Here is a 288,358-nt window from a genome sequence, read left to right on the forward strand (position 1 = left end):
AATTAGGCTAGTTGGCTCAAATGTAGGTCATTTACCTTAAAACAATAGAGTTTAAGTTGGCCTCAAAACTCAAAAATTAAGACAGTTGCCTCATAAATGTAAGTGTTCCAAACGTTTTAATTTTTTACAGTGTGGGTAACAACAGGTGTAATGACACTATAATGCTAACTGTAAGTTTGTCTTACCTGGCAGGTGTGCGGGGAGGAACTCTGTTAACTGCCTCTCAGCGTGAGGGGTGAAGCGCACCTCCAGGCTTTCGACCGGCGCTTCTCTGATCCAGCCAGCGATGGTGCTGTAGGCCTCCGCTCCGTAGCACAGACGCTCCACCGGCGAATTAGCTGGTTTGGCTTTAGGAGACGCTGAAACCTGGTTCTCCTTATCAGGAGGCAGCTGGAAAAGGTCCTCTTGTTTCACATAGGCCTGGACGTCCTGCAGCAGCTTGTGGACGTCTTTAGGGAGGCAGCTAGCTCCAGGTTGGTTTTCTGAGAGGGTACGATACAATACGTTATTACCCAAAAACAAATGCAGTACATTCAATATACCATTACAAAAACAGAAGACAGCATTTAAAGGTGGAGTGGAGTCAGCAATTATGGTGAACGCTTGTTGTCAAAATCACCAATCCAGTGTTAATACAAAGACTACACTATGTACATTGGTATCGGTTTTTTGCTACGGTGGGCACCCTTTGTTTACATACCAGTTTACAGAGCCTAGGCTGTGTAGCTTTTTCTAGAATATCTGATTCCACCTTTTAGGCCCATCGGTATGAATCTTATCTGGGATTAAGTGCCACATTCAGTTTGAGGATTGACTGGTGCACAACATAATTCTTCAGTCTTAAAACCTTATTACATTTTGGAACCCTAAATCTTCAGTTTTAGGGTAAAAAAACATTACTTACGGTTCAAAACATGGCTTTGGTCAGAAGAAATGTTGCTCCCCATGTCGTCATAATCATTATCAATTGTTTCACTATTAAGGTCTGACTGAGCATCTGTCTCTGAGTCTTTATCGAAGGTCAATATATCTGTATTCTCCTTTAGTGACGCGGTAGTTTCCTGAGGTTGGTCTGAGTCCCCGCTCATCCTAGTGTAGGGGGAGTCGTAATCGGGAATGTAGGGTTTGATGTCCAGGACTGGGGTTCCATCAATCATGTCAATGTTCGACAGATGTATTGTGTCACCTAGAAAATAAAAGGCAAGAATGCATATGTTTCTAGCAAGCAGGTGCCCTTATTGTTTCTGTTACAGAGGTTACATTTGCAGCTAAATATGAAGAACTTCATAATAATTCATAATAAACCAAATTAGGCATGAAAAATGATTTAAAGTGACATCAGAAAGTAAAAATACATTATGGTGGGTAAATAAACAGTAACCTACAAGTGGGGGATGGATAATATTCTACAGTATACATTTTTGTAGTCTGGCATTTAGAGTTTAGAAATGGTGAGACATTAACATTCATTGGGCCCTCCCAAAGACACAATTAGCCATTTAAGTCACTGACACTCACCTATAATTTGATCCAGTTTAGCCAGAGTTAGGCCCAGTGCGTTGGGTCGGTGCGGGCTGCGCGTCGAGTACACACCCACCCTCTTACCGTTGAGTCGTGGAGGCTTCACTTTGGCTTTGTAATTCAGGTGGCCATTTTTATGAAACATGAAGATGATCCTGTAGAGAGACAACATGGGGAAACACACACACACACACACACACACACACACACACACAAATAAAACAAAAAGGAAAATTTAAACACACAGCCCTTCAATAAACCGATAATAACAATAATGTCCTTTTTTAAGTCACTGCATTCTTAGATAGATATTAAGATCAAACATGTGACAGTATGTAACCTACCAGACGTGGGAGTATTGCTCCAGGCCCAGCAGAGCGTGTTGGGGGTTGTTAAAGATGCTCTGTTGGAGGCGTAGCTCTGCCTTGGACAGGCCACAGATGGTGGGCTGGCGGGGCGTCCCGTTCTTCACGGAGAAACAGGAACTGATGTAACCGATCGGGACCGTCTTGATCCTCCCTGGAATTAAAAACAGTCCCACAGTTAAAACATTGTAGGTTTTTTTTTAAACATTTGTAACACGGGTGAAATTGTATGCCCAATTTTTGTTGACTGCTTGTAATTTATAAGATATTTGCAACTTCATTCATTCCTTGTCATTTAGGAAAACTTTATGAAAACAATCTCCCTTTTGGCTAAATTTAGATTGTTATTGTCAGTGACTTTCCAATGTCTTCAACTAAACGATAGTTACCTTGTTCTAAAGCAGCAGCCTGTGGTGATGTTAGTGAAGGTTTTTGGTATTTTTCAGGCTCACTGAGAGCCTTCTGACTGAGCGCAGTCTTTGACACAGCTGTCTGGATGGCTGTCATGTGTTTACGGTGAGATCTGACTGCAATGTCCAACAAATGCCTGTTGAACAAGGGCAGACACAAGTCAATAAACAACACAGAACGAGATTGCAAGAAATGTAAAAATTTTATTGTAAACAAAACTGGACTTGCTATTATCTGGGACTCCTCAATTCGTTCAATGAGAGAAGCAATGGTCAAATTAAAATGAAAATATTCAAACCTTTCGCCAAAACATTTTAGTAGTAAAGATTTTTTTTAAAAACTCGGGATCCATCCCCCAGTCAGAGCTGGTTGATGTGGCCCGGGAAAGAGAAGTTTGGGGTTCCCTGCTCAAGCTGCTGCCCCCGCGACCAGATTTCGGATAAGCGGTTGAAGTTGATTAAAAAAGAGTAATTCAACTAACTCACAATGCAAATATGAATGTAGTAACTACTAGTTTAATAACATGTAGTTCACTACTCCCCAACACTGACAGCAGTTCATATCTCCACGTGTTCATGTGAACGTACCTCAAGTTCTTAATTTCGTTCCTCATCACAGAAACCTGCTGCTGTAGTTGGTTCACGTGCTCGCCACAGCAGCCACATTGAGGACTCATCTTACCTTATTGTTATAAACTATAGACTAAAAGGGGAAGACAGTACTGACTGAGTGAGTTAGCTTGTAGCTAGCTGCTAAACGTAAACATGTGATGTGGGAATCCTCGATGCGGAAGCACTTATCGGAATTTCCTGTTCGTTTTTTTTTACAAGCATGAACAGACTATGCCCATTCTAATCAAATAGCCTACTCTAATTGATAAATAATTTTTAAAAAAAACCTAGGGGTGAGTTAAATAAAAAGTTCAACTTATAAACGTATTTAAAAAAAACGTATAAATAAAACAATAAGAGGACGCAAAGGCACTGTTATCCAAATAAAAGGAGCGACATTCATAACAATTGTAAATTAGAAATCTGCAATCCTGTATCTTTATCAGTGACAAGAAAAGCAGAGCGGAAAAGTACATAAACAACGATTTTAAGGCATTTTGCACACGGTACGCGTTGTGAATAAACGGCACAAAAAGGCGATTATTCGCTTCTGACTATGCACATCAAGCGCGACGCGTTTTTGCGTTTTTTTTTTGCAGATAACTTCGCGCGGTGAGAAAAATGGATTCGACTTCTTCAAGCGATGATGACCTGATCCTCATTATGCTACATGAGATTGACAGAAGGAAAAGAAAACGTAATTTCAGGGTACACCCGGTGACCCGGTGCTTCACAAGAAAGGAGAACTTGGTGAGTTCCACAGTTTGGTTCAGTAGGTCAAACTATATCACGGCCGCTTCAGGACGTAGGCTAGGCTATTTCAGGATGTCCGTGGGACAGTTGGGATAGAATCTAAAATCTGTATTTGCATGCTAGGCTTTACAAGGCTATTTCTCCACTTGGTATCCTACATGAAGATGATATTTAGCCAAAAGTAAAATAATGGGCTTTATATCGTGTCAGATAGGCCCACAAATGTATTCAAATTGTCCATCAAAAATTAATCTTCATCTTTGTCTTATGTCAGACCAAAATCTTTGGGTTACTGGGCCACCTGAGCAGTGGAGTCCTGTTTGTTGTGTAACTAGTAACTATAGTAACCTGAATGTAACACTGAAGGAAAGGAAAACAAAACAAAACACTATCAGCTGTTTATTTCTTTATAGCAGGTCCATGATTTACACACGTGAACGCAGCAGAAGTCTGATAAATTAACACCGTAATATCTCAGGTCACTGCGTGTTTTATACCAGCAGAGGGCAGGCAAGAGTTATGTCACTCACTCACTCACTCACTCTTTTTTTTATCAAAGCATTATTTACTAAAACAGAACGTGTAGGCAACACAAAGGAGAGGATACTTTAGGAAGTCATTTGAAGAGGCACAAAAACAATACAGATAGGCTAGTAGTTTAATATGAATATATGAATTTGAAGCGTAATCTTATTAGATTGATATTTATTAAAATCATTATTATTATGTAGCCTACTGTCCATTGGATATACTGTATATTGTAATGCTTTCATGGCTATGCAGTTTTTGAAACGTTCATGCCATTCAAGCCATTTGAATAAAATAAGTTACACATAAGTCTTTCTTAGATAAATAAGATTTGAAAAAGGGTGAGAAGAACAAGGGATGTGAGTGTCCCATGCATTTGAACACCTTAGGTCCCAAAATGACTTAATCCACCCCTGACTAATTATTTTTACATTGTGGTAGCCTATTGTTATTTCTGTTCTTTCTCTATTTATTTACATAGCATTTCACACACACATTATGTTTGCTTTACTTTTCAGTCCAATAAATCGTATACGTCTAGAGTACATTTATTTCCTCCTTGAACTCATCTCACAAACTGCGCGCACTCAACGCTCCCTCCATCAATACTGTGCCAATTCCTCCAGCTTTACAAATATGATAAGACCGAATGCTGCCAGGCCCGCTGCCGTACTGTGGTAATGGTTAACTAGATAATTCATTTAGGGGTGGGAATAGAAAAAAACAGTCAGCAGAAGTTATTTGGTCTATTTTGCTTCAGTGCTTGCCCCCTGGTCAATGACTCCAATTCATTCATAGCAGGACTCATAATGGACGACACTTTGCAACAAGACAAGGAATATAAGAATCCCAACGATGAACAAGGTTTGAACTTTTGAATTCTTATTAAACTCTTTTTAAAATGAAGAACTTTGATATTTCTACTCTAGAAATTGGAGTGAGCTAGTTATTCATTTGCAAACTGTGAGGTTGCTTCAGGTTAACAGTGATACAAATATTATCAACATCTTTGCTGCATTACTAAAACTACTGCTCATTAAAAACAAGTTTAGTCTATTTGTGTGATTGCATTTCAAAACCATAGAGGTGAATGTTTCTGTCTAGGACTTGCTAGTGTGTAACTGGAGGAAAAAATGTCTTCCAACCACATCTCCATATGATATTAATCAAAGTTCATGTTTAAAACAATACTGCTCTGTATGTATTTGCTTGTATACTTCTCTTGTTATAATATTTTCTGTTTTTCTAGGTGGGATCCGTCGCCGGTTGCGGGACAGAGACCTTCTCAGGAAGAGGAAGGCTGAGGCAGAAGAGAAGGAGACTAACCAGTGGGTTTTGGGGTAAATTATTTTGAGAAACACAGTCAATGTCAGTGAAGGGACAATTACAGTTGTGTTCATTTGGGTTTACCAACATACAGTAGCTTCAGATGTGTAGAAACCTTTTACAAATTCAAGTGCTTATATACCAGTGTCATGACACAGTAAATAACTGTTTTAATGTAATAGATAGAAACCGAAATATAAGTATCACTAAGGAAGGTTTAGTGGGGCTTCATTATAAAAGTGTCATTATAAAAGTTTGACATAAGAGAATATTGAAATCGTATTTCAGAAAAAATTAAAATAAAAGGTGAAAACAGGTAGACATTTGCATGTAAAAGACCCTAAAAACAAGCAAATTAAAAAGTTACAGGTTGGAAGTCAAACAGAAAAGTAAAAAACAATGTGAGCTGCTTATCACTTTTATATTGAATTTGGAGCTGGAGTAAGCCAAAGGTTGCTCTGCTCTGCTGTTTCTATTGACGCCCCAGATTCAGGTCAAGGACTTTGCACTATTAGCTTTTTGCAGGACTATCACAAAGAGCTGTATCAATGTCCACTGTGTTGTTGTGTGGAGGGTTTTTGAGTGTTCCAATTGTTGTTACTCTTTCAGGGTTGAGAGTCAGAGGAAAAGAGCCACGGCTGAGGGCCAGAGTGGGTCAAAGAGAAGAGGACGTCCCAGGAAAAGTGAGCCCTCACCGGAGATAACTGTCACTCAAGAAGAGGCAGCAGAAGGTCCTGCAGTAGTGGTGGTGTCTGAACCTGCAGAGGTCATCACAGATCAGGCATCAAGCTCTGTATCCCAAATCAATGTGGAAATACAACCTACGCGCGCTCCCCCACTGCTGTTCGGATTTCCCAAAAATGTAGTCATTGCTCCCACTCCGACCTCTCCAGTTAAACCGACTGCGTCCATCTTTTCACCCTCAGTTCCTTCCTACAAATTTCTGGATAGGGCTCCGATAATCCCTGCCCTAGATTTGGCTCCAGTTCCAGATGTTGCCCCAGTCCAAGCCCCAATTCAAGCCCCCTTTCTGGCTGCAGCCCCCCCTCCCCAACCCCCCCAGGTGGAAAATCTCTACGTAGAGTCAGAAGAACGCGAGGAACCTGATCAAGTCCTGATTGAAGATGTGGGCCCAGACGAGGAGGAAGACGTCTTATCTCAAGAAGACAAAGGAGATGATGATGGTAATGAATAAGGAATTTAGACTGACACAAGACAGAATGGTGTGAAAAATATTGAAAGTAGCTAAGAGGAAATATTTTTTAAACAGTCTTATTTTTCCTCTGATGATCATAAATTACATGCAACAACAAACGAGACCATCAGTGCAAAGAACGCTATTTTTATATAGTTTTTCTTAATGCCTTTGTCATGGGTACGCTCACCCAGGAACAACAGCTGGTGTCGTAAAAACACTACCGCTTTTGTCCAAAGGGGGTGCAAGAATTAACACAAACGGAAATTTCCTCCTAGCTACTTTAAGCTTGAACAAAACCTTTGCAACATTGCCTGGTTGGCAGTTTTTTCTTTATCTTAACTATATTCTAACTGTCTATTTTTCATTTTAGATTTGAATGGGACACCATTGACCACCGTACCTGAACAAAACAAAATGTTCTCACTTCCCACCTTGTCCTCACCGCCTCCCCCACAAGAATATTTTCCAAGATATTCATATTAATTCTCTAAATCACACATTTCAGATACTGCCTCAGTTCAGAAGCCAAACTACAGTATTTTTCAGGCACAATTTGTATCTGAGTGTTAAGTTTGGTTAGTGAGTTATAAAGAACAAACATATATTTGACAAATGTCTGAACTCAAACCAAACCTGTAAGCTTATTTATTTCTGGTTTGTTGCTTTCACTGCAAAGCTAATGAATTCTATTTTGTATTTAGTGAATAGCAAAATTTTGCCTGCTTTTATTTAAAATAATAATGGTATAAATCACTGGTAATTGTGTGTTTGTAATTGTGAATTTATTTGATTGCATTTTGTAAAAAGAAATTAAATAAAAATGTGTTTCACTTAATAAAATACGCTGCTTTTAATCATCTCATTGGGGGTCATTATTATGTGTACATGTGACAAATATTTGATCAATAATTAAGTGAATTCGTAATTTAAAAAAAAATATTAACTAAATCTATAACTTTCTTCCACAAATGTTTTTGTACAAACTCTAATGAATATATTATTTTCAATGCCCTCCCTAACGACATCCGCAATACCAACACTCTTTCTTCCTTCAAAACAGCCCTAAAAACACACCTTTTCACCCTTGCTTTTAACCTTTAAGCGTTACGTTTTGTTTGTTTGTTTTGTTTAGCTTTTGTGAAGCGTCTTTGAGCACTGGGAAAAGCGCTATATAAATTTGATCTATTATTATTGATCTATTATTTTGGAAGTATTATTACAACAGATCATTCTAAATATACATATATTTCTGCTGTAAAGTATATTCCAGTCTTGCTTATATAGCCTCGAATATGTATGTATAATATTTATAGCAAAGTTATAAAGTACTTTGGGCACTAATCCTGTCTTTGCCTTGAGTAGGGGCGGGCTTACCCATCTTATCTCACAGACGGAGAGCTGCCCGGTTGGGGTGTGTTCTCAATCTTCTTGCAGCACATTGAGCGCTGATGTGTGTGTGTGTTTGAGCCACTCACAGAAAGAAGCTTGCCCTGCAGAGTAAATAACAATCAACTGCCAATCGCCTCCAGCACTGTCTAGAAAATGTTGAGGGTCTCTTGGGTAGGGTCACTCACATCTGTTGAGGGGAGCTTCTTGAGGTTACAAACACACATACACACATTACTATAGTCGAGTTTAGTGGATGGGGTTTGGGTGGAGGTAAAAATATTTTTGAATTATTCAGAACTGAAGGCGTATACTTTATTTATCTGTATGCCTACTTCATTTTCATATATGTGAATTTAATACAATTTTTTCTCTTTTGGTACTTTAATTTTAGATTAGGCTTTGTTTATGATTATAAATTGTTAGCCCAAAAATGTATGGGAAAATGAAAAAACAACACAAACAGGCTCACAATCTTTTTTTAATTGTTATGTTTTGTAGAAGAAGCAACTGAATTATTGTCATGGTGCATTCTTTGTGGATGAATGCATATTGCAAGCGAGATGCACTGGAAAATAAGCTTCTTCACCTGTTATGGTCCAGGGTAAAACTTCATATAGAAAGGCAAGTAGTGTGGCCTCCTTTTTTCTGACGATACACTGATTGACATGAAGAAACTATCCCATTGATAAATTCAAATAAAAGCTGACACACCCACCCACACAGAACACAACCACCAACTTCTCCAGTATCTATGTTGAGTGACAGTCCCTGGAGACACAAGAAAGAACTCTTTTAATGTATGCATATCTTTGCAAACGCTAGATTATTATCAGCCTTACTGTTACAGCCAGAAGCAAGGAAGGCTCTCTCTCTCGCTCGCTCGCTCACTCACTCAATCACTCACACACACACAAACAGCAGCACAATGAAACTCATATTCGAGGAATGTCAAAATAGATATTACAGTGCCATCTTCTGGTGAACATTTTCAACTACCACACCAAACCAAAAATGATACAAATACTATTTTTATGTTTAAATTCTGTAGCTTTTGTATATCTTGTACACATTTTAAACCATTAGGATAATGTATGTGCTTTGAACAGCGGATATACAGCATTATATCTGGGATCTCATCTTATTTTTTGTAAAAATCTTACTATACCTTATGTTATGACTATCCCTAAAAAAAACGTTATATAAAAAATATATTTGCAGAGTTCTATCTTAATGTATAAGAAATCTAAAATTCATGCTCGTAGTTTTTCTCCTTGAGGGCTGTGGTGTGTCAGGAAGTGAAGGGGGTTGGGTTAGAGGGGGTGCCATGCTCTACATATAGCGTGTACAATGCTCTCTTCTTTACAGCAAACCAAACACACACCCCTCCTTTCTCGCAATGGGTCCAAACGGTTAAACGAGCCTGGCATATGGCTGCTATATGAACCAAACGTGCAAACACAATTTATCCACATTATGCAGTTTATTGATCACAATTGTTACAAGGATTATACATTAGGCTACTCATTGAAAAATATAATAAAATTATTCATTTGTCAAACAAACAAGATTTGTTCTTCTCCTTTTCTTTCTTTGGTGGGCAACAGGTTTAAAGCAATAATCAAAACAGGATCTCTTCATGACGTTTAAATTAGCGTGACATAGGCCTATATTAAATAGGCTATGAATATATTTATATAATATACAACGTTATTTTTCTAACAACAGTGGGTATGTTTTCAAGCTATGAAACTTTATTAAGTTAGACAGATAAACAAGGTTGTCCATATGACCTACTTTATCTACGTCCAATTGGTTGAATGTTGTTTTGAGGTAAACTGTACACAATACATTGACAAGGTCTTTATTTATTTAAAGAGACTTTACATTTTAAAAGGCTCTCTTCTTCATTAAACACGGTACAGTTCTCTCCTCGCTTGCAGAAAATAAATTGCACCATAGCACTGTTTCGGGGGCAGCGTCATGTTTTGTGACTGCAATGCCTTTATGGGGGCGATGGGCGTTTCTGGGCGCAGATGGCGCTGTTGAGCATATTTGTTTCAGTCCCGTTTCCCTCCATGGTTTCTCCTCTCTCCGACTAACTTAGCGTTGGCTCAGTTCATTATACAGTCCTATATTCTCCCTCCATTAGGGCATCTCTGCCTTTGGACTCAAGCTACCACCAAAACCCCAGAGAGAAAAGTTTAACTTTCATAGGGCACGATGGACATGAAAAAGAGGATCCACTTGGAGCTAAGAAACAGGACACCGTCTGATGTGAGTCGTGCTTTTTAAAACCAACCCTTAGTTTTCTGGCTAGCCTTTTGCTAGCTACTTTTTTTTTTTTTGCTTTGCGAGTGACCTGTGTGGCTAACGTAATGGTGACCACATGGGCTTTAGATTGTGTTTCTCGTTGATAATGGGGCGGAAAACACTCGCACAACAAAGCTTAATCCTTTATACTGCTCTGGATTGGGCGTATGGGGGCAACGAGACGCGAAAAGCTCTATTCAATCGTTACTTTGAAACGGCGAGTCCTCAGCTTGCTGGCATTATTGCAGTGCTTTAACCGTTTCGCAGCCTCCTTGGTCAGCGGTGCACACACGATTTCAGCTCGACTTCAACATTGTAGCACAATTAGTAAACTTATTTTTACGCTGTTATATGAAATGTGCCTCCTGCGCTGCGTTGGGCATTCACATACTGGTACATTTAATACAGACCTTGGAAGCCATGTTTGCTGCTAGCATAACTGCTAAAATGGGGCGCTTTTTATTACAAATGCTCTTTGTAACTCTAAACGCGGCCGAACATTTTTTTTTAATTAGTTTTGATAACATGTATAAAAAACATGTAAAAGGTCCATCGCCGCCAACGAGCTGTGTCCTGAAATTTCTGTAATAATGATAATATCAAATAGCAAAGATTCAGCAGCGACAACAAAAAACAGTCACTTGATTCACGAGTCATTCCATACCATGATCATTTAACGTGAAGCTTCTGTCACTATAACCTCAGTCAGTCGATGTTTACACATCAAAACAATAGCCAAGTACTCCTGTAAACGTGATATGTTTTAAGCCACGTTTAAGCTGTTGCGATTCGTACGTTTTTTTTAAAGGGAGTGTGCAGAAGATAATTCGCAGAAATAGCGTATACCCCTCGGAGAACAGCGACGTTACCCTTTCATGTTGTTGCATTTCATGTCTTAACATTTCAACACTTATTTAATCAAGTCTGATGGGTCCAAAATCTGTATCATTCTGATAGAAGCCACCCAACTTAGTAATTGTGTTCCCGCCATATTGCCCCTTTCGCTACACTGCTCAAAGACAACACAATACATCCAGATAAAAACGTAAACCACCAAAAAACAACGAGTCTTTCTGTCAGTTATTGCCGTTAAAGCTACACTTTAAGCAGTTTTGAACTAAACTGATACATTCGTTTGCCAACGGCTGTGTACGGAGCGAGCCCGGCCTGAATGACAAGGAGATCCGGTGCGCCGCACTTGGTGCGTGGGCAGCGAAAAACTCGACGGTCGGCGTTTCCCTTCGACGCATGCATGAAATAAAACTAATTAAACACCTACAAATAATTTAGGCCATGTGTAGTTAACGAAAATTACTATTTCTAAACAGCAGTTTTTTGCCATTGAAGTGTTCAGAGAGCTGCATACTGTATCTGAGGAATCGCCATGTTGTCATTCTGTCGTCTTTGAAGCTCTGGGAGAAAGGAACTGTCTCCATCTTTGTTTTTTACTAAATTTCCGTTCTCAATATATTTCCTTCGCCACTTCGACCTGAAAACGACGTTGTACCCTGTATTCAATGTGGCAATATCGGTCGTTCGCTCGACGACGACGAAGATTATTCCACTTCCCCCAAAAGATAGCTGGTTTATCGAAGAAAGAAAATCTTTACTAAGGGTGTATTCGCCATCCTTTCCGTTGCTGTTGGGTTGGCTAATGGCGGCGGACAGAGCTGCTCCTCTGCCGCACGGCACCGTTTAAAAGGGGCAATGGCTAGCTTGTAGCGAGCTAGCTTACAAAAATCATTGCATTTGTCATTAGTGACTGGATCAGCAGGCCATTGGGAAGCTACTGTTTTGCTCTTCCTCGTTTCAAACAAATGAATACACTCACCGTCGAGCTTAAGCACACGTTGATTCAAAGCGTTTTTAGGTGGAAACACTGTTTCTATTTCGGTGCTTTACTTGAGAAATCATGTTCTTTGACAACTTTTTTTGCAACGTTTTTGTCCAACGCTCAATTGCGCAACCAGTGTTAGCTTTAAATGACTCAAACTAACTCCGCCTACAGACTTGTTTTTCTATTAATTCAAACAAATTACACAATGTTTTTAATCACTTTACACACAGTAAAAGGCAATTTGTTCAAACAACATCCACCCCTATTAAACACTTTATGGCAATAACGTGGTTTTCAGCTACATTTTTCGATTTATTTTTCACATTAATTGCATTCTTTAATTTGCCTACCGAAAAGAGTTTGTGAAATAGGCTATGTTTTTGATAAAATATTTGTTTTGCTTTGGAAGAAATTGCATCCTAATTATGGATCAATAGCATGTTTACTTTCACTAAATGCATTAAAAAGTGATATTCTACTTTTTCTATATTTCAGGTACGAGAACTTGTCCTAGACAACTGTCGATCGGTTGAAGGAAAAATCGAAGGCCTCACAGCTGAGTTTGTCAACCTGGAGTTCCTCAGTTTGATAAATGTTGGCTTAATGTCAGTCTCCAACCTGCCTAAACTAGGAAAACTCAAAAAGGTAAAAAAAAAAAACTTTGTCAGTTATCATTGCTTAATAGTCTAGACCTATACACAGTGGGATATTATATTTGTTCTGGTTATTTATTGCTATGTTTTTGAATATATTGTCTTTTATTGTAGCCTACTATGGACCATTGTGTCCTGAATAAAGTCATTATCGTTAAAATAATAACATATTACCTTCTGCCGTCTTTCAGCTGGAGTTGAGTGACAATAGAATCAGCGGCGGCCTTGATGTTTTAGCAGAGAAACTCCCCAACCTCACACATCTAAACCTGAGCGGCAACAAATTGAAAGACATCAGCACATTGGAACCATTGGTATGCACTTCAAGATTTGTTGCAAGCAGCAATCACCACACATCTCGTCTTGAGTTGGTGCTTATTTGTACTTTTTATTGACTGATTTCTTGTAAATCTTAAATATTGTATACAGTCAGCTGAAAAATGTGATTACACTTCATTCGCTGTAGCCTACTTATCATACATTTCTAAATTCACTACTGCTCTGTGCATTTGGATGTAACATTTAAACTATCTATATTACACTCCGTCTTTATCAAAGGCACATGCATCGAATACCTATTTATATGATTTTTAGATGTTTATTTGAAATAAGAACAAACATGTGTAGGAGACCTTGAACAAACTGCATACAAGATAGATAGATAGATAGATAGATAGATAGATAGATAGATAGATAGATAGATAGATAGATAGATAGATAGATAGATAGATAGATAGATACAGCAGATAGATAGATTCTGAGCTATCCAGTTGGTCGTGCAAGATTTTGCGATGTAGCCTATCGTATCATGTGATCTAGTAGATTTTCTGTAGATTCAGCTGAGAAACTTAAACGTTATAGATGAAGAAACAGGATGCCAAAGGCTTTGTGTGTAATCCAGAGTATTAAGTACTCTGTAAATGAAAGTAATTCATCACTTTGACGGAAAGCGTTGCCACAGACTAGTTCTGCCTAGAGGCTCCTGCTGCAAGATAAACATACTAAGCAAGTCTGCAAAAATATCTACCGGTACTTGTTTTCACAATCTACAACCCAATATCTGTATATTACGCACACAGTAGCATGTAGTAGTCCTAACTAAGGGCATGTCATATGTGACTACTAAACTGTATCTACTTCTTAGATATGTTATTTCTTTATCCCCTCCATTATGCATACTTGGTTACCTGGAAATTCTCAATACAAATCACAAACACTTTACTTGTTGTGGCCCTAACTAACTTATGGCCAAGACAACTATATGACTAAACTGGAAAAACAGTAACCACTCCACGTCTCACAATGGTTGGATCTGCTAAAACAACATATGAATAGTACATAATCTGCTGTATTAAAAAAAACACCTCGATCAGTTCAACAAAAGATATTCGACAATAAGAAAGGAGAGGAATACCGCGGAAACATGGGAGTGCTACAAACACAAAGGCTCTTAATTCTACACTACGCTGTATGCATTGTGTACTGTACCTGTGTTTATGACACATGAATAAGAACACATGACCTTAACCCAAACCAAATAATACCTTCAGCTTCCCTGTTTTGTCTGTGGTTGTGGCTTTTTCTTAATTTTATTACTAACTTTTATTTATATGCTTGTATATTGTTATGTATAAACGTATTGCCCCTACACCAGTTGGTAAAAACAACTATTCAAATGAGGGTTCGTTTAGCAGAATCGGCTGAATAAGTAGGTCCATTGGGTAATTCTCTGGTTTTCTCTAGAGTTCAGAAAAGCTATTGAGTGAGAAAAAAAAATAAAAATAAAGTTCTCTCATTTGCATCAACAGAAAAAGCTGGATAACCTGAAGAGTTTGGACCTGTTCAACTGTGAAGTGACAAACCTGAACGACTACAGAGAGAGCGTGTTCAAGCTGCTGCCTCAGCTCACGTACCTGGACGGATACGACATGGAGGACCGGGAAGCCTCCGACTCCGACGGAGAGGTGGTCGACGATGATGAAGACGAAGGTGAGACGCTTTGGATTTCCTGCTGTAAATTGGAGTATTCTTTTTTGTTGTTGTTGTCTGTTTGGTTGATCGTAATTGGATTTTGAACTTGTTTATGGTGAAGAATAGGGGTCTTCTTCTTAACCCATTTCAAACTGGTCTTTTGTGTGTTCGGTTGAAATTATCTTTTTTTTTTTTTTTTTTTTTTAAAGCTAGAGACAGGCAACAGACACAATAAGAAATTCAGTGAAATTTCTATTTTTATCTAATTTTTTAATTCAAATTTTCCTGTAATAAAGATTTTATAAAAAAAAAAATTAAATGGTAACCTTTGGTCCACAATTGGTGGGTGCCTGTCTGCTTCTTGGATCTACTTTGCTTACGTTTTTTTTTCCTGACTGTTCTTTTGGTCTCACACAGAGGGAGATGACGATGATGAAGACGGAGAGGAGGAAGACTTTGACGAGGAAGAGGACGATGACGTAGAGGAAGTAGAAGGAGAGGACGATAGTGATGACGTCAGCGGAGAAGATGAGGTAAGACATTTTTATTTTATTTTTATGTATCTGAAAAGTTTAGTAAGTTGAGCTAAATGTAATTTTGATTGCCATGTGTGTGACTCACCTTGCATGTGTGTGTAATAGACAAAATAAAGACTTAGCTTTAACTTAACTTAAGTTTCTGCGAGGAGCGAGGTGCTACAAGGAACTTTTAACTATTTCTGAAAGTCTAATTTGTCCTCTGATGATCATAAATGACATGTAACAGCAAAAGAGACCATCGGTGCAAAGCATGCTATTTTTATATAGTTTTCCTAATGCCTTTGTCATGGGTACGCTCACCCAGGAGCAACAGCTGGCGTAGTTAAAACACTACTGCTTTTGTCCAAAGGGGGCGCAAGAATGAACACAAACTGAAAGTTCCTCGGAGCACCTTTAATGGAGTCCAAATGCATTGTTTCTCCTTTTTAACTTTAAATTTTTTTTCCGTTACCAAAGGAGGAAGATGGTCAGGACGGAGAAGTGAGTGACGGAGATGAAGACGAGGATGAAGATGACGATGGTATGTGTAATCCTTAGTTTGAACACACACACCTTCTCATGTGAAAAACCCCATTCAAACCCAGATTACAAACAATTTATTTACCGGCAGTAAAGTACGACTATTATTCCACACAACGCAAGGCCGTGACCATGTAGTGTGATATTTGAGGCGGACAAAATCTGTCTGCCACAGAAATAATTCATTACATTATTCAGTTTAAATATTATATAATATCATAACATCCTGTTCTGCAGGAGCGTAAAGTTCAGAGAAACGTCACTGATTTTACATAGATTGAATTAGACAGAATTACTTGATTGTGTTTGATAAAAAGGCACAGAACTGTTATGAACGAAGGGACCGTTTCTAAAATGTACCAACTCAAAAAATTGACTGTTGCTTAAAGACCTACTTCACCGGTGGGAATATGAAGGTGTATTGAATTCTGAGATCCTATGTAGTATAAATGTGCAATTTTTTTTCAAATTGGTTCATCCTAGACTGAGAAAAGGCAGAAAGAGTGTTTTGTGGTCTCACTATCTAACCCTACATGTTCCTTACTGTGACATCACAGTAAGGGCTAGGATTAACAGGACAGCTGGGCCAAGGGAAGACTGAGGGAAGACTGAGGGAAGAAAAACCTCATTCATTATATTATAATAGTGATTTTATAATGATAGAACGTCGGTTCCGTATGGGTGAAGTATTCCTTTAAGTTCGATTGAAGTCTAAAGTCTTTGTATGAATTCAATACGAGCTCTTAATCTTCCACTTAGGTGGCACTCCAAACTATTATAAGTGAGACTGCAAAATAATTCTACACAGTACATGGTACCATACCTGTATATTAGCTTTTTTGCGTTGCTAAAGCGTGGTGTGTGTATGTGTGGGCAAAGGTCAGTAGTCATATGTACTTTAACTTCAGTTTTGAAAGAAAGCAGTTTAGCTATTTATGGGAAGGCACTAAGGCAGGGTGGAATAGTAGAGTCACTATCCTTCAGATTTTAAAATGTAGGCCTATTTGTACATACGCTGCAGATTTGAATAAAAGCAATGTGTGCATTAAATGCTAAGTACATTGTGATCTTGAAAAACTTTTATCTGTAATATCAAGACCTTATACGTGTAAATCATGATATTAAAAAATAACCTGTCAAGTTTACGAGTGTCCAGTATCCAGAAGCCATAAGAGCTTTCAATGCTGAACAATTTCCATACTGAAGATCCATATCTGACGCTGTTTATTTTGAGCGGCTAATCGTGTAACGTAATAACATGTAGCGACAGCAAAACATGATAGTGACCAATGTCCATTCTGCACCCTCTCCATGAGGTCCAACTAAAGGCTGTCTTTGATTATGCTAAAAAGATTTGTTAACATAACATATTTTGGATACAGGCTTTTTTATTTTATAAAGCAAATGATAATATGTACAGGTCTTTTTTCGGCATGTTTTTAAGAACAAAATGTATCATAAATCAGACAGTTAACAACACATGATCAAATCCTTCTGTAGTAACCTTCAGAATATTGCTAAGAATCTTTTTGCAAAGTTTAGTTGATGTAAGTGCTTTAGAAGTTTATATTTTCGGTCAAGGGTATTTGAAAAAAACCATCAATGAGATAATGTCGGTTAAAGATGGTAGTATAGGATAAATATACAGACGCAAACAGAGAAGGTTTAGTAAAATCAACATCTTAGTGAATATTTTTGACCTTTCATTTAAACTAGTATGAAAGAAGACATGTCCCTGAAGCAAATGAGACAAAACATCCCAAATTGACCAGTGCTTGAAATAACAAATTGTCTGCAGTGTCTCGCCTTATTAACTAAATGTCTAGACTTAGTCCGGTTTTTGTTTTTGTCATGGTGCACGTAGATAAAATATCTCCCTTTTTATTAAATTCACTGTTTCAGCAGCTAAAAATCGAAGTTTTTCCCAACACCACACGACAAAGATTATTTCCAAATAGATGTAATATTTTCTCTTATCAAAGTAACTACGAGGAACTTTTAAATATCTCTGAAACAGTCTCATTTTGCTCTGATGATCATAAATTACATGTAACAGCAAAGAAGACCATCAGAGCAAAGAATGCTATTTTTATTAACTTTTTCTTAATGCCTTTGTCATGGATACGCTCACACAGGAACAACAGCTGACGTAGTAAATACACTACCGCTTTTGTCCGAAGGTGGTGCAAGAATAAACACAAACTGAAAGTTCCTCGGAGCACCTTTTTTAGATTCACTGTTTTGATAAGATTTAAGTCTGACCCGTATTATTCCCTCTCTGCCCCTCAGCAGAAGCAGAAGCCGCTAAAGGAGAGAAGAGAAAGCGAGAGCCAGAGGATGAGGATGATGACGATGATGATGAAGACGACGATTAAAGAAGCAAAACTGAAATAACCGAGAGCAGACCGAGTGACCCTTCCTCTCCTCTCCTCTCCCCGCCACAAACCCCCAAACGTCTGCCTTCCCTACAACTCGCACCGCCTTTGTATCCACGTCAAAAATCCCCTGACCCCCTACCCAGCTCTGAGCTCTTTTTATGGGGCAAGACTGTACCGGATGGGCGGGCCAAGTGGAGCTCCGCCTACTTTTTTCTCTCCCACCCTATGGAACTGAGAGCCACCCAACCAACACACACACACAACACCCACCACCACCACCACCTCACCCACCTAGCCCCACGGCCCTAGAGGTTCTCAGGCAGCCCAGCACTCAGCATTCCACAATTTCACTGTCGAAAAAAATCCCTCTTTATGTATTTCCCGTGTGAGGACTTTGGGACTGGTATCTAGTTTTGGGTCTGTGCTTTTAATATTTTGTTGGATGAATTATAATTTTTTTGTTGTTGGGTTTATTATTTCTTTTTTTTCTGTTCCTTATTTTTTCCCCCCCCAATGAATTTATTGCTATAGCAGCTGTGTAACCAGCGAGCCATGATTTTTTGTGTGGCCGCCTGTTGCGCAAATCAAGGTTGTAGCTACATTTTTACTTTCTGTATGACAAAAAAACAACTTTGTAAATAAAATGTTAACATTTTGTGCTTTTCTCTCGTCCCTCCCGTCCTTACTTTTCTGGGGTCTCAAAAAATGAACGTAAAGCGATGAAACGATGGTCACGTGGTCAGTCTTTACTTATGCACACCTGCGGTTACGCTGCAGGAAATATCGAGAATAAACTTGACTGTTCAAAACGGCAGTAAAGTTGGAAAGATATTGACAGACTAAAACATCCAGGATCAATAACTCCTAAGTAAAACATTACTAAAACACACAGGATGCATCTTTGCTGTCTTCGCTATATGGCCTAAAACCTAATTGTTACTGAAACAATACGTGATCTGAGCTCCTAGAATAACATTGCTCTCTTTGTGCAGCGGGCTGTGAGACGAGAGCACAGGCAATAGCAACTAAACCGTATAAGTCGCATTTCTTAGGAACAATAATTTGTTTTTAAAAGCATTTGAAGATGCTGCTTCTTGTGGAGCCCATTTTGTTGATTTTTAAACACAAGCCTGGCCATTAGATGAAGTGTGTTTACCGTCCGCATGCTGCAGTCTCATATAGTCAACAGTTGACTGAGGAGGCTCCAGGACCTGCAAGCAACAGCTGCTGTTTTTGTAACAAAAATAGGTAACTGCTCAAATATTAATGTGCAATTCAGTTGAAGTTACTGTTTTAGGCTGGACAATATCCTGCTCTATTAGAGAAGAGACAATTGGTTTTCCTAGAAAAACATGTATGTGATTAATATATTTCTTTACACGTTTTGTGAACAATATTAAAAGGAACCGAATGAAATAAATGTACAGCTTTTACTAAACACGTATAACAGAAACTTTATGGTAAAAAAGTACGGACAGGGAGGGGGATCGTGAGGAAACGACAAGCATTCTCCACAATCACTGGTTTATTAAATCAGACACGTTCAGACCGTGAATGCTGCAGCCGACTGTGCAGCTCCAGTATAACGTGAGAGAGACTGTCAGTGTGTGCATGTTTTAATACAGAGAAGTCTCTGGAATGGATGTTGATATTGCTTTTCCCATTTGGCTTGTGGAGAATTTTTTTCAACGTATTTGGTATTTGGCCGCATTCATATACGAGCAACAGCATGATTATCATCTATTAAAAGGTTTTTAATACAGCAAAGCAACAATGACTGTACCACAACATAGTGAAACAAACAACTTCCCCTTTCCATACCCCACTGCTTAGTGTTAATAATTAATACTAATGTATGCCGTGTGTATATTGAAATGCTAAACTCAATGTGCTCAAGTTCAGGCTGCGAGCTACTGATTCACGGGCTGGTACCAAACAACAAGCAAAAGATGAGTTGTTTTTTGTTGATCTAGCTGGCAATAAGGTAATCTTTTGTTGTCTTATAGTGTCATACGGTAGCTTCAAAAATAGCATAAATTCACTAAAACAAATTGATTAGTTAATTACTTTATTTAAAGGTGTATTCCAGAAATGTAGCATTGCACTAAAACAAAGCTGGTGAACTCAAAAGAAAAATGGTCAAAATCAATGCCACAGGTCAAGATATCCTGACTTTTGGCAACACACCTTCTGATTCAGATTAATTTGTGTGGTATATGAATTTAATCAAACATTGAAGCTGATTGTTCTATAAAGCGCACAATTTGGGCTGACACATTATTTCCCTTGTATCTTGCATTTTGTAGCGACCCTAACCCTTGAGAGACAGAAATAGTCTGACAATACAAACTCAAAAAGGACACGATAAAGCTGGTTGACAGTAAAGAAACTAACTGGTTCGCTAGAAGGACAACCTGTCACCTTAAAGGATTATTCCCCCGGTAGAAACATGAAGGTGTATTGAACTCTATGCTCCTATATAGTATAAATGTGCAAAAATTTTAGAAATCGGTTCATCCTAGCCTGAGAAAAGGCAAAAAGAGTGTTTTTATGGTCTCTCTGGCTGTCTCTAGCTCTAAAGTCAGAAATCCTACTACTACCACAATGCACTGCGCTCGCAGTCCTCATAGGCCCCGCCCACATTTCCCTTGTAGTCTCGTCTCGTCCAGGTCTCGTCTGACTCTGATGAGAGTTGGTAAACAACAACTTCCAAATACAGTTGTGCGCGATACCTCGACAAATACAGACACTATTTAGATTCCACAATGAATGAATGAATGATTTTTTCTAAGTGGGAGTTTCCGGTTTCACTGTAAAATGGAGTGAAGGAAACGCGCACTCGGCTAAGTTTGCTAGTTTCAAGATAGTTTTTCAAATGCCTGCAGCTAGACCCACAGACAAACAAAACTAGCCTAGCTTCAAACCGGAGGTCTCTGAAACTAAATATGCTGGGCAAGAAGAGGAAACTCTGGACGGGAGGGACGTATGCGGACCGGGACCCTGTCCTACAGAGCTACTAATGCACCACCTCCTGCAGAACGCACTCGCGTACAGGTAAGACTTTCAACCTCTTAGAATACATTTCTGTTCACATAGTATGCAATTATAGCTGCTGTCAGGTGGGGGGGGGGTTGCTAAACTGTTTCAGAAACAAACTAATGTAACAACCGTTTGTGTGTTTGTAAAGCAACTAAAGAAAAAAGTTTTCATCCGCTATGTTTCACTTATGGTCCTAACTGTTGTATTTTATGGTGAACTTTCAGAATCCGATGTCTACACCCTCCATGTCAGCTTTGATAGTGGGGTTTAAAGTTGATCAATGGCTGTCTCCCACTCAACTGCAACCAGTGCCCACATCAAAGAGGCTGCAGTGAGCTTCACAGAGAGGATAACAGCCCCCTACATCAAATTCAGCAGCAATACTAATACTATGTCCTCACACCTCTAGACCTATTGTAAAATGTTTTGTTCATAGCTCATCCTTTATATCTTATCTTTATCATGTTCGTATATTGGACGTTTTACTTTTAAGAATTGTCTCATTGTGTGTTACCTGGTTTCTATAGCATTGATTTGCCACAAGATTTTGCTTTGTAAACAATAAAATATCTTATGTTGTTGTACCTTACCTTGGACTCCTGTCTACACCATGGACCTATAAGGTCTACACCCATGTTCACCATAGACTTGCTGGTTGGAGGCTGAACAATAGTAACTGATTTTGATGCACAGATTACTGTATGTCATATTGTTTTTAATCTACAATCTATGAGGTAAATGTTATAAAATCACAAGGATGCAAGGTAGGTTCATCATACTGACAGGATCACAGGAAAAAACACAGATAAACCAGAAAAATAACTAAGCTATCAGTGTTGCTTCCAAAGCTAGCCAGAATATATTAAAATGAAGTACTTCAGGTCACATTTCTATATTGATAGCATAAAAAAACATTTGCTTATTTATTGAATACAGTAGCTCAGCATCTGAAGATTGTCCTCAACCTTTTTCCCCAGTAGAAATTTGTATTTCTCTAATAGTACTCCAGTTGAACAGCATTCTGGTTAGTAGACAAACCACATCAACCAACTTGAGTTCAAAGTTTTAATCGCAAAAATATGAACAACTATTTATAAAAGTAAAATGTGTAGTGTGTTGGTTCTGGTCACAGCTGCTCGATCTTGTTTCTTGATAGCCACGGTACTGCTCATCACGTGCATGGTCAGGTGCTGGGTCTCTCTCTTTGCATGATTCACGCCAGGAAACTGCATGAATCGGCGATATTGTCTATAAAACATTGAGCAAAACATTAGTAAGACAAGCTCATTTTAGCCTGCAGTAGCTCGCATACATGAAAAAGAATTGCAAGGTTACTTCACGTTGGCTTTGCTGCCCATGTTACCAACCACAGGAAAACGCAGTGCCAATAAGACATTTTAGAACATGATTCAAAACTTTAATAATAAGATATAACACTTGTGCTGTGTTTACGCCCGGGTCACATCCTAGTATGTGCAGTGTATCTAGCTCGCATCCCCCCCCCCCCCACACACACACACACACACACACACACACACACACACACACACACACACACACACACACACACACACACACACACACACACACACACACACACACACACACACACACACACACACACACACACACACACACACACACACACACACACACACACACACACAGTCAGTGTCTCACTGCTGCAGCGCTGCTTTTACCAGCCTGTTACATGAGTTTTTCTTTGATAATTCCCATTAATGAAGCGCTGTGTAGCTGCTCTGATCTGCTAACACAAGCGCCAGGGGAAAAAAGAAAGGCAGGCGCAAATGCAAGATGTGTGGCGGAGAATGAGTAAAAATAAAAACTTACTGTGTTGTGGTTGACGTCCGTCTCTCCCCGCGGCCTGTGGCTGGCGCCTCCAGTTCACCGTCTCAATACTGAAATATGTATCCAGGGTCCCTCTGTCCATAATTGCTGCAAAGCTACGGTGACGTTTCTAACAGTGAACGCAGGGAACACACCAGGCACAGCGGCTGGAGCAGCTGCTAGTGTAGCTACAGCTAGCTTCTCCTCTTCCTCCTTACGACTAACACCTCTCTTCCTCGCTGTAATCCGGTTTATACAGGTAGACACGAATGTCCGTTCACTGCAGTTAACATTAAAAATCCCCTTCAGGCGTTACAAATGGAAAATGTCCTTGTGCCATCATGGTCGGAGTTTCTCGGGAGTCGGCTTCTCTAAGCGGGGGAGAAACATGGCGGACGTTGTGTTTACATCTCGTCCGTGAGCTCCCGCCCCCCTCATTCCTTATTGGTGGGCATAAAAATGTGCGGAACTAAAGGCCTGTAGTCCTCGGGCCCTCTGGCACGCAAACCACGTTCCAATGGATGACGCAAAATACGTCATCCATTGGAGTGTGTGGGGTGTGGAATATCAGGACAGCTGGGCCAAGGGAAGACTGAGTCAAGACAAACCTCTTTCCTTATATTATAATAGCCATTTTATAATGATAGAAAGCAGGTTCTGTATCGGTGAAGTAATCCTTTAAACTGTGGTGATGTGAAGTCGCCCTTGAGTAGATCCACTGGCCAACTGTAAAACACAGCAGCACAATGTGGGGATGTGTCGAGACTTGTCCACCAGAGTTTACACTGGCCGGGCATCGCTGCTAGAACTGTCCTGACAGGGAGGTCAAAAGGTTCACAATTGTATTGAGGTCAGTGTGTGTGCGTGTGTGTGTGTGTGCGCGCGTGTGTGTGTGTGTGTGTGTGTGTGTGTGCGTGCGTGCGTGTGTGTGCGTGTGTGTGTGTGTGGTGTATGGGTTGGTGTCGCAGTTTCCACATGTAAGCAGTGCGCAAACTATACCATGCATTAACATTTGTATCTGGTTGGTTATCTTAAGGGTCAACAGCTATACATATAATCCATGACCTTTTTTTTAATGTTTTTTTTAACTTCCAAATCACTATATACTGTATGCATCTTGTTATTTTTTTTAAATTACTGATATATTATTAATTTTCGTATTTAAAAATAAAATAAAAAATGAAACCTATGCATATTTACATGAAGACGGGAAACAGGATCTTTTCCTTTTCTTTTAATTTGCTGAAAGAAAAGTGCCGGTTAAAATCAACTGCCTCAATTCTAAAAGCAACAAATTTAACAAAATGGTCTGACAGCCCCCAGTGCAAAAACAATATGCACCATTTGGAAAGTCCCTGAGCAGAAAATATATTAGGATTTACGTTACGAACTGGTCAGTGTACATTCGTGTACATCTTACAGTAATTTAAAGCAGCTACGAGGAGCTTTCAGTTTTTGTTGATTATGGCGCCCCCATTTGAACAAAAACTGTAGTGTTTTGTTTTTACAACACAAGCATCCAAGTGTGTGACGCATACATTTGTTTAGGACGCCAGTGAAAGAGAGACGGAGAATGCAACATTATAAATCTGAAGGTCAATTTGTCAGACAGCTTTGAACAAATGGGTAGCATTTCTACCAAAAAATTAAATCATAAAATAACTATTGAATATTTTCATGTAATCTTTTGCACAAAATTATTGATAGTAGTATCAAAACGAGTATCGATAATTATCGTATTGATAAGCAGTATTAGTCATGATGTCGGTATCAATAAAATCTTAACAATACCCATCCGTAATATATATTAAGGAAAATACATTCAGTAGTGAAAGATAGTGCAACACAAGTTAACCCAGGGGTGTCTCGGGGGCCGACTCTACAATGGCTTCGAAGTCGTTTCTTCACAGTGATGCCACATAAGGAAAAAAAGAGAAAGCATTGATCTTTTTAAACAGATTGGTTGCTGTATTTTCCAGAATTACAATCGCGAATTCAAGTAGTTGATTAAATGGTCTTTGACTGTGTTTTTAAAAAATAAATATAAAAAAAATTAGGATCAAAATTGCTACATGGCATCGGTTACATAATTGGCTTTTATAATAGCTCCTGTAGAACAGATTGATTTTTCACCAATTTTTTCCAGTCATTCAAAAACTATATAATAAAACACACAATGGAGCTTGGCTTGGACCATGATTTTTTCATCTATTTTTCATTCATTTAGATAACTCTCATTCAAGCAGGCATACATTAGAAACACCACAGCCACTTACAGTAGTTTAAATATTGGAAAAAAATAAAAACAATCACCAACCAAGCATAAAAAAATAACAGGACACATATCACACAGGATTGTGTGGATTGTCTGCTCGTTTCCCGGCAACAACTTTTAAAACAACACGCAGACGGCCACGTCATTCGGTCACAACAGGCACAAACATAATCTTTTATATCTCTTAGCTACAATGAGCATTTTAAAAAAAAAGCTAAAAATTACAATAAACTTGCATAGCTGTGTGAAGCGTACAAAAGAAATGTGGTAAAAGAAGGTGCAAAGAGTTTGTTTTTAAAACGTGGTACAGCTGGGTAAGACTCGGTGTGTATTTACAACAAGAACATCTGCATCTTGTGTGGAACGGATAGAAGAAAAATGCAAAAAGTTGAGGCTTAAAACGAGCCCCGGTGCTCATTAAAGGTGGAGTCAGAGATGCTAGAGAACGCTTTTTGTCAAAATCAGTGAACTAGCAACCTGAGCCTTTTACAGAGCCAAGGCTGTGTATTAACACTGGATAGTTTTTCAGTGCACATACACAGTACGGGCAGGTAGTGGTAGCCGATCGTGAGCAGATATTCACTGATTTTGAGAAAAATATATGTTTGACAACAAGTGTTCTCCAAAATTGCTGACTCCACCATTAAAGGATGACAGAGGTGTACAGTAATGAGTGTCCCACGGAGAGGTGAAGGTGACGCAGCAGGGTAAAGGTAAAGTTAGAGTTAGAGTTAGAGTTAGAGTTAGAGTTAGAGTTAGAGTTAGAGTTAGAGTTAGCTCTGAGAGTTTTTGATGTTCTTAATCTCCAGCTCCAGCTGTTTGACACGGACGTCCCTCTGGTTGAGAAGCTCCCGCAACCGCCGGATCTCCTCCTGCTGCTTGTGGAACTTCAGACGCAGCTGTGGACAGAACAAAAATATTTATTTATTCATTCATTCATTAGGAAATGTATCAGGAGATGTATTTTCAAATTATCTATTTACAAAATCCTGTTTTTGTCTAAAGTTCGACTTCAGTTAAATTTACTTGGACTAACGAAAATAACTAGATACATTTATTTTGAAAAGATTGAATTTAGTGCAGAGTTGTTCAAATGAGAAAAATATGTCCTCAGAGTATAGATCAATACAAGACTTAAAACCCAAATCCTGCCAGTCTGCAAAAGTTTAATCAAGAAGGGAAGGTTTAAAAGCATGGTTGGAGTGAACACGGGATTTTAAGAAGAAGGGCAACCACCAAAATGACTTGTCTGTGTCCAGATCCTCATGGTTGATTTCACAATTTTATTTTTAGCAAGTTCTGCGAGCAATGGGAAGACAGAGCAGTAAACTAAGGCAGACATGACAATTCTATTAGTTGAACTGCCAGTTGAACATCGATCAAAGTGACGGCTCTATTTGATGAGATTACTAAAACTATATATTCAGCTCTTCAGTCAAGCTTTACACATATTTATTTTAATGTTGTTGTTTGAGGAAAAAACTGTGAAAAACAGCTTTATCTCATGTCTTTATGAATAAAACTGAATATAATTTTTAGTTTTAGTGCATTAAAGGTGGAGTCAGAGATTCTGGGGAACGCTTTTGTCAAAATCTGTGAATATCTCCTCACGATCCCCCACCTGTCTGTACTGTGTGTGCACTGTTAACATCTGGTGATAATACACAGCCTAGGCTCTGTAAACTGAGATATTCACTGATTTTGACAATCTCCAGAATCGCTGACTCCACCTGTTATATAGTGACATTTAGCACCACATGTCTAGTCATGTCATTGGAGTCCCTTGCGTACCTCGTTCTCGGTCTTTGGCGGGGAGCAGAGCGTGGGGTCGTCTCCGTTGGTGACGGGCGACCAGCTCTCTGCGTTGCCGTCGCCCTCTTTGCCTCCCAGCTGCTCCTGGATGTAGGCCAGCTGCAGCAGGCCCGGCCGGCTCACGGACCGCCGTGTGTCCACAGAGTTACCACAACCTTTAGTCATCGGGGTGTAAGAGTCTACCTCCTGACTACCAGGCTTTAGGGACATCAGTACTGGTCCTGGGAGAGACAGAGAGATACACTGAATGATTCTTTTATAGATTATTTTTGACATTTTTATGCTTTTATCAGACAGTTTGGAGAGACAGAGGTGAAATAGGGCAGAGAGGGGAATGATATGCAGAGAACGACCACGGGCTGGATTCAGACCTGTAGTGCTGCTGAGGACTGAGACTCTATGGGCGGGCGCTCTAACCACTACACCATGAGTGTCCCCATAAACTGAATGATTCTGACCCTGAAAATAATCTACTCAACAGATTATACAGTAGGTCAAAGTGCTCTGACCTTCACCAGATACAACATTACGTTTGTAACTTTAAAGTGACTATGAGGACCTTTCAGTTTTAGTTTTTTTCTAGTGCCCCCTTTGGACCAAAGAATTAGTGTTTTACAACGCCTGCTGTCATAAAGATCTTTGCTAGCGCATGCAGGTGTACATTTCTGGTTCAATTTCTGTATATTTGACCCACTAAATATGATCTAGTTTGGAGCACTTCCCCACCTGTCTTTCACACTAGGCAATGAGAGAAGACCTGCAAATCCCCCCAACATAAACAAATGACACACACACATGCAGACAGACACACACACACACACACACACACACACACTTATTCTGACCTTTATCGATGCCGCTGAGCCACTCCTCTGCGGTCATAGCAGGCTTGTTGCCAGCCGTCATTGGATAGATGTCTTCTTGGTACGACTCCGACTGGAAACACACAGACGGTACGTTCAGCAAGGACGTGAGCACACTAAAGCAAATCTCTGCTAAAACTTATGCATTTATTTTATAACCCATGTACATGTGTGTGCGTGTGTGTGTGTGTGTGTGTGTGTGTGTGTGTGTGTACTTGCAGTACAGTTTGAGGTCTCACCCTGCGAGGTACGATGAAGGAAAGAGGCTCAATGAGACTCTTGATTGTCACCAGTTTGTAGAACCTGAACACTTCACAGGAGCTCACGTTCAGACCGCGCTTTGGCATCACACCTGAGGGAACACACACACACACACACACACACACACACACACACACACACACACACACACACACACACACACACACACACACACACACACACACACACACACACACACACACACACACACACACACACACACACACACACACACACACACACACACACACACACACACACACACACACACAGATAGTTACACAGGGTACAAACATTTTCGGCTGCACCATTATTCTATACTTAAAAGTATATTTTGTAAAATAATTACAACATTTGGTGGAGCTGATCAACTTTGTATCAACTTGTTTTGCGATGGCTTGGATGTGACCGACATTCATTCATATGTAAAAGTTACGCACTATAGTTTTTTTTTTTTTTTTTCACTAGCTATAGTGAAATATTTTTTTTTATATATTTTTTGGGCTTTTTTATGCTTTATTGACAGTTCAGAGAGACAGATGTGAAATGGGGCAGAGAGGGTAGTGACATGCAGAGAACCCAGGTCTGCTGCTGGGCCCGGCCTGGGGGGGGGGACGCCCTACCAACTGAGCTAAGGGCGCCCCCCACTATAGCTTTAAAACTAAATGGTGCTGACTGACGGATGAAGGTGCAGTAGAAATGTAAGAGACAAAACACAACTTTAAGTGGAACTCCAGTATTTACAACACGAGCAAAGAGACGACACATCTTTCGTTCGTTCAGCTGAAATAAGTAGTAAAGAACTGCCACTGTTTAATAACCCAAACAGTTTACATTTAACAGCATTTTAAGACTCATTTCCAATCAACTTCCATCAAACAATCTCTAGATCTTGAGTTTCAAAATTTAAAACATTAGTGTATGTATGTGTCTGTCTATAGACTTCAGTTCACGTTTCATGTCACTCCACATGATCTATGACTTTGCTTTCATCAGCGGGTTTTGCTATTCAAATAGCAAAGGCCTATTTGCACAGCAGCTTTGCTTACAGGTGCAGGAGAGACACAGTTTGCACACAGAGACCAACAGACACATTTTAAGGTGAGACACTTCAGGTGAATGGGGTGAAAACAAGTTTAACTTATAGATTTCATCATCAAACTAATTGATAACTAACATTAAAACAATAAAGTTTAATCTTTTTTTTAAATATATATTCGAATTTGGCAATATCTAACTAATTACCCGGTATATTTGAGTCTCTTCAAAAATCAAAAATCTAGATGTTGGATAAAGCCAGTTAAAATCTTTTATTACATCTTTTACAAAACAGATTTTGTCTCTTCTGTATTAGACTTCAGAATAGTGCTAAGAATTATTATGGAAAGTTAAGTTGATGGAAGTGCTTTATAAATTGAGATTTTAGGATTAGAGTATTAAAAAAAAAATTATCTAGAAATTTACCAGAGCTTTAAAAAAAGAATGTTTTTGCGTGCAGTGTCTCGCCTTGACACACACTCAAGTAAAGAAATTCTCTGACATACTGCATTTTGATTAAAGACCATATGGAAGCAAAGCAGTGTGTGTGTGTGTGTGTGTGTGTGTGTGTGTGCGTGCGTGCGTGTGTCTCTCTTACCTATTCCTTTCTGAGGTAGGTTGGAGCGGTACTCTGTCAGGTAGTGGATGTATGGTTTTTCTGAGCTGATCTCATAGTACCTCATATTGCCGTCCCCCTGATAGAGACAGGAGAGAGAAGAAGTCCATTTAACAATAATATTAATTATTTTCTCTATTAAAAGTGGAGTCAGCGATTCTGGAGAATGCTTCTTGTCAAAATCACTTTTGGTCAAAATCTGTGAATATCTCCTCTCGACCCACTACCTGTACCAACAGTGTGTGCTGGACATGAAACTGGTGTTAATACACAACCTATGCTCTGTAAACTGGTATGTAAACAAAGAGTAACTAACCCCAACCCTAAACAAGGGTGGCCCACCAACATGTCTGTTTACATGTCTGAGCCTAGGCTGTGTATTAACACCAGACTTTTTTTTTCCCCGTGCACACACAGTAAGCGGATCGTGAGGAGATATTCACTGATTTTGACAGAAAGTGATTTTGACAACAAGCGTTCTCCAGAATCACTGCCTCCACCTTTAAAGGTTAGACTCTTTCTGGTTGCCGTTAGAGACCCACCTTTCCAGCGATGTAGAGCATGTGTGTGTCGGGGTCGTAGAAGGGAAAGAGAACTCCCGAAGAACCGTCCAGGTTTTCTTGTAACAAAGGCACGGACAGGTCATCCTATAAAACACACACACACACACACACACAGGATTGATCAAAAACAACACTTATGTATGCAGCAGTAACATGCACAGGACTAAAATCAAAAGATCATTTTAATCCACTTCTACATAAGAGTGCTCAATCCTTAATCCGGGCCTTGGACATAATCTCCCGCCTCCGCAATATACACACACACACACACACACACACACACACACACACACACACACACACACACACACACACACACACACACACACACACACACACACACACACACACTATTACTACAGGCTTGTTGAGGTGACTGTTCTAAGGACTTGGCAATGACATAATCCAAGAGGAAACACCTCCGGCTTTACTTTAACACTGTCACAGGGAATTCTTCAGGAAAATCCCACCAGGTGTTTAAAACCATTAGTCCACTAGATGGCAGAGTTGTGTGTGTGTGAGAGAGAGAGAGAGAGGGAGAGAGCGAGAGAGAGAGAAACTGGAGAGAGCTTGGGTGTGCTACATCTTTTCATTTTGTTATGGCTAAAAATAGATTGACCCAAAAATGTAGCTTAACGGGACTTGGTCTCACTTCTCCTAGGTCTTCCTAATGCAAATGTTACTAATGTACATCATAGAAAGTTGTTTGCAAATGTGTTGGCATTCTGTGCAAGAAAGAATATACTGTATGAATTCATTGGGTTTCCTGTAAGGCTCGTACACTTCCTAAACTAATAATGGGAGTATATTCCTCCAGATCACCTGACTTGTCTGAAACACTCCTAAACATCTGAATTCAACAAAATGTGGATACTATTTTTTGAGTATTTAAATGTGAGTGTATCTACCATTTTGTGGAGAGATTTAAATACTTTTATTAGGTATTTTTGATAGAAGAAAAAGTCAGTGAGTATCAATATTTTTTTTTCATTAAATAAAGAAATATAAAGTGAAGAAATAAACATATATAGCTGTGACAAAATGATCTAAACTCAAACAGTTCTCTCTTCTAGCTTTGTTGAACCTGAGATCATGACGTGATCTTAATCAGTGAATGGAGCTGGTTCAGGTGACTCAGGTGACCTAAGAGTTGACCGTTAGTCACCTGATAACAAGTAGTGACTGTGTGTGTGTCATCATTACCGACAGCGACAAAACCTCAACGTGTCAACACCCGATTCATATCCATTCTCAGATTAACTTTGGGAAATCTGTATAAAAAGCCTGTTAAAAATAAAACTTGTGCTGAAGAACCTGACAGTACTTCTTGAGTAATACTTCTTATACTTCTAATAATTCTTGCACAGAAAGGTTTCTTGCACAGCTGTGAAATGTGGATAAAAGTGTGTTAAAAAAACCAAGTCAACGGACCTTTTCGGACCATTTTTAATCCAAAAAACTCTGTGTGCTCTCACCTGATCCCACAGCGCTATCTGTCGGTCGTTCCAGCGTGAGGTTCCCGTGGTGGCGAGCATCTTCAGGTTGCCTAGCACCAGCACCTTGACCGCTTTGTGTGTCTTGCAGTTGGCTTCCTGCAAACACACAAAAACAACAACATGCATTAAAACAAAGCATCAGGCATAGTGCACACACTGTACTGTATTCATAGTGTAAGACTAAAGGCAAATAGACTAATCTGTTGATAATAACAGCTCAGTGGAAAGATGGCCTAGAGGAAAAGAGGGTGTTAGTTGTAAAAACTAGTGGTGGCTGGTATAACATCTCTACCATTGTGTGCTTGAGCAAGATACTTAACCTCGAACTGCTCCAGGGGGGTACTGTACTATGGCTGACCCTATGTGATGACCCTCTCTGAGGAATTGCATGTGTGGGGTGTGTGAGATATGCGAAAATACATATTTCAATAACCTTGTGTGTTAGTAAACTTGCGAATCCAGGTAAAGTAAATCCGATGTAAACTTATGAATCCACGTGTTGGTTAATAAAGAAATAAAAAAATAAAAATCACCCAATACTACAACAGCGTGATGTAATGTTTCCCATGTGAGCTTGTTTGGCAGGCGAAGGCAGCGAGAGCAGACTGATAGAGAGAGTGTGAGTGTCTGGAGGCTGACCCAGAGGTTTGTGGAGTTATGCGGCCGTCCTTCAGAGGCCGGAGGTGTCACATTTGGCTGTGTGGTGCTGGATGAAAGCCTGGGCTGTGAGAAGCACCAGGGAACTCCCACTTATGTAATACTGTCTGAGATGCTTTTGCAAACCACAACTGAAGCCTAGTTCACACACTTCAAGATTTTTCCACTTGCCAACAGTTTATAGACACCGCTGACGAAGGCCCCTGATCAGAGGTATCTCGGCGCATGCTCCTGTGAGTTCTGATCGCTATGTGTGAAAGGTTCAAAGATGAGATCAGAATATGACCAATACGCTCGCCGATGCGTTGCATGTGCCCGACAAATATCTAGCACGCTTAAAATGTGTTCTAGTCCAAAATCATGTTGTATGGAAAGGGCTGTGACAGAACAGGGGATGAGGTGACACACTGGAGGGCACATCAATGCTCTATAATAGTTTCTTTAATAGAACATTGGCATAGTAACAAACTTTTCAGTATTCTTAACAGAAACAAAAGCACAAACGTGTTCATTATTTATCAACCGCCAGCTCTCTCTATTGAACCGACAATCCTGCCCGCATTTACAAATCCTTATATTTAAAAAAAATAAATTTAACTGCAAATCCGCACACACATTTGCTTCTTTTGGAAAACCATAGAATGAAAAAACGGCAGACACACACAACACACACACACACACACACACACACACACACACACACACACACACACACACACACACACACACACACACACACACACACACACACACACACACACACACACACACACACACACACACACACACACACACACACACACACACACACACACACACCACACACACACACACACACACACACACACACACTTGAAGCCTCACCTGCACTATGTTTCCTGAGCGTGTCTCCATGAGCCTCAGCTTCCTGTCTTTACACGTTGTGGCGAACAGCGTTCCGTCTGTGTTGAAGGACATGGAGAGAACCACGTCTGTGTGATGGCTGATGGTCCGCACAGGGTTCTTTATCACCTGCTCAGGACAGTCCAGGTTCCAGATCATTACCTGCAGGGGCGAAAGGTTACACACGAAAATAAATAGACATATAACATATCTTCTATATACTGTACTTGTTGTAATGCACAGTATACACTATTTGCCCCCACACTAGTTGGTGAATAAACCTAACTTTTTTTTTTATAATAATAAAAAAATAATAATTAAATTATTAAATTATATTCCACTAAAAGTCTGAAATATTCTGTTTATTTTAGGTGTAAAAATGGATCAAGACTCTTATTGGTCCTGGCTCTGTCCTCTATATTAAAAAGAAGGGTTTGCTTGAAGCCAACTGGTTCATATGAAGAGGTAAATCGATTTTTTATTTTCAGGTTGGACCGGCAACAAACGTTATGTTGTAGCGACCGTCATCATGCTGCATTTAAAGTAATACATAATTAGTGACATCATAAGGTCACAGAAGTCCACTAGTCCAATTTTTCCGTTGTTTGATTTGTGGGTGTGTAGCTTGGTGTGTGTTTGTTGTTACCTGGTAGTCATAGCCTGTGTGTGTGTGTGTGTGTGTGTGTGTGTGTGTGTATATACCTGGTAGTCATAAGCTGTGTGTGTGTGTGTGTGTGTATGTGAGTGTGAGTGTGTGTGTGTGTGTGTTTGTGTGTGTGTACCTAGTAGTCACAGGCTGTGTGTGTCTATGTGTGTGTGTGTGTGTATTTATGTGTGTGTGTGTGTGTGTGTGTGTGTGTACCTGGTAGTCGTAGGCTGTGCTGAACAGTATGTTGTTGGCCGTCGGGTGCCACTCGATGAGGCCGACCCTCCGGCTGTGACCCTGCAGCTCCTTCCAGGCGACTGTCAGGTTCTTCAACACGCCATGAGGAGGGATCTCCCAGATCTTCACCTGCAGACACACACACACACACACACACACACAGGGACATTACTTGATGTTAACTAACTGCATTTACCCACCAACAGTGCTTTAGTAGAGTTTTTTTTCTATCGCTGCTCCACATACATTCCAAGAGAAATATGGTAATTTTTAGTGCAATAATTATTATTTCTTTCTTACAAAACAAAGGAAATGGTCCAAATGCAGCTGAAACAATGAGTCGATTGACAGAAAGTTAATTGGCAACTATTTTGATATCTAATGGGAAAAAAAAATCATGGGTCCAGCTTCTCCAATTTGATAATTTGCTGCTTTTCTTATTAATTTAAAAATAATAAAAAATATTAAATAAGGTTGAGGTTTGGATAAGTACTATGTAGGTGTCACATGGGGCACTATACTGGGTCATTGTGTCGACAATTTGTCACTTTTTTTGTAGAATTCTTTTACAAACCAAACATTCCAATCGAGGAAAGAACGTTCCAAAAGCTTAACTTGTAACAAGTGTGAGTATTTTGCGATATTAGTTCTTTAATTGCACTTAACGCCTTTAAAATCGGAAAAATTGGAATCCATTGTCGACTGAATATGGAAAACAAATGACGCTGCCCCGAGGCACACTTTGTGAAAACGGTCTTAAAACCTGCGGACTCCGCCTTTAATCTGTCTGTGTTCGGGGATTTGTTCTGAGCTCCTCTGCCAGGTCAGAGCTGAGGAATGTTTGGAATGACTTCGACTTTTTCTTCAAGGCTAAACGGCGAGGCAATAAAATCATCTCCCTGCTGCTACATGCTTTTATTCCGGGCAAGTTAACAAACGATAAGGCTTAGGTGAAACTTAAATATATATATTTTTTTAAAGTATGTAATATTTGGGCATTTTCTGTTATTGGACAGTTTTGGACAGACCCAGATGAAATGGGGTACAGAGGGGAATGACATGCAGAGAACGACCCGGGCCGGATTCGAACCCCGGGTCTGCTATGAAGAGGACTGAGCCTCTATGGGAGGGAGGGGGGCTCTAATCACTCGAAAACATTTAAAAACTGTACAAACCGTGGTGTCCTCGGAGCAGGAGGCGATGCAGTAGTCATTGAAGGGATTCCACTTGATGTCTAAGACGTTTCCTCTGTGGCCCGAAACCCTGGGGCAGTGAGGGTCCACTTTACCCGTCTGACACACACACACACACACACACACACACACACACACACACACACACACACACACACACACACACACACACACACACACACACACACACACACACACACACACACACACACACACACACACACACACACACACACACACACACACACACACACACACACACACACACACACACACACACACACACACACACACACACACACACACACACACACACACACACACACACAGAAACATATAGTGATATTACAACACTGAACATGTTAAATAACTTAGAACATTAGATAAGATATTCCTTTAGTCTTCCCACAATTTTAAGTTTTAAGAACTTATTGTTGATAACCTGGATACCTTGAACTTTCGACTTTATTCACAAAATTGTATTTCAATTTTATTTTCGACATTTTGAATTTTTTCTCAAAGTGAATAATGATGATATTTTTCGATCCCGTTGCCCTAATACTATTCTGTATTAAACCAGAGAGTCTTTTGAAATACAGAACCAACATAAAAAAATAGGGGAAAAACAAAAGGCGTTACACAGCTTACACAACGTTTGCACTAGAACATCCCAAGCCCTGTAACATCTGTTGAGTCCCCTTTAATATCAAACTATTGATGAGTGCTGACAGAGGCCCAGTGCAAAGCCAACACGTGTCTAAATATCTAAAACCAGAGGTGTCGGTCTGTGCAGGTTAGGACAGGCATCCCAGCAGTCAAGCAGTACAAACCCCTCATGACATTTGCGTGAAAATATTCGGTACTTACGCAACGCGTTTTGTGACACGCGTATTCGACCGATCCTCTTCCGAGTCTTACCTAAGCTTTTCTCTGTCTCAACAAGAAGCCGCTAATTATGCTGTTTGTACGAGCAGGGCTGACACACACACGGCCGCGGGCTACATTACCGCGCAGGTAAAGGTGTGTTTCAAGTACGGGAATTATGAAATCATTACCTTTCAAACGCCACACACACACACACACACACACACACACACACACACACACGCAATAGTAAGCTGAACACAGCACTTCTGTTCTTATATTTATGTGCGTTTTGACATCTCTTTGCACAGAACAATCGCCTATTTGTAAGTGTAACCACACACACACGCACACACACACACACACACACACACGCACAGAGCGGATGGGAGGTATGAAGAGATGAAGTTTCACCTCGTTGAGACATTGGGAGCAGGGGGAGAGAGGGGAGGGGGAGGTCAGATGATGAGTTATGTCATTCCTAAGCTCCTATGCAACTCCTGCCCATGCTGCCAGGAGGCTGGTGATAATTCAAGAAAAAATAAAGAAAAATGGAGTGAGAGAGGGGGGAGAGGTGTTCAGCTTGATGAATCGCTCTGAACCGGAGATATACAACGCGACTGTAAATCCAACCAGCACACGAGCCAGCAGTTTATTTGAGAGAGATCGCTATTGAGAAAGATAAATGCCGTTGAATGGGAAAATACACTGTAAAAGTAGAAAAGTTAGGAAAACTAGAAAAATTTGAAGGCATCTGTCTCACTTGGTTTTTTAGTTTTGAGGACAACTTAAACTCTTACGTTTCATAGTTACAACATTTGAACCAACTAATTATCTTAAGTTGAGATAACTCATAATTCTTATGCAATAAAAATGTATCTTTCATGTGTATAAAAACGTCAAACTTTACGTTCTACATACTTAGAATTCCAAACAAAAACAGCAATTAGTTGCCAACTAATTCGGTCAAACAAATAAACAAACCAAATCGGTCAATATGTTGATTCAAACAATAAACAGTGTTAAGGGTGTTGACACAACTTTTGCTTTTAAGAAGTCTTGTAGAAACTTGAAGTATCATCACATATGAATAATAAGTTATCTGAACAAAAGATACTTAGTTTGCTCAAATGTAGGCAGTTTTCTTTAAAACTTAAAGGCGCTGTAAGCGGAATGGTTCTTTTAGCTAACTTCCTGTCAGTTACTGCAGTTAGCAGTCCCCTCGCTCGTCCCTACGTCACCACATTAATGCACTGCGGTCTTCAAGCAGCAAGTTATCTAGCATCATCTCAGATCCATAAGTGTGATAAAACATGATAAAAACCATCAAAACAGACATTGGGAAGGATTTTTATCTGCTCCGCCATTGTAGGCGCATACACATTCACCCATCTGTTGCTCTGGCGTGCACCGGCAGTGAGACCATGGAGTGTATATACTATATATGAGTGAGACGAGTGTCGGTTTGTAGCGTTCTCTCTTCTGATTGGATAAAAATTTCGGGATACTACAATAAGTTTATTTGCCGATTACATGCAAAGCAGCTGACTGAGAGATCGGCTTTATGAAACGCGCACATTATGTAAGTGATCACTGTATGAATAAAGAGCGATTTTACACTTATATTAACATAAATAAACCGCTTACTTCACCTTTAAGAGTTATACTTTTAGCCTCAAAACTCAAAAATCTAGTGGATACAGTTGCCTTGAAAATTTGAGTTTTCCTACATTTTCCTTTTTACAGTGTCCTGTTCATTAGTGATGTCTTGAAGTGTTTGATTGATTAGACAGGTCAATGGTTGGTGAAGGAGAGATAAAACAGAGTGATGTATGAGGAGAAAATAGAAAAAGACCACATGCACTGTTTAGGTGAACCAGTTTTCCTGGTATTAGAGATTATTTTGGCTCGGACTGCTGCCGGCCTATTTATATTCTGAGTGCGGAGCCGTCTGTTCCAGGTGTGCTGTGTGTGTGTGTGTGTGTGTGTGTGTGCTGTGTGTGTGTGTGTGTGTGTGGGTGTGTGTGTGTGTGTGTGTGTGCAGGAGCAAAGAGAGAGAGAGAGACTGTATGAGGATATTCAGCCCCTCTGCCCCTTTTGACAACCAGCACACGACTTGTTTCATCTTTTGTGACCCTGTAACTTTTTATTTGATTGTTTTTATCGTCTTTTACGTGCAATTTCTTGTAATTTTTAAACAATTTGTTAATTTTTATTGTTGTCTATTCCATGCATCTTCAATATTGTTTAATGTTTTATTTAAATATATATTCTGTAAAGCACATTAAATGACCTAGTGTCTAAATTGTACCATATAAATACACCTGCCTTGAAACTGTACAGAGGGGAGAACTCCTTTGTTAAGGCTTACCTGTCCGAAATAATATATTTATCACTATAATATATTTTCCTATATCTTGTAAGTTTGTATTGCATTTTTTTTTAATGACGTCAGGAAGAATTGAGATACATCATACATTAAATAAACAATACACAATATTTTGAACTACAACAACCATAAGCTTCGAGACGTTTTCTTTAAAAAAAAACAATGGCCTTTTGTCTTTATAAAGCTCTTTTCCTGAGAAGTTAAAAATACACTGTTGACGTGATTTTTTTGAGTAGACATCTTGATTTTTTATCCTTGAATGAACTTTGCAGAGATATTGTTCATGATGTGAGATAATGTTGTTATATAAACAGAGAAGGTCTGATAATCTGTCTAGACATGATGCCATTTCATTCCACGTTATTGTTGAGTCTGACGCTCTGTTTACATAAATCCATTGTTGCTTTGGAGAGGGGATTATTTTTAGATTTTGGGGATGACTTCTTTTGTTTTGCCCCCATCAAATCAGTAGCATCGGTCACTTAGCAAGAACATACCAACAACATATACACACCTAATGGAAATCCCTTAAAACACTGTCATACCATCATGTGCAACATAAACTTGCATATAAAATGACATCGCAAACGCTGTATACAGACATGTATACATTTTACATATCCATCTACCTAATGTATAAAGAGTAAACTATAACATTAATTATTCAATATTTTTGCCATCACTCTTTGAAATCCATTGTATTCTTGTTAATAACTTACAAAACACTGACTTGTATAAGAACATTGTATGGTGTTGTCCATTGTTGCTTTTGATATATAATGTTCTCGTATGTGTATGCACATAGGGCCTAAGTAAAATATTAAACCTCCATTCCCCCCTTGTAGAAGACAAAAAGATATCAACGAAAAAAATCCAATAATTTACCATCAGCAGTTTTTTGAGTGAATTAGTGCATGTGCCACTCTAGAAGCTGAAAAGGCTGACTGCAGTCAAACGTGTCATAAGTGCTGCGTAGCTACTAGATACTCACATGATGTAGAGACAGCACGAGGAAGGCCCCTCCCCCGGCGCATTCTGTGATGACGGCCAGGAAGCGCGGGTTGACGGCACAGAAGTTGTTGTCCTGCACGCTGCGGGTGATGGGCACGCCATCGTAGCAGCTCTCCTTGCTCGCCGCTTTACCGAAGACGTGACGGAACTTGGAGCTGCGGTACTGAGGACGCCATGACATCTGAGAGGGAGAGAGAGGAGAGGGGGTGTGTGTGTGGGGGGGGGGGGGGGGGTGGTCAGTCAAGGGCAAGCTTCTCTCACTGACTTTTTCATTTAATCTCATGATTATATTGGAGGATAAAACCCCTTGAGATGCAGTTTTCGCATATTCGACGGGGTCCACAGCAAAACAACAAAGGAACCAAAAACATTGAACGAGATACAGATAAATGATACAGTAATGAGTTTAAAAAATATATATATTCTGCTGCTGCCTTGTCACAAACAGCAGAGCAGAGTAATGGTGAACATGAGCATTGTCACTCTAAGACACTGATACTAATACTGAGTACGCCATGTCATCTGAGAGGGAGAGAGGTGGGGGTCAGACATGGGCAAGCATCTCTCACAGATACTGTTTGAGATTTCTTTCAATTTAATTCTCCAGCTCCCTTCTTCTCACATGCAGAAAAGTAGTAGTTTTTTCTTTGTAAGAAGCTGCAATATTTGTTGATGTAAATGTACTGGTTTTTTTTAGTCACATGCTTCTCTGAAACGTGTGCAGCATTCACTCTCAAACACCGATTCCTGCTTAGAAATCTATATAATGGGTTCCATTATTGGGTTAGATATGGCTGCAATCTACTCATCGGATTTTGGACTGACAACACTGATCCAAATTCCATAAATTTACCTGTACGTATTCATATTGTCAAATTGCTGGCATCAAAATGTTGACAAAAGTTAAGTGTGAAAACCTTGTTTAATGTTTATTAATAGGACGTATGAGATAAGGAGTTTATTCGTGATGCTCAATAGATCATTTGTTGGTCTGATGACTATGACTGACTTTACAGTGTTATCTTTGATTAATATTTCTTGACAGAAAATTTAATTCTTCAGGGTATGTAATAGGATATTTTCATGACTGTCATCAAAATCAAATCAATGACTCAATCAGTCAATGAAACAGTAAATAAGGACGGAGGAGAAAACCCAGAAGACTTCCCAAAAACCCTGAGTCTCTTTTTAGCCTCTTTCCTTTAAAGCCAGTCGATGCATATGTCATTACTGTGAGAGATAAGTGGCTCTGGTCCACTGGGACGCGGCCGGGCCAGCCTGCATGTCTGCTGCTGTGTCTGGCTCTCTGCCTGCTGCTGCTGCTGCTGCTGCTGCTACCGGGTCATTACTTATGAATTAAGGGCTGGAGGAGGACGAGGTTGATGGACAAGATTTAAAAGGCAAACAAAATCCATCTAAAAAATATCAATTTACGGTTCACAGAGTTATAGAGACAGGGAGAGAGAGAGAGAGAGAGAGACAGAGAGAGAGACAGAGAGAGAGAGAGAGAGAGAGAGAGGGAGAGAGAGAGCGAGAGAGAGAGAGAGAGGGAGAGGGAGGGAGAGGGGGAGAAGGGGCATAGATGCAAACGAGCAATGAAAATATAGCAGACAAGACAACAGAACAACTGTTTTATCAGAAATCAAAATAATGTCATAATTCTCTGTATTTATGCCCGCAGGCCTTTCAGATGATGGCTAAATAAATACAGCCAAGATGCCAAGAGAGAGAACATCACAGAAGTAAAATGAAAATCAACAGCATTTGGCTAGCAGCATGGTGCAGGTGGTAAATTCCATGAAATCTGGTTAAAGAAATGGAACGAAAAGAAATAAGAAGAGGACACAGGTGGTGGTAGTGTGTGTGTGTGTGTGTGTGTGTGTGTGTGGGTGTGTGTGTGTGTGTGTGTGTGTGTAGGGGGGGTGACTCTCAATGTCTCGGTTTACTCGTCCACCTCTCCCCTTCTGCCCCGAGGCGATCACACAGAGCGTCATGCTGTCACTCCGGAATGTTCCTACCTGAGGAGCAGCTTCACTGAACTACTCAGGTGTTTAAGAGAGACACACACACACACACACACACACACACACACACACACACACACACACACACACACACACACACACACACACACACACACACACACACACACACACACACACACACACACACACACACACACACACACACACACACACACACACACACACACACACACACACACACACACACACACACACAGAGAGTCATGGCAGAGTTCACACAGTTAACTTGCAACAGCATTTATTGCTAGGGCAAAACAAAAATACATTTGCATTTTCCTCAATAAAGTAGGTAATAAAGTAGTACTACTAACACTAGGCAGTGTGTATCATTTGAATGATATTTTCTTTGATAGGCCTTTCCACAGAGTGAACATCACCAGCAAACAGAGCCAGCATTCTCTTTATACTTCCATACAATAACAAAGTCATGTCATTCCAAGACTACCTGATAAAAATCATTTTGAAGTCAGTGTACAATAACTAACTGATCTGAAATGTGATGTCAACAAGAGTTAAGGTATCTAGTTTTTTTTATTTTAAGAAAAAATAAATGTTTAAGAAAAAATCATGTTGAGCAACAAGCAAACCCAGTGGAGATCATCATTGCAAACTATCTGATAGTTTATAAAGACATTTTTTATCAAAAAACACAAATATCAACATCTGTAAATCAGTCTGTTAATCTTTATGATTCACGGCTTTATGATTTTAGCTCTGCGCACAGCTAGCGTTCCTCAAACAAAGAAATGATTACCAAAAATAGCTGCCATTTAATTGTGGTGTCAATCAAAGGTCTAGACAGGAACTTGAGCCTCTTCACATACCCTGGACTATTGAACATGTGGTGGTTTGCTAGTTCTCTGATGATAACGCAGGTGTTGCAATCTGCATAGCAACACTAAATACCTCACGCCTTTGTGCCGTTTAAAAGAAATGCCACCTGTTCCACAATAACAAAACCAATATTCAAAATGAAACTTCCTCATGGGAACTTAAATAAAGGTGAGTAACGCTGACACCCATGCAGGCACGACAAGACACAACTACTAACCTGTTGCTCACTTTAAAGCTATAGTGTGTAACTTTTTCTTATAAATTAATGTTCGTTTCATTCAAGCCATCGCCAAACGACTTGACACCAAATTGATTAAGCCTATCACCGCCACAAAACTCTCTCTGTAGTTTCAGTATGGTGGCGTTTACAAACTGGTGAAATGTTTCAGTTGTTGATTCTACTGCTAATAAAAAACCTGCACGTTCAGCAGAAGGAATAAAATCCATATGCGACCACCGAAGGCTTACCTCATATAGATGCGCCGAATAACTACATCGAATTACTCCGAATTCTTCATGGGACAACAGAAGTTACTCACTCTGGCTTTAAATTCTCTACATCTTCACTAACATTTGACGACATAATGCTATTTTTGTCAAAGGGCTTAATGTAAGGCTAAGTGAGCTACATGCACACTTACATGAGCACTTACAAACTGGAGTGCGTGTGTGCGTTGATAAAATCCACATTCATGTCTTGCTGAGGCTTACAAGAGCAGAGGGAGATGCACCCAGGCCAGACAACTGGGACATGTTGTCACATCTAAAGCAGGTTGTAATCATTGCAATGCATTGTGGGCCGCCTTGTCTCTGGCTCCTCGCAAGAACTGATGACCAAAACACTATCCTAGCTATTTTTACACTTTCTTACACTAGCTCCTTGATCAAAAAGACAAGCAGGGCACGCTCACTGACAGCTGAGGGAAAAAATAAACGCTTTTCTTAGACTGTCTTTATGTCTTAATGGCAAAATGACAAAAACCTAAAATGAGATGCAGTTCTTTTTGTAAGAAAGAGAGAAAATGTATTTTCGTCCCTAACCAGTGACTCACAGCGGCCACCGCAATAAGAGGGCCTGTAAAAACACTCATAAAACTCAACTGAAAAACACAGATATGACTCTAAAAAAAGATATATTGTACATCTGGTTTGTTCTCACCAGAGTTCCTTTAGCGGGGTCTGTACTTGTATATAGAAATATATTCACCCATTGCTCACCTAAGGGCTGTTCTTTAAGCACCTCATAACTCATAAACGTGCCACTCCTTTCTCCGGCTTGCCAAGGCTTGGTACTGGAGAAGGGGTTCAAAGTTTACTTTCTGGTGTCAAGATATCGGTTTTCTTAAGCTGCGTACGGCCTACAGCTACTAGCAGAAAAGAATATCTGCTAATCCTGACTCTTTCACATATCTAATAACAATACCTGTGAGGACTTTTTGCTTTTGTTTGAACAAAAAAATGACCCTAATCCATAAACCTAGTTCTTATACAACCCAAGCAAGCGTGCACCTGCCATCAGCCCCCCCCACAGACGCCTTCTCACTGCTCAGATAGACGTAATGTTTTGTAAACGCTCCAAGTGAAATACAAGACGAGGAATGTACAGGTGTGAACACATGTCGTGGCAGTGTGTATGTGTGTGTGTGCGTGTGTGTGTGCGTGTGCATGGACAAATATTCATTGTGTGTCAAACAGTGTCGACGAGAGAGAGACACACTTCCCTTCTGCTATCACACACAGATGACGGCCAACAACCCCTCGTCTCGTAATAGGATAAGAGTCACAATGGTAACCCAATAGCTTCTCCATTGCTATAAAGCAACACGTGTGTGTGTGTGTGTGTGTGTGTGTGTGTGTGTGTGTGTGTGTGTGTGTGTGTGTGTGTGTGTGTGTGTTTTGAGTTTGTTAACCTGGAGAGATTCTCTTAGAATTTTCTTTAAAAGTTCTGAAGAAACTACGTACATACTTTTTCTGTGGCACTGGAAATAAAGTTGAACTTTGGTATGACAGCTTTCTATGAGCCCGTATGTTTGTACAGACGTCCAACAACAGTCATAACCACTCAAACACAACAACAGGTCTTAGTTTCCTTTTCGTACAAAGCATGCCAGCGCAGTTCTTTGCCAAGTCCAACATGCCCACACATTGAACTTGTGTTTTGGGGTCAATCATTATGTCAGTTATGTTTTAAAGACATTTTTTTTGACATCGACGTTTGTGCATTCAGATGTAAAGATAAGCTCAACAATAGTCCTTTATTCTAGGAGGCTTGTTTTATAGACCAAAAGCAATTAATGATTAACGTAAACAGGAGTCCAGGAACCAGGATCACATTGATAAACTGTGTCCCTCCCCAGCATCAGTGATTCTGTTAAGCTTAAGCGAAATGTATCTGAGCAATCCACAATTTCTAAAGAACAAAGTAAGACTTTAAAATGAATCATTTGCTTCTACACAACTTCATTATGTGTGGTTTTGTTGGAGAATTGTTGATGAACAGATGAATCAGAAATCAAAGCAGAGCTCAGAACATTGTAGCTTCATGTGAAGCGAGTATTGATTCAATCATTTACCATGAAAGCCTTCTATGATCTCCACCTATTGATGAGATGATTGACACACCACTCAAGTGTCCATTAGCTTCTATAGAACATCCACTTACACAGAGGGTCTTACGGTAAACACTCACAGGCCTACAGTAAAGGCTTTGCTGTGCTATTTCAACATCTTATTGATGTTCAATCACTTTTTAATTCAAGAATTAAGCCAATCAAATCAATGCATTTGTGTTTAGTTAGTTGATGTAAGCGCTTTAGAAGATGAGATTTTTGGTTCAGAGTTTGAAAACAACTAATGTTGACATTATGACTGTTTAAGATGGTTGTATAATGAGAAATATACCGATTCAAACAATCAAGGTTTAGCAAAATAAACACTTAAATGTACTGTACATTTTGGACTTTTAATGTATACTAGTATTATATTATAAAAGAAGACATGGTATGGAAGCCAAAAATCTAAAAAATGACCAATGCATTTTGCCTGCCTTGTCTTGCCTTAAGTGAGTAACTGTATGTTTAAAAAAAGGAGTTGATTAATCGGACCAAGACTTCAGTTGCAACTTTTTTATAGCAGATGCTTTGAACACATGTTTGGCCATGGCTATATAAAAAAAATCTAACTAACCTTGGCATCCACAACTGTGATTGCAAGCATGTACATAAAACATATCAACCCTGACGTGAGGAACAGGATGGCAGGCTTAATGAAACGACCTCAAACAGACACAAACACACACACACACACACACACACACACACACAGACCACAGAGCACATAATACAGGGAACGGTGGTGTGTTCTAAAGGGAGGATTGGACCATAAATAACTTTCTGTGGGTCAAGACGACTTGACCGGGAGGATGGAGGATGATGATGATGATGATGGTGATGTCATTTTCAAAGCTGTTTTATTTTTTGTTGTGAAGGAGAAAATAGAAAAATACTTCCACGCTCATGGCAGCAAATGAGCGGCTACTGGTCCAAGTTTTGTCTGCAGCATAATTAACTGCAAGGAGTTAGTTAGAAGTCAAGTTAGATCATTCAGTGTTGTGCATGGAAAGTTTTGATGCAAAAAATAGTTTTCTCTCAAATGTGCACACAGAGCAAGAGCTAAAGATATGGTTTGCTTGAAGGAAAATCTTTTTTTTTGTTTTGTCTTGTTCAAGCCTGTCCAATGAACATGATTGAACCCTGAGTTTTAATACCCAGGAGGGTTTGGAAATGGAACACACGCGCAAACACACACACACACACACACACACACACACACACACACACACACACACACACACACACACACACACACACACACACACACACACACACACACACACACACACACACACACACACACACACACACACACACACACACACACACACACACACACACACACACACACACACACACACACACACACACGTGGATGGAGGTCTAAATGAGTAAAATATAAATAACAAAATACCAAATTGTAGAAACAAGACATGAAAGAAAACAGGGAAGAGTGAGTGTGTTTGTGTGTGTGTGAGAAAGACCGAGCGTGCCATTTAGCAAGAGAGTGTGTCAATAAAGTCAAACTGGGTGTTCAGCAGCACTTACCCTGACAAGAGAGTCGTCACAAACACGAGAATGAACAGCAGACGTTCCTTCAGTCCCAAAATGCTATGTCTCACAATCCAAAGATAAGATGAAGAAAAAACTCCCTTTCCCCCAAAATAAATCCCTTGTATTGGTTTCTGCCAAGCACGTGGATCAACACCGCTTCTTCTTACACACACGCACACACACACATTCACACACACAGACACACACAACCTCACACACACAGACAGTCAGTCCAATACTCCACTATCCTGTCCGAGCAGAGTCCTTCTTTGATATTTAAGGTCCACACACAGTCTTGTCAGCGGACGAGGTGGGTGTGTGTGTGTGTGCAGCGTGAAGCCTAGTGCGTGTGTGAACAAGCAGGGGGAGAGCGCAGGAGTGTGTACACACCCTGAGGGACGAGAGAGAGAGAGAGAGCGAGAGAGACTGAGAGAGAGAGGGAGAGAGCGCAGGTACACACTCCCTCTCTTCCCCTGAGTGCCCCTCCCTCCTGTCACTCCTCCACAGTTTGATCAATCAGGATGTGTAACTTGAGAAAAAAGGATAAGACGTTCTTCTGTTTGGTTTAATCAGGTTTTGCAACAGTTTTTGTTTTTTTATTTAAATGAAATGTTATAAGGAGTATAAAGCAAAATAATCCTCCACGTCAGCCTACAACTTTTTCGGCCATTGTTCAATTGATCTACTCTCAATGAATGTTTGTACTCTGTATCGCTATCATGGGCAAAAATACATTTGGATTGATTGATTACATGTATGTCACCTTTTAGGCACAAAGTCAATAAGTACTGACAAAGCACGGCCTGAAATAACCTGTCTTTTACTACCGAGTATATTTTAATCTCAAAACAAAACAGAAACTGGATCATTCATTTCCCAGTATGAATCTCAATAACATCTTTCTTGAGACCAAGTTTAGAACTCAACAGTACCAGTTTGTCATGAAAGCTTTTCTTGTGTACATTTGAAAAGTGTTCGGTTAATATAGCAAGTTCTCACAAACCAGCAAACTGACCTTCAGGTGGAAAAATTGGTAGAATGCCCCTTTAAAAATACGCCAATTCAAATGAACAACATCCCAGATTCGAGTCTGTCCAGGGATCTTTACGGCAGGTGACACCCTTATTTCTCTCCCTCCTCCTGGCACCTACATAATATCTCCCTCTAATAAAAGTTTTGAAATAGGCTACAGCTGGAACTTTTACTTAACATTCATACCTGTTCCTGACACACCAAACAAATATTTCCATTTATAATGTTATAATAATAAATTATGTATATAAATCCTCTGTAAAGTTCACTCCAACACACACACACACACACACACACACACACACACACACACACACACACACACACACACACACACACACACACACACACACACACACACACACACACACACACACACACACACACACACACACACACACACACACACACACACACACACACACACACACACACACACACACACACACACACACACACACACACACACACACACACACACACACACACACACACACAAAGATTTGAGACCTGCATGAAAGAATGACATCAGCAGCAGGAGTGTTTTGGCAGACAGCCCAGCTCCTACAGAACTCATTTCGACCACTCAGCGGACCAGAGTGATGCATTATGTAATGCTACGTTAGCACTGCAGGCTAGGAGAGGCTAGCAGGTCGATAGGCTGACCTGACGACTGGCCTTCACACTGTCAACAGGGGGCGGATCAATCTTTGTTATTGCACAAACGTGCCGGAATGCACGCCAGTTACAAAGGTTTCAGATGGTCATTTATACCTGTACTGTATATGCTGGTGGTGGTTAGGTCTTGAAATTGTCTGAATTGTGCTATATAAATAAATATATATAATTGCCTTTCCTTGCCTTAGTGAACTACTCTGAATAGATCACCATGTAATAATAAAAGGTTGAATGATTGATAACATAAATGTATGAAATTAAGAGGTAAAGCCACAATGATATAAAAATACTCCCGTGAAATAAAAGTCCTGTATTTCCAATTGTACTTAACGCACCTGAAAATTTAATTTCACATCTGTAAGTGCTGTGTTTCTCTTTTAAACTAACATCAACATTCAATTTAGAAAAGAAACATATTTGTGTATAAATAAGAATGTAAGAATAATTCAATGTAGCCTACTTCATTAAACTGTGAAGAATTTTGATTTCAATCAGATCCAAATGCTATTTTCTGGGTTATTTAAGTACAGAAAGTCATTGTTATATCATACAGCGTGGCCTTTTAAAGTCTTAATTAATGATCTTTCTAATTAATTATTTATAAAAGCAATGTAATGTTGAAGCTAGCTGAAGCGCAGCTAATTTTTGAAGACTCAACACGGTACCTTAATCAATCATTTGTTAATAAGATTTTAAGTGTAAAGTTATTAATTGTGTCTGAAATCTTGAGTTGCAAAGTGTGAAAGAACAACATTAATCTTTTTAAACCTTTCTTCATTTTGTAATTATTTGTCTTATGTGTCATGTTTGTTGAGTATTCTTGTTTGAAAAAAGGGAACTGGTTCACATATACTTAACTCTCAGTGTAGATGTCAATTGTATGTCCCTGCAAAACTTAATTAAGAAAGTGTTGTGAAAAAAATATATACTGTATACACACACACACACACACACACACACACACACAGGTATATAACTCAAGATAGGCACAAGTACAAAATTAGCACAAAAGTGTACCAAGGCCTTGAGAAAATATACTAACCACACACACACGTATACACAACTGATAAAGCCGACAGCAAACAAACCCCCCTCCCCCCAATACACAACAAAGTCCAGAGGTCGCACACTGTCTGAGATAAGAGAGAACCAGGTCACACACACTAGTAAAGATGAGGGAAGTCACAGGGGTCAACAAAAAGGTGGAAAACTACTACAACGTGGCTATTGAAATGTACCCTTTAACACACACACACACACACACACACACACACACACACACACACACACACACACACACACACACACACACACACACACACACACACACACACACACACACACACACACACACACACACACACACACACACACACACACACACACACACACACACACACACACACACACACACACACACACACACACACACACACACACACACACACACACACACACACACACACACACACAAATCCAATGTTCAATAGAGTATCAGCGTGCCAGAGGTGTGTCAGAGATATCAACCAGACAGACAGTGAAGTGATCGTCCAATGTCCCCATGTATCCTCCACTCCATTTATCAATGCAGACACGCAGCAATACAAAAAGCTCACACACTGCATTCTTCCCTTTCATTTTAGCTCCTGGCTCTGGATCAAAACCTTGGCTTGTCCAGTGTGTGTGTGTGTGTGCGTGTGCGTGCTTGTGTCGAGGCCATTATCAATAAGGACAGGGCACGATCCCTAAAAGCTTTGCCACTCATGTCCAAAGAGTTCCAACTACCATCTCTTGCCTCTAATCACAGATCACGGGGCGCAGACTAATAGCCGTCTCTCCTGTGAGAAAATAGTCCCTTTGCCTCTGACACCACAGAGACACAATGACCTTCCCTCCCTCACTTTGTCATCCTGATTAGCCGTCTGGTCTCACTGTGTTTTGACTGTGAAAACACCTGGTTTCAGCGCCAGCAACAAATCCTGGGTGTCTGTTTAAGTTTGGGGCCTAAAGTGTTGAAGTGAACCCTAGGAACAGGCATTTGAAATTAGCATGAGCTATAAATGCTGTGATGCTGTAGGCCTACATTGGAGATTTTTTTTATTTTTTTTAACAAACAATTTTTATTATATTTTCTTTTTTATACAAACACAAACATCTAGAACCCCACATTGGTGAATTGTTTTTCAAGTGTCTATGTGGAAGCATCTGTCCCACTCCCGATTAATAAAACATTAAATGAAAAAGTGAGTTTTCCACTGTGGCCTTTAAACTGGTTAAGTGCCGCGCCCGAGATATAGAAAAAGGTTCATTCAAAGGTAATGAAATAAACCACTTTTATTTTCAAGTGATTATACAAATTAAAACGTAATTATGAATATTATACTCCATTTCTACTAAGTCTGTTCTGAAAAATGCTAATAAATGCTACACACAACGTAAGTTAGTTACTAGTTACTTTTACTGGTTACTCTTTTAATTATGTAACGTTTTTTTTGCTGGACAATTTGCGCCATGAAGAGTATTAACACATTAGGAAAAATGTAAAAACATACTGCTACTACATAATATTTGTTTTTTGAACTACTTTCAATTTGTGCATTCAAAACACCTGGTTACAGCACCAAGTTCAACCCCGGGTGTTTGTGGCCTAAAGTGCTGCAGTATCGGGCTTTAAAATGGCCAAGTCATCAGTCACTGAGCAAACAGAACTGCCCCATTCTAGTATATACTTAACTGAGCAGGTGCAGCCTGTGATTGAATACATCATCAGGAGCTATTGAAATCCAGTGTACACACGAAACTCCATTAAAGACGGATCAATTTACACAAATCACTCTGAGAGCAAATAAAATCTGCACAGGGTAACTCCTGTATAGACATAATAACCTTTTGCATCACTATCTATGGCACTATAATAGGCCAACACTGGACAGCACTGTGCATTAGAAAAGCTAGGTCAGTTGCTTTTCTTTTTTCTTGTTTATCATAAATTTGCATGTTGTTCTACACTCTGGTTTAGTTGCTTTGCTGTGCAAATGAGGAGCCGCACCTGAACACACACGCGCACATGCGCGCGCACACACACACACACACACACACAAGATACTGATTCTACAAGTCGGTGTAAACATTTTAAAAAGCTCCATTTCATACACTGTACAATTGATATGAATCACACAGTCTGAGATCATGCAGTTATTCATATGTGACGGTCAGATTAATAACGGTAATATGACAATGGTGAAGCAAAGTAAACTTTTATTTAGTGCCATTCGAGAAACACAGACTTTCCCACCTGCATGCTGTAAATAGTTTGGTCCGAGTTGGCGGGGATTCAGACTCGAGCAAAGGCATTAATAATAACTACATTAAAATAGCCTTGTTTTCGCTGATGGTCTCATACTACAGGTCATTTATGATCATCAGAGGAAAAATGAAACTGTTTCATGAACATTTAAACATTCCTCGTAGTAGGTTTTAGTACTATAAGAACTCATTCTGCAATAGAATTATCTCTGGCAGTGTTTTACTATTGTATGTAATCATTTTGGATTCCTGCTGCTTTAATGTTTATGTTGCATTTTATTGCTGTAGATGTTTAAGGTTGAGCTCATTTTAACTCCTTTATGTAAAGTTGTGTAGTGTTATGCCTCATGTTTTATAAGAAAGTCATGGTTGTAGTGCTTCGGTCCTGAGAACAACATATCTCTTAAACTGACCTGTTGTCAGCTTGATTACATGTTCTTTTCTCAGCCAAACTATCGATCTAGAATCTTACCACCACCAAAATTACACACTGTACCTTTAAACTTTTCTGTCCAAATTCAAAATTACCAGAGATACATGTTTGTTACTGGACAGGAAAGGTTAAAAAAAAGGTGAAATGGTAACAAGCAACTAAATGTAAATGTAATGGTGGAGTAGAATGATAAAGTTTCACAAAAGGGAAAACGTCCGACTAAAGTGCCTCCAATTTGTACCTGATTTAATTTACTCTATCAGATGTAAAGAACCACATCAGCACAAACGCTCACACACAGAATGAAGATCATACAATGTGAATAATCGAGCTCTAGATGCTAATCTCCTCATGAGTCTGTACAGGTTAAAAGGTGTGACTCAGCTCACTGATAACATCACAGCTGTTTCATCTCCATGACACCAGAAACCTAGCAACAGTTTTCAAAGCAATTCTAATCCATTCAGTTTCAGGAAGTATAGGCAGGAGTGTGCAACAAAAAAAAGGTGATGGCAATCAGACAGCAAGTGAAGTGGGAATCAAAATATTTGCTTGATCCTCGTTAATCACTATTTACGTATGTTATTAATTGCAGTCTGTGGTTTTAAATACAAAACTATTTCATCATATATGGAGGATTAAAGTACATTGTGTGATGGCGATCTTGCCTTCAGTTATCTTAAATGACTCACATTATAAAGGCAGGCCTGCACAGCGCTCAATGTTCTATCATGTCTGATTCACTCACACACACACACACACACTCTAATATCAGTGATGTCACGGCCTGACTTACCTGCTTACGTAAACTTTGGCAGCGAAGGGCGGTTTGTAGCACGGCCAATAATCTCTGGATTTTGACATCAAAGAGACGCTCAGATCTCATGTACATGTAAATCTGTTATTTGGACCATTTACGCGAAGACCTCTCACAGTTTGACTACGATGATTATAGACGTAAAGAATGTGATAATCTCAGACGGACACACACACACATGCGCACACACACACACACACACACACACACACACACACACACACACACACACACACACACACACACACACACACACACACACACACACACACACACACACACACACACACACACACACACACACACACACACACACACACACACACACACACACACACACACACACACACACACACACACACACACACACACACACACACACACACGCACACACACGCACGCACGTAGGGGCACTGCAGCAAACATCTGCTCTGGGCCTACGATCAAATTAACTTCTTTACTGGCAGAGAGTACGAGGGTGACGCCTAAAGACATGGGGAGGTTATACTGCACACAACACAGAATGTTTACATCACAGAAACAGTAAATTGGGCCGCTCCACAACATAGGACTAAACCTCAGAAACCTGGCCGTATTTCAAGCACTTTTAAGCTCTATGTTGATTTGTTTACTCAAAGTAAAACATGTTATTTAAGTCCTGGAGCTTCCTGATAAATGATGTCATTTCTTGTATTTCTTCGGAAAAGGGTTTAGGAATGTTGATGCCAAATGATGATTCACTTCTTAGCCCCGCCCCCCCATTGGTTACAGTTGCTATGCCAGATGTCCATTCCATCTCTGGAAGGGTCTTAAAACATGTACTTTTATGTCATGGCTTCGTATGCAGTGGTGGTGGAAAGGTAATTCACTTAAAATGGCTATGAGGAAGTTTCATTTTCTGGGGATTCTAGTGGCACCTTTGGACAACAGTGGTAGTGTTTTTCACATCACCAATTAGAAGAAAAGGGTTAGGGTTAAAAAAATAAAAATCCCAGTTTAAGGTTTGACTGGCGCTGGCGTCTTTTATTAACATATATTTTGTTGCGCTTGGATTGCATTTTTCCACCCTTATTTTGAAAAACTTTTAATTTTTTTCCCATTACATTTTTTATTTATTTTTTCCCGTTCTGTGTGATTGAAGTCCATTAAATGTTTCCATGTCTCGTCTTTGCACAGAACAGGAAAAAAAAAGAAGAAAGCACATCCTCTGAACAGACCATAAGAGGGAATCATAATTATGGATCATGTCACATCGTAGCATAGAGGCAAGAGAGCGTGTGTGTGTATGTGTATGTGTGTGTGTGTGTGTGTGTGTGTGTGTGTCAGGTCTTGGCCTCCAGAGGGTTACTGTTATCCTCTTGTATTAATTACAGAGTGGCAGAGCTGCTCCACCGACACCCTCTGACGCGCCACACGCTCCCGACACAATTAAAATGTTCAGGATCAAAGAAACGAATATAACGGTATAATATATGCAGCAACAACACCAAATCTGGTTTGATGTTCTAGAATGAGTTCAAGAGCCATTGCCTTGGGAACGATTTATGGTAAATAGATGCATTATTTTATCCTAGATTTTACTATGCGTTAAAAATACACTTAGCCTAATAAATATTAAATTACAGATTGGCTGAAGGAGGATCAATTATTTAGCAAAGGCAATGAGTTTGTTCCTCGGAGCAAAACCAAACAAGTCACAGGGAGGGACTCTCCATTGCTCATGTTAATACAGTGTTCAAGGCCATCCATCCATACATCCATCCACCCTAACCATAGTAACTGTCGCCAAGGTGAGTTTCACTTTCCAGGACTCATGGGGATTACCTTTCCTTTATATATATATATAGGTCCAGCCTCTCTGTGTAAACAATGCACAGACATACACACAAGCCGTGCTGCTGTTGAGCACGCGCCTTGCTAGCAGGCCGAGGGAGGACACACCGCTAATCAGATCACACACATTAGCTAACTCAATTAACGTGCCTTTGATACATGATGGCACCATGGAAAAGAATGTATATAGGGAGGACATACAGAAAGTGCAGCTGTCTGTGTTTTATCCATGACATCACACATCAAGGAAACACACTTTACACTTAGGAGAGTAGTACAAATACAACCTAGAAAACTTGGCTTAAAACATCACTCCCAAAGGTTTTTATTAAACTTTTAGGATACAGTATTTCTTATGAGGAGTCTGTGGACATGCTAGCAGCTCAGTCAGCCTGTGCTGATGTGCAGTGGTGCTTTGAGCTGAATCAATGTTAACATCAGAAGGTCAACACACTCTCAGTGACAAGACCAACATGCTGATGTTTTGCAGGTGTAATGTTAACAATGTTCACCAATAAAATGAAGCCTAGCCTTTAAGCATGCTGACATTTGCAAATAATAAATAATCTTGACTTGATGGTGTAGCTAGGTTAAAAGTTCAATTGAATCCTGTAGGAACATAAATGTCTGCACCAAACGTTAAAGTAGTATCGAAACTTTTTTCTGTAAACGACAAACAAAACATGCTGGTGGTGACATTGGACTACAGTATAACATGAGCAGCTTGCCCCCTCCACATGCTATATAAGGACTTCCTACATACTGTATACTGCAGGCTGAAGCATTCACTCTAATGAGCCTTTAAATCAATGTGTGTGTTTGACAGACAGCTCTTGTTGAGTCTAATAAACAAATGTACACAGTCGCCATTTGCCTTGTCAGAGAGCAAACATACATTCGCTCCGACAGCATTTTTCATGAGGTACAACCATTAGGGCTACTTTAGAACTCGGGAATCAATATGGCACATGCACACAGGCGCAAACACACACACACACACACACACACACACACACACACACACACACACACACACACACACACACACACACACACACACACACACACACACACACACACACACACACACACACACACACACACACACACACACACACACACACACACACACACACACACACACACACACACACACACACACACACACACACACACACACACACACACACACACACACACACACACACACACACACACACACACACACAAACACTAGGGGCCGTCTATTTCGCTTCATTAATAATGAATCAGAGTCTGCTGACCCATCTGTTTCACTATTAAGACCCTCTCACTCCAGACAACACAGGCTCACACACTGACACAGCGCTACCTAATAACTGCATCATCTAACTGCTTTAAACATTGATCAAATAAAAGCTCTGATCTCTGACATGATAAACTCTTGTGTGCTACATGCAATGTGTTTTCCATTAGGGCGCATTTTTTAAATTTGGGCATTTAAAAAAAACTGTTTGGAAATGCTGAAAAATTTGAGCTGGAAAATTTAGCATCGCCAACTATCCAATCGACATACTATACATCACGTAGATGGAAACAAGCATTTTCTCTCCCTGATTGGATAACATTTTGGCTGCCGTCTCATGTATTAACATTAAATTGATGTCACATGCATCTCAAAAATAAATATCTGCTGATTATTTTTTTTTAAATGGCCAGGTACATCAGATGTAGAGTTACTGCAAGAGAGGCAGAAACTGGGTCTGCAGGACGATGACTATAGTTATATAAATAGCTTTATCCAGCAGTCAGATTTTAGACAGTTTGGTTTTCTCTTTCCTGTGGCCTTGATGTTGGAAAAGAGCACCAAGGGCTTGCCACTGCACAAATCCACAAACACACTCTCTCTCTCTCTCTCTCTGTCTGTTTCTCCCTCCCTCTCTCTCTCTCTCTTCCTCTCTCTCTCTCCCCCTCCTCTCTCTCTCTCACTCCCTCTCTCCCCATCTCTCTCTCTCTCCCTCTTTCTCTCTCTCCTTCCTTCCCTCTCTCTCCATCTCTCTCCTCTTTCTTTCTTTCTTTCTCTCTCTCTCTCTCTCCCCCTCTCTCAGTAATCCCTTGTTTACCTCACGTGGGACTAGCGGCAGCCGATAATCCTCAAACGGTCGGACAGCTGTCATGTCACAAACACACAGCAGACAACCCGCCACCGCGCTCTGAGTGACAGTGATGTGCCAGCAGCCTCATGCAGGACTGGAAATACAAACAGTTCTTGTTCCAACCTTTGTTTAAAAAGTCCTTATGATGTCCTGTGTAAATGGCCCGGCCCTGCAGTGTCAAGAAACAGCAGGAGCCACATTGTCCAGGGGGGGGGGGGGGGGGGGGGGGGGGCTGGTGGTCTTTAGGACGGCCTGCGTATGACAGTATAACAGTGAGAGCTTCTGCGGTCACGTGCACACCCTTCAGCTTACATAAGAGCATTTTAGGATTTCCAAACCATTGTCACGACAAGTACAGTAATCATCCTCAAACATCCACTGGCAGATTGGTTCCTAAAGCCTATGTGTGTGTGTGTGTGTGTGTGTGTGTGTGTGTGTGTGTGTGTGTGTGTGTGTGCTGAAATGTTACTGTTTAAAACCACTTTGGTTGCCGTTTTGCCTTGAATGCAAAAAGCACATAAATCCATCACTGTCATTTTCAAACCTGCTCACTTGAGTGTTGAGGAACCAATTCTGTTGTGTTGAAGTGTCAATCACACCTGCACAAAATGAATAACCTACAGATTAGAATTGTTTCCCGCTGCAAAAGTCGGTAAGCGATCAAGCAAAGAAAATCAAAACAGAGCTAAAAACAATCGATTTGATAAAACGATTGATCAACTTAACTTCAAATGTGTCTTGGACTTTTCAGATTTGAACATTTGATTATTTGTTTTTATTTACAACATTACATATTCAATTCAACAAGCTCCTAGATCACACTTAGTTTAAGAACCCTGAAATAACCCAGAATAAATCAGCAACCCAGTAAGTATCAGCTGGTCCCTTGATAGTTAAAGGGCTTAAAAGAACCAGAGCACAAACAGTGTGAGGTCACCTTCTCTGCAGGTAGTCATTGGGTTTAGTGGTGAGTGAGACACAGTGGGAGTGGAGCCATGGCGATGGCGGCCATTGTCCTGGAGGTTATAGTCATGTATGAGGCATCAACACCAGCTGAGGGCACAGTGTGTGTTTGACTCTGATAGTGAAGCAACTATAGGATGACCTCATTCACCTTTGGGCTGTTAGCAAGTTGTTACAAAAACAGAGATATACACTAGTGTAAGGGCCAAGAGGAAAACATGACACGCGCGCACACGCACACACAGACACGCGCGCACGCACACACACACACACACACACACACACACACACACACACACACACACACACACACACACACACACACACACACACACACACACACACACACACACACACACACACACACACACACACACACACACACACACACACACACACACACACACACACACACACACACACACACACACACACACACACACACACACACACACACACACACACACACACACACACACACTTTTAGTTGATGCTAGGGCAAACAAGTACACACATTATTTAGGTTCCAGCTGTTCCAATCTAAAAGTATATTGCTTTTCTCTGTTTTATATTGTTGTAAGTTTATCATCTGTGAATTAGTTTAACCAAACAGGCCGTTTGCAGATGGCATGTCGGGCCCTTTAAAGTTTTGATGGTGCATTTTCACAGCTTTTTGACCTTTTATAGACTAAACTATTAACTGAAAGTGTCAAAAGTCATGCCTTATTAGACACACCAGAGCTGGGAATGGCTCTGCAGGTGTTTGGTCGTAACCCAAAGTACTGAAACTAAAAATTTTGACTTGATGATGGCGCTAGCTTAAAAAATATCAGGGATCATCAAATTCATTAGGCTTCTGTCTCTTTGAACCATTCATGTCTGTACAAAATATCATGGCAGAAAGTCCCATAGTTGTGGAACTTTTTCATTCCGGATTGGTGGTGCTGGCATTAAAGGAATACTTCAACCAACCGGAACCGGCGTTCTATCATTATAACATCGCTATTATAATATAATGAATTAGGTTTTTCTTCCCCTCAGTCTTTTCTCAGTCTTCCCTTGGCCCAGCTGTCCTTTTAACCCTAACCCTACATTTTTACTAGTGTGATGTCACACTAGTAAAATGTAGGGTTAGACAGTGAGACCATAAAACACTCTTTCTGCCTTCTCTCAGGCTAGGATGGACCGATTTCAAAATGTTTTGCACATTTATACTGCATAGGATCTCAGAGTTCAATACACCTTCATATTCCCTACGTTGAAGTAGGTCTTTAAGTCATTCTGTTAGTAGAGCTAAAATGTCAATTATTTACTGGATCCAGCTTCTTAAAAAAGGAGTGTGCGTAATATTGGTGTATTTAGCGGCATCTAGCGGCGATATTCTAGATTGCAAAGCTCCCTTGCTAACCCCACCGTAGCTTCTGTACTTCTGAAACACGAGGGACAGACAGGGAGAGTTGCAATCTAGAATCTCACCACTAGATGACACCAAACTACAAGTTTATTACACACTACACCTTTAAGCAACAATAAGCAATATGTTTCTGTTGCTATTTGTGTCAACTTTAATGCACCATGTCCCGCCCAGGTTTCCACAAGATTAAAAACACTACAGTCGCAGAACAGAGTGAAATATTGAGAGTACTTATCAATGAGGTAATAAAGGCACAATGTTTGTCTAGGACACCGGTTACTAAGTTACATATACAGTTAGCAGCATGACAGGGAGATGAATTGCCTAAGGTTTAATGAAGACTCCTCAGGATTAAGGGCACATTTGCTCAAACACACACCTTCAGTCCACAGCTGTTATTACATCAGGTGGGACTTTGATACCTGTAACAACAAGCAGGTACGACTTCATGTTTTGACTTGGTTGACAGAAAAAATAACATATAAGCCTATCAGTTGTTTCTCCATTGAAAAAATAACAATACAGTCTATGCGCTACTGAAATTCTGAAGAATTGAGCTTCTTATGTGCATACAGGAGCCACTTACAGGGGAACAAAGGTCATTTCTCAGGTATTTCTTGACAGTTTGTGCGATACATTTCCAGAGATAAGAGAAGGGGGAAAAAAAGAATTTTATGGCACAACTTTAAAGGGCCTAACAGATTTGAGTGGAGACAGAGGAGTAGAAATAAACAGAAGAGAGTAGGCCACACAGTGTCTTTAAATACCACAAACTCCTCATTAAAATAATTGTCTAGAGGGCGTGAAGATGTGTTATACAGTGCAGCTAGAAGGGGTGAGGTTCAATTTTGATGTGGATAAGTAAATTGACTGTTTTTGTTCACTCAGGCAAAGACATATTGCAGAGTCATTAGTCTAATGCTCATCTTGGCAGGAGTTTGCTATGAGGTATGTATGACATGACAGCCCGACTTAGATCTGGTGAAAGCACAACTAATTCATTATTGACTTTCACACCATGCAAGTTTGTGAGTGACATGCTAAAGGTAATTCAGATTAGCGACAAATTGATAACTTTTTTTTAAATAGATTGTATCATTTAGTGGCATTTAAGAATAAGTAAATAAAAAGTTAGATATGACATTTGATTTAAAAATATTATTGTACCCATTGGGCAATATGGACGCATACAGTGGTAGGAAAAAGTCCCATAAAATAAATAGACATAAATTAACATAAAAACAAAAAAAATTACACTTTCATACTTTGTTAAAAACCATTTGCAACTACTCCAGTTTGTTCTATAATCGACAGCAGAGGGAACAAATAATTAAAGCCAGATAGATATGACATATGCAGTTGGGGAATAGGCCTATGGCAAAAATTAATTATCATGTATTTATAAAAAGAATTTTTTCCGGTATCAAAAAAATACCATGATATGGAAAATAAGCAAAGAGTCTGTAATCAGTAATATTGAATGAGTGGCCAGGCCCATGTTAATGCCACACTGGCACCAAGTCCTACATTTCTCTCACTGTCAAACATGTGGCGAGCATTACGTTTGGGTCATTACACACGGAGCTCTCAAACTGATTTTTCTTTTGTCTTAAGTTTGTTTACGTCCGTCCAGACAAAAGTGAGTGAAAACAATAGATCCATCCATACCATCTGGTGCACTGAATGCAGCCACGCGCGGGGATGAAAACAATAAATTTCACTTGTAACTACTGAGGCGTGGAGATGACATTAACTGACTGTATAATACAGGTTGTTGTGGATATACAGTAGCCTATTTGAAATGAAGATACTGTTGATGATGTGTGTGAATAGCAATTAGTTGTTAATTTTTAAGCTCCAAAACAAACAAAAAGTACCATAGGTTCAGAGAAGCCAATGTGGCATCTTCATATTGCTTGTTTTGGTCCTACCAATAATTATTAAAACCCCAAATTTGCCAAAACAAGCAGTCATTGCATTGTTTACAATTGTTTGAATTCATACTTGCACTATTCATCCATTCTTATTCACAATGTTATATTAATAAGTATACTGTTGCATTGTCTATTCTCATTCATATTTAAATGTATAGATACTCATAATCTGCTATTTATCTAATTTTCTACAGCCATGTAGGCCTACATCATGCACTATTCCATTCAGCACTGGAAATTGTAGTTGCACATGATAGCCTATTGGAAAATTGCACATGGTTTATTTTCAATACATGTCATTGGATATATTGTAGGCTACTATATTGTGTGATATCTTATATGTCAGTTTAAGTTTTCAAAATGTGTTGAAGAATGAACAAAGTGAGAATTGAATTGTACAATGCAACTGCCTGTTTTACTGTACATATGATATGACAATACATTTTTGGAGTCTTTAATTTTCATTAATTTCATTTTTATTTGAAGTCATATCACAGGGAAAAGATCATTTTAGAAATATGATTTAGATTAGTTGTGTATGCGTACGAACAGCTGTGCACTTCAGAGCATCACACAACACACTGTATCTACTTAGTCAGGGGGTTTAAACACCATTAAAAAGGGGATCTCTGGTTTGTGTGACATGCATTCATTTTTTTTAACTTAAGCAACAATATAAAGCTTATAAATCCCACACACGTTTGTATGGCTATACTTGTGAGGACATTCATTGAGTTGACATGATTCCCTAACCTTATCCTCATAATAATTGCCTAACCCCAACCCTTACATGCAGGGCCGCCCATAAGGGGTAGAAAGTGGGAAGGCTTTCTAGGGCCCAGCCACTTGGGGGGCCCATGGTCTTTGGAAGCCAAGAACCTAACTAAGCTAAACTTTATTTTTAGATTTTTAGATATTTATGTCAATATCTATTCAAAGTTGGGTGTTTACACAGAGCCGCGGCTCCGCTTACGGCCATTTAAAAAGCAGTAGAAAAGCAGAAATGTTTAAAAAAAATCAGATTGAGCACAGCGGAGTGTAACTGTTTCAAACATAATCCATCCTATAAACCCTTTGTGTGCCAAATGGTGACAAGATTGGGTATTGATATTAAACAGTTTTGGCTGGATTATATTTCCTGAGTCGTTCCTGCTCACGGAAAACACATGTAGGCCTACCTGCTACTTGTGTCTGGGTGTCGTTGTGAAAAGTATTTGGACCCCATGAAAAAACAGCTTGGGTACCTTTTGTAGTTCTTCTACATTTAGTTACTCTGTAATTTTCCTGAGTCTACAAACAGGTTTAAATTCTCTCTCCCCATAACGTAAATTTTTGTGAAAAACAATTTCCCTTTGGGGACTGTAACTTCTAAAGGCTTTGACATAAGTATTCAGGTTGACACGACCAGCCAGGTCTGACCAGTTTTTCAGAAACCTGGCCAATTGACCAACCAGCCGGGTCTACCACAATGAAGCTGACGAGCAGCATCATCCTGTTTTAATTATTGCCGTAACCACCAAGATCCTGCTTTCTGTATTGTTTCTAAAAATTAAAAATTAAAATAGACCTAAAAAAGTTCTTAGTGCAAAGAAAGACACAAGGCACAAAGAAGTTGGAAATAATTGAAGGAACAGACTTTTTTGTAATGATTTCAGTGCTTTTGCAGTGATGAGAGCAGAATGAACTAAGCCTAAATGTTGCAACCAAACATAGGCCAACTTTATAGTTTTGAGGGTAGGTTGGTTTGGTTATTCATGTAGAGAACCGCCTTTTTTCATTTGTGTGTGAATAATTTGTTGTTGATGTTGTTTTTTAAGTGTTATTTATTTCAACAATACCCCCAAAAGATTTCAAATGATTTAATGTCACGTGCAGAAATACAAAAAAGTGCAATATTTGGTGCAGTCAATTAATGTAAATGTATCTTATACCAGAAACTAGTAGCATAGAAAACGTGCACATTGTGAAAAAACTGTTTGCTTTAGTGAATACTAAAGAAGAACAATGTCTCTGTGTGAACTGATTATTTTGTAGAGATCTGTTGATCTGTTAAACAATTGTGTGAGTGTCAGGGAATCAAAATAAATTGGTATGCTGGGTTAAGTCAGAAATGTGCTACTATTTAAAAATAATAATGAGCCTTTGCTCCCCCAACTGTCCCTGCAAGTCCCTGGTTGATAAGATAGTTAGTCTCTCTACAAAAGATGTATGTGTTTATTGAGGGATGAGCGCACTCACACACATTGATAGGAGTAATGGGTAAGGAGGGCCCATTGACTGGAGGTTTTCAGGGGCCCAGCCATTTGTGTGGGCAGGCCTGCTTACATGAACCCTAACCCTAAACCTTATTCATTCCTGATCTTAAAACCTACAGTGTTACCCCTCAAACAGCCCTGTCCCGAAGTGAGGACCCTCACTTTCCAAAAATGTCTTCACTTTTAAAGGTCTGAAACTCAAATAGGTTCTCACTAAAAAAGGGTAGGGTGGCACGCGCACGGACAAAAACACACTCACTCACTCTCTCTCACACACACACACACGAAACCTCGAGTGTGGTTGGGTTGGTCTGGCTGGTCTGAGAGGCTGTGTGGAGCCGCATGGCAGAGCTGCAGATCGGCAACACGCTGCAAGTGTAAAACGCTTTATAAATAAAAGCCCTGTCACCGGCTCACACCCTCCCGTTAATACCGGACAGCGCCTACACACATGAGCCCGCAGCGCTGAACGTGCTGCAGGGAGTTTTAGCCTGAAGTGAACTCACCTTTGAGACGGTCATATGGTGCTGGATGCGGCGGCGGCGGCGGCGGCAGGTGCTGGTAGTTTTTACCCTGAAGAGGAGCTGCTGGTTGTGGGGACGATTTGCTGTTAAAACACCGCTGGTTGTTGTGGCATGGTGGTCAATTAAAAGTCATGACGTCCGGCTCGACCTTGTGAGAGTGGCTAAAAATTGTAACTAAATAAATAAGTAAAAGCTCAGAGACAGAGCGTGCCCCTCTCGTGCACACAGCGGGAGAAAACATGAGGAGGAGGGCGGAGGATGAGAGAGAGGATGCGACGGGAGAGAGCGCGAGGGAGGGGCGAGGCAGGTCCATTACAAACATACTGTGTCATTCATATGAGATCTCTGTACAGTCTATGGTTGAGATCAAAGCCTAAATCAAATACCATGAGGTTTAATTATAGTCTTTAAATACCGATTTCCAAAAATAGCTTGAACCGATTCAGATTTGATTTTCCCAAATGAGGCCATAGCCTAATTGTAGCCTATTATTAGGTCTATGTTATATATTTCCTGTAGGCCTATGCATTTCACATAATCTGGTTGTTAAACCCATGCATGTGTGAACTGTATGCAGGTGTAGGATCCTGCAATAAAAAAATAATAATTCTGATTTTGGCTCCTTAAAACTGTTTGATCAACCCCTTGGTTTCAGCTCCAAGTGGGAGAATAATGTTTTATTAATCAGTTTTACTAATGAATTAAGTACATTTATCTTCATCATCTGTGCAGAAGGGAGTTGTGGGAAAGATAGAGAGCCTCCAAACAAGCTGTATATAGCCTAATGTATAGGCATATAGGTCTAATGCTTTTTTAATGTATCATAATAGAAGAACCAATCAAAAAATGTGTAGGCCTATCTCTGAAAGTGTCCTTCAATGTTGTATGTTGAGTCTCGTTTGCTTTCAGAGGTCAAATGTGTCAGTGTGGTATGCCTGCTATGCCTATGTCTTTTGGAGTGAGCTCTTCAGTGTTTGTCCTTCGTATTTGATTTGTTATATAATACTATCTCATGTTTGCCCTTTAACCAAAAGCACATAGTTTCCCTGTAATGGTGAAAGTAAAGATGTATTGTCCGCCCGGCCCCTGACGTAAGCAAGTCCCAGTTTCAGACCAGCAAAGAGTTGGTCCTGCTGTGTAACCAGTATTTCTGGAAGGGAACAGGTTGTTTCGCATGTGAACAAACTTGGGGTCCAATGGGGGTCGGGAGGCCCATGTTTGCTCTTATGCCAGTGTGTAAGCATATGAGCAACAACATTAATATGTAAATGTATTTGGGTGTGGTTTCTACATAAGCCTGTGTAGGTTTCTGCCACACCCACACATGTATTTTTATGGTGAGTACTAGTGTTTGCTGAATTAGGTTACACATGCTCAAATTCCCCTCTGATGTAGCCTAGAAGAAAAAGTTGAATTTATTGTAGGTCTCACAAGAGCAGAGGTTCACATGACGAGCCACTCAAGTGCCCCTTGTATGACCTTATAGGGCAAGTCCCATAAGCCGGTTATATACCCTGGTTTGAATAAAGATGTTCATGGATGTTCATGGTATCTCCTACACCCAACATGTCACAAACAAGGAAGTTCGGCTCACATGATGACCTGCTTACCACTGTTAAAAAACGGAAAGTGAGGTGGTACGGACACATCACCAGATCCTCAGGCCTTGCAAAGACCATCTTGCAAGGAACCGTACAAGGTGGAAGGAGACGAGGGAGACAAAAGACAAGATGGGAAGATAACATCAGAGAATGGACTCACTTGAAAATCAGTGAGGCAATGAGAGCTGCCGAGGACAGAGAGGGATGGAGAGAGCTGGTCAACAGATCGTCTGTGGTGCCCCAACGACACTCCGGGGTTATGGGATAGAAGAAGAAGAAGAAGAAGTTCATGGCACTTTCAAGGCACTGCGAACAAAAAGGGCAGGGGCGAAGATAAACTCAGCAGTTCAACCTGTACGTGAGGGATACATTGGAATAATGTTTAAATTAATCCAATGTAGCCTATTATCAGCTCTCAGGTGAGATAAAGTAGGCAGTGTCTTTGTCCTAAATACTGGTGACTGCTGTTGGACATCAACAATGACAGTAACATCCGTTTATTTACGTCTTTCAAACTGTTGTAACCCGAGTTTGTTTCCATCCTTTGTGCGTTCCTCATATACTAATTTAAAGAACATACAGTTTGTCCTTTTGAGTGATGTTTGGTCTAAACATCTTTATTTGAAGGCCTTTGTCGCCCCCTAGTGTTGGAACACAGACATCACATCATGGGACCACTGACAGCAGGCAATATTCAGATACTTAAACCTGCAGTGTGTAGAATTTTGAGATTTTTTTCATAGCAGACTTGGTAGAAAATAATTATATCCATAAGTACGTTTAATTTAGTGGATAATAGCTGAATTGGTTTTTAGAATTATTATTTGTTCCCTTAGAAAGGGTCTCTTATATCTCCATATTTCTCCATACCATACCAAGGCATGGGCTCCGCCATTTTTGAAGCGTCATGGTTGGAATGTCTTCAGCTCTACAGAAACACAGAATGGAACAGTTGGCCACTCTGTGTCCATCAGAACTACCAGCTGGAATATTATTGAAGAATTTCTGTTGCTTCTCTGAACGGGAGCCATAGAGATGAACCGTTGTGATCTAGAATTGTACCACTTGATGATTTCATATTACACACTGCACCTTTAAGGAAAAGCAAAAGTATAATCAGAAAAAACTATTGAAAATTAAAAGTACCAATTTCAGTAACATGTCCCCTGTGAATGTTATATTTTATGAATATCATTAGATTATTATATTACTCATGCATTAAGTTCAGTCCTTGAGTGGATGTACTTTGTTACACAAATCTCTCTTATTCAAAGAGAAAATGACATCTGCAAACAAGATATTGATCAATATAAATACTAGTAAATAACTGCTGTCTTGTTTCAGCCTGTGTGTTCACAATAAAGCTGATAAACAATGATCAATATTTCATCTCAGTCTTCCTGTCGAGTCCAGCATAGCAACACGTTTATGTTTCAGTTTCAGGTGTGATGACAACATAACTTGTGTGTGTGTGTGTGTGTGTGGGAGTTGACAGAAGAACATGTGTGTGTGTGTGTGTGTGTGTGTGTGTGTGTGGTGTGTAACCTGAGCTGAACTTGGCAGGCGTCACTTGACACCTTCTTCCTAGTAAAAACCTCCACGTCATGTTTGTGATCAAAGCAAGTCAGTTCTTTGCCAAATTCCTGGCTACATTTCGATTCTGTTTCAACAAGTAGATACTATATACATTTAAAGTGAATTCATCTCCAGTGAAAAAAAAACCTGAAAAAGACGAAGACAAAAATTCTCATTGTGGATTTAGTAAAATTTAATTTATCTACAATTATACCTCCATACATACAGGCCGATAGATTCTTTATCCATTCCAAGGTGGCTCATAAATCGATAAGTTACACAATATCATACAGAAGCTGGATGCCACAAACTGGACAAAAAGTTGCAAAAATATCATTTTTGTCTTTACATCTTTTCTGTCAGTGATTTGCAGCATATTGTAGAGCGGTCGGGTTGCCGTGTCAACAGTGAAATGGAACCACTCTGAGTGTTATAATACTGTAACGCACTGAACTGGAACTGATCGGGGCGCGGGGGTGAAATCATGGTGTAGAACAGTGGCACGTTACAGGTGGGTGCATCAGGTGAGGGCAGCTAAAACGAAGTATGAGGGCAACTGCGGGCGGAAAAAGAAAAAGTTGGATATTCGCAGAGAAAAAATGCAAAAAAAACAACTGACATTTTACTTTTTTTAGTCGAGGAACACATCTGTTTATATTTGATCAACTTCATCAGACTACAGACGAGGAGTTTGCCTGGTATGGATGACTTCATTAAATTATATTTCATTTTGAATGTGTTCCCCGACTAATGTTTTTCTCTCAAAATACCCATCTCCCTTTTTTTCAATATTTCTTTCAATATTTTAATCCGTTTTCTAATACGCCGTGGTAAAAACTGATTTGGGGCGTGGAAGTGAATTCATGGCGCGTCACAGTGACACGTTGCAGGTGCATCAGGTGAGGGCCGCAAAGCAGGCTGGGAAAAAGAAGCCTCACCGTCGCATGTATAATAAAATGACAATAATATCAACCTCATTATAGTTGCATTTTTTCTCTCTTCTTCGCTACATTTTAAATCCTCCTTTTAATTTCCAGATGCCTAGTGAGTCAAAAAGAACCGGCTAGCAGTAGCACTATGTGACGTTACAATAAACAACAAGACTGGTAAAACCCATCGCTAACAGATGGTAAAAGAAAAGTGGCAGAGATGAATAAATGCACTGACATAGTTCAAATCTCTTAGCTGTCAATGAACACGTTGAACATAACGCCATATGACTAACAGTTACATGTGATGTGACGAGGGGGAAAATGAAGACAGCATGGCAGCTTGAATAGGGAAAACTGCTTCAATATATTAGTCCTATGCTCCAGTTTCTCTGGTTCCTTTCTGTAAAGTCTTTTTCTCAAACTTCCGTCTCTCCCTTTATCTTCAAACAGTGTTTTTTCTTCCTCTCTCTCTCTCTCTCAGTCATCCTCCTCTTCCTCTCCCTCCTCATAGTCGTCGTCTGTTTGGTCTCTCAGGTCGTCTTCATCGTCCACCTGGAAGGAAAGGGTCACAGTCTAAAACTAAAGCAACAAACACACGGGACACTGCTGAGTGGGCGGGACACTGAGCAATGTGTCTGGAGAATGTTGCTCTATCGTAAAGTTCACTAGCCACGACCAAGACATCTTGAAACAAAAACACTACCACAGTGAACTAGTTAAACTGTCTGGGGCTTCAGTATGTTTCACAATTTTGTATGCAACTTAATATCAAATGAATAATGTCTAATGAAACAGTGAAACTTGATTGAATTTCTTGAATATCGACACATAGTTTGTAGTTCGATCTCATCGCTTGTAGTTTTTTTTTAATCGCTAAAAAGCTAATGCGAGTAGAACCTGTAAGCTATTGGCTGCATTTGTGGTACTGGGAGAGGACTCTTCGACTATGGCAAGGTTTATAACCCTTTTAACACATGGATTTATTTTTATTGAACTGGAAACAGGCTCAACCTCCTACCTACTCTATGTTGATAAGAGACATTATGGAGCACATTAAACTAGATCATCCCTCTGTTTTGAATCAACCTCCTGACAAATTCTAACAATCAGCTCGCTCTGTGATAATCAACGACCTACTGTTACCCATAATCCCCTTCTTCTCTCCTTCATGGTGAGCGAAGAGACTTGGTGCATGTTTGCAGAAGAATAATTCCAGCTTTAGGCATCCTGTGAAATCTTATGACGATAACTCTTTCAAAGATTATAACAAGGTGTCCAGAATTAAATCTCTCAATTAATAAAAAAAAAATTATATCTATTTCCCCACTTTATATCTTTTTCTCTAACTTTCTCTCTCTTTGACCATACTCTACATAAAACCGATAAAAGAAAGTTAAAAAAAAATAAAAAACAACATATATCTATAACAGTGCTAGTTAGCGTACCGCCTCCCCCAGGTCTTTGAGCCTCTGCTTGAGGCTGTGTATCTTCTGGTCCTGGTCGGCCAGCAGCATCAGCAGGTCGTCCTGTTCCTTCTTAGACTCCTGGACCTCCGTCTGCAGCTTGGCCTTCTCCGTCTGCAGGATGGCCACGCTGCTGGTGGCCGAGGCTAGCTGCTGCTCCTGCTCCGCCCGGCTCTGGGACCAGCTCTTTGCCTCCTCCTGAACACACAGACAGACAGACAGACAGACACACACACACACACACACAGACAGAGACAATGACAAGGGGAGGGTGAAACAGATGCACATGAGCTATTAGCTTATTCTGGTGCAATTGTTTTTAAATTGTGCGCTGACCCTGTAAAAAAACTTTTTTTTATTTTATTTTTTAAATTGTGTTTTTTTTTAAATGTATTTTCCATTTATTTTAACTATTCATTTGATAATTTTTTTCCCCATAATTATTATTTTTTTTTCCCCTTAATATGACAGCATCAAGCACATAGTTGAAATAGGAAAAGAGAGAGTGGTGGGGAGACATGCGTATGGCCAAAGTGATGAGATGCCAAACAGACATTAAGCTGAACAGTTTCTTCTCCTCACCTTGAGTCTCTCTGTCTCGGCCGTCTGTGCTGCCAGTCTGCTCTCTAGCTCTGCCGTCTTGGCAACGTCTACCGAGCCGGAGATCGCCTCCGAAGACTGAGAAGGCAAGGCAAGGCAAGTTTATTTATATAGCACAATTCAGACACAAGGCCATTCAAAGTGCTTTACAGGGGCAAGATCAAAATACATAATACACATTAGAAAAGCGAATGAATAAAAATATAGATAAACCAGCGGGTGGTTCAATAAGTTAACATTACTGAAGAAAAATGTGAAAAATGTTGTTCAAAAATAAGAATCTTGATGATTTGTTACCGCGGCTTCAGCTCTCCTCAGTAGCTCGTCTCTCTCTGTTTTCATCTGGTGGATTTCTGCCGACTGCGACTGGACCTGAGACCGCAGAGCCTCCAACTCCTGCAACACACAGGGGTTCACACTTTGAAAATGACATGTACAGGTATATAAATGTTGGTTCTAATAATAAGAAAAAATGCTTTTGTTAGACGTTTTAAAAAAGGTAAATTCAAGTGATATTCTATTTATTTATATATTTTAAGCGTGCCACATACTTCCATTCTTAACAAAAAAACTATTAAATACACATAAATGATCAACACTTTCACAAAAAATATAAAATGTTCCTTTCTTACCATAAATATAAGCACAACGTTTTATTTTGAGTTAATCACAAAAAGATTCACCACAATGTACTTTGTAACTTTCTTGATAGCAACGTGTGGACCTGGGGCTGAGAAAAGCGCTGCTAGGAGCTAGGTCCTAAGGCTTTTTAAAGGTTTATGGTGAACTAAACGTAGGCATCTATCAAATTGAGGAAAGGTGAATTGTTCAGTTATGAATTATTATTATTTTTTTTTTTATTTATTTGCACAATTAAAAAAAGAAACATACACAAAGAATGGCAAAGAATACAAATAACATACAGTGCAGGGAGAGGCAGAAAACCCGATGGGCTTATTTGAAGCCTCCACCTAAATAATGTTAAAATTTCACAAAATTTGTACCTTGAGCAGTTCTGTGTCGTCCGTTCCTGCAGCTGAACCTTCTGCTGCCTGCGACGCCTCCGACCTCTACAGTTACACAGGGAAAACACAATATGTTAATATGATATCATAGTGTTTCATTCTCACATGGACAGGTTAAAATCAGAACTATAAATATAGCTAAACTTGTAAGATTATATTCAGAATATGGCTGCAGCTAAGAGTTTTTTTTTAAATATTTTTCATTAATCTGAACATTGGAACAAATGTTACAATCAAAGTTTCTTTCAAAGTTTTGTTTCGTTTGACTATTGGTCCAAAAACACACCGATGTTCAATTTACAATGATAAGAACAATTGAAAGACATGGCCTTGTTTCTCACACACACAAACACACAGACACACGCACACATACACACACTAACCAGGGTGTTGATGAGTGTGTCTTTGTCAGTGAGTTGTGTCTGGAGCAGTGTATGTTGGCTGCGGAGTTCCTCCACTTCCTCTCTGAGCTGAGCCAGTTCCTCTGTCTGCACACCGTTCACCTGCGAGCCGTCGCCCGCGCTGTTTGACAGACTCTGGTTGTCTTTACCTGAACACACACACACACACACACACACACACACACACACACACACACACACACACACACACACACACACACACACACACACACACACACACACACACACACACACACACACACACACACACACACACACACACACACACACACACACACACACACACACACACACACACACACACACACACACACACACACACACACACACACACACACAGTTTAAATTTGTATATGAGACATATGAATGTTGATATACACAAATACACAACCAGATACAGTAAATATTTTTATAGCCACAAACTGAACTGATATTCAGGAGTTTAAAGAAAATCGAAATAACTCAAACTTTTGATATAAAAACTGTGAGCTTGTTTAATGAAACAGTTGCACTTGGTCGGAACACAGAACTGAAGAGTTGAACTGACCTAGTTTGAGCTTGAGGATGTTGTACTGGTCTTTGTGCTGCTGGATCTGGGACAGCTGCTGGGTGATGGTCGTCTGAAACTGTTCAGTCTGAAGAGACATGGTCTTCACTTCTTCTTTCAGCTCCTGGATCTGAGCGTCCTGAGGAGTCACATGATCACACATACACAGTCAATAAGAATGACAATCAAATATAAAGATAACAGAAATCATCTGTACACCCAGAGATGTGTATCCTTACAACCTATGTCATTAAATGTTACATTTACCAAGTGAGACTGTACCTTGATTTTGTTTTGTCTTTTGTTATTGTATAATTTGGTATTTTTTATAAATGTTATTTTCTATTCTTATTTATATATATTTTTTCTAACATTACTGTAAACCAAATTTATGGCTCAAAGTTCATGGGCAGGTAGTTGAGAGGGAGGGAAGATCTTACGGAGGAATACATTTGATTGATGTAATCTGATTTCTTTTTTTAAAGTGATGAATCTTGTAACATGGATACAACAAAAAGATATAAACATCATTACAGTATATACCTTCAAACACAAAACCACATGCAAGACTGAAAATGACACAACCACTCGTCTGTTTACCTGTTCTCTGATCAGCTCTTTGTACTGAGTGACGATGTTGTCGTGATTCTCCAACGTCTTCTTCACCTCCTCTTCCTTCTTCTCGTCTTCGCTGGATTTGTGAACGGCTTTGGTGATGACGCCTGTTCAGAGCAGCGGGAGAAATAACACGTTAAAAACCTCATGAAACTTTGCAACGATTAAAAGTGGATTCAGCAATTCTGAAGAAAGCCTGTTGTCAAATCACTTTTTCACAAAATCAGTGAATATTTCCTCATGATCCGCTACCTGTCCATACTTTGCGTGCACTGAAAAACAAACAGTGCTAACTTAATACACAGCCTAGGCTCTGTAAACGGGTATGTAAATACAGTGTATATAAACAAAAGTGGTCCACTCTAGCAAGCAACATACCAGTTTATGGAGCCTAGGCTGTGTATGAAGAATGTTTTATTTTCAGCGCACACACACACACACACACACACACACACACACACACACACACACACACACACACACACACACACACACACACACACACACAGTACAGACAGGAAGTGGATCATGTTGTTCACTGATTTTTACGAAAAGTGATTTTGACAACAAGCATTCTCCAGAATCACTGACTCCACCTTTAATTAAATGATCAACAGATGTACTGTATGTATGAGGATAACTGACCCTCCAGCTCCTTGACGAGCTTGGTGAACTCGTGGTCAAACAGCATCTGCTCTGGAGAGGGGAAGACGGGCTGAGGCTTCTGAGCCGCCCGCGAGTACAGCTCGTGTTTGGTGATGAAGCCCAGTTTCTCCACAAAGTTCTCCTTGCCGATGCGTTTCTCTATCAGCTGCTTTAGCTTCTCTCTGAGGACGACAGAGGAGACATGGCAGGTGTTAAACAGGACAGACACTACTGTATGTTCATATCATTGAAGTGATCTAAGCTCTGCAGATTTATGTTCCTTAACTGATTTCAGAAATGTTAGATTACAAAAAAAATATTTTAAACATTAACCGATTCCTTCTATTACTTAAACCCTTGTTTTGGATAAGGATATTCAATTCAACTTTATTTCAGACACACAGGTCCATATCAGTATAAAATATGTTAAAACACAACAACAAATGTGTTGAATGTATAAGAATTGCATGTTGATTGTGGTGTTAAGATTACAGCAGTTCATGTGATTGAGTACTGTGATTTCTTGAGTAAATTTATTTTGGCCCACAAAATACGATTAATTGATTCTATAATAATATTTGGATAACGGATATTAATATTATTTTTTTTCAATGTGTGTTCGCTGACTCTTACTTGGTGTAGTTTTCCAGCGAGTTGTCGTTGTAGTAGATGCAGATGCCGAGCAGCAGCGCACACAGACCCTGGACCAGCCGCTCATCCTCTCCAAGGTTCTCTGAGATCTGAGCCGTCAGCTACACAGTCACTGAGTCAAGGATTCATTCAACAATCAGTCAGTTCACACAAGTAGTTTTTAACCTGGGGGTAGGGCTGCACAATTTAGAAGAAAAATATCTCAAAGTGATTTTTGTGACCGATATTGAAATTGCGATATTAGTAGAAATGATCACTTTTACAGAATGAATCAAATTTTCATAATTTTTTTTTTAAATACCAGCATACATTAAAATGATTATGGTGTGATTGTTGTGGGAATCTGTCCCAAATAAAGATGTTTTCTTAAGTTTGTAGATTACTATATTTTGACACATGCATGTATTGCACCTTCCTGCGACTTGAAAACGACGAAAATTTCGATTAACTGCAGCAGCACAACCTGAGAGAATATGATGTGCCCATTCTCATTGATAAAATTAGTTTTGCTTTCACATTTCAAAGTGAATTCCTTAAAAGTTATAACTTAAAGGCCTACTTCACCGGTTGGAATATGAAGGTGTATTGAACTCGGAGATCCTATGAAGTATAAATGTGCAAAAAAAATTGAAATCGGATCATCCTAGCCTGAGAAAAGGCATTGTGACATCACAGAAAGAGAAATGTAGGGTTAGACAGTGAGACCATAAAACACTCTTTCTACCTTTTCTCAGGCTAGGATGATCCGATTTCAATTTTTTTTGCACATTTATACTTCATAGGATCTCCGAGTTCAATACACCTTCATATTCCAACCGGTGAAGTAGGCCTTTAAATATGAAAATACAAAGTCATAGTAAAGTTAAGGTAACAGTTTGTTAACAAAGCTATGACTACATAAAGACAGTTATTGTAATGAAATCTGCGTATGGGTCTTCCAAGCTTTTAAGGATACAAATGGCACGTTTTCCTGGTTGTGTAGAAAGTGTGTGACGGCGATGGGACAGTTGTTGATCCATGTGCACAGCAGCATGAGGAGGCCCACCCTGGTCTGCACGTTACTGCCCTGAGGAGCACAGGAGAAAACAAGAGAAATGTCAGCATACACTTCATACACTTACAGGACAATAGAATGGCAAGGTAGACCAAATGTGTGTTATCCTATGAGATATTCAAAGATTTTGAGTTTATAATATAAAGACCCCGTTGATAAATAAAGGTAAATGTTTATCATTGCACATGAGGATAACTGGTATCAGAATGGCAACTAGTATTACAATTAATACACATTTGAACCCTGGTCAAAGATATTAGTAAAGCGATTTCTTCATTAAAGAACAAGTAATTGCTGAATGATATAATCAAGAAATCAAACAAAGTTAATGACAATGTATTCAAACAGGGAAAAGAAAGTAAACAGTATGAGTGATCAAATGGCAACACAGGGCTTGAATGAAGCTTGGTGTTAAAACAAGCATTCATTTTGTTGACAACAATTAGCCACATTTTCCCCTCATTCTCACAAAAAAACCAGGAGAAAGTTAATTAGGAGCACAGACCACTTCAATCACATCAACCATTAGTAGTTAATGAGGTTATTACAAACAGAACACTGTGACAGTCAAAATGAAATGAATACATTGAGTAAATTCAAACAAAGTAAACAGAAGCAAGCATTTGTGTATTAATAAATCTTAATAAAGCCTAAGAAACTCTCATCTTTACCTCCAAAAACAAGGTATTCAACGATTCACAACTTTCAATCAATTCCTTCTGTGAGTGATTTGATGATTTACAATTAAAATGTCAGAAAATCATAATAATTCAAATTTTAACTGTATTTCCAGCTATTAGCACATGCAAAAACAAACAGCTAAATGTGCTTTTTAATTATAAAAAAGGAACTTTAAAAAATTAAAATGCGGTATAAAAAATGATCATGCATGTCCATGAAAACAGCTTTGAGAAGCAGCTAAGGAGGTTTTAAAATCTACAATAGACCGTAATCTAGATAGTCTTTACTCTTTAACACATAAAAACCAGTTAGTTTTGGAAGAATGTATTTAATTTAACTGTAGAAAAAATTAAAAGATTTTCATGGAGTTGGTGTGTAAGAGGATGACATTTAAAGCACAGTGCAGAGGTGTGTAGACTTTATAATGTAGCTTAAGGCTGCTGCATTAGCACTTAATGCACATAACACCTTAAGAGCAGATCTCTTCTCTCCATACAAAATAGACTAAGTATGGAGATCTAAGCAATGAAGGTGTGGGCAATAAAACTTATCGGCAATCCATACTACAACAACTTACAAATTCACCTTTTCAGATTTAGCCTCCAAATGGTAATGCAAAAAATGAAGAGGAAAAACAAAAGACAGGAAAATGACCACAAGTTTTTAAATGAACAAATATTAACCTCAGCAAGAAAAATCAAGTGCTTTACCGTACCTATGTAAGTACTTGTGTGGGCGGTTAAAACAAAATCTCGTCATTAAACCTTTAAAGTAACAGCTTAATGGCTGTTGTCTGCTTCTAAAAAGAGTTATACATCGAGCCCTCCACCCTCTCCTTTAAGGGTGATTCCATACCATACAGTCTATTGTCCATTCACCCATTTTGCAAAACCATTTTCCAGACATTTCAGGCATCAAAGAAGGACACATTTTCATCTCCAAAATTGAGTTTGCAAAGACCTCTCTGCTTTTGCCTACTGCCCGACTGGAAATGCAATATTTCGTCGATCAGACCTGGTCAGCTGACTTGAGACCGAGCTAGCTGAAAACAATAAATGTTTGTCAACTGATAACAGGGAGATTCACCAGGAGGACGGTGCATAGAGGTTCATGCATTTTAGCCTGCTGCCAAAGACTACTATCGCAGGCGCACTATTGACACAAACCCAGTCACTTCCAGGAAGATCAAAAGGGCTGGTTAAGTATGGCTGAATAAGCATCACTAAAATGGAAACTGAATCCACAGGGAAAACTAAAAATCCTTGTAAATATAAAGTATAAATCTCTTATGTCCTGCACAGTGCATTTGTAAGCAGGTTTTCATGCAAGTAAGAAATCAAGACTGGAAACCTCAGACAGGAAAAGGCCCAAAAGCTGCTGCAGCTTCACACTTCCTGAGCAGAGAGATAAGGGGCTCGCAGCACGGCAAACAGTCCAAGGTCAAAATAGGTTTTAAGAAGACATCAGCGGAGATAAGACACAAAAAAAACAGCTTCTGTCCTTTCCCCTAATTCCTCTTTCGTATTTTCACTTTTTTTTTTAAACCAGTCCCTGATGGCGCACTCACTCTTGGCCCGGTTGATCTGTACCATGCGTCAGCGCGTTTGTCCCCCGTCCCTCCTCCCCCTCTGGCCAGGACCGGCCTGCACTTAGACTGCTTCAAAAGATCCGGGCATAGGCATGATTGCTTGTTGCCAAAACGTCACTACGTCTTAATACGCCCAGGTTTAGGGTTTGGGGCGCATTTGTATCTGATCGTTTTTTTCAATATTTTCATCCAGTCAATTATGCAGCAAAAATTCTTCTTCCACATCAGACCAACGTGAACCCTTCTGCAACCTTTTATCAAATGTCCGTTGTGCGCATGGACGTATTTCATGCGACTATAGCTGTCTATGCTCCTGCTCGTACATTAGCATCTACACAGTGCCGAAGATAACGTCTTCCATGAAGAGGCATGAAGAATAACTGGATCACAGCTGTAAGCTAGCAACAAAGAAGTGGTAGTAAGGAGTTAAAAAGGGAAGATCCCCCAACACTCGGGCCAACAACAAGACCCCTACTACAAATGCCAAGCCAAAATAACCAGCATAGCTGCCTCCAACACTCAAACACACACAGACAAAGTACACACACCACACGTTACTTACCCGCCGGTTGATCTTATCTCCCTGTAAAACCACAATAACGTGACATTGTTCTAATCACTGATGTTGACACTTCAGTATTAACGTTGGTTTATTTGCCAAATCTATCCCTCTGTCTTTTCAGACACACATAATAGCAGCACATCATTTCTAAATGGCACACTGAAACATGTCTTTTCATCTAACACCTCGTCAAATATGCATGGAGTAACACATGCTGTTTTTAAATGACTTTTCTTATGTATTCACTGATTTAATATTTTTTGGGTCCATAATTTAATGCTTTAAAATACCTTTCTACTTACTTAGTTGATTTTTTTTAATGCTTTGATTTCTTTGCAGCACTTATCACTTTGTATGTCAAATCTATTTGATCTTACTTGTATTTAACTATTATTGTCAACTCTATGTTCATCTCAGGTCTATTTTAATGTGAAGCTCAAAATGCTTGTAATTGAATCATCGTAAAGCATTCTGAGCTGCATTTCTTGTATGAAAGGTGTTAAACAAATAAAGTTTATTCTTCTTCTTATTATTACTACAACCTATTAGCATCTCCTTCACTCCAACAGTAGAACAGTTGCCCATGTGTGTGTGTTTCTGTGTGTGAGTGTGAGTGTGAGTGTGTGAGTGTGAGTGTGTGTGAGTGTGAGTGTGAGTGTGAGTGTGAGTGTGTGTGAGTGTGAGTGTGTCCTACCTGTGAGAGTATGTTGGTGCACTGCTGCAGTAGAGACACGGGCGGTTTCCCCAGACTGGTGGCCAGTTGGACCCTGAGCAGCTGTTCCTTCTGGGTCAGGTTATCCTGCAGCGCGTGGGCCAGAGCCACCGCCGCGCACCAGTTAGACAGAGAGTCAGCGGAGAACAGGCCTCCACACAGCAACTGGCCCGCTGAGATGGAGTTGGCTGGGGGGGGGGGGGGGGGGGGGGAGAGAAAGGTGAGCGAAAAATGTAAATTAACAACTGTACACAAATAAAATAAAATAAAGCTAGAGGTATTAGGTAGTATAAACAGTAGTCCATATGTCTTTAAAGGTGGAGTCAGTGATTCTGGAGAATGCTTGTTGTCAAATTCACTATTTGTCAAAATTAGTGAATATCTCCTCACGATCCGCTAACTTTTTGTACAGCGGGCACTGAAGAAATCTGGTATAAATACACAGCCTAGGCTCTGTATTATAACTGTATTAACACTGAATGTTTTTTCCAGCACACAAACAGTATGGTCATTTTAATTATTATATACAATTATTTTAATAACAAGCGTTCGCCAGAATCACTTACTCAACCTTTAAAGGCCATTTATCTAACTTTAAGATTCCACAACTTGGTAACTGACCATCAATAGTTGAGGGCAGCAGCGTAGCCACGATCTCCCCCTGGCCTTTCTGGTTCTTGTAGAGGAAACACTGGAAGCAGTAGAGCACGGCACAGCGGAGCACGAACGGCTGTCGCTCGTTCACCATGGACATGAGCAGCACCACAATGGCTGGTCTATAAAGAGATGAAGGAACTTTTATTATTATTAGCAGATGGATTTGTACAACGGAGTATTAGGGCCACTGTCGAACAAAAAATTTGGTTCGTCTCTCAGATGTATTTTATTATTTTGTGGAGGAACACATCTGATCATTTTAAAATGTTTAATCAACTTAATCAAAAACTTTAAAAAACACTATTTTTCCCCCAAGTTTTTTATCAGGTTATATCAATCTTTGATTTAGAACATTTGAGTAAATACCCCGGTCTCCTGGCTTTTTTTAATGTTTTTATTATATATATTTTCTTTTACAGTGACTTGGTTCAGCGTTTTTGTGTCTCACCTTGGTGGGTTTGAAGGAGCGTTGACCGATGCAAAGTAATCCTGGTTGATCTGTGAGCCTCTGATGACCTCCGATACAGTGTTGATTGTCTGGAAGAAAGTCATTAAAACTCACATTTGAATGCAGCTTCAAAAAGGAACCTAGTCTTCTGATGAGCAACTAATGTTCTCAGTATTTGCTCGTACAGTATTTGCTTTTAATTACCGACTTTGAGTTTCTAGAAAAGCGCTTTATAAATGCAATATATTATTACCTCAGTGAGAATGTCAGCAGGCACTCCTGTTGCCATGAGAATGGTGCACAGCTGCTGCAGCAAACCACACTGGTACATGGACTTCTGACAGCTGGCCGTCGCTCCCGGAGAGTTCACCGGAGACACCATGACGCGCACCAACTGGGAACAAGAGCAATGGGCAGGATTTTAGCCCACTTACATTTTTTGGCCTATTTAAATTTTTAATGATGATTATATAATCAGCAGATTTAATCGGTCCGGCTCCAATTTGAGCAACAACAACAGCCCATTGCTCTGATTGTTTAATTTGCAAACAGATTAAATCAACAACATAAAAAGGAATAACTGAGGCTTACTTCAGGCACATTAACACAGAGCCAAAGATACTTTAAAAGCCTTTAATAGTAAGGGCATATCAGGTTAAAACTAAACCAAAAGCCATAGACAAAGATTGAATTAACAGTTCACCATGTGTGCCCTGCGTTACCTGCAGCATGAGGTGGAGGTTGGTGACTTTCTGAGCCGACCAGCCGGAGTTATCGTCCCCGACCTCAAACCAGGGCTTCATCCTCTGGATGTACGAGCCCTCTTTGAAGAAGTTCTGATTGGAGCTGTTGTTTCTGAGCAGGTTGAGCAGCAGCAGCAAACAGTCTTCCACCACAATACCTGCACAGAACGAAAAGGATATACGTCAAACTTATTTCACAAGAAAAACAATGATCGCACAATTTTAAAGTAGCTACGAGGAACTTTTAAATATTTCTGAAACAGTCTAATTTTTCCTCTGATGATGATAAAGTACACGTAACAGCAAACGAGACCATCGGAAATAAAAGAAGAATGCTATTTTTATATATGTTTTCCTTAATGCGTTTGTCATGGGTATACGCTCACCCAGAAACAACAGCTGGGGTAGTAAAAACAGTAAAATTAACAAACTGAAAGTTCCTTCGAAACCCCTTTAAAATGACAGAAAATACAAGAAGCTTGATTGTTGTAAAGTTCTGCGTTGAATATCAAAATCCTTTTACCTCCGTCACTGCTGCCCTCTTCTGTGATGATGTCTAGAAGACGCTCAAAGGCGTTTTCAAATGCCACAATTTTCTGGATGGCAGCGTTGCTTTTGGTCAGCTGCTGGAGCAACAGCAAACCCTGTTGGAAGTAAACAAAACAAGACACCATGAAAATCTGTTTGTAGGAGCAACACATGTATACTTAAAGGAGAACAAATGTAAAATACAGATGTGTTAAGCCATGGAAAGGTCTTAGGCAGGAATTGTGTCGCTCTCTGTTGAGTTTCAAAAAAGCAATGGATAATTACTCAAATGTAAATGAATGAATGATTACAGTGAATTTATTAAATTTTTTTCCATTTTTATTCAAGTGAATTTTCATTGTTATCTAATGGATTATGCAGGATAGGCAAACATATTCCTTTCATAATAATTTATTAATTCATACTTCAGTGTCTTGACAAAAAGACCTGTAACACTAAGAAAATGTTCAGCCCTTCGTTAAAACAATGCAGGGGGTTGTGTGTTGTTTAAGGTACCGGTGCAACAGGAAATAGGATCCAGAACATCCAGTTTGATTAACAAGTCTGTGGGTTTGAAGACTTCACTGCAGCAGAAATGTTAGAAAAGGAATGTGTGTGATTGGCCAACACAGCCAGGTGAGTTCACGTAGTGTAGCAGGAAAGGTTGAGCAAGAGGTGCTACTGTTTTGCCTGCCGTTCTGTGCCTCAGCAATCATTGTTGGAAATACCACTGCATTGCCGGATCAGCCTCATTCAAATCAATGAGAGGGCGGGTTTTTTCACGCAGAGCTAAAGTTGGTCTGAACGTTTTAGTTTCAGAGGCTTTCGTAGAGGGTTTATAACAGAACGTAAGCTTAAACAGAACAAGTACTCACATCATTGCGAATGACTTCTCTAGAGTCTGCCAACAGATCCATCAATCTAGAGACACCTGTGGACACACAAGTAAAGGGCTATTTAAAAAAGGCAGGTGCAGTTCCTGAGTGAAACCCTGGCGTTACAAAACAAGTTTGATCAGTTGTGGAGTGAGGTAACTGACCCATGGGGCTGACCAGGATGATTCCCTGGACCGGGGTACACTGGTTCTTCAGCAGAGCCGTGAGTAACTTAACCGCCGGCCAACGCACATGGAAGTCAAACTCCTGAAAATCACATTCAATGCATTAGTATGTCAGGCAGTTTTTTAAAACGTATACAGGGTTCCTACCTACACATTTTCCATTTCAAAATTCAATACTTTTCCAGATAAAATTTCCAGGATTTTCAGTAGATTTTTCAGTCCATATTTGGTACCTGAATACAAATAGTTAGATGCTAACAAGTTAACAGGGGTCTTACTATTTGTATTCAGATGCCAGATGAGTTTTTGGAGAGTAGGGGCAATATTCTGGAATATACAAATATTTTCTTTTTTTTTTCATACTTATCCAGAAATGACTCAAAATGAATTTCATACTTTTCCATACTGCTTAGGATTCGGAACCCTACATATAAAATAACGCAGACGTGGTTCCGATAGAGTAGAACCAGCTCAGTACCTCCAACAGACTGAGAACCAGCGTTATGTGTTCTGGATCCTGAATGAACGCTTCAGTGAACTGGGCTCCAAGGTCGTCCATCTGCTTCTGGGCATTTTCATCTGACAAGAGATTTCAAATGAAATGAGTTACTTCTTCAATAAACTCCACCGCAGGAGTTATGAGTCTAGTGAGGGATCAGGTTGGTTTGTTCACATTAATCAGCCCGAGTTAGAAAGCGATCGTTATTAGAACTGTAATTTCTGTCAATTATAATATTATTATTAAATATTAATCAAAAAATATGAATGGTGATTTTTTTGCTATTAAATAATGACTTTTTATTATTTGAATCCAATCAAGATATGTGCTTGTGCTCAGGGTGATACTTGTGAACAGGCCTTCTGGAAAACTAAAGGATGACACACACAAACACACGAGGGGAGAGTTGGATCAGAGAGCTCAGAAGGGTTACTATTAAAACAATTAATGTGGGACACTGACAACACTGACACACTTACCACGTTTCCACCCGACATTTTTAATGCAAAAATTAAGTAATCTCGCCAGAATGCCTTATGGAAACATTAAAACTCAATTGAATTTGATTAAAACCTGGAGGTTCTTAGAACTATTAAATGGTTCCTACGGCCCAAAAACACCTAACGTTTTTCAAGAACTGCCCCTGCTACTAACAACCCACAGATAACCAAACAAAACACAGAAGGGTGAGAATTTTTTTTTTTGTAATTTGGGTGAACTAAAACTAAAAACACTTAGGAAACAAACAAAACATACAATATAATTTCACCACAACTTTGCAAAATCAACCAGGTATTAAAATGTGAGGGAAACAAAGGAGTAAGGAGAATATTAAAGCAAGGGTTCGGGGATGTGATTGTATTAGTAAAGCATTGTTGTCACCACCCAAAAACTTTCCAGTGATTTCTGCATTTCACCCAGATTTTAGTGATTAGTTAATTAACAGCATTGTTATAACTAGTGATTGGACAGCGTGGCTTCAGTACTGACCAGGAGTGGGAACATTCTTATGTTTCCCTGAGACAGGGATTTGGGCTACTGCATCTGTGACGGCACGGAGGGGGAGAGTTAAGTTTAAAGCCTCACCCAGAAGCTGAAGCATTCATTTCTACAGTTCTGAAGAAGTGAAGAATCAGACGACTGATTCTTGTGAAGACATGCCACGTGACAGCCAAAACACAGCGTGAACTCTATCAGCTGTTTGAGGCATAAACAGGACTATTAAAAAGGTGGAGTCAGCGAAATATCTCGGTGAATATCTCCTCACAATCCTCTACCTGTACGTACTGTTTAATTTTTTTTTTAAATACAGTATTAAAACACAGCCTAGGCTCTGTAAACTGGTATGTAAACAAAGGGGTCCCACCATACTTAGCAGTTTACAGAGCCCAGGCTGTGTATAACACTAGGTTTTTTTTTCTGGCGCACACACACAGTACAGACAGGTAGTGGATTATGAGGAGATATTCACTGATTTTTGGACAAAAAGTGACGTTGACAACAGAATCACTGACTCCACCTTTAATTTGCTCTTTTCCAATAACCCAACAAGGAGGAACTTGTAAGTGCTGCTGGTGGTTAGGGGAGTGGCATCATGCACAGTCAAAGAGTTTTACCTTCTGATTCATCTGTAGGGTTAAAACATGGAAGAGAAGAGAGACGAGAATCTTTATATCAAGCAGTCATTATCAGTGTACAGGGGAGGGGAATGCAAATTGTACTGATGTCCGGTTGACATGGATTAAAGTTTACACATGCAGACTGATATGTTTACTGTAGCCACACAATGAAGAGGAATTATCCTCAAGACAATGCAACAATTTAAGGTTTATTTTTTGATCTTTTGAAGGAGGGTTTCATACCTTGCTCCTCCTCCTCATCGTTACAGATGATGTTGTACATGGTGTCCAAAGCGTAGCCCAGGATTTCAGAGTCCGATCTGTTTAATTAGCAGGAAAACAATATAAAATACAAGATACTTTGTTGTCTTAGAGGCAGTCAGTGTAGCAGCAGTAAATCACATAAAACTGTTTTAAAAATGGACAAGATAAAGATAATGTTTTTTTTTAAAACAAGGACAATTAATACACAATATTATAAATAATGGATATTGCACAGTGACCATACTATGAAAGGAGAGTGTTGACAAAATAAATACGTACACTTTTTAACAGAGCTTAGGTTAAGAACAAGACAAGCAAAAAACTTCTAGGTGTTACTTTATAACGCTTTTTAGGTCAATATGACAAATATTGAAGCAAAAGACCTACAACATCAACATACCTGTCAGTTTGCAGTATGTTAATCAAGTGATCCATCGCCTGTGTGGCAACCTCCATGCGATATTTCTGCATAAGATAAGATAATAAGGAAGGAAGTTGAGTTTATTTGTACAGCCCCTCTAGTACCACTCTGTCTCACACTTCATCGTAACTGTACCACTTGTTGGAGTCAACTAACAGTATTTGCAACACGAGCAACGAGACAAGACAACTTTGCCTCGTTTCAAAATTTATTGGAATTTTTTTTTTATGTATTTTATGTCAAAAAGCTCTGTGTAACAAGAAACCCTGTTTTTTAAATAATTTAAACAGAAATAATATAACTAAATTAACACAAATATCTACACAAAAACCACATCGTACAGACACTCAGCTGCCAGTTATCACGTCCTAGATAAAAAAAATATGGCAGTCGAATACAATACAATAAATTCCGACCTTGAAGATTATAAGGTTCAGCTTTTATTGCCTTACATGAGAGGTGTTACTAGGATATTGTACACACACTCAACACTATTCAGCAGAAACTCAAAAATTATCATAAAGTAAAATCAACAACACCAAATATTTGCCTGTTGTATTGGGCATCATTACTTTTAGCCGGATGTACCTAAAAAAAAAACTAGCATTTGTATGTATTTCTTTTAAAGATTATTTGATAGTACAGAGTTGAAATGGGGAGAGAGAGAGAGAGAGGGAGGATGACATGCTGCAGTAAAGGTCCACGGGTCGGGTTTGAACCCACAACCACTGAAACGAGGCCTGGGCCAACATGATCCGCACGCCGCTCTATCCACTACGCCACCGGAGCGCCCCACATTTGTATGTATTTCTATTGCTCCTGTTTCTAATAGCTTTGCCTTCATACTTTACCTTAGAGAGGGACTTCAGAGCCCTGACAGCATCTCTGCGGTCTTCCAGCAGAGTCGAGGAGGCAACACGGTCACACAACTTCTGGATCTGTGTCAATAGGAAATTTGAATAATCATTATTAGTTTGTTTACCCTTCTGCCTCGTATACAAGAGAATATTCCTGCATGTTTATGTCTTAATGGGGACTGATGTGTGTGTTTTATAGTTTACATAGGATCATACTAACACATATTCAAATAAAACAAAGAATAAAAAACATTTTCTTTGGTAAACATGGTCACAACCAAAGGAGAGATATGAAATGTTTAGTTACTCTTTAAAAATCACCCTGGACGTCTAATAAAATGCAAACAGATTTTAAATTGGATGCAGTTTATACCCATTGATGAATTTGAGGGCATCATAAAGAACGTAGTTATAGCGGCATGCAGGTGTTTTTCTTGAGAGGCAACTGTGTTTGATTAGCTGTTCCTCTGTTTATATTGCAGATTGTTGTACTATTATGTTGTTTTAGTATGGTTGCAAGACGCTACTTTGGCCAGGTCTCAATGGGACTTCAGTTCCAGGTCTAAATAAAAGGTCAAACAAACAAATAAATAAATACCAGGAGTGAGAAAACAGCGCTGACATTAAGAATCTATTGTGCAATCTGCAGGAGGGACGAGACGCCTCTCCCAGTAAACTAAAACCAATTACAGGAAAGACCTGCTTGTGTTGCTTTACACTACTGCAATACCATCAGGAGGAACCTACAAACAGAATAATGCTACAGACAATCTACATGCATCTTATATTGACTGGATTATACCTTTTCTTTATACATTTTCTAGATATATCACCAGACCTTGAATATGTTTAGGAGCTGAACAACAAGCGATTTGAAGATGTCACCTTGAGGCTGGGACATGGTGATGAGACTGTTTGTTTATCTATGTTGCATTTATTTAATACTGTTTTATTGTATTGTTTTTTCCGCTGATTGACCAGTGCCCGGGTCTGTTTGGCTGGTCTGCGGTTATTCAGTTACTTTAGAGTGCTTTACAACATAGATATTAAATAGTCCTTCATATTAATATAGAAATGGAATTATCATAAAAAAACAGGGAGAGAATGACATTACAAGATAAGATAGAATTAAAACACGTGATACAAAACGATAAAGTTAGATACAATTCTGTAATATATTTTTTCTTTAATATTAAAAATGGGATAAGAAAGTAATAATGCCTCAACAGTCTCCACTTTCCCCTTTCGTTTAAATGAATTCCAATTAATTAGCTGATTGAGTGATCAATTATCAGATGATCGATAAGTAAATGTATAGTTAGTTTCACGTTTATAAGTGACAAGAATAAGGCATATTTCTCATGTTTTACCATACCAGTAGCTAAATTGTCTTTGACTATGGACGTGAGTATTCATAATAAGCTTCTGTATTGTTGGAGGTTGTATGTAAATCCAGATATTGTAGGAAGATCTTGATTGAGTGACTGACAGCTGAAGCTTTCCGATATTCCGTACAGTCTGTTTTACGCCCATTCATAATAGCTGCGCGTGGGAAAACAGCAGAAACGTCAAAGACAGCCCAACTGCTGACTGACACATATGCTACGTTAGCTTATTAGCATTCTGACTAGCTCCTTGTTCTAATTTATGGAGGCCCCAGCTTCTTAACGTGTCATTGTGGGTGTTTTTTTTATATTTGGATAACCAAGTTAACCCTCGTTGTAAACGCATGTTATATTGTTGACGTGTGCATATTGTGTGTTTGTCAGACACACAGCGGTGGAAGTGAGAGCTAACCGCAGCTAGCCTAAGCTAGCCGGGCTGGTTCCCTACCGTGTCCGCTCCTGTGGGCTGCGGCCCGGTTGCCTGGCCCCCCATCACTCCTCTGAAGAAGTTCATCTCTACAGACGTCCTCTCGGTGCCCGATTCAAAGCGTAACTCCTCGGAAACAACCTGCAGACTCCCCCTTCAAAGGTCCGTGCAATAAATACGCGAATGGAAAAGGAAAAAAGGCACTAAATGTTGATTATTTTTCACACTGACTGACCGACCCCGGAACAAGTGATAGATCAATGCGCATGCGCGCAGACGTGGCGAGACGTGGCTGATCAGCAGTTCCTTGTATCAGTTATTTTAAAGGGCAATAACAATAATAAAACAACTAAGGGATTATATGTAATCAATTTTATAATTATTCATTCTATAAAAGTTTTACAATCATAAATCCAAATTTAGCAATACAGAACCCTTGTTCATGGTAGGCTATTTGAAAATGAAAGTAAACATTAGGCTTCATTAAAACCAGATTTAGGGAGGAGTGAACAACATGTAATTAAACTATAGTGGTGCAGATAACCATATCAATTATTCATTGTATGCATAAAATTTGGTACACTTACACCAAAGGCAGCCAGCGACAACTACTTTTGGATACCATTTTCTTATTTATGAACAATGTTATAATAATTATATTGATATTATAATAATGACATACAAAATGTAATGTATCTACTGTACAGAGTTCTTAGGAATTGCTATTTGAATAATAACAATGTTTAAGATGGTGGCCATATTTGGTATCGAAATTGTAACTGCAATAAAGTTGCTCACACTAGTCTGATTTGCACAACACAACCATACTTACTTTCGCAGGGGATAAGTTCCTAGCTGGACAGGCGTGCAACTGCTAGGCATGCCCAGAAGGGTTCATAATAGGCCTACCCCCCTCAGAAGCCTTGGAACAGTCCCATACATGGTGAAGGTAGTTCTGGTGTGGATTCCAGCTTCTGACCCCAAACATGACCTCCTTAGTAATAATTGCTCTCTTGGACAGGCTGTGTCAGACTGTGTATTTGCCTCTTCACAAATTACTGGGCATGTACAGGTTTATGGTCTATGACTAATAGAGCAGCAGAATAACAAACCTCTCGATGGTGGCCATAACCTCCTGTGTTGTCATCCAGGGCAGAGGATAACCTCAACATGTGTAAGCTCTGGAAAAGACAGTCCATACAGCCCACAGTCCTCTTCCCGAGGCCAGCAAGCGTGATACAGTGTCAATGTTTTGTGTGAATGCATGGAGGAACACTGGAACCACAATCACAGTTTATATCATGATTTTTTGATGGCCATTTCTTATTGTAAGGGCATCATGTAGGGCTTGATCTAGTGTGGCGTCTTTGAAAGCTTTTAAACATCTAGGTTTTAGTTTTTTTAGAGATGCAAATGTAGCATAATTAGTTACATATTGCTATTATTTAAAAATGTAACTGAAGAGAAAACCTTTTAAAGGGGAACAATTTAATATCAAACTTCCATTAGTTTGGAAAGATTTGGGAAAGATATTCTGGCTTTCAGTCCTTGGAATGCTGTTTTCGGTTCCACACATCCATCTCTAACCCTCCCACTGCCCTGATAAACACACACATATTTCAAACCAGACACCACAGGTTTATAACTAATGCTTTGTGTTCGAAGTTCAAGGTCTCCAAACCCCAGAGTTGAGCTTTTCCAGAGCCACAGAGGACTGTGGCGTGCCCCTTTAAGCGTGAATACCATAAGGGTAATGCTTGCAACATAGAAATCAGGCTTTAACAAAAACCTTTTAACAGCAACATTTTTTAGATAATATAAAACATAATGATCCCGATAAGTTTCTTTCTAGAACTTGCACACATGACAAACGGTATGAGTGGTGCTGATATCAGTAGTTTATTGTATGTTAAGTCCAACACATTCAAAATAGAAAGGAAAAAAGAACAAAAGAGAGAAGGTAAAAAAATCAAAATAAAAGATTCTCCACCTGCAACAGTTGTGTACTAGCAACAAGTAAAGGGGTAAACACAGTAAAAAAAATTAAATTAAAATAAAGATGGCAGCCAACTGTTTACCACACCTGCTAAAGCCGTTCAAAAAGGACTGGAATGATTCACAATGAGGATCCATATCTACTGCATTTTCAACCACAGGGAAATAAATGTACAGCGTTTATTTATTTATGCTTTTTCCTTGGGGGGGGGGGGGGGGGGGGATCCTTTATAAAGTTTGGGAAGGGAAGGGGAGGGGAAAGGGTTTTTTTAAAACCCCAGTTAAAAATAATTATGTTTAAAAAAAAAATCTCCACCACTGTGAAAACAAAACAAAAACTAATTGGTCTGAAAGGCTAAGCATGATGGCTCTTCTTCTCGGCTCTCTTCTTTGACCATTGCTGTAAAAAATATGATTGCCGTTAAGTGCCCATGTTAAGCAATTACCTGACAAATAAACATTCAGGGGGTTAGAGGCACCCGTAAGAGCTGTCTGGTTTAAAAACACTTGAGAGACTAAATAGCTGCAGTTTGTCTATAATAGGTCAAAGGCTGATATAACAAATCCAAAGTTTCTCTTGAAAACTAATGTCAAACTATTGTTTTGCTACTGTAAATGAGAGCAGCCAATCATTGCTATGGAAAACATTAAAATATGCCGCAGCCTTACACCAAATCTCACTGAAGGGCAAAGGTTATTTTAATCCTGATTTAGATGAGCACTAATATGTTCTTTATTATTATCGAGAATTTTGGAGAGGCTGTGTTCAAACTGACAGATTGTCCCAGAAATGTTTGGGGATAGTGCAATTCCACCTTCCACCAGACAAGGAAGACCTCATTAGTATATTTGTCCAGAAAAAAAATGCTACATCGATTTTGACTTCTCATTTCAGTGCAAGATAACAAAAAAAAAATCAAATCTCCAATTGTCTTGTTTAACTTCCCAACCAAAAATAGTCTTCCCTCCCTACACAGTGGTGAAAAGGAAATACGCAGAAGGAGAGGACTAAATATGGCATTCAGATCAGACTTGCCTTTGAATGGAAATAACATTTTAAAAAATGAATAAAATAAGCACAATGAATAATCAGCATATGAAAATACAAATGCATTAACAGCTAGAAAAAGTGAGCACAATTATTTGCTAGTCTGTAGGCTGGACCCAGTGGCCAGCCCACCCCACACACAGATCATTACAAAATTTGTTTTCTGAGAAAAAACACAGTCCGACAAGTTTTGAGTCCAGGTATTAACCCGAGTGCTGCCGTAATGAATCGTAAAAACTACACAGTCAGACCGACAGAAAGAAAGGACAGTAGATTGTGGGACATTTACTCTTTCCAAAGTTCATTGTAATCACTGTTGTGTAGAGTTTTTATGACATGTTAAACCAAAAAGGACCAAGCTTTTTAACTGTCACCATCTTTAATAATGTACCTTTTCTCTTTTGGGAGGGAGGGAGGGAGGGAGGGAGGAGGGGAGGGGTAGTTCTTCAGATGCAACTCTCAACCATTCAACATCAAACCGAACTCGAGGCACCTATTGTCTCTACAAAACCCAGAACGGACAATACAAAACAATGTACAAAAACTCACAACAGATCATCTTAGGTAGTAGAACAGTATGGAAAAAAAGAAAAAAGAAATATGCACCTGAAAAACTTAAATCTTGTGAATACTGCAAATTTTCTTTTCATTTTTTTAAGTTTAGTATATCTGTTCCCAGAACGAAATAGTTCAGAATGAGCAGCCCCGAACCGCTTTAATAAGACTGGAAAAGGGTGAAATAGAAGGCACCGTCATGCCCTTTATCAAGTCGAGAGAGAGAATTGAAAATATACACAAAAACATACAGTAAACTATGATCTTTGCTGTACATTTATTCTTGTTTTTCTGCGCTTAATGGACAGAAATGGAGGGAAGAGGGGCAGGAAGTCCGTCCTGGCTTTATCGCGGTTTAGCTGGCAAAAAATAAAAAATAAAAATGTAATAAAAATAAGGATACAGAGCGAGCAGCCATCATTACCACCACTCTTCTATTGTTCAAACTTTGTTTATTGTTGTTTATCCTTTGTGTCCCTCCACTCATTTGGTGAAAGTTCAGGGTTGGAGCTTTTTTTTTTATTATTATTTATTTGATTTATAAATGAAGAAAAAAATATAATGTAGATTCACTTGTGTCATCTTGTCCATCCAGCAGTAATTGAAGCGTCGGGTTTTGGGTCAAAAGTGTGAAAAGTACATTGGGCACAGCAGACAGGCTGTGAGCGAGGCCTGCCCCGGGACGTCGTGTCGCTTTGAGACGAAACAAGGTCTCTCCAGCCGTGTGCCGCGCATGGATGTCGATGTCAATGTAATACGACAAAAGTACCCATTAGTGCATATTGTTGAGTGCATTATGCAATTTCTGAAGCAGTGGTCTCTCAAAAGGAAAAAAGTAAAAGGCAAGCTTTTCCCCTGGAACTGCACACATTTTGTTTGCATCTCACTCTCTTCCAACAGTAACGGGCAGAAAACTACCATATAAAATGTGCAATAGAGGGTTTTCGTGAAGCAGCGCCCCAGTTAAGTCAAGGCATATAATCTCTTTTCCAAATGATGGGCTGTATTGTCGTAGTTAAAAGTCTTTATCAGTCCCTCCTAATGTGGCAGATTTCTCCTGGTTGGTTTTCGCCGTTTTTCCACAAATTTACAAATTAGATTGTGAATTCTCGAGATACCTGAAAAGGATTCTCAGCTCACAACTAATAAGCGACATTTTTGCTTATTTTCGTTTTGTCTAGTTCACAAACAAATGGTTGACAGGCTGTGTCACATTCCAAAGCAAAAGAGGGAACAAAAAAAAAACTAAAAAAAACTAAAACAAAAATAAACCAAATATATACGTTTATACATGAAGATTTCTTTTTCGTTAACGAGAACGGTTTGAAGATGAAGAACGCGGTACTACTTCCACACTGCGGGTTGGAGGTGTTCTTCTCAGCGGCGCTGGGTGGTGAAGCGGCCCTCTGCTTGGCCTCCAGAGCCTCGTCCGGAGCCCATGCCAGGTTTGGGGGCCATGCCTCCTCTGGGTGGTGGTCCCCTCCCGTCCCTCTCGCGCATCATCCCGCTGCCCACAATGCCTCCGCGTCCCGGGCCTCGGTCGTTACGACGCATGTCCCGACGGTCGTCTCCTCCACCGCGGGTCTCTCGCTCACGCACCGCCCGCGTCTTCTTCTCCTCCACATTCAGACGCACCTCGCCTCGGAACATGATCGGCTGTGGGAGGAAAACATGGTTACAACCAGAGGAACCAGGGCAAATTATAAAACAGGTCTATTTTTATTTGTTTTACTTAAATCTTTGTTGACACAATTTTGTGACATTTGCAACAACATAGTACACATCTACAAGTAAAATTCTAGATTTATTTCACAACCCACATCATTCACTGCTGGTTTGCACACTTCTTTATTTCAGTTTATCTGTCCCAGAGCCTGTACTCAAGCACCACTGTGTCATGTTGGTCTGACCTCACAACTTGTGTGACCCTCACACAATTTAATCTCTGATGTGTTCAGACCGACTGGCCATTTGAATAAGTGCAAGGAAACGTTCCCACTTTTTTACTTTCAGGAGGTAAAGAGTAGCATAGTGTCAATTTCTACAGTGACAGATTTCCAGTGTGATCAAATCTTGCTTTAAAAACAATATACAAAGCTGCGTAGTGTCTCAGTGTTTGAAGTTTTGACTGCACTTCAAGGTTCAGCAACTTAAAATCAGCTCCTTGTGTTTATTTTTTTGTATTTTAAAATCTCAATCTAAAGTTGGTCTGAACACAACCAAGGACATTTCTTTTTTACAACCGTTTTGTTGCCGACATGACACGGAGAAAACAAACTGTATCCAAGTTATTTAGCAGACAGTGCCTTCGGGTACTTCAAAGTGTTTCTCCCAGAAGTGTGCGTGATCAAACCATCACCAAAGAATGAAAGTGGGTAATGAAATGTTTATACATGCCCCGTCTACCTTGGCCCCCAGGATTTTCTGCACAGGATCAGAGTCGTCAAAGACCACAAATCCAAAGTTGGGCAACTTCCCACCGACGCCCTTGGTGTTAATCCGCAGCTCCACAACATTTCCATAAGCTGCAAGAAAAAGAAAAGAAAATTATGATATATTCACCCTCAGAAAGTAGCTTTTTTTCCTTCTACTGGACATTGAAAATGTATCTGATGTTTTTAAAATCATAGTGTTGTTCATTATTGTTATTTGTCTATTTCGGTTTGACATAATTTCAAACAAGTGATTGTCTGTATTGAATGTCTCGGATCCCAGGAAGACTAGCTCTCACTCCAATGTGTTGCTAATGGGGATCCTAATAAATCAAATCATAAACGTAAAGCGTTAATCTTGATAGAAACATACTCAAGAAGAATTCTCTGAGCTCGCTCTCATCAATGTCATGCGGGAGGTTTCCAACAAAGAGCTGGTGGCTGTCTGGATACCGGACGATCCGCCTGTTGTCCATCTCACCAGATTCAGCGTCGCCCCGTCCACCTGCAGGCCAGAACACATCAGGTAAAACTCAGATCTGCGTCAACATCTGAGACGGTCAAATTCATTCTCGCCAAAAAAGTGAAACTTTTGCAACGTGTCAGGAGTCTCTAACCATGTCTCCATACACAAGTTTTTATGAGAATTCAGTAATATTGAATGAAAAATGCCTTATAGAGACTGTAAAATTTGATTGAATTTCATGACTATAAACACAAAGTTTGTACGTTCAATCTCATCAGATTCTCATAACCGGTAAAAGGCTTATGCAAAAACACTGATGGAAATGTTATTTGCCGCCGTCGTAGTCATGTGGCATTTACGTGCATATACATAGCATTGCTTTGATACTGTCGTTGTCTGATGATAGCTTTACATGTCACTATTAGCTTGCACAGATGCACTATTACAACTTGTGCAATATGAATCATTTCATGGCAGACAGCGCAATCTATTATGGCTAACAAACTTTTGTAATAAGTTAAAATGTCTGAAATGTATTAGATAGACATTTTTTTTTCCACCTAGTAATAGCGACATCATTACGCACAGATTTTTATTCACGTGAAAGCCGCTGGATGGAAACTTATTTTGATAGGCATAATTTTCATGAATGTTTTTAACGAAATTTAGATTGTTAAATTGTCAAGTGGATGGAAACATAGCTACTGACAACAATATTTTCATTGAGAAATCAAAGAATAATCATGCAACAGAATTCTGGAGTAGTTCAGTTAAACTGTCATGTTTACCTTTGTTAACAAAACTCAAGTGTGGTTTCCCCGTTTGTGACTCCGAAGATGCAACACCATCTAATAGTGACAGACATGTCAGGTGTGAGAATAACCCAGTGAAAAGCTTGAAAAGAACAAGTGATGAACCCTCAAACGTAGGAACTGAGTTTTGGCATTACCAGGCCTGGGACCGCGCTGAGTGAAGGCCGGTCTGTCCCGTGTCCGCTGGTCTCTGGGCCGAATAGGAGCCGACTGTGTCTCCGGCTTGGCTTCAACTCTTGGCTGTGTGGGGGAGGATAGACGCAAAAAAATATTTTGTAAACTCCACATCATTTTCAATCCTCACAATGCTCCAGAGAATCGCTTTACTAAATTAAAATTCCACCAATTCATGTCTAGTTTGTTTTGAATGTTCTGCTAAGACTTTTTACAACTTATGAGCTTTGTTTTGGATTGATCAACATCCATGAATGGTCACAACTTTCTAGCCAATTTTGGGCTTCGATAGGAATCAATTTGAATAGTTTCCTTTCAAAGTCTGTCATGTTTTCGTGACCTATTTCCAATTTGCTCTAGCAGTTTATTTATTTGATGTCCATTGGTAGTTGGTTACCTGTGAGCTTGGAGCTTTGACAACATGAGGTGAGATTCCAGAGGTTGTGACTGTGCCGGAAGGAGGAAGGTTTTTACTGGTCACCGAAGCCCACGAGAAAGTCTGTGAGAGGAAACGGTAAAGCAATGTTAGTTATGCAACAATAACCACTCAACACCATACTATAAATTCTGATACATGAATAAATATATCTTTAATTTTATCGTAAACTCTTCCTTGTATCCACGACAAAGCTATTTATTATAATAGCATAGTATCAAGAGTATAGTAGTATAGCTGATTCATCAAAGTATAGAAAGTTTGGATTAGGGTTGGGCAGTATCCAAATTTTTATATATTAAAACCTTCCCCAAATTATAGCCCGGTAGAAGGTTAGATGTAATGTAATGTAGAAATGGGTATTACCAGGAGCCGTCTGTTAATACCCACTTCTACATCATTTGTTTTAGTTTCTGGCCTAACACTACATTTCGACAGGATGAGATTAAACTAATAACGATGAAGTTCCCTTTCTCCGTGGTACCTTGGGAGGCTCCTGTGTGCTTGGTGGGGACTCCACGGGGACGGGTGAAGGTGCTTTCTCCTCCATCTCTTCCTGGACCTTCTCCTCCACTTCAGGCTTTTCCTCCTCTACTTTGGGCTCTGGTTCAGGCTCGGGCTCAGGTTCTGGAGCTGGCTCATCCATGGGCTCCTCCACTCCATTTCTACAGAACAAAAAAATCAGCATTAGAATTTCATGCTGAATTTAAAAAGAAAAAAAATTGTAAAATAAACAAATATTATTGAGGTTAAGAGGAAGTTTTAGCATACGTGACAGGGTGAGGTTCGTAATAGGTGCTGCTGTTGGGGCTTTCTTGAAGTGGCTCAGGGGACGGCTGCCTCTCCTCGGTCTCCTCTTCCACTTCTTCCTCTGACTCTAAGTTGTGAGTAAGAAAATAAACCAATTTTACCATCAGTATTCTCTTATTTAACATTCAAAACATTTAACTAAAAAGTTACAAACTGAACAAAATCTCTATGGAGATATTTGTGAACAACTTACCCTCATCAAGCTCGGCTTCAGAGTCACCAAAAACCTCATCCTCGTAACGGAAGATGTCATTGTGGACGTAGAACTTGTTTGCCACCGAACCCTAAAGAAATTCACACATTTAAAAATCAAAACGCAACAACCACATATTATATTTTGTGTACATTGGTGCAGTTTCAAATTATTTTATTTCTTAGAGTATTTTCATTACAGTAGCTATTATAGCAAATGCAAGCAGCTGTTTTTTTTTTGTTTTTTTTAAGATATTTTTTGGGCATTTTTATGCTTTATTGATAGTGCAGAGAGAGAGGTGAAATGGGGCAGAGAAGGGAGTGACATGCAGAGAACGACCGCGGGCTGGAATCGAATCCGGGTCTGCTGCTGGGCCCGGCCCGGGAGGGGGACGCCTTACCGACTGAGCTAAAGGCGCCCCACAACCAGCTCTGTTTGAGCAAAACAACAACTAACTAACTGACTGACTGACTTTTCAATTTACAGTTAATAAATGCCAGAAATAAATATTTTTTGTTGTTGTTATTACTCAACATTGATAGCTGTTAATGGTACCGAAGGCTAAAAGGTCCTCACCTCTGGAGCCAGCACAAACGTCTGCATGAACTTCCTCATGGGCTGGCCGTTGTTTGACAGTTCCCCGAGGACCTGAACCACGACTCCGTCACTCAGTGTGGCGTGAGCGTCCACGTGTCTGATCTTTGTGTGGCATTCACTGAACTGCAGGGACATGACCTTCTTGTGGATTTCCTAAGAGATTCAGAGGAAAGTGGATCAACAAAAGTCATTAAACAGAAAAGGAGGGAACAAATTGGTCCAAATAAACATGATCTTATGATTAAAAAGATGTTTCCTGTTCCTCTTAGCCAATTTTTGTGGCAATTAATTGATTTGGACCACAAAACGTACAGGTTATAGATAACCCACTTTTTCAAATCCCAAAACAAAACAGCTCATAAAACTTTCTCAAATAAGCACACTGGTACTAGGGTTATATAATCTTATTGCATTTACAAAAGGTTATTATCATGTCAGCAATCACACTATGTTGAAATTAATTTTAATTAATACTTGATCACCAAAGTAAATAACATGGTACTAAACATCTAGTACACAGTATTTCCAATGGAAAGCTTCACAATTGGTCCGTAGCTCTTACCGCTTGACCACATACCGCTTCCGCCAGCTTCCCACTCGGGTCGAGTCCTCCATGAACATAGGAAGAATTCCTCCCATAAAACCTAAATGGCACAACAACAGGACAGTTAAAAGGCGTATCACCAACATCTGCAGATTTTAGTGTCCAGTACCACCACTTCACATTTCAGTTATTACCTGTGCAGGAAATCTGGCGCCTTGTTTAAGAGTGTGTAATACTGCCTCACAAATTCCCGCCCTACAAGCAGGGGACTTGGCTTCTCCATCACCATTTCTTTGGTAAACAATATTAAGTGCTGAAACAGAAGATACATAGATGTAATTGTAGAAATGTTGCATACAAGTAGGAGTTAACACACATACTGTATATACACAAACACTGCCATCTTAGTTATGTTTGTTTAAGGTGTTCTACAGGTAATGATTAAACTTTATGGTCATTTTGGAGGCTCTAGTTTCTAGTTCTATGGAACTGTGAATTTAATGCATTACTCCGTGTAACCACAGCCTGGAAGTTAAAACAACTTTTCCAAAACAGTTCACAAGACATTTTAACATTCATCAAGGTTGGATTAGTTGCCTAGCTGCATTACTTTACCACTAAATGAACTGTTTGAGGTCATACAACTTTGAGGAAGCCCGTTTAAGTACATGAACGTGACGTATACTGTGGCTCAGGTAATCGACCTATATGCATTTGAGCGGCAAGTAGCCTACAGGAAGTACAGATTGAACTAACTAAGACGTTTCACTTTCTTTGTCTCGTTTTGAGCAACGATCAATCTCTGACCCATATTATTCATACGATAGGTACTAGACAGCGGAGTGTTTAGCTAGCTAGCTAACACACACAAGCTAACACACAACTGCGCCATCGAGTCAATCGCATGAGACAAAGAGACAAACCGGCTGTACATAGAAAGGGAAAAGACTGGTGAAGGCGTTCAAGTTAGGCAGCGGAGAAAAAAAAAACACAACTTTACCACAAATGAATCGCTCTGATGAAAACCACATACACGTGTTAGTGTCACACACATCTGTACATCGCTTTGTAGATAACTGGCCTTACTGTACGAGTGTTTGATTTAGGCCTTTCATGTCTATGCTAACAACATTGCCATTTCTCTCATGTTCATTAGCAAACATAACGTGACAGATTGACGATTTGCCTTATTTGTGCCTATTGTATACATTTCACCGGCTCTCTTCGCACACACTGTTAGCCGAGTCAAAGTTATTTAGCCCGTAATAACCTCAAGGAGTGTCAATTTGTAGACTACTACTACTTTCGCTGTCATAAATGGCTAACGTTAGCCCGGTGTAGCCTTCAAGGGGAAACCATCAGACATCTAAGTGATTTTGGAGGCAAATCATTATTTTAAAACGATATAATCATGTTTGTCAGGTCGATCCATGATGATAAGGAATCTGAAGTCTACAGTGTTTGAAATAATGTACAAGATGTCCTTGATTAGGATGTCACCAATTCTTCCTGGGTGTGTTTTTAAGCACAGGGTTTCTGATAGTTTTACAGAAATACATTTTTTAAATACAGGAATAATTAATTTTGGATGTTAATTTCACTTGATCAATTAAAGCACGTGCTGATGAAAATAAATAAACGCATGTCTATTAGTACCAGTAGTGAATCCCTTATTATTGCATCCTAGCTCCTTATTAGGCTAGTAAGTGTATGAAAATCACACTGTAGAGCCAAAACGACAAACATCTCCATATATTAAGGCCCAATGTTCAAGCATTATTCGGCACATGTGTGAATTTAATAAACGTTGCGTTTAATTCTTGGCAGTGAGGCAGAAATCAGCGTAACACCTGCAAACAGGGAAGCAACGACATGGCTAGTTAGCTTAGCTTAATGCTAACTTGTGGCGTAGTCGTTTTTTTTCTCCAGCCGGCGGTCAATTTTTCAACGTGCGGAGGGAACACGTTTCAAACGGGTGTTTCGGTCAACACGGCAAATAAAAACAGCTGTCAATGTGTTCTTTTGCTGTACTTTAACACAAATAAGTCGCTTGCCGACTGAAAGAGGAGAAAGCACCGAGCCGACATCACGTTGAGCCGTTGTAGTGCACCGATAAAGTGTCCATGTTATCCCAACGAGGCTCTCTCCAACATCGGCCATTAATGTATAATATTACGATCCCTATAAAAGCATATTCAATATACAGCCAACTCAAACTTTACCTTATTTTCCCCCCTAACTTACAACGACGTTATCAATGAAAGTTGAGTGCTAAGCTAGCTCAAAGAAAACAAAGAAAGGCTCATTTCACACATTTAGTTCAACGTATTATTCTTGAACTAGTTGAGCTGAGTGGCCTTTTTTTATTTTTTACAGTAGCGACACACCCAGTTTGTAACTTAAAATGACAACCGCCTGTCAAAGGAGTTAGTCGCGGTTTTAACCAGACAATGCAGCTAAAGTATTAGCTGGTACGGTAAACGTTAGCTTGGAGGATGGCTAACTTACCTTATGAAAGACCTATCTATGTAGACAGAATTAATCGGAATAAATAACTGCAAGTAACCGGATGTAAACTGGTCTGAAATAGCGAGTATCTCAGGTGTATATGTAATATTTCCCACGCTCTACTTGCTAACAGTTTATGAACTCTGCTGTACCAGAGATTGAAGATTTAAAGTGATAGGTTCTATTTATTGTTTTACCCCTGCAATCTGGGGCAGGGAACCCCCATCACAAAGATTCAGCCAATCGCCTGTTTACACTAGGCCACATAAATTATGACGCGGGACATATAGCCCCGCCCACCAACTTTCTACTAATGCTGCTGCTGTCCCAAAAAAACAGTCTGACACTTGACTGTAGTAGTGGGCTTACTTCTGACAAGTTTCAGTTTTCAAGTCCTATCTGTCAAATGTACAAATGTATAATTAATAAGGCCAACACCTGTGTGTGTTTATTTGTGTACATTAGTATGAGCATTATTTCATGCCCATCAAAACACGTCAATAGGATCGATATAGGGAGGCTGCTTTGCAGTCTTATAGATGAATTATGATAAATAATGCCAACTGTATTAATAAAAACAACCAAACAAGTTGTATAGCACATTCAGCAGGCACATTTCTCGAATAATAATGTGAAACTTCCCACACTCCTAGCTGTGAAGCCTGCTGCCTCTTTGCATTGTTTGATATGAACCAAATGTTGTGTCACATGAAATAGCTTTGATACAAATATTCATAAATGTAACAATGCTGATACATTTTTCATGTTGTTGTAGGCTTGTCACTGATGGTGTGGTCCAGCATTTGAACAGCAAAGTGTGGTAATTGAGCGCCACCAAGTGGTCAAACAAGCTTTGTGTCAAATTCAGGGTATAGAGCAGATTACTACACTCTATCATTTGGGTAACAGAAAAAGGTATCCAATCAAATAAAATTATTTATTTTAAAAACACACAACAAAAACATATAAAAGTGTATCTATTTGGGTTGCAATGATACAAATCAAAAGTAAAATATGCAAATAGACATTTTAAAGGGACATTGTGTAACATTTTAAGTAATTTATTAGCTAAAATCAATATCCTCATTCATAAATATGTCTTCATTGGTATACAATCACCTCTGCCAATAATCTGAATTATCCTCCTGAGAGGAGAATTACAAATATTAATATTACATTTTCTACATTGAGAGGGTAAGTCTTATGGAGGAATCCATGTTTTTGAAATGTCATCAGGTGCATTGTTTAAAATTTAGAATTGTTCTTGTCCTTGAAGGCCACTGTAGCTTCTGTTATTATTCAAAAGGGGTGGGGTTACCCAGGGAGCGTTGCATTCCAGAACTTTCTAGAGCTTTCTTGATGATGTCATATTAAACAGTGCCCCTTTAAATGTACTGTATGTTCTTTATGAAGTTGGGCATTTTACGTATTGACATTATCAGTACTTTGGACATCAGGTAGTAACCCTCCCCCAGTTCCCTTTTCCATTAAAAAAAACAGCACTTCTTCACATGTAACATAGGCTATAGGCCTAACACTATAGGCCTACCTTTCGGCAACACTATGTCACTATGACCAAATCTGTTACATTCAGTGCCATGATAAGTACTCAGGTCTTTTATCCAAAGTGTCGTAATACAACAGTGTAGAAACACTGTAAAAAAAAATACCTAAATAACTAAGATAAAAGTAGGCCTACTTTGGCTATCATAGGGCCTACACATCTTTTATGTTGCAGCTGCGGTAAAGGTGATGGTATTTTTAACTAGGCCTACTTATGTATTACCTGGGTGCTTAATTCATAGAAATATATTACAATTCAGTATGATTAGGCTATATATATGCCTAACTTTTATTAGGCTATCTGACTCTAAAAAGAAGCGAAAGATGTGAAATTAAATGTAGCCTATATGGTATTAAATGCGAGGCCTCAGAACTTTTGTTGCAATGGGATAAACTGCCTATAATAAGTCTATGCCCATGCTATTACTTGATATGTAGTAGCAGACGCAGTACAGTAGCTAGTTTTCATATTTAGCTTCCTTACAGACAGCTCACTTTCTGGTTTTGCATCTTGAGGACAATGAGCTCATCTTAGCCAAGTGCCTTGTTGTCATAGAAACCGGCGCTGACCCAAACATACAGTGATTACGTAACGCAGTAGGCCTATTTAACATTTCAAGCAAATAAAAGACTTGGTAAATGGTAAAAAAATATATACATATATTTTAAAATATGTATCTAAGAAAAATAATACTTTGTGGAATATCTGTCACTTCCAAAGCAGTTACATTACACCTCTTACAAAATATAGTTTAAAACAGTTACAAAGTTGTATTAAACAATAAAATACATTTATTACAAGTAGACCCAAGGGATATTTTTATTTACAAAATAAAAATAATTTTCCACAGAGTTTTCCATCCTTTACTGCGACGCCATGACTTCTTCTAATGTAATCCGAGTCCTGGACAAATCAGAAGGAGTTTTTTGGGGGAACAGTCGAAGAACAAGATGGCTGTCATAGGGCAAGAAAAGTACCTTTCTAGTTTTTGCGTAAACACAGCATTTTAAATGCACTCGTCTTTAGCGTATTAGGTAACGACTTTTGTTTTTATAACGGGTTATGTAACAACTTTAAAACTATTTTTTAAAGGCATCGCTTTGCAACGGACATCGGTTTTTTCTTCCAGACGGAAATAAATCTTGCTTGATGTTTTGGCAAGGAAAAGTTTCTTAACGGGTTAGTGAGAGTGAAAGCTGCTAACGCTGGCTTTAAAGATTAGGAAGGTGTTATTTTGATGTCAATGTTGTGACTTTTGCATACTTTCACGTATTTTGTTTATTTAGTCAAAGTTAGTTGTGTACATTTTTTTGCTTTGGTTTGCAGGCGTTTGACTGTTCATCATCTCTGAGCAGTTACAACGCCCTTATAAACATTTACTTATTTAGGTTTTAGTGGCGTGAAGTTTGACTTTTTCAGATGCCTAGCAACGGATAAAAAAATAAATAAAAGCCAGCAAGAAGGGAACATAGCTAAACTGCCTGGACCATGAGTTCATCCCGAGTGAGACCGCAGCAGCAGCCAGAGTCAAGCGACGGCATAGAGATGGAGAACATCCAGCACCAGGACCTGGGTCTCGGAGGGGTCATCGGCACCCCGTCCCCTCCGTCCAGACAGGCGTGGAGCCGGGACAACCCAGGGTTCGAGCCCGAGGATGAGATCATGGAAGCGGACTGGCCTCACGCGAGCCCGGGGCGGAGGTCTGTGTCCACGGCCTCCAGCAGCAGCTGCAGCAGCGGCCTGGGCAGCTACACCGCCACCAGCACACACATCCCCCGAGGAGGACTGTACCCCACACCGACCCGGGATGGACAGCAACAGGACAGGCACGAGCACAACGGCTGTATGAAGCAGATACTACACAAGATCAGAGGCGAGTCACTCTCTTTCATGCTTATTTATTTATTCATAACTTGTAGGCATGGCAGGAAGTCTAGGAATAGTTTATTGATTCTCTACAGACCTGTAGCATCACATGCTTTTTGACATGTAGCCCTACATTTAGGATGTTGTGTGTGTGATTGCGGATGAGATAAACTGCAAATGAAATGCCCTTCTTGGGATCAATACAGTTGTCTAATTGAATCGAATCACCATAGTGTAAAAAATAATTGATAACTAGGCTGTTAAGATGATTAAGTTTGTTTCACAGAATAGTAAACCATATGTCAGATTTGTTTTCAGTTTTGTCACTGATTCACTGATTTAAAGTAGTTTTTCCTATTGCACAGGTCAAAATATATAGAGGAACTCTCCAGATTAAAATAAATAGATGACCAACTATAACATCAAACCAAATGAAGAACTCATGTAGCAAAGATGTTAAATGGACAACAGTGATACTATAATAATAATAACTTTATGTCTAAAGCTCTTTTTGAAAATCCAATATACAAAGTGCTTTACAAGTCAGCGGAAATAAAAACAAAACAGACAGTCATAAGTCCTCTCTTTATAAAATGAATAACTGTTTGTGTTCTGCAGTTCTTTGGGGCACTGAGCTGATGGAGGACAGTGACAGCAGTCGAGAAAAGTACCTCAGGAACGTACTGAGGGAGATGGTCACATACGTCGCTTTTCTCATCACTATTTGTATCTGTAAGTAAACACTCAAAAATGCTGTAAAATGACATAAGAGTCTTGCACAAGGTTGGACGGGGTTCCCTTCAGTAATCACTCATCTGCCAAGTCAGCTTTCATCTAAACTGAAAAGGAATGTTTTGATGTTCGTGACTGGACTGGACTACCTTGTTGGTTACTAACATCTGGGAAGAGGGCAAGTGAAGCGTCAACATGTGCTACAAGGCCCCATTTTAAACTGTGTCTCAATCCCATTCTACGGTACACTACATCTGATCAAGTGTTTGGAGTATGTAGATTTTTCAAACAGGAAATATGGCAGCATTTGGTATTCTCAAAACAGTTAGTATAGTAGGTACACTACAGTAAATGAGCTTTATTTTTGAGTATGCTGTAGATTTACACTATTGGGGAGCAAAGAAATGTAATAAATGAACAAAATAATGGTGGTATGACAGCTCCCATAAGTAGTAAGTAATTGTTGTGTGAACAAACAGTAGATCTTGATGATGGTACATTGTATTTTGACATAATTTTGGTGACATATAATAAAGTAAACGCTTTGTGCCCTTCACTGAGCTGAAGTGACGATTGATCCAAGAAAGTCCTTAAATGTGGCACCAAATACGCGTGCCTGGGCTCTTCTCTTGTAGCTGAAGAGTTATTTTCCATGCTCTCTGTGTGCACTCCATGATTTCAGCAGCTGAAATTCAATGTCCGACAGATGCCAACAGGCTTGAATTCCAACAACAGTGCAAATTTGAGGGGCCGTGTTTTGAGATGATATAAACTAAAAGATTAAAACCCCTTAGCTGAGATGTGTGTGATTACAAACATAATTGTAAAGTTTCTCTACCGTCTGCCTTGCTGCAATGAAAAATGCCAAACTGTGGTTTAGGGCGGATCAGGAAATGACTTGCTGTCAGAGCGGATTAAGGCCTTTAGTGCCAGGCAGAGAGAGCTGGACTATTAACAGCAGTTTCCAGAGGGACTCCCTGATGAATTCTGAATGCCACAAGGAAGACTGGTGTATAGGTTTTAACTAAATTAATTTAAACCTTATTTTGAGTTAATTTTTTTTTTTTTTGCAGGATCGTACTAGATGTAAACAACAATTTTATGTACACAAAAAGCATTGACTTGTTAATTCTCCTATTTGTAATTCTGCATTTTAACAGGGTATTCTTATGTATTTTTTTAGCCTTTATTTTTCCAGATAAAACATTAAGAACAGTTTCTTATTTACAATATTGATTGATTATAGTTGGTGCTAATTGTAATATTAACTTATGTTGTATTGTGATTTGCTCTGCAGTGACCTATGGGATGGTGAGTGCCAACATGTACTACTACACCAAAGTCATGTCCCAGCTTTTCCTGGACACACCGCTGTCTGCCGGGGACCCGTCCACCTTTAGAAGCCTCTCAACCATGGAAGACTTCTGGAAGGTAAGATTCAACTCATTATTTTTTTGTGAAATATTTTGTGAGGCTAAGGGTAAAATGTCTTTAAAATTTAACTGTGAACTGTTTTTAAAAATAAATTATTGTGGGTTACGTTGGTTAAATGCCAGACGTAAAATAAATAGTTAGATGCTTTGGGAAATACTCTTTGCTTTTTGGATTTTGAACTCCATCCGGGAAAAAGTTAAGGAATCACGGAGGGGTTTTTAAGGTCATCAAATATGAGTAGACATAAAAATAAGAAATAAATAACTTTTTAAAATCACAGTCTGAAGGCCTCTGTCTGTGTCACACACATCCTAACTGTTGTAAACACATAGTTCACGGAGGGCCCTTTCCTCAACGGCATGTACTGGGAGGTTTGGTACAACAACAAGAGCCTTCCGGAGAACCACAGCCTCATCTACTACGAGAACCTTCTGCTCGGGGTGCCACGGTTACGCCAGCTCAAGGTCCGCAACGAGTCATGCTCCGTTCACGAAGACCTGAGAGACGAGATACAGGACTGCTTCAACATGTATACCCCTAGCAACGAGGACAACGCTGCCTTTGGCCCCAAGAATGGCACTGCGTAAGTACATGTATTGCATCAAAATAAGGCCATTAAAAGGTGCACTATGCAGTTTCAGGGGAGGGGGATTTGTTTACATTTGCAGATCCTGCAGTCAGTTTACTAAAACATATTTACGCTTCATGTAATTATTAGTATTGATTGATTCTAGCATCATAAATAAAAAATAGATTTTTTTGTGGACACCTGGAACTAAAGGTAAGACTGGAATCTGTTTGTAAACCAAGCTGTGGGCCCTAGGTGCTGTAAACAAGAACAGTGAAACAATTCATTTTCACGCAGCAAATAGTATTTCAAGGATCCAATTTCCCTGGATCCAGTACCCTGTGTTCATTACATGTTGAAATCAGCACATCAGTTATGTTACGAAACAACTTCTGTACCATCAGTCTTAAAGGGGGGACTGCAGCTGTAACAAAGGTCTTTTCTTTGCGTTGTCTCTTAGGTGGGCGTATACCACTGAGAGCGAGATGAATGGGAGCAGTTATTGGGGCCAGGTTTCTACTTATGGAGGTGGAGGGTACTACCAGGACCTGTCCCGTACCAAAGAGGAGTCAGCGGCCCAACTGAAGTTCCTCAAAGACCACCTGTGGCTGGACAGAGGCACCAGGGCCGTGTTTCTAGACTTCTCTGTGTACAATGGGAACATCAACCTCTTCTGTATCGCCAGGTGAGAATAATGAGTTACACCACGTCCATTAACCATTTAATCTACGCCTGTGATGATAGAGTATTTCTAGGTTTCCGCATTTTTAAACTTTGGGAGTGGAAACCATGTATACATTACACTAAACAAGAAAAAGGGCACCGCAAAAGGCAGGTTCAACACATTTGAAGTCGAACACATGCAACACATGTTGAACAAAATTTAGGGGGATTCTGAGGACTTCTTCACATTGCCGTTTCTGATAGACTAACTATAATTTATTTTATTCATTCAACCTTTATTAAATCTCGAGGATCATTGTTGAGAGCAAGCTTTCATTTGCAATGATGTAAAGAAAATACATCACACAATTGAAAAGAAAAGTTCAACAACAAGTGTAAATACAAACAATATGACCAGTTAAAACATCAAAAAATAAATAATGATATTGTAATTAACATACGAAAAAGAGAAAAGGTACAAATCCCCATTATAGAGAAATCAGAAGCAGGGAATGTTTGACGCTTTTGCTCAATAACCGATCAAGATTCTAGCATGGCATCTACCATTTTATGAACACTATAATTTTCCACCATTTGATTCATGTCTTCAGGTTGTTGGTGGAGTTCCCTGCCACCGGTGGAGTGGTGACGTCCTGGCAGTTCCAGACGGTGCGTTTGATCCGCTACGTGTCGAGCTGGGACTACTTTGTGGCCGTGTGTGAAGTGGCTTTCTGCCTGTTCGTCCTCTACTACGTGGTGGAGGAGACACTGGAGATACGCATCCACCGACTGCATTACTTCAAGAGCCTGTGGAACTGTCTGGATGTTCTCATGGTCGTGGTGTGTGTCATATTACTTATTACATGCAGGACTAAGAATTCCTGCTTATTCTGGCATGTTTACGTCTTTTATTTTTGATACTGATGTCAATTAACATGCCCTGTCCTCTATCAAATAAACAAATAGATATATTCGGGAGATATTATGGATCATCTAAATAGTAATTTAAACAAGAGTAAATTAGCTTTTTTTGTTTTCTTTCTCTGCCCTTTTTTTCTTCAGTTGAGCGTTGTTGCTATTATCATGAACATCACCCGTACTGCCATGGTGGGCAGCTTTCTCAAAGGCCTGTTGGAGAACCACACAGCTCACCCCAGCTTCGAGCGTCTGGCCAACCTGCAGATCCATTTCAACAATGTGGCCGCAGCCATCGTCTTCTTCGCCTGGATCAAGGTACAGTATAACTCGTTTGCCTTGTTTGTTTTCACCTAGCAGTACAGTTTGGTTTGGTAGTGTGTACGGTTTGGTATGTAACAGTAAACATAGATCGGGCTTACGTTTGCCGACTGTAGTCTTACTTGGTAGGCACGCTATATGCCGCATTGCGACTCTACCATCGTGACATCATAGCAGCGGGACACAGTCTAAATCCAATGAAGAAGAAAACGCGATACAGTAAACATAGAGCTGCGCTCCTCCATTTTTCTCTAAACACAAAATGATTCACTCATGCCGAGTAGAATACACGGGGGTTCGTCTCTTGCACATAAATGATGGTTCTGTTGACCAATCAATAGACTGCAGTGTGTAGTTCCACCCCTTTGAGAGGGCTTGGAACCCCAACGAAAGGGTGACCAAAATAGGTATGGCACAGTCCGCTAATTTTGGTACCCTTCCCCAACTTTTGACCGTGAAAAAGCAAATTATTGCATACCGTACCATACTGAACTGAACTGTACCACTCTGTGTAAACAAAGCTTTTTTTCTCTATGTTTCAAAATCTCTCCAAACCCTAACCACTAACTCTCTCCCAACCCTCTCAGCTTTTTAAGTACATCAACTTCAATAAGACGATGAGTCAGCTGTCGGGCACGATGTCTCGCTGTGCCAAGGACCTGGTGGGTTTCGCCATCATGTTTTTCATCATCTTCCTGGCGTACGCGCAGCTGGCGTACCTGGTGTTTGGAACCCAAGTTGACGACTTCAGCACTTTCCAAGCCAGCATGTGAGGCCAATTCGAAGTATAGTCCACAAATACCTCAGACAACTAAGGTTTGAAAAATGTTGAATTGTTTTTTTTCTGTGTGTGTAGCTTTACCCAGTTCCGTATCATCCTGGGAGACTTTGAGTTCTCGCAGATCGAGGAGGCCAATCCAGTGCTGGGACCGATCTACTTTATGACCTTCGTCTTCTTCATTTTCTTCATTCTCATGGTGAGTCCGGCCGTCACACCTGTGAAAGTGTCGGACAAAGTACGTTTGTTAACATTGTTGACTGGACCACAGTGCGAGCCCTATAAATGGGACTGTTTGAGTGATAACATTTCACAAAACAAGCCCTTTCAATATGGATCCTATTTTTATTTAATTTTTTTTTATAATTTTGACATACACACTGCATTAAGAATGTACATCTAGCTTAATACTTCACTACTACACAGTAATATTAACATTTACACTACAAACCCAATTGCGGTCTAGCCATATACTTTCTTGGTATTCACCTACTCTAGTCCTATTTACTCTCTATAAGCCCCACACAAACAAAATAATACATCTCACCTCATTCTTTTTCTTTCCATACAGAACATGTTCCTGGCCATCATCAACGACACATACTCCGAGGTGAAGGCCGACATGTCTCAGCAGAGGACCGAGATGGAAATGACGGACCTCATTAAAAAGGTACGGAGCTACAGGTGGCAGATTTGGTTTGGTCACTTATTCGATTGCAGATTGTCCAAGAGCAAATGTTCTAGGTTTGTGTCAATGACAAGCAATATAGTTGTAATGTAAATGTAATGTTAAGTATTGTTCTGACCCTCTTAGGGTTGTAACAAAGCTTTGATGAAGCTGAGACTGAAGAAGACGGCAGTAGACGACATCTCCGACAGTTTGCGTCAGGCCGGGGGCAAACTGAACATTGATGAACTCCGACAGGATCTTAAAGGGTGAACCAAACCTCACAGCATGCCAGAAGCTATTGACTATTATGAAATTATTATTTACATGTCTGTGTTTTGGTTTCTAAATGTCCTAATTTGTGTTGGATTGTCTTTTCCCCAGAAAGGGCCACACAGACGCAGAGATTCAGGCCATCTTCGCCAAGTACGATCACGATGGAGACCAGGAGCTGACGGAGACCGAACACCAGCAGATGAGAGACGACCTGGAGAAAGAGAGAGTGAGTGACAATGCAGAGGGCTTTACCCTTTTTTAAAGTTTTTTTATAACTTGCAATTTTTTATTTTTCGGTATAGAAATCCATACAACATAACATACAGAATCTAGTCAGTTTTTATTTTTTAAATACATTTACTTTTTAACCTTTTATTTTGGTGATTATACAAAAGTTCACACATATTTAAGTCAAATAGACAACTACAATACTTATAAGAACAATAACCCCTCCCTCTTCACTCTACTTTAAGATTAAATTTTTCTTTTCAAAATAAAAGTGGAACATTATCTGAATGTGTGAAAGCGGCATCACCTGCATGTGTGTGTGTGCTCGCGTAAACTCCACCACGACAGCTGCAGATGTTCAGTGTGTGTCTGCTGGTCTGCTAGGAGGACTTGGATCTGGAACGTAATTCGCTGACTCGACCCAGCAGTGGGCGGAGTTTCCCTCGCACACAGGAAGACTCGGAGGAAGACGATGACGAGGACAGCGGCCATAGCTCCCGTCGCCGCGGCAGCAGCTCAGGGGGCGTGTCCTACGAAGAGTTTCAAGTGTAAGGAGATTTTAAGATTATTATTCTGTTACTCACTTGCTAATCTGTGAGTGAAAGTTGTACTAATAAGTGATTAATAATAAAACAAGTTGCCTTACCAAACAATACTAGATTTTTAAGGCTGATACCAATATTAATTAAGTTAATATCTTTTCTTTATTTACCAAGATAAACACATTTTTGAAAATAAATCCCACATGAGAAAGGAGAAAGGAGTTCTTTTTTTTTTAAAGATATTTTTTTGGCATTTTTATGCTTTATTGATAGTGTAGAGACAGAGTTGAAATGGGGCAGAGAGGGGAGTGACATGCAGAGAACGACCGCGGGCTGGAATCGAACCCGGGTCCACTGCTGGCCGAGGCCCATGGGGGGGACGCCCTACCAACTGAGCTAAGGGCGCCCCTAAAGGAGTGCTTTTTGATAGAAAAACTATGTTATGGAGATCATTTTATTTTTCTCAATTTCCCAATTTCCTGTGTATTACTGGCTGAGATATATACAGTAAATCTTTGATCAGCTGCTATTGCTACATTATGTTGACATGCCAATTAATCAGCTGGTTTATTCTACTACGGTCAGATAACATACTAATCTGACAGTAGTGTTATAATACATTTACCATGTGATGAACCTAAGGCCCTTCTGTCCCTCTGTGTCTCAGGCTGGTGCGGCGTGTGGACAGGATGGAACATTCCATCGGCAGCATCGTGTCAAAGATCGACGCGGTGATCGTGAAGCTGGAAACCATGGAGAGAGCCAAGCTGAAGAGGAGGGACGTGCTGGGACGACTGCTGGACGGAGTCATGGAGGTCAGGGCCAGGGCAGGAACAGCTGTTTACACCCATTACTATCATTATTATCAATGGATCATATGACCTGTTTGTATGCTGCTAAAGTCACAAACACACAGATGATTATCAATGGACAATGCAGTTTCCTGATGAACACCAAATAACAGACAGACAAAGTTAGCAACTAACTGGTAAACCTGGTGAAACATTTTGCACATATTTAGAATAAATGATACATTTTCAAATAAATTGAATAGTGTTGCTACGATTCTACTGGAAGTGTTAATAGGAAACTGATATGATATGATTATGACAATGTTGCCAACAAAGATTTTAGCGATAGGGAAAATATCACTGTGAAAGCAGAGCAGTGGAATGAAGTGAAAGAAAATGTGTGGATCGTTCTATTCAAATTACAGTCTTACTGAAACTGATACATAAATGACCCAGTTTCCAGCGCTGCTCATTTGACTATTTGTGAAATTGAGACACATTCGTGGTGTAAGGAAAAGCTTTGCTTTCAGGAAGGAGCTTCTTCAATCATTAATACGATAAATATTAATAAGCCATTCTTCCATAATAAGATCGGGGTGAAATAGGAATACTGTCCTACTGTATGAACAGCAGATTTAGTTACAACAATGCGTGCTATCAGTATTTCTGGCCAGCACTCCCTTGAAGAAGAGGTTTTAAATCGTAATGGGAATATTCCTGGTTAAATAAAGGTTAATAAATAAAAAATATCAGTTATTTTGTTTCTTTTTTACATGAATGAATTTAAACAAGTGAACCTGTTATTATCTTGTCAGGACGAGCGTCTTGGCCGGGACAGTGACGCGCACCGGGAGCAGACGGAGCGGTTAGTGAGAGAGGAGCTGGAGCGCTGGGAGTCTGATGATGTGATGTCACAGGTCAGCCACCCCCAGCCGGCCACGCCCCTCGGCCCGCGGCCCCGAGCCCCCTCCGCCCTGTCCGCTGACGGGCAAGACGCCAACGGGAGCGGACATGTGTGATGGAAAAAAAAGCTCCACTCTGGCAAGAATATCTGCATTGAGAATTCCCCCGGCAGTGGTACAAGATACTGTGTATTTTTGGCAGGATATATTATTAATTAATGAAGCTGTTTAGAAATTCTTTTGATGTTTTACAAAAGGAGGTGACTAAATCAAACATGCTTCACCTCAAATACTCAAATGCACTGAAAGTGAGTGAGGTACGGCTCTAAGCTGAGCAAAGCTATAATGAAGAGATTGAGGAATAATGAAGGATTTACAGGACAGTATTAAATCACAGTATTGGATATTATACACCAGCCTGCAAGCATACTCTGTTGTACGATTTTTACTATAACGTGAGAAAAGCTCACTTGCTTTTGATTTTGATATCCACACCTCAGCATTTACACAAATACCAAAAAAGGCGTTTTTTCTATGACTTTTAATTTTGCTGATTATTCTTTCATCGTTTTAATACTGCGTAGGTACAAGTGTGGCACGTTCTGTCATATTTTACTCATCCTATGTACTTCAATGAAGCTTCAAATTAAATAGCTCTTTATCATGTTATGCTACACATTGTAACTTAAAACAAACTTCGATTCGGAGTGCATCTAGTGTTCATGGGAAACCCATGCATTTATTATTGTTTTTTCTCCTGTGTCTTTTTATTTTTTTACAATCTTATTTCTTTTTTTAATCTGTTATGCCAAATAAAGTGTTTTCAAAATATATGTTTGCTTCATTTGTGGTGCTTTTTCATGTTTGAATTATCTTATGTTATTATAGTGGTTCAATTATTGTTGAGTCTAATCAATAAAGGTCTTTTATACAGAACTAGTATTTCTTCAGAAGACATCAGCAGTATCAAGTATTATTTATTTTAATATGATTATTTCATAACAGAATTTCTGAAGATTTTCGTGAAAACACTGAAAACTGAAAAAAACAAAAACAAGGCTTTGGTCACATGAAAACTTTTATACACGTTGTCAAAAAGCTGTATCAGAATATAAATGTATGAATAGAAACAATAAAAAAACAGGAACAATAGAAAAAGTTAACACTTTAATTCTAAAGCTATACAATTATAGATGATCAAAGATAAGTCAAAATCAAGAAAAAAAATCAATTCAGTGTCATTTGGAAAATGTGCAAAAGCTGAGTTTGAAAAGTGAGTTAACGTTCAGAAAAAAAAGCATAATCTGATTTTGAAAAGATACAAAAGAAAATGTTAATATTCATAAATAACCACAGTTCACATTGAAAGAAAAAAAATGACTTGAAACTCTCTTCTCTTGGACTTTTAAAAAATAAAGTAAGAGTAAAAATAGTAAGAGTTAACATTTTAGAGAGACATGGTTAGAACTGTAGTTTACATTCAGGTTTGTGTTTCATCAGAAATGCAAAACAGAGCTTAAATTTAAGATTAACTGAGCTACAGTAGCTAAGCCAAATAAATGTAAATCTTACTCCCTCGGCTGCTGGATGTGTAAAAAGACCTACTGTTTGCTAATAAGTTCACCTATTACCTTTATAAAAATAAGTGCATGTACCATTTATAGGGACTGGTTCCTTGAATACAAAAGTTATAGGATTCAGAATCATATTCAGAGATTTAAGTGAATTTCTTGATGTAGCGAAGTTTCAGATATGCGATGATGAGGAACACGACGGTCATAACGGTCAGAGCAACATGATTCTCCCACAGTCCCCACACGCTGTACTCTATTCCCAGGTAGTCCAGGTAGTGCTCTCCTGTACACCTGCAACAAGACATTTAAATAGCAACAGTTAGATTGCTTTTTTTCTCTCTTTTGTTTAAACCTCCTGTTATCCAGTTGTACCCAGAAAATTAGGAAAAGTCATTAAATATGAAGCAAAAATAATTATCACAACCACTTATTAAGATATGTCAAACATTTTATGGGGTCAAATTAACCTAGAGGATAATAGTAGGGTTAATAAAATGTATTTAAAGTCAACTGGAATTATGCCTATGATAGTAAAAACTTATAATATGAGCCATGGTGGACTATCTTGACTAGAAATGTCCTATTCTCTTTTCTGGGAGGTGGGAGGTGGTATAAATGAGTCAGACACACACAGAGCACATACACACAGTATGTAAGTCTACTCACGTCGGGCCAACGGTGCTCACACTGCAGTTTGTCAATGGAGCCGACATGTTGGCGTTTCGGATCACAGCTTCCTCACAAAACTTCAAACCTACAAACTCATTGATCTTCAGGGCCTGAACAAAGTACATTTGGTACATTAAGTACCTTTCTCTAGAAATAACTTTTACTTCACTAGTTGCAATCTTCCTTTAATCTTGACTCACCGCGAGGCCGTAGCGAGGAATACTGAAGTACTTTAGCCACGCCAGCCAGTCCATGATGCTGGGTAGGTTCACCAGGAGGCCGGAGAAAATCTGAGAACACAAAATATAATCAAATATATAATCAAATCAAATCAAATAAATATATAATATAATCATTTTAAAATGGGATTATCTGCAAGATGAGTCATTTTACTTTTGGTGCTAAATTGATTTCTGGACAGTTTTTTTTTCAGAATCAGAAAGGTTTATTGTCATTGCAAAATGTAGTACAACAAGATTTTTTGAGCACCACCTAAAAGAAACCTATACATACATACACACTCATCAATATTTGTAATATAAAAAAGCATTAAACTGTGATTGCACTTGTGAAATAATAATAATAATAATAATAATAATAATAATAATAATAATAATAATAATAATAATAATAATAATAATAATAATAATAATAATAATAATAATTCACTTACAACAGAGTTTTTCTACACAGTGGTTTTGCTACTTTCATCTAATAAAACATCAATGTACTTGTCTACGTCTCTCACCATCATGAAGACGAAGGTGATGGTCATGAAGATGTTAGCGAGCGCCACCACGCTCTGGTCTGCGGAGATGGCCATGGTCATGGCTGTGGCCGTGTAGGCGACCAGGGTCACTGTCAGCGTGAACACAAAGAAGGCTTCTGCTGTGGATTTCAGCCCTAAACGGAGACACACACACACGCACGAACGCATGCACGCACGAACGCATGCACGCACACACACACACACACACACACACACACACACACACACACACACACACACACACACACACGGTGATAAGAGATGCATCCAACTTTTTGGTCTGGTGCTCAAAGATTCAAACCTTCCAAAATTCACATTTAAAAAAAGATTATGTTTATTTAACTTTACTTACCATTTTTATTACAATTTCTTATTTTTTGACCTATTTATTAGTCTCTCAATTCCTGCTTTAATCCTGCTTTTATTTGTGGAGGTGTTGGTATTGTTATTTTTATTCTTATTCTGTGAAGCACTTTGTGTTGCCTTGGCTGTATATGAAAGGTGCAGCATAAATAAAGTCTGACAGATAGATAGATAGATAGATAGATAGATAGATAGATAGATAGATAGATAGATAGATAGATAGATAGATAGATAGATAGATAGATAGATAGATAGATAGATAGATAGATAGATAGATAGATAGATAGATAGATAGATCGATAGATAGATAGATAGATAGATGGATGGATGGATGGATGGATGGATGGATGGATGGACGGACGGACGGACGGACGGACGGACGGACGGACGGACGGACGGACGGACGGACGGGCGGGCGGGCAGATAGATAGATAGATAGACAGACAGACAGACAGACAGACAGACAGACAGACAGACAGACAGACAGACAGACAGACAGACAGACAGACAGATAGATAGATAGATGAGTCTTACCGATCATAAAGTAGACGATGCAGCTGAATATAACGGAGGTGACGGTGCGCAGCGTGATGTCAGACAGGATCTTAGACAGGAAGTAGACAGACACTCTGTAGTAGCCGCTGATGTACTCGTGTCTGTCACAGGAAAACACAAGTTTAGAAATCACATTCTATTCCCTAGTTCTACATATTTTTAAAGCCATGGTTACTTGTCCTGACAGATTACAAAAATTTATTTATTCATCTTTACATACACAAAGAGTTTCCTCTCGGTGATGAAGAGCTCGGCTGCAGACACGGTGCTGAAACACTGGTTGGTGGTGATGAAGAAGAGGGCGCCCATTCTGAAAATCAAAACCGGATTATTTAGTCTTTGTCTACACCGTTATCTCACGTTCCTTTAATACTTACAACAGACTTTGAGGTTGAGAAAGAAAGTAATAATTATGAGAATAAAGTCGTCATTTTACAAAAAAAAAGTCTATCTCTATTTCTAGAGAAAAAATATCGAAATATCGTCTTTTCCCCTGCAACACAATGAGGAATGTGGGGCATCTTGTAAAGTTATAGTCTACTTCTTTCACAAAAAAAGAAGCAGACTTTTTTGCTTAATCTTTTCGCAAATCAGCCAAACATTATCATATATTTGGGTTGACTGTGTGTGGTCTGGCCCTGAGACAAACACTGGGTGACATGGATGCTGCCATTAAATTGCTCTCGCCATCATTTTGTAGGTTGTATGTAAAGTATGGTCCGGTCCTCCATACCTCTTAGCCCCAATAATGAACTCCTTTTATCTTGTTTGTTTAATATATCAATAATAAAAGTGTTTAAACAACACATTTGCAGGGTGTTATGTGCAGCGCTCTTTATTGGCTGTATACATTCACTTGAAAAGTGTACTTCAGTAGTACTTAAAAAAGTGAAATTCCACCTCTTTGTAAATGAAATGCCTTGAATTCAGAGGTGGCACAGAACAAAGAGATGACTTCAAACAGTGATTAGGGAGCAGATTATGGCACTAAACGTGGTGCGGTCCATAAACACATACAGAGACTTAACTATACCTAAGTACCCACATACAACCCCACTTCAAAAACACTGAACAATCCCTTTGAGTGACTCCATTGAGGGGCGAATAGCTGGTGTCTGCCATACTGCCTATGCATTAACCAGGGATATAATGCCATTAGGACGTTGTTTTCCACTGAAGCATGCATAGAGAGAAAGAGGGAGACCATTGAGGTTTGTGATGTGCTTGACTGGGCTTGTGAGTACCAGGTTGTGCCCAAAAGAATAAAATAAGAGGATTAGGCATGTAAAGTTGATCTACTTTTCAAACTTCTTTATGTAGAAGTGACAGACTTAAAGAAAAGACGTTATTACGAAACATCTTGCAATAGACCTAATTAATAAACCCACACTATGAAGCCCAATAGTATTCTAGATTAAGAGAAATAATCTCAATATTATATCCGTGTGCACATTATAACACATGTAGTGCATTGTGTCAGTCTGCCCCAGGGCAGCTGTGGCTACACTCGTAGTTTACCACCGCCGGTATGACTGTGTGTGAACGAATTGAACCTGGAACCATGTAAGCGCTTTGAGTCCTTAGGGAATAAAGCGCTATATAAATCCTATCAATTATTATTATTATCATAAACTTGCTGTTGAAGTTACAAAGATGTCAGCAGTAACAGGGGAAACTATTTAAATAAAGAACAGTTTCCTGAAGAAGTTCTGAAACTTAATTATTAATATAGCTAAATATATAATTATTATATATTAATTATATTAATATATATATTTTTGGAGGTATAAACTGTCAAGCCTTTATTAATTTAAACTGAAAGAAGACAAATTAAATATAAAAAATTGGAATCAGCCTAGAAAAAGTGTTAGTTTTGCAATGTGTCCTTGTGGTCCTTAGAATTCAATGAATAAATGTATTAGCTTGGGACTAACTTCCCCTGTGCAGTGTGTGTGTTTCATCAGTTCTCTCACCTGTTCTGGATTCCACTCTGATCATCTTTGACCCCAAAGAAAATGGCTCCCACGATGAGGCCGAGGAAGATGTGGACTCCAAGCTACAAAGACAAAAACACATTTAGGCGACAGGAGCAGTAACAATTAGAAAGTCCTGTTTGTAAAATTGGTATAATTAGGGTATTTAGTTCATTTGAGAAAACTCCATTGTCCACCAGCTCTGGACTTGTGTCTCGGCCAATGTGGTCATGCAACATTTTGTACACGTGCGAAATTCAAGGTGAGCATGAAACAAAAGTTATTTATTTAGTCCTCGTTGCATGATGACCATAATGGAGGACACAAGCTCAAACGTGTTCAAACATGTTGTTAATACTAGGCTACTTTTAAGTCTTGCTGAAGTTTTGCGTCTTGCAGCCAGGTAAGAAAGAATGTACAGAAACCTAACATTCTTTTTGTCTTTATGTCGAGAAGGTTAAACATTGAGGCTATTGGTGAGAAAAAGGCAAATGTTTGTGAGTATGAAGGAATAAACTAAGCAAGTTCTTGTGATTGTGGACTGTTGTGAATGATTTTTGAAAAAGTAATGTCATCTTTGAGGCAACTTTGTGTTGATTTTAACGCCACCTTTGGGCAAAAGTGGTAGTTTTTTGTCAATTATTTAAAAAGCGAATGAAAGAGAGGTGAGGCAGGATGCAACGAGATGAGGTAATGCATTCATATGTGAGTGACTATGTCAAATTAGCAATGGTCATATGACGATAGTGCAGCAAAGTAAGCTTTAATTTATTACCGTTCATAAACACAGGATGTTTTGGTCTGCATGCAGTAGCTAAATCGTTTTGTCTTATTGCCGGAGATAAGGACCCGAGCAGAAGCAATAATAATTACTACATAAAATATTCTTCTTTTCGCTGATGGACTCATCTCGTTTTCTGTTGCAGGTCATTTATAATCCTCAAAGGAAAAATGTTTCATATACATTTAGATTTAACAGAAAAAGCCTGTGTTTCTTGGGATCAGGGGTCAAGTGGACACGCTGCTCCTCCTCCTCCTCTCCGAGCAGCAGGGGGAAGATGACAGAAAAGAGTGAGAAAAGTGAAAGCGACACAAATTTTAATCCCAACAATTGACAGATTATGACAGGGCTAAGCGGTTCCCAGGGTGAGGGGGATAAGCCGGCCCTTTTTCACCTCATTCCCCTCAGCCCCTCATGTGAAAGCTGCCGCTGGACTGATGGGTCCTGACGCATCATGTGACGGGTCCCGGACCGATATGATATCAGTTCAGATCCCGACCGCGAGAGGCAAGAGTGGGGTCACAACAGTCACCAAAGCCGATTAGGTCGCCACGCCACCTCCGGCCCCTCTGGTGGGATTATTCTGATTTATTTGGGGCCAATTAGCTGTTAATAATTCTTAAAGTGAGGAGACTTCTGACAACATTTTGCCGCCATGGGGGTGACTAATGAGAGCATTAAGTCTGGACCCCTCCGGAGCGCTGTCTATGCATCCTGCTCACCATCATATCCATTTTAACACCGATTCTGTTTCAGCAAGTTTTACTCTATGGAGACAATCAAAGATTTGATGCTGAACATCAAGCTGGAAAAAATCAGATGCACCCTCAATGGCTCTACTAGGAGATTTTACTTAACCTAGGACCCAATAGTAAACTACTGTATGTGAATACTATGCCTGGAACTATGAACTCTCAAATTTTGTGTGTCTGTTCGGTATTCCTGAATTTATATTTGTAAGATATAATATTGTACCTTGTGATGTTATTTTATGCTAATGTCTTATCTGATAAATCAAGATAAAGTGTCAAAAAAACAAAAGAAGAACATGGCAAAACAATGTTTAAACCTTTGAGCACAATACATCAAATTTAAGAGGTTAATTAGATATTCATCCATCAGATATGTAGACTGGGATTAGAGTCGTTAACGTGGCGTGAATGAGGAATTACTTTGAGGCTCAGCTTGATTTGAGACTTGACCTCAGATAAACCAATATGGTTTTTGCCCTTTGGAGCGCTGCCAGAACATGCCTAGGCTATGTAGCTGCTGCCATGACTATACATTAGTAGAATTTCACTTGTAAATGAATGACCTATTACATGAAGGAGTAGCTTGAAGAAATAGTTAGACATTTTGGGAAATTCACTTATTTGCTTTTTGTTGAATTAGATGAAACGATCGATATCACTCTTGAATCTGAGTGTGAGGAGATATAGACTGATTTTGACAAAATTGATTTTTGAACAACAGACATTCTCCAAAACCGCTGACTCCACCTTTCAGTCTAAAACAAACTGCAAGTTGGAATTAATCGACAATACCTCAACAAGTATAATGTGACAATTATAATTTTAAGAAGCCTCCTGTGCATGTCATAAGACAATTGTATGCATTGTATCCAGTCAACTATTGTTATTTAAAGAAAAAATGTGTATATGAGTATTTTTTTTAAATCTATTTTAAATGAGTATTGGGGAGGGGGGCTCTCGTGGTGTAGCGTTTAGAGCGTCCCCCACCCCCCCATTAGGCTCAGTCCTTGCAGCAGAAACAGGTTAAAATCAGGCCTGTGGTCGCTCTGTGCATGTCATTCCCTTCTCTGGCCCATTTAATCTCAGTCTCTCTGCACTATCAATAAAGCACTGAAAAAATTCCCCAAAATAATCTTAAAAAAATTAAAATTGTATGAGTATGAGTAAGTGGGAATATTTACCTGGGCCACTGATGTCTGCGGGTTGAGCATGAGGTTCTGGAAGGTTCTCTTTAGAACCCACTGCAGCTGGTGGCAGAAGGAGCTGTTGTAGGTGATGGTTCTGGATTTAGAACACGCGACACAGTCTTTGTCCTGGAGGATTCTCTCCAGCTCGGCCCGAGTGTCGCTGCTGTAGCTGCTGCTCCTGAACTCCTGGACCAGACGCTCCTCTATGGTCTGTCTGCAGCCGCTAGCCTCCGCAAAGGCCAGGGCTGGGGCAGGGACACACGGGGGAAAAGGACAGTTTATTTTTTCTTTCCATAAACAATTTTTATTTAATTTTATTTAATATCAAACATACCAACATTTATAACCCCCACCCACCCCACACCCCAAACACTCCTTAAAATGGACAGTTCTCAATATTGGAAACAGTCTACTATACAACATTTAAATATTGTACTAAACTAAAAACTGAGGAATATTTAGCAGTTAAAAGTGTGATTTATTTTGATAACAGAAACTGATGAAGTGTGAGCCGGAAATGTTTATTTACATTTTTTTATTAGGTCCCAGGTTTTATTCATGTTTGAGTTTGGTGCATTGCCTGTGATTTGAATTGCTTTATCAAACTGATTAGCCACGTTTCCACAAAAAGTCACAGGAACTTAAGGTTCCAGGAATTCCTCTTCCAGGAACTCTTAAAGGTTCCTGTTGCTCGGTGTTGTCTTTGAAAGTTGCCATATACAGCTCCAGAAGACCACTCCAAATGTTCAGTGTCTCTCGTTATACTATTTATAGGCATATGTTTGAGTAGAATAAACATTTTGGTTTTCTAATACAAACTACTGAAAACATTTCTACCAAATTCCCAACAAAAATATTGTCATTAAAAGTATTTCCATTAAGTAATGTAGAGATGAAGATTTAAGCAAAATCCAGACTGGTCTCTTAATTTTTTCCAAAACTGTATAGGGGAGAACGGGGTAATCTGAGCCACTTTTTACATTTGCTCCCCTCTAAGCGAGCTAAAATGATTCATCACTCAAATGTACACATTTCCCATTAATTCAGGATGTTTCCTAGAAATGGGCATTAGCAGAATTTTTTCAAGACAAAGGGCAGTGGAAATATGATTGTTTTAAAAAAAGTTGTCATGTGGCTCACTTTACCCCAGCTGTGGGGTAAACTGATCCACTTTTTCCACTCTGAAACTACCATAACAACACATATTGTAACAGTAAGAATCCTGAAAGCTAGCCACACATTCCAGAACTAATGTCGGACTCGTAAAAGAATGATGGGGTTTGGTCAATTAAGCAAAGCAAATTTTCTAAACACTTGAAAGTAACTCTGAACAAAATCCAATACAACATATTATAATTCAAAAGGTTTTAATAAGAATCAAATGAAAGATAGAACCAGTTAGATTAGAACACAGTCTGGGGGTCAGAACACAGGACCCTTAGAGCCAGCTAGTGTATGGGGGTCAAAGCATAGGAAAATCAGAACCAGCAAGAACAGCCTGGGACTCAGAACACAGGAGAAGACCCAAGTGGATTATAACATCAGCCTGTCATACTCTACAACTAGGCCTACTCTACATTCCAGCCCTGAAGGTTACAGGGAAAGATGAGAAGGTGCTCTTTCCGTGTGCTTGCCCCAGGTCGTCTTCCTGGTGTATTTCCTTGGGATGATGGCTTTTCTACAATGTTTATGACATTAAAATAAAACATATGTCATGTAATATTACATTAAAATATGTTTAAGACTAAACTTAACTTGTGCCTCATGGTGGGGGAAAGTGAGACAGTGGCTCACTTTCCCCCACAGCATTTGGCTCACTTTCCCCCACCAACACAATTTGAGAAAAAACTACCTCTCTTAGCATTTCAGGCTAATCTTCAATTATCAGCATCACATGGTTTCATATGTTGGTAGTTCATCAACACGTATGATAGAAGTTTTTCTACGTGAATACATTTGCTTTGGCACAACAGTTGATTAAGTTGACAGCAAGAAAATTTACTTTTACATGCAAAATACCTATTTTGGTGAAAAAAACATGCTTACCACAGCACCATGAGGTCCTCTCTTTCAGGGCCATGGGGAAATGAGAGGGGCTTGAAAACATATATCTCACATGACCACAAATGTTTTCCGTTGCCTAGATACAGGGGGTGGCTCACATTACCCGATGCCTCAGATTCCCCCGTTCTCCCCTATATAGTTTATGCAATTGTTATTATTATGAACTTGTCAGTGGCATTGATTGATGGTTGATGGTTAATGAAATGGCGTTACCTTCAGAGCCGTTGACTTTGGTCATGGTTGTCACAGTCATGGTGGAGTCTCCGTTAATAACATCCAAGAAGAAGTCAGCGGGGTTGTTGTGGGGCTCGCAGTGAAAACCTGCGACACAGATCACGACAATCCACGTCTATTATTATAAACACACGTTTACATTGAGATGCTTTTATATTGTTGGATTTTAAAGAATTCAATTAAATTCAAAACACTTTATTTGTCACCGAAGGGCAATCAAAAGAGGCACGTAGAGTAGCATAAAATAACACACAGACATAAATCACATAGATTAACACATCGTTAGCCTCATAGCAAAATTGCCTAAATCATATTACTCTACTCTACTTTTACTCTACATCTACTCTATTCTACATCTACTCTACTCTACATCTAATTTACCCTACTTTATAACCCTTAAAATATGACTTAGGCAATTATGCTATTAGGCTAACGAAAAGTAGATGTAGAGCAGAGTAAATGTAGAATAGAGTACATGTAGAGTAAAAGTAGAGTGGAGTAAATAGGACTTAGGCAATTATGCTATGAGGCTAACGACACGTAAGAATAAAAGCTGCACAACCATCTACATTACATTTTCTGTGACATTAAAATCATCAGGAACAATAGAAACATGTATCTAATGGTTATGAAAAGTGTCCACATAGTCACCGATGTTGGCGAAGTAGTCCAGAGCGTTTGGCGCCGGTCCGTGATAAACCATTTTACCTCCGACCAGCAGCGTCAGAGTGTCAAACAGTCTGTAGATGGAGTAACGCGGCTGGTGGATGGACATGATGATGGTTCTCCCGTGACCCGCCATTCTGAAAAGACAAACATGGTAAAAATATGAAATACAGCTACGGAAAAAATCAAGAGACCAGTCTGGATCTTTCTTGAATCTTTATCTCTACATTACTTATTGAAAATGCTGAATATTACAATATTTTGTATTGTGCATTTGGTAGAAATATTGTCAGTAGTTAAAAAAATTCTACTCAAACATATGCCTATAAAGAGCAAAACAAGAGACACAGAACATATGGAGTGGTCTCTTGATTTTTTCCAGATCTGTATATAGCAGTAGAGCTGCCTTAAGTAATGCAAATGAAATTAAGATTTAAACTGTGGCTTTATACAACATCTATATTTTTAGTTTTGAAAGATGCAAATGCTTTATTAGTTAGACATTGCAACATTTGCATATGTATTTAAACATTTCTGAAAAAATTGTAATACAAAAATCAATTGTTTTAATGTAAGTAATCAACTGTAAACATGTCATGTTGATATCTCTAATATCAAAATGTTACCCCATTCACATTACATTTAAAGGAAACCTGAGCTTTTCATAAAGGTGTAGTTTCGGAGCACAAAAAAAGTCATTTCTGAAAATAATTTGTGAGAACCTTCTTTCTACCTTTTGAGCAGCAGCAGGACAGAGTTAGCGGTGCTGGCGTCCAGTCCGGTAGTCGGTTCATCCAGAAACAGAACAGAAGGATCAATAATCAGCTCCATGCCGATGTTAGTCCTCTTCCTCTCTCCTCCAGAGATTCCCCGGCTCATCTGTGTGCCCACCTGAGGAACACACACACCAATACATCTGAACTGACGTCTTGAAGCTGAAGTAAGTTAAGTGGGGCATGTGTGTGTACAACTGTTTTTGTGAGAGCCAATTTGCTCTTTTTTCACTCCTAAAGTTTTAGACCTTAGGAGTGAGGACGTTTTTGGAAAGAGGACATTGTGGCTGGTTCTCACTTCGGGACAGGCCTTTAAAGGGCTGTTTGAGGGTTGACACTGGGTTTAGGTTCAGGTATAAATTAGGTTTAGGTAAGGGTTGATGTAATGGTTGGGGTTATTTTTGGTGGTAATGTTAAGGGGCAAGGGATTGGGTCAATAAGTGTCCTCACAAGTATAGCCGTACAAACGTGTATGATTGTGTGTGTGTGTGTGTGTGTGTGTGTGTGTGTGTGTGTGTTTGTGTCTGTAATGACGTGCCATCTTACATCTTATCTTGCCTCTTACTGACCTCACCGCACGTCACTGTGTGTGTGTGTGTGTGTGTGTGTGTGTATGTGTGTGTGTGTGTTTGTGTGTACAGTATCTACCTTGGAGTCAGCCACCTTGGTGAGCCCCAGTTCTTTAATGAGGTGATTGACGCGCGCCTCCTTCTCCCTCTGAGGCACAGAGCTGGGCAGACGCAGCGCCGCAGAGAAACGCAGGTTCTCCCTGACGGTCAGGGTGCCCATCACCACATCCTCCTACGTGATACAGAAGGGATAGAATATATAGATGGAATAGAGAAGGGAGGGAGTGAGAACATGAGGTCAAAGGTCAGAGAGAGGAAGAATCATTTGTTTTGGAGTTTCAACCTGTTCTGCTTAGTGTTCATTTTGTTAACGGAAACTATGGCGGAAAAAGTTTGTCAACTAAAAATAGATTTTTGATAATAAAATCAAGGACACAATGTATGTTTTGTTTTTGATGACGAGGCGGGACTAAAATGTCAGTGGTCAGCTATCGGACATCCAAAATGCAGGATGTTTTCCATCGATTAAGCATCTAGCCCGTACGTTAAAATCATAAGGCTTGTTTAAATCTCTTGTGTGTCTTCCGGGAAAATGCTTCAAATAAGCAACAGTTTGCCTCTATCAACTGTAGATGTAATAACATTTGAGTGTTGTGTTTACAGCTTGTTGCCTTGATTCATTCACGTTTTTGGTAATGACAATAATTCAAATTCACCTGCACCACGTAGCCGGAGAGGCACTTGAAGTTTGGAGGCTGTGGCGCTCCGTCGATGAGAACTTCCCCCGAGAGACCGGAGGGATCCTTCCTGGCAGCCAGAATGTCCAAGAATCTACAGAGACAAATGCATCAAAATAAGCAGAAGTTAAATGCAGGTAATTCTTTTGAATTATTTTTTTCTTCCTTGGAAATCAGTTTGATACTCACGAAGATTTTCCACTTCCAGTTGGTCCTAGAATAGCGTTAAGGCCAGGTCTCATGATCCCGCTGTGAGACGATAACACACAACAGACTTAACATGGATAAATACATCTAAGGGCAAAGATTGGGGCATTTTCAAATGGTCTGATTAGTTTCTTAAGTGCATAATCTAAGATTTATTTTCAATTGGCTGTAGTAGTGTTGAAACAAAGACACACTTTTTCTTAATTAATTTCCCTCCCTTATCCCAAATAAAATAATGATCATAAAAGGGATTTTGCAGTTTCAAAAGCATTCATGAGCTTGAAAGCCCCACGCACAAAAGAAAAACCATTCTGGTGATGTAAAAAAGAAATCCCAGAAAGCAAATCCTTCGACTTCAGAGAGAAGCGAAACACAAAAGCAGCAGAAAGAGTCAGTGATATAAAACCAGTGTGCATCACGTGACGCTGTTTAATTCGCTTCCCTGGCAGGCGGCTCCATGGTGCATCAGAGAGATTATAATCAAGAAACCATGCTTAATATCATATAATTAACACCGAAGCGGGAAAAGGCCCAAAAAACTTGTGTGAAATTATTCATTCTTCCATGGGAAATGTCAGCTGTGTTTAATACCATCAGGTGGAACCCAATGTAAGAGTCCATTCACTATTGTTCTGATTTTGGATGCGGTTACAATGGATTAGCATGAAGCACGGTTGCTCTTTTCAAAATAATTACTGAAAAAAGATTTTTGTATCGAGCCATGAACAACGAGTTTTGACGTTGTGTTTCTGAATGTCGACAAAGCAAAACTTTAAAAAAATTATCGCATTAAATTAATTGTGTGTTTTGTTTTAGTTTAGAATAAATAAGCAAAAGTCTGAAAAAATATATTTCAATAATGATTTAACAGATCTGCTCCTAATTATATTCCAACTTTCAAAAGCACTCTGAATTTTATTGTATTTTATATTTTTATTGTAATTTGTGTATTCTTGTTTTCATGCATTTTACAGCTAATTTAATTTTTATGTTTTTTTCTTTTGCCTTACTGTGTGACATGTGCTTTATAAATAAATCTGCCTTCTTGCAATTTCTTTTCTCAAAGTAAATGAGTATAAAAATCGACTACTGACCAGTATCCCAAAGCTCATAAAACCTTTTTCTCTATTTAAAATGTGATTTTCTAGGGCGTACCGGTGCCTACAATAAATGTAAAAGTCCATGTCTCACACAGGTTTGACTCTGGCCCGAGCTGTTTGCTGTCCGCTCTCTGCTTAATACTATACAATATAGCTGAACACACCCAAAAAATATCTTTAAAAAAAATAAAAACATATTTTAGTTTGTGAGAAATGAGAAATAAGAGTAAATAAAAATACACACACAACTAACAAAGACATAATAGACGAATACAAAGGAAGTAATTCATTGTCTCCAACTGACTTGAGGTCTTGCAGTATCTCCCTCTGGCTGGTTTTCCTCTTGCAGAACAACCCGCTCTTCAGCGTCACTCTGTACTGGATGTTGTGGAAGCTGACGGTGGAGCCACACGGCTGCACGCTCTGCTCCATCACCGTGACAACCTTTGGCCCGGACGTCCCGTTGCTGTCCAGATCTTCTATCATGGCAATGTTGATGTGACCGGCTCGCTCCATCATCTTCTAATAGCAAACACACTGACAAAATATAGAAATATCAATATTTTAATTTTGATGATATATTTTTACATACAGATGTAAAGCAAACCAAAATATGAGGGTGAAATCCATCTCAGAGTTCACAGCACGAAAATTAAGATCACATCAGCTCATTAAATCATTCAATTAAACAAAATTTACCTGGGAAAAACTGCTTCAGCTATTGTGTACCTAGAGCCTGGAATACTCTCCAAGAAACCGTTCAGTTACTAAATACAAATATTTTTCTAGGACACATTCAAAAATCTGTTTCATGAGCTTGACGTAGAGTTTTTTTAAATTAGCTTTTAACACATTGTTTTTTATCAGGAATTCTCTTTTGATTGATATGTTGCTATTGACTTTGGGGTGTAATGGCTGATTTTTTTAATTGTTTTTATTGTTTTATTTTAATTATCTTTTATTGTTTGACTATCTTGTATTGTTCTATGATTTGAATGAGCACAAGGGCGCCGACGAAAATGAGACCTCCGTCTCAAAGGATTTCCTTGTATAAACAAAGGTTAACAATAAAATATTATTACACTTTTATCATAGAAAGTGTTGAGAGTAGCAAATGTCACAAACTGTATGTTGGGCCGCGGTGGATTACGGCAATATTACTACTATTTATCATAATACTCATTTACTGTTATCAAAAAAGTATAACTGTACTGAAATCAGAAAAAGGTGAGTCATTTTAAGTGAAGTGTTGTGAAGTGATATTCAGATGGAATAGCCTGCAGTTTACCTTGTTTAAATAACATAGTAGTCAATTGTTGTCATTGACATAAAATCACAAAAAAACATCTTTAAATGTCTTATCATCAGAGGAGAAGTCATATTTTTGCTCTAATTTCATTAATTAACTACAAAACTGAGCAGCAAAAAGAAAGCTGCCAGTAACATAACATACATATACCAACACAATCAATCAAATTAGAAAACAGACCAAATTGTACAAACTACATTTTTTTAATCAGAATTAAAACACAGTACATATGTGTCCTCTGTATAGTTAAACAATTAGAGCAGATTCTCTCTTTGAGAATGAGATTTTTGGTTTAAATAGACTTCCCAGATCTCATAGCTTCATAAATGGAAAAATGCATAATAAATAACTACAACATAAAAACATACTGGGTTCTTCTTGCTTTTCTTCTTCCCATTGTTATATACATTTTAGCATCATAAGTGACAAATGATAAATCAGTTATAATTCAATTATATTATGAAATACTCAGACGCAACAATTTCTCAGGACAATGCTGTAACCTTGTTATTTTACTATTAGTACCGATACATATTTATGTAATTTACCAAATTTTGACATCAACAACTTTAAACTTTGGTGCACATAGCGGTAACGCTTTAAAATGTAGTGACTCATTGCCAATACGTTAGACTTTTAGATTAAATTTCATGGCATATGTGGTTTTACAAAACTTTTTTTTTTAGTCTGCTGTTGAAATAAAATAACCACTAATTTCTTTAAAACATAACTAAGAAAGTAAAATGTACAGCATGCCATGAACCCATCAACCTTGTCCTACGGTGGCTGCTTTCTTTGATTCAAGCAGTTTTAAGAAACTGTTGCACTAAAAATTGCTTTAGAAACTTTCAAGTAAATGTGCATAGAAATTAGCAAATAGTAAAAGTGTATATGTAATCCTGCCGGTAAATCATTTTTCTTCCTAAACCAGACAAAATTTTAATCTGACCCACACACAGGACACATGATTTCCGGACTATAAACCTTGGCACTGACTCTCACACAACTTCTATAGTATTTTAATATACCGTGTTGTGGATATAAAGCACTAAAATTGTCTTGTAACATTTTAGAAAACCAAACTATTTCATCTGGCTCCATCCATTAGTCAAACCAAATCATTCCTACTGAACAAAAATTCCCAAAATGTAATCATGCGTTGCTAAAAAGCCTCCTTGATGTTGTTTAGAAGTACAAGTGTAAAGTTTAGTTTTAGGGAACTTACCTTGCAGTGAGACTGTGAGAAGTTATGCTACAGCCTTCAGGAGCGCTGCCTCTGTGCAGACTGCGCAGACGGACTAACATCAGCTCATGACAGCATGGGGCAGGTGCCTCGATCGCCATCCAGCCTGACACACACACACACACACACACACACACACACACACACACACACACACGCGCGCGCGCACACACATTCAGTCGGGATCCCACCAGGCTGTGCAGAGGTTTAACCCTTTATTTACCAACCAGAAAAAGATATGAATGAATTATTGCAATTGAGATGTGTAGATAGAAAGATTTTTTTTTTGTTTCATTAAGTTGCCAATTAATTGTAACTGTAGGCAACAAATGTAATGTAGTAGGCCGTAATGTAGTAGGCCTATTGAAATAGAGGGCACTGGGCAGACCGTTTAAAAGAGAACGATACACTAGAAACAAGCACCATAGTATGCAACAAAAAAAAAGTTTAGGTGTGATGTAGTTAGCCTAGGTAGGCTACAGTAGTAGAAGCTTGTTTTGTATTTCATATTGTCGAACTTTTTGAGTTACTTCACAAATAAACGTTCCCTTGTATCTAAAACAGTCTTTCCTTTAAGTTAAAAACTATAAAGGATGTTAGAAAACTTACCCTTTCTTTAGGGTGCCTACATGTTGTCTAGCAACATTAGCAGTAAGTAGCCTACAAGTGTTACTTGTCAGCTCTGTTTTACCTTTAAAAAAGTTCAATAAAAAACGTAGCTAACTTCTATGGGTGAATGTGCCGCTGATCTTTTTTAATGTAGGCTATACTACATGTCTGTTAGCTCAACAAGCTAATTGGCTTATTAGCTGCCTACTGTTATGTTACCATTATCAAGATGAAAAATAATGTAGGCTACTTTCACTGCGAACAATATTCACATTGATTTTTAGAAGGGAAAAAAGATTAATTCTTATGTTAATTGTAAAATGATATCTCTGATAACTTCTCTTACCTAAATTGTTTGCTAACTAATATTTAACTAGCCTAAATAAGAGTAGCCACGTGATGCTGTTGTCTCACCAATCATATCATCATAATCATGTGAACTGAACGTGAGCCAAATTGTTAGCACCATTTTACTGTATCAGGTCAGGTGTTTATGTTTGTTAAAAGGAAAGCTACCTGTTATGGTAGTTTCACAGATTCCCTGAAAAAAATAAACAATACACAACAGACACAATATAGACTTGAACAGTCATTTATTTTTGAATCATTTTGAATTGAAGTGCCACAAAAATACATTACAGAGTTCTTGTCACATTTAGGTCCCAGATACAGGCCCACAGCTACAATGATTATAGTTGAAAGGCAGTGAAACAAAACACAGTAAATAAAAACTGAACATGCTGTGATATTAGACATCTTTGACAGACAGAAGAGGCTTGTATTGTTTGGAGGACGTCAAGGTTTTTACTCAAAATAATGTGAATGATAGGAAATAAACTGTAAATTAACAAAACAATTATTAATGTAAATGAAAAATCTTAGTCCCACAACAGATAAGAGCAAATGCTGATAAATATGACGTGTTGCTTTAGTCGAACTTTATCAAAACAAACACACACAATTAACGAAAGATCAACATCCAACACAAAACTGTAGTCGATTTAATGGATTAAAGCTGGGGTATATGATTTGGGGAGAAAATAGCAGTTGGGATATAGATTCGAATCCAAATACCTCACCGCTCGACTTGTTCTCTTTGGTCCCTCCCCTATGGTCCCTCCCTGACATGCTCTACACACCAACAACATTGTGCCAAAGTGAATGGACAGTCCCAACAGCCAATAAGAACAGAGAATCGGAGCCTCACTCTGATTGGTCAAAGTGTACAGCTCATGGTAACTTTGACCAATAAGAAATCATATACCCCAGCTTTAAGTCTGACTTATACGATCACATCCACTCACATTAGGTCAGCCAGGGCAACTTACACGGATAAAATACTCCTATTCCCCAACAGGGTTTGATTGTATTCATAAGTTATGGAGGGCATGTCAAGCAAACATTCACAGCGTCATACATGGCTCTTGGCTGAACAAGTATTTAGTGCTTCATTACGTGTGCTTTGCTCTTTCTGAATTACATAAAAGTGGTGTAAATAAAAAACATATATATTGATTGTAGCCTAGTGACAGTCAAACTGATGTAACTTTACACAACAAAGAGGTTAGGATCCTGCGTGACAGATATTCCCTCATTAAACCGTTCATTATTAAATCCAACAGATAACTAGTTTTTCCAAAATATACATAAATAGAATTATTTACAAAACATAAACTGTACATTTCCGTACCCTGAACACATCTTAGCGTCCCGACGAGATCTGTTTTAAATCAGTACATACTGTATATGAACACCTATACAAGCTTGAGCAATGTTTACGTCGCAAGAAATATGAATATCTCAGCTGCTCCATTTACACTTATTCACAAGCTCACAAAAACATTCAGGGATTTCTCTTCATTTGTTCCAAGCCGTCACGTGTGTGCAATTGGGCATCAATGCTTTTCAATGGTGCTTTAGGAAGTGTTATAAGAACCGGGAAACGCTTATTGGTTTGGGGAAGTCAGAACAAAAACATTTCAAAACTGAAATTGTTTTTATCTCTGTAAAGTCTTATTTAGATGGACAGGTTGAAAAGGAACGTTTTATGTACATTTACCAGGATGTCGATTTTCTTTTCTAATACAAGGGTTCAATTAATTCCAATCAAATGACAAATTAAATGACGAACGCAATTCAACCAAGTTCAGTTAACCTTAGAAATAAAATATATGTGTAAATTTGGGCTTTATGAAACAGCTAAAACGATAAGAATTATCTGAGTAGCAGACGGTCGGTAATATTAGTCTTAAAATCCTTTAAAACATTTTGGAGAGTGAATCTGTCATCATGAATCCCTTTGTGTCATTCAAGCACTTCTCAGCTTTGAGCACCTATTAGGCATTTGGCTTTCAAGTAGATAAAACTTTGAATAAAGAGGATTTATTCATTAAGTGCATATGCTAAATGTACTGCCTCTTACCCAACAGAGATCAATAAATACCATGCTACTCTAAATAACAAGTTGTTCCGCTAAAGTGTTACTGTTTCCACTCTTTATAATGTCTCCCTAAGAGCACCGTTGTTCGATCGTATTGCACACATTAATTGGGTCCGTAGACCACATCCTCATATCCGGCTACGCCCAGCGCCCACTGGGCACAAAGTTTCTGCTGAAGGAGAAACTGGCGTCAGAGCCTTCGTGTTTGCCCCACGCTCCAAACGGAATCACGATGATTGTGCTGTTGTCCTCTGAGCCGTACTGCAGAGCCTGAGAGAGGAGAGGACCAGAAACCAAAACACATTGATACCTAATATGACCTTTTTCTATATTTTTTATTTTTTGACCTGTTTCTATGTATTAACAATGGAACCATCCAGACTTTGGGACATACAGCAAATAGTTTTTTTTTTGTGTGGACTACATACATTACCAACATACAATTAACAGTGCAACAGTAATATAACATACCATTTGGTAACTGTCAACAAATCTAGAATCATATTGCTTCATTCTGCCTTTCACTACTTTGTCTTACTGATTAAGATACATCTGTAATTGGTTATGAATGATGAATGAATACTATTACTTGTTAACGTACACTGTATTGTTTATGCACCATGAATCTATTAAAAGTATTAACGTCTCACCTGGTCAGATATTCTGTGCGCTGCCTCCTTGGGGTCGTGGCACTGGTTGATGACATCACAGATCTCCTGGCTGTTCATAATGAAGTTCACGCCGTCTGTGGTGAGCGCCAGGAACGAGTCGTGGGCATGGTGCAACTGAAGAAAGGGTTAAAGCAATATTTAGAAACATGTCTAACTTTTTCAAAAACTATTAGCATGAAGCAATTATTACTGTTCATTTTAATAGGAGATTATAGGAGGTCGATCTGTGTCGACCTTGAAATCCTAAAATAACATTAAAATATGAAGTGTGTGCACTACATTTTTTTGTTTCAAGTTTGTGTTGCAAATATGCTGTTGTAGATTCATTTTCCTTGAAAGAGAAGCTGAGTTTGTCTCTGTATCATCCCTTATTTATTCTTTTTATTCTCTTCCTCAATGTCTTTTTATCCTAGCACCTATTAATTGTTTGTTTTGTTGTGTGTATATATGAGTATGTGTATTTACCTTTTTGTATATGTGTTTTTTTTTTTATTGGTATATGTATTTATTTGATTGTACTTGCTCATATGTATTTTGTTAAATCATTGTTTTTAAAGGTGCTATATAAATAAAATATATTATATTATTATTATATTATTACTAAAAGAAAACACCAAATCGTTTCCTAAACCTACCGATATCCTCTTGGTCTCTGGCTCTGAAATGACCCCCATGTTCTTCAGGTCAAAGTCTCCGATGCTGCGCGTCATGGCCAACCTGCCGTTAACGTTTGGCTGTCCCAGACTGTTCCACGTGATGAAACCTCCACTTTTCTTAACCCTGAAGGAAGGTGCAGAGGGAGAGACGTACACAAAGAATGACCTCAGTTCAGAGAGAGAATACATTTTTTAAATCATATAATATAACAGTAACAATATCGTTCTCATTTAAGGTGATGTCATTAGAGGGAGAAAAGTATTGAAGCTAGCGAAAGTGTAGCGAAAAAAAAAGTAGCAAAACTATTTATGTCACTCTTTGTTTCCACACTGGTGTTTAAGTGTTCTGGCTGACAACAGTTTTGCTCTGCTTAATAATGGGTGAAGTTTTTTGGGGGAATTATGTGCTGTTCTAATAAGAAATATCCTAACCCTAAAGGTGGCATAACAACCCTGCAAATGCAGCCCTATTAAAAAACTAAAATTTTACACTCATCTTATGGAGGTTTTCTGCTGATGTACTAAAGTGACAAATGTGCAAGACTGTTAACACATGTGTACCTCTCTTTCTCGTCCTTCCTATTGGGCGTGTGGTCCACAGTGAGTTTGAGAGGTTTGCCTTTACGGCAGAGCATGGCGCGGCTGTCCCCCACACTGCCCACCACCAGCTCTATGCCGTCTCTCAGCAGGGCCACGGTGGCGGTGGTTCCTGCATTGTTCCCTGGTTCTACAGAGAGAGAAGAGGAAACATCATCAGAGGTGGAACATGCAGTAAAAGTCAGTAGAAAAAGTCACACTGTTCACAACAAGCACATGGTGTTTCTCACACTCTCACAGCTACACACTCAAACATGGACACAAGGGTGGGGGAATAATCAATGGATCTAGAGAGTACACAGTAAACAAAAGAGGAGCCAGTCACACATGCAGGTCAAACTGTATGAGCAGAGTTGAGGTCCAGAGTTTACTGTAAGGCTAACACTAAACATAATATTAACTGATAAACACGTATCAGTTTCCAGTATGTATGGATTAAAAAAGAAACACATTAACTCATATAAAAAATAAACTTCCTGAGAGGGATGCTTTATTTTACATGCATTTAATACAAACTAAAAATTCCCCACTAATCTGTCATCAGGAAAGTGATTTCAAATTGATTTACTTTGTACTTTGTTAAGATTATTTGATGCAACTATTACTAATGTAAGCGAACAGTAATATATTTTTTCAACAGACAATGTTATATGTCCGGCAGAGTTTGTTTTAGCAGCAGATATTTACATATGCATATAAAACACTTAACCTAAGTTTCATTTTAAGCTAGCGGCAGTTACTACGGGGTTTCCCGGCCGCGTGAGTTTTAGCAGGGGAAAAAAGATCGCTGCTTGTCTGTGTTGACTTTTTGAATGCAGCTGTGTGATTTATATGTGTAGTTAAGCGTTCGTTTCCTTTATTTTGTAGAGTGGAGAGAGATTTTGTGGACTGTGTGTGACGCCCGTGTTTTTCTGTCTCCTCTAAAAGGTGTGTGACATGTGTTTTTGACATTTCTTATAGTGTAAAACGGAATAAAAGATGACACATTTGATAAAACCGCATCATTATACACTTTATCTGCTGACATTTGTATACCTCTTTGAATTACAACTTTCTCTCTTCAAAGAAATACATGAGTTGATTAACTGGAGTTTTTGAACTACATGTTTTTTATAGTTTTGCCTAATTTGCTTATTAATCAAACATGCTGCATCTCATGGACTTGATCGGACACTGACGACATACAAACATTTCATCAAGTCATACAAACTTGTCAAACGGGAGCTCACAAGAAGCTTTGCATACACTTGGTTGGAAAAGAGGAGAAAGGGAAGAGAGAGAGAGAGAGCGTTAGAGAGAGGAGTGAGAGAAAGATAGGGAACCTTCCAGTAGTCCACGATTTAGGACCCGCTGGACTCTCCTTCAATATCTAGCCTCTCGTCATCCACATTGGTGCCAAGGGCCTCCAGCTCTTAGCTGGGTCAGCAGCTGCCGTAGATAACATGCACACACACACACACAGGCATATTTTGACAATTCACACAGCGTGGCCCATCTATGGCCACATAACAGGTATACTAACTTTGATGTCAAAAAACAACCTTAACCTTAATCATTATGCTGTTTGAGTAAAGTGAAGCTAATGGAACCAAGACTTTGTATAGGACAAGGGCAAACATGTTTTAAGGAGAACAATGCATTAATTTGTTGGAGCGTTGCTCAAATGACACCTAACATCGATTTCAATGCCTGTGGTAAACAATATACTATCAGCCGGCAAATTAAAGGAAAAACAACAACGTGTCAAGTAAAGTATTAGGCCACTGCAAGCCCTATGTACATCTTCAATTCTTATCTGCATTGACTCTTAAAGTGTCATGACCTCTACTGGCAGACATGTGCAGTAGGCCGTTCTCTCTAAAAGGTTCCTTACTAGGTTGAGATCTGGTGACTGCTAAGACCGTAACATAAGATTGACCTCATTTTCCTACTCTTCCAAATCCATTTAGTGCCCCCTTGTGCCCTGTATGGAAAGATCCACATTAGTTTGTTAACAAGTGTACTCTGGATTTTCCTTTAATTTGTCGCCTTTCCTGTATGTGTAGATGCAGTACTGGAAGCAGTGAAGCACACTTGTGTTTGCTCTACTTGTAGCAAGGTTTGTTGTTCATCAATTATTGAGTAACTTTGGGTTAAATGACAGACCTCTGGCCAAAAGTGCAGGGCCATGTCAGTTGGGAAATCCAAGGTTTCAAAGCCTAAGTAGAATAAGTTAGTTAAGTCTGGACCAGAGAAGAGAAAACAGTGTCATTACATAAACATATACACAGAATAGCTATGTACATGTAATGTGAAAGAACCTACCATTTGGAGTGAAGTGCAAGCTCCTTGCAAGAGCTTTGTCTACTTCGAGGAAGGCCTTTGTTATAACTAGTTCCAGATTGGACTCCTTTTCCACTAGGTCCCTGAAACAACAACCAAAAGACAACATTAGTTGGAATATTAGCTGCAAAAAAAACTTTTTCTTTGCAATCACTGACATTTTCAGACAATAAAACTGGTAATAAAACTGATAACTAAAACAGTCAATTTAAAATCCTATGACAATAACATTGATAACAGCTTATTTAAGGATGTCCTTACTTGATATATTTCTCCATGTATTTCTCACAGAAGTCGGCTGCTCCTGGCCCGCCGTGCCCATCAAACACAGCAAAGTACAGGATGTTTTCTGTCATTTGGGACATTTGGAAGCGGTCCTCATTCTCCTTGCGTTGCCCGATGAGCGAGGCACAGCCCACCTTGGACAGGCTGACTTTGGGAATGGGTTTGCCGTAGCGAATGCTGGAAGGCAGCAAGATGGGCTCATCGATGCGATTGTCCCAGATGCCAAAGGAGTCCCAGGTGGTGGGTTTGCCGCTGCTGTCAGGGTCAAAGCGTGTGTTGCTGTGCAGTTTGCCTGAAGGAGTGCTGATTGGTCTCCTGCTGATAGCGAACTGTAGGCGGCCGTCCTGGGGGAATGTGAGTGGGATTAAGGCCGTGTGCGAAAGCCTAGTGCGACCCATACGAGGAACACCGCGCCCTGCCAGACGCCAGGCGAGACAGGCCGCTGACATCACCAACACCGGATGCAGAGGTGGAGGGGTTTCTGTCAACAACAAGAACAAACAATTATTAATACCGAATTCTAATGCACATTACAAAAAATTATCATGTTTCTTCAGTATACTAGGATCTCTAAAATATTGCAGCTTTAGCCAAACAAGCCCCAGGCATTTGTTTTAAAATGTATCGTCAAACTACACATCAAAGCAACAGCTAACTGCAGCAGCCCCCAAAAATCACGTTTAAAACACATTTTAATACACAAAAAATTTGAATGAGAAAAAAGGGCGTGATTACAACCTTCAATTATTTCCACATTATTTGAGTTTATAACACATATATAACCCAAACTCTGTGTTAATGGTGGAAAACAAGCAATGCGTGTGTATAAACTCCTCAAAATTCTAATTACATTATTATTCAATTACATTATTTTTATTCGAAACTGGTCTGAATACAATTTTGACAGCATCGGGCAATAATGACGCACTTATAATATACCACTGGCACTTTGTATCCAACACGATTCACAAAAATGTGGCACTCGCGTAACATGAAGATATGTTTGCATAAAGTAACGTAAATATCAACCCTACAAATGAATGACGCAACTCTTGCCATTCATAACACAAGCCTAACAATAAACCCGTAAGCCGATCATGTAAACACAGTTGTCACATGGGGTGTGTCCTTGCTTCAGCTGCATTACTCAAATAACCTTAAACAAGATGCACTTATTTCCGTCACGAAAAACAACTGGACTAATTCAGTTAGCGACTTTTCCATTCATTAGCATTTAACGCCTAGCTTCATAACGATAGCTACCTTTAGCTGCCCGACTAGCTAGGTGGCTAGCATTAGCTAGAAGTGAGCAGTGTGTCCAACATTACCGACCCTACGACCTTGACATTTTAATTGAGTTTTAGCTTAGAAGCCATACCTATGCAGTTTCAGATTTAACAGTACGCCTAAATCCTCTGCTTGGTTCTTGAAAGTGGAGACCAACGACTCGTCTCTCGTGCCTGATCCTGAATCTACTCAATGTTATCAAACACGGCCTGTGTGTCCAATCAGAATGCTAGAAACACGTACACCCCTCCGACGCCCCCTCTACGTGATTGGTCGAACAAATTGCTAGTGACAGCTGCATGAACCAATCAATAATCAGTAAGGCGTCCTTGAGCCAATCAGAGACGAATTCGATATTGGAGGAGTATGTAACGTCAGTAGGTGCCATGTAAGTATCAGGTAACTAAGTATTGTACTTTTACCAATTTAATTTTATTTCCAGTAATTAATTAATTATTTTTTCTCTTTACCAGCTTGAGTATTTGAAGTAGGCCTATTTGCATTGAATATTGTATATTGTTGTTTTTGTTTCTCGACATCATTGGAAATGAGGGTCACCCCTCAATGATATCTCGAGTATATATAAAGGATCAATAAATAAATAAAAATAAAAGTATATTTGCCTACAACGTAGGTATAAAATATTACATCTATTTATTTCTCCATCAACACTATTATGTTCTTCTTTGTGTATCTGTTATTTTGTCAAATATTATAATTCACTACAATGTATGGAAAAAGAATGAATAACGTCCAGAAAACTTTATATCAAAATATTGCCTTTTTTTTAGCTTGTTTTGTCATTCCACCATAGGCCTACATATAATGTTTTCCTCCTTATTGTATACAAAAAAAATGTTTTTAGGCTGGCATGGCACATTCACCTCTGAATTCCTCTTTGACCAGTGTGCACTTATTTGTTTTTTCAATTATGTCATTTGTTTCACTCATTGGAATGTAATAATCCTCCAAAACGTATTGATTATCTTCACATAGTTCTCAGAAGAGCAAAAGTTTCCTCACCATGTCAATGTTTAAAGTAATGTAATGTTATATCATCTTGATTTATGAAGCATATTTCAACACAGCGCAGAGAGAAAAAAATACAAAAGTGTTATTTAAATAAATATATTATCAAATGTCTTAAAGGGACACTGTGTAACATTTTAAGTAATTTATTAACTTAAAGGTGCAGTGTCTAATATGACATCATCAAGAAAGTTCTAGAAAGTTCTAGAATGCAACGCTCCCTGGGTAACCCCACCCCTTTTGAATAATAACAGAAGCTACAGTGGCCTTCAAGGACAAGAACGATTCTAGATTATAAACCTGATGACATTCCAACTATGACGCTTCCAACATGGCGGCGCCAAGGCCTTGGTCCAAGGTATGGAGAAATATGGACATATATGAGACCCTTTCTAAGGAAAATAAATAAATAATAATAAAAAAAATTCAGCTATTATGCACTAAATTAAACGTACTTATGGATACTATAATTATTTTCTACAAAGTCTGCTAGGAAATAAAACCCCAAATTCTACACACTGCAGGTTTAATAGTGTTTTCCAAATGCCAAGTTCTTGCAAGTCTGCTTTAGGTGGGCCCATTGTCCCACTGTCTGTGTCACCTATATATCTCCACAAGGTGCATGTCACTCTGATAATTTAACCATTCATTAACCTGAGCAAACCTCACAGCATTGTAAAACTGTTAAACGCCTATAGCTGCAAAATAATAATTAACCAACCAACACGCCAAGTGCAACACCGTAACACAGTAATTCAACATCAATTTTTGACTTGTACTAGACTTGAGTGTTTCCCTTTTATGACATGAGAGAACAGCACACTTACTTCACACTGTTGACAGGTGTATATAGATCAAACAAAGTCAGTTAACCCCCATGTTGAGTCACCATTCTGAAATAGCTGCTATCAAAACAAAGTGTGTCATACGAGCAGGATAGAAAGGTTTGCAAGGGGACATGTAGTGTGTGTGTGTGTGTGTGTGTGTGTGTGTGTGTGTGTGTGTGTGTGTGCGTGTGTGTGTGTGCGTGTGTGTGTGTGTGTGTGTGTGCGTGCGCGTGTGTGTGTGAATTGATATCAATAATCCTCTAGTCATGTAATGTAATGGATGACAGAATTGCTGTAACACCTGCACTTCCTGATGTTTCGACCAATCACAGCCTTCCTGCCGTTAAGGTTCGGTGACGTAGCCGCGGTGGCACTTCCTAGTTTGTTTCCTGAGCTGATCCGAGACCCAAGACGCCCAAATTCAGCGTGCATCTGCCCAGGTAAAAACCCTTTTATAATTTGCTACGTACCAGCTGTATTATAATACCGTTTTACATGTAATCTAGACATCGGTTAAATTAGGTATTTCTGCTATTTGTCGTTGTTTTTTAGCGACAGGATTGACAGTCAGCGATGCTATAGCTTTGCTTTGCTAAGGTTAATGAGCTAATTATTAACTATAACAGATCGCGTGGGTCTGTTTTAGCTACGTTAGTGAGCTGTTTAACCAGGTAATGACAGGGCAGATATGTAGCTACAGCCTCAACACTGAGTCAGTCATGTGCACATATGGCAGAGGGAGACTCACTCCGTGGCCACTCCTCTTTACTTCTTCTCCCCAACAATATCAAGCTAACGTGACCTATAACACATGAGATGAAGCTGGATCATTAATTTAAAAGGTCCAGACCACAGCTAAACAACATAGGTGAATACTGCAATGGATGCTAATGTCAGAGTTCCTAGCCTGATTCATTACAGATTAGATGCAGATAGATTCTTAGTCTTAAAAGGCATTGGATAACTTAATCTAAAAATAGAGCCCTAATTGGTATGCCCATATCTTAAATCAATCTTTCAAACGTCTCAACGCTATTTAAAATCTCCAAAAATAATTGGAAGCATGGCATGATCCTATGGATATAAAAGTGATCAAATTGTGTTCAGATATGTGGTGTTGCTGTGGTTGTCCTTGGTATGAATTTATTGAGTGTCACCCCCTACCTCTACGTGTCTTATTTTGTGTTCAAATTGTATCTCTCAGTGTTTGTTATGATGTTCCGTGCCCGTTGGTTTACTACCCTCGCTCAGTAACGTGCCTGCATTGCATGTGGATTGACAGTAAGGCAGGACATGCTCGGAGCTGCTTAAACCAGGATTACACTGACAGGGTTTATTTAAACACACTGGCTGTTCCTTTATCATACCGCTCACTCACGCCCACACATAATCTCAGCCTCACTTCATTCTTTATTCTTTTTAACAATGGATTTATTGACTATTCCTTAAACACAGGGTAGTTTACAGTAGAAGGCATATAAAGAAATATCAAAGGCGAAAGTATAAAAGCAGAAATATAAAAAATATAAAACAAAACCAGTGAAAAATCCCATTTATTGAGTCCCTCCTAACCATAGACAAGGACCATAATGCAGGTAATGGTATCAGCAGAAAATAAAAATGGGTTTTACACATTATTTCAAACAGTGTCTTAACACTCACAAGAAGACTAAATCAGATATCATTTTGTTGTCCGTCCGTATCAACTCCAGACTGTGAATCATTACACAGGCGGCTTTGTCATAAAGGGGTTTCTTCCAAGATTAAACATAATCTTCTCTGAACCCATATACATGGAAAGTTCCTTTTTAGCCACATGGATAAAGAGGGAGGATCTTTGCTCCATTCTTAAACCTGCAGTGTGGAGAATTTTGGGTTTTATTTCCTAGCAGATTTTGTAGAAAATAATTATAATATCCATAAATACGTTTAATTTAGTGCATAGCTATTATGCACTAAATTAAACGTATTTATGGATATTATAATTATTTTTTATTTTTTTAGAATTATTATTTTTTTCCTTTAGAAAGGGTCTCATATATGTCCATATTTCTCCATACTTTGGACCAAGGCCTTGTCATTGCCATTTTGGAAGTGTCATAGTTGGAATGTCATCAGGTAAATTGTTTAAAATTTAGAATTGTTCTTGTCCTTGAAGGCCACCGTCGCTTCTGTTATTATGCAAAAGGGGTGGGGTTACCCTGGGAGCGTTGCATTCTAGAACTTTCTAGAACTTACTTGATGATGTCATATTACACACTGCACCTTTAAAAGAACCAGTATATTTCACACGTGGATCACAGTAATCTGAAGAAGGCAAGGCAACTTTATTGTTTTGTATAGCACATTTCATACACAAAGGCACCTCAAAGTGCTTTACAGATTTTCAATAATACATCAATCAAACAACAAAGCATACAGTTAAAAAAAAACAAGGGGGCGCCCTTAGCTCAGTTGGTAGGGCGTCCCCCTCATGGGCCTCGGCCAGCAGCGGACCCGGGTTTGATTCCAGCCCGTGGTCGTTCTCTGCATGTCACTCCCCTCTCTGCCCCATTTCAACTCTGTCTCTACTGAGTCTACACTATCAATGAAGCATAAAAATGCCCAAAAAAGTCTTTAAAAAAAAAAAAAACGATATAGGCCTAGAGAAAGATAAAAGATTGATTGATATCATAATAACTTAATTTTTCTTCTTCTTTTAGGGTTGGAATTAACATGAAGAGGAGAAAGCGAGGCTGCTCTCAAGCCTGAATATTTCTTAGTCTTCCTCCATCCGTCCTTCTCTCTCTCTCCACCTCTTCATATATCAGTTCTCATCCCCCTCTCCGCCCCGTCTCCACCATGCTGTGTTGGGGCAATGCACGGGATGGACAGTTGGGTATTGGTGTGGAGAGGAACCCCATGTCTGAGCCCAGGAACTGTCAGTTATTCAGCGGGCGAGGATTGAAAGAGGTCGTCTGTGGAGGACAACACTCCCTCTTCCTGTTGCATGATGGGAGTGTGTACACATGTGGTTCTAACAGCTGTGGACAGCTGGGCCAGGACAAGACAGGGACTTCCCCAGGTAAGGTGACATTTGGTTAGTTAGGTCAAATTTTTGTTTGTTGCAACACACTGCAGCACTGCTTTCTGTAGAGGTGTGTGTGGAAAGTCATCATCCATTTAAAGGTTCAGTGTGTAGAATGTATTAGCATTTCTCAGAACAGTGGAATATAATACGTTTGAATATTCATAAGTATGTTTTAATTACTGTATAATCGCTTTTTGAGCCCTTTATATCTACATGGGAGCAGGGGGTGCCGCCATGTTGCACAGCCATGTTTCTACGGTAGCACAGAACAGACAAATTTAATGTCCTTGCGCCTTATTATATATAGTGGGCGTCCTGGGGAAATGCACCTGTTGGAAGACCAAGAAGAAGTATTAAAGAATAAATAACTAAATACATCTTCACCTCATCACTTGATATTGTGGAAAGACTTGAGGCAGGACTAGATGTAGCCATCTTTAGTAACCAGCTTCTTGTCCTTGAAGGCCACCGTAGCTTCTGTAAATTCGCTCAAAGGGAGGGGTTAGCAAGGGAGTGTTGCTATCTAGAATCTCACCACTAGAATCAGCTAAATACTCTGATATTCCACACTGTACCTTTAACACTTCACAATAAAGGATTTAGTTGTATTTTACATATGATGTGTTTAAATTCACAGCAAACTGGGCACATTATTTGTGTGTATACAAGTATGTTCTAAAAATGCCTCCATTTCTGAGATGTCGCAACTTGCCACGATGCTGTTCCTAGGACATCGTCTATAAAACACTCTCACATCTTGAGAAGTGATAGTGAAAGACTGTGGTGTGTCCTTGCTAGTGTCTGCGTAGAGAATTTTGTGTGGTGTGTTACTTTGTTTTGGCCTGTGGGTGAAGCTATAACAACAATGAACAAATGAAACAAAAGAATTCCCTGGAACCTGAGCAAATATAGATAGACCTGTTTAACACAAGGTTCCTGCATTCCAACAATGAAAAATAAAACTAGCTGGAACGTTTGTAGGATGGGAACTTCCTGGATGATATCACACAGTAAAAGCACTGACTTCATTTTTATAATGTTTAGGTATGTAGGCCTTCGTCAGGAAGGTTTAGTTACTTGAATAATAGCTTTTTAATAACATAATGCTCTTATTCAGTGTTTTATGCGCTCTAATGAAACCGCAGTATCAGTTTTATTTTGTATTTCGTTTTCCAAGCGACTGTAGCATGTCTAAACCAGCTTAACTTTCCCATGAACTGCACATTATCTGATCAACACAGTTATTGTTTGTATTGTCAATGTTTTTGGACTATTTTTGTCGTACCTGTATCTAATGTCATTTGAGCCTGCCCTAAAGATGTATTTGTGTCATTTGTGACGGACAAAGTTTTATCTTATCTTAATTCAAAGAGAAAGTCACTTCTTTGAGCGATCCAAAAGGTTGGATCAAATGCTAATGCTAAATGCCTTCCATGGGTTGGGTCAATGAAAGCGTAAGGGAGGCATTCCGTTTTAACAATAACAATAAATACCTCTGTCTGTTTTACTTTCTAAATCAAAACACTACGACAATCACAGGACAGGCTAGTTTCAACATACGTTGTAGCTTGAAAATAAGTATTAACAAAAGTACCTAGCCCCCCTGGCCTGCACTCTCAAATCAAATCAGTTTTATTTGTATAGCCCAATATCACAAATAGACATTTTCCTCAGTAGGCTTCACATTCTGTACAGTATGACACCCTCTGCCCTTAGACCCTTAAGCTTGGCCGAGAAAAAAACTCACAGTAAAAAAACCTTTTAACGGGAAAAAAATTGACATCTCTACCTACTTTTCTCTTTTTAATCATGAACTTGCCTCCATTTAACCAGCTCTCCTCTCCACCTCTCTCTCCACAGAGCTGGTAGGAGCTCTGGACACTCAGAAGATCACCATGGTTTCCTGCGGCCGGGCCCACTGCATGGCGGTGAACGAGCAGGGCCAGGTGTTTGCGTGGGGAGCCTGTGAAGGAGGACAGCTCGGCCTGGGGAACACAGAGACCGCTGTTAGGATCCCAAGGTGACTGATAGCACGCTGTAGAGGAATTAATACATTTAGCCTGACAGGACAATAAAAGAAACAGGCTACAAGAAATAAATGACTTTTAAATGGGTATTACGGAGGGGTAAGGGCACTCGGGTTGCGGGCAGTCAACACAGACGACAGGGTTCAGCTTTTAGGGTCGAAAGCACAGAACATAACCATGCTATGAGGTATTCTTTACTAAATAAATAGGAATCATTTATTAATTTATTTACCTTCTCGGATGCAGTGAATTGCCTTCTGTTTGATAGTGAAACATGTTATTGCCTGTTATGACAAGGCATTTCAGTGAAGCTCAGAGACAAGTCTGAACTTGAGCTGTTTCCATTTTTAGCATTAAACGAAACCGCTCGAAAACTGATGAAAAGTACTAAACATGGGTCTAACTGTATTATGTGGATTACTAGCAATGTGTCTAGAGTAGCCAATGAGTAGCCTGGTCAGACATGTATTTATTTAAATGATAAACTAATTATTTAGTATTTTCTTTTTTCTTCTAGGTTGGTCAAGAGGCTGTGTGACCATCAGATTTCTCAAGTAATGTGTGGGAATCAGCACTGCATTGCACTCACTAGAGGTGGGATATATCTTCATACAACAACACTGTCATATCTTCTATCCATCTACTGTATGTCCTAATTTAAAGGCATAAGCTCTATGAATTGCCTAGCAACCTTTTCTTGTTCTTGTTATTTTGGGGCTTTATTCGATAAAGATGTAGAAAAACAGACTGATAAAAGAGAGAGAGAGAGACCGTCCCTAGTTATGTTAGAAATCTGTGTTGTTCTTCTATTTGGCTCCATCACTGTGGTGCATAAAAACGATTCAACAGATATATTTATATTTATATATTTGCATGTGCTTGCAGTTATCGGTGTAAGTCAAAGAAAGGCAAGGCACCTTTATTTGTAAAGCCCATTTCGTTCACAAAGGCAACTCAAAATGCTTTACAGATTTACTATAAAACAAAGTCCTGCATCCACACTATTTTCACTTTTATATATTTTACGTTTTACTGTTTGTTATATTGTATGCAATGTGAAGCCCACTGAGGCAGATGTAAATTTGTGATTCTGGGCTATACAAATAAAACTGATTTGATTTGAACAAATTATACAGTTTAAGTATCAGAAATGAAAAAGATAAAAAATATATAAATACTAATTTTTCCACTTTTTCAACTTCCCTGTCCTGTCCCTCCCAGACGGCCAGCTGTTCACTTGGGGTCAGAATAGCAGTGGTCAGTTGGGTCTGGGACCAGGCGAGCCCAGTAAACTGTCCCCTGTGCCCCTCAAGTCTCTGGCTGGCATCCCTCTGGCTCAGATCAGCGCCGGGGGAGACCACAGCTTCGCCCTCTCCCTGTCCGGGGCCGTGTTCGGATGGGGCAAGAACAAAGCAGGACAACTGGGGCTCAATGACAGACAAGGTAATGAAGCAAGCAACTGGATGGAAAACGACCAAGATGCTGCCATTAAAAATATAGATAAAAGGATGTTTTATAGTTTGTGATCTAGAATAGTGTAGGATGGCACTTTTTTGCAACTGGAAAAGAGAAGTTAAAATGTGGGAAATACACAAGCAGAGGTGTCAGTTTACTGGAAATTGTAGACAACGCTCTTTGGAACAAAGTCACTATATTTGTGAACTGTTGACTTTGCCTCAGTGCTGTACAGGAAGTGGGTTTTGAAATGTGGTTTCAAATGGATATCGGCTGCCATATTGGAGGAGAGACTAATATCGAAGCATTTCATACACAACCTCTTTTGTATCTTTAATAAAACATTTTTTAACTTGACATGATTAATAAAAAAAACAACCTAATTGGATAAAGAAATTGGCGGTTTTCTGCGACTACATGTCTCCCCACTCATTTGTAAAGACATGAAAACATCAGCATTGCAGAGCAGCGTGACGTTACTTCCTCGTTCTTGTTTCCTTTCCCTCAGATCGCTCGGTCCCGTGTCACATCAAGTTCCTGAGATCTCAGAAAGTGGTTCACATCAGCTGTGGAGATGAGCACACAGCAGCCCTCACAAAGGTACGGATATCCATGAAGGGATCTTAGTGATTTTAGTCATACGAGAAGTAGTATTGTAGATTGTATTTATGAGACTGTAGTCCGTGGACATTTTTCTAAACAGCAAAACATCCACCTTTTTAGAATGGCTTTTACTTAGTGTGTTTCATCTATATTAATGTTATTTTTATATTTTTATTTAAATGTTTTCTGTATTTTAGCTGGGTATTCATTTATTGTCAGCTGGTTTATTCTTTTAATTATATTTTGTGTATTTGTGATGTCTGCCCTTTACAGATGCTATACAAATACACTATTATTGTTGCTGTTCAGTGACTCACTACTTGGTGCATGTAGCATTGTATATATCAACCGAGATGACCTATATTGTGCAGACAAAATATAAATCATGCTCCAGCCAGACTGCCTAACCCCTTACTAAACCTCTTCCACTGAGGGACCCACAGGCATTATGTGTGATCCTGTGTTATTGTGCTAAGAATAAGAAGAGTCTTAAAAAAACACACACAAGATGAATTGTGTGCCTTCTCTCTGGCAGGACGGCGGTTTGTTTACGTTTGGCGACGGCTCGTGGGGTCAGCTGGGTCACTGCACCACCAACAATGAACTGTTACCACGGCGAGTGATGGAACTGATGGGCTCTGAGGTGTCCCAGATCACCTGTGGAAGGTACAACATACATTTCTCTCTGTGTGAAGCAATAAATCAATCAATCAATCAATCAATTAGACTTTATTGTCATTGCACATGTCACAAGAACAGAGCAACAAAATTACCAGTTACATTACAACCTGACAGTGACCAATAACATAGCATAGCTTCTGTCTGCATAACATCCAGGAGAGTGGAGAGATATCAGCCTTCCAAGGCCGATGTGGGGGAGGCGAATGAAGATAACGATTGTTTGGGTCAGGCCGACTCTGCAATTTTCTGTCTGCCTTAATTCTCTCTGGTACTCTGAATTTCGGTGGCCCCTTTAAGCCTTGCACGGCCTGTCCAACTTCTTCAGAATGGCATCCATCTTGCGAAGAAGTCCAGCAATTCGTTCCAGTTTGCGACTCATTTCGCGTATCGCTTGAGTCTGAGTGTTGGCAGCCCGGCAAAATTCACCAATGACGGGCAGCTCCTCAGCCGAACATGCTGCCATCGCCTTCCAAACTTTGCGATAGAACAGGAACCCGCAAACTCCAAGCAGCAGGAGGCATGTTATCATGATCCCAATCATGTAGATGTCTTCAACATCCTCGACGGAGAGTATGGAGAGACACACAGGTCTCCAGTCCCCCCAGGAGTCCATCGCGTATCCGGCTGCAAACGTTCCGTCAGGGCAGGCGGGCTCTCCTTTGCCCGGTTTTCTCGACGGGAAAATTTGATCAATTGCGTTGTGAGACCAGCTTGAGACCATGATTTTAGGTTTCGGAGAGAAGTGCAGAGAGAGGCTCTGATGGATTCAGACAAAGAGCAGAAGCAGAGAAGAGAGATAAGGGCCTTGGGAGGGAGCAGAGAGACAAGCGTCCGCCTTTGTTGAGAAACATGGACTCTGTTTAGACTGTGTCAGAAAACAGTTGATAAACCTCTATGGGAGGGGTGTGCGATATGACGATATTAGACCGTGAACTATTAGAATGCGTCCTTGATCCGTCATTATATTACCCACCATAAAAAATTTGTGAAATGATATTTTGTCATTTTTGAGGTTTTCCTGAGGCCGTATCATTATACAGCATATGCCTGAAATGAATTTGTAGTGTTTCCCCCAAAATGCAACTGAATACTATATTGAACACCTTTCTCATCTACAAATAAGATTTAAAGATCACACATTGACGGCAGAGTCATTAAATTGATTGAAATCCAACAGTACATTCAACTGTAATTATTCCTACATCTGTCTGTTTGTCAGGCACCACACGTTGGCGTTTGTGCCGTCCTCTGGAGTGGTGTATGCGTTTGGTTGTAACAGCCACGGGCAGCTGGGCACAGGGACCCTGGGGGACGCCCGCAGCCCCTCTCCTGTCAAGGCTGCTTTCCTCACTGAGAACTTCCATAGAACAGGTAAGCACAAGACTATTATGTGTTAGCTTTCTAGTAAATATTATATACCGTATGTATTAATGGTTTTTGAATGCTACAATACATGATCTGAACATGTTTTCCAGCAAACAACTAAACAAATAAGTGTTAGGGACTACTTAGACCATATACAATTGACAGACGAGTGCATAATATGGGACCTTTTAAAAAAAAACACTGTAGGAGCCATATTCTGTTTATTCATATCTTGTGTGCAATATTTGTTTTTTGGCGACCTCTACAGGTCTTGAGTGCCTATAGGTAGGCCTATATAAGCCAGATGGGCAGATGCCAGGTGTGGCTGATTAGACCAGCAAAAAGTTTTCTACAAGAAAGAAAGAAAGAAAGAAAGAAAGAAAGAAAGAAAGAAAGAAAGAAAGAAATAAGAAGAATGTCTTAGTCCACATCCTGCTCTTTTGTTTGTTAGTTTTCTTTGATTTTTGTACAAAATAAAACCTATACTTTTTTGCCAACTCAACAGAGGTGGGTCGTAACGCGCTACATTTACTCCGTTACAAATACTTGAGTAACTTTTTGAATAAATTGTAATTTTAGGAGTAGTTTTATTGCAACATACTTTTACTTTTACTTGAGTAAATATTTGAAGAAAGAACGGTACTTTTACGCCGTTCCATTTGGCTACGTGACGGTCGTTACCTTATTTTTTTATATATTTTATTTATTACATGCGAGAGCTATTTCTCTCATGATTTCTCTCCCCGGGCCCGGGGACGTCTTCAGCCAACATCTCTATCACGTGACTATTTCAACCAATAAAAACCACATTACAAAAGCTTGCCAATCAAATGCAGCCACTTCAGTCAAATGACAAGTGTTGTCATGTTGTCATAGGGCTCAACAATGTCCGCATGTTCCGCACCGATGTTGTGTCCGTGGCCGTGCCATGTAGGTTAAACGCATATTTTACCGACTATCTGGGTGAGTCGAGAAAATGGAAGAAACCGCTGATTCCGAGGAGCAATAGCCACACCCCTGGCCTCAAATACAAACTCACACACTCGCAAGCTCTCAATCACACTAACTCACAAAATAACAATCACACACTCACAATCACAGTGACACAGACTCCCACACACTCGCAATTACAGAGAAACTGTTCTTCTTTGACACATGTCCTGTTCTCCCTGTAGCCTACTCACTTCGCATGCCCCAGTCTGGCTGTGTGAGAGTCTGAGAGTGGTCTCTTTGTTCAGCCACTCTGTAGTTTCATACGTTAAGTGAGTGTGCCAGCAGGTTTTGATGTGTAACAAAGTTTAATTTTGTGTGTTTTATATTTTTGGGGCTAAACACAACCTAGATAATTTTCTCAGGGCCAGTGACATATTGTAGGAATTTGTTTTAAAAACAATTGCAACAGTGTTATAAGTGTATTGGTTTTAATTAATATAATTTTGGACAAGCCTAATTTATTATCATTTTATTTGAAGGGTGATGTATTTAATTTGGCAGATAATTAATTTATTATTGTTTGAGTTCAAGGGTTATTCATTTGATTTTTAAATACCTTATTTATTGTTTTATTTAAAATTATGTTATTTAACATATCTTTATTTGAACATTGCTGTTTTATATTATGTTCGTGTCTATTCTGTACCGTTTGTGTTGCTCTGTATATTTAAAAAATAAATCCGGAGTAATTCAGTAGGCCTACTTGTACTCTTGAGTACTTGAGTAGTCTTTTCACTGCATACTTTTTTACTCTTACTCGAGTAATAATTTCTATGAGTACTTTTACTTCTACTTGAGTAATTCTAATCTTAAAGTAACTTACTTTTACTTGAGTAAATTTTTTGGCTACTCTGCCCACCTCTGCAACTCAACAATACCTCTGGACATTATATTTTTTGGATTAAATCTTGTCAGAATCTAGTCTGCAGTCAGTCACCAGTGATGTTTATTGGAACCAACAAAACTAGAAGAAATGTCACTACAAAGGTAGAAAACTTTGCCACTAAATGGATTAATGGAAACCTGGACATGGAGAAAGGAACAAAGGATCTCTGCTCCATGAGGAACCAGCATGAGGCCCAGTAGCCAAGGAGTGGTATGTAGAACAAAGGATTGAAAGGAAGGACTATTCTGCTCATTTAAACTGTGGAATTGGAAAATGTAACTGTGCATTGGAAAGCATAATGGAAACTTCAGGATTGAAAGTCTGCTATTGGAGTGGAGCCTTTTGAAATGGATGAAGTTGACTGGAACAAACAAAGGAATGTTAAATGAGTAAGGACCTTAATTCTTTGATTTCTAGCCTTGTGTTCCTGTGAAAAAAGAAGAGTCACTTATGTTATATGTTAAACATGGCTGAAGAATCTGACAAAATGGCTTCTCAGCCAGAGGATGATGTCCAAAAGGATGTCCTTGGATCTTTTGAAAAAGGCCCATTAGAATTAGTAGCTTCCAAACTACTTACAAGAAGAAAGTCTAAACTGTGCCAAGTTACAAGACGAATGAACATTATACATGAATTGATGACAGACATTTCAAACCTAGAAGAGGTCACTGAAAATATGACAAAATATGGACAACTTGTTGAAGAGTTTAATAACACTCATACAGCGTACCAGCTTCTATTGTCAAGGGAAGAATGCAAAGTGGATACTGAGAAGTGGTATGTGTTAAAAGTGGCTGATATGACCGCATTCATGGCATCTGTGACACAATGGAAAAATGCTATCAGCCAAGGTGAAATTGATCAAGACAGTATTGGAATAAATGTTGATAATGTGGCACCCGAGGACAGTATCTCTGCAGTGTTAAGTTGCAGGTCAAGTCGCTCAGCCACATCCTCCACATCATCAGCTAGGATTAGAGCTGAAGCTGAAAAGGCAGCTATTCAAACAAGAATTCAAGCACTGAAGCAAAAGCATGCTCTGGAGGAAAAGGAGGAAGCATTGAATGCGCAAAAGGAAGCATTGAATGCGCAAAAGGAACAATTAAGGAAACGAAGAGAGACACTTGAGTTGCACACAGAATTAGCAGCTACAACAGCAAAGCTCACTGTGTTTAAATCTGCAGGGGAACAAATAGACTCAACTTCAATGGATGGCATGAATGCTTATTATGACGGCATGGTTGACAGGTATGGACCCAAAGGAATGGACCTTCTTGCGAGTGACACAGTGCAAGAGCCCATTGATGAAATGCCAAGTGTGCGTCCAAAGCCAGGAGTTAAATTCCAACCTCCCATCCTGCTCAGTAGACCTCATATCTCAACTCAAACAGCTGGTTGGGACTATGAGATAACTCCAACACAAAATATGAGCCCTGTAACCCAAGTACTTTCCTCTCCCCAACAAACCCAAGGTATACAGACCTCCTCTCCCCAACAAACCCAAAGTATGCAGACTACAACACAATCACAGGATGGCGAAAGTAATGTATGCAGTATTCTCCAAAGGCAAAATGATATAACCAGTGTTCTTGTTAGACAGCAACAACTCTCCTTATTGCCCCAAAAAGACATTGCTATTTTTGATGGTGACGTATTACAGTTCCAGTCTTTTATACTGTCATTCGAACATGCTATTGAGTCTAAAACTGATAACAACAGAGACAGGCTGCATTTCCTCCAACAGTACACTAAAGGTCCGGCACAAGACCTTGTGAGAAGTTGCCAACTTATGAGTGAACAGAGGGGATATCCTAAAGCAAAAAGTCTGCTGCATGAACATTATGGTAATGAGTACAAAGTTGCCAGTGCTTATATTGACAAGGCGCTCTCATGGTCTAACATCAAGTCTGAAGACCCAAAGGCATTGCAAACATTCACTTTATTCCTCAGAAGTTGCTGCAATGTAATGGAAGAAATGAACTTCATGGAAGAACTGAATCTTGGCTCAAATATAAAAGCAATAATCATGAAACTTCCGTACAAAATGCGGGAAAGATGGAGAAGCATAGTCTGTGAGCTACAGGAGAAGCGGAGCAGTAGAGCAACACTAGTGGATCTGGTCAAATTCCTGGAAAAGCAAGTCAGAATATCCACTGATCCAGTATTTGGTAACATTCAAGATCAAACCACCGACAGAGCTAAAGGCAAAGTAAAACCCCCCTTGAAATTAAAAGCAACAGGTAGTTTTGCAACACATACTGACACCATTGAACCAAAATTCACCTCCAAAATCCCCAACCAGTCACAAGGCCTTTGTCTCTTTTGTAACCGAAGTGGCCACACATTAGAATCATGCTATGCTCTGAAGAAAAGGCCACACAGAGACAAAATTGGCTTCTTAAAGGAAAAAGGAATATGTTTTGGCTGTCTTATAAAAGGACATATGAGTAAAGACTGCAAAAGGCGTTTAATCTGTAATGTATGTGACAAAAACCACCCTGGACTCCTCCACATTACAAGAGAAGAAAATGGCAAACCAAGGGAGCAGTCGTCAGAAGAAATAGTGAGCTCTCTTCAGGCATGTGGTCACATTGGGGCCGGTAGTGATGAGTGCAAACTATCTATTGTGCCAGTCAAAATTAAAAGTAACACAAGTGACAAGACCATAGAGACATATGCCTTCCTTGACAATGGAAGTACTGCCACATTTTGTACCGAAGGGTTAATGGAACAACTCAACATCAATGGCAAGAGGACTCGCATTCTACTTCGCACCATGGGCCAAGATAAGTGTGTTTCATCCCATATCATAACAGGACTAGAGGTCTCAGGACTTGAACAAGACACATTCATCCCCCTGCCAAAAGTATTCACACAGAAATCTATACCAGTGATAAAGAATAACATTCCAAATCAGGAGGACTTGGCAAAATGGCCTCACTTGGATAAAGTGCATATTCCAGCTATTGAGGCCAAAGTGGAGCTGCTGATTGGGACCAATGTTCCAAAGGCTATGGAACCCTGGGAAGTGATCCATAGCTCTGAAGAGGGACCCTATGCTGTGAAAACCATGTTGGGCTGGGTAATTAATGGTCCACTAGGTGTCAGCGACAACAGTGACAAGGACAGCTGCCCCACTGCCACTGTAAATAGAATATCTCTCATAGATGTTAATGAAATGTTAATCGATCAATACAATCATGATTTCAAAGAAATATCAGCAGATGACAAGCTAGAGATGTCAATAGAAGATAAAAGATTTATGAAAATTGCAAATGAATCAATTGTACTGAAAAATGGCCATTACCAACTAGACTTACCGTTTAGAAAGGAAAACACTGTCATGCCAAATAACAAAGTTATCGCAGAACAGCGTCTGGTGAATCTGAAAAGAAAATTCAAAAGGAATGGACACTTTCAAAGTGAGTACACTGATTTCCTTTCAGATGTAATTGATAATGGATATGCTGAAGTGGTGCCACAAGAGCAACTGGAAAGGAAAGATGGAAGAGTGTGGTATATCCCACACCATGGGGTTTATCACCCACAAAAGAAATCCCTAAGAGTTGTGTTTGACTGCAGCGCAACTTACCAGGGCATGTCATTAAACACGGAACTGCTACAAGGACCGGACCTGACAAATGGACTTGTCGGTGTGATTTCCAGATTCCGTGAGGAGCCAGTCGCAGTCATGACTGATATAAAGGCAATGTTTCACCAAGTAAGAGTGTCCCCAAATGATGTAGATTTTCTTAGGTTCTTATGGTGGCCTAAAGGTGATGTCAACCAGAAACCAGTTGAACATCGTATGCTTGTGCACCTGTTTGGAGCCACTTCCTCCCCCAGTTGTGCAAGTTTTGCATTAAAAAGAGTTGCAGAGGACAACAAGAATAGTTTCACCCTTGCAATAACTGACACTGTCAAAAGGAATTTCTATGTAGATGACTGCCTAAAAGCCCTACCCTCTGATCAGGAGGCCATACAGCTTGTCACTGACCTCTCAACTATATGCCACAAGGGAGGATTTCACCTCACCAAATGGATGAGCAACAGCCGAGCAGTGCTCTCTGTTATACCAGAACAAAACAGGGCAAAAGGAGTAAAACAACTGGATTTAGACAAAGACAAACTCCCCATAGAAAAAGCACTTGGTTTGCAGTGGTGTGTGGAAAATGATGCATTCAAGTTTAACATCAAAGTCAAAGAAAAGCCACAAACCCGAAGAGGAATGCTATCCGTAGTGAGCTCAATCTACGACCCTCTTGGGTTCTTGGCCCCCTTAACACTGCCCGCTAAATGTCTCCTCCAGGAACTTTGTAAACAAAATCATGGCTGGGATCAACTCATACCTAAAGCAACATCTGAAAAATGGCTCAAATGGACTTCTGATCTTGTCAAGCTGGCAGACTTTAAAATAGAACGCTGCATTAAGCCAATGAACTTTGGAAAACCAGTTCATGCCCAAATACATAATTTTTCAGATGCAAGTGACTACGGCTATGGTACAGTAAGCTACCTTCGATTAACCAACAACAGAGGAGAGGTCTGTCTGGCCTTTATGATGGGAAGAGCCAGAGTTGCACCGCTGAAAAATATCACCATCCCAAGAATGGAATTGACAGCTGCTATGTTGTCAGTCAAGGTGGACAAAATGCTCAGAGCAGAATTGCAGTTGCAACTGGAAAATTCAGTTTTCTGGACTGATAGTCAAGCAGTAATCAAGTACATTGCAAACGAGCATACCCGATTCCATACTTTCATTGCAAATCGAGTGTCAACAATCAGAGACAACACAAATGTATCACAATGGAAGTATGTGGAGACAAAGTTAAATCCAGCCGACGATGCATCCAGAGGACTAAGTGCTGGAAGATTTGTGCAAGGAAAAAGATGGATACAGGGACCAACTTTCCTGTTAAGGCCAATGAGTGAATGGCCAAATGCACCCATGAAGTCCCATGAACTTAATCCAGATGACCCTGAAGTCAAAGTCAGGTTGGTTGTGCATAATATTGTTTTGAAGGAAACAGATAACCCTACCAACCAACTGCTTTCTTATTTTTCCTGCTGGCTGAAGTTAAGAAAGGCTGTGGCATGGATATTAAAGTTAAAAAGTGTCTTGCAATCTCTAGCAAAACAGAGAAAAGAAAAGGAATCCTGTGTCAACCGCCCATACACACGATCACAAAGTAAAGTGACTCACTCACAGCAGATGGGAAAGAAGGCTATAAGTGAACAAAACATAACTATTGATGATCTTGAAATGGCAGAACAATCAATCATCTGTTTCTGCCAAAAACAAACGTTCCCAGAAGAGATGACCAGATTAGAAATGGCGCCATCTGGTGTCAAAAGGTCAAGTTCCCTTTACAAGTTGGACCCAGTGTTGGAGGATGGGATTTTGAGAGTGGGAGGTAGACTTGACAGATCAGCTATGCCTCAACAAAGCAAACATCCTATTATTCTGTCAAAGAACATGCATATTTCCTCTCTTATCCTTCGCCAAATCCATGAAAATGTTGGTCATAATGGAAGGAACCATGTTCTCTCGCAGCTCCGCCAGAAATACTGGATTACAGGTGCAAATGCTGCTGTAAGAAAGATCATCTCCAAATGTGTTGTATGCAGGCGCGTAAGAGGAAGACCAGGAGAACAGAAAATGGCAGGTTTACCTGTTGAAAGGCTAATACCAGATAACCCTCCATTTACAAATGTTGGGCTTGATTATTTTGGGCCCATCGAGGTAAAGAAAGCAAGGAGCCTCGTTAAAAGATACGGCGTCATATCCACCTGCATGTCAAGCAGAGCAGTGCATTTGGAGGTCGCTCACTCACTTGATACAGACTCCTGTTTAAATGCAATACGGAGATTTATCTGCAGAAGAGGAAAAGTGGAACATCTAAGATCGGATAATGGAACCAATCTGGTTGGAGCGGAAAGAGAGTTAAAGAAAGCTCTTTTAACACTGAATCAACACCAAGTCCAAGATTCCCTACTACAGCATGGAGTGAAGTGGAGTTTCAACCCCCCCGCTGCCTCTCATCACGGTGGAGTGTGGGAGCGACTTATCAGAATGGTGAGATCCATACTCTGTTCAGTTTTGCATCAACAAGCTCTCGATGATGAAGGCCTTTGTACTGTGTTCTGCGAAGTGGAGGCAATTCTTAACAGTCGGCCTATAACAACTGTATCAGCTGATCGACACGATCTTGAAGCCCTGACACCTAATCACATTCTCCTCCTGAACACCAAGCCTGCTTTGCCCCCAGGACTCTTTCAAAAATCAGACCTCTATGCTCGACGTCGCTGGAAGCAGATCCAGTACATAGCAGAACTGTTTTGGAAGCGCTGGACGAAAGAGTACCTGCCCTTACTGCAGGAAAGACAAAAGTGGTGTACAGTAAGAAGGAACTTTGAAGTTGGAGATGTGGTGATAATAGTGGATTCAACAGCACCCCGTGGCTCTTGGTTGCTTGCCAGGATAAAGGAAACCATTGCTGACTCAAATGGTTTTGTTCGCTCTGTCAAACTACAGACGAGGACAAGTGTTCTTGAGCGACCTATAACCAAGATTTGCCTGCTGTTGGAGACAGAAGATTGAAATGAACTTGAATTAATGTATTATTTTAGATGTATTTCAGCACACATATAGTAGCTCCTTCTTATTTTGATTTATATAATTGTAATTGTTACACACCTATACAATTAGGGGCCGGTGTGTAGGAGCCATATTCTGTTTATTCATATCTTGTGTGCAATATTTGTTTTTTGGCGACCTCTACAGGTCTTGAGTGCCTATAGGTAGGCCTATATAAGCCAGATGGGCAGATGCCAGGTGTGGCTGATTAGACCAGCAAAAAGTTTTCTACAAGAAAGAAAGAAAGAAAGAAAGAAAGAAAGAAAGAAAGAAAGAAAGAAAGAAAGAAAGAAAGAAATAAGAAGAATGTCTTAGTCCACATCCTGCTCTTTTGTTTGTTAGTTTTCTTTGATTTTTGTACAAAATAAAACCTATACTTTTTTGCCAACTCAACAATACCTCTGGACATTATATTTTTTGGATTAAATCTTGTCAGAATCTAGTCTGCAGTCAGTCACCAGTGATGTTTATTGGAACCAACAAAACTAGAAGAAATGTCACTACAAACACTAATATACATTAAGTAAAAAATATAAATGTAATGATTAAGTCCTGTCCAGCTTACATGTGCCTTTCCTTTTTTATTTTCTTTATCAGAATCAAAGCGATACACAGTGACCAAAATCGTCTGCGGAGGAGATCATAGTTTCTTAATGTACTCTAATGAACAGGTATGTGGTTGTTTGCTTATAAGCGTTTAGTAATCCTCTCTACAAAGCTTGTTGCCTGAATTATTATAAAGGTTTTTGTAGTTGTATAATATAAGGCCTTTTCCGAAAGCGGAGAATTTAGAAAAGTTTGTCATGCTTGTGTGGACAGCAAAGTTCTTGCAAACTTATGTATTCTAATCTTATTTTTCATTAATTGCACACATATTGTATCACCTACCTGGGCCGCCCATAAGGGGTAGAAAGTGGGAAGGCTTTCTAGGGCCCAGCCACTTGGGGGGGCCCATGGTCTTTGGAAGCCAAGAACCTAACTAAGATAAACTTTATTTTTAGATATTTATGTCAATATCTATTCAAAGTTGGGTGTTTACACAGAGCCGCGGCTCCGCTTACGGCCATTTAAAAAGCAGTAGAAAAGCAGAAATGTTCAAAATGTTTCAGATTGAGCACAGCGGAGTGTAACTGTTTCAAACATAATCCATCCTATAAACCCTTTGTGTTCCAAATGGTGACAATATTGGGTTTTGATATTAAACAGTTTTGTCTGGATTATATTTCCTGAGTCGTTCCACATGTACCTGCTACTTGTGTCTGGGTGTGGTTGTGAAAAGTATTTGGACCCCATGAAAAAATGGGTTGGGTACTTTTTGTAGTTCTTCTACATTCTTATAAAGAGGACAGGCTAGTTACTCTGTAATTGTCCTGAGTCTACGAACAGGTTTAAATTCTCTCTCCCCTTTGGGGACAATAACTTATTAAGGCTTTGACATAAGTCTTCAGGTTGACACGGCCAGCCAGGTCTGACCAGTTTTTCACAAACCTGGTCAATTGACCAACCAGCCGGGTCTACCACAATGAAGCTGACGAGCAGCATCATCCTGTTTTAATTATTGCCGTAACCACCAAGGTCCTGCTTTCTGTATTTTTTCTAAGAATAAAAAATAAAAATAGACCTTAATGCAAAGAAAGATACAAGGCACAAAGAAGTTGTAAATAACTGAAGGAACAGATTTGTGTTCAAAGATTAAGAACTTTTTTGTAATGATTTCAGTAATGTTTTCAGTAATTTTGCAGTGAAAGCAGAATGAACTAAGCCTAAATGCTGCAACCAAACATAGGCCAACTTTATAGTTTTGAGGGTAGGTCGGTTTGGTTATTCATGTAGAGAACCGCCTTTTTTATTTTGTGTGAAGAATTTGTTGTTGATGTTAATTTCTAAGCGTTATTTATTTCAACAATACCACCAAAAGATTTCAAATGATTTATTGTCATGTGCAGAAATACAAAAAAGTGCAATATTTGGTGCAGTCAATTAGTGTAAATGTATCTTATACCAGACACATTGACTGGAGGTTTTCAGGGGCCCAGCCATTTGTGTGGGCAGGCCTGTCACCTACAGTTAGAAAATATGGTGTCTTGCAAAGGGAAAAACTAATCTCCTGATGAGGACAATGGGAGATGTCCAGTCCATTGAGTGCTGCTGATTAAAACCATTTAAAACAGAAGCTAATTAAAAATGGATGGCCACCCTAAATAACCTTTCTTTTGTTGATGCTGTCTATTAACGCATTGTCACTGTGTCACCACAGGAGGGCACTAGTGTCTCAGCTTTAATCAGCTCTGATATTGGCGGAGGAGAGATACTGTATGTCTGTGTTCTGATGAAGACGAAACACACATTCAGCCACAATGTTAATACCTCAAGTTGATTTTTATCTATAAAATAATCCCAAAATGTCTTTATGCTGAATTTTGCCAATTTGTGTGTGTGTGTGTGTGTGTGTGTGTGTGTGTGTGTGTGTGTGTGTGTGTGTGTGTGTGTGTGTGTGTGTGTGTGTGTGTGTGTGTGTGTGTGTGTGTGTGTGTGTGTGTGTGTGTGTGTGTGTGTGTGTGTGTGTGTGTGTGTGTGTGTGTGTGTGTGTGTGTGTGTGTGTGTGTGTGTGTGCATCTCCCTCCCTGCAGAGTCTGGTCCCTTCAGAAGACTTTAGAGTGATAAACGTCAGTAAAAGTCTCTCGCCGTTCACGTTTGAAAGACTGAATTCATGGAGGTTAAAGCTGATGTACAGCACTGACTCCAGTGTCACAAAGTGAGTCAAATAAGACATATTATTATTTTGAAATGGATCAGTTTATACTATTTTTTGAACGTGTTGTACACTTTTGCTTTATTTTGATGGCCTATTCACTTGTTGCTCTTTCTCACGTTCACAGTGAGATCATATATCAACTGGCCTCTACAGCTTGTTGGAACGCCAGCTTCTTGGACCAAAGGTACGGACACAACCATGGTAACCTGTATTAATGTGAAGGTTTCAATAAGCTAACATCCACCCATCTCTAGTTCAGGCGGGTGACAGACGGTACAAACTGTATTACTGCTCCGAACCTCTCTTCAATGCTACACTGTAACATCAAACTGGTGCTTAATCTCAATGCTAAAATTTCGGTCCAAAAATATCAGTGTTATGACAGAAACATTTCATAAATAACCCAGCTCCAGGCATTATATTTTTGGATCCAACCTTGAGTGCCTGGACTTGGATTATTTATGACATTTTTCGGTCCTAACTCAGAGCAGCGGTGGTTTGAAGGATACCAGAAGTGCTCCTGCCACTTTATTTAAAGCCCCATGTAAACCCAAATCCACCAAATCTTTCAAACTATGTATCTGAAAGGAGTAAGGTATATTTATCAATCCAAATTTAAGATATTGTAAATTAAGTTTGATAAAGTTTACAGAAATTCAGTTAAGAGGAGGCGATGGGCTATGCTCTGGTTCTTATGACACAATAAGTATTTTGAACCAACCACGGCAAACCAAACGTTCTATAAAAACAATGAATGTTGCCATGGAGACCGTGTGATACGCTAAGCCCACACAGTCCTGTCAAAACGGTCTAGACAGCAAAAACAGCTCCACTGTTTTATAACATTTATGAACATTGATTTTTTTATTCAGATTTTTGTAAAATGCTTATTGAGACATCTAGCGTTGAAATCGAAAATATATATTTTTTAGACCAGGTTTCTATGCAGAGGCTTTTAATAAATAAGGAATTTCGTTAGCGTCATTATCACGGTAGTGTCATCATGCTGTGCCTGGACACGGAAAAAGCAAAGGCCTGTGATGTGATGTAATGTAGTACATGTGAATCCAGACTTGTGGGAACTCATACACATATCACGGAGCTCACAGGTTCACACAACATCGCTTCATGTCGTCTCATCCCACTAAGCGTGCTAATGGTCATAGTCATATGGGTGAAAGATGTTATCTGTCCGGTCACTGTGAGAGTCCAGATCTTGTGTGACCCTCCCTCTGTGTGTGAGCTTAGTTCAGATTCATCAGCAGATAGTTATCTTGTTCAGGGAAAGAACTGTGGAGGTGATAAGGGTGGAAAACAGATGTCATCACGAATGTACTTCATTATTTGCTGTCTATTCCATACTTGATATATTACATTTTTTATGTATTTCATGCCCCTGAAGGCACTTTGAATGGCCTTGTGTCTGAATGTTGCTATATAAATAAACTTGCCTTGCTGTAACTCATCGGGAATAAGAAGTCACTCAAGCTATCTAGTCTCACTATTAGCCACGATAATTACGTTGGCTCAAGTGCTTTACTTAAAAGCAAGATGGAGGTACTTGTGCTTTACTTGAGTACTCACGATTTATGCACTTCTTCTTCTTCTTCTTCGTATTGGGCCGTTAGGTTTGTCCGTTCTGTGCTAACCTAAGTCACCCTGTTCTCTATATGAAGCAGGTCAGTGCTCAGGTCGTCCTATCTGCATCAGTGTTTTTTGTTTGGGAAACAGTCTCCAACAGATCGGATCTGCTGTATTTGTGTTATGACTAAATAAACCCTGGGCTCTAAGAATGTGAAGGCTTAGGCTGTGGATATGTTGCCGTCCTTCAACGTGAGGTATTTCGTCGGCTTTGTGTGGGCGAGTGATGAGATCGTCCTAAATACCTTCTGTTTACAGTCCAGTCAACTTAGCTCCCTCACAGCTGACCCGCCTCATGTCCAGTTGGAAAGGGAACATTTCAAGTTTAATCCAAAGTATTATGTGCCCCTTTTCCACCGAGGCCTTAGTTACCACAAAATCCTTGTATCCAAGTTCCGAACCTATTTCCATCCCGTTAGTGTTAACCCAGGCATCATAGATGGTCTGCAAATAATCATAATGTTTGTTTTGCTTTTTGCTCAGTGATGACAAGCACTTCAAAACCAACCCAAAGATCCCCGGCATCGATCTCAACTTGGTCAGAATCCTATTTGAAAAACTCACCAAACCGGATTTCACTGGACTCCTGGAGCAGGTATTGACTTGGAGTGTTTTTATAATCATGTCTACAATAAGCTTACAGTATAACATTTAATTTTTTTTTTTATTTCAACTCTAAAATCAAGCCCAGTTTCTTGTATCCCAAAGTCATCCACACGTAGGACACGTTTATAATGTCTTGCTTTCTCTTTATCGATAAATAAACATAGAAAAAGATCAAAGTAGAATTAAAAGTCCACTGCATGTGCTGTTACAGGACGATTATTTAGCTTTAAGAAGGAGAAATACCATTATGAATGAATCTATACAAATGTATGACCAGTAAAACGACCGTGCTTGGTTTAGTAGTTCACTTCATCAGGTCATGTAATGCGCATGTCTTTAAACAAAAAAACTCTATTGTCACTACTGTACGCTACTTACCCAGCACTGAGTGACAGACAGACACCAGTCGTGGCCACTGATGAACAAAACTTAGTCTCACTTTTTACTAAGTGTCAATTAAAGGTTGATGTGATGAAATACTCACAATTCAAAACCTCTTTTTATTGTATCTAAAACAATTTAAAAAAAAATCCCAAATAAAGAGTAATTTTGGGAGCCATTTCTAAACATGAATATAATAGAAAAGTAGTTTAAGATGTGATCTTGACGACTCAGATTTGCCAAAGACTCAAAAAAGCTTCTTATGTTGGTGTGTCGTTACTATAAAGAAGTGAAAGGAGGAACATAGTTGCAGAGTATTGGCTTTGGCTATAAAAAAATAATCAAAAAATCATATGTGAATCCCCGTCTTGTTTTGAAAGGACATCCCGTTCTGCCAGAGGACTGAGTCATAACCTCTAACATTAGCTCAGTAATGTGGGGTTTGGGGTTCATGCATCTCCAACCAACATCAATTATAATCTAACCGGAGGCCAAGGCCCAATTCCAAACCACTGAAAGCCGCTCCCAAAATACAGTGACTGATAGTTTCCCTCTTGCTGCCGAGTTGATCTGAAATGTTTTGGAATCGAAAAATATCCCATAAATAAATATCCCTCTGGTTTTATTTATTTATACTTGTAGCTGTTTCAAACACATCATTTTACAGAACGTTTCAAATGCTCTTCTCTGTCTATTTGACTGTGTGTGTGTGTGTGTGTGTGTGTGTGTGTGTGTGTGTGTGTGTGTGTGTGTGTGTGTGTGTGTGTGTGTGTGTGTGTGTGTGTGTGTGTGTGTGTGTGTGTGTGTGTGTGTGTGTGTGTGTGTGTGTGTGTGTGTGTGTGTGTGTGTGTGTGTGTGTGTGTGGAACTATACTATCTCTCCATTTTTTGCAAGGCACAAGGGTTTGTTTGGGTTGGATGGGATTTATAGAAATAATTTTACAAATTTTGTAACATTGTACACATATACTTTGTCGAAAAAGAAAAGTAACCACTGTAAAATATTACAACTCATGTGACATTGTACATTCTTTATCTTACAAAAAAAAAAAAAAAAAAAAAGTAGCACTATACACCATCTGTTAAACATGTTATCTCTCTGTCTCTCTCTCTCCTCTCCCTCTCCCTCTCTCCCTCTCCCACCGTCCCTCCCCCCCTATCACTTTCTCTCCGTCTCTCTCTCTCTCCCTCTCTCTCACTCTCCCCCTCTCTGTGTCTGTCTCTGTCTCTCTCTGTCTCTCCCTCTGTCTGTCTCTCTCCTCTTTCTCTCCCTCCCTCTCTCTCTCTAGTTCACCAGGAGTTTTGAGAGCCTTCTGATCCCCCAGCTGCCTCGCTCCCCTCCTGATGTGGAGGCCATGAGGATTTACCTCATCCTGTCAGAGTACCCGGCCCTGCAGGACTCCAAGTACTACATCAGACTCACTATCCCGCTGGCCATGGCTATACTGAGGCTAGATGCTAACCCCAGCAAAGTATTAGGTATTTGACTTGCACACACTACAGCTTTTTAAGATACACTGGTGAGAATTGCTTTACATAGATGTTAATATGGACATAAAATAATAATAATAATACTTTTTAACATGCTATAAATCGCAATTAACTATGTAAAGTCAGCGGAATAAAAATATTAGCCCTAAAAAAAATGGAAACACTCAAATGAAGTTCTTAAAAATAGCTGTTGGTTATAGTCACATATTGGTTGGAGTGCAGGTATTCTCTGTAAATGAATTTGCCTCTCTCTCTCTGTGTTGTTGCAGATAACTGGTGGTGTGTTGTGGAGGACAGCGTGTTCACCAGACTGGTCGACATGTTTAAGGAAACAGTGGTGTTTATGTTGACGGGAGGAAAGGCTCTGCTCGCAGAGGTGTTCTACGAGAACTATTTAGTCGCCTCACTACGGCTGCTGGATAAACTTCACAAGGTATCCCTCCACACATTCATGTATCCATCCGCACATACACCTGTAAACAAGCCGTCAGTTCTGCATTGTCATTCCAGTATAGTCTAAAGAGGATTTCAGTCAGTGATTTTGTAGAATGCTTTTTTTGCAAAAAAAATCCCTTTTTGTCAAAATCATTGAATCAAAAAGGGAGATCTGCTACCTGTCTATACTGTATGTGCGCTGAATGGTGTTAATACACAGCCTAGGCTCTCTAAACTGGTATGTAGACATGTAAACAAAGGGGGCACACGATAGCTAGCAACATGACGTTTACAGAACCTAGGCTGTGTATTAACATTGTATTTTCTTAGTATACTGTAGATCTTGAGGAGAAATTCTCTGATTTCAACAAAGGGGAATTTGACAACAAAATACTCCATAATTACTGACTCTTTGTTTCCATGCCGACAGGTAAACTTAAAGGCCAACCACGTGGAGTACAACCGCTTTTATATTCCTGACATCACCAACCTGGTGGACATCCAGGAAGACTACCTCAAATGGTTTCTGAAGAGAGCCAACCTGGTGAGTGCTGACAGGACAGACACACACACACACACACACACGCGCGCGCACACTCGCACGCACGTGGACATCTTGGTGAGAACTGACCGGTTTCACGTGCTTGTTACCTGACATCTGGTGAATCTACACACATACACACACACACACACACACACACACACACACACACACACACACACACACACACACACACACACACACACACACACACACACACACACACACACACACACACACACACACACACACACACACACACACACACACACACACACATTCTCACAGTGTCCACAGAGAAAGTGTGAGATTTTATTCATAACTGCGAGGGGGTGTGTAGCTGTTTTTCTTTTCTATCCAATAAGCATCTGAGTTCAGGAACAAGCCTCTGACGTTGGACTTTTATTTTAAATATTTTAATTTGAATCAGGTCTGATGACTTTCTTTTTCTTTTCTAGAAAGAGGGACCACTCACTAACCAGGTATGTGATTTACAGATTCAACTTCAACATCTTCAAAATACATTCTAGCCATTTTGTATTATTGTTATTTCCATGTTAACTTTATTTTGTCCTAATTTTCCTTGCAGAGTGACTCTCCCCTAGTGAACCTATGTGCCTACCCGTTTATATTCAACGCTCGAGCCAAGACCACCATGCTGCAGACAGACGCGGAGCTGCAAATGCAGGTGCCTGCTGCTACTATGACAGTAGTTTACTAGTGATTACACTCAGTTAAAGTTAACTTAAATGTTCTTGTATTACAGACTAGTATTAACTTTTGCACCGTGAAATGTTTCAACCGCTGAAGTTGCCGCAGTCTTTTTTTAATTTTAATTTTAATTTGATTTTCAACAATTAAAATGTATTAAATACAAAAAGTAAAACTTATAAGCAATAAAAAAATTAAATATGGCATCCGAGGCAACAAATAAGCAACTCGAATAATATCGTTCATGTTAAAAACGGGTCATAATAAGTTCTACAAAAGCGTCAACAAAAGGTGAAACAACTCAAGGTACGAAAATAAATACTAGTCTGTATACATGAACATTTAAGTTTATTGTAAAGTGAGACTTAATGAACCATTTTGGCCCATACTGTAACGGTTTAATTAATGTCTTTTTATCATTTGTCTGAATTTGACTCCATTTCTTTAATCCCCCCCATATAAAGATGGCAGTAAGTGGCGCAAACCTACACAATGTCTTCATGATGCTCACGCTGGAACCCCACCTGGCTAGGAACCCTTACCTGGTGCTCCACGTGCGCAGGGACCATTTAGTTAGCGACACGCTGCGCGAGCTCACCATGTACTCTGATGTGGACCTCAAGAAACCGCTTAAGGTGAGACACACCAACAAGATATTTTTTGAAGTTTGCTGTAGGTCTTTTGAATATTTATTTTTCTGAAACTTCACAATAAAATAAAAATAAATTAAAGAAAAATAAGAATAATAATTTTTAGACCAGCAATTTTAAGTTTTCAGTATAACAGCGTTGTTGTGATCTTGTCCTGTGGTTTCCTAGGTGATCTTTGATGGAGAAGAGGCGGTGGACGCGGGCGGAGTCACTAAAGAGTTCTTTCTGCTGCTGTTAAAGGAGCTGATGGATCCAGTGTACGGGATGTTCACCATTTACAAGGAGTCCAACCTCATCTGGTTCTCTGACAAAGTATGTTTTTATTTAAACACGTAATCACACCTAGACATCTGCAGCTTCGTCATTAGTAGACTGATATTTCGGTACTGGGAACTGATACCAATTTAGTACTAGTTCTAAAAAGCAGTAAGAAAGGCCATAGTGAAATAATGTCCTCATTGTGTGTGTGTGTGTGTGTGTGTGTGTGTGTGTGTGTGTGTGTGTGTGTGTGTGTGTGTGTGTGTGTGTGTGTGTGTGTGTGTGTGTGTGTGTGTGTGTGTGTGTGTGTGTGTGTGTGTGTGTGTGTTCTTCAGTGTTTTGTAGAGCAGAACTGGTTCCACCTGATCGGGATCATCTGCGGCCTGGCCATCTATAACTCCACGGTGGTGGACCTTCACTTTCCTCTGGTTCTCTACAAGAAGGTTCTCAATGTAGCGCCCACACTGGAGGACTTCAAGGAGCTGTCGCCCACCGAGGCCAGGTAACGGCTCTGCTAGGCTTTAGTGCGTGGTAACAGGGCTTTAGATGGGCTTTAGATGGAGAGGGAAGGCAGGACATTTAGACAGCAATGTAGTATTAAAAATATTATGCGTTTTTTTCTTGTTAAAACTCTTACAGATAGTAGCTTTTTTATTATGGCGATAGCCGAAGGCCGGAGGCAATATGTTTTTGGTCTGTCCTTCTGTCTGGGCTGTTATTGTGGGCTAACTATTGATATCTCATGAACAGTTAGAGGAATTTTCTTCAAAAGTTGCACAAATGTCCACTTTAATTCAAGGATGAAGTGATTTAAATTTTGGAGGTCAAAAAGTCATAGGTCACTGTGACATCTCCACCGCTTTGAGGGATTTTATTTCAATTTGGCTCAAACTCTTCGGATTAGAGGATCAACTGATTACATGTTGAAGATCAAAGGTCACAAACACTGTGACCTCAAATCTTGAGCACAATGTTCTAAGAACGAGTTGAGTGATTTCTTTTGTCAAATTGAGCACAAAGCTACACTTGGACTCAAGGGAGAACTGGATAGATTTATGAGGTCAAATGTTACTATGACCTAGACATATTGTGAGGTTGCAGTAACCTTGTACCAATTGTAGCTTCTAAAGAGCTTTACCTTCTTTTAAAGCATTGCCTACCACCACTGTATAATTGTATGCTTCGCGGAGGCAAATAAGTGCCAGGTGGCATTTCTTCTTTGACATTTCAGTTGGTTTTTATGGCAATCCTAATGGTTTTAATTGGCAACATGCTATTGTATTACAGCGCTGTCTGAAATTCTTCTTTTAATCGCTCATAATGTAAAATCATAATCCTTCTCTTTGTCATCAGGCTGAACTGTGTGTCACTCTTTTACATAACAAGTTATTTATTTATTTTTTAGAAAGCAGTGAAATGGATTGCCCGCTGGGTAAAGCCTCTTTATTTAGAACAGGGAGAGTCAACATTTCCTTTGTCATTGTGTCCAGTTCACTATTGATTTTTAGATTAGTCCTGAAAGCTACAAATGGGTCTGCTCAGTGTGTGGTGTTGCTATTAGAAACACCACAAGATCTGGAAAAAAATGTCTTTTAAAGGTTTGAAAAAATAAAGTGATCACTCTGGATCCTTCACAGCGAGGAAAACGAGATATGACTTGATTTAAATAATTGTGTAAAAAAAATGTACTTGAATTTGAGATTAAATATATTTGTATTATCTTTTCAGTATTTATAAATGCTGCAAAACACGCTCAAATTTTGAGTCGTGGGAATTTGATCCTCTTTCTAACTACTAATTAGTATTTCCTCGACCTGCCCCGATGTCCATGTTTCCTGTGTTTGGATGGTAAATAAATATCCAGCATGTTCTTTACAGGGAAACCAACACACACACAACACACACTCCCTTCTGAGTCATGTCCTCTGGTGTTATGACCTAATGTGTTTTCATTTTACTTTTAAAGCTAACAGATAGTTTTGGGCGTTCCCCTTTTGTGTTGATCCGTGTAGCTGTGGGACGGGGCACAGCTAATCCCGGGGTTCATATTTATAAAAATCAAACATTGACAGATTGATAACCCAGGGGCGGCAGCTGAATGCAATACATTATTAAAGATTAAAACTAAAGAAAATATATTGATGAAATGAAGACGGTATTGTTACAGTTAGGAACGGAGTCCATTCAAAGTGCTGCATGATATTGATGATATGTGTAAAGGACATGCACTTATTAGTTACTACCCCATGGCTTTTTTTAATCTTAAAACTAAGGCCACCACAGTTATTATCAAGGGTTAAAAGTGTGTATTTTTCTGCAGGAGTCTAGAACAACTTCTAGACTATGATGGAAGTGATGTGGAGGAGACGTTTCTTCTCAACTTTGCTGTAAGTTCTTCACCTGTAACCCTGCACTCACACCTAAAGCTTCATGAACGTCAGTGGCAACCGCCAGTCATTCATTATCAATGACAGTTATCAGCACTATGGCAGCGACACTATGAGCGCCCACAGGCATATTCCAGTCCAGAGTAAAATAGATAAATGTAGCAAAGGAACATGTTCAAGTGTCCCTGAGCAAGACACTGAACCCTAAAATGTCTCCTGATAGTTAGCCAACACCCTGCGTTGTAGCTGCTGCTATCGGTGTATGAATGTGTGCTCCAGTTGTAAGTCGCTTTGGATAAAAGTGTCTGCTGAATGACATGTAATGTAATGTTTTGGTCTTTTATTGTAATTTGTGGGGAATAAGCAATATTTGTCATATCACCTCCAGACTAAAATGCAGACTATATACTATACAGTATATGATAAAGCTCTAATCTAAGACTGTTTGTTGTGTCCTGTCTCAGATCACCAGAGAGAACTACGGCATGACGGAGGTGAAGGAGCTGATCCCTGGAGGAGAGAGCGTCAGTGTGGACAAGAACAACAGGTGAGGCCACAGGCTACATGGGACACATGTTGATTCATGCAACAATACAAGACAGAAAATATGATTTTATAGGTATTAATTCATCATCTCTCCCTTTTGAAATGACCTGGTTTTATAAGCATATTTAATACGGTACACTCTGTCCCTTCCAAAACATCACCAGATAACTAAGTGTTTTTTTTTTTTATATTTTTTTTTCCAGCAGGGAGATTATGGTGTACTCACACATCTGGCGGTCTGTAGCCTATTGTTCAGACTGAAGGTCATGTTGTGTGTGGAAAAACATAGAAAACAAAAGATTATTTTGGTTATTCTAAGCCTCGCCGCCGCCATGTTTCTGGAGCTCGTCCTTGTGCCAGTAGCTTCTATTACAGTGTTACTGTGGAGAGTCCGCAGAGAGTTGCGGTGCGGGCGGTGTCAACATGTCTACACACACACGCGCGCACACACACACACACACACACACTCACTCACACACACACACACACACACACGCACACACACACACGCACACACACTGCTGAACAGATGGCCAGAGCTGCAAGTTGTTCCTGCAAAATCCCCATGGACATAAAAAACTGTACTAACAGAAATAATAAGGGAACATCCAGGACCACACACACACACACACACACACACACACACACACACACACACACACACACACACACACACACACACCAAGGTGTTGTTTGAGACTGAAGGTTAGCTCAGTGTTTATGGGTGTGTGATATTACCGAGTTGTACGTGTGATCTGGATTGTTGTACAAAGACTTAGGAAAAGGCTTTCTCTTCACTGCAGCCCATTTCACTTCCTTATAAACAACATTTTCAGAGCGTTCTCGCTTCCTTATTTTATTGCAATTCCTGTTTTAACAGGATGTGGGGCGGCAGCAAAGCGACGAGTCATCACTTCTGAGTGTAAACTAAAGGATGTCACTTTGTCAGAGCGCTGAATCTGTGCTTTGTCTTTTCGCGTGGCATTTTGAATGAATCAAGTAACATCTGGTTTCCAACTAAGTTTATAAGTTAATTCTTGACCTTGCAGTTGGTGATTGCTGACCTTAAAGTTGCATTTGCATTGCACTTATTTCTTCTGCTGCACTGAAGTCTATTTTTCAAAAGCTGGTCTCCCCATTTAATCATATATCGATCAAAGATATTTTAGTATAAGAGACATTTTTCCAGGTTTTCCATAAAATCTGTCAAATTCAAGTCTTTACAAATCTTTGCACACAACTTGAATATCAACCAAATAAATTTAAAAAATACAAATAATTTCTGTTAGATAATATACAAATACATGTGATTAGATTGTACAAAAACAGGCGTCATAAGGGACATGTGTCAGGTGTTTTTCTCTAGTTCGGTTTGTGGATTCATTTGAAAGTAAACCCTCAGTGGCTGTTTGTAACGATGGACTAACATCTGGATCCATCTGTGCTGAAGGGATTACCACTTTAATCTACCTGAGCAACTCTCACTGCAGTACGAGGTCACTGAGACACACACACACACACACACACACACACACACACACACTCAAACACGCACGCACAATCACACACACTCAAACACGCACGCACGCACAATCACACACACTCACACTCACTCAAACACACACCACAGATAGACACACAGACACAATGAAGTAGGAAACGGGCGTTCACCGTCACACCTTTAAGTCTGAATAATTTATTTCCTTATTAACTATTTGTGAGGATGCAGCTGGTGTGTGGAACAAATTTATCATTTGATTGTTTACTTTACGTGTTTGTGTCTGTCTGTCTGTCTGTCTGTCTGTCTGTCTGTCTGTCTGTGTAAGAGCTTAGATAGTGCCCAAAAAAAGTACCTGCTCCCTTACACTTTCTCTCTCCCAGCCTGTCCCATTAACCCTTTGTCCCCCCCCCCCCCCCTTCCCCCTGTGTGTTTCAGGAAGCAGTTTGTGGAGGCCTACCTGTGCTACGTGTTCTCTGACTCAGTGAGTGAGCAGTACTCGGCCTTCTCCTCCGGCTTCCTGAAGGTGTGCGGTGGAGATATCCTGTCCCTCTTCCAGCCCTCTGAGCTCATGGCCATGGTGGTCGGCAACAACAACTACAACTGGGAGGAGATGGAGAAGGTACGTGTGTGTTCTGGGGCAATTCACTCTTTGCTTTCTAAGAACAGCATTATGCGAAATGGAATGTGCAGCAGAATGGCTTAAACTTAAAGGTGCTACGAGGAACTTTTAAATATTTCTAAAACCGTCTCATTTTTCCCCAGATGATCATAAATTACATGTAACAGCAAACGAGACCAGCAGTGCAGAGAATGCTATTTTTATATTGTTTTTGCTTAATGCCTTTTTCATGGGTACGCACACCCAGGAACTACAGCTGGCGTAGTAAAAACACTACCGCTTTTGTCCAAAGGGGGTGCAAGAATTAACACAAACTGAAAGTTCCTCTCAACACCTTTGATAATCTTATCTTGTTAAATGCTTTTAAATCCAAAATGAAAGAAATTGAGCCAGACTCCTTTTTAGATGTCATTGTTTATACTTTTCCTGGTTACAAACATGGCTCCTTTAAATTTCTAGTGTGTCAAATGACTTGCTTTCGTAACACGTATAAATCTCATAGTTGTTACTGCCAGTTATTGCATATTATTTAGTTTGCTTGGTCTCTGTACATTGTGTCACATAATTCTCTGGTGAAATGGGCTCTCGTGTCCAGAGGCGAGTCCCTGTTGTACAGATTACATCATAACCTTGCGGGGATCGTTACGTAACATGTCACACAAACCATGAATTCAGTTTAATCCCACAGTGTCTGTTTCACTGATTAATGCTGGAAAATGAAGTGGTTTACAGTGATAAAATGTGTTTGTTTTCTTCTCTCTATACAGAACGCGGTTTATAAAGGAGAATACTCGGCCACTCACCCGACGGTCCAAATGTTCTGGGAGGTTTTCCACGAGTTCCCTCTGGAGAAGAAGAAGCAGTTCTTATGTAAGAGTTCAACTAATTGGTCCGTTGTTCTATCCATGCACATGACAGTTTGAATAAAACGCTCTTATAAATACTGTTAGAAAGGTTCAGGGAAGAGTCAGGAACTTCTCCTAGACTCAGAGAAGGAACACACTAAATAATAATAGTATTAAACCTTAGTTCCTTCATTGCTTAATGGTGATAATGTTATGTTATACATATCATTCGCAATCCAGGGTAGTTTTTTAATTTTAGAGGAAAATCTTGAGTCTATATCCCTGCACACTTGTCCTGTGTTAATGGACGGTACTAAATCAAAGTTTCCTTTGCATCACCATCGTCATATTACCATTATTAATCTGACATAGTCACATATAAATACATTCCCTCATCGCGATGCATCCTTCTGTCTCGCCAAGATCTTTACAAGTTTGTAGAGAAGAGCCGGTACCATGTAGTGGAAAAGCGCCTTGTCTTTAAAACACCACCTCATTTGTCCACAGGGCACTAGAGTCAACAAAAACTGAAAGTTCCTCATAGTCACTTTAATTTGCATTAACATTTTTGGATGGAAACATGGTGTTAGTTTTAATCCACTAATAACAAACATAAACAGAATCCTTACTGTTCTACCGCTCTGTTCTCTGTCTGCAGTATTCCTAACCGGCAGCGACCGGATCCCCATCCACGGCATGGAGAGTATGCGTATCGCCATCCAGTCCACCACGGCGGAGCAGCATTACCTGCCTGTGGCCCACACCTGCTACAACCTGCTGGACATGCCCCAGTACCAGACCAAAGAGATACTGCAGCGCCGCCTCACCCAGGCAGTGGAACAGTACGAGGGCTTCAGTCTGGTCTGAAGAGAGGGTTCAACGCAACGCAAATACAGCAATACACAACCAACCAAGTGTCAAAAGGAGGGAAAAAATGGCTGACTTCACATACACAGGGGGAGGTGGTTGTGTTTGTGCGCTAATTCAATCTGAAAGGTCTATCTATGTAAATTAAGAGTATTCTTTTTATTGCTTTGGGGCGATTTTTTTGTTTTGTTTAGGACCATTTGGAAGATATTTTGCATGCTGTTGTTTTTTATTTTTATTTGTCACAAATCACACACATTCTGATATGTTCACATTCACAATCCACAAAGGGGTGATCATAAAAAACAATGCACTTGGGACCGATAATTTGAAAGAGCCAAAACAGGTTAAGAAACTCTGGCTTTAGGTGTTTTGCGTAGTTTTTACTTTTAATCTTGTTTCTTGCTGCACAGCTGTGTATTTTATATTTGACTCCTTTAAATTCTATTTTTCACCATTAAAGAATTGTGTTATTACCTTGAGACGATCTATATATCTGCTTTTTGTTACTTTTAATTGATGAAATAGAGTGGCTATTTTTGGACGAAATAAACAAACGTGAATATACAGTATATATGTATGTAAATAGCACTTTGAATATAATCGTTCCCCTCCCGCGAATACCAGCATGTATCTCTCACTCTAGAAGGACAATGGAAGAGGCTGTAGGACATGGAAAATGATGCTGAATATGATTTGCAATCTCCCGTCTTTCCATGTTTTGAGGTGTGGATCTCGGAGCAGCTGACTTTGTCTTGAACCTGCATTCAACAGTGTTGCCTTCTACAGCAGAACCCCACACCAACAGCTGAGGTTTAAGAAAAAGTAGATTTTTTTTTTCTAAGTGGTTGTTGTCCATGTGCATGTTGTTGAGCGAAAGCAGAAATACCTGATTCAGACAGTCACTGAAAGGTTTGACATTTGGGGGAAATACGTTTATTAGCTTTTCTGAAGGAGGAGATTGGTGATATTTGAATGACAAACACCCTTCTACCGGCTCTAATAAAGCTGTCTTAATTCATATGTTTTATCTTGTTTTTTAAATTTTTACAAACTCAAAAATGTAAATGCAAAAATTGGCTGTTGGACAAGCTGTTATGTGCCTAGCTATGTCTTGGCTGGGACTGGTGTGAGAGTGTATTCTGCGACCCATTAGATTCTGTATGGAAGAGTATGCATAAAAAATTATGCAATTTGAGAAAAAGCTTGAAATATCGAGAACAAACTCGGCAGTTCCAGAGTTGGAAAGAAGTTGACAGATTGGAAGTCCTGGGATCAATTACTCATAACATAAGCCAAACATTATTAAAAGAATGATGGATCTTTGCTATCATCAAAAGGCAGACAATGGGCTACAACCTCATTTATACTGAAACCAGACGTCCTCTAAGCTCCACTCACAACATTGCTCTCTTTGTGCAGTGGGCTGTGAGACGAGAGCACAGGGACCGTCTACAAATTACAACAACTGCCGTTTATATAACGTCAGTTTTTGTACGGAATCAAACAAATTAGATAAAACATGTTAATTGCTGAGGCTTTGGAGTTGACAGATTTGACAGAACCCAGACCGGCTGTTTCCAGTATTGTAATTTAGTCAACATTGACTCTCAACCAGATAAACGTATTTCCCAAAATGTCCTTTTAAATCTAAATATATAATCATTAGCTGCAATTAATAATTGTAATTAGTGTTTTTCTCCAAGTTGCATATAATTAAATTGTAACGTTTGTTGCTGGACAACACACTAAGTGCATATTTAACAGTGTGGTCGGATATCCTATTAAATACCTTAGCTATAAAGTTAAATAAACTGTATCTAATCATAGAATTTGTTCCAAAACTTGACCTGTGACTGTATGTTTATCCTGACAGTCTTAATCCAAAATGATGTTTAATTAGGTTGTGCATTGGCGTGAAGTGTGTAAAATGGTCTTGCATATTTACATATAGTATATATATAAATATTGATATATTTTTTTATGTATTTCATACATGACTGATTAAGAGTGACTTGAGACACACTGACACATCCATTTAGCAATAACAAACCCAAGGCAGTTCAGTAATGTAGTGAGAAGTCTGGGTTTTTATCCTAAAGGTCTTAAACACTGGAGTCTGTCTCTTGGGATGGTTAATTATCTTGCTTAGCTCTATACAGCATGTACACACACACACACACACACACACACACACTCTGTCGACATGTATCTGATTCAAGCTGATTATTCCTGCAGAGTTTAGCCCTATGCAAAGATTTGTGCAGCTATTGACTTTTTTTTGCACCTTCTAATGTTTTAAAGGAAATGTAATTTTGTTTTGCATTATTGTCTAAAATCTACACAAAGCTCTCTTTTAGCGAACTTTATGAATAAAACTATACAATGTTATAGTCATGGCACATTGTCATTGGTGTTTTTTTGGACAGAAATGTGTTGCAGCTGTTTGCAATATACTAGCCTGGACCTTTTTAAATGACTTTGATTACATTTTTGGTACCTTAATGTTTTCATGAAAAAACTTAGGTTTAACTTGCTGCAAATTTAAGAACCTGCTAAAGCAAAGCTCTTCAGTGCTATATTCAGTGTTTTCACAATGTTTATACACAGACCTTAATGACTCCTTCAACTGACTTACTTTTCTTCAAATTCAAACATTATCTTAGTGACCTGATTTTCTCTTAACTTGATAATTTTATATATAATATATAATAATGTTTTCAAACCTCAAAGTATAAACATTATAGATGTGAAAAGATTTCAATTAATTGAACATCAGAGCATTTAAATATTTATTTTTTAAGCTAAATTGTAACTGCTTTATGTGATTGTGAGCTGAATCTCTCAGACCTCATCTTGGTAGTTTTTAACCATTTTCTGACCAAACTACACGTTTGTTAACCAAGAAAATAATTAGCAGATCAATTAATAACTAAAATAATTGTTATTTGAAGCCATAAAATGTCCCTGTGATGTGCACTTGCATTCATATCAACACACAGTCACGCAAAAGAAATCCACAGAGCCCAAAAAAATCAGTAAAAATATGATTTCATTCATATTATATACAAAATACAAATACAATTTATGTACTAAAATGTACACACTCAACATTTTTCATTAAGCCTTGCCAGTGTTTACATTCAGTTAAAAACAAAATTCACACACTGATAAAAATCATCCATTTTGGAGAAAGAAAGGAAACATGTATTCGCTCACAGAAATGTAAACATACATACAGTGATCCGTATTTACAAAAGGAACAAACGTCCGTGTCAATGTTCTTAATCCGCGTCGGCTAAAAAACATACCAGTGATTTCAGGACGAACAAATAGCTTATTTGACATTATGGAGAAAACAGCACATAGAGTATAAAGTACCAGCGATCACAAAAATAAGCGTTTCTTTATTTATTGTATGAATATGACGATGAATATTTTGGTTCGCAGTGTGTGTGTACTCTTTGAGTCTTTGGGTTTGTATTGAAGATTAGAAACCACTTTGTTTAGTGAGCAAATACTCCATTTAACTTCTAGAGAAGAATATATTCTTAGACATTATACAGCGGTCAGAAAGCTTTTTCATTTTAGTAGTAGTGAATACTGTTAAGCTTGATTGAAGTTATACACAAATAGTAACTCCCTTAAAAAAATACACATACATCTTGATCCTTTTTTAAAAAATAGCAATATTTCATATCTATTATTTTTACGTACAAGTTTTTTTCTCTTTTAAAGACTTCTACAGCGGAAAAAGCGTGCGCAAAAATAACTTTTCTGTTCCGATATCATAAAAAAAAAAACATTCATAAAAGGATAGAAATAAATTATTTAGCAACGAAAGTGTGATTCAGGATATTTTGTGTGTGTCTTCGCGTTGAGCCTCTTCCGACGGTGGAATTGAAACGTTTCAGGAGAAGCAGTTTGTGAGTTTGTGTCCAGACTCCAGAAGAAATAAAATCTCCTTTTTTCTCTCCGACAGGTTGAAGATGTGTTTGTATCTCCGTAGACTGAGCTACAGTCAGTCCTGTATATTTATTAAAAAGTAATTTTATTCTTATTTTCTCTCAGATTAACTTTGTGGAATCTCTCTTGCTGATTAGGACTTCCAGCAGTCGCAGTTTGGCTTTGACGTGCTTGTATTCGTTGTACTCCACTGCCAGCGGGGAGCGGTCCTCCTTCTGCGCGGTTCTATGGGAACAAGACGACAAATATTAGGGAAACGGAGAACCAATCATGTACCTCTCTCTCTCTCTCTCTCTCTCTCGGTGGTTTTGATTATTATCATATTTAAATGATTTTGTTATTTCATTAGTTATTAAAATCTCTTCTCTTACCTTCCGTTCTGTCTAAAGAACTGGTCCTCAAACTCTTTCAGGTTCTTGCGGAGTCTCTTCTTCTCCTCTCTGGTTTCCTGCAGCTGCTCCACCAGTTCAGGCCTGGAGAGAAATATATAAATATTAGTTATGCAGCGGAGGAAGTGGTACTCTGATGTACACAAAAAAATGTATACGTTTATTAAAGACATTATTGGATTGTTGATACTGATGCTTCAATGTGTAAACACTGTTAATTCCTTAGTGTTTCCTAATATGTGGGTCAGACCCCTTCAAAGGGTCACAAGATAAATCTGAGGGGTCGAGAGATGATTACTGATGTAAGGGAAGAATGTTTTTTTTATCTTTGTTGACAAAACAGATTTTGAATTGATTCCCTTTATAAAAATATTTATATTAATAGCCCTCAAACTTTTATCTAAAGTGGTTAGGACACCAGCGCCTGCTGTCCTCAAGATCTTTGTTAGTGTGTGCCGCCAGTGCGTGCATTTCTATATTCAACGTTGATTTAACTTTAATTAACTACAGTACATGAGCGAATGTGCATAGTCACTGTGACTTACATGGTGGCGGAGTGCAGGTTGGAGAGCCTCATATCCGTCATGTTCTTAGATGGAGACAGATCGTCTACAGGTGATATGAAGCCGTCGGCCTCTTCGTCCATGTGTTCCAGGAAACCCAGCACACTGATGTCAGGCCGCACCGTCACCACAAACTGGGTCTTTGAGTCGCTGTCGTCCTCCGAGCCATCCTCCTCCTCCTATTGGAGAATGGATAAATAAAACGTTAAAAACAATGGTGGTTAAATCCCGCCGTTTATTAACCCCCCAGGGCTTCCAGGCTGCATGGGACACTGCAGTGCATGGGGATCGTGCAGTGTTAGTCACCAATGGCTACCAATCAATCATCACGCTACAGCAGCAAAATGCACCGACCACCTCCACCGTCCACGATTCATGTCTGTAACTCATCGTTAGTGTGTGTTGATGGAGTGAAATGAAACACAAAAAAAAAAGGCAGCTACATGAAATCGGAATGTCCTGAACCAGCTGCAAACAGCCAGCTACGTGATTCAGTTAGAATACAGTCACTAGGAAACACACCCTAAGGATCATTCTGCTTTAGTACAACTTGGGTCTTATTTCAGTAGCTTTGAACATGTTTTTTTCCTCGCCATACAAGCTGCGAGCTCACTGGCTCATGTGACAGTATACTTATTCTTTCAGATAGAGGGATGAACATTAAAGCCTTGTGACCTTGAACTTTGATCAATTGACTTAAGTGTGATTCTGTCGGTGTGGTCGTTCAATATTTATTGAATAGTTTGAATACATTTTTGAAACGTGCTTAAATATTGCTTGATACTTTCTTAACTCATATCTGTACATTAAAAATTAAGATAATAGTGGTAGTGATAGTAAAGATCACCAATTTGTAATCCCACATAGTTGTTTATTTTCAAATTAGTCAAATAATAATATATCCACAAGTGGTAATAATTGGTCTGTTGGTCTTACTGCTCCAGTATCTGACTTCTTATGAACCAACGAGTTCCACTTTATACAGATATAACCTTGTTTAAGAAGATTTACATTGTTGATGTTTGAAGAAGTGGTGAAGAGTATAAGACCAGACCCAATACTAAGACCTTAGTTGTAATAAACCAGAATTATGCTTTTAAAAAAACCAACAAATGCAACTCATATATTGAAATAAAAAAAATCACAGAGCGGTTTCAAACGTCAAAATGATTCAACGTGTCTACGGGGGGTTTGGTGGCAGGAAACAGGAAACAGGCAAACTACCCAATCAACAGGCGGCAATCAGGCGTCAATACAGGGAGATATGGGAGTTAAATAAGGGAAGGGATGTGGAGGGAGCTGTGGCGACTGATTATTTATTCAAGCAGTTGCAGTAGCAGCAGCTTTTCACCTTTATATCATCGAAGAAGAGCGACGTTTCGCCCTCGATAATGGGCTGTAGCAGCAGACCTCTGCGCTTGCTGGAGGGTGAACCCTGTGGTTAAGAAGAGGCGTTAACCACGCTCTGTGTTTACAGCAGCTAGGCCACGAGGAATCACCAAGGAGAAGCTGGTCTCCATCTTAACATCACCTTATATCCCACATTATTTAATCCAAACTCGGTTCAATTGCGTCCTCATAAACAACGTCCTGAAAATGGGCTTTAAAAATAAATGTATACATAAAAAAATGCAGACTATTTTTTTTTGGAAAAAAGCAGTAGTGTTCTTACGACACCAGCGCCCAAGCATTTGCTCGCTTTCATAACCTTTGTTATGAAAGCGAGTGAAAGAGAGAGAACAGGATGCATTGCGATGAGGTAATGTTTTTACATATATCTGACTATTTAAGATTAATAATGGTAAAGTGACGATGGTGAGGCTAAGTGTAGTAACACCATTTATTCTATTGTATAGAATAATCTATGGCTGTGGTCCTTGGTCACATGATGGGGATTAGAGGTAGTGCATTGTGTAACTATAATAACTGGGGATGACAGGACACACAAGGCTAAGGGCAGAATGATCATGATGCTGTTTAGTGTAAACATGTCCTCATGTCCTCAGAGCAAAAAGTCAACTCAATGTTTAATTTTTTTTTTTTTCTCTGACCCTTTCCTGCACTCGGCTGTTGCTGATGTCACTTCCTGTGAACTCAATCTGCCACCTCTGATCTGCTTTAGGACGGGGCATTTCACTGAGCTGCTAAAGCCGGACTTAGAGCCTTGAAAGATGGATAACACGTCTGTGGCGCGGCTGCCACCGGCTCCCGCGGCAGGCACCAGACGCCAACGCGAGCCGGGATTAAGTTTGGTTGCGGACGTATTTGACAATGTGGCCATCGTTGCCACACAACTGTAGAGGGGGCAAAAATGAAAAAAAATAAAAATAAAAAAATAATGTAGATTTAGGGGCACTCCCATGGCTCATTGGTAGAGTGCGTACCAATAAGGCAAAGGACCTTGTCACAGAAGGCCCGGTTTCAACTCCGGCCCGGGCCATTAACTGGGCCCTCTCTCACCCCATTTCAACTCTGTGCTTAATGCTATCCCATAAAGGTAAAGAAACACCCAAAAAAAAAAGAAAAAAAAAGAATGGAGATTTCGATATGTGACTTACAATGACGGGGATGGTGGAGGCTCGGCACAGGATCTGCTTGACCAGGCGGTATCTGTCGTACAGCGGTTTCATGATTTGCCTCTCGCTCTTGGAGACCTGGAGCAGCAAACGAACACATCTTGTTAATACAATGTTTTTGCTTTGACCTCCTTGGCTTCCCCCGTAGGCTAACTAGCAAACGGCAGTAACATAAACACAACGTGACAGCTGACCCAGAGCGGCCCTTAAAAACAACTCTCTCCAGGAGCGTGAAGGTCACTACACACAAAGCACAGAGGAATGCAGCGAGCAAAGGGACCAATGTGCACTGCCTTATACACAATAATACTAGCAGGGATTCAATTGTTTTGCAATTGGATTTGGTCTGACATCAAACAAAGCGTGTGTAAGTTTTTGTTCAGGGTTCTGAACAAAAATCTGTTTGAACTATTGTGTTGACCAATGTTTTTATTGAACAAAATGAATGAATCAGTATGTTGCTAATACAATAACAGATGGAAGTAGATCGCATTTTTTAATAGTGATTTCAAATCAGTAGGACTTTTTCTTAACCCCTCTATGTCCCAACCCCCTTTTCCCAACAGGCCATAAATAGATTAATAAATAAACAAATGAATAAATAGGATAAGAAATGAAAGTTAAAAAAATAAGTCTCCCTATAGTCTTATGATAATACTAAAGTTGGGTTATATAAAGTGCAGAGCAGTCAAAACCTTGTTTATTAACTGTGTTTACGTGCACATTATTCCTAAAGGAGAGGTTAGGGAGCGGATGAGCAGCAGGGGACAAATCCATTATGTAATGCCAAATATGTTTTGGATTCAACTGTGCATTGTCCATTCAATCAAAATAGCTAATCTAACGTTACCAGTGACAATAACTTATTTATTTTTTTAAAGTTATGGGGTTTAAAGTGTAAAGAACTGCACATCATTTCCTTCTTACATTTTTAGCTAACACACACACACACACACACACGCACACACGCACGCGCACGCACACACACACACACACTCTGTAAAACAGACTCATTATTCACCCTTGACTTGAAATCTGGGTCACAACCGAGCAGTAAATAAGATTTTAAGCCAATAACAAGTCTGTTTGGAGGTCAGAAGACTTTGAAGAGGCTACATGTGTTTGTGTGCGTGCGTGCGTGTGTGTGTGAAGGTGACAGAAGACTTACTGGCCGGCTGTGTATGCTCTCGTAGTAGAGCAGTGCTTTCTGCAGAGCCACTTTCTCTGCTCCGATCTGTTCCCGGGTCATATCCTGTCAGCAGGAGGGACAGACAGGAAGTCAGTCAAAACATTCCAGAAATGACCCGAGTCCATTCTGTGTTGCAACACCATTAATCCCTCACACACATTATTGCAGAAGCATAATACATTCAAACAATGCAGCCTGCTTTAGAATTGATGCTGTTATTTGAAACACGAAACATCAATTTTCTGAATATTGCTAAATTCAAGTGGTGTCAGAAACATCAGAAAAACTAAAGTTTGAAAAACAACTCTTCACTAACACTTTAAAGACTTTACTGACTAATTTAGGTAATTCTTTGAACAGCAACTAACGTTACAAATCCGAATTTCCAACTTGAGACCAAGTGAACACACTGAAGTATGTGTGAATGCAGCATATAGCTGTCTTTTTGTAAGTGTATATAGCAGTGACCCAGTCTTACCTTGATATCTTCAGGGCGGTTGACCTCCTCCCTCTTCTCCTGTAGTTTCTTCTGAATGGTCTCTAGTGTGCTTTCTACGGGAGGTTTCGGAACTTTCTCCTGCTGTGTTGGTTTCTTCTCCAGCTGAGAGCCGAAGCTTTTGGGCAACGTGTTGCTTCGCTGACGGGTCATCGGTGGAAGGTCTTCCTCTGACTTCAACAGCTTGTGTTCTGACCAGGGGAAACAATGCATATAAGTTAAGTTAAGTTTATTTATTTGTCAATTAACACACATGTAGATTCATTAAAGAGTAACAGTTAATGTATGCCTGTCTTGTGTGTCTGTGCATTTTTAGTGCTTTTTCAAACATAATAGGGATAAAGGTGAAGTAAAGTAGATTATGTAACATGTGTGCAGGACGTAGAGCTATTCTTCTCCATGTCTCACCTTTTAGATCTTTACGAAGTTTGGAAAGTTCATTCATCCAGCGCAGCACCTCTGGGTTTCCAGCTTTATCACCGTGGGAGGGCTGGAGGAGAAGAAAAAAAAACACATTTCAGGATTATTTAAATTGTCAAAGTTATTGTTTTAAATTGTATCTAAGTTGTTGTTTTAAATGGTAAAAGCAGTTTTTTGAAATTGTATCTAAGTTTTTATTTTTTTATTGTATTCTATGGACATTTAAATTGTATTTATGTCCATTGTATTTGAGCTCCTAGCCCTCCTCTCCTTCCCTCAAGTGTCTTTTGTCGCTTGTGAGACCGCCATTGTAAATAAAAACTTGTTCTAAATGAGTTGCCTGTCGAAATGAAAAAAATAATAAAATTTCCAAAATGAAGTAGGAGCACCCACATGACATACAGATCTGTGTGTGGTCATCAGCCTCTTTATAAGGCCTCAAAAAGGCCAATGGTCTCATAAACACAGTCCAGATGTCTATTTTTCAATTAACAATCCAAGCCATTTTAATGAGTCTGTGAGGTTTTTTCAGACAGCCATTAACCTTGTTCATGGTTTGGAAAATAAGATTGTGTTATTTTTTAACGTGATAAAATGAATGAATGTCTTTTTTTGTATATTTGGATGTTGAAGATATATTGCATTTACTTTGGCTTCATCCTCATGTGGCGCCATTTTGATTGAATATAATAAAGAAGGCTGGCTATCGACCCCAACAGGTTAACCATGTGCACACACAAAATAAGTTGTGGTAAATAAAAAAAGGAGGTCCTATCATCATACCATCTTCAACGATGTATGTTGCCTTGTTTTCTTCCTTTTTTAGAACACTACTTTATATTAAAAGATATGTTGATGGCTGTGTGGTAAATTATGTTCTGTAGTGTTTTGTAAAAAAAACTAAACAAAAACATATATATTGTTGCTTCTGTACTAACCCTGTATTTGCGCTCCTCTTCAAAGCGCTCCTCATACTTGTGGATCTTTTTCTTCAGAACGTGGATTCTCCTTGTGAGCTGCGTCGACGTCAGCTCCCCCTTGTCATCGTCAGGACAGGAACCAAGAGACGAACTGCGTCTACGACTGGAGAGAGATACGCCATGTTAATATCACTTATAGCCCCTTCAAGTTCAAGTTCACAGTAGTTTATTGTCACTGCATTGAGACAGACTACAATACAATAAAATGTAGGTAGCACTCTTTAGGTAGCATTATTTATGACCAACTCTCCTCTACACACAAAACCCCTTACAAATCTTTATATTACATTTTTTATTTTAAACCTTTTTATTTTATTTTTCACAATAAAACAAAGACACATACAACAGCAACAACCCATACAAATGTCTTTACCTGGCGAATGCGTGTGAGTTTGGTGGCGATGGAGGTACTTCAGTGTCGTCCAGGTATTGTTGGCAGTGTCCGTATGCGTAGAATCGAGGGCTGAGCATCGGGTCGCTGTCTTCCTCCACCAGCTGACGGATCAGACGTCCGCCCGCGTGAGGGGACAGACGGGCTTCCTCGCGGTCCATGCTCTCCCTCTGCATCGGTGAGTACGCGGGGACTGGTTCTGAGAAACACACACACACACACACACATACACACACACACGCTGGTGTTAAAAGACTGCTGTCAAAGAGCAGATGTAAACAAGACGGTATAAGCAAACAAAGAACAGGTTACTCAGGCGATGTAGTGCATGCCGGCCACACACACATAGCTCGACTTAGCACAGTAACACTACATTCAACATGTTATCCTGAAGAGTTATGTCGCTAAAGACAAAACACGGTCAACGGCATTTTACAAACTCTTACGTTGTGAACGTTGTGGGAAAGAAAAACTTCCTCTGGGGGCTTTGACAGTCACAGATGTTGTTTAGCTGCTGTGTTTTAAGACACGCCCACCTCCCCTCTCCCCTGGTTACAGCCTCTCTGCTCTGGCAATAATTATGTCTGGCGAGAATAGCAGATAGATAGATGCCCCCTGACAATCCTCCGGGCTATTAATAAAGCCTGGCTCTCTATGGGATAAGGTCAGGCCCTGTCCCCTGCTGAGAGGTACAGTGAGGAGTTTGGGTTGGAGTTTCCAGAGATAAATCCAGTCGCTGTGTCTGTCCCAAGGATGTGTGACTAGAGGGAGAAATGTACCGTTGTTATAGAGACTTCACTGTTAAAGGTGGAGTCAGCAATTCTGGAGAATGCTTGTTGTCAAAATCAGTGAATATCTCTTCACAATCCGATCTGATCTGTTTGTGCAGTGCGTGCTAAAAAGAAATCAAGTTTTTATACACAGCCTAGGCCCTGTAAACGGGCATGTTGCTAGCTACGGTGGGCCCCCTCTGTTTACATACCGTTTGTTTACGTATCAGTTTACAGAGCTTAGGCTGTGTATTATCACCGGATTTAGAACTTCAGCGCACACACAGTACGGACAGTAGAGGATCAGGAGGAGATATTCGCTGATTTAAAAAAAAAAGTGATTTTGGGGAACAAGTATTCCCCAGAATCGCTGAAACTCCACCTTTACAGTCTATAGAAATAGAAACTGTGTGAAAACATGAAGCTCAGCAATAATAACAATGTAGATTTCATGGAAAAGGAGGGATCTGTAACATTAGGGTGTCAGGAGACTGTAGAAACATACAGAGGAGTTGTTACCGGGGAGAAGAGATGGAGGGAGGGAAAACAAGCTTTGAATGGAAACCAACCGTCAGTGCAAACATTCAAGGTGTCGGAAAGCCCCCGGGAAAATATGCACGCCCACTCTCAGACAGCACATGCATATTGTTCTTAGCTGGGGTGGGACGGGGTTTACGAGCAGAACCTTCACTCAGATTCCAGCCCCTGTCCCGGGCGACCCCCCGTACCTCTATGTACGTGCAGTTTATCAAGTCGCCACTCACTGGCATGTTAGCATTCGCTCACAGCAGCAGGTCAAACCCTCCATCAAGCCAAACGTCTTCCTCTGAGATTCTATTATCTCGGACAGAGTGCAAAGCCGTGGAGCCGGACAGCAAGGCTCCATGGCATTTTGAAATTAATCCTCTAAATCAAGCGCTCGCTGATGGGTGCAGGATTAACTGAACTAATGAAACAATAAAAAACCATGCAAGTTTGCCATTTCACTAAAGGTTGTGTGTTTGTGTGTGTGTGCGTGCGCGTAGTGTGTGTGTGTGTGTGTGTGTGTGTGTGTGTGTGTGTGTGTGTGTGTGTGACGCTCTGCCACAGATCACTCAAGCATGTTGCCATGCAGCGGAGAAGGTCAATCGGACAAACAGCGTTTTCTTTTTCTCTCTCTCTGACACTGACAGCGATGTATCACACACAACACTTACCATCGCAACAACTTGAGTGAAAAATTCTTTTGAAATCAAGGAAGGGGGAGTTAAAGAACGAAGAATCTAGAGGGAGAAAAGAGGGGGAAGAAAAAGAAAAGGATAAGGTGAAGGAAACGAAAGCAAATAATCAGAAGTAGGACAGAGCCTGCGTGCTGTGCATCCTTCTAGCTGCAACAAATATGGGAAATAAAAATAACAAGCATCTCCCCGTAAAACCTCAATTACCCCACGAGGCACGTTAATGTGTTCTCGGCCGGTCGAAATGTCCGTCTATGTCTTTCCACCATCTCTGGCAGTCGGGCGAGGACAGAGCAGCAGCAAATATCAGGTCAACATGACAGGCGCTGGCACACAGTGTACTGGGACAAAGGTTTCCCACTGCTGGCTGCCTAATGCCACTCATCCATCACATTTGTACAGTATTCAGCCATCCCCTAGCGCTACTTAATGCCATTATACAGCTTTATTTACCGCTTATTCCAAACATAAATCCCTCGTTGGCTGTCCTAAGTGAAGGGTAAACATGCCAGCTACATAGAAAAACCACTCATAAATTCAACTTTGCACAGCAGCATATGTTTACATTTGTGTTTCGTGGCCCTACTCGCTCTCATGCCATCTCATGCACCTAAAGGACAAACTGTTGTATATGACTGCAAGGCCTGTCGCAGCCAATCATGCATCTTCCCTGTGGCGTCCTACTCGCTACAATGACTCTAGTTAAGTATTCAGGACAGAATGTACATGAGGGAGGCTAAAGAAGACCAAGAAAAAATACAGCATACAAACGTCTTCATAATACAAAACTGCCCCAAGGGTTGTAAAGTCCCTAAACAAACTGTACAAGGCACTTTGAGTTGCCTTGTGTCTGAATTGTGCTATATAAATACATGCTACATCCTCCCTCAAGAGCAGATTGCATGACAAATACAAGCCCACATATTAAGAGACACTATGTACACACACTGAGAGAGCCAATCAAACCAGCACCACACCTTTAACGCAACAAGAAGCAACTTGAAATATGAGTAACTTATGATCCATACTGTTAGCATCGTTCATATTTGAAGCATTGAGGATATTTGTAATTTTTTCTATATTTCATTATTGAATTATTTTCTACTTTAGCAATGCAATTTGCTGTATTAAAAGGTCCCTCTGGATAAATAAAGTTTTGCCTAATCTTGTCTTGTCTTTCTGCAGACTACAGCTGCAAGACTTGGCTCAGAATCAACATTTTAATGACTTGGTGTTGTCTTCTCGCATGCACCAAAATGCTGCAGAGCAACAAAAACAACTGTCTCACAACCTGTTTTTCCTGTGCCTCCTTTGGCCACTAGAGAGCTCCACAACTCATGCAACGGTCTCCTAAGGCTCCCAACAGAGAGAGGGCTGCTACTTAAGTTTGAAAGGTTTATTGCCTGGACCAACCCTTGCTGCCACATCAAAGAGGAAAAAGAGGCTGGGTTGGGGGAGTTGATATTAGCGTTTTGTGGCATTTCAGAAAAACATTTTTCAACACATGCCTCGACATGCCTTTTTAACTGTATTTCACCCTCTAGGAATTAACCTGTTGGCTATCATGCCAGTGTACAGTTCTTAGAAATGCTTTGCTTTCACTGCTCCACCCACTACCTCCGCTGTGTCGCAAGCAACGTGCTAACAAAACAATGGCAGTCACGTTGTACATGATTGTGCATGATTTCCTTTCTGCACAGACGCCAACACCAAATCAACAAAGACATTAATAAAGAAAACTCAAAAGATGTCTGACAGCAAATAGGAGGGAGAGACGTATGAATAGTGCAAATGCTTTCAAAATTATACTTGATAAGTTTGCATCAATTAATGAACCAAGCATACTTCATTAGATGCATTTAAATGTGATCTTGTGCAGAGCTTACATACTTTGAATGCCAACGCAATAAGTGAGAGAGCAAACACAAGGCTTGTTATTAAAAGAAACACAAGTCGGTCCATTTAAACCATGATCAATATCCTCTGAATGCAAGCCAAGTCTGTAAAGCTGTTTGACTGGGACACTTTTATCAACATTCAAACCCCCCTCCCCCTTTAATGATTAATGATTTTTCAACTGGGGATAACAGCAGCAGCTCAATTTGGACTCAATTCAGTGCCAGAAATGTCAAGGGTACTGATACAGTAAAAAAAAAACACTGTTTGCTCCTGTGTCTCCTTACAACAGCTTTTAGCTAGATTTTCATACGTGCCCTTGTGAACTAATTCAACTGTATAAAAACAACAATCTGCCTACAGTGCTGCCTTATCTTGCCCGGCGAGTAAACAAACACGCCTTGAGTGAGCATATCTCCTCAGATATAGGTGTCTGGAGAACTTCAGTGGATCTTTTTCAATAGAACAGTAGAAGCAGAAGGAGCATCAGAGGCAGCAGGCGGTGTGCAGCTGCTACTCACAGACCCATGTGCAGAGCTGGGTGTTGTGTGTGCAGGGAGTGTGTTGTCTGGGCATGTGTCTTTCTGTGTGTGTGTGTGTGTGTGTGTGTGTGTGTGTGTGTGTGTGTGTGTGTGTGTGTCTTTCTGCGTGTGTGTGTGTGTGTGCACATGTTTGTGTCAAAAAGGGTTCTATGCATTCAAGTCATTATAAGCCGTATTGAGAACCCAAGCAAGTAGTGCATGTAAAAGAAAAAAATGGAAGCATAAATAAACAATGGTATAGGTTCTAGGTTCTAGGTTGGCCTTCTTCTCCTCACCTCCCCAGTTGTTGTCCTCGGTAAGTGCTGTCAGGTCCAGTCTTGGCACGTCGTCGCAGCTGTTCTTCTCGCAGTCCGTATCCGAGCCGAACACCTCTCTCCCCGTGTCACAGGTGACGGGCGACTCCTGGATTTTCATCCTCAACGTCTGCACAACCATGAGAGAAAAAGAGTGGGGAGTAGAAAAAAGAGCGCTCAACCAACAACGACGATGGCCAGCCCTGTGAACACACTCTTTAAGTTGAGCCAACCACACACACTCCCTCCAGACTGGCCCTGCCCCGTCAGAGGGGGCCTGTCCCTGCCTGTGATTGGTTGTCTTACACGGGCCAAAACATCCGCCCATCTGTCCCTCAGGCTGTGTGTGTGTGTGTGTGTGTGAAGAGAGCAGGAGTGGATAGGCCACGCCTCCTCACTGGAATCCCTCCCTCCCTCCCTCCCTCCCTCCCTCCCTCCCTCCCTTCTAGTGTTTTCTCCTCTACAGTAGCCTCCTTGCAATGCTTTTCTCTGTTGCATATATTCTCCACCCAACGCGCCGCTCTGGAGTTGTTTGTTTCACTGGGCAGACGGGTGGGGTGTGTGGGGGGAGAGAGAGAGAGAGAGAGAGAGAGAGAGAGAGAGAGAGAGAGAGAGAGAGGGAGGCAGAGGGAGAGAGAGCGGGGAGCAAGAGGAAGGGGAGGGGAGGAGAGGACAAGAATAAAAAGAAGAAAAATAAGCTAACAGATTGTGAGCCCAGCGCACGTAGGCTGACTGGGTGATTTTTTTTCTTCTCTCTCACCCTATCTATGTCTCTCTGTGCAGGCAAACATTATCCTCTCTAAATCCTGGCAGAAATCACCAATATGTTTACATATGGAAAGGATCAGACACAATGTTTACCTCAGCTCTGCAACCTTTGACAACATGTGGCAACCATTTTTTTCTTACCTATCAAGAATGACCTAATTGTCTTCTGTTTGTATTAATGTTGGCCTATGTGATGCACTTATACTTTATTGTAACCATATCTTATGTACCCCATAAGAGCAGGTTTTCCTATGCATGTCAGTCTTTTTTTATTTTATCTATTAAATGTTTTGTCCTGCTTACATCTGTTATCCTTTTTGTGGTTGTGTTACATGTATAAACACTGAAAATCTATAAATAAAGTTTACATAAAAATTAAAAGATCTTCGCTTCCAAACATTCCTGGTATTTCCTCTGCCTGTTTTACCCATAATGCATCAGCTTCTCTATCTAAACCTTTTCTCAGATTCTGCTCTGTTCTATCCACGCTCAAAAGTTTGTGAAAATCTAACGCAGAGTATAATTAAATTATTTTGTCGTGACAATATACTATACTCAGCTGGTCATGCATGCATTTAAAACTAGTCCACGCCACGGATCACTTAGCACTGAGCCCTGTGAGGTCCAATTTCCTCTGTCTGGGCGTGGGACCAAGCTATTTTTAGGGACAAACAGATCAAGACACACTGTTACTTACTAGACCCAATAAAATGCCACAGACGGCTTACAGGAAAAGGGGGGAGGGGGCTGCACTTGAATCTCGTTACAACAGTCCTTGTATTGTTTTTTAGTTCAGGATACTAAGTCGTTTGTTTTGGCAGGTTTATACGAGATTACAGTGTCAGAGTGTTATTAGTCACAGGTGTGTCTGTGCGTCAGTGTGTGTGTGTGCGTGTGTGTGTGTGTGTGTGTGTGTGTGTGTGTGTGTGTGCTTAGCTGAGGAGCGCAAAGCCAAAAAAAAGGTTGTCAATTCTCTTCAGCTGTTGCACACTAAATAAATTTGACGTGGTGCGAATCACGTAGGATACACATGTAGTGATATTAGTGCCCGGAGACCAGATCCACTTATAGTCGTAAGTAGCCAAGTAGCCACTTACCGTCACTGTTTTCACAACAAGAACACCCCCACCCTCCTCTCCCCACACACACAACCACACACACACTTCCCCAGCCCCACGGGTAATCAGTGAGTAAGTAAATACCGCACTAACGCACACAACAACATCCAAGGTCCCTTCATCAGTGATCCAAACACAGATTCCTCTAATTAACATTCAAAAGCAATCACGTGTTCTGTTGTATCGCCTTGTGGCCTTAGTGAAACAAACAAACAAATAAAAACACAGCAGTAACACTTCATAACAAGAGGCTCACAAGATCCAAGGTAATTATAAGCCTATAACCCTATTGTAGCAAATATGGACCAAATCAGGGACAAAAAAGGTCCAGTGTTTCTGTCCGAGCCACTGATGGATGACATATGGATGTGAATATTAATAACTGTTCTCTGAATATCATATATTTGCTGGTTAAATAATTCATAATACTCGAGCAACAGATGTTTTGACTAACATTGCCGTTGTTATATTCACATGACTCAGTAATTCATGATGACAGTGTGACAGTGAGCTAGCTGGCGAGACTTGAACATGTTTTCAGTGAAAAAGGTCTGTCATGGGTGCAGCAACAAATAGTGCCACCCAATCACAACAAAAAGGTCATTTCCATGTGTGTACATTATCTTGTGATCTTCAGAAAACAACAGTGTTCGGTCTTTGATATTATAAGTAACGAGTACAACAGTATCTGTGCATCTACATGATATAACATTGTCTGTGATCTGAACGACAGCTCGTCAGTTGTTGTCACATCCTATAGGATGCAGATTTCTCATCAAAGGCAATTTGATGATTAGTTCATGCAAATAGTTTTAACTAATTCATCTGCTCAAAACAATCAGTGTTGCCAATACCATGATACAGCAGAGAAGATTGTTAACACAATACTAGATGCTCTGGAGGGGAACATGGGGGATTAACAGGAGCACAGATGTTACAGCTCACCATGGGCCCGCTGTGTTCAAATATAATTCAAACACACACACACACACACACACACACACACACACACACACACACACACACACACACACACACACACACACACACACACACACACACACACACACACACACACAATCCACTCAATGCACTGTAGATCAGATATTCTGTTCACTAAAACACACTCGGGCCGCGATTACATCACCATCAGAGATCAAGCTGGTGCAAAGTGTGTGTGTGTGTGTGTGTGTTTGTGTGTAAGTGGACAGAGCAACTGTTATAGACATTGATTAAGTTGTGTTTGGGGGATTTACACACAGTGTTTAATCAAACACACTGTGGATTTTAAGGGGCATTTTGCTGAGATGTCATGATTTAAGCTTCCTTTTCCATAGTTTTGTTTCCTTTTTGCTTTCTCCACGCCTCTCATTTCAGAACACGTGCAAACAACCGTCTGTGGTGCTCAGTGTCCTTCCAGAGAACAACAATAAATAATTAAAAAGACTTAAACTGCTGCTGTTTCAAAAAAGAAAGTACTATAGTTATGTTTATGATTGCAAAAACTGACATGTCAGTGTTGCAGCCAACCTGACCTTCCCACATGAACTGGTTCAAACACTGCACTCATCACTTCCAACTATCAGTTTTCTTAGTGTGTAGGTACACCATGTTCTGACAGTGGAGTCACATGCGTTATTAGTTTACAGACACTATACACTATAAAAAGACACTTGCGGAGGTATTGCATTTGTTTTGTATTTTTACAATTCTTACGATTCTGTCCGAATGAAATAAAACATTCAAAAACCCAAATATATATACTGAAAAAACAAATAAAAAAAACCCCACATATATGCAGTTTGCACGAAAATAAAAAAGAGGGATCGGATTGGAAATCTTTTGTCAACCATAAATGTTTTGCATTCCTGCTTGATAAATAAATGACCTTAATGATTATCAAAATGATTCAACGATGGATTCATTTTCGGTTTAGTATTTTTCTCTACTCTTACTCTAAGCACTGCATATACTATAAACTACAATTTAAACTAACGGCAGCTATACACCAAATAATATAGTTAGTATTTGAAAAACTTAGGAAAATGTAGCTATAGTTAAATAGGATACTGTGCAGGCAGGATGGAAACAGAATCATTCAGTCGTATTGTAACCGGGGCGATAATGACCAGCTGAGAGGGGCAAGGCCTCACGCTATCTCCAGATGGCCCCACAGAGAGACACAGTCGGGTGCTTGTGTTGGTGGCAGAGCTACACACTGAACTGCTACTAAAATCCATCTGGGCTGATTTGAAAAAAGATTCTCCATATTGGTTCAGTTACGCTTCAATTCTGTTCAGTAGGAGGTGACTTTCCACAGACACACAAAACTTCAAAATCAAAACTGCTTTCTGAACAATGTTTTGAATAGCTGACTAAATGAATAAATACTGTATGTTTGTGTAAGGCTGCAGTCACACCAAATCAGAGATGTTGCAATTTGGTGTGAATGCAGCCAAACAGTAGCAGAGGGAAAATCCATTTTAAGCCAGAGCTATAAAATCTCCCTCTGTCAAAAGTGGAATTTTATGTTTCTGTGGAACTGCAGAGGAGTTTCTGTTCAGGGAATCAGCTGTGGTGTAAAGGCACAAACCACTGATGAGTAAGAGAGCGACATGTTGTGAAGGTTATTGAAACACTGGTCCAAACACATCAGTAGGGAGAGCTTTTACAAGCACTTAATCTTTCTGTTTCACTGCTTTTGTTGTATTGGGTTATTCATTTATATCTTATTTTTTGGAAATGTAGATGTTTTTCTTTTTAAATTCTCTGTATTTCACTTTGTTCTTTCCTTTTTTTTAATTTCATATCCTGTCTTCATATCTTTGCATAGAGCACTTTGAATCACTTCACTGTATCAGTATCTTTTCAGTACATCTCTCCCTTTCTGTCCATCTCTCTAATATCTGAGACTCACAAAGTGTGGTTCCACTGAGTAAAAAGAGGAGGTAAGAGAGCTGAAAGAGAAAGTGAAAACTGACAGACAGACAGAGAGAGGGAGAGAGAGAGGGAGAGAGGGAGGGAGAGAGAGAGACAGAGAGAGAGGGAGAGAGAGAGGGATAGAGAGAGGCAGAGAGAGAGAGGGAGAGAGAGAGAGAGACTAATAGGCATTTTGTGAACTTGAACCAACCTGAGGAGGAGAAGGACGACCACCATCTTTTCTTGAAATGTCATTCCTGAAAAGCCAGACAGAGAAACCATTTTAGCAATGAAGTGTTTACTTCACACACAGCAGCCTATGAATAAACCAACAATAGTTTATCTTCCAGCTTATCTTCCAGTCAGAAACTTAAGGAAACCGCACACAGTTTATACAGACACATATAGTGCGAATATCTCTGCTTGCCTGTCTTTATCAGATAAAACCGCTGTTAACATCATATTATGACAAACAGATGACTAAAGATAACAGGTGTAGCTCCCAGTACGAGACAGTGGCTTATCATTGTGAAATAGACATTTGCGTAAAAAGTACAAGACTTCTGTGTTTATAAGAAAAGGTAAAAGTGGTGAAAAAATGCAATTCATCATTCGTTATGACATTATAAACATTTGGATCAAGTTAAGAATTGAGGAGCTTACTCTTTCTGAAATGTCTCCATGTGATTTTCTCCAGGTCTGTCACCAACACATTCCTTGACCTGGACAAAGAAACATTTTGAATGTTAATGATCGACCCACAGAAGCTGACCTGATGACAATTGTTGCATCAAAATGGGACAAGCTGTGTTGAATTAACAATTATAAAGGGAAACCATGTGCCAACAAGTGTAGAGAGTGTACTGTCACTTTTCTTTACATGCTTCCACAAAAAGTACAATTGAGGTGGATAGGAATATCAGTAGTTTTACAGTTATTTGGTTATAACTAGACAAACTACGTGAAAAATGCTAGATTGTTATAAATATAAACGATAGATTCTAATTTAATGAATCCTGTGGGGAACACACATAGACCATTGCTTGGCAATCCAACTAAATTGATATTGAAAAATTAACTCAAAGATTACTAATTTAAACCGCAGAGTTGCAATACAGAAAATGTCAAGATATCACCAAATCCATAAAGATACATCTTCTGGGAACCACAAATGTCTGTACAACATTTAATTGCACTGCATCCTTTAGTTATTGTGATATTTCAGTTTGGACTTTCAACCACAGAGCTACGTATGTTGCTAGCAACTACAATCCCATATGCTAACATACCTTACATAATGTATCATACTGTGTTGCCGTCCTATGAACAGAAATAATACCGAGGTCTTTCCGGGCCCCTAATTACCCCCTTGACATAACATGTTCACATTCTCAGATACGGCTGTTCACACCGACAGAGACACGGATCGTCGCGAACATCAAAGCCCGGTCGTCAGCACGCGTCTAGCCAGTCATGAAGTATCTTACACATATATATATATACCATATGTGTGCCAACAGATCGTGTGTCATGTTGCCTGTTACATAACAATAATCAAACAGCGAGGGGTCTAGGATTCTGTTCCTTGAGTCCGTGAGAGTGTAAACTAAATAACAGATCTATTTCTATCAGTCGGTCGGTGGGACATCCCGCCATGTGGCTCAACTTTACATTAGCAAGTTAAATTTATGAGTCAGATGTTCTGACTTTGTGCAGCTGTAGCGTAAGAAGACTCTAGGGGAGGCCGGATCATAGTTCACACCATGTCCTCGGTGTGACATCGAACGCTTTCACACACTCATCGTATGGAGCTCCCGCTGCACTACGCTACAGTCTGATGTAACCCACTGCTCCTTGCCAGGCGAGAAATAGCTGAGCAAATATTTCTAAAACTACTGCTACTGAGATACAAGAGGAGATAGGTATTAGTACTTTATTAGCGCCACTAGGATTTATTAATCAACTGATTATTCCTGCATTTAGATTTTTTTTTTCGTTTTAATTTTCCATTCCTGTATAGTCAATAGTTGGATTAAACGTAGAATCAAAACACGTTTTTTAAATACTGAAATTTCTTATATGGAAAATGTTTTCCAAGAAGCCATACAAGAATTTTCACTGTATAATAAAAAGTGTAAAATGGAAGACATTTAGTTTTTAATATTAGGAATGGTCTGTTTTTTTGCTAAATCTGGTGATTAAAATACTTGAAAATTGTTGTGTGGTCTCCAGTGGCCACATGACAACAGTTTAAAGGACACGTTGTTCTCACGTGCAATCGCCTTCTTCTTTGGATACAATCTTCTGCTGATTGCACCCTCGTAAGTGGCCATTGCCACTGGGAAGAAGTGGTTTACAATTAGTGTGCTGTGTATCACAAGCCGCTGTACAATGGGAAACGGCAGGGCACCATTAAGGCAGCTGCATCGTTTCCTGTCACTGACAATTACTTGCATTAAGTCAGATATAAGGATGCCAGGGGGGTTGAGCTGAATGCTTTAACAACCACATCAAAGGGGCACTAGAGGAGAAGATGTAGTGGTGATGCTGTCTGTAATTACAGCCCTGTAAACGGTTGGTACAATTTGGTGTATGGTTATGTAAGGTTATATACTGACCAAAGAATGACTGATTTTATGAATCCCATTTAGATCTACAGTAAGAGTGCTTGTCGATTACTATCGGTTACTATTGTTGGTTTAATATGGTGTGGTTTCAGTTTTTTCGCCGTTATTTTATATGGTTTATTTTTATTTATTTTTTATCTCTACATTTGTCTTGTTTTATTGATATTGTGTGATTTTATTATTCTTGATTTTAACTGTTGTTGCTTTTTGTGTGGACCCCTTGGGAAGACTGGCATCCACTTTTTAGAAGCTACTGGGGATTCAAATCAACAATAAAGAATAAATGAGAGAAAAAATATACTAAAGACAAAAGAAAAAACAAGTGAAAAAACACCCAATAACTATAAAAGTAGAGCACGAAAGACAGTTAAGATGTCAAGCAATGACGCAGTTAAAAATAGACGAGGAGAGAAGGCAGGATGACTCACTGCCTGGGCGTCCTGGTTTTCAGTGAGCTGCACCAGCGTCGGGCTGTGTTTGGACTTCCTGGATTGGGAAGTTCTCTCGGTGTGAGCCCCCTGGCCTCCCTCTGAGTCCACGCTGCTGCACGGGGCGTCCCAAACACTCTCTAAACCCGACGGGATGTTCTCCTTGTTGGTGTCTGTAGCTCTGAACGACGTAGCTCTGCTCTCACACGGAAAAAAGAAAAAACTGTGACAAACGAGACCTATCCTCTCCATCTACACTCTCACTGTGTGCGGCACGCTTTGGTCTGTCTTCATCTGCTTTACATAGGGGGGAAATGTTTCAGGAAGTGCCGCGGAGGTCAATCCTGATATCCTCATTTACTTAAACCTTCTCCGGAGGCTAATGTTGCTGTTTAGCTTCAGTGCTAATTCTATTTATCGTCTATTTACTGTCCACGCTCTTATTGACATATTGTGCTGATTTGAACTAATGCACTCTCTCTATCTCTCTCTCTCTCTATTTCTCTCTAATCCACGTGTCAGTGATCTTTCAGACTCCAGTAGATCTCCGTCAACAGGGATTAGCTTCTTACTGCGATGACTCCAGTTGTTATGGCTGTTCTATGTCTGAGTGGACGAGCTTAATACACAGAACGAAACCTTACCGGCACCAGAACACCAACTGTACCAACATTGCATTGAGTCTCTGAGGTCAGGCTTCAGTAATGAACGGCATCTTATTGTTTAGTGCAAGATGTGGTGACCCCAGTGCCATGTTAATCCTAGATGCTATAATGAAATAACAATATTTTGACCAGTTTGCACCACTGAAATGAATATGTATCAAGAATTATTTAGTGTCCACAGGTCTCCTCTTATTGGTCGGAGGATTTTAGGACTTTTCTACATTAAAAGGTGGAGTCAGTGATTCTGTAGAACGTTTGTTGTCAAAATCAGTGAATATCTCCTCACGATCCGCTACCTGTCAGTAGGCTACTGTGTGTGTGCTGAAAAAATAAATCTGGTGTAAGCCACGGACTAGGTTCTATACGGTATGTTTACATACCCATTTAATGGGTATGTAAACATACCGTAGCTAGCAACACATATTTTAGACCTACATATATTATTGCTGTATCTTTTAAATATACATATTTCCAATACAAAAGCTTAATTTTTAGTGTCTGTATGTTGAAATAATAAACAAAGAGGAATTCTTCTGCACTTAAATCACGAGAATTTCACATAACTCACTACTTCAGTGTTGCTACCAAAGACAAACCACCATTAATGTCATGCTGGTAATATCAACGTCTCAGGTCACTGAGATGACAGACATATTGTACCTGTTTCTGTCTTTGTGTCTCAGCCCCTCCTCCTGCTGCTCTCTCTGGTTTCTACGTCGTTGTCGGGCGGTCGCCCTCGGAGACAGTGGACTCGGGTTCAACTCACTGTCATCTGAACTTTGATCCACTAAAGGGTTTGAACCAAAGAGGTGCTGCTCCACTGATGCACGAATCGTCCTATCCAGGAAACTGAAGAATCAAGATTTATTTTTATAAAAAAAAAAAAAAAAAAAAAAAATTAAAAAAAGACACTAACATTGGCAATACTACACTATATTTTATGACATTAAAAGTCAACTTACTTTACCACATCTGGTCTGCAGTCGAAAGGGGAGAGGTGGCAACTGACGGAAAAACAAGAGGGAGAAAGTGAGTTAATGCCACAGAAACAGGTGGTCACAACAGGTCACTGAGCAACGCTGAAAATACCCCTGGGCTGGAGTCCTGGCCCTAGGTGATCGAGGCATGTAGTGTGCATGAGCGAGTGTTAACTTCGGCCGTGTCCAGAGCATTAGTAGTTCCGCTGAGAGCAAAGTGGCCTGCTCATATGGCTACCTGTAAGTCCTGCAGTCAAGTATATAGTCCGTACAGTATTTTGACCTTAATAGTATGTAGGGGAGAACGGGGGAATCTGAGGCATCGGGTAATGTGAGCCACCCCCTGTATCTAGGCAACGGAAAACATTTGTGGTCATGTGAGATATATGTTTTCAAGCCCCTCTCATTTCCCCATGGCCCTGAAAAAGAGGACCTCATGGTGCTGTGGTAAGTATGTTTTTTTCACCAAAATAGGTATTTTGCATGTAAAAGTAAATTTTCTCACTGTCAACTTAATCAACTGTTGTGCCAAAGCAAATGTATTCACGTAGAAAAACTTCTATCGTACATGTTGATGAACTACCAACATATGAAACCATGTGATGCTGATAACTGAAGATTAGCCTGAAATGCTAAGAGAGGTAGTTTTTTCTCAAATTGTGGTGGTGGGGGAAAGTGAGCCAAATGCTGTGGGGGAAAATGAGCCACTGTCTCACTTTCCCCCACCATGAGGCACAAGTTAAGTTTAGTCTTAAACATATTTTAATGTAATATTACATGACATATGTTTTATTTTAATGTCATACACATTGTAGAAAAGCCATCATGCCAAGGAAATACACCAGGAAGACGACCTGGGGCAACCACACGGAAAGAGCACCTCATCTGTCCCTGTAACCTTCAGGGCTGGAATGTAGAGTAGGCCTAGTTGTAGAGTATGACAGGCTGATGTTATAATCCAGTTGGGTCATCTCCTGTGTTCTGAGTCCCAGGCTGTTCTCGCTGGTTCTGATTTTCCTATGCTTTGACCCCCAGACACTAGCTGGCTCTAAGGGTCCTGTGTTCTGACCCCCAGACTGTGTTCTAATCTAACTGGTTCTATCTTTCATTTGAATCTTATTAAAACCTTTTGAATTATAATATGTTGTATTTGATTTTGTTCAGAGTTACTTTCAAGTGTTTAGAAAATTTGCTTAATTGACCAAACCCCATCATTCTTTTACGAGTCCGACATTAGTTCTGGAATGTGTGGCTAGCTTTCAGGATTGTAACTGTTACAATATGTGTTGTTATGGTAGTTTCAGAGTGGAACAAGTAAGTGGATCAGTTTACCCCAGAGCTTTTTTTTTAAACAGTGAATCTGAGCATCTCATCATTTTATAAGAACAAAACATAATTTCAATTCAATTCAATTTATTAAATTTTTTTTAAAGTCGCTGATTAAATGTCAATCTGTATCTTCACTCCCCAAGAAGACCCTTTTCCTTTTCCTGGTAATACAGCCACCTCAACATGCATAGGGGTGACCTGAAGAAATCTCCTATCAACAGTGGTGTTGACAGTAATAGCACAGCTTGACGTACCGTGCACAGATAGAAGGAGCGATAAGAATAGTGATGGAACAGTGTCAAGGTGACTGTGGTGAATTTGTGTGACATTTTCAAAGGTGAGAGCAAAGATTGTCAAGATGAAAATGGTGGCACGCCTAATCATGTTAAGTTAAGTTCAGTTGCCATATTGGACAATTAACACAAGGCAAAATTTAAATTGGTCTTTTCGCATATCCCCTCTTACACCCACTCCAGAGGGGGTTCTTGTGCACGGTCAGCCATAGTGCGGTGCCCCTGCAGTGGTTTGGGGTTAAGTGCCTTTCTCAAGGACATAATGGTAGAGATGGTGGGAACAGTAGATACCAGCCTGTGTGATAACAAATGTCTGGTTCCTTTTTAATGTTAGTTTTAACATCTCTGCTTATGAGTACAATTGCTGAAGTATTTTCAAAATGTAAAGATTAGAAAGATCCTCACTTTTCGTTCCAGTTATTTTTTATATCTTGATGTTTTTACTGTGTAAGCTGGAGCCGTCGGCAGAAATTTAGTTGTGTGCAAAACACACAATGACAATAAAGACTTGAATCTTGAATCTTGAATAAAGAACAGAGGACAGACAGGAGAAGTGAAAGTCATAGGCTCCCAAGTGCTACAGAGGCAGCCGACCAAAGTGCTTGATAACCTCTGGTCTAGTAAAATATTAGCCCACTACCCAATAATATACTTGGCAGTGAATGCAGCTGGTTAAAGCAACATTAAAAATAATGTCTTACTAATGTTGACTTAACCTTACACCTTAATACCGGCAAATGTCAAAGATATGAATCACATGCAGCAGACACATTAAAGCCTGAAATATGATGATAAAGAGTCTGTCGTCCACGCGCCACTCCACTCTTGATATAAAAGGCGACAAGAGAGTAATTTAAATTATTGGAATATGTTCCGGGGGGAAGATGGTTATCATACCAAAAGTGCACTGTGCTGTGCTGTGTACTTATGATGTTAAATTTTAGCACTAATAATGTTTAAGTCGGGGGCGCCTTTAGCTCAGTTGGTAGGGCGTCCCCCCCCCCCTCCAGGCCAGGCCCAGGTTCGATTCCCGCCCGCGGTCGTTCTCTGCATGTCACTCCCCCCTCTGCCCCATTTCACCTCTGTCTCTCTACACTATCATTAAAGCATAAAAAAAAGAGTAGTTTGGTAAACTAACCTTTTGAAAAGGTTAACTAACCTTTTGAAAAGGTAAACTAACCTTTTGAAAAGGTAAACTAACCTTTTGAAAAAGTAAACTAACCTTTTGAAAAAGTAAACTAACCTTTTGAAAAGGTTAACTAACCTTTTGAAAAAGTAAACTAACCTTTTGAAAAGGTAAACTACCCTTTTTAAAAGGGTAACTACTCTTTTTTTGTGTACCTTATTGTAAAGTGTTACCATTTTTAAAGCCAAAAGTGGTTACTGCAGACATTTTTCATGTAAATAGGGCACAAATTAGAAAAAAGTCAGAAAAATATACACATAAACACTATTTTATAAACACTATTTTTCTATATCTTTAGCGATCTTGGTTTATTTTGGGACCCTATAAAATAAACCTGCCTTTTGTTGAAGATGAAATTGAGGTATGAGATACATTTTGGCTGTTGTTGTTGTTGTTGTTGTTTAAGACAGAATTATTATTCTCTCAAGGATATTTAGACCTACTGGCAAGTGGCAACCAGAGTCAAATTCTTTGTGTGCGGTCATACAATCGGCAAGTTAATTTGATGCTGATAAAAAGGTCAGAAGCAAATACATTCTTTGGGCCATTTTTGTGTTTGATACATTACTTTTACCTTAACAATACTATATAAAACTACTAGATTAATTCCCCATATCAGCGTTCTTGTATGTCTGCTAGTGCCATATTTAGGCTGTTAATGAAATCAACAGCTGGGCTTGATGGCCTGAAATGGGAAATTCAATATTTTGTGGGCGCTATCAGAGTCCAAACTAGTCTTCTGGTTGGCAAAGTAAAGACAAAGTTTGGCAATTTATCAACAGAGGGAAGTGACATCAGTTGCCGGGAGACGAAAACAACTTGCAACACTTAAGTTTTGACTAGATGAAACAGTGTGAAACCACTTTGGTATGAGATAGGATAGCTGCCTGGTGTGCAAAAGTTGACAGCCTGACTCATGAACTTGAAAAGGGACGATATGGCAAGAAGCATGAGTCACTGTATTAAAAACATAACGATAATATTAGCAGCTGAATTAGATGGAGCCAGACCAACAATCCTTTCTTTAGCACAAATATATTTTTAAAGTGACAATGAAGAATTGCTCTTGTAAAAAAACAAGGTATTGAAAGGTTTTAATTATTGTTCTAAAATAACATCTATGTCCCACATCACCACCCCCACCCCCTGAAAAAAAATCAGCAAACCTAGGGGAAATACTGTAATGACAATATGACGTTGATGAAGCAAAGTACACTTTGATTTAGTACCGTCCGGAAGCACACATTGTTCCAGTCTGTCTGCCGTAAATCGTTTTGTCTAAGTTCCCAGGAAATTATACTAACTGTATATAAATAGCGTTGCTTTCGCTGAATGTCTCGTTTGCTGTTACAAAAATGTGAATACCTGGCTAGCCTTATCATTCTCGTTAACACAGCAAAGAAAGAGCTGTTCCTTCTTTATGTCGTTGTCTTTATCAGCAAGGTTAGTGTGACAGGATGTACTGTTCGGGTATGAAGGCACTGGCAGGCCATGTAGCTAGTCAAGTCACTTCTATTTATATAGCCTAATATCACAAATGAAAAATGGCCTCTGGTTGGGTTGGCTTAGTGACTAGGGGGATCAATTCAATGCCAGCATTAACGAGTGTTTCCATTTTAAAGGCGAGTCCCAAAAGAGGCGATGCAAGGAGAGATGGTAGCGCTAAGGGAGGGAGCTTAAGGAGACTGATCCATGAGCTGGTTGTCAACAAGGTGACATCGAGACTGTTATGTTTTGTCTTTGTGATACTGAGGCTTCTGTGTGTCAGGGTCCTTCATCTTAGGCCTTGTCGATGGACGTTGCAGACTGAACAATAAATGGTCCGTCCGTTCTTTAACTCTTTAGATCTACAGTACTTCTATCGAAAGAACATAACTGGAAGTATTTATCAAAGTTTTGCTGATTAAGCTGTAGGCAGTGGACCACTTCAAGACAAAGTCAAGTCAAAGATTTGTATTGTCAGTTCTGATATATGCAAGACATACATCAGAATCAAAATTACATATATCACTGGCCCACGGTATAACAGATATTCTGTTGATTTTGGGGTGTTTGTTTATCAGTTGAAAAATGTCTCTTTTATGTCATGTCTATGGCTTTGAGGAACCATGACCGGTAACCATGCTGGTCGAACCCCTGCACCGGACAGGAGGGTGTCATTTGCAAAACTAGTGGTGGCTGGTACATCTACGGTGTCTGCCATTGTGTCCTTGAGCAAGGCATTTAACCCTGAACTGCTCCAGGGGCGCTGTACTATAGTCTAAAGACCCCCTCTGGAGTGTGGGATATGCGAAAAGACAAATTTCAATGTGCCTTGTGTAAATTGACCAATAAAGCAACTTATCACAGCATCTTGGGAGAAGTGTGATCAAATTATCTTAGTAAATCCACCAGTAACAGAATTAATCTTTCTAGCACTCTTCGATATTCTCCCATGTCTCAATTAAACAGCAGCCATCTCCACTTCTGCGTCATGTATATGTATAAATAGTTCAAACTATTTTCCAGTTGTAATGTCAGGGGTGACTGATAACTGTGTGCCCACCTTTGGCCGCCAGCCAGATATACAGTGTCACACACAGTCTGGAGCACATTCGTTTCAGTGAGTCTTGATAAAGATACAGTTTCATATAGAAATAGCTTTTCGTTTATAACTGATCGGTAGACGACATTGGCAGAGTGCTGTGGAGTTAAGAAAACATATCTGTCTATGTTTCTCGGTATGGCAATATAGTAGCTGAACAAGGCGCAAGTAGTAGCAAGTTATGTGCTGGACGATATATGACTGTTGGTTTCCAGAGAAGCAATTCTACTACTGCTACCTGGCCAAGAAATAGCTCGGCAAATAACATCCGTAAAACCACTAATGAATATTTTTACACTTCAGTTTTTGTAGAACATACTGTAAACAAATGCGATAACTGATTAAAACATGTTATTTTTAGTGATCTTTATGAGGAGCTGGTGAATAGAATTTTTTCTACATTTGGACAGAGCCAGTCACTTGGCATCTAACTCTCGACAAATACTGGGATAACTAAATATTTCTAAAATATTTAGACTATTTATTAAAGAAATATAATGGATCGGATTTCTTTGACAGAATCAAAACATGTGTTGTGAATTTATCCAAAGATATTTATTTTTCTTCACTTATTTATTTGTTTTTGGTTTGATGGTGCAAGATTTACAGAGCTGTCCAGACAGGGCTATAATGGAATGATGGGTCACAAAGTTACATTTTGAAATTGTGCTATTTTTGTTTCACTTTGTATGAATTCAAAAAGCCAGCAGTCCAAATCTTAAATAGCTTACAGTTTGCTTGATGTAATTGCTTCATTGAGGACCTTCTAACTAAGTGAAGTGTGACGCAAATAATGACGAAATAACATGTTTTTGTAGTTTGTGTCTGTGTTTTTTAAGTACATTATTCTTTATGACATTAAAAGCACGGCGAAAACAACTCCAAAGCTTCCAAAATAAAGGCTTAAACGTAATAAATCCCCCACACTGTGTACCCGGGGGTCCGTCCCGAGGTAATCCAGTATTACATAAACCACAGACAGAAATTAGCCGTTTAGAGTTTTTGGTCAGTGCACACAGAAGGAAAATGATGTTGATGATCAATTTTGACTTGGCTGAGCCCATGTGGTAGCCCGAGAGTCTGTTAAAGTAATGCCAGAAGACTTCAGCAGAGAGAGAGAGAGAGAGAGAGAGAGAGAGAGAGAGAGAGAGAGAGAGAGAGAGAGAGAGAGAGAGAGAGAGAGAGAGAGAGAGTGTCTGTGTGTATGTGACAAAGTGCAAGTAGGCAGTGGAGTTAGTCATTGATGATGAGCAAGAGAAGGTAATGGGAGAGACAGAAAAATGTCAACTGACTTCACACTTAATCATTCAGAGATGGCCGAGTGACACACTGCAACTACTGATTTCCCCTAACACCTCATCTGTAAAAGTACTGCACAATATATCACACAATATATCGAAAGGTATCGTTATGATATCAACAATCAGTGTATGTATAGCAAAGACTGCTTGACCTGCAGTAAATGTACCATCCATATATGTCAATATATTTGGCCAATCAGATGAAGCCTACCAGCAAATGTTGTAAAGGAGGAAATGTTTTGCGTACGTGATAAAAAATAATAAAACATTAAACCTATGCTGTCGGAATGGATATAATGCACTTTTTTGTGTACCTAGGCTTCTTACTGGGGTCTATGTTGGCAGTGAACTAACTTAACACTGTGTATTTAAGTATTTGTTCATTTAGTGCAAGTGATATCGTCATCGCAATAGTCAACAATGTTATCAGATATTGCCTGTTCACCTGATATCGTGTAAACCTAAACGATTTTTCAATCAATTAACTTTTTGTGGAGAAATTAAAGGTGGACTGAAAAGCCTATCCTTATAGAAAGGCCGGAAACGGGCGCTCTGGTGGCGTAGTGGATAGAAGTGGTCGCAGGTTCAAATCCGACCCGTGGACCTTTACTGCAGGTCATCCCCCCTCTCTCTCTGTCTTCCCATTTCAACTCTGTACTATCCAATAAAGCTTAAATAATGCAACAAAAAAAAAAGGCTGGAAACATGATATCGTTTTCATACATACATTTTCAGACTGTCTCTACTGGATGCTATTCAAAGTGCAGCACTTGGTTTTTTTAAAGTTGAAAGCAAGATCATATTTTTTCTGTTACAACATGACCCTAGCTGCTTCTCTTGACTTTGCACAGCTTGCAGATCACAGCGTGAAGTGGGTGTGAATGTTAGATTGTCTGCTTTGGATAAGTCTGACTCAGCAGAGAAGACAAAGTAAAAGCCAGGGGATCTCCACATTCAATATCCTTTATCTTGGGGACTATGGACGTCTGTATAAAATCCAATAAAGCTGTCAGGATATTTGAGACTGGAGCAACATTGCTAGCCATTGAGCCACGCTTTTAGAAAAAGAGAATCAATTTAATTTTATTCAAATTTGAAAAAATAAATAAAATAGAAATAGCTGAAAAAGTGTTATTACTAAGGTATTTTGTCTTTAAAAAGAAAGCTTTAATGTTCAATGTACTTCGATGTCCAATTGTTATATAAAGCATGTGATCATTTAACATTGTACTTTATAATATTTTCTATTTATTTGTTGGTAAGCTATGAGTGCCTTATCATAGTTACAATAACAATGCTCACACAAACAGACGCCCTGGCCTGGGGGCATATCAGCTGTTAGTAGCTCATATCAGCAAACAACACTGCAGTCAAAATGGGCCTAACTCCAAAATGACTAACTGAAGAACCATTTACAGTGACTGGACAAGCTGCTGGGTTTTGAAGGGCTAAGGTCAACATGCAGTACAGCTAGCGCTAAATGGGAAACGGTGACATTACGGGAAACGGGTAGTCGCTGATGATTAATAGGTGATTGTCAAGAAGGCGTGGCCATATTGTGATGATACGTTATCCCTCTTGCACGCACACATACATGAACTTTACTGTATTGTTATTCCATTCACTTGTAATGGGAAATTTTTTCAATGGGAAATGTTCCATTTTGGCATTAATGACAAGAAAATATATTCAGTTATATTGGTTATTAGGGCTGCAGGGCTCCGATATGATATTCATAATTTAGTCAATTAATCGCTAGCATAGAAAATGGCTAGAAAATGAGAAATTGCCATTGCACCTGTACAAAACCCAAATAGGTTGAGCTACAAGAATAGCTTTAATACTGTAGTTGCCATGACATCATTCAGAAATACAGTATCTTCAACCAGATGTGTCATTGGCTTAAGATGTGTGTCTGAAACATATGCTGCTGTGGCCTCCATAACCAAACAGTGGTGAGCAAACTGTTGCATGTGCACTCCGCCCTGGTGGTTCCATTGTTTATGATGATAATGCAGTAAGGCAGCACACGGCCAACCACATGTCCCCCGCACTTCCAGTTCAACCACAACAAACCTTCACCCAGTTCTTACAGCTTTCTAAGGCAAACCAATGATGCTTACCTCATGTAGAAAGGAGACATTGGCCTCTCGTCTTCTTGGGAGCTGAAAGATGGAAAAAAAACACATGCTAAATTAGCTTATAGCATGTGGAATATTGAGTTTATAGGATTTGTCATATGAAATGCAATGGCATAAAAACATGAACCCCAAGCCCCCTGAATCAGGACTCGGGCTGAAAATAGGGGGCATATTAAGGCTTGCTTTTGTCTGCAGAATAATAGCCATGCAATGCTACAGATCAGTGCCTTTGTGGAACTTGTCTCTGGTAATTATTGTGAACAAAGAGAGAAAGAGAGAGAAATGATTGCCGCTGTATTATAAAGGCCGGCTGGCTGCTGCGCCTGGATGTATGCCAGCGACACATGATGATATTATGCAACGATATAAGAGGAACTCAGAGTTGGCGGCGAACGTTGAGGTTGCTTAACATTTTCATATCCTGGCACTTACAGGTTGGCATTTTCATAATCAGCTCGTCTTGTTTGCTTTAGCAGAGCTGAATACTGCATTATCGTATGTGGAGTCAAAGTAGCAAGAAAAACACTGCAACCAAACGTCTACTCATATACTTTACAACACGTAAATAAGTGTAAAATGAAGGCAGTTTATGTGTATGTTTGTTTGTATTTAATATGAGCCATGTGTTGACTTTACATTTTTATTAAGAAATCTTCACAGTAAAAGGTGGAGTCAGCGATTCTGGAGAACGCTTGTTGTCAAAATCAATCTTCGGTAAATTCTGTGATTATCTCCTCAGTATCGCTGACTCCACCTTAATAGAAAAGATACTTCATTTCATTATTAGTAACAGCTGTGCTTGTTTTTTACAATGACTATTCAGAGTGTCCCCCTGCTGAGACACAACAGAATGACTCATTCATCAATTTAAAACCTACTGGGAGTTTTTTTTTTTCATCTGTGGGAAGCATTTACTCGTCGCGACAACTTGAACTCTACCAGTGCTCTCAATTTACAAATATGCAACAGAAAGGATGTGAACAAAAAGTCTGTACAAAAACATTTAAAAAATGTTGACAAACCAGCTACAACGTCAATATTGACTAGTCCTCTGACAGAAAAATAAATGGCACCCAGATATTAAAGTGATTGATTAGCTAATTATTTGCTGCCTTTCAAAATCGAATGAGTGGCTTATATCCAATCATGACTGACTAACAATCAGACATATCTCACAGAAGAGTTGTTTTTGTTGTAGTAACTTTAACTTATGTCCTGTGGTGTGTTCTGATACATGATGTGCCTTCATATGGTTTACTGTAAGGGGCCGGAGTGTCCAGGGGAGGGGGGAACCACTCGGGCCATTCGGACAGCACCTCAACACGTTCAAAACAAAGGATTTAGGTTACAAGTCAGATAGGAACCAAAATGAGCCAAAGTTCATTGTTTTAAAACAGTCTTCTCAAATGACACAATGCACAGGAAATGTGCATGTTTTCCTCATTCCACGCATTGTCTTTTCTTTTAGGTGCAAGTGAACTTCACCCAACGAACATCTGAATTCTTTCAGAGCGTCACTGGAGAATAGAGGTTTTTAACTATTGTTTCACAGTCTGGCAAGCGTATTAAAATACGTGTGCTGTGTGCCGTCACTGCCTCCGTGAATTGCAAAAGCGGAAATCCTGCTTACCCACTACCTTACTGAGGGGATAACGAGAGGCTTTGGTGGGACTCGGAAAAGGCCTGATCCCTCTGAGGTGAACGGAAAACTACCAATAAGTTGGTCGACATGGCCACGCTCCACTTTTTCAACCATTTAGGAACATTTCTAGACAAAGGTCGTCTGAACGCTGGTTAATTGAATAATCCGCCATTTGGCAGCCGCCATTTTTGGCAGGGTCACTCACCTTCTAACTTTCCCTGCTTTACCCTTTCCAAAAATCCCTCCAAAACACAAAGCAACACTAACTATTGTCTAAATTCTTAATCTCAGACGTGCACTATTTTGGCAGTACCAAAACTGTGCCTTGTTCTCAACACTGCCTAATACTATAATAACTGTAATTTAAAAGGTAGTGCAAATCAAATAGTGAAAAATAGTCTTGCCATGGAAAAGGCAAATATAAAATACATAAAATCTTATGAAGTTCTTTTTTTTGTGGCAATTTACAGCATTGACTAGAACCAAGAAGGATCTTGGACCTGTACAGCCAGACACCGCTTACGTTTTAACCCCTCTGTTCAGTCTATCGTTTATACAGGACCTCAAACCATCGGCTTTTAGACGAGTGCTGAACATTCTTAGAATACCTCGCAGCACAAAATGTTTTGTGTTCAAGACCTAAAGTATTTGTTGGTTAAGCCTCGCTAAGCTACGCCTTGTATATGCTTATACCATCAGAGAAAATGGTGTTAAAGCAACACAGAGGCACCTAGGGGTGTGAACGGTTACAAAAAATTGTAAACGGTTACACGACCCCTTTTTTTTCGTGTACACGGTTAACCGTGACGTCATTGTCCTCGTGCCCCCGCCGTCTTGTAGGCGCGCGCGCGCACACACACACACACACACACACACACACACACACACACACACATACGCGTTCGTTCGCCTGTAAACACACAATTGACATGAACTACGCTCGTTTACACACCTCTATAATAGGTCCATGGTACACACACACACACACACACACGTTCGCCGTCATAATCGCGCTTCATTCATTTCCTGATTAATATAGCCTATCGCTTTCTACATGTCCACGTTAAATGCATGTTGAACAGGTGTTATAAAGTTCGGGCTACTTACGCGCGTAGTTCACGTCAACCGGGTAACTTTAATCTTTAGGTTATCTTTCATCACTCTTCCATGGCTGTGAGTCGAGTCCCAGCACGGCGACTCCCCGTGTGTGTGTGTGTGCGCCGATACACACACTCACTCACACACACTCGCCGAGGGACAGACAGATTCTCGGCAGACTAGCTTTTATCCTCCCCAATTAGTTTATTAGTGATGTAAAATCAATAAACGCGTGTCTCCAGAACATATTTAAAAACTTTGAAATTAAAAAAAAAAAAAAAAAAAAAAAACGGTTTTCGTTTATTGATTTTTCCTAAACGGTTATGATTTACTAAACGGTTACACGTGTACACGTGTACACGTGCACACCCCTAGAGGCACCGTACTTTAGGTTTTAAGCTATCCCATTGATAGAACTTTTAGAATTGAAAGAACCTCCTCATAGACCTAAAATCTTAAGGGTCACTGTCCTTTATGATATTTGACAAAAAAATTGCAGTAACTTCAAAAATTCAGCTAAGCCAGTTTGATCAAGCCTGAAGGTTTCTAGTGCTGTCAGCCATTCTAGCTGATGGATGAGACTTCCTGACAGGCGGCCAAACAATACCGATATGCCCACAGGGAGCCTGCACTCACACCACACTGCCATGTTTCTCACTCCCACTTATTTCCAGTGGGCTTCTAAGAAACGCAATGGTTACATCACAAGTTTCAGTGAACCATGGCAACCCCACACAAAAGCCTGTATGCATCGCCCTTAGGGCAGCTACGCAATGCTGAGAACATAATAAGTTCACATGACGCTGCAATGTTGGCTCATCTGCCCTGTGTGGAGAATGAAGAAGCAGGTGTCATATTTTAGGCACAGATGAGAGCATTGTGTGGGATATGAAATTACTTGAGAAATGTATTTTGACAAAGAGGAGGCAAATTGTTATGTTAAAGATGTTGACATAGTCAGACGCTAGAGTCATGCTCTAATACAGTCCATCTACAAGTGAAGCCGCAAATAGAAAACCCTTGAGGATGATGATTTGATTTCTAGTGGGCGTTGAATGTGATCCAAGCGAATTTAGTTACTTAGTACACGGGGGGGGGGGGGTGTTGTGTCAAATGTATTACATGTCATGAGATACATTTTTAAGATTGCATCTTTATCACCAAAAATTTGTTAACATACTTCCAAGATGTTTGATTTCATATTACATACCCTATAAAATCAATGATTAAACATTTATGGAAACACATTAATATTATATAATGATAATATATTATAATAATATATTTTTTTCAATTGAAATATAAATGATAAACATTTGCGGGAACTGTTGATTTGGAATTATAAATTATAAATTGTAAAATGGAGAATCTTGGGGAAAAAAAATATAAGAGAAAAAAATGTTACATTGTATGTGTTACATAATGCTAACAATGATCTGTCCGACACATGCCTATGGAAAGTGAGAGAAAGCTGGCAAGCGGACATGAGAGCCGCTGCATATGAAAACAAAGATGGATGCCCATATGGAAAATTATCAAAACCTTTTGTTGGTTTGTGTCAAAATCACAGCGACTTACAGGTAAAACTAATTTTCTATATAAACTCATAAACTCAATATTTTTCAAATCTTGCTTTAAGACGGTAAATTAAAGCAATTACTATTCTATGAGTAATACCAGTGAGGTCAGATTGCTGACGCACGTAACTAAGGCCCCCCGTCACGCTGTCTTCATATCAGTCACCCAATGCAACCTAAGAATCTAGACCTTAGGTGGGGGAAATCCACCAGGTGATTTACTGATCCCCTGGCGTGTGTATGAAAAGTTCTTGCCACCTTGGAAGTATTACATTTGCCCCTTCATGTAAACAGGACAAGATGGAGTCAGCGATTCTGGAGAATGCTTGAGGTCAAAACATTTTTAAGGTTAATATCAGTGAATATCTCCTCGATCGGCTGCCTGTATGTACTGTGTGTGCGCCGGCGTGCACTGAAAAAATACATAGCATTGTGCTAGCTACGGTGGGCTTCCTTTGTTTACATACCCTTTGTTTACATACCTGTTTACAGAGCCTATGAAATGTATTAAAACTGGATTTTTTTCAGCGAGCACACATTACAGATAGTGGATCATTAGATTTTCAATGATTTTGACAACAAGTGATTTTGTCAACAGGCGTTCTCATGAACCGCTGACTCCACCTTCAAGAACAATGGCTGGTATTGGAATTGTAGTTTGCACATGCAGTACTGCTCATCATCTTGGTCATTAGGAGCAAAGGAAAACTTGAAGATAAAGTAATTATTGTCAATAAAACTTCAAAAAGTACTTTGCATTCTAAATTAAAATATATTCCATAAACCGTCTTATACAAATTCATTTGACATATATATGTTTTGACTGGTGGGTGCAGGGAGATTGGTAATTGAGAATGCAGATATGTGTGAGAGCACACCGATGTGTGACATAATAAACGTTTATGTAATGTGTTAATGGATCTGGTGCTGACATGACTTTAAACCAATGACTGTCACAACAAAGGTCACTGGTTTGTTTTACAAGCTGTAGTAGAAAAAATAGTCATCATTACCGTGCCTCAACATCACACATGAGTTGAAATACTGTGCCCTAGATTATATTTAGTAGTTTTTCGATTAAAGCTAAAGTGCGTAAGTTTTTAACTCACTCTGTATTTTTTCAGTATGGCAGCATTTACAAACTGGTGTCGCTCCCTGACACTGGCGCAGGAGCTCAGAAAAATCGCAAGAAGCACCCAAGAACGTCTGTGTTCATCAGAAGGAATAAAATCCATGCGCAATCACCTCATGTACATGCACCAACAGTGTTGTTGTGTAATTACTCATAATTCCTCATAGGGGCTACAGAAGTTACGCATTATAGCTTTGAGACTAATTCCATTTTGCTTAATCAATATTTGATGAAGAGGAAGAGAAGTTACTCATTTGAAAACATACAAAGGGAAAAATTAATTTGGAGGGTGTGAGAGGAGGTTTTAAACGGTATAGATTGACAAGAAAAAACAGTGCAGGTGTGATCAAAGACAGTAGAAGTCCACGGTCAAAGCGGCAAGTGCCCCAACAACAGACACAGCTGTAGCCTTGCTATTTCAGGACTGAGGACACTCGAAACCAAGTGGTTCCAGTTTCAGCTTCCTATAATAGGCTTGTTGTTTGCATGCCAAGTGCACATTGACACAAGGCCCGGGCTTTAGATCTCTAATCACTCAAAATTCTTCACCCTCACCACCTGCTGTTAAAACATCACCTACGCAAACATTGGTCCCAGCTTTGTTTACCGCCAATATATTGAAGCTGGACATCAAAAAATTTTAAATCGAAAATAGTCAAATATGCAAAATGTTTGTATGAAGGTTTTGAGTTATGTTATATGATGACCGTATGTTTTATTTTACAGTGGTCCAAATAGATCATGCGAGATAACACTTTGAGCATAATGAACTCATAACACTGCACGATTAACTAACTACTTCACGGAAATGTCGTTTTTGGTGCATGGGAATGACATGCAGAGAATGACCACGGGCTGGATTTGAACCGGTGGTCTGCTGCTTCTGAGGACTGAGGCTCTATTGGGCGCCCCCTATATTATCATCACAATAACACAACTCGCAGTAAATAGCCGTTTGTGTTTGTTATTTTCTAGGACACACCTTCATGCTCTTTGACCTTTCGTTGACACACTGACCTGCCGAGGGCCTCCACACTGCCAGAGAGGCTGACGTCGAGGTGGATGGGGTGCGGGGCTGTGTCAGGTGTGTCGTGGTGGGACAGGGGAACAGGAGCTGTGTCCATGGCCTCTGCACTGGCGCTCCTCAGGCCCGGGGTCAGGGGCTCATCTATTGGTAACAACAGAGGCCTCGCACGGGGCAACGCACCGGAGCGGCGTGGCACAGGGAGCATTTGAGTCGTGTCGTCACTCCTCCCCTTCCTCACCTGTTTTTTTACACAAAGAGAGAGAGAGAGAGAGAGAGAGGGAGAGAGAGAGAGAGGGAGAGAGAGAGAGAGAGAGAGAAAGAGAGAGAGAGATTGAGAGACAGAGAGAGAGAGATATGGAGAGATATGGAGAGAGAGAGATATGGAGAGATATGGAGAGAGAGAGAGCGAGAGAGATATTGTTAATGTTCATATTACTGTATTTTGTGCACTGCCTGAATATTTGGACAAATTGAGTTTTGATGCTTTGGCAACATTGTTATTGAAACTTTTCATACCAATAAAGCCCATTTGAATTGAATAGAGAGAGAGAGAGAGAGAGAGAGAGAGAGAGAGAGAGAGAGAGAGAGAGAGAGAGAGAGAGAGAGAAAGAGAGAGAGAGAGGGAGAGAGTGAAAGAGATGCCAACAGCAGGTGAGTATGGAGATGAGATATTTGATACGTCACGAGAGGTAAATTATACCCAGGTAATAACATCTCTGCATAATTAATCTCATACTACAATGTGAACAGAAAAAAAGCATTCTGTTCCTTTGAACACAAATCCACATAGTCCTTCAAACTGTTATTTGGGGAGTTAGTTGCATGATAGTAAACATCTGAAAAGAGTTAGGTATGTTCCAATACAAATTAAAGATATTGTCATTTAAGTTTGATAAACAGAAAAACAGTTTAGATGAGGCGGGCTATGTTCTGGTTATTATGACACAATAAGTATTTTGAACCAATCACAGCAGTTCTCTGCCTGAACCTTCTATAAAACAATGACTGTTGTGTTGACAGTCTACTCTAGACAGTAAACAAGTTGTATAATATTTATGAATATTTATTAGATTTTTGTTAAAAGCTTATTGAAGCACCCAACTTGATATCATATATTGATTTGTAATAGGCTATGTTAGACCAAGTTTCCAGATGCTTTAACCTTTGCTCAGATTACTATAGAACATGCTGGTGAAGCAGTGAGCAATAAAAGAAGAGAGGTGCGGGGGGAGAGGTTAGTTTGTAAAACTGTCAGGTTTAACTAATGTTTGTCTTATCGTATTGACCCTGAGTGGGTATAAAACGTGTGAACTGCAGATTGTAGTGTAGGAGAAGAACTTTAACCTAATTACAGCCACATTGTGAACAGCGACCTTTTGCATTCGTAATGAGTTGTATAGCCGGAGAGCAGTGTTAAAGACCATGTTACAGCTTTCTCTCGTTATACTGTATATATGAATAGGACCCAAGTGGCTGCTTATACACAAACACTAAAGCCAACTATCCGAATGGTTGTGGTTAACTTGGTATAAAATAGGTCTGGCAAGGAGCTCAAGTATTGATAATGGTAAAAGAAAAAAAAAGAAAAACTTGACGTATCACGATTATCAGCAGTGTTTCCATTTTGGGAAAAACTTAAAGGTGCAGTGTGTAATATGACATCATCAAGAAAGTTCTAGAATGCAACGCTCCCTGGGTAACCCCACCCCTTTCGAATAATAACAGAAGCTACAGTGGCCTTCAAGGACAAGAACAATTCTAAATTCTAAACAATGCACCTGATGACATTCCAACTATGACACTTCCAACATGCTGGCGCCCAGGCCTTGGTCCAAGGTATGGAGAAATATGGAAATATATGAGACCCTTTCTAAGGAAAAAAAATAAAAAATTCTTAAAATAAGGTTCAGCTATTATGCACTAAATTAAACGTATTTATGGATATTATAATTATTTTCGACCAAGTCTGCTATGAAAAAAATCCCAAAATTCTACACACTGCAGGTTCAATGTGCTACTCTAAAACTTAAGGACGCTTCATCTATTTAGTGAACAGTCTTCTTAATGGGTGAATCTTTAGGGGAAAAAAATTGATCCATAATCTTGTTTTGCTAGTAGCTGGTATGGATTTTGCCCATCAGGGGTTTGTTATTTATTTAGCTAATTAAGTCAGAGAAAAACACAGAGAAAGGACAGAGTGTAAAAAGAGAAAAAATTAGTGTGGGCATGAGCTTGTTTTTTGTTGTCATGGAGACACCATGCACCAAGTTCCCCATCCTCAAATCCATGTTGTTGTGATGATGTACTTCAACAGTGTTGGTGAGATGGTGCTGTTATCTTTGCTGGTCTAATTGTTGTTATGTTGTGATCTGGTTTTCTTATTGTTATTTTTCTGTTGAAGAAAATCACCATATTTCTACAGTCTCCAAATTCACCCATTTTGTTTCTTTGCATAACGGGAACTTAAATTGTTCTCTTATTATATATATAGCCTACAGTATATTTATGTATAACAAATTTCACAGAACACACTATGTAATGACATAAATAACGTAGTTAAAGCAGCATGAAAATATACACTGAACAGTCACGTTTTCTGCCATGTGTAGTCATGCAAACACCAAACAGACAGAAACACTTTGAATAGTGTTAACCACCGACCCCTCAAGCCTTCTCCATTCCTGGTTCTCAGCTTCTGCCTATGCATAAAAAGAACTGCTAACGAGCAAACTAAAGACACATAGATGACCTGGTTTCTAAATCACGTATTAAAGAGTTATGTGCTTGCCTCAAAAATATGAAAAGACAGAAAAAAATAACTAAATAAATGTTTTTGAAGTTATTATTTACTTCTGTATCATTTCTCTTCAGTGATATTCTGCTACAATGTAAAGGAAGAAGTAGCAGACCTGTTTATGTAACTGTTAACTGATCTCCACTAAGTGACTGGTGACAGCTCATTTTTCAGATTTTTTTGAGCTGTCTTTGAAATACTATGCCTGTTCTTCCTGCAACCTCAATAGACTTAGGGAAAACCTCACGTTTTCCTTATCTCCTTATTGATTTTGTCGTACTATGGTGCCAATGGTAATTTGATAATTTTTTGGTGTGTAGAGTTCGTGTGTGTTTTAGCATGAGCATTATTATCTCTGAATATTCAACAATAATACAAGTTGCCCTTTGAGCACACGTTCATGCTTTTTAATGACTCCATCATAAATCATATATCATAAAACTGTTTAGGGCTTTTCAATTAAAGTGTGTGTATATGTGTGTGTGTGTGTGTGTGTGTGTGTGTGTGTGTGTGTGTGTGTGTGTATGTTTGTTTTTGCGCTTTTCTCTCACCACTAGACCTGACCTGTGGCTGATAAAAAACTGTATCATTTATAAGCTTTTAGCACCTCTATCTCATGGTGCTAAAACAATATAGTGTAAGTCTGGATGTGTGAGTGGCATAGATAGTATAGTAAAGGGTTGTGGGTGAGTGGCGATCAATCGAAAACTTCCACTTTCAACTCTCAGTAGCCTAGTGGCAAGCATCAACGCCAAATCTGTATCTATTATTTTTTTATTTATCGAGTAGGCCTAGGTTTTACAGGAGCGCTTGGGGAATGTGACTATAAAAGTTAATATTAAAACTGGTGATGAATCACTTAATAAATCATTCAGGAGGTCCAGTCTACCAGTAAGTGTAGCCTATCAGTAAATCTAAATCATTTTCATTTCCACAATAAGTTAGGGATTGTTGGCATTGGTTTTAGCTGTAGGAATCTGCAGCTATTTCTATTCAAATAAAGTACACCAAGCAGACTATTGATATTGTCACATTAGTTTAGCTACGGTTGGCGACTGTTTTGCCACCAGCACTTGGTTTCAGTTGAACAGTCTGTTGCTAGTAGCAACCAGTAGCCTAATGACACTTTTCTAAAACAGTTTATGTATGTTAGCAAGCTTAGGTAGACTGACTGTTGAATTATTGTTTGACTAACTGTTCAATATTTTTTCTTTTTACCTTTACTCTGGTTGGCTCCATGTGTATGTTATGTGATGCGCTGTAGATCTTTCAGTGATGACACTTTCTTCATGGCCTGAAGCACAATTGAAATACTTTGAAAGCAGCTTACACTTCTTGGAATTAAGAATCCAGTCATTCATTTTGACATGTTTATATATGGTATAATATTTGTCTATTGAATCCCTTTCTGATATGTTATCGCTATCATTGAGTGTGCGGTCCAATATATTTTTTTTTTTATGGTTTCATAATTGCTTCTAATAGAAACTGCGAAAGTAATCCGCTCCCAACGACCTTTATTGGACGTGTGTTTTTCTCACGTGCGCCTACACACAGATTTAGTGTAGAGTAGATACCGCCTTGTCTAAGGGTTTGAAGTTACTTCAGGAATTTAAAAGCGTTCTTAAGCTTAAGTTATATTCCAGCTCTGCTAAAAACAGAAGATTTTTCACTGTTTACTGGGGGAAATAAATATCCTTCCTCAGCATACGATTATCTCCTTATCTGGCTGTCAGCATTTATTTTATCTCCACAGTGATACTGTTCTAGACACACAGGCATATACTGTACATCAGGGGTGGCCACTAGGTCGATCGCGATCGACCGGTCAGTGTGGGTCGATCGCGTGGCATTCTTAAAAAAATAAAAAAAAATAAAAAATATATAGGGGAAGGTGGGGTGATTTGTGCATTTTGGAAGTTGCAAAACCCCTTGTTTCTAGAAAACCGTGGAAGAAATTGGAAATGTGACCACATATTTAAGAAGAGCCATCCATTTGACTCATCCTGTAAAGAAGGGAGACACAAGGAATAAGATATAAGCACATTTAAGCTCAAAAAACTGTGTTTTGCCTTTCAAAGTAAAATTTCCATGATCAAGGTTTTTTGATTATTGTGTCTGAACAATTATAGACACGTTTGAAAACATTTGACACATGTTTTAGTGCTTTGGTATGCTACACTTTCAGTCTATATAGTTAGCACAATGTCAAACCTAAATTGCTGCATCATGCCTATTATCCAAAATTCTGGGGATGGGGTGATTTGTGCGCAAGGGCCTGGGTGAGTTATAAGTAAGTAAGTAAGTAAAATGTATTTATAAAAGCACATTTATGACAGTTTGCACTGTCCAAAGTGCTGTACATAGTGCATTCAGTAGGTAAACAATGAAGGTAAAATAACAATAACCAAAATAAAAGACGTAAAGCCCATACATCCACATAAACACAGATAGTAGTGCAGAGGTAAGTAAGTAGTGCAGAGGTTAATGGGGAGGAAACACCAGGGTGTACATTGGTGTTTTGAGCCTTGATTTAAAGGCAGAAATGTAGGGGGAATCACATTTGTCAGGTGGCAGTTGGTTCCACAAGCACGGAGCAACTAGTGCAAAGTACATTTCTGAGAGTTGTGCCAGTGGCATGGCTGTATACGCTGGTCACCAAAAGAAAGTGATTGTCTACAGTAGCTCAGAAGAGAGTGACATCTCAATTCCACTTAACGACACCACTGATGAGAGTTCAGATGGCCAGAAAGATGATGATGGTGACTTTGTCATTGTGACACAATGACGCACAAATCACCCCACGTAGTGGGGTGATTTGTGCGACAAGACAACTTTTTTTCCGAAAGCTATATTTCTTAAACAGTTTATTCCAGATCCAAAGTTTTTATTGCCAGGGATGCACAACATCCTGAAATATATGTACATATTTGAGTTGGAGACATAACTGTCAAGGCCTCACTTTAAAATCACTTTGAGTAAAAAGTTGCACAAATCACCCCACCTTCCCCTATTTAATTTAATTTTTTAATTTTTTTACTATGAAAGAGCGAACGAGCCGTGCGAGCATGCGCCGACGTTCGGTGGAGGGAGAGAGGACACCACTTTCTAATTTGACAGTGAGCTAACCAAAGCTAATCCAAGTCAAGGAAGTGGAGAGGCTTCTGCACTGTGACAAATTCTACTATGTAAAATACAGCCAGAGAGAGGAAGACTGTTCACACAAACAGACCACCACATATTCTAGTGCAGGGGTGTCCAAACTACTAAACTTTTTTGCATTTCTTAGTTAACCCACTAGTGCAGGGGTGTCAAAACTGATTGATTTGGCTGTGGCACATTTTAAAAATATGATGTAATATGGCCCTTTTAATTTTGAAATAATTTAAATGCACTCATTATATTACAGAGAAATATGTCCCATAAAAGAAAAAGAGCACCAAGCCCATCCCAGAGGACCCTGCATAATATTTTATTTTAAATTAATATTATTATGGAAAATCCATGTGTCCTTCTCCAATAGCTTCCAATTCATCTGACACAGTGTCTCCATTTTTTTTCATATAAAATTCTTCAGCTTTAGCCTCTTAATTTTCCTCTCAAAGTGCACCAGATTCATGCATTTCACTTTAAAAACTTTAAAAAATCTCCCGGGGGGGCATACCCCCGGACCCCCCTTGGAGGGGCGGGATCTCGGCTGGCTACTATTTTCACCCAGCTGGACATTGGACGCAAAAGCAGAAAACACTGGGTGTATCAATGGCATTTAACAAGAGGGGGGGTGTATCTGTTTAATGTGCAAGTAAAGTGTTGCCGTGAAGAAGGATTACAATTTACGAAGACACTATGAAACTAAACATCAGAGCAGCTATGTCCTGATAAATGTGTTATTTTTGCAAAGTGGCCTGGCCCTTCGTAGATTTTTCTGTATGTGGCCCTCAGTGCAAATTCAATTCTGCACACATTTTTCCTCTTAACTGAGAACTGTACCGTACAGAACAGAACCGTGACTTAAAAACCAAGGTACGTATCGAACCGTGACTTTTGACCCCTTATAGTAGGTGGTAGCTCACTTTGACTTGGTCATTTTAAAAGTAGCTCACAAGCTGAAAAACAGTGGCCACCCCTGCTGTACATCATTGTAAATGCATCAGATCTTTGTTTAGCCCTTGTTTTGTTGATTCTTGAAAATCACTTCTTGTCAAAATGAGCTACCTGTCAGTACTGTGTTAACACTGAAAGAAAATATAATGTGTTGTTTTGACTCCTGCAGCAGCTTGCCTTTATCGAATCACATCATGTGACCGAGCTGCGAGGCCACAGGCATCAGAGGCTCTGAGATGCGACCTCATACTAATCAGTGCCAAGGCAATACAGCAGATAAGAAAGCAGGAAGTATTTATTGGAAAGGGTGAGAAATAGACGATATAACCATTGGGCAGAGAACGATTATTCACTAATATTTAAGATGTGATTTTCTGTACCTTCCTTTTCCTCGGCCTTGCCTCTGGAAGGATAGTGGAGGATTCGTTTGGAAGTTCAGGATTTTGCGGTGTTTTTTTTTGTCCAGTCTGGGAAAAAATGCAAAATATAACAGATTTAAAGTCCATTGAAAGATTATTTGTTTAACTGTACATAGACATTGAATGTGCAAGAATGAATTTACGAAAGCAGCTTATAGCATGATTTCAAACAATTCCTTGACGACTGAGTGCATGACATAATGTTGGGCTATTACAATTTAGATAATATCTTGAATATTACCCGAAAGTGTGACGAAATGCAAATATGAACAGTGCTATCTTTTATGGACTATCCTGCCAAAACAGTAAAGCCAGTTTCTAACTATTTAAAAGGTCATAATCTATTCACATTGAGTGACCTCAAAATACCATTCCAGGCAGCACACACAAGTCAGCTGACACGATAACATCCTTAAAGCTCTCAGAAACCTACGAGGACGCAAACAGAAATGGCTTTGGTCTAAGAATTCTGTTTTTCCAAAACATGCCCATGTTATGTTGATCACGTCACACAGATCACATGGTGGCGGAGTTGAAATGGACCACGTTAGGGAATTTCAAGTTTGACCAAGGAATGTGACGCATTAACAACAACACCGCACATCATGGCAGACAGCCAGGCAGGAAAATAGTTCAACAACAGGTACGCTACGGAGAATGAACGCATAAACAAAGACGCACAAGCTGAGCGCACACCTTTGTCTTGGGAACTGGTGCTGGTGTCTTAGCAGTGGGGGGGCTGAGAGACGTGTTTTGGTTTGCATCCGTCACGTGCGCTTCCTAGCACCAGAAAGAAAACAAACCAAGGCTGTCACTTTTGCAATAAATGGAACGAAAATCACAAAATGTTAAACATGTTGTTTACATTTTTGCAACAGCAGCATCAAAAAACAATAGTAACTTTCAGGGAGTCATTTAAAGGTGCAGTGTGTAGAATTTATTGGCATTTTTCATAACACACTTGGTGTATAATCGCTTGGAAATAAAATATGTTGTTTCTTTTATGACCTTAGAATGAGCCTTTTGTATCAGAATGGACAAACTTACGACCATACACAGTGTTTATATATAGTGGATGTCCTACAGGGAAATGTACCTGTTGGAAGATGAAGAATATAACTATAGAATTAATAAATAAATACATCTTCACCTCGTCATTTGAAATTCTGGAAAGACTTGAGGCAGTGGTGGATGATGCCATAGCCTAACGGCAGTGGCGAAGTGGGTAGGGAGTCTGCCTCTGGAGTGCAGGGTCGGAGGTTCGATTCCCCGCCTACCCACATGTCGAAGTGTCCCTGGGAAAGACACTGAACCCCAAATTGCTCCCGATGGTTCAGACAGCGCCTTGCTTGGCAGCTACTGCCATCGGTGTTTGAGTGTATGTATAAAAAATGTGTATTGTGAAGCGCCTTGTGACCCTGGTCTGTGAAGGGCGCTATATAAATAAAGCTTACTTACTTAACTAGTTTATTGTCCTTGAAGGCCAGTGTAACTTCTATCATTATTTGAAAGGGAGGGGTTACCAGAGAAGTGTTGCAATCTAGAACTTTCACCACTAGATGGCACTTAAACCTGCAGTGTGTAGAATTTTGGGTTTTATTTCCTAGCAGATTTTGTAGAAAATAATTATAATATAGTACATTTAGTTTAGTGCATAATAGCTGAAAAACATTTTTTGAATAATTTTTTTTCCCTTAGAAAGGGTCTCATATATGTCCATATTTCTGCATATTTTGGACCAATGCCTAGTGCCGCCATCTTGAAAGTGTCATAGTTGGAATGTCATCAGGTGCATTGTTTAAAATTTAGAATTGTTCTTGTCCTTGAAGGCCACTGTAGCTTCTGTTATTATTCTAAAGGGGTGGGGTTACCCAGGGAGCGTTGCATTCTAGAACTTTGTAGAAATTTCTTGATGATGTCATATTACACACTGCACCTTTAATATTCCGATATTACAAACTTCACATTTAAGGGGATCTCCTGGGTTTGTTTTTTTCACTTTTGCTTCTGGTCTGTAAGCCTCAGCAACAGGGTTTCAGAAAATAGATGTAAGTAGGTCAACAATCTCAAACACATTAAAGTAATTTAAACACCTTCACACACCTCTTACTCATCAGCATTTTGTGAATGGGGGGAAAAGGAACACAAGTGATCATATTAAACTGCACTTAAAGCATTAGGCGGGTCAGGAGGCTGGGGGCCTCAGTGGGCTGTGCATGCCGGTGCCTATGTCTAAGTGTTTATGAGCAGAAGTTTGTGTGTAAGACAATCTGGTTCTTGCTGACGGGTTTCCCATAGGTCAGCGGGGTCTCATGTGGCTGTGCCCTACACACATTCAAAACATCGCACAGAGATTTGAGACTTATCATGAAAGATTGCTACAATCTGGGCCAGTAGATTTTTATGAGCTCAAGTTGCACAAGATCACTTAATTTCTCAACTTGTTAGTATCTTTAGCATGGTTATCTAGTGTCACAGGGCAGCAGTTAATATTCCTCATATTTCACCCTTTTTACTGGACAGAAACATCCTATAATTGATTGTGACTCTCTTTTTGCATTTTGAATAAAAACAATGGGTCAATAATTGGTCATGCTTTAAGATGGGCAGCGTCTCTCTGTGAGAACTGTCAAAGCATTAAGCACACAGCTTATTATTTTCTTCTGTATTGCAAATATTATCCTAAATCCATTTGCACAATTCTATATGTGTTCTGAACCGGAGTCAGAGATCGTTTGACTTGAATGGCTGTGAAATAGACGGTGGTAAGTGCTGCCGAGCTTGTTTTGTTTCTTGCAGCAACAGTTTGCTCTGGTAGCTACAACATGCAGTGAGGTAGAAACCAGCAGACCAGACAAATCAGTTAATCAATACAGACATCAGCCATCACCGCAGCAAAAATAAATCAACAACCAGACACTCAAAACAGCCACCTGTGGGGAAGTCTTCCCTGGGACACTATGACATAAAATCAATAGCTGAAAACAATTTTTTTGCTTTACATTATGCAAACCACTGTAAACTGCTCCAGGGGAATGGGCAGGGGGTGGGGTCCTACTGTTTAATGGTGTATAATTGGCTTTTTCAGAGTAGACTTGGTAGAAAGGGAATATACTATTGATAATAATTGTTTAATTAGTGATTAATTTGCTTGAAAATAAAGTTGTTGTTTCTTTTATTTCCTTAGAATGAGCCTTTTATATGTAAATAGGACGGGGTCAGAGGGTGGGGTCCTTTTGTTTAAAGTGTATGGGCAGAAAATGTGACTCACACACGCATTATGAGCTGCGCTGCAATGCACTGACCACCAACACAGATCTATTTCACATAAACATTAGCACCTGTTATGCCTATTATTATACAATACCTTGACAACAATAACGGCTGACTGTTGTTCTGTGGGCCCTTCTCCGCCTGTGTCGGCCTCGAATAAGTTGCTGTAGTTCTGGATGAGCTTGACCATGATTTTGTTGCAGATATTTTGGTCCTTCATTGCTTCGAAACCAGACACACTGATAAAGAGAGAGAAAAGATGAGAAAAAAATAAATATAGCAACGGATGAGTTCAGATTTGTTCAAATTCTTTAAACATGACAGTGATAGTCAAATTAAAGCTGAGATTTTAGTTTTAGACTTAGTTTTTTTATGAAATTGAGCACTTAGCTGTGCTAGTAAGTATACAGTTTGATGCCAGTACTGAACAGCTGTGCGAGATCAACACTGAGCTGTAGGCCTAATTATATCACTCATACATACACAGACACAGACACACTCACTCACACGCACACACACACACACACACACACACACACACACACACACACACACACACACACACACACACACACACACACACACACACACACACACACACACACACACACACACACACACACACACACACACACACACACACACACACAGGACAGGTTGTACTGTATGAAAGGGAACCCACTACAGTATCATTTTCTGTATTCTGCCCAGTGAGACTTGATCCTTTCCATTTCCCGGCCTGAACACTGCAGCTTATTACTGGAGAGACTGACCAGTCACAGGTCCAGAGAACAGTAGCAGTTGGTCTAAAAGTACTAGAATGATTTATAACTAATAGTCCAGTGAGCCCATCATAAATAGACTAGTGAGAACAGGGACACGTAGCTCAACAGCTGCATGGAGGCATATGAGGCCACTGTTGCATCATTTATTTATAAGCAACATTAACATTTGAAAACGTATTAACATCAACAGTTGCTTTTATGTCGTATGACATTTACTTCAATTTTTTTTGTTATACTATAGATTCAATGAGCTTTCTTCACCTATAGTGTGTGATGTTTGATTAGTATAATGTCAGACTTGGAAGAGTCAAACTAATTATACCAGATTCAGGTGACATTTTTTTATTGTTTTTAAAAAAAGGAGGAAATCAGTATTTAGTAGGTTATTTTTCACACAGGAACAGAGCGGATTTAGTGTTTGACAAAAGGTAAAGAAGGTTATATTAGGCATCTTTTTTATCTTCACTAAATAAGCAGCAGCACCACCTGCTGGCCGAATATTGAGAGAGAGAGAGCGAGAGAGAGAGAGAGAGAGCGAGAGCGAGAGAGAGAGAGAGAGAGAGAGAGAGAGAGAGAGCGAGAGAGAGCGAGAGAGAGAGAGAGAGAGAGAGATCAATACAGGATCAATTTAGAGCAGCCATGTGCCAAAACATGTCTCAAACTTTTATGTCAATACTTTCAGATAATGTGTTTGTAAGTATACATAAATGTTTTCTCATGTTTGGAAATACGGGCAAAATAATTTATTCTATATATTATATATATATATATATATATAAGTTAAACTTACGAAGAAGCTTTATTCTTGAACTGCTGACAATATTTATGAAAACAGCTGCAGTGTCTGTGGGGTAAAGTTTACTTCATAGTCAATAGGCAGTGCATGGCAGAACAGTGGAATCCCTCCACCCTTCTTACTGCGCCGTCACATGAAACCAATGTTTTATATCTGACTCATTAAACAGATCTACTGTGGAAAGATGATTGAACCTCCCAGCTTTAGACACCTTAACTATCCGCCTGCCTATCTTTACAAAACATGTTTTGTTAAGGTCACAATGAGGAAGAAAAACACACCAAAACTTTCAGGAATGTCAGTTATGTTCTTCAAGGATATGAACATGTTAAGTTGCCCTGGATAAACGGAATATTTTCAAGATTACGTTTAGTTTTGTAAAGTTAAGTCAACTTGCCTCCTGTGCCCTTGAGTGTGAATCAAAGATTTGTTATTGTTTTTACTATAACTATTCTTGCTGTTGCTTCAACACAAGCTGCAATCTCAAACTCAAACAATGTGTTTCCAGGCAACTATTTGCTAACACACTCACCATATCAACTTCTTATATCAATAATATCAATAACAATATGTCAATATCGTGTTTACAGCTTGTTGCAGTGTATCCAGGAATAAAAAATTAAAATAAATGATTCAGGTCAACGGTGTTAAACTATAAATAGCAATAAGAAAATGGTGATGGTAAGATTGGCCCATCATGGCTATATATATTTTTTACAGCTCGACTACATCGACCTTAAAGTAGCTATGAGGAACTTGTCGTTTTTGTTGATTCTAGTGGCACCTTTGGACAAAAGCAGTAACACCAGTGCCTTAAAAAAGGTTGAACTCACTGGAAGACACTGGGCCCGAAGACAGTGGCGAGGTTGAAGGCGTTCATACGGTTCTCCCCGTGGTTGCTCTCCACCAGTGTGAGGAAGTGACAGAGGAAGCGGAGGAGACGGTGGTGGACGTCTGGAAGCTGCTGGAGCAGGTTTCTCATATCTGACCAAGACACGTCATCACCAACCTCTACAGACACACAACACAAGACATCAGAAGTTCAGAACAGGCCAACCTTTGAGATAATATTAATTTGTATGACAGTCACAGTTGTTTTGTGTTCAGAAAAACTTTAATCATTGTCTAAGGTAATAGTATGGAGTTTCCCTATCTTTATTCAAAAGTCTGGTCTTTCACTTTGATAGCATTATTTATCAAAATCACATTCAGAAGTTGTAATTATGTCGGTCAAACTCTGTCCTTGTGCTGAAATAGCTCCTGCTTGCTCTGAGATTGACTATGCTTCTGCTCAAACTGTATTGTGTTTGTGCTCATCAACTGCCATTCTATTGACAGAGGAATTTTAATAGTTTTTTTCACAGAAAAAAATCCAAGGGGAAAAACTCGATAGAAACGTGGATAAATGCCCCTGTGCTTAAAGGAGCCATTTCTCAACTGTTTTTGTATTCAGCTCAACTATTTTAATCCACAATCCAATGACGAACAAGTGAAGGAAGAGTGACACAACCAACTGTACTTTGGAGCGAGCAGTGATAGCTCCATCCACCGGCCGGGCTCTCTGTAACATCTAATCTTCAGTTGTTGTAACTAGTAAGACGTGAGTATTAGAGCAAAGAGCCGGAAAATATGTTGATGCTATTACTTGGGATACATAATTAGGTCAAAGTTGGATAAACGGATATGGGGACTGATCCCCAAAGAATGAATGAGTGACGCAGACGTTGTGCGTACATGCGTCCGTCTACGTGGGTGTGTGCCAGGGTAAGAAGGTGTGCAGTGTGTGAGTCTGACTGAGAAAGTAGAGCAGTGTGTTTGTGTGTGTGTGTTTGTGTGTGTGTGTGTGTGTGTGTGTGTGTGTGTGTGTGTGTGTGTGTGTGTGTGTGTGTGTGTGTGTGTGTGTATGCAAATCCGCTGTGTACGTTTTCTTTCAGAAGGGGTAGAAAAAAAAAATTATTATAAATTTAACGTTTATAATAACATTTAATTGGGACATTCGAGGCACTTTAATTTGAATTCTTTGGTGGATTTTCACGTGTTGACTTAAAAGCAATGATTGTTAATCAAAATAGTAACTGTAACTGAATATTTTCCAATCAATAAATCAACAAACAATATGATGAACTTTTAAGGATAGCAACACCCAAACAATAATTATAAAGCTTTCTACCAAAGCCTTCTACTCTAATGGTATGAAGCTTGATTTGCTTATATGTTTGTTGAAATATTTAATTGTGGTCTGGTCTTACTACCATTGAGATGTGATAATATTGCTAAATTGATTGATTGCACAAATATATTAGTCAATCTAAGTGTATTTTTATATTCTGAACTGTCATTTATACCACTAATCAATCTGCAGCTTCTTATGCCTGTCGGTTCATTCATCATGCATATTATTCTGTATTTCCCAAATACCGAGGAGGAGGCCAAACCAATTTCATAACTAAAAAATTCAGTAGCAAATGGCCAAGTCTTGCACTCTTCAACCTGTTTTTCTAAGGCAGCATTTGGCCATTGACTGTAAAAAATTGTCTGATATTTATTGGGTTGAATACTGCAGCCAGTCTTCTCCCATTAAACAGATTAAACCAAGTGATGGAAGAGAGTTGAAGTGTGCACAGACACTCCACCTGCCAAGGAACTCATTTAACCTTTTGTTTTATGACTAAGGTTATTACCAGAAACATTAGATCCGTCACGTTTCTCATTAGATTGACTCTCTCTGTCTCACACACACGCACGCACATATGCACGCACAAACATACACACACACACACACACACACACACACACACACACACACACACACACACACACACACACACACACACACACACACACACACTTGTGCCTTTATATGAACTGCGGCAGATGACTGCGGTGCTTATAGTTATTTTCAGCACCTAAAGATAGATTTGCTCATCATCCAATCAGATTTGTGAACTTGTGACCCATACATTCAAAACACTTGTGAGCGGATAAATCAAATTGTGGATATGGGAAGTTGTTTGGGGATAGGTATCACATGATGGTTGTAAAAATCAAAGCATCTGACCTACTTGAGCTGGCAGGACACAGCTGGTAAAAATAAACACATAAATTGGGACGAGTTGACACATTGACAATCACAGACTACTTTCTCTTACCTTGGTAGAGCTGTATCAGCGCCTGTTGGACTGAGGAGTCTACAAGACCCTCAGGCAAATCCCTTAGGAATTTTTTGAGCAAGCTGGCCACCGTACACAGATCAGATTCAGAGGCGAGGTCCACATGCTCCCCGCTGTCCAGCCGCTGTCTCAGGGTCTCCACAGCACGCACGTTCCCATTCACCCTGAACAGACCCTCCTGCTGCAAGGCTGCAGGGAAACCCAGAGAAATACTGTGAACGGTTACATTCACTAATAAGGGTGTTTGAACAGTTGAAGGGTGCAGAGTGGAAATGTGGAGAGAGAGAGGGGGATGACATGCAGTAAATGGCCCGGGCCGGATTCGAACCTGCAACCACTGCGACAAGGACTCAACATTTAGCCTAGTTATTGTTAAAGGAATAGTTCATTAAGAGCCAGCCTATGTATCAACTTACTTCAGCATAGTCATTTTATCATAGGCCTAAAATATTTTAGTGTATCAGTCTTTGGCTGCTTCCTGGGATGTTGTTGAAAATCAACAGTTATTAAAAACTAACTGTCAAAATTTCCATTTAATTTGATAGGAATATGTTTTCTCTCTAAATAATGAATAATGGGTATTTTTCTGACCTTTTCTTTGACCTTTCATGTAGCAACCAGATATCCTCTGTCACCACCATCAGGCCAAAGTCTGTAGCCTCTGTGTTTGTACTTGAACATTTTGTATTAATCAATTAATATTACAAACGTGCATTTGTATTTTATTTAGTACATTTGTTAAGTTAGTTAATTTAAATGGACTGACTGATGAACTTTAATCATGTTTACCGGAACCTTGCTTTTTTAAAGATGTATTAGGCTAATAAAAAGAAAAAAAAATGTAATCACTTACCGCAATATAACGTGCTGTTGATTTCGTCTAGTGTGCGTTACTGCCATTAAATAGACTACTAGAGGGTTTTTCAGATCTCAATTTGGCCTGGGCTACTTTACAATGATGCCTTGAAGGTCAGGTTACACATAATGCAGCTTGATACACAAATGTTAAGCCTATGCTATAGCCTATATTTAATTTGACAGATATTTGGTGGTAAAAATCAGTGTTGGGAACGTTACTTTGAAAAAGTAATTAGTTATAGTTACTCACTACTTGTTCCAAAAAGTAACTGAGTTAGTAACTGAATTACTTTACAATAGAAGTAATTAGTTACCAGGGAAAGTAACTATTTGCGTTAGCCTAGTGTAAAAAAAAAAAAAAAAAAAGTTGTCAATTTGGATTTTTCTGAGCAGTTTTCACAAGTCAGTTGAAATGAGTAGAACAGACAGGTAGGCCTACTTGTAGGCTACATAACCTTCAATATTTATTGCACATCAACAGACAGCAAGAGGTTTAGGCCTATCCTGCACTTCAAGTAGGCCTATTTTGTTCTCAACAAAAGTAGTAGAGGAAACTGCTGGATGTACCGTGCTGATCTGCTAATATCACTGGATTAACTTCAGGGGTGTCGGCTAAAACAGCCAAAAACGTCAGACTATGAAGCATGAGACGATGAGAGGAGGAGAGGATTTATCCTGTTTATTTCCTTCTTTAACATGCACAGCAGCATACAGATCCCAGGAAAAGAACAATAGCAATATTCGGCTTGTGATGACACGCTAAACAGCTGTTGCAACTGGCGAATCGCGGCCGTTTAATAACGTGCATAAATTATAATTTATAGAGATTGGGAAACTCCAAGCACTTACTCACAAGGGTGATGCAAACAAACTCAGGGAGAGCACGTTTCAACCGTGGATTGATAGGTGGTTAGTGCGGCAACGTGCAAGCTCACACAACAGAGAGAGAAAGAAAAAGAAACTTCACTTAACAGGCGCTCCGGCTGACTGACGTGACGGCGCTAACTGACAGTTATAATGTCATCCACACTGAATAAAACACACCGGTCTCCTCACTAGCAGTTTGTGTAGTATGGAGCCAGGGGTGCGTTCGGATTACACAGTTTATTCAATCAATTCATAGTAACGCACCGCATTTAACGTTCAGTAACGATAACGGCGTTGTAACGACGGAAAAAGTAATTAGTTAGATTACCCCGTTACTGAAAAAAGAACGGCGTTACCTAACGCCGTTATTTTAAACGGCGTTATTCCCAACACTGGTAAAAATAAATGACTAACATGTAGGCTACCTTGCTTGCTACTACTAGCTGTAATGGTGTCTGGCTGTACGAGACTGCTACCTTGCTAATCTCCTCGCGCGCCTTCTCTGGCTGCATTGTCATTTTGAAAAATTCCAAAAAAACACAGGTAAACCTTTTGACTGAATATATGCTAATATTTCAGCTTGTATTATCCTTATTGCCCTAACCTTACCCAAAGCACTTACTGTAACATTATAGTGTAGTCTTACCTCGACTCTAGGCTACTGTACTGTGATGGTAAGCTTAGAATGTGTGACTCATATCAATGGTTAGAATGCTAATGGACAATTAGCATTTGTATTATGTCATTAAACATGAGCACCAATTAATGCATATTTACCGTTGTTGTAGGTCTCCATGGCGACCACGAGGTGGTACTAGATAACATGTTGTAATGAATAGTTTTACCCAATTATATAACAAGCCAAAAACGGCTATTTTTCTCAATAAACTCTTGTGATATGAGGCCATTAGAATGTTTAGAATTGGTTAAAGATTTGTTTTGTAGCTCATGGATTAATATGTTTTCTTTCAATGTAAGTTCTTATTAATTCGTTTAGCATTAGCAATAGTTTGAAGTGTGAAAAATGCATTGATAATACAATATACTGACATTAATATGCTATCTACTGTATATGATTATAAGAGGCTTGTAGTTTCAGTAGCAACGAGGGATTTCCACTTTATTGTACTGACATCTAGTGGTCGAATAGAAGAACTGCAGGAATTAATCAAGAAGGTCAATACCGTACCTTACCTCTTAAAAATAATGAATAAAAAAAAACATATTATCATGGTGATATCTCTGATTAATTATTAGAGAATTAGTGAATATCTCCTCACAGTCTGCTAACTGTCCTTGCTGTGTGTTTACAGAGCCTAGGCTGTGTTATAATATTTTGTCAAAGTGATTTAGACAAAATATTATTTCTTAAATAAAATCTTAAAGGGACACTGTGTAATATGACATCATCAAGAAAGTTCTAGAATGCAACGCTCCCTGGGTAACCCCACCCCTTTTGAATAATAACAGAAGCTACAGTGGCCTTCATGGACAAGAACAATTCTATTTTAAACAATGCACCTGATGACATTCCAAAAACATGGATTCCTCCATACGACTTGCCCGCTCAATGGACAAAATGTGACATTAATATTTGTAATTCTCCGCTCAGGAGGATAATTCCAATTATTGGCAGAGGTGATTTTACACCAATGAGGACATATTTATGAATGAGGATATTGATTTGAGCTAATGAATTACTTAAAATGTTACACAGTGTCCCTTTAAAGAAGGTTGATAAAGCATTAACACCCTTTTTTCCCTCACCATGCTTGTGTAGATGCTCCACCATTCTCCGCACCACCACGGGTACACCGTCCTGCAGCAGGCCTTTCTCCTGCAGCTCAAACAGGGACGCCCCAAACACCTTTGTGTCCTCGCAGGCCACCGTCCGGGCTCGCAGCATGGGCATCTGGACCATCTTCTTCATGTCTTCCTTCACCTGCACCGCTGTCTTGTTGTGCTGATGGGAGAAGAGAATCAGGTTAGACAGTGTGTGTGTGTGTGTGTGTGTGTGTGTGTGTGTGTGTGTGTGTGTGTGTGTGTGTGAGTGTGTGTGTGAGTGAGTGTGAGGTCCGTGCATTCACACCTCCTGCAGCCATGTATTAAGAGGGAAGTGTGTGCTGTGCTGAGAGCTGTGAGGAAGAGAAAGGAAAGGGCTAGGTGTGTGTGTTGCTACGACAAATATCAAGTTACCACGCAACACCTTTGGTTAAAGGCAATGTCAGAGTGACACACACACACACACACACACCTGCAAATAGACACACGTCAGGGAGACACATGTAGCCTATATGTTCAGGTAAGATAAGATAAGACATAGGAAAGGATGAGGTAGAACTTGATTTATCCAGAAGGAAATGAATTAGCCAGGTTGCTCGAAATTACAGAAACAAAAGCAAATAATACAAAGGAAGTGAAATATAAAATATACTAAAAATATTATCATTTAAAAAAAAGTGTTATAAAAATGTAAAATGTTAAGTAAATGCAAACTAACCGTGCCTCATAGAAATAATAGATAGCCTGTGATGGTGACAAGTCATATTGCACACTGAAGAACTAGTTAATATAATTCCATAATATCTCCATAGTATTTAAAAACTGCTAATTACCCATATTAATGAAACACCATGCATGATATTAAATTACATTAACTTAATACAAACCTAATATTTCACATGACAGTGTAGCAGTTCTTTTCACACTTTCTTTATGTGCTGTTGAGTCGTTTATTTTCAATGTGTTTTTGTATGTAAACAATATATTCTACAAGTAACTTGTAACTATGGCTACATTAAATGTAGGCAGTAAAAAGTTCCTTCTTAAATGTAGTGTGAACAATTTCAAATACTGAATAAAACTACAATGTATTGAGTAGCCTACAGTAGTTCACAAAATGAACGTTTTTGCTTTTCACCTACGCTCTGCTCGAACTGCCCTGCTGAGTCCAGTCACCCTCAGAGGACAAACGTCGTAAACCAAAGACTAAGCATATATGCAGAGCGTTAATTCACCAGCTGTTAACTACGTCTTATCTGATAACCTGTCAATGCAAACAGTGCCACATGCCGTCTCTATATCTGTGTGTAGTTGCACTGTTTAACACACACACACACACACACACACACACACACACACACACACACACACACACACACACACACACACACACACACACACACACACACACACACACACACACACATTGTAAACACTGAGTGCACACGGAAAATCTCCATGTTACAAGCCAATATCAAACAGAGAAATGTACACAACAGATTCGTTTACCACATTTAACTACATCAAATTGCATTTGTATCTTTGTGTAGGCAGGACTAAAGGAGAACGAGAGTTAAGAAACACACAAACCAGATTCAGGATTCAGACATTGGATGAGGAGGCAAAAAAGACTTCCTGTACTTCAGATTCAGTGTTCCAAGTTTTTTCTCTTGTTGCCATAGCTACGACCAACCCATGTGACATATTGTTATTGGTCCAGAGTTCATTGCTTCAAGCGAGTGAAGTGACCCACACGGAGAAATGAGAGGCCCCCTCGGAGTTTGTCACGATGAGGTCCACACAGTAACACAATGTACTGTAGATGTGGATAGTGAATATATTCAATATGTGTGTGTGGACATTTGTTTAGACAGAGGGAAGGCCCACAAGCTCATGCCAAACTCAGATCCGCTGATTAAGCCCATCTCACAGATGGCTAAGGAGACAAGATTTTTCCCATGGCAGATGCTCTGGCAGCATGAATGCGACATGCATCTGAGAAGATCGCACAGGAAATGTTTCAGTGGAGCTATGTCATCTACTGTTTCCTGTGCTGTGCTAAAGAATGTGACATGATAATTAAGTGCACTTGAGTTTTGATTCATGCTTCATGCATGAGCCCTTGTTTATGGGCTAAACTGCACTCACATACAGTACATACTGTATGATAATAATATACCAGCTTGGTCTTCTGGTCTGAGACGATGTTAGCAGTACTGAGTATAAATAAAAGGGTTGGGTAGGTTTGAATAAGAAAAACGGGATCGCATGTAAACAAAGCCAAGAAAGTTCAGAATTCTTTGAATATGTTTTGACTATATGATAGTAGAAAGATAGTCCTTAATCCTGGGTATCTACTTTTTTAAGATGAATGCGATGTTATGATATAGTTAAATTATAACACTTTTGGACGTTTTTCTTTAAATACAGATTTATAGAGTCAGTTTTATAGTACCTAGTCCTACTGGAAACCTTATTTGGCAGCTAACTGGCTCTTAGTAGTAGTATACTACTCATGCAGGTGTTAGAGAGTTAAGCCGGTCTGAGCTGAGTCTGGCTGCGATGGGCCTTCCTGAACAGATGTCCTTTAAATCTGTCTTTACTATCATGCCCATTTACACACTCACGCACATACAGTATACAACCCTCTTTCTTGGTTGCTAGTTGTGCATCAAAACGGATATTATTTTCATAATAGCACTGTTTTTTTCTCAATTTAAACACACAAGTCTACAGTACGTTTGTCACATGGACTATTCAACAACTATTCAAAACAGATTTGACTTTTCAATGTGAATCCGCCTGTTATAAGTTAATATTCAACACTTCACAAATGACCCTTCGCATTTAATGTCCTCAGCTAAATTACTAACATATCCAAATCAATTGATTTACTATGAAAAAGTCAACAAATCCCGCACCAAAACATAAGAAAAAAAAAGTAAATATTAGATATATTTTCTTTTTTTAATAACATTGCGAAAACTTCTGGCAGCAATTGACATTCAAAGCAACTACAGTTGGTAGAAAAACTAATTGAAACTTAATTTAAAGGACACCATATCGCACACATCTGTGCTCCCACTTCACAGTTCAAACACATGTAAAACCCTGTGCTGTGAGCAGGTTCCCTTGTCAAAACACACACTTGTGCTTCTGTCACTACGTCGCTGTGAAAATAACAAAGTATATAAAAACATCACACCCCTCAATGTCGGTGCGAAAATAACTATAAACTGAGAATATTGTAACATCACACTCCTCAATCTGAGCGACCACACTGAACCTACTCAGTTCAGAATTCAGAAGTTTTTAAAGTCAATTGAAAGGTTTTTCTTAAAATTAGCCTTGACAAGCCAGTGTGAACCAGAGTAGCCTAGAATAAAGGGAAACACATCCTGGTTGTACCCCGTTTGCCTGTATTGTTAACCAGGACAGTCTGCTTTGATTAGCCCTACAGTCCCCGTCTCCTGCGTCCCTCCCCCAAACCCCTAAAATGTTCTCGCACTGCATCCTCTGACAGTGACAAAGAACCCTATTGTCGTTGAGTATTGAGAGAGTCTTGAAACTAATGGCCTTTTGTTAAGTCTTCCTTCTCCCCTTAAGAAGAACATTTTCAGGTGTCAGGTCAAGAATCTCTTCTGACTTTTTGTACAGTTTAGACACTGCAGGTGAATAGGGTAGAACATGTAACTTATAGATATCATGTAACTTTGCCAGTTAATTGCTTACATTAAAACGATTATCGTATTGTTGGATAAAGCCAGAGTTAAAATCTTTATTTCATTTTTACAACATATAGTTTTTACATAAAGCATTTTTAATTTTATGATTAACAGGTACAGGTCAGGTCTTAAAAATGCATTTTCGGCATGTTATGAAGAATTTTTTTTATCATAAATCAGACAATTAACAACATATGAAAAAATCCTTCTTTAACAACCTGCAGAATAGTGCTAAGAATGATTATGAAAAGTTCAGTTGATGTAGGTGCTTTAGAATTTGAGATTTTTGAAAACTTGTTGCGGAAGCAAAATAGCCAAAAACCTCGAAACTGACCAGTGCTTGAGAGAAACATGTTTTTGCCTGTGGTGTCTAGCCTTTAGTGGGTTAACAAGTCTGGTCTTAACAAGGTTTAACACAAATAGACTGCTAACAGGCACAGCCATCTTCCTGTGTCTTTAACTTGCTTATGAAGTGAATGGCAAGCCCAAGCATGTGCCCTGTCTTTCCCAGCCCTCCACCTCCCCCTCTCTCCGCCCCCTCTTGCCTCTGTCCCTATGTGGGTGGCCATGGAAGCAACTGGTAGCAAAAGCTCCACAGGCACCTAAAGCAACAGCTGTATACCGCTAAGAAAGTAGTTTAGAAGAAGTACACAGAAGTACGACTGTCAAAGTCCTTCAAACCTAGTTAAGGCGTTTTTCTATTCAGGAAGTATTGTGGAAAGTGACCTCATGGAAGCATTGGACCATTACTTGGAAGGAATTACAGGAGCATGAAGGTTACAGTGTGTGTTTGTCCATGTTATACATACAGTATAAACAAGCATGGCAGACTTAATGTAGTGCCATGCTGGCAAGGGATCTGCTTTCTCTGTTTAGTTTGCAAGTGAAAGTATTCATCTTGAAGCCTGTGGCCATGTTTTTATAAGCAGAGTTTCATCTAGGGAGGGGACGCTTGGAGAGGTTTGAGAAGAGAAAACATTTGTCCCTCCTAGACATTTTTAATGGACCCAATTGTGTCTACAAGAACATTCGAAACACACACACACACACACACACACACACACACACACACACACACACACACACACACACACACACACACACACACACACACACACACAAACACACCATCACAAAAGAAGTGTGTGCAGTAGGCTGACAGTGAACAGCACAGTCCCGCTATGCATTCTTTGGCCCTGAATCACAGTTTTAATGGGAAGTCTTTTGAAGCGACTGAGGCTTTGTAGCTTCTATACTCACACAGATGGTCATGGCTCCAGCCCCCATTCTCCCTGTGAAGAAACGCCTGTGGAGGCAAAGATGAGGGGAAAAGTTTCTCTGCTCCTCACTCCGGTCTAGAGCAAACTCTTTGACCTAACCCAGGGACAGCAACCCTTCCCCCCTTAAAATGTGCCATCCAAATATTCCAAAAACACAACACGGATAGTCCAAAAACAGTGTAAAGAAGTGCTGTCAGTACAGGCAGAGTGTATGCTGCTATCCAGACCCTGATCAGCACAGATTAGTGCTTCTTTCTCTTCCTCCCTCTTCATTCCCCTCTCTCCTCCTGGGCTGAAATCTGAGCCGAGCCCTCCCATTGGCCGACAGACGAGGTCATGTGACTAAGGGGTTAAAACCCCAAACTTTAAATCTGTGCCTGCAGGAGTCGTCTGAGGGAAGAAAGAGGGCGGGAGCTTGTGGGAAGTCTGAAGCCTGAACAGGAACAAACTTGTGTTGCTGTCAAAACTGCAGTAGCAACAAAATAACAAAGAAGTATAATTATTTTTAATAAAACAATTTATTATTTATAATACCTTTTGATTGCCCTTTGGGGACAAATAAACTGATTCAAATTGAATAATGAAACATGGCTGCGATGCTTATACCATAGATATATAACCACAATTACATTATGATTTGTAATAACATTGTCATTAGAAACATTTGTAATAGTTCAAACTCATATAACAATAAGTAAAATCTACATTTGAACTTGTGAATTATAGGCAGCAAAAGAGGTGCATAAAATCATACAAAGTGAAGTTTAAAGTTCTTAGTTAATCTCCAAATATAGAATTATTTGGCAACTTCTCTGCATATAAATATATATAGGCCTATATATATGTTTCTTTAACCTATATACCATATTCTGTATTGCACCGTGGGTTGCAGAGAAACTTTTTCACCATTATTACTTTAATGGTGAACCCTGAATAAAAGGCTATCATGACTTTGACTTTGTGTAGCAACTGGGAAAAAAATAACAAAAATCCACTTTAAATATTGTCGAAAATATTTATTTATTTTGTGACAGGCGCGTTAGTAGGGTTTGCCGCGTCATACATAAACTTCCTAATGTTGTCGTCGATCCAGTCGCTGAAGGCCGAGACACGGGTGAAGACAGAGGGCTTCTTGTCCTTGATGCAGCCCTGAGCTCCAAAGCTGACAATACCGTGAACCTCCCAGGTCGTGTTGGCACCAGCGGTCGCACACGTGAACGGACCACCGGAGTCACCCTATCGGAGAGCATAACAAAGATTTACTGGTCACATTACAAGATGCATTGGTGAACATTTTTATTTTGGCAGCCACTATAAATCATCTCTCTGTGCCCTGGAAATGGTAAAGGTCAATCTTTATAAAAAAGACAGACAGATTTCTTGAGGGAGGCAAATATCAGCGCTGTGATTTACAGTTTAAAGCTCTGTTGGATTGTAAATGCCTTAAGCGCTAGTCTGAAGTTTTTTTTTTTTTTTTTTTTACAAAATTTGTATTCCCATGACCTTGCTTGCATGTTTGCTCATTACAGCAAACACATATTACGTTCCTATATTCCAATTATGCCTGAAAGCAAGGCAGCCATTTGCAATCAAGGCTGACTGATCAAGAAAAAAACAATTTACAGTGTGTCACATAAAAGACAGCCTGATCATGAAGAGCCAGGACACTTATATAACGTTGAACCCATTCAGAACCAGAACCAATTATAATGCAAATGCAAAAATAAATGCAATGGTGGATTCCTCCCCTAACTATACTCATAGATCAGAAGCAATAAAACATATTTAATACAGTATATGATATTTTTTCTGTCCATTGAAATTAATGAAGAATCTTAAAACGAGACACCGCCCAATAGTAAACATTTCTATGAATTATCTGACCCTTTTCATTACAAAAACACCAGTTTATTCATTTTTCGAATGAACAAATAACTAATATCAATAAAAGTGATGCCCTAAAGCACATTGCACCCTCTCACCTGGCAGGCTGACTTGAGCTCATCTGGAGACTCGTATCCGGCACAGATCATGGAGGGTCGGAGGACGTCCCACCAGTACGCCGGCTTACTGCACGTCTGGAAGTCTACTATAGGAAGGGCTGCCTGGTTCAGCTTCTCAGCCACTTTGGGGAACAGGTTACTACCTATGAAAAAAGATTGTAGGTAGTTAAGCAAGTTTATGTTGGTCATATATATAACAGAGAAACTTATTTTTTAAAAAAAGGGTTTTATTTGGGTTGGACCCCATAAAACTCTACTGCAACTCAACAACTACATCTACAGTTACATCTAGAGTTTAGACCCTGGTGCATCCTTACAACTATAGTTATCTTACAGGAAATAGAAATCCATGGTCTCTTGTACCTTTCTCGTCTCCCCAGCCCGTGACAAAGCAGGGGGTCCCAGCAGGCATGACAGTCCCAGGTTTGGGCAGACAGACGGGGCTGATCTCCCTCGTCATGTTCACACGCTCCGTCAGATGCACCAGCGCAATGTCGTTGGTGATGTCAGTTTTGTCCTGTTCGTAGACGAAGCCCTCGTGGCGGATGATACCGTCCACCTTGTAGCATTGCTCTGCTGAGGGGACGTCTGCTGAGGAGTTCATGTGGTGCTTCCCCAAACACATGCGCCACAACGAGGGGTTAGTCAGAGGACTGGAAAGCAGGTAGAGGGTTAAAGGTGGAAATTAGAACATGTTTTTCTTTTACTTTTGGCGATTGTAAAATCTGGTAGCAGATTCAGGTAATGATTCTCTGTAGGTCATCACTATGAGTGACCCCTTTCACATTGTCCCTTTGTTTTTATATTCTCATTTCACACATTATTATTATAATTGTAAGTACGTGTTGTAGCTACTATATAGAACTGTGGGCTTTTATAGTAGGTCGTTTAGTTGTTTGTTTCTTACACCATGAAACAGTGAGCAGCAGTTAAGATCCATTCATCGTTGATCAAAGAACCGCCACAGCCGTGCATGTAAGGGATAGGGGAAAATTGTGAAGCCTGGGGAAGAGAAACAAGAGAAACAACATAACTTCAGCATGAAAGCTCTTCTGTGTGACAGTTTATCAGGCACACACATAGACTGTATATAAAGGGCATGAAGAGAAATAAGAGTCGACACGGTACCTGCATGGAGACCTGCCAGGGCCAGGAGTGGGGGGTTGCCTCCACCCCATTAACGACCCTCGTTGTGGCTGGGTTGGGTTTCACTTCTGGTTGTCCACATTTCTCTGGCCAGGCTGAGCAGATATAATGTACAATTAAATGAGTAAAAAACGTTAATGTAGTTTCTAGTCTACGGGAAGGGATTAAACAGTTACCAATTATTCAACCTATAATTATACAAGGATTGTCAATGGCAGACTCAATTTAAACTATAAAATCAGAAATCATGTGATCTGTAAGTTTTAATTGAGGGGTTGTATATATATATATATATATATATATATATATATATATATATTTGTAATGCTCTCTCATTTATAACTGTGAGACTGAGGATCTCCACATGGCAAAACATCCGCTCCTGGACTCACCGATTGTGATGTTGTCCCACGGTTTGGGCGGTGTAGGAGGTAAGGTTGGGATAACACCGGCATCAGTGGTCCAGTAGCCACGGAAACCCTTCTGTTGATTGTTTCCGTTACTGAAGAAGCGAATGACGACGGTGTTGCTGGTGGTGTTGATGCTGGGTGGAAGGGCAAAGCCGCAGAAACGACCTGCAAAACATAGGCAAGACATTTAGAGTTTGAGAAGAAATACTTAAAGTGGCTACGGGCAACTTTCCGTTTGAGTTGATTCTAGCACCCCCTTTGGACTAAAGCGGTAGTGTTTTTACTACGCTAGCTGTTGTTCCTGGGTGAGCCTAATTGCAGTCTTTGCACTGATGGTCTAGTTTGCTGTAACATGTTATTTATGATCATCAGAGGAAGAATCTCAAGAATAAACTGTATGTAGAACAATGCCTGACCTTCTGACACCATGTTTTCCCCACTGAAGATCTCCACGTAGTCCACACAGTTTCCCAGTTGGTTTACAGCTTGCACCTCGAAGTCAGTGAAGGCAACATGGATGCTCTTTGCTGAAGGGATGGTGATCCGCCATGTGCACACAGACTGGGCTTGGTAGTCAGCGGGCCAGTTAGGAGATCTGATTTCACCTGCAGTACTGGCGAAGTTCCCTCCACAAGGGGCTACGTACGTGTGAGCAATAGGAGCAAATAAAAAGGAGCACAAATGAAAACAATTAATAGGATTGTTTTTACTGGAGACAATTCCCTCAGTGTCTTGTCAAGTTTACTTTAAAAAAAAATCTTTATTTGTTTAGTTGCTAGTAAAGAAAGACAATAAAGATGGCATCACATAAAATATGTCTATAAAAATGTGTTTTAAGAATGAATTTCAAAGTGATTTCTTACCGTCTGTAGGGTCGACGGCCCTCCAGGAGGCAGCGAAGCCCGTGTCCACCACCTTGTCGTTGGAGGAGAAGCTGATGTGAAGTTTGTTCCCGTCGCTCACCACGTCTTTAGGGGGAACATGGCTGCAGTGTGTGCCTGGAGAGGAAGGAACATAGGGGGTTCATTTACTAAGGATGCTCATACTAAGAAGAGCTTCTGCATGAAATGAATCCCCATTGCTTACTTATCACCCCTTTAAGTCTCTTTTCATAGAATACATATATACATGTAAGCAATTCATGACATTTAAGGCTGTGACATGGGCCTCACCCACTGCTGTGTTTTATATGTCAATTGCTGAATAGTTAGTTCAGTTACTAACCCTTAAAAAAAAACTGTCGGTAAACCCATAAGGGCCACAGGAGAGAAAATATTTTTGGTTGGCCTCAAAACTCAAAAAATCAAGTAAAGATAGTTGCCTTGAAATTTTGAGTTTTGCTAACTTCATTTTTACAGTGTTACTTGGTATGTCATGTTTACATGTCTTTGAATTGGCCTCTCAAGTTGATTTCCCTGGTTTGAAATACCTGTCGTAATTATTACCAATGCCAAAATGTCAATCTTACAAAGTATCAATATTTTGTGTGGCCACCATTATTTTCCAGCACTACCTTAACCCTCTTGGGCATGGAGTTCACCAGAGCTTCACAAGTTGCCACTTGAATCTTCTTCCTATCTTTCATAATGAATGTGGCAACCTGTGAAGCTCTGGTGAACTCCATGCCCAAGAGGGTTAACTTAAGGTATTGCTGGAAAATAATGGTGGCCACACAAAATATTGACACTTAGGGCCCAATTTTGACAATTTCACTTAGGGGTGCACTCACTTTTGTTGCCAGCACTTTAGACATTAATGGCTGTGTGTTGAGTTATTTTGAGCGGACAGTAAATGTACACTGTTATTCAAGCTGTACACTGACTACTTTACATTGTATCAAAGTGTCATTTCTTCAGTGTTGTCCCATGAAAAGATATAATGAAATATTTGAAGAAATGTGACGGGTGTAGTCATTTTTGTGAGATACTGTATGTACAGTAGCCTAATTCAGTAACTGTGCTCGAGTGTTTGAGAGGGTGAGGTGCGGTGTGACATAATGAACATAATGAAAAAGTAATCACATCAGGGAGTGACTCAGCAAATACATTTTCAGCTACACAGAGAAAATCGAGGCATATATGCACATACCCAGACTTCCCACTCTGTCTGTGAGGCTGACTTTATCATTCAAGCACAGCTGGCTCTCCTCCAGGGAGAAGTTGCGGAAGTGTAGGTGCACCAGTTTGCCCGCGGGAACCTGGATGTTCCACTGGCATCGGGCTTTGTTGTTGTAGCTGTTGGGGAAATTCATAGAGGACAACGTGCCACTGGTGCCGGTCAAGTCCTTTGCACCTCCACACCCAGATGCTACACGGAGGGTGAAAATATATTAGTAATATAGATGTATAAAAAATGTATTGATAATTTCTCCCAAATTCATTGATTTAAAGCTATAGTGCATAACCTTCTCATATAAATGAATGTCGGTTACATTCCAGCCATTGCCAAATGAGTTGAAACAAAGTTGATTAAGTCTATCAGTTCAACAAAACTCTGTATTTCTCAGTATGGCAGCGTTTACAAACTGGTGTCACCCCTGGACACTGGTGCAGGAGCTTAAGAAGTGCCCACAAAATGTTTCAATAGTTGGTTCTACTGCTAAGAAAAAACCTGGATGTACAGCAGATGGGATAAAAATCCATGCGTGATCACAGAAGGCTTTACCTCATGTAGATGCACCGACACAACAGTGTTGTTGTAATTACAGAAGTTGCGCACTATAGCTTTAACAAAGTGGGTCGGTTTAGACTATGATTCCTACTGTGCTCGTTGAACATGTCCTTGCGGATGACGTTATTGATCCAGTTGATGTAGGCCGAGGAGCGGGTGAATACAGACGGCTTCTTGTTCATGATGCAGCCGATGGGGCCGAAGCTGGTGATACCATGAACCTCCCACGCTCCACCAGGGGCGTCCTGACACACCAGAGGACCGCCAGAATCTCCCTGTGAAGAGGATCAATCAACCATCAAAAACACCATCACGAGTTGTTAAAGGAGGAGTCAGCGATTCTGGAGATTAGAACACTCTTTGTCGAAACCACTTTTTGGAAAAACCAGTGAATATCTCTTCACGTTTTGCTACCTGTACGTACTGTGTGTGTGTGTGTGTGTGTGTGTGTGTTGAAAAAAAGTCTAGTGCTAACACACAGCCTAGTCTCTGTAAATAGGCCTCTTTGTTTACATACCAGTTTACAGCGCCTAGGTTGTGTATTAACAACACCAGATTTTCTTTACAACGCACACACAGTACGGAGAGTTAGCAGCTATTCACAGATTTTCACCCAATGTTATTTTGAAAACAAGTTTTATCCAGAATTGCTGACTCCACCTTAAAATCTGTGTAAAATTAGATCAGTAAAACCATTGTCATATATTAACCTCTTTGTAATCTTTTGGGACTTTTTTTCTTTTTTGTACCTGACAGACAGACTTGAGCTCATCGGGCAGGGTGTAGCCGCAGCAGATCATGTTGGTCTTGACCTGGAACCACCAGTAGTCCATCCTCTTACAGGTGTTGTACGGCACAACGGGCAGAGCCACCTGGTTAAGGGCCTCAGCAACCTTAGCATTCATTGAGTCGCCTGGTTAGAACACAAAACAGTTTATATTTGTTACAAAAACCTTCAAGGTAACACATTGAAGAAAAATTACATAGGAGGTATTCACACATTAAGTCCAGCAGAGGGCATGCAAACTATGCAACAATTAATTGGTGGAGAGAGTGATTATATCAGTGAGTAAAATAACCAGTGTAAGGCAAATGTACCGCAGGCAAACACATTGTAACATTATATTTTTTTCAAATTTAAAATCTCAATTTCTAAAGCACTTACATCAACTTCACTTCCCATAATCATTCTTAGGCCTATATATTCTGTAGGTGTCTCACAGAAGGATTTGTTCATATGTTGTAATAATTGTCTGATGTATGCTTCATTTTGTTCTTAAAAATATAATTGTTTTCAAAAAATGTGCACTCTAATATGTTGGGAAAATGAAATCAAGATTATAACTGGCTTAATCCAACATCTAGATTCTTGGTTTTTAAAGGGATGCAAAAGTAGACATAATTAGTTAGATTTTATCCGAATTTGATTATTTATTCAAACATTTCTGAAAGAAATGTAATACAAAACTATTACTGTTTTAATTAAAGTAATCAACTGGCAAAGTTTCATGAAGATATCTAGAAGTTAAAAAGGTACCATATTCACCTGCAGTAAAAAACATGGCACTATAATTGAATGTATGAGTAGGCTATAAACATGAAAAATATAATGTGCATATGCTTAATCAATTTGAATCAGAATCAGCACCAGTCTCGTCTCCCCAGCCGGTGGCGTAGCACTTCTTGCCCCCCGCTAGGACCTCCTCCTCGGATGGCAGACAGGCGTAGGAGATCTCATCACTGGGAGTCACATCTCCATCCAGTCTGACCAGCGCTATGTCAAACTCCACTGTGGGCACCGTGGGGTACTTGAAGTTCTCGTGGCGGTAGATCCCTGTCACATTGAAGCAGTGTTCGCTGGACTCTGTGAAGGTCAGGTTGTGTTTGCCCAGGCACATGCGCCAACGCTGCAGCTCGTCAGCATATCTAGGGTTGGTCAAGTCAAGAGATTAATCAATGTAATGGTGATCATTTACAGTAAACAGATACAGAGAAAAAATATTTTACAAGTAGTCCAATTGGGATCAAGGTTATTTTTTCAAGGGAGAGCTGTAAAATACAAGATAAAGAACATATACAATCAATTTAATTTGACATGCAATACTTTAGGGATGAACATTATATGAAAGTCAATGTACCAGAACCTGACTGGATACTGTAGTAGTATCTCTTTGCAATTTTTCTCTAGTATGTGCTGTTGTGTAATGTATTCTGAGTTGAACCGCATTGCACCGCTGTGGCTCATAACCTCTTTTACAACCTGGCGCGACCTGGAAGACATTTACACACACACCCACTGCCTCAGTTAAACCACCAGCTTCTGCAGTGGCATGCACAAAAAGGGGCACCTCCTATATGTAGACAAATGGGAGGCCCCTGTGTGTGCTAACAACCTTTATTGGGGTGAATTCTAGATTTGGATAAGTAAGCTGACACACACACACACACACACACTTAAGATGAATAACAAGTGGGGGGCTCATGTGATGGTGGGATGTCCCTATGAATTTTTTTTTTGCCAGAATGTCAAACCAGAGGGGCACCTTAACAGCTCAAATGCCCTTTGAATGACCCGTGCAAATGTTGAAGTCCTATTACACTGGTTTGGAAAAAGATTTTAAAAAGGGCATTTAAGTTCCCCCCCCCCCACACACACACACACTGTTTCTACTCCTCCCATCTGGCAGACGCTACAGAGCCCTCCAGGCACGCAGCGACAGACTCTGGAACAGTATCATTCCAAAAGCCATAAACCCACTAAATCAGTCGGCTAAGTGTCCCCGATAAACTGTGTGCAGTGATAATAACCTGGCCAACTACCTCATGTACACAGTAGAAACGTGCACTACATCTAGTATCTATTGCTCCACCTGAGCCAATGGAATAATGAACCATTAGCACTACATGTACAGTTTACTTTATTTATCGTCTTTTTATCGCTTTTTACTGCCTTAAGTCCCTTTTTTATTGCTTTTATTGTCTTATATTTTATAGTGTGTGTACTGGCATCGACAAAGAGAAGTTGCACACTGAATTACTTTGTACAATGATAATGGATATTGTATTCTATTTTCACAGCAGAAAACTCAATAGCGAACAGTGCAGCAGCATCTCTCTCTCTCTCTAAAGGGCTCTGTAGACCATTAGCAAAGGCATCGAGGCGTCGCTAACAAGGCTTTGCTTAGCTCTTGCACTGTTATACGCCTGAAATAAAAGCACAGACACCAATAAATGCCTTCTGAGATGACAAGAATAATCGGCTTCCAGAAAGTCTAAGACAACTTTGTTGCCAAAAAAAAGGGACTGTACTACTCTACATTGCACTTGTTAAAACAATTATTTAGTTTCAAATTGGACATATCTAAATAGTTTTTTTATACTTGTACTTTATGAGAATGAGAAGACAGAGAACACTTACCTTATGAAGCAGTGGGCGGCCGTGAGGACCCAGTTCTTGTGGATCAGAGTAGCGCCACAGGTGTGGAAGAATGTGGGATCTGGACGACTCTCCGGCCAGACCTGAAGAAGTCATCAAAGATAAAAAAGATGACTGATGTCAGTCATTCACAGTATACTGTATGTCAATGGCAAAGCTAGGCTAATTTATATAGCAAAATTCATACACGGTTGCAATTCAAAGTGCAATTCAATGCAGTTAGTTTATTTAAAAGTGTGTGTCGGAGTAGTTAGGCTTATGATGAGCTTTGTGAATGTCTGAATGTATTTTGTATTCTCTGTATATTTGACATTCATCCCAAGGAGGTTCATCCTTCTAATAAACCCTCAGTGTCACATTATGCAAATTACACAAACAGCCAAACTCTGCTGCCGGTTTCACTGTATCTAAATCTGCCCCTTTAGAAGTCACTGGCCTATTCTACGCATGAATGAATTCTGACATAATTAGTTACATCTATATATGCCAGTTGATCCTCTCACCTGCATGGAGACCTGCCAGGGCCAGGAGTGTGGCTTGGCTGGCTCTCCGTTCACAATGCGGGACATGACAGAAGGAGGGTTGGCAGGCTTACCACATGTAGCGGGCCATTCTAGAGAGAGAAGAAGAAGAAGAATAAAAATCATTGTTGATACATATTGTTGTCCGTGCATGTATGAATGTGTTTGTGTTTTGTTTGTATATAAAGAAAGCTTGGATATTCAGTACATATCTGCAGCTAACAGATAAGCCCGTGTGTTGCAAGGGAAGAGGCTTTTTCAATCACTGGCCTCTGGCTACGGAGCAATATGTCCCTCTGTTTTTTTTGCTTTGAATAATCTACTGTTCTGCAGTGATATATTCCGTGTATCTTCATGCGAGTATAATACCATAATCCCGCTAAAAAACAAACCACCGATTCTGAACTGGACTGTAAATATATATTCCAATATCCAGGCCAGACTCCTGGACAACACAGCATGTGTATGAAAAGAGATTTCATTGTTTTTTCCCCCACCCACGGAGTTTATTCAGGGTACCCGCAGTGTCTTAAAAGCATTAAAAAAGTATATATACAGTATATACTGTATATGTGAGTATATGAATGTGAGTTTATCATAAATGTTCTTTATTAAACGTACCTGAAATTGCACCAGAATTTCCATTATACCTTTCCTACTTTTGCCAGAATGGCCTTGACGTTGGCATTACATTTCGTTGGAATTAAATATCTTAAATGTACCTAGGGTATCCCTGTGGCTACCCTGTTATATTAACTTGTCCTATCCCAGTCACTCGTATCTCACATTCAAACCTTTAATCTCTCTCTCTCTCTCTCTCTCTCTCTCTCTCTCTCTCTCTCTCTCTCTCTCTCTCTCTCTCTCTCTCTCTCTCTCTCTCAGGGCAGCTCTGGTCAAAAAACCCAGAGGCAGGAGAGTTCATCTATAAAACTCTATTATATATCTACCACAGCATTTGGCATGGCAGGAGCGCGGGCCACCTGGGGCTGATGGCGCGCTGAAGGATGGGGATCAGAGTGACTGTCTGCTAGGAAGGAAGGGAAGTGAAGCACTACAGGCCTCTTAATATTGTGTCCTCAACACACGACCACACCACCGTGTTTTACTGCACATCTGGGTGCAGCAAGGAGATGTTTATATCAGATTAATATGGGGGAGCAGCTGTTCAGCTTCCAAGGAGCTGTGAGAGGCTGAATATTGATTATTGTGAATAGTGCTAGTTAATCAGGAAACAAAAATATCACAAAATATGAAATGTGAGGCCACATCAAGTAAACTGCAGCTGTATTAAATGTGGTAATCGTTGAGTCTGCAGCTAAGTGTTATTATTTATATCAGATATAAATGCATATTTTTTCAGTGATCATATAACACAGCAAAGTAGTAATTCCTCAAGGTTATATTATTTTATTAAGCAAAGGACTTAGTGCTACCTTTTGTGTGTTGTTGAAAAGTGCTTTATAAATAAAGCTTGATTTGATTTGATCAATCCTCACATTAGCATTGTTTACGTTGCTTAGTCAACTGTATTACACATTAATTATTCAAACTGTTGACGGATTGTTTCAGAGCTTGATGGTAAAACTGATGTGATAAGACCACAACATCTGTTGTTGCAATGTGTCAGTGAACTATTTGCACAGTTTTCCTGAACAACATCCCAATCTATTTGGATTTAGAGCAGCAAAAAGCTCCACTGTGCGTTTTGCACCAGATGGTCACTAATGTTATCTGTCTGCTGTTTGGTGCAGAGCAGGTGGTATATTACTGTGAAGCTTTTGTGCTGTGTTTGGAAATAAGTGGAGATGACAGTGGACCTGAAAACCAAATGCACTTAAAGACGCTTAAATGCTCCTAGGAGAACTGCAGGGCCGAGAGTTAAAGGTGCAGTCAGTCAATTCTGGAGAACGCTTTTTGTCAAAATCAGTTAATATCTCCTCATGATTTGCTATCTATACGTAATGTGTGTGTGCCCACAGAAAAATATCCAGTGTTTGTTTACTTACCAGTTACAGAGCCTAAGCTGTGTACAGTATTAACACTGTACACAGTATGGTAGCGGATCATGAGACAAAAAAATTATGTCAACAAGCATTCTCCATTGGGTGTGAGGGTGGGATGTGGGTGGGGTATGTTCGGGGAAAAAAAGGGGTAAAAAATTTGTATTCATTGCTCTACAATTTTGTTACTAACATTTAATAAAAAAACCTTTGAAAGAAAGAAAAAGCATTCTCCAGAATCGCTGACTCCACCTTCAATTCTCTGTGGGTCCACCACTTTACACATGATTGATTCATCCTTTGTTAGCATGAAAAACACAGTTAAGTTCAGCTTTGAATGTTTGCTTTTATCATTGCACTTCAATTGGAGCGATTATCCAACTGTATCAGGCTGAAATAGATACTCCACCTATTTTGATGTCGTCCCAGGGGTTGGGCTGTACAGGCGGCTCGGTGGGCGGAGGTAAGGTGGTGTCTGTGGTCCAATAGGCCCTGAAGCCTTTGCCCTCAGTGAACAAGTCAGAGTGGAAACGGATCACCAGCCTGTTGCCTTTCGTCTTGATGGTCGTAGGCAGCTTCACCCCACAAAATGGACCTAAAAAATGTATTGAAAGAATAATTTTTCTGTTGTAGAAAGTGACAAAGGGTACAGTAATAGTATAGATACCATGATTTATTAATCAGGATAAAAATGTATGATTAACTATGACGAAAAATGTCAGGATAAGTGATGACCAACTTACCGTGCTTCTGATTCTGTGCATTAGTCAGACCGTTGATGTCGTAGATCTCTATGTTATCAAAGCATTTGGACGACAGGAAATCTTTGGCTTCGAGGTCAAAGTGGGTGAATGTCAGTGTGATTTTCTTCCCCAGAGGCACTGCGACGTTCCACATGCACTCAGCGTTGGCCTTGTAGCTCAGAGGCCAGTTCTGGGACTTCATGACTCCGTTCTGCTCTGTGGAGGAGAAGCCGCAGCCCTGGATGTCTGAAACAGGAAGAGAGAGAGAGAGAGAGAGAACTGTATGAGATGTAGGATAGTAATTAGATAAGTGTAGACGAGCTATAGTGTGTGTCTCTGAAAAGAGGGAGTCAGTTTACAATCTTATTCTTAACAAAATGTACATATAGGTTTGGTTAACCATGGGCTTAACATGGTTATATATACAGTATAAGAGCATAACCTGAGCATGATAGTGAAATTATGAGCATAAGTGAAAGTCAAAAGCATGACATTACCTACAGTGTTTAATATTGTAGAATTAAGTTGCATCTAGTGGTGAGGTACTAGACTGCAACGCTCCCTTGCTAACCGCTCCTTTTCGGAGGATTTACAGAAGCTACGGTGGCCTTCATGAACAAGTTACTAAAGCTGGCATCATCGCCCACTGCCTCAAGTCTTTCCACAATATCAAGTGATGAGGTGAAGATGTATTTAGTTATTACAGTTACATAGTACTTATTTGTCTTTTGTACTATACAGTAGATATAAAACGCTCATTCTAAGGTACACAAATGTTATTTATGTTAAAAGCAATTATACACCAGGCTAATTAAATATACTGTACTTGTGAATATCAAATTATATTTCAACCTAGTCTGTTCTGAAAAATGCCAATAAATCCTACACACTGAGCCTTTAAGAAAAATGATGTAGGCTACTTCTTCCAACACTGCAGGTGAACCTGGCTTCATGTTTTGTGCGTGATAATCATGATAAAAGAAAAGATAAAGCAGTTTTATCTTTGTTTTTTTTATGCTCACACTGTACTCTGACCTGTTGTTTAGACAGAGGTCACGCTGCTATTGAATGTGTGATGAGATGTTTTATGGCCTTTTCAGGTGTTGAGAGCTATTTCAACAACATGTGCTTCAGGTGTGAGCGTGTCTCTAAATGTGTGTGTGTGTGTGTGTGTGTGTGTGTGTGTGTGTGTGTGTGTGTGTGTGTGTGTGTGTGTGTGTGTGTGTGTAAACTTGTACAGGAATGTTTGTGAGGACCAGTTTCAGCTTTTAACCACTGGACTGAGGACATCTCTGGAAAGTGAAGACATTTTGCCTGGGCCTCACTTAGTAAGGTCTGGTTCAGGGTATAACTTGTTTTTAGAATTAGGTTAAGGTTAGGGTTTGTCTGAAGGTTGGGATTAGGTAATTAGTTTTGAAGGTTATGGTTAAGGGTTAGGGATTGTATCTTGTCAATGAGTGTCCTCACAAAGATAGAAGTACAATAGTGTGTGTGTGTGTGTGTGTATGTCTGTGTGTGACTGTGTGATGTGTGCTCGCTTATGCACTGATTGTGTGTGTGTGTGTGTGTGTGTGTGCACGTGTGTCCTCTGTACCTGCAATGTCCTCGGGATATACAGCCTCCCACTTGGCGGAGAAGCCTCGGTCTGTGAGGCGACTGTCGGAATGGAAGGCGACAGATATTGTGTCACTGGCGCTGACCACCAGAGGGGGGAGGATGTAGCCACAGTGGGTTCCTGAGGGAGGGGAGGAAAGGAGGGGTGGAGATAGCAAAAACATGGAGGTTAATGCAGAAGTCAGGAATTTTGTATGGAGGTAGTTCAAAGAATGCACCTAAACAGATAAGAGAGGAGCGGGAAATACTATGTGTGTGCGCGTGTGTGTGTGTGTGTGTGTGTGTGTGTGTGTGTGTGTGTGTGTGTGTGTGTGTGTGTGTGTGTGTGTGTGTGTGTGTGTGTGTGTGTGTGTGTGTGTGTGTGTCAGGTGGAGTTAGTGGTTGATGGATGGGGAAGCTAAATGAAGGTGACTTTACTGTCTGAGGCTGTGACTTCATCAGCTACTAAACACAAAACACTTTTCCTACCAAGAGCATATGAACACAAAACATAGCACAGGCTGGTAATGTTAGCAATTACTTAATGCTACTCCAATACAAAATGCATGATTAATTTGTGCAGCTTCTGAAGAGAAAAATATTTTAATGTGTGTTATTCCGCAGATGCACGCAGATTGTTAATTAAGAGGCAATGTTAGTAAAAACTTTATAACCCCTTTATATTTCCTTACCAATTCATTTTAGTCAAAACATTGGGATACATTTTTTATGGATAGTTTACTTTTAGAGGTTATTTTTTATATAGTTGTAATGTTGTGCTCATTGGGCGAAATAATCTTCTTGAAAACTATTTTTCACAATTTAACAATTAACAGCCTTAACAAACCAAGCAGCAGCAAATCCAAAATACATTAATCTGATGACATCAAAACTTCATGGATATTGGCTTATATATATATATTTCCGCTTCTAGTGATCTTTGAAACTAATTATATTATAGACTTCTTCACCTTTCAGCCCCTTAGCAGCTTCTTTCTCACTTTTATTTCTCTCAACACACACATCCTCCTCTGAAACAACAGTTCTCACCTCTGGTGCGCGCACACACACACACACACACACACACACACACACACACACACACATACTCATCACCTCTTTATTTGGGTTTCAGAGAGGGTGTGTGAGCTTGTACCTCGGCGCTTGAAAACTCAGCAACATATAAATAAAGCTGTATCAGCCTGGGTGCAGCCACGGAGGTGAATAATGAGCGATAATTTATATGTTTGTCGAGCTCTTTGCAAAGAAGATCCCAATCAACAGTTTTACAGCTAGGGGGGGACAGATATTGAGTCATAAATACTGTGTAGTGCTGGAGCTGTGCAGCAAACACAAGTCAAAGTCCCCATAACTAATGATAGGCTCACGCAGAAACAGCAAAGATAATCTGAGATACATTCAGGGGTCAAAACAAATATGCAGCGTGTCAAAGTTAAAGAAAATGCAGTAAAGCAAGACACAGCAGGCAAATGTAGTTTTTTCAAGCATTTTTCAATTCTGAGATTTTTGGCCATTTTGCTTCAATGATATCACACTATTATAGGGGAAGGTGGGGTGATTTGTGCAACTTTTTACTCAAAGTGATTTTAAAGTGAGGCCTTGACAGTTAAGTCTCCAACTCAAATATGTACATATATTTCAGGATGTTGTGCATCCCTGGCAATAAAAACTTTGGATCTGGAATAAACTGTTTAAGAAATATAGCTTTCGGAAAAAAAGTTGTCTTGTCGCACAAATCACCCCACGTAGTGGGGTGATTTGTGCGTCATTGTGTCACAATGACAAAGTCACCATCATCATCTTTCTGGCCATCTGAACTCTCATCAGTGGTGTCGTTAAGTGGAATTGAGATGTCACTCTCTTCTGAGCTACTGTAGACAATCACTTTCTTTTGGTGACCAGCGTATACAGCCATGCCACTGGCACAACTCTCAGAAATGTACTTTGCACTAGTTGCTCCGTGCTTGTGGAACCAACTGCCACCTGACAAATGTGATTCCCCCTACATTACTGCCTTTAAATCAAGGCTCAAAACCCATATGTACACCCTGGTGTTTCCTCCCCATTAACCTCTGCACTACTTACTTACCTCTGCACTACTATCTGTGTTTATGTGGATGTATGGGCTTTACGTCTTTTATTTTGGTTATTGTTATTTTACCTTCATTGTTTACCTACTGAATGCACTATGTACAGCACTTTGGACAGTGCAAACTGTCATAAATGTGCTTTTATAAATACATTTTACTTACTTACTTACTTATAACTCACCCAGGCCCTTGCGCACAAATCACCCCATCCCCAGAATTTTGGATAATAGGCATGATGCAGCAATTTAGGGTTGACATTGTGCTAACTATATAGACTCAAAGTGTAGCATACCAAAGCACTAAAACATGTGTCAAATGTTTTCAAACGTGTCTATAATTGTTCAGACACAATAATCAAAAAACCTTGATCATGGAAATTTTACTTTGAAAGGCAAAACACAGTTTTTTGAGCTTAAATGTGCTTATATCTTATTCCTTGTGTCTCCCTTCTTTACAGGATGAGTCAAATGGATGGCTCTTCTTAAATATGTGGTCACATTTCCAATTTCTTCCACGGTTTTCTAGAAACAAGGGGTTTTGCAACTTCCAAAATGCACAAATCACCCCACCTTCCCCTATATAAAAGTTTCATAATGTAAATGCATGTGTTTATTTTAGTACACCTTGTCTGTTTGCTTCTGTATATTTCTCCTAAAAAAACATTTTGTTCATGAAAACCTGCCCAAAATGCATATTTAATCAACATTTTAGGTTTTTGAGGATATGCAAATGTTTGCATAATAGGTCAGATATTGCTAAATTTGCATATTTATACAAACATTTAAGTGTTTTAGGGGGCGCCCTTAGCTCAGTTGGTAGGGCGTGCCCCCCCCTGGGCCGGGCCCAGCAGCAGACCCGGGTTCGATTCCCACCCGCGGTCGTTCTCTGCATGTCACTCCCCTCTCTGCCCCATTTCACCTTAGTCTCTCTGAACTGTCAATAAAGCATAAAAATGCCAAAAAATATCTTAAAATAAATAAATAAATAAAACATTTCAGTGTTTTGTTTTAATGTAAGTAATTAACTGGCACGGTTTCATGATGATATTTATGAGTTAAAAGTGTTACCCTATTCCCCTGCAGTGTCTTGCCTTAAGCAGTGTAATTAACACAGAAGAGTTACAGTTATGGCTCACCCAGTGTGCTGTATTTATCTGAGATGATGAGTTTGTCCTCCTTGCATTGCCCCGTCTCCCCGGTGATGGCCATGTCAGTGATGTGCAGTTTGACCAGGAAGCCTTTGGGCACAGAGATCCTCCAGGAGCTGTTCAGATGAGCAGGGTAGGAGTTTGGGAAACCCTCAGAATGGAACACTCCTTTACGCCCCGTGAGGACCACTGTACCGTCGCTAACTGTCCAATAACAGTGGAGAAAGTCATGTTAAAAAACTATAATGTAATATAGTCACACGCCTCATCATGTAAATTCTCTTAAGTTGAATGAAAACTGGATCAAAAGCTGTTTTTTTCTTCAATTTCAAAGGTGGAGTCACCGATTCTGGAGAACGCTTGTTGTCAGAAATTCATTTTTTCCAAATCAGTAAATACCCCCTCAGTATACCTGTAAATACCCTATACCCTACCTGTAGATACTGTGTGTGTGCATTGAAAACAAATCTGGTACTAATACAAAGCCTAGTAAACTTGGTTAAAACTAGTATATAAACAAAGGGTATGTAAATAAAGGGAGCCCACCGTAGGTAGCAACATGCCCGTTTACAGAGCCTAGGCTTGATTTCTTTTAGTACACACACAGCTTGGACGGGTAGCGGATCGTGAGGAGGTATTCACTGATTTTGACAAAAAGTTATTCTGACGACAAGCATTCTCCAGATTTTCTGACCCCATCTTTAATAGAAATCTCTCCTGTTTCATTCAGTTGATGAGGCCCTGCTCGCTTTCATGCTAATCCGCCCCATAAACAGGTTGGTTATGTAGCACCTTAATTGGCTACTGGAGAGAACTGGCCTGTCTGCAATTAGCTGTAATACAGTGATGAATAGATAAAAACCTCCAGTGAGGGATATCCCCGCTCCTTTAAGCACGGAGCTGGTTGCATTCATCCTTATTAAGGAGCTGTCAGTGAGATCAGAGCTTTGTTTGTGCGGAGGGAAAACAGCCCGGGGAAGCATAACAGTTATGCAATGTGCATCGACAAGCTGTCTCAGGCCGGTAAACAACCCTCATGCATCATACATGCACTTAGATAATGATGTTGTAGTTTACTGTACACTAGTGCTTACATTTAAAGAGATAATTGTGAAAAAATAGCCGTTATATCAGCAAAAAAAAGAGGCATGGGTTGGAGAATTGTCTTGATGCTGTTATTTGTTAGTGAGGAAATTAAACATATTTGATATCTGAATAATTTAACTGAAGTTAAAATAGAGACATGTATGTATATGGAAGATTGTTAGAGTCATGGGAGAGGGAAAACAAATCAGAGGAAGATTTATTTGTTTCATCATGCATTATGCATTATGACAAAATGTTGACTATAAAGATGACATATAATGTCTAGAATAAACTCGACAGTTAAAGACTGCGGTAAAGCTGGAAAGATGTTGACAAATTGGATCTTCCAGGACCAATAACTCATAAGCAAAACGTTATTAAAACACAAACGTTGCATCTTTGCTACATCTTCATCGTTACTGAAGCCAAGAGTCCTCTAAGCTCCACTCATAACTGCACTGTATAAGAGTGAAGGTATTGAATATTGTTCTCTTTTGTGTTGTGCCTATTAGATGTTCCCAATATAGAGAGCAATGTTATTAAGGTTGCTTAAATGACGTCTGCTTTCGGTAAATGATGGCAAAGAGGCGTCGTTTGTGTTTTCATAACGTTTGGTTTATGAATTATTGATCCCGGAAGTTCAAATCTTTCAATATCTATCTTTCCAACTTTACTGCAGTCTTGAACTGTCAGGTTTCTTCTCAACACTTATTTTGTCTTTTATCTACAACATTGTACTTCCACATAATTCTGGACATTTCGGCTTGATTTTCGAGGTGCCTAATTTAAAAAAAAACTTCCTCGGCTCAAAAAGTAAATTGGACCAAACTGTGTAAATATAGTGGTAAATATATGGATCCCAGCTTCCTAATTAGTGTAAAAGGGAAACAGAAAAGTAGCTCTGGAGAGATTCTTACCAGGGGTTGTGGGAGGAGCTGGGGTGTGTGTGGTGGGTCTGGGTGTGGTTGGGATAGGGGCCGTGGGTTTGGCCGTGGTGGTAGTAACAGGTGGGAGGCTGGACTTGGTGAAAACTGCTTTGAAGCCTTTAGACGTCAGTCTGTTGTCTGATTTGAACCGCACCACCATCGTGTTGCCAAAGGACTCCACTGGCTTCGGCATCTTCCCCCCACAGAATTTACCTGAGATGGATTATATATAGTCAGCTTTAAATAAACATAAACTAAATATTAACATAAACAGTCCTCAATGTACATTCCCAAGCAACAATGAGCCATATGTTCTGGTAACACATCTCATTACGCAACCTTGCACCTGGATTTTTGAGGTATATGCTTGCAAGAAAACAATAGATCCATTTAGCTATAGAAGCATGTATAGCCTTGTATGGCGTACCTCTAACCAGGCTGGGTATCAGCCCATACCAGTCAAATGTGTCTGCCTTTACATCACTGTTACTGCGAAGATTAATTCCTATTACGTATAAGGAAAGCTTCCTGTCTTCCTTCCTTCATACAATGGATCAAGGAACCCATGTTGTGTCTTCTTGTAGAGAAGTTGAGATTTACTTTGAAGGGTTCAATTGGAAGGTATAAACAAACTCTGAGGCCTTTTATTGAATGTGTGGAGAAACTGCAGAGCATTATTGTTGTACTGTCATTAAGACAATGTATAAATAAAATGTTAAATAAATAATCACAGAGGCTTGCACAATAACAGCAGCATCCTCAATTAACTTATTCTTAGCGTAGACAATTTTACAATTCATTAACAATGCCGCTTTCACAATGAAGTTTATGCACGCTTCCATTCATTAAGTTCTAAATAGCCTCCAGACTGTCTGTCCGCAGATACAACTTCCCCAACTTTTAATTGGACTCATCTTTTATTCATGCAGCCATACAGTTGACATTGCTAATCATGAACAAAGCCCACAGTCTATTGTGTCTCTTCTAACATAAGCTTTTGGCTTTATAATCGCCCATCCATAGCTTTGACATAATCTGTGTGGCTGATCTGTGAAAATATTGTGAAATATTGTCCTAATGATGTCATAAATTAAATAAAAAAATAAATTCATTTATAAATAAAAATAAAAAAGAAGCAAAGAAGCACATTTTTTTCTCCTTTATTCCTCATATACTGCATCCAGGAATATATTTAATATCACACTTACCAATAGCAGAAGAGCCGGGCTGGCTGCCCTCGTAGACCGTAACGTGGTCTCCGCAGACCTCAGGGACCAGGTCAAAGGAGGTGAATGTCAGTCGGACCCTCTGGCCTTCAGGCACTGTGATTTTCCACTGATCACACACAAAACATAATGTAAAAAAAAATCTTTATAGAAATATTGGTCCTAAAATAGTTCAGAGAATAAATGTATATTCTGAGTTAAATATTTATTTCCAAGTGCATTATGATGTACTCCAGCCTAACATCCTCACAGAAAGGTCAGCAGTGTCTCCTCAGATGTTAAAAAACTCACTGTAAGTAAATGTGAGAGTGCACTTTAGCTGTCACCTTTGAACATTTAATATTGTGTCTCTTGTTTATGTGTCTGTGGCCGTACCTGGTATAGTGCTGCATTTGGGTAGTCCTTCTCAGGGGAGCCGGGGGTCATCAGATCCCCCTGGTCACCTTGCAGAAAGCCACCGGCCCCGGCTATTTCTGGAAAGCAAAGACGGAGGGCACTTTAGCATCACATACAGTATATCTCAAGGATACTCGCAATACAACCCTTCGCACATATGCGTGCACACACACACACACACACACACACACACACACACACACACACTCTTGTACTTCTATCTTTGTGAGGAGACTCATTGACATAATGCATTCCCATGAACTAAATGCCACACCCCCACCATAAGACTAACCCTAACCTAAACCTCATTCTAACCTGAACCTTGAAACCTTTTCGAAACCCTCAAATCGGCCTTTTAAGGACTGAGGACCAGGCAAATTGACCTCACTTTCCAACAATGTCCTCACTTCAATTGTTAAAAGCTAAAACGCTTGTACAAGTACACACACACACACACACACACACACACACACACACACACACACACACACACCATTCACACTAGTTCAATCATATTCTGTAAAACACACATTCAACGTTATGAAAGAGTGGAGGCAGTTTTCCTGTTGAAGTGGATTGCCACTCATCTTCCTACCTGGTGCTTGCGCTGGAGACACAGCTTTGTAGAAGGCCTTGAATCCTTGGTCTGTTTTTCTGTCGTTGGTGTCGAAGTAGACCGTCAGTCGGTTTGAGAGGGATACCACTGGCATGGGCTTGGTGTAGCCGCAGTATTTACCTGTAAAATACCACACAGATTATGTAGGAAGAAGAGTACAATTCTGTACTACTTATGCATACACAGACAAAAGGAGTAGATGGTTAATTGTCAAAAGAAAACCCCTAGTCTAACCCTGTTTACCAGTAGCAAACAGTATGTTTAGTACGTGACTCTGTGACTATTCACTTATTTGCCTGGTTTCATTTTAACAACTGTTTTCTGTGTTTACATTTCATTTAATACTATTTGCATAATCTTTGCCACGACTGTTATTTGTTTTTCTTTTACTTAAAGCTGGGGTGGAGAAGTTGGGGAGAAAATAGCAGTTGGGATAGAGATTTGAATTCAAATACCTCAACCGCTCGACTTGTTCTCTTTGGTCCCTCCCCTATGGTCCCTCCCTGACACGCTTTACAACACCAACAACGTTGTGCCAAAGTGAATGGACAGTCCCAACAGCCAATAAGCCAATAACAGAGAATCGGATTTTTTTTTTTTTAGAATCAGAGCCTCGCTCTGATTGGTCAAAGTGTACCGCACATGTTAATTTTGACCAATCAGAAATCACATACCCCAGCTTTAATTATTTAGAAAAAAAAAGTTTTTATTTTTTCTCTTATTTATTTATGTATTTATTATTATCTGCATAAATTCTCAATATATTATTTTCCTCACACTTACAAGGGCTTACACACTGTGTTTTTGGCGTTTTGAATTCAAAATCTCATTAATAAACCATAAATAAATAAGAAAAGAAAGTAAAAAAAACATCACAAAATGATGCAAAACAAACAAGAATCCAGAAAAGATTTAGTGTTTCTCTCAGTCTGTGTGTTTTGACATTGGGCGGCGTATTAAATCCCAAATCCTGCTGTCTTCTAAATCCTCCCATGGCTGCATGTGTAAATATTGGAAGCAGAACACTGTGAGGGGGATTATTGCCAAGCCTTTGAATCTAAACTACACTGCTTTAAACTCTGCAGCGTCTTTTGGAGAGCTATTGGTGGAGTGTGTGTTACTGTAGAGTAGCGTGCGGGGCTCATGGATGGATGGATGGGCTGATTTGAGCATGACTTCAAAACTGAATCTGCAAGCTGAAAGAGCTGTCTGTCTGTCTGTCTGTCTGTCTGTCTGTCTGTATATCTATCTATCTATCTATCTATCTATCTATCTATCTATCTATCTATCTATCTATCTATCTATCTATCTATCTATCTATCTATCTATCTACAGTATATTCTCCTTTCTTGTTTGAATTAAAGATGCACAGGTGTGTCAGAGAAGTGAACATTTTCCAAGGCATATTCTCATACAACCCAGTCTCCAGAGGAAAACGTTCTCAGAATACTCTTCCGCAAACCCACGATTACGTAGGTCAAACAACGTTTCGACGTTCTGAATCAACGTCCCATTGTAAACAGTGGACACTGCGCCCGCACCACGTGACTTTCAAGTTTTCACTTTCAGCACAGAAGAAAGATGGCGGCAGGCCGTCTAAAAAGCTGAATTTTACGGCCGTTTTTGTATCTTAAGGTTTTTTGATAACACTTTTAGCGAGAAATGTGTACTTTATGTTCACAATCTTGATTCAGCGAATGCATATTAGCTTTAGTTTAGATGTTACGCGGATAGCTCGGTCCTGCCAGCAAAATGTTCTGAATCGACGTCATACAATGTTGTGAACCGACGTTTCACCGTAATGCCCACGCGTTGCCATGGTGACACAAATGTGTCATATATTAGCCTACGTAGGCTATCTGATACACACATAAAAGACGATTTTTTTTCATGCTTCCCAACCCATTTTTATTACCACAGCAGCATGGGGACGTAGCCTAGATAATACATTGTGATTTGGGTGTTAAATCTATCTAGGCTACTTTTTTAAATACTCATTTTACGACCTTTTCAAACCCGGAAGTACACAACGATATAGGCTTACTGACGCTCGGATGAGTTACTGTTTTGTTGTTGTTTTTAGATATTTGTATAGGCCTATGTAAAATATGTGCTTCTAATTATTTTTTACATTATATAATTATATGCTATCTCCTTAATGTGCCTTGATGAAAAACGAGTGGTTGTGATCGAGTTGTGTGACATTTTAATGACCAGATTACTTCTACTTTTGAATTTATTATTGATGCCTAACTTCTGCATTCTTGTTATTCTTGGGACTTTTTAATTTAATGTCTTGCAAAAAATAAAAACGCTCAGATGAAGCTTAATCACCTTAATAAAGTATTTCACTTATTTAAATGTGAAAGCCGAGGGCACGCGTTGCCATAACGACGCGGGCGCATGACGTCACCACAAGTAAGCGGCGGACAGGTTTGACAGTGACACAGCTGACACGAGACACTGGATTTCAACAAGACACCTTTGTTTGACACTATTCTTAATTTTTATTCATGTTCTTGCAAAGGAAATAGTCAAACCCGAAGCCTCCCAAGTTACAATCATTCACATATTAAACTTACCCATATACCTGATGGTCATAGCCTGGCGCCAGACTAAACAGCGCCTCCACGAGTGCCGCCGAGGTAATGACACCCAAGGTGTGAGGTGGACCTCAATGAGATTTGTTTTGACAATGAAATGTACATTTCTATTCATAAGTGACCATAAAATAATAAACAAGATGAATCGCTCATTTAATAAGATGCAATGTGCAGTAGACTAGATTTAACGAAGGATCCGTGGGGATGAGGAATGGATCAGGTTTATGCTTTCTGTTACTCTATTTCTTAACATATTGGTATATCAACTGTATGTTATGATATTGACTGACGCTAAAGGATGTAGGCCTACACTTGCAAACCTTCTGGAAAATAAGGTTGAGGTGGAATACACAATCTTCAGCAATACATTGGGTTTATGAGTAAAGATATCAAGAATTCTAGGATGAAAAAAAGATTCAATTCATTATTGGTACAATGATTTATTTAAATTAACTGGCAATGATTCATGAACAATGAAAAAAAATCTTTATTTTAGTCCCAGGACGGACCGTGGCTCCCAGGTTGGACTCCATTCTTTTTTGCTGTTGAACAGAGGAGAGAAATTATGGTATAGCAGTATTTACAGGTGGGATTCATCATGAAATTGCCATACATTAGATTCTTGATTTTGCCATTTACTTGTTCTCCTTATCCTGTAATTTATGTTTTCCTCTTTATAAAATAGCCTGTATGTTTTATAAAGAGGAAAACTACTCAAATGAAAAACATCTTATCAGTTTAAAATAAGCAGCTGGATTTTCTCTCAAAGGCTAACATATGGCGCTTTTACACTGCGTGGTATCAGCTCAACTTTGCTTTTTTGGTATCGCCTCGCTTTAGGTTCCAAGCGAGCTGAGCCGATGCTAAAGGTAACGTCCGCAGACTGCCGGTCACTGATTGGCCAGAGACTACCGGCTTCATTCAGTTGTATATTCTCCCAAACTCTCCGGGACTTTGAGTGTATTTTGTCTCGCGTGCAGCCTTCTCTGGCTATGTTTCATTTGATTTGCATCACAGATCCTAAAAAACTTAATGAAATGTCCATATATTTGCTAAGCTCACCCAGTTGTGTTGGTTGTTGGGGATGTTGCTTTAAACATACTGTACACGACACGAGAGGTGAGACATGTAGGGCAGCTTGCAGCTATATACCCTAAAGTAGCCAGCTGGGACAGAAATGATAGCGACCGATTACATTACAAGACTCGGACTGCACTGATTACCTCAATAAAATATTCAGGTTGAGACATGGCTTGCATTTGCAAACACGTATCCTGAAACAAGCACTTAACAGTCAACTTTATGATGCCCGTGTTTACGTGCATACGGATGTACGTGACACATCCCTACAGCTGGCTGAGTGGCAGTCACATATCGGGACACCATTCTCCCTTTCAATGGCCCGTCGCAATATTCTTCTACTTCTTTTAGCAAACAGATACAAGGGGGGTATTTCTTAAACATTTTCCATCCGTATTGTTGGCGGTTGGTTCAGTTAATAGTGCAACAACTGCTTGTAATTTCTGCTTTGCTACTTGGCTCCGGAGTTGGCTTTCAGCCCCTTTGTATGACGACCCCGCCCACGTTCAGGAGGTACTATCTATTTGTAGTGGAAAATGACCCGTGCTGCTACCAAAACCAAGTTGAGCTGAGTCGAGCTACAGGTGCAGTGGAAAAGCGCGAATAGTGTACTGGAGGCAACAGAGACGAGACCATAAGTTAATTTTTCCCAAAAGAGGCAGTGAATATCATTCACTTGGTTAACCTGTTTATATATTTGGAGATCCAAATGTGTCATATTATTTACCCTTAAATGGGCTTGCTTGAGGCAGCTTAAATTATTAGCATTCTGTAAGAGAACCATTTTGTGAAGGAATAATAGATATTGCTATGAAAGTGGTAATGAATAATGCTTTCTTAGAATGGGATCTTGGTTATCATGTTTTTACAACAATCTATTAGGTATTTTTTTAAAGTTCAGAGCTCTCTAAACCTAGAAGTGGACAAGTTCTATTTAAAGGCACCAATAAAACAATAAAGTAGGAACCTTCTCAGCCCGAAGTACATTATTCCACCACCATTTTAATAATTGACATCCTAAGACATTTCTATTAAGAAACTATTGGAAAGAACATACCATGTCCCACATGGTTGCCACTCCACACGGACCTGGAATAAAAAAAGAAAGAAAAAAGGAAATTACTAATTTTGTTTTCAGAGTAAAAGAGATTCAGCCATTCTGTAGTGTGCTTAAACCTTAACCAGTTACAGCTCTGATCATTCCTCTCACACTGGAATGGCTACATACAGAACATAGCCACTTAGTTACATATTGGTGTATCAAAGGTGTATTGAAACCAGAGCTCTCAAATTACAAATAGCCTTTTTTACTGCTGTCAGACTACAGAGCAAGGTCATTAGTGAAATGTCTCAAAGTTTGACAAATCCATTCATAAAAAAAGGGCTCGGACATTACCTTTTCCTCCCCACTAAATATTATTTCATCAAAACAGGTCCAAAGACGCATCCTAAATTGTTTAGCTCATTAGTTATCAACAATTAAATGCCATGTTGTCACACCTAGAAACGAAAGACACCAACGCCAGAATCCTCTTAATCGATTTCAGCTCAGCATTTAATAAAATCATTCCACTACAGCTGGTGGAATTGCTGAGACTGCTTGAGGTGGACACTGGCACCTGCAACTGGGTCCTGGACTTCCTGACACAGCAGCAGACATTGTAAAGTTGGGCAGCCAAACATCACAAACAATAGCAGTAAGCACAGGATCACCCCAATGATGAAGTCTGAAGCCCCCTGTTCTTCAGCCTGCTCGCCCACAACTGCACAGCCAGATTCAGCACCAACCATGTCATCAAGTTTGCAGACAACACAATAGTGGTGGGTCTTGTCAGGCACAACCATGAGTCTGTATACAGGACAGAGGTGGAGCAGCTCACAAGGTTTTGCAGGTCCCACAACCTCAAACTCAATGTGGAGAAAACCAAAGAGATGGGGGCTCGACTTCAGGGGGCTGGAAAACCACATCATACACCGCTGAGCATATCCTGACCTACAGCCTTACTTCCTAAACAGGATAGTGAAGATGACCAGCAGGATTATTGGTGCCCTTCTCCCTTTGCTGATGGTGGCCAACCAGCAACGCTGCACCTGCAGAGCTACCGCCACCATTAAAGACCCTCACCACCCCTCTCATAGCCTGTTCTCCCTCCTGCCATCAGGGAGGAGATACAGGAGCATCCACTGCAGATCTAGCTGGGATGATGAACAGCTTCTTTCCACAGGCTGTAAGGATCCTTAATGCACTATGCCCCCCCCCCCTATTTACATGGTTACAGTCTGACAGCCAGAAAACTGCTTTTTTTAACTCTGTATGCGCTGGTGAGAAACTGCGTTTTATTAAATTTTTGTATGAAAGTACGTCTGAAATGACAATAAATTAAATCTTAAATCTATCATGATTAAACAGACATTTCCGGCAGGGCATACATTTACTTACTCTCTTATTTTTCCTCTGCAAAATTTTTTTGAAGGGGAAAAGTCCTTCCTCTGCTCTCTTCTTGCAGCAGGGGCCATGGATGAGGCGGCAGAGGCGATGGCGGCGGGGGCTATGGCGGGGGGGGTTATGGCGGCGGGGGCTATGGCGGCGGGGGCTGTGGCGGCGGGGGCTGTGGCGGGGGGGGCTGTGGCGGCGGGGGGGGCTGTGGCGGAGGCAGCGGGGGCGGCGGTGATGGCTGAGGTGCAGGAGCTGCCACCCTCCCTTGAGCAACTGGCAGAGCTGCCAACTTTGTGCTTTTTCACATAAACTGGGACAAAGAAAATAATAAAATATATTAAAACAAGTATCTTTGTGGTCTGTTTTAGAAACAAAAATATTTTTCAAATGTTGCATCAAAAGACAACGGTGCCCAATTGTGTGCCCTTATGAGAAGAATTTTCTAATAAAACACAAAACATCAAAAATATTCCTTGAACAAATACGTAATTACAAATTTCATACATCTGTAATAAAAGTATTAAACAGTAGCCCTTCATGTATTGGATAATTTTGGGCAAAACTTTGTTGTGTATCAGTAATAAATAAATAAAACTTTGAATAGTAGCAGAGTAATACTTACTTCTTAAAATGGTCTCAACGGCGTCTTTGAGACTGTGCTCAAGGGAGGGTGGCAGCTGAAAATCAAGGCTGTACTTAATGTCAGCCACCACCGTCGCCCCAACCTCCTTCTGTTACGGTTAAGTTCTGGACCCAAGAGCAGAGGCAGTTGTGGATATAATAAAAAAAGGTTTATTTCAACGAGGTGGGGAAGCAGGTGGTGAGTGGGGAAGCCGGGGCGGAGAAGCAGGTAGGTAAGCTGGAGGTTGTGGTCCGGGTAACACTGTAGTGCATGGTCCGAACTGGCAACGACAGCAGGGAAGCCAGAGGTGATATAGTCGCGATGATTGCTGATGCAGACCAGGTGTGCCACAGAACAGAGGGAGTGGGAGTGGCAAAAGGAGGAGGAGCGCACAGCAGCCAGCTGTGATCACCACACCTTCCCCAAAATGAGAATTGGGAGGTAGCCCAAGCCAGCTAAACGGTCCAACTGAAAAAACATTAAAAAAACTTTATTAAAATTAAAATCCATTATCTACTGAGTTTTGGTGAGCAAATAGTTAGCAATGACAGGCAGGCAGTTAGGACACAAATGCAGACAGTTTCAGGTAAAGGATAATTTATTCTCTTCAAAAATTACAAAAAATGCCATAAGGCAAAAAGGCAAGGAATACATAGACACAGGACTATATATACACTAGACAGGGTACGAAACGAGGTACTCAGTTATCATTAAAAGTCTCTTCATCGATAAAAATCAATTTGTGATAGTATATATGATACCTATTAGAGATCTTTTTATTAATATTCACTTCAGTAGGCCAAGTCGGTCAGGGTTATATCAGTTAATTTGTTTTTTTCATTAAAACCAACATAGAAAAAAACTAAATAAAAAAAACAGAGCTATATACAGTATAAACAATTTAAATATAAGTGAAGAGTAAAAAAAACATTTATTTGATGATTATGAGACCCGTGGTAGTCCGGGACCCAAGGCAATTGCCTACCTTTGCATAATGGCTAAGTTCACCTCTGCGCACGCACACACAGACACACAAACACACGCATACAAACGCCCCCCCCCCCCCCCCCCCCCCCCCCCCACACACACACACACACACACACGCACGCACTTCTTATCGGAGGTAACTTTGGCACGGCACTGGAAGCTCGGCCACTAAATTGCAACATGTAGGCTATTTTTAAAAATCATCATTTAGGCCATTATTCTGATATTTGATATCCGGCTCATGAATTGTGATTAAAAATAGAGACAAAATATGTGTATCTTCCGTTCAATCCATATGAAAAATACATGTTTCAATTTAGTGGTCGAGGTCCCGGTGTCATGCGACAGTTACCTCCGATAAGAAGTGCGTGAGTGCGTGCGCGCAATCCTAGAGGCAAACTAAGACATTACGCAAAGGTAGACAATTGCCTTGGGTCTCATAATCATCTAATAAATGTTTGTTTTACTCTTCATTCATTAATCACCGATTACGTGCGGACGTCAGCATCGCACTGGGAACTGAAGGACACATCCTAAATTATTGATAATGTTATTGATACTCACATGATCAGCTGAGGCATGAGCCCCAGTGCAGACAGCTGCATATGAAAGCATATTTATTGGTCCACAAAAGAAAATTGCATCTATCGTCGTCTCTGTCTCCCTTTTTTCCTTTTTTTGTCTTAACTTCACTTGCTGAGTCAAAGTGGGGCACTTTAAAAAGCCCCTTTTGAGTGTTTGCGTGTGCATAGGCTACGTGTGTGTGTGTGTGTGTGTGTGTGTGTGTGTGTGTGTGTGTGTCTTGTCTAGGCTAGGCCTATATTATTTCCACGTTTATTAATTATCTGAATTGAGCTTTTGTAAAATAAGGCTGTTGATGGTAGCCTATGACAGACAGTGACATAGCAGCCTTTGGCAGCCAGACAAAATATGTTTCCCCTTTCTATAAAGATGCTAAATGTTTGGTGGTTTGTCCCGTTTTGATCTGGATCAACAGCTGTTTGTCTGTCACTGTTTAGATCATGCCTTGATCTAAACAGTGACAGACAAACAGCTGTTCACTCGTGGACCTAACCAATAAATATGCTTTCATATGCAGCTGTCTGCACTGGGGCTCATGCCTCAGCTGATCATGTGAGTATCAATAACATTGATAATGTTATTGATCAATAACATTATCAATAATGTAGGATGTGTCCCTCGGTGATTAATGAATGGAGAGTAAAACAAACATGTATTAGATGACCATGAGACCCAAGGCAATTGCCTACCTTGGCGTACTGGCTAAATTCGCCTCTGGGCGCGCGCGCATACACGCATACACACACACACACACACACACACACACTCACTCACTCACTCACACACACACACACACACACACACACACACACACACACACACACACACACTTTCGCACGACACCGGAGCCTCGACCACTAAATTGAAACATGTATTTTTCAAAATCAACATTTAGGACATTATTCTCACATTTGATAACCTGGTCATTAATTGAGATTAAAAATAGAGAAAAACGTGTTTTTAGTATAAATAATGTAGATGAGAGGATGAGTAGCCTATTTAAAAAAACAGTTAACTTTTCGTTTATCGTGTTTTGATTTCCAAACGGATATGGATTGAACGGAAGATACACGGATTATACACGGATTCATTAGGCCTATACATTTATGAAAGACAGAGAATATCATTACAACTTATTATCATTGCATTCTACTTACCATCTTGTGGGCCTGATCATGTTGTTTGCTCCCGTTGTTCCACTTCTTTTTTTTTTCCTTCCAGGCCTCCTTTTCCGCCTGGAACTTTTGTCGAGCTTCAGTCAGCCGCTGTTTATGTGGTTGAAGGCACGAACAGGTCGGGCACTTCTTCCGTGCCACCCCAATTTTGGCGTGACCAACACAGTCTTTGTGGACGCTACCGGGCATATCTAAAAAACAGTAACACATTATTATTAATATAGGCTACAGAGAGCCAGCACGAGATACCTGATTAATTTATTAATTAATTGGTATAGGCTACTGTGTAAAGCCTACAACCAGAGCAGTAGCCTAATGAATATGTAGGAATGGTATCCTCCATGTTAAATCAATCATGCACGACTAAAATTAAATATTTCTTAATACATTATTCAATAGGCATATTTATCATACTCACTTTCTCCTTGCGGCTTTCCAGTCGATGGTCAACTTCCAATGGGCTTCGCGCGATTTGTTTATATGTCCATGGATTTAGGCGCGCGCAAAGAAATGGAAAACACCCCTTCAAAATAAAAGGTTTATTCCATAATAATTTCCATTTATCAAAATGTTTGTTTCAAACTAGTTAGTTATGATGAACAGCATAATTTAGGTTTTAAGTGGATATAAAATAATAGGCTATACGATACACCTATGATTTGGCACATTTCATAGTTACAATACTTTCAGTGAGGCCTTATCCTCTGTTCTCTTGTTTGGGGACATGTTAACACAAATCAGTCAATCTTGTCACACTGCCTGTCCTCAGCACACATTCTCTGCAATCTCTGTTAGTCTACCAGGCTTACAGGCTCCAAGCATATCAGTGTTTAGCATCTGAGCCGAGTTAACAATAACTTAATGTCCAGGGAGACGGTTGGGAGATGAGATCTGTTTTGTATAGGCTAGTTGACCTCAGTGTCTAGAAATGTTTCTGAACTTTGTTTAAGAGGTAGAGACATAAAACAGGCAATAGGTGTAATGGTATTATTAATATTAATTGGAAGGAAAGAATGAAAAATCATGTATACAACCAAAGCAGTTTCGGCATGCAATATCTTTCTTTTGAGGCAAGCTTCCGGCCATAATGCCCTGAATGTTGCCCATTTCGGTCACATCTTCAAACTGACCTACTGTATGCTATTCATTAAGTTGACAATCTTTCAACACTTGTTTAGTTCTATTCTGATTGTATGGTGGTGACATACAGGCAAGTCTGAGGCCTTTCAAGTTCAAACTGTTTTTTCTGTTGGTTCTCTTGGTCTGTTTGAAAACAAAGTCATCATGTTTGAATACTTGAAAAACAAAGTTGTTATTTCAGCGTACTTGGAAGCTCATTTTCCTAATGAAATGCAAGGGCTTTTGTGTCCGACCGAACCACAAGCACATGGTAATAATGACCTGGATGGTCAGAGGGATTGCAATACGTAAAAGTGACTTATTTTGGTCGCTATTTCCACAAAAACAAACGAACCAGAACAAAGAAGAGTGAAACCATCATCCAGGAGCAGTTAGAGCTGTAGATTTGAATAGGCCTAAATCTTTCCGCAATTATGGAGGGGGTGTTATTGAAGTGGAATCAGGTAGTGGCCGAGACGGCCTTTTTGATTCCATCATCATCTATAACTAAAGGAGACACGTGCAGAGAGAGACTCGGGAAGATAGTGGTTCTGGTCTCATCAGGTTTCTTTATTGAAGTTTGCCATCAGTCTCAAGTTACAAGTGAGCAGACACAGCTCCTAATACCAATACAGATGTTTAACCTATACATTACAAAAGATAGGCTACCTCTCAGATCTTTAACCATAATTCTAGTCTAGCCTTAACCTCGGTGAAGTGGAGCCGAACCCAAAAGCCATACCTCGGGCCTCTGGAAAACAGGCAGCAGGACTGCCTGTAGAGCGCTTCCTTTCAGTGAAAAGCCATTGGCCTTTTATGCAGATCATCCTGTGTCTGTGTGTGTGTGGGTGCACGCCTGTGTGTGTGTCTGTGTCTGTGTGTGCATGTGTGTGTATGCGTGTACGAGTCTCTCCAATACCTGACCATATTAGCAACTGGCTGCTTCTAATAGATTATAGTAGTTCTATTTGTTGCAGAGATGTTGTAATATTGTTCCTGTTTTCTACTGTGTTTGCAACACCTGCTGTTGTTGCAATCTGTAAGGTCATTATGACCTGTGACTTTCTGCTTGACTCACAAATTCTGTAACTCCTTTCAAATGTGGCATGTTGAAATAATCCTACATTATTTTATGTTGGTGGTGGCAGGGAATTAATTAGGCAATGTTTTCATGAATCACTATTTTTTATAGGCCCTAGGCCTACACTCAAATATCCATTTATGTCAATTGTATTTGTTGTGTTTGAAGCACATTGAACAGACTGTTTGAAATGTGACATGCCATTTTACATTTTTCTTCACTTAAACCGCTTGATTTTGAACAGAATATTTCTCATACTCTTGATAATCTATCAAATCTGATTACATGAATGTGTAAAGCATCACACGAAACACCTCACAGTAGGCTACTATCACTTTTTAATTTTCTACTTTTAATTTTTAAAACTAGGCCTACAACCTAAACAACATGGCTGCCCCGTTTCCCGCGACTGAGAAGGGGCGTGTCGTATTGTGTTTATATGACAATGCGTCTGCGTCAGTCAGTTGTAACTGTCATACACGATCTGAGGAGCCTGCACGATATGAGGTGCGCGTGCGCAAAATGGCCGCCATCATTGACAGCCCGCTTAGCTCAAAGTGTTTTGGAGAGCCACAGACTGCACTAAAAACAGACTGTAACTCGCTCAATTCTGAACCAATTTGCATGACATTTAGTTTGTTATGAAGATAGAACAGTTAATCATGCTACTGATTACGTGTTGGAATTAAATTCAGTTACGGGGCGGCTAAGCCACGGACTTTGTGTGTGTGTGCGTGCTTGTGCTCACGGAGAACTTTATGAGGGGGCGGGGGTGAGGACGCTGACGTGCGTTGCCTAGGCGACTGCGGGCTTTCCAAGATGGCGGCCGTTCTGCGCATGCGGTCCTCATCATCGTGCAGGCTCCTCAGAGATCGTGTAGTGACAGTAACCACAAGGTAAAGTAGAGCGAATGTTCTTTCAAATGTACCTGTATGTTTTTATTTATGTAATGTTATATGTAGTATTGATATTAGACTTTCCGACAACCCACCTAATTTTAATTAAAACACACGCTAGTTACTTTATATTATAGACCGATGTTGTCTGCATTTAATCTTTCACTGCAGTTGCTTAGACATGTCATTTGAATAAATTAGTAACTCTTGTGAAACTAGCAAGACACGTTTTTAAAGTACAGTGCCACAATACTATTTTCTAAATATTTTTCATATATGCAATTTTGTTTAGCACTGTAATGTCTCCTCAGATAGCAACTGTAACCTAACAAAATGTTTCAATTATGTTTTCATTTTAGAGGAAAGAATCAGGTGAGCAGGGGAAAAAGTCAAAAAATTAAATAAAACACACTGAGAAGGATGTGCGCTTATTGGCTGAGAAACAGACATCTTATGGAGGTTAGTGTGACTTCTCCTGATTCAATGAGTCTGTGCATCCGTCTGAGGTTCATAAAGTCTCCAGTTCTCTCAAATTGATGGCTAATGATATTTAAATTCCTTTTCTAAGTGTTACTGTAGTTCCTTACATTACAATATCACACCACATTAAAGTTGAAATGGTAACTAGATTCATGTAAAAGAGGCTTTGGCTGTTTTTAATGGCCATTGAAAGGTAGAGATACCAATTTAATCATTGCCTGATCATAAGATTTATTTTATGACAGGATCCCGGCCATCCTCTCACTTAAAGCCAAAGGATACCCATCAAGATGATGCCACCACTTCAACAGAAAGTAAACAAAGTTATTTACATCATCTGGTAAATGTTGTATTAAAAATGGCAGTATATAAATAGAATTGAACAACCATGCAACTTATAATTTATGTTAGTAATTTGTTTTTGTTCTGTCCTTGTCTTTTTGTCATATTTAAGCTACTGCATTAGAAGTGGAAGAGGCGCAGCAGACAATTGGTAGGTTTTAAGCTCTATGAACATGTCTTGATATCATAGTTTATTGGAAATTTCCATTTGATATCATTAGTTTGGCTTTCTTATTTCAAATTGGTTTGTTTATCATTTACATGTCGGCATTCAGACATTATTGTCTACAAGCAGCTAGAGCTGCAAAGATTAATCGACGAATCGATTATTAAAATAATCGCCAACTATTTTGATAATCGAGTAATCGTTTCAAGTAATTTAATAAAAAATGTCCAAATTCTCTGATTTCAGCGTCTCAAATGTGAATATTTTCTGGTTTCTTCAATCCTATTATGACAGTAAACTGAAATATCTTTGTGTTTTGGACATAAAAATACATTTGAGGAAGTCAACATGGGCTTTGGAAAATTGATCAACATGTTTCACCATTTTCTGACATTTTACGGGCCAAAACACTAATCGATTATAATCGAGAAAATAATCAACAGATTAATCAATTATCAAAATAATCGTTAGCTGCAGCCCTACAAGCAGCCCAAAATCAAGAGTGAGTTTACCTTTTGAAGATAGTAATTTCATGCTCTGCTCCTAGACTTAAAGCTGCAGTTGCTGAAGGAAAGCTTGATGGAAGATCCATTGGATTGTTCACTAGAAGCTTTGACGGTTCCTAGGACCTGGCAGATGCGGCAGACACTGTCCGTTGAGAAATGGGAGACTGCAAGGCCGCATCTATTGGATCTGATGCTCTCAGCAGAGAAACCTTTGCTTGAGCTTTGTGACCACTGCAACATAGAACAGGCTGTAATAAGATGTCGCGACTGCCTGCCAAAGCACGACTGTGACGTGTTCCATCATCAGAGCTGGGTTTTACACAATAGGGACTCTCTGGTTGAGGGTTTTTATACAGCTATTCCACCTACATGCTATGCATTGCTAAATGATGATGGGACACATACAATATCTGAACAAGGTATGTATGTATGAAAAGTTTTAAAATTATTTTAGATTATAAAATATTGTTTTGGAGATGTACTCCTTATTTCTTTGCTTTGTATTTCATTATAGCACGTCTGTTACCAGTTGCTCGGCCCAGCAACATATGCAGTTGTGATGCTGCAGACATCACTGTTTGTACTGGTAAGCATACCATCATTGAAGCATTGGGCTATGATTCTGCAACGACTACACACAGTATATTGAGAGAACCGAATTGAATTGGTGTAAAAATTTAGGACATATTATATTCCCTTGTTTCCACAGGACGATATGATCTGTCCTTGCCTACAAGTACCTGCAGGTCCTGCTTAACGTCATGGACTCCTGGACTGAAAGACCTACAGGCCAGTGGTTACTGGCCTGTTAATGTGGTTTTTCAGACATTGTACGCTATTGATGTCTTTAAGACATTCGAAGAGCTGAAAGTCACTGCACCAGGTTTATCCCGACAAGCATTTGTTAAAATGCTTGAGCAACGTTCTAGCACCTTTGGGCGCGTAAGTCATAGCATTTTCTTCAGAGAATGTAGTCACCTACACTGGCTGTGCTATTAATTGTTCACATAATTGAATGTTATCTCCTTTTTAATAATAGGCAGGGAGTATTTATGGTGACAGTCTACAGCGTAGCTTCTTGGAGTGGACATACTGTCGCGATGATAAAGACAAACTACTCCACAAAAAACCTTTCTCATGCCCAGCCTGCGCTGAGGATGTTGCAGCAATCTCGCTTGACGGAAACCGGAAGATGTATCGATTCAGCAGGACCAAAGGGTACTGCTGCTTATTAAATTACATTAATTTAAGTATAATGTATCATTGTATTTGGAAATTCCTTAGGCATGGAATCTGAATGTCTCCTTTGCAAATGTTTAGAGTGGGTGAAAATGCATTCTTCGACGGTGCATTTTTTGCAAAGGACAAGGATGTGGCAGACTTTGTGCAGCTTATCCGGAATCGAGTCCAACCTGTGAGTTGTATGTTTATTATAATCACAAAAATGTGGCTAACACAGTTGCACTTAAATTATATTTGATCATACATTGTAGAAAATTACGCTTCCAGGTTAAATATGTGCTTGTTAAAACACAAAGCTGAAAAGTACCATTTTCAGAGAAGCAAAAACATGCTGTATATTTCTTATTTGAGTTCGGTAAATTAGATGTTAAGCTTTATTTTCAAACCGTTTATGTTACATGTTTTCAAAGGTATCTGGGAAAGGTGTCTGTGGGAAGTCACAATGGACAGCTGCACGAGAGACTGCCAACAAGTCTGGGTCCAAAGTGGATGAAGAGGGTGTGGAGGTGGCTGTCTGTCGTCATGGCATTCTTTTTAAAGCCTTGAACATGTAGGGAGACATAGGGGAGAGATATTTGCATATCCTCTTTTCCTACAGAAGGAGCTTGCCATGGCCTATAAAATACAGTTCATTTGCACAGACATCATGTGCAAATACTATCCATACCTCCAGAAAGTGTGCGAGTCCTTTCCAGAACTTGTTCCACTCTTGCAAAATAGGCCATTCCTGTCCGTGATGCACGCCAAGGGTCACTCTGGTAAATGTGAGGTAATGTATCTATTCTAGATTACCTCCTACACTGTATATTGCTTGTGTTATGAATGTTGTTGGGGAAAGTTAATCTAATCAATCGCAATATGTAAACGATCACTTAAAAAGTATATTAACAAAGCAATTTTGGAGGTGATGTGGAAAATTCAAATTATGATCTTATTCCACCACAGGTGCAGTGGGGTGGACGCAATCAGGAAGGAGCAGGTTAGTTGTCCAGCATGCAGCTGAGATTGACTATAACTAAAGATTAAGCAAACCCTACCCGTAAAACATTTAAACATTTGAAAAGGCATCAAAGAGGTTTTACTGTGAAAATTTAAATCACACATGCTGTTACATCTCAGTGTTTTTTTTTATCATGTCTTCCAATGGCAGGTATGACAGTTGGCGAGGAGGTTGAGCAGGTGAATTCTTTTTTGTCACGTGTTGCACTGACGACAAAGTACATGACCAAATCCAGTAAGTAAATTAATGTTTCCTTCAACATGTAGTACATGATTTGTATGCCATTTCTACCATCATCTTTACATAATCTTGCTCAAATCAAGCTTTACAATTTTGAAGAATGAACTAAAGTCAAAATATTGAAGTTGAAAATCATCTACTACAACAGTTGTATTAGTAACCTTTTCTCCCCTGCACTGATAGCACGGACTGATATGATAACCATTCAAGCACGAGGCTGGAATGAAAGAAAGAAGAAAGACCTACACAAATACCTCTCTCAACGATATGTCAAGGTATCTTTTCTCTTTGGCATTTTGCATTCACTAACATTCCGTTACAGTACCATTCTTTGGAAAGCAGCTTACCCCTAAAGTGCATGAAGCTCTATTATGATGGCCAAAAAAAAAGAGTTAATTCTTGCATGCACGACGCAGGAGGAGCGGCATTAGTCGTGACCTGTGTCCGCCTGTGCAGGCACTTATTTCTGACACTTTTTCCTTGAAGCCTCGGATGGAGAACCAGGCTGACAGCCGCGCAACCTTAACACTTTACTGTCAAATACAGGGGTAGCAGTTAAAGTTATTGGGGGACGAGATCAGCAAATAAAGATGGTCAAATAACTAAAGGAAGTCCCCCGCTCGGAATATTGAATTAACTTTTTTAAACTAAATAATCACTAACGCGTTTGCGGAAATAATATTAATCTCATGGCCGGTCCGGCGGACCCGTGTGGGCTGTACGGGCCGCCCCTCCGGGGGTTTCGGCTGTGGTTGCTCCTCGTGGCAGCGGTGCATTTGGCTATTTCCCTATTCTATACTCTATTCTCTATCTACGGCCCCGGTCCTCCTCGGGACTAGTGCCGCACTGGGGCGTGCTCTCTGGGGGCGGGGTGCTGGGGGGCAGCTGGGGGCCAAGCCCCGGAGGCCGCCGCGACCGCCTGTCCGGAGGCAAGGCAAGGTCCCACCCCCCAGCAGCGGTGCCCACGGTCAGACGCCAATTTGCCCCAGCTCGAGCGGCCAGGGCAGCCCACCGGAACAGCCCAAAACCGGTACCTACCCCAGAGCAAACTCCCCCCCAGCAGAGGCCAGAGAACCGACCCCAGACAGGGTGACCCGCCACCGACCCCGCGCCAGCAGAGAGGTGGATGAGCGCTAACCAAAGGTTAATTCAAAGAGATAAGTCTTAAGTTTAGACTTGAACACCTCGATAGACTCAGATTGCCCGATCTCTATTGGGAGTGTGTTCCATAACGAAGGAGCTCGATACGAGAAAGCCCTGCTGCCGGCAGCTTTCTTAACTCTGGGGACAGACAGGAGCTCTGCAGTCGTAGACCGTAGTGCCCGTGATGGGGCATATCGCGCAACTAGGTCAGACAAATATGAATTGTTCACCATTGTTATAGCGTTATTATTAACAGCCTGAGGAGCTGCCTCGGTCTCGGTTTGTCTGGGCCTGAGTACCGGTTGTCCTCCCACTGAAAAATTGTCCTGCCGACGCTAATTGCATAACTGATACCATTTCTCTGACATTTGTTCTCCTCTGTCTATCTTCCATGATTGGCTGAGCGTTGCCCCGGGGGTTGTCTCCCTCTGTCTACCAAGCACTCTCCATACTACTCGACTGACTCTGAGTTCTGTGCGGAATCAGCTGTCCTAGGAACGGATGCTCCCCGCCTGCTATTGCCTCACATCAGCCTTGATTCACCGTCCATCAGGATAGTACTCTTTCTACTCGCTTGCTTGTTCAATCTTTAAATTCATTTTTGCTTTGCTCACTGGTTACCTGTCTCTCCTCTTCCAGTTTTCCCTGGTGGTGACGAGACGGTGTGGATCTGGTCCCCCCCCCGGTAACATCTGAGAATGGACCATCAACGCGAAAGATGTTGCAGTGGTTAAGGACGCCACCTGGAGACGTGGGATGTAATCCCGGCGATGGAAACCTTAGTTTTCCCTGGTGGAGACGAGACGGTGTGGATCCTCTGGCAGCATCTGAAGTCTTCCTGCATCCACACTATTCGCACTTTACTTAGTATTACCATGTAATCACCTGGTCAATGATCAAATTCCTTCGTGATTTTCTCTACTTATCTATTGCAGCATGTCCGTCCTGGGAGAGGGATCCCTTACTCTGTCGACTCTCCCTGAGATTTCTTCAATTTTTTTTTTATTCCCGTTAAAGGGTTTTTACTGGGAGTTTTTTCTCAGCCGAGCTAAGGGTGTAAGGGCAGGGTATCATATATCATATTGTATGAAATGTAAAGCCCACTGAGACAAATGTGTTTGTGTTTTTGGGCTATACAAATAAAACTGATTTGATTTGACGCTTCCAACATGGATTCCTCCATAAGACTTACCCTCTCAATGTACAAAATGTAATATTAATATTTGTAATTCTCCGCTCAGGAGGATAATTCAGATTATTGGCAGAGGTGATTTTATACCAATGAGGACATATTTATGAATGAGGATATTGATTTTAGCTAATAAATTACTTAAAACGTTACAGTGTCCCCTTAACCCTGTTGGGAACAACAAAGTATTTCTCACAGACTCGCATAAATATTGTTGTTTCAATAAATCATTGTACAAATAATCAATTGAATCTTTTTTCCTCCTACCATTTTTTTCATCCTAGCATTCTTGATATCTTTACTCGTAAACCCAATGTATTGCTGAAGATTGTGTATTCCACCTCGACCTTATTTTCCAGAAGGTTTGCAAGTGTAGGCCTACATCCTTTAGCGTCAGTCAATATCATAACATACAGTTGATATACCAATATGTTAAGAAATAGAGTAACAGAAAGCATAAACCTGATCCATTCCTCATCCCCACGGATCCTTCGTTAAATCTAGTCTACTGCACATTGCATCTTATTAAATGAGCGATTCATCTTGTTGTTTATTTTATGGTCACTTGTGAATAAAAATGTACATTTCATTGTCAAAACAAATCTCATTGAGGTCCACCTCACACCTTGGGTGTCATTACCTCGGCGGCACTCGTGGAGGCGCTGTTTAGTCTGGCGCCAGGCTATGATATATATATTGGTAAGTTTGTGAATGATTGTAACTTGGGAGGCTTCGGGTTTGACTATTTCCTTTGCAAGAACAAGAATAAAAATTAAGAATAGTGTCAAAATAGTGTCTTGTTGAAATCCAGTGTCTCGTGTCAGCTGTGTACCTGTCAAACCTTACTTGTGGTGACGTCATGTGCCAGCGTCGTTATGGCAACGCGTGCCGTCGGCTTTCACAGTTAAATAAGTGAAATACTTTAGCGAACTCTTAAGGTGATTAAGCTTCATCTGAGCGTTTTTATTTTTTGCAAGACATTGGTTTACAAAGTCCCAAGAATGCAGAAGTTAGGCATCAATAATAAAGTCAAAAGTAAAAGTAATCTGGTCATTAAAATGTCACACAACTCGATCACAACCACTCGTTTTTCATCAAGGCACATTAAGGAGATAGCATATAATTATATAATGTAAAAAATAATTAGAAGCACATATTTTACATAGGCCTATACAAACGTCTAAAAACAACAACAAAACAGTAACTCATCCGAGCGTCAGTAAGCCTATATCGTTGTGTACTTCCGGGTTTGAAAAGGTCGTAAAATGAGTATTTAAAAAGTAGCCTAGATAGATTTAACACCCAAATCACAATGTATTATCTAGGCTACGTCCCCATGCTGCTGTGGTAATAAAAATGGGTTGGGAAGCATGAAAAAGTCGTCTTTTATGTGTGTATCAGATAGCCTACGTAGGCTAATATATGACACATTTGTGTCACCATGGCAACGCGTGGGCATTACGGTGAAACGTCGGTTCACAACATTGTATGACGTCGATTCAGAACATTTTGCTGGCAGGACCGAGCTATCCGCGTAACATCTAAACTAAAGCTAATATGCATTCGCTGAATCAAGATTGTGAACATAAAGTACACATTTCTCGCTAAAAGTGTTATCAAAAAACCTTAAGATACAGAAACGGCCGTAAAATTCAGCTTTTTACACGGCCTGCCGCCATCTTTCTTCTGTGCTGAAATTGAAAACTTGAAAGTCACGTGGTGCGGGCGCAGTGTCCACTTTTTACAATGGAACGTCGATTCAGAACGTCGAAACGTTGTCTGACCTACGTAAATCGTGGTTTGCGGAAGAGTACTCTGCGGACGTTTTCCTCTGGATACTGTGTCTCATAGCTGAATTAACAACTGCGTAGTGTACCTTTAATGTGCAAATTGTATTTCTTGTATTACCAATGATTCCCAGCGTGTCTTTCAGCGTGATGAAGTCGGCCGTGCAGAGCTCCGTCTCCTCCAAAGCAAACTCCTCAAACCACAGATGGATCACCTGCAACAGAGACATGCACAGGTGTTTCATTAGCTTTTTTCTCTCAATCAGTGAGGCTGGTAAGAGAGAGACTCGGCTGGTGGCAGGGAAGGCAAGAAAGTGCGAACTATGAAATATGAGTGCACGCATGAGTACATGTGCGAGTGTGTCTGTGTATATACGCATGCACACCCACGCCTCTGTGCCTCTGCATGTGAGTTTTAAAGCTATAGTGCGTTACTTTTTTCGTCCCCATGGGGAATTGTGAGTAATAACAACAACACTGTCGGCGCATTTACATAAGGTAAGCCTTCCGTGATCGCGTATGGACTTTATACCGTCTGTTGTACATCCAGGTTTTTTTTACCAGTATAATATAGCATATATTCATATTAAAAAAAGTTACACACTGTAGCTTTACAGATAACAAAAAGGAACGCAGAGATATAAAAAGACAGAAAGGAAAAGCCGCCACAGCATCAGGCGAGCAGGAGGGCAAGCCGTACAAACAGAGCCAGAAGATTGCAGGATTTAGGTTTGTCCTGTGGGCCTGTGGAGCAGAGCTGAGGAGAGGCAGCCATCTGTCTGCGATGCTGCCTCTGCTTTCATCCCCAGCTGTCCTTCACTGCTTGGCCTCACACATTAAAAGACATGAGTTGAAAGTGTTTTTTTAAGGAAGGAACATTATTTCAGCTTATATTACGGTATGATCATGTGTCCTTAGCATTTTGTGTTTCTTCAGTGCCTTGTAAAAAAAAAATCAGAAACAGTCTATTGATAAAGGCTATGTTTTGCTCCATTTTTGAAAACTGTGTAACTCTGAGAACATGAACAATAATCGTGGCTTGACAATTCATCAACTATTAAAGGCCTACTTCACCGGTTTGAATATGAAGGTGTATTGAATTCTGAGATCCTATGTAGTATAAATGTGCAAAACATTTTTAAATTGGTTCATCCTAGCCTGAGAAAAGGCAGAAAGAGTTTTTTTTTTAACCCTATATTAATCTTACTGTGACATCACAGTAAGATAAATATAGGGTTAAAAAAAAATGACTTTGTAAATATTACTGTGATGTCACAGTAGGAGAAATCACAGTAATATTTACAAAGTAAGTTTTTTTTTTTAACCCTATATTTATCTTACTGTGATGTCACAGTAAGATTAATATAGGGTTAAAAAAAACACTCTTTCTGCCTTTTCTCAGGCTAGGATGAACCAATTTCAATTTTTTTTGCACATTTATACTACATAGGATCTCAGAATTCAATACACCTTCATATTCAAACCGGTGAAGTAGGCCTTTAAACTATTAATTTTTTAATTTTTTAACCTATAAACTGCTATAAACTTATCAGTACTTCACTTCCTGTTCTTGATTTCAATTGATGGGGGATCCAATAAATCCTAAAATGTTATTTGACTATTTCTAAAAAAAAAACATCAAAACTGGCGCAGCTGGATCATAAAATGTCTGTTTAATGTATGCAATCTTGTGGCCACTGGTTTCGGGTGGAGATTTTTGGGTGTGTTTGGATGTGTTTAAAGTGGGCAATATGCATCTGGATAACAGATAGCTCAGTGTGCACAACCACTGGCTTTGGTATGGGAGACTGGGGTTCGAAAGCTGGTCAGTGTGCAGCAAGTCCAGTGTGGGCCCCTTAGACAAGACCTAATGCTATCTACCTAACTCAAATAGGACTGGTAAGCTCACTTCTTTCTAACTTCGCACCTCCAGATTTCATTTATTTACAAACTCAGCACCAACTAATGCATCACTTTACATAATGTATGAGCCTCCAAGCTGCTCTGGTACCACAAGAGGCTTTACTTAATATTTTCCTCATATGCAGTATAGGCCTGTAATGCATATGTGGAAAATTCCCGTTGAGTTCCCTTTAAGAGGATGACGGTGGAATTGTTTATGCTAATAATAATAATGGCTGAAGTGGCCTTTTATATCTTTATTTCTAAAGAGTTCTCTGATAAAAGTTAAAGGAATACTTCACCCATATGGAACCGGCGTTTATATCATTATAAAATCACTATTATGAAAAAACGAATGAGGTTTTTCTTCCCTCAGTCTTTCCTCAGTCTTCCCTTGGCCAAGCTGTCCTGTTAACCCTAACCCTACATTTTACCATGTGTGATGTCACACTAGTAAAATGTAGGGTTAGCCAGTGAGACCACAAAACACTGCCTTTTCTCAGGCTAGGGTGAACCGTTTTAATTTTTTTTGCACATTTACACTACATAGGATCTCAGAGTTCCATACACCTTCATATTCCCACCGGTGAAGTAGGTCTTTAAGAAGAGTCACCTTGTCAGGGTCCACGGTGATCTGCCAGGTGCAGCTCTTGCCGTTGTCGTAGCTGTTGGGATAGTTTCTGCTGGTGAAGGTTCCAGACTCTCCTGATAGCTCCTGAGGACTGCCACAGCCCGAGTCCGGCCCTGGGAATGGTTCACAAAGAAGGACGCTTGATACTGTGTCATGTATTCCTAATTTAATTTAGCAACTTGAAACATTGTCAATTTAATGGTACTGCCTAGAAGAAAGAAGAAAAAAATAACTATTCCACTACCCTCTCCAATGCTCCTGAACAGACTTTGATATCACTCTAATTGCTGCCTACCTACGTAGTGCCACCAGCTCATCCATGCAGGATTCTACAAATTCTTCTCTTTTGTTCGTTTTAGTTTTTGCAGGTATTTGATCATAAATGTAATGAACAGTAAAGGGTTCCCCAATTCCTCCTGAGGGGGAGTTGAATTGGCAGAACCAGATTTTGTAAAAATATTTTATCTCCTGTTGCTGAGACGTCACCTATATCACACTGAACACTTTGACCTGCTGTTAGCGATAAAAAAATAGCCGGGGGATCATTAAAGTGACAATGAGGAACTTTCGGTTTTTGTTGATTGTAGCGCCCTCTTTGGACAGACGCAGTAGTGTTTGTATGACACTAGCGCCTGCTTTCCGCAAGATCTTTGAAAGCACATGCTGGTGGTCTGTGCATTTGTTTAAGAAGCAAGTGAAAGAGAGACCAAAGGATGCATCGCGATGAGGTAATGTATTAAGACGTGACTATATAAGATTAATAGTGGTGATATCATTATGGTGAAGCCAAGTAAACTTTGATTAAGTACAGTTCGGTAAACACAGAATGTTCTGGTCTGCCTGCCATAAATCGTTTTGGTCTGAGTTGGCGGGGATTCAGACCCGAGCAAAGGCATTAATAATATTGTGGAGGGAGATTAGCCAGCCTGACTATATTTGAAAGAGGACAATGTTCCTGCAGACAGCCTCCTGCTGTTCTGGGTCAGCCTGCCCCACCCACGATTATAATATGAATGTATATCTCAACCTGTCTGCCTCCCAACCTGTCTCCCCCTCCTCTTCCCCCACCCAGCTTACCTGTCTACCTGTCTCCTACGTCCCCCTCCTTTGCCTGTCTCTCCCACTCAGATCAACCTGACCCGTCCCATGTTTTACAATAACAATGTATGTATATTAGAACTGTCTGCCTCTCAGCCTGTCTCTCCTCCAAACCCACTGTTAGACTCCTGCCCCCTGGGGAGTAAATGTTCCTTAAATATGTGACGATTTAAGGAAAGGTGGTCACTCCTTGTAACATACTTACCTGTGTTGGAACTGGTGACCCTCCGCGGAGTTTCTTGCTATTGATTGAAAATAGACCTTTTTGCTTCTACAACATATCATTGTTGCTTTTTATCACCACAGTTTCTACAGAAAAATAGGGTTATTTTCTCTTGCTTATTGTTACGGGTCATTTATGATCATCAGAGGAAAAATGAGAGTGTTTCATTAACATTCAGAGTAGCAGCATGCTTTCCCTTGCGGCTGTAGCAGATTTAGTTTGGGATTTCGGAGCGCAGCTGTGCTTAATGACAGAAAATGATTTAAATAGAAAAAAAAAATTCAAAAATAATTTGTAAATTAACTGTCAACATGATCACAGTGTTGTTTCTGTTATGTAAAACGAGCCATCTCGTTTTGGGGTTAATGATCCTTTTAATGTATTTCAATAAGGCAAACTAGGTTTTACATTTTAGCCCTGAAAATAGTACACAAATAAATAATACGGACCAAGTTACAGCCATTTTGCAAGTCACTCTTTGTTGAATATCTGCTAACACACTTGTAACAATGGCAGCCTTGTTGGTAGAATACTCAGATGACCTGTAATGCTAAAAAGAAAATTGCCTGATATATTCGTCTCACCTCTTTACTCCTTTCGTGCAAATCCAAACCATTCACCCCACTGCAATTTTACAAAGAAAACTAGGCAGCGCAAATGTGTCTGCTCTCAGAAAGCCATTTCACTCTGAAGAACTATCGTTTATTTTCTGAACGAGACCAGAATAAATAATGCGAAGAATGAAATTGGAAAGAGATGTAGAAGCAGGAGGGGGGTTCTACTACTTGGCCTGTTATATTACAGCAAGGCCCCACTACTGATGTAGTAATGACACATACATTATTGCTATAATATTTCTGACGGTGCAGACATCAAGCACAAACATTTAACATTGTAATAATAAGACAAGTATTCCTTATCCTAGTCTCCCTCTTCTCTGCTCTGTATTTTCCTTTCCTTGGCATGAGAAAGAGAACGGGACCCTAAGATCACTCAGAAAAACGTACAGCTCTGGAAAAAAAAATAAGAGGCCAGTCTGGATTTTTCTTAAGTCTTCATCTCTACATTACTTGATGGAAATGCTCTTAATGACAATATATTTTTGGGGGAATTTGGTAGAATTGTTGTCAGTAGTTTATATTATAAAACCAAAATGTTCATTCTACTCAAACATGTGCCTCCAAATAGTAAAACGAGAGACACTGCATATTTGGATTGGTCTCATTTTTTCCAGAGCTGTATTTGCATCTTGTTTACTTTTTCACAGGAGCTCAGAACAACCCCAATCCAAACCTTTCACATCACAGAAAATGACTGCTAATTGATTTGCTGTCAGAGAATCCTGTAGTCATGTTGGTTGCTGAAAATATGGCTAGCTACCTTCAAATGAAAATACTAATGAGTTTATTATGTCAATCAATTCACAGAGTTTTATCTGATGACTTCATAATTTATAGTCAAAAACCTGGAGAAGATTTGTGTGCCTCTTGTATAATAATCCTATATGCTGTTAAAATTCCAACTTCTAAATCTCAGTACAGACCATCATTTGCTTCCCAGTCAAGCTCTCACTTTATTCAAATTCCTCACTGTAGCTGTCTCGTCTCTTTATATTTCTCCAAAGCTTCTTAACCAAGCACTTTACATATTACTCCATTTTATCTGGCAAGGACTATACACTCAAAAGTATAGGCAAATATACACACACGAGATATCAAAACAGAACCAGCAAAATAATGCAGCATATTCTAAAACATTGTACCTCAGATTTATTTGTCTGTATATCTATATACAGTATGTGATATTGATGTTTTATGTTTGTTTTTATTGTGCAAAAAAAATGCAATAAGACACAATGCATTTTTTAAGTGTACTACTAACTCACTCAAAAGTATGCAAATAAACACAAGACATTTCATAACAGAACCAGCACAAAAATGCAGTATATCTTAAAACATTGTAGGCCTCAGATATCTTTGTATGCATATTTATGTTCCCTATGTTTTTTGTTCTCTTTTATTGTGCAAAAAAAACTACAATATGACACAATGCATTTTTCTAAGTGTATTTTCAACACACTCACCTTCTACGTGAGTGGACGAGTCGGTTTTCTCGGTGAGATAGATGACCACCAGGCCGATGCAGGCGCCGGTCATTGCCACAAACAGAAAAATCAGACATTTTTCCAGGGTGCTGAAACCCTTAGACCGAGAGCTTCCCTTCTCCACATCCTCTTTCATGGTTAGCTGTGTGGAGCTAGCACCAAACTGTGCCTCTTCCAACAGTTCACCAGCTTATTAGCAACTCAAGAGAGGGTATATCTGGACTTTGCAACACATATGAACGTTGAGCTTCCTTCAAGGGGGCTGGATGAGCCGTAAATCACACGCTATCATCACTTGAAGTTAATGTGTATTGATACAGCTGGTGTTCCAATCAAAAGGCCATCGGGGATATCGTCCAAAAGATAACTGATAATA

At 39.7% G+C, this 288,358-nt stretch overlaps 11 protein-coding genes and 1 long non-coding RNA gene across 24 annotated transcripts in view; 5 read left to right on the top strand and 7 right to left on the bottom strand.

Moving 5' to 3' along the window:
- trmo (tRNA methyltransferase O) overlaps positions 1-3,065 on the bottom strand; it is a 5,025-nt gene extending 1,960 nt beyond the window's left edge. For all 3 annotated transcript variants that reach the window (XR_013844908.1, XM_080029141.1, XM_080029140.1), the window contains exons 1-6: positions 2,885-3,065; positions 2,276-2,433; positions 1,866-2,040; positions 1,519-1,676; positions 905-1,186; positions 186-482 (exon numbers count right to left, since the gene is read on the bottom strand). Coding sequence is in view for 2 of the 3 variants with exons in the window: in XM_080029141.1 (XP_079885267.1) it covers positions 186-482; positions 905-1,186; positions 1,519-1,676; positions 1,866-2,040; positions 2,276-2,433; positions 2,885-2,973 (1,159 nt within the window). In the remaining variant the exon portion in view is untranslated. The remainder of the gene's footprint in view (positions 1-185; positions 483-904; positions 1,187-1,518; positions 1,677-1,865; positions 2,041-2,275; positions 2,434-2,884) is intronic.
- A 6,674-nt stretch (positions 3,066-9,739) lies between these two features.
- On the top strand, positions 9,740-18,748 carry anp32b (acidic (leucine-rich) nuclear phosphoprotein 32 family, member B). Of its 2 annotated transcripts, none has more exons than XM_080028733.1 (7): positions 9,740-10,376; positions 12,745-12,894; positions 13,094-13,216; positions 14,711-14,891; positions 15,291-15,406; positions 15,869-15,932; positions 18,221-18,748. In XM_080028733.1, the coding sequence occupies exons 1-7, from the start codon at positions 10,323-10,325 to the stop codon at positions 18,304-18,306; spliced, it is 774 nt and encodes a 257-aa protein (XP_079884859.1). In that variant the 5' UTR covers positions 9,740-10,322; the 3' UTR covers positions 18,307-18,748. The 2 variants fall into 2 exon arrangements, with proteins under 2 accessions (XP_079884859.1, XP_079884858.1); XM_080028732.1 differs by having other exon boundaries at positions 10,308-10,376; positions 18,224-18,748.
- Positions 18,749-21,001: 2,253 nt separating this feature from the next.
- On the top strand, positions 21,002-21,937 carry LOC307251963. Its single transcript, XR_013844913.1, has 2 exons — positions 21,002-21,363; positions 21,573-21,937. It is a non-coding gene; the product is annotated as an uncharacterized lncRNA (long non-coding RNA).
- A 3,332-nt stretch (positions 21,938-25,269) lies between these two features.
- coro2aa (coronin 2Aa) lies at positions 25,270-64,510 on the bottom strand. Of its 2 annotated transcripts, none has more exons than XM_080029754.1 (12): positions 64,351-64,510; positions 39,980-40,180; positions 35,718-35,834; positions 34,522-34,671; positions 33,642-33,821; positions 32,100-32,216; positions 30,604-30,708; positions 30,044-30,140; positions 28,386-28,498; positions 28,129-28,219; positions 27,263-27,504; positions 25,270-26,370 (listed from the first exon to the last, which is right to left on the bottom strand). In XM_080029754.1, the coding sequence occupies exons 1-12, from the start codon at positions 64,363-64,365 to the stop codon at positions 26,245-26,247; spliced, it is 1,554 nt and encodes a 517-aa protein (XP_079885880.1). In that variant the 5' UTR covers positions 64,366-64,510; the 3' UTR covers positions 25,270-26,244. The 2 variants fall into 2 exon arrangements, with proteins under 2 accessions (XP_079885880.1, XP_079885881.1); XM_080029755.1 differs by lacking the exon at positions 64,351-64,510 and adding an exon at positions 47,039-47,382.
- Positions 64,511-67,728: 3,218 nt separating this feature from the next.
- On the bottom strand, positions 67,729-88,193 carry uso1 (USO1 vesicle transport factor). 5 transcript variants are annotated; one of them, XM_080028718.1, is made up of 26 exons: positions 87,971-88,193; positions 86,132-86,218; positions 85,260-85,324; positions 84,839-84,915; positions 83,967-84,020; positions 82,956-83,056; positions 82,457-82,559; positions 82,293-82,348; positions 81,413-81,533; positions 80,869-81,047; positions 80,400-80,540; positions 80,147-80,235; positions 79,663-79,817; positions 79,024-79,229; positions 78,330-78,350; positions 75,400-75,510; positions 74,427-74,545; positions 73,794-73,975; positions 73,134-73,255; positions 72,534-72,672; positions 71,948-72,114; positions 71,544-71,609; positions 70,837-70,935; positions 70,522-70,617; positions 69,922-70,137; positions 67,729-69,028 (listed from the first exon to the last, which is right to left on the bottom strand). In XM_080028718.1, exons 1-26 carry the CDS (start codon positions 88,034-88,036, stop codon positions 68,954-68,956), a joined length of 2,913 nt encoding a protein of 970 aa, XP_079884844.1. In that variant the 5' UTR covers positions 88,037-88,193; the 3' UTR covers positions 67,729-68,953. The 5 variants fall into 5 exon arrangements, with proteins under 5 accessions (XP_079884844.1, XP_079884846.1, XP_079884845.1 ...); XM_080028720.1 differs by lacking the exon at positions 83,967-84,020; XM_080028719.1 differs by lacking the exon at positions 78,330-78,350.
- A 1,632-nt stretch (positions 88,194-89,825) lies between these two features.
- Positions 89,826-100,686, bottom strand: g3bp2a (G3BP stress granule assembly factor 2a). Its single transcript, XM_080029727.1, has 13 exons — positions 100,520-100,686; positions 98,206-98,324; positions 98,030-98,111; positions 97,447-97,620; positions 96,871-96,961; positions 96,639-96,744; positions 96,352-96,532; positions 95,829-95,930; positions 95,395-95,497; positions 95,234-95,293; positions 94,353-94,484; positions 93,954-94,072; positions 89,826-93,203 (listed from the first exon to the last, which is right to left on the bottom strand). The coding sequence occupies exons 2-13, from the start codon at positions 98,298-98,300 to the stop codon at positions 92,925-92,927; spliced, it is 1,524 nt and encodes a 507-aa protein (XP_079885853.1). The 5' UTR covers positions 98,301-98,324; positions 100,520-100,686; the 3' UTR covers positions 89,826-92,924.
- A 2,338-nt stretch (positions 100,687-103,024) lies between these two features.
- Positions 103,025-113,595, top strand: pkd2 (polycystic kidney disease 2). Of its 2 annotated transcripts, none has more exons than XM_080029636.1 (15): positions 103,025-103,956; positions 104,568-104,681; positions 105,979-106,112; positions 106,448-106,698; positions 107,144-107,368; positions 107,958-108,186; positions 108,409-108,579; positions 109,170-109,351; positions 109,439-109,559; positions 109,932-110,030; positions 110,175-110,296; positions 110,412-110,529; positions 110,916-111,079; positions 111,741-111,888; positions 112,680-113,595. In XM_080029636.1, the coding sequence occupies exons 1-15, from the start codon at positions 103,572-103,574 to the stop codon at positions 112,881-112,883; spliced, it is 2,667 nt and encodes an 888-aa protein (XP_079885762.1). In that variant the 5' UTR covers positions 103,025-103,571; the 3' UTR covers positions 112,884-113,595. The 2 variants fall into 2 exon arrangements, with proteins under 2 accessions (XP_079885762.1, XP_079885763.1); XM_080029637.1 differs by having other exon boundaries at positions 110,919-111,079.
- An 888-nt stretch (positions 113,596-114,483) lies between these two features.
- abcg2d (ATP binding cassette subfamily G member 2 (JR blood group)) lies at positions 114,484-128,255 on the bottom strand (the record flags this gene model as incomplete). The annotated part of the gene is made up of 15 exons (XM_080030013.1): positions 114,484-114,631; positions 115,007-115,119; positions 115,210-115,299; positions 115,758-115,912; positions 116,676-116,797; positions 116,917-117,006; positions 118,670-118,752; positions 121,384-121,634; positions 123,667-123,774; positions 124,339-124,490; positions 125,087-125,244; positions 125,775-125,927; positions 126,412-126,526; positions 126,622-126,681; positions 128,044-128,255. The coding sequence occupies 15 exons, from the start codon at positions 128,253-128,255 to the stop codon at positions 114,484-114,486; spliced, it is 2,010 nt and encodes a 669-aa protein (XP_079886139.1).
- Positions 128,256-131,476: 3,221 nt separating this feature from the next.
- ppm1kb (protein phosphatase, Mg2+/Mn2+ dependent 1Kb) lies at positions 131,477-139,373 on the bottom strand. Its single transcript, XM_080029008.1, has 7 exons — positions 139,250-139,373; positions 137,848-138,352; positions 137,569-137,669; positions 135,229-135,394; positions 134,647-134,791; positions 133,991-134,125; positions 131,477-133,610 (listed from the first exon to the last, which is right to left on the bottom strand). The coding sequence occupies exons 2-7, from the start codon at positions 138,318-138,320 to the stop codon at positions 133,479-133,481; spliced, it is 1,152 nt and encodes a 383-aa protein (XP_079885134.1). The 5' UTR covers positions 138,321-138,352; positions 139,250-139,373; the 3' UTR covers positions 131,477-133,478.
- A 2,018-nt stretch (positions 139,374-141,391) lies between these two features.
- Positions 141,392-177,323, top strand: herc3 (HECT and RLD domain containing E3 ubiquitin protein ligase 3). The gene is made up of 25 exons (XM_080029570.1): positions 141,392-141,454; positions 143,717-144,078; positions 145,945-146,104; positions 146,629-146,705; positions 147,333-147,554; positions 148,075-148,166; positions 148,705-148,835; positions 150,070-150,221; positions 159,329-159,402; positions 161,362-161,486; positions 161,611-161,670; positions 163,611-163,722; positions 165,403-165,592; positions 165,874-166,037; positions 166,470-166,583; positions 167,039-167,062; positions 167,170-167,268; positions 167,756-167,926; positions 168,110-168,253; positions 168,535-168,701; positions 170,520-170,586; positions 171,051-171,133; positions 173,069-173,252; positions 174,020-174,122; positions 174,756-177,323. The coding sequence occupies exons 2-25, from the start codon at positions 143,856-143,858 to the stop codon at positions 174,962-174,964; spliced, it is 3,147 nt and encodes a 1,048-aa protein (XP_079885696.1). The 5' UTR covers positions 141,392-141,454; positions 143,717-143,855; the 3' UTR covers positions 174,965-177,323.
- A 675-nt stretch (positions 177,324-177,998) lies between these two features.
- On the bottom strand, positions 177,999-239,504 carry fam13a (family with sequence similarity 13 member A). Of its 3 annotated transcripts, XM_080029249.1 has the most exons (25): positions 239,298-239,504; positions 234,298-234,493; positions 230,785-230,994; positions 228,469-228,646; positions 226,149-226,293; positions 223,478-223,561; positions 222,743-222,829; positions 215,455-215,702; positions 208,971-209,012; positions 200,140-200,181; positions 199,838-200,026; positions 198,513-198,708; positions 196,121-196,179; positions 195,669-195,714; positions 190,635-190,782; positions 185,917-186,133; positions 185,502-185,646; positions 184,552-184,633; positions 184,126-184,334; positions 183,627-183,710; positions 182,441-182,536; positions 181,234-181,317; positions 179,865-180,061; positions 179,302-179,403; positions 177,999-179,155 (listed from the first exon to the last, which is right to left on the bottom strand). In XM_080029249.1, exons 1-25 carry the CDS (start codon positions 239,322-239,324, stop codon positions 179,032-179,034), a joined length of 3,237 nt encoding a protein of 1,078 aa, XP_079885375.1. In that variant the 5' UTR covers positions 239,325-239,504; the 3' UTR covers positions 177,999-179,031. The 3 variants fall into 3 exon arrangements, with proteins under 3 accessions (XP_079885375.1, XP_079885377.1, XP_079885376.1); XM_080029251.1 differs by lacking the exon at positions 223,478-223,561; XM_080029250.1 differs by lacking the exon at positions 181,234-181,317 and having other exon boundaries at positions 239,298-239,503.
- Positions 239,505-273,572: 34,068 nt separating this feature from the next.
- Positions 273,573-280,292, top strand: LOC307252465 (uncharacterized protein). Of its 2 annotated transcripts, none has more exons than XM_080030138.1 (14): positions 273,573-273,929; positions 274,289-274,388; positions 274,655-274,723; positions 274,864-274,902; positions 275,465-275,842; positions 275,938-276,009; positions 276,133-276,365; positions 276,463-276,641; positions 276,744-276,837; positions 277,076-277,434; positions 277,611-277,644; positions 277,816-277,903; positions 278,089-278,180; positions 279,489-280,292. In XM_080030138.1, the coding sequence occupies exons 5-10, from the start codon at positions 275,497-275,499 to the stop codon at positions 277,217-277,219; spliced, it is 1,068 nt and encodes a 355-aa protein (XP_079886264.1). In that variant the 5' UTR covers positions 273,573-273,929; positions 274,289-274,388; positions 274,655-274,723; positions 274,864-274,902; positions 275,465-275,496; the 3' UTR covers positions 277,220-277,434; positions 277,611-277,644; positions 277,816-277,903; positions 278,089-278,180; positions 279,489-280,292. The 2 variants fall into 2 exon arrangements, with proteins under 2 accessions (XP_079886264.1, XP_079886263.1); XM_080030137.1 differs by having other exon boundaries at positions 277,816-277,899.
- Positions 280,293-288,358: the final 8,066 nt, after the last annotated feature.

Source organism: Ammodytes marinus, assembly GCF_949987685.1.
Source record: "Ammodytes marinus genome assembly, chromosome: 6".
NCBI lineage: Eukaryota > Metazoa > Chordata > Actinopteri > Uranoscopiformes > Ammodytidae > Ammodytes > Ammodytes marinus.

What these genes read in the sequence shown, in the direction of transcription:
- anp32b (XM_080028733.1), top strand. Translation starts at nt 10,323, where the DNA reads ATGGACATGAAAAAGAGGATCCACTTGGAGCTAAGAAACAGGACACCG. An exon ending in GAAACAGGACACCGTCTGAT is followed by an intron (nt 10,377 to 12,744) that starts GTGAGTCGTGCT and finishes TCTATATTTCAG; the next exon opens with GTACGAGAACTTGTCCTAGA. An exon ending in CGAGGATGAAGATGACGATG is followed by an intron (nt 15,933 to 18,220) that starts GTATGTGTAATC and finishes TCTGCCCCTCAG; the next exon opens with CAGAAGCAGAAGCCGCTAAA.
- coro2aa (XM_080029754.1), bottom strand. An exon ending in CCTACCTCAGAAAGGAATAG is followed by an intron (nt 28,499 to 30,043) that starts GTAAGAGAGACA and finishes GTGTTCCCTCAG; the next exon opens with GTGTGATGCCAAAGCGCGGT. An exon ending in CGCCAAAGACCGAGAACGAG is followed by an intron (nt 26,371 to 27,262) that starts GTACGCAAGGGA and finishes TTCTGTCCACAG; the next exon opens with CTGCGTCTGAAGTTCCACAA.
- uso1 (XM_080028718.1), bottom strand. Translation starts at nt 88,036, where the DNA reads ATGAACTTCTTCAGAGGAGTGATGGGGGGCCAGGCAACCGGGCCGCAG. An exon ending in GCACCAACATACTCTCACAG is followed by an intron (nt 78,351 to 79,023) that starts GTAGGACACACT and finishes GTGGTTTTACAG; the next exon opens with GGAGATAAGATCAACCGGCG. An exon ending in TCAAAGACCTGGGGGAGGCG is followed by an intron (nt 69,029 to 69,921) that starts GTACGCTAACTA and finishes CTTTCCTTCCAG; the next exon opens with GTGGACGATGAAGACGACCT.
- g3bp2a (XM_080029727.1), bottom strand. Translation starts at nt 98,300, where the DNA reads ATGGTGATGGAGAAGCCAAGTCCCCTGCTTGTAGGGCGGGAATTTGTG. An exon ending in TGAAGCCGAGCTTGATGAGG is followed by an intron (nt 96,745 to 96,870) that starts GTAAGTTGTTCA and finishes CTCACAACTTAG; the next exon opens with AGTCAGAGGAAGAAGTGGAA. An exon ending in TACGAACCTCACCCTGTCAC is followed by an intron (nt 96,533 to 96,638) that starts GTATGCTAAAAC and finishes TTTGTTCTGTAG; the next exon opens with AAATGGAGTGGAGGAGCCCA.
- pkd2 (XM_080029636.1), top strand. Translation starts at nt 103,572, where the DNA reads ATGAGTTCATCCCGAGTGAGACCGCAGCAGCAGCCAGAGTCAAGCGAC. An exon ending in CCATGGAAGACTTCTGGAAG is followed by an intron (nt 106,113 to 106,447) that starts GTAAGATTCAAC and finishes GTAAACACATAG; the next exon opens with TTCACGGAGGGCCCTTTCCT. An exon ending in TGGATGTTCTCATGGTCGTG is followed by an intron (nt 108,187 to 108,408) that starts GTGTGTGTCATA and finishes TTTTTTCTTCAG; the next exon opens with TTGAGCGTTGTTGCTATTAT.
- ppm1kb (XM_080029008.1), bottom strand. Translation starts at nt 138,320, where the DNA reads ATGTCAGCGGCCTGTCTCGCCTGGCGTCTGGCAGGGCGCGGTGTTCCT. An exon ending in AGGAAGGACGAGAAAGAGAG is followed by an intron (nt 134,792 to 135,228) that starts GTACACATGTGT and finishes ACCTTCCTTCAG; the next exon opens with GGTTAAGAAAAGTGGAGGTT. An exon ending in CGCACAGAATATCTGACCAG is followed by an intron (nt 133,611 to 133,990) that starts GTGAGACGTTAA and finishes CTCCTCTCTCAG; the next exon opens with GCTCTGCAGTACGGCTCAGA.
- herc3 (XM_080029570.1), top strand. Translation starts at nt 143,856, where the DNA reads ATGCTGTGTTGGGGCAATGCACGGGATGGACAGTTGGGTATTGGTGTG. An exon ending in TCCCAGATCACCTGTGGAAG is followed by an intron (nt 148,836 to 150,069) that starts GTACAACATACA and finishes TCTGTTTGTCAG; the next exon opens with GCACCACACGTTGGCGTTTG. An exon ending in TCATCTGGTTCTCTGACAAA is followed by an intron (nt 168,254 to 168,534) that starts GTATGTTTTTAT and finishes TGTGTTCTTCAG; the next exon opens with TGTTTTGTAGAGCAGAACTG.
- fam13a (XM_080029249.1), bottom strand. Translation starts at nt 239,324, where the DNA reads ATGGGGGCTGGAGCCATGACCATCTGT. An exon ending in CTGGAGCCATGACCATCTGT is followed by an intron (nt 234,494 to 239,297) that starts GTGAGTATAGAA and finishes TTCTCCCATCAG; the next exon opens with CACAACAAGACAGCGGTGCA. An exon ending in AAGAGGAGCGCAAATACAGG is followed by an intron (nt 184,634 to 185,501) that starts GTTAGTACAGAA and finishes CTTCTCCTCCAG; the next exon opens with CCCTCCCACGGTGATAAAGC.
- LOC307252465 (XM_080030138.1), top strand. Translation starts at nt 275,497, where the DNA reads ATGGAAGATCCATTGGATTGTTCACTAGAAGCTTTGACGGTTCCTAGG. An exon ending in ACATACAATATCTGAACAAG is followed by an intron (nt 275,843 to 275,937) that starts GTATGTATGTAT and finishes ATTTCATTATAG; the next exon opens with CACGTCTGTTACCAGTTGCT. An exon ending in GTTCTAGCACCTTTGGGCGC is followed by an intron (nt 276,366 to 276,462) that starts GTAAGTCATAGC and finishes TTTTAATAATAG; the next exon opens with GCAGGGAGTATTTATGGTGA.